The sequence below is a fragment of the Marmota monax genome, unplaced genomic scaffold (genome assembly GCF_021218885.2).
Source record: "Marmota monax isolate L192 unplaced genomic scaffold, Marmota_monax_Labrador192_F-V1.1 WCK01_AAM20220418_F8-fsc00012, whole genome shotgun sequence".
In the NCBI taxonomy this organism is placed as follows: Eukaryota; Metazoa; Chordata; class Mammalia; order Rodentia; family Sciuridae; genus Marmota; species Marmota monax.
In genome coordinates, this window is record NW_026695227.1 from 14,414,772 (window position 1) to 14,658,564 (window position 243,793).

The following is a 243,793-nucleotide window of genomic DNA, read 5'->3' on the forward strand; positions in this document are numbered from 1 at the left end:
TTGCTTTGAGCACAGCTTCCACTTACCCACACAGAGCTATCAGCTGAGGTAGAAGCAGAAAATGTGCATTCATATTATTTGACTTTCTCAGCATCTCTCTTTCCCATTCTCTTTTCTACTTCAGAAAGAAATAAAGTCTTCAGTAGATACAACTGATAGAGATTCAGTCCTATGGGTTTAAGAGTCTTAAGATAGAGCCCAGCCAGGCATGGTGGCACACTCTTGTAATCCCAGTGGGGATTGCAATTTCAAAGCCAGCCTGGGCCACTTCGTGAGACCCTGTCTCAAAATAAAAAAATAAGAAGAGCTAGAGATGTAGCTCAGGGGTAGACACCCCTGGGTTCAATTCTCTATACCATAAGAAGGGAAAAAAACTGGGCCGGAAAGAAGGGAATAAGCAAAGAGTAAAACTGACTGGGTACATTTTCTCAATTACATTGCTTATGGGTGGTCAGCCTTTCGCTCATTCCTTACTTCTCAACATGTCTGTAACATTAAGAAGTTACTTGGCTCCTTGACCTTTGATTTCCTCATTTACAAAGTGCGGATGATAATAGTTTCAACCTCATGGGGTTATTGTGAGGAAATGAGATAATCCATAAAAAGTACAAACCCAGCATTTGACAAACATGTTATTGCTCAGTATGTGTTATCCATCATTTTTCCAGAAATAACTATTGTAAATTGTGTGCACCCTCATTAAACAATGGAGTTGCTTACAATAGATTTTTCTGTTGCCTTTATGAAATCTTGAGCTAAAGAACTCTATAGTCTTATTCAGAGGTCATAGGTGAAGGAGCTCTTCGATGCACAGAGTTGGTGAAAGTAGAAGACAGTCTCTTCACAAGCACTCTAACAAGGCCTATTTCTGTCTGGTTTGGCCCCACTAGACATGTGAGTTGATCCAGGCTTATTTTTAAGTAACCATTTATTTTGCTGAACAAAATTAGAGCTTATATGCATCTATTATAACATATATCCAGGCTCTATTTAATCTTCCAGGAGAAGAAGTTTACTAAATGATACCCTCATGTCATAGAAGAGCTTACTCAACTTAACTGAGGGGGTCCTTTACTCCCATGGACCAGGTTAGACATTCTGATGCTTTCTGATCCTTACATTGGAATCAACTGACCTGGGAGTTGACTGTGCACAAAAAAGTATGGAATACCTCCTTTTGCCTACAACAATTTAATTACGTATAGACAGCGGAAAAGAGTGTTGCTACAAAAGCCTAATTATGGCCTAAGATACAATAACCTAATGACAGATTATGTTTCTCTCTGTGTCTCTCTCTTTTTTTGTGTGTGTGGTGCTGGGGATCAAACCCAGTGCCTTGTGCATGCAAAGCAAGCACTCTACTAACTGAGCTACATCCCCAACCTCTGTGTCTCTCTATCTCTCTGTGTCTGTCTCTTCCTCATGTCTTAAGTAGCAAAGCAACCAAATCTGTTTAGAAGACTAATCTTTGAAAAAACAGGCTCAGTTCAATTGAGAGAAACATTTTTTTAAGGACACAATTATCTGTGAGGCACTATACTGGGCAGTATGAAAAACAGGACAAAAAAGATAATGTCACTGCTCTCAAGTCACCATCTAAGGAAATAGACAAATAAGTGCAAAACAGTAATAAAATAAAATAAAAGTGCTACGCTAGTGGCATAGAAAAAGGTGTTATGGAAACTACTAGGAAGCCACTGATTTCACCATACAGCAGGGAGTAGGATCCTAAGGAAGATTTTGCTGAAGTGACATTTGAATTGGATCTTGGAAGATCTGCAAGGTTTTTGAAGGAGGCAGAGAGTAGAGAGATAAAAGAAGCAGCATGAACAGGGGTAGGGATGCTCCATGGTAGGGGATAAAGCTCAAGAGATTTGCTAGGATGAGGTTCTGAAGCATTTATTAGTCTTCTAATGTCAACTGAGTGTTATCTTGAAACCAACAGAGAAAACTGAAGGTTCTTGGTTGAGGCAGTGACCTGAACAGGCTTAGTTTGAGGGAAGGTCATTGAAGTAGCAGTGGGGAAGCTGGCGATCTGCTAGCCCAGGGGCTTCTGGGCAGAGCTAGAAGGTAATGCAGGAGAACATGTAAGGGTGACCTGTGGAAGAAAACAAAAGAAGAGGGCTGCGGCTGGGGCTCAGTGGTAGAGCGCTTGCCAAGCAAGTGTGAGGCACTGGGTTCGATTCTCAGCACTACATATAAATAAATAAAACAAAGGTCCATCAACAACTAGAAAAAAAAATTAAAAAAAAAAAAGAAGAGTGTTCCTAAGAAGTTATCTTCAGAATTCAGAGAATAATGAGACAAACACACAGGGGCAAAGGAGAGAGGGGCAAGAAGACGAGGTGACCAATATTGTCAACAACTCTACAGTTCCAGATGCAAACTAAAAAAAAAAAATCTATTGGATTGAGCAACTAGACCATTTCTAGTGGCTCTTTCTGAGAAACCAGTTTCAATAGAATGAGCAGGGTGGAAACTAGATACTGTCAGACGTGGAAAAATATTTATAATGTACAGGAAATTTTAAGATAGGAGCTAATGTTGCCTCTCTCAAGGAGAATAGCATTTAAAAGCAACTGACGGAAATCATGAGAAACGGGAGCTAAAAAAGTCTAATCCCCAAAACCAGACAGACGAGAAACATTTGCAGGATGATGTCATCCTCCCCCCTTGGATGATATCATTTTGTCCCTCAGATGTTTAACCCAGACTGCATGAGTCAACATCTATCTTTGGGCATAAAGAGAACTACCTTTTGTATTATGTGCCAATTCAGAAGTCTGTTTGTGCTCGTCTGGTTTAGATCTGTCAATTTATTTTAGGCTGTGACTTCATTAGCAGTCCATGGTAGTTAATCTGTTTAATATCACACAGCTTGAATTTCAGCATGCTCATTTTTATGCAATATAACCTTAATTGTCCTCTTTTGTTCTTTGCATTTGGAAGACATTAGGATTACATTTACAAGTACATTCTTAATAAAATTTTTAAAGGCAAAAGTGGAAATATGAGAAGTAAACATAAATAGACCTAAGAGCTTATGTGGATTACTGGGCATGACTAAAATAATAGTAATAGCTTCCATGAATTAGTGCTCAGGGCCTGCCAAAGAGTTTTCATAGAATATGGCCAATTCTCACTATTGCCTTTATATAGAGCTATGGTTTCCAGCTGAAAAAGTAACTTGCCTATGTTCACTTAGACAGCAAATGGAAGAGTAGAGACTCAAGCCAGACCTGATCCTAAAGTCCATGATCTTTCACCACATTGTTCTCTCTTCTTCAAACTATCATGGTGCCCATTATAACAAAAGAAAAGCAGACCAAGTCATATCAGTGTGTTCACAAGTGATGAACAAGACATTAGTTTAGAAACTCTTATTAGGTGTAAATTACCCATCTAATTTTATTTTGGAGGTAAATATTACCAAATGTATGTGGTTGACCAAACTGAATATTGAATGACTCCTTATCTTTGATGGGAAATCAGAGAAGAAAGCAAGAAAACAGGAGGATTATACAATGGGAGCTATGCTTGAAGGGAAATTCCAAGTTTCAAAAGAACTGAAGATGGATTCTTATAAGATCATAACTCTTCAGAAATGTTAAACTATAGTGGTTCTTTCTTTGTCTAACAAATAATAAGAACATTTATCAGAATTTTATTTCTTTTATACTAAACTCATTGCTATGGACAACAAGATAAGTGTGCAATATTTATTTAGGAAAGAAAAGAAAACTAACATTTAGTCAGTGCCTAATTCATCACCTGATACACAGTAGTTGCTCAATAAATATCAATGAATGGATGTCTGCTTCATCTTAGACACTGTGTTGGCAAATTGTGTGTGTGTCTGTGTGTATATGTGTGTATGTGTGTGAGTGTGTGTGTTTTGTTTTGTTGTTGGTACACCAACATAGGGTTTTAAATAGAAGTTAGTGAGAGGGTCATTAAAGCACTAACTTGGGGTATTTCAGGTTGAGAAATCGCATATATGATATTTGTGATATTTGATACTATTATGGGGTTATTTCCCAATGAAGCACACCAATCGGAGAAATCATTTTGGGGAGGCCTTTGGGACATCAAAGTCTTATAGATCTGCCATACATAGACCATGAAGCAATTAAATTACACTAAAGAAGAGGAAGCAAGGGAAATACTGCCTTGAATTCTAGTACCTAGAACAGATCTGGCATGAAGGAGACATTCAACAAACCTTTTTTTTTTTTTTTTTTGGTACTGCCAATCACCTTATAATCCATGTAAGTTGTGTGTCCTTAACTCAGCTTTCTAGGATCACATTTTCCTTTACAATTAAACAACATAACCCTTCAAATTCTCATCCTGCTTGATTTACAATGAAGTTCTCAAGAGGGAAGAGCCTCCTTTCTCTCATTTTCACCCGATAATTGTAGTTGTCCTATGAAAGGCTTTAGGTGAATGCTTGCTGTGTGAGTTAACAAATGCTGTGTCAGGATAGATTCTCTCTCCAAAGATTTCTTTTCTTTTTCTTTTTTTTCCTTTTCTAGTACTAGAAATTGAACCCTAGGGTGTTTAACCACTGAGCCATATCCCTGGCCTTTTTATTTTTTATTTTGAGACCAGATCTCACTAGGTTGCTGAGGCTGGCTTTGAACTTGCAATCCTCCTGCCTAAGCCTCCTGAGCTGCTAGGATTACAGGCACGTGCCACCATGCCCTGCTGTCTCCAAGGATTTCTAAGGACAACCAGGTAGTCCTAGTTTTCACATCACCTCAGATCTGGACTACATATCAACCTTCTATTATTTCTCTGGGTTACTGTGATCTCTTCAAACATCTTTGCTTAATCATGGACCCAACTACTCTCTCTTTTTCCTGACATACTTCATAGGCGACTTTAGGAGATTAACAAATTTGACTTAAGTGTTGAAGATAACACAAGGGATTGACAGCATCAGAAGCAAATTTCTGCCTTCTCTTTAGCCCCATATGGCACCAAGTTGCTAGGACTTGTACTTTCCCACACTTCAAGTCTACCCTGTCTATTGTGGGTTGAATAGGGTCTGTCTAAATTTATGTCTACCAGAATATATGAGTATTACATTACATGGGTTCCATTATGTGGATTTACAAATGTAAGCAAGTTAAGATGAGGTCATATTGGAAAAGGGTGAATGCTAAATCCAGTGATTAGTGTCCTTCTTAGAAGAGGTAAAAGAGGGAAGGGTCTGGGAATGTAGCTCAGTAGTATGGCACTTGCATAGCATATGCAAGGTCTGGGTTTCATCCCTGTACAGCAAAAAGGAAAAAAAAAAAAGTTGCTAGCAACCACAAGATTCCATGAAGAGGCAAAAAAGTATTCTTCCTTAGAGCCTTCAGAGAGAGCACCACACTTGGACACCTAGACTCCAGAACTGCAAGATAATATATTTCTGTAGCTTTAAGCTACCTAGTTTATGGTAATTTGTTGTGGCAGTCTTAGGAAACAAATATGCTTCCTGAAATCCCAGACCATGACATCTCCTTTCTTGGCACCCCTGCAGGAGAACTGGAAAGAGAGAGAGCGCTCCATTTACATAAAAAAGACAAAGAGATCTCCCTAAGATTATTTTTGCATTCTTTCTTGCCTTTGAAGAAGGATTTTAGCAAGCATGTGGCTAGGGAGATGGCCCAGTGGGTAGAGCTCCTGCCTAGCATGCACAAGGCTCTGGGTTCTACCCCAGGCACCACAAAATAATTAAAGAAGAAGGCTTTGTCACATTCCAGTTCCATTGCAAAGTCCTGCCTGCTTTTCTCAATCTCTCCTGTCAGCCTAGGGTGGGAGCAGTGGCTCACCTCTGTAGGTCTCTCTCTCCAAGAGCCTTCCCCTTTGGCACCAAATCTGAAGTCACCCCCAGACACTCGCTAACACATTACTGTGTTACAGATTTTTCATAGCAGCACCTGAAATCATCTTGTTAGCTCATTTTTTCCCTTTGAAATAGACTGATCACTCCCACTAGATTTAAGCTCCATGAGAACAGACTTTGTCTTGGATTCACATCTATATTTGAAATGGCAATAATGGTGCCTGAAACATAGTAAATGCTGAAAAAAAATTTACTCACTGACTGAATGAATGAGTTATTATTGCCAAAGGCATAATAATGTGAATTCCCAAATTAATGAGAGATCTTCACTCAAGAAATAAATTCTGAGCCAGGTGCCATGGCACACACCTGTAATCCCAGCAGCTCCAGGGGCTGAGGCAGGAGGATTGCGAGTTCAAAGTCAGCCTCAGCAAAAGTGAGGCACTAAGCAACTTGGTGAGACCCTATCTCTAAAAAAAAAATACAAAATAGGGCTGGGGATGTGGCTCAGTGGTTGAGTGCCCAAGTTCAATCCCTGGTACCCCCTCCTCTCCCAAAAGAAATAAATTCTGCATCTTCCTGGAAAGGGGAAGCAGTTCGAGGGATGGAGAAGGAAGACTCAGAAAGATGGTATGATAATAGGAATATATGTTTGATTTCTATCTTGTAGATCCTGACCCAGAGCTTCTGAAACCCTGAAAATCTCCCAAGTGACAGGATGTTGGAGTGTCTTTGCTACTCATAACAAGTTCCTCACAACTGTATCTGAGTTTATGTTAAGAAAGTGACTCTTGGTGGGTCCCTAGGTAATTTCAGGTTGGGGACTGGTTGCCAGAGGAACCAACTATGTGATTACACCATTAGAACTTTTAACCCTATGTAATGAAGCCTCCATAAAAATGGATCTAAACAACGGGATCTGGAGAATTTCCAGGATGGTGAGCACATCAAGGCTCTGGGAAGGTAGAAGACACAAAGAGGGCATGGAAACTATACCTCCTTCATGCCTTTACCCCATGCATCTCTTCCATCTGGCTATTCCATCTGAATTGCATCCTTTGTGTTAAACTGGTAATAGTAGGTAAAGTGCTGTCCTCAGTGCTGTGAGCTGTTCTAGCAAATTAGCAAACCCATGGAGGGAGTGGTAGGAATCCAGGACTTTGGAGCTGGTTGCTCAGAAGTATGGGTGGCTAGGAAATACAGTTGGTGTCTGCGGTGAGGACAAACTTGTGGGACTAAACCCTTAACCTGTGGAGTCTGAGCTAATTCTGGGTGGCATCAGAATTGAATTGAATTGTGAGACTGTTGTTATCTGGACAGTTAGAGAATTGATTAGGGTGAGGGGGAAAAAAATCCATTTTGGTGTCAGAGTGCTGTGAATAAAGACAATTCACAGGTGACTTACACGAACATGAACAGAGCTGATTCTAAAGAATCTCCTTCCTGGGATTTCTAAGGACACCCAGGTAGTCCTAGTTGTCACATCACCTGTGGGGCCGTGATTGTAGCTCAGTGGTAGAGAGCTGGCCTAGCATGTGTGAGGTACTGGGTTCAAGCCATAGCACCACATAAACATGAAACAAATAAAGGCATGTTGTTCATCTACAACTACAAAAATAATTTTAAAAAATAAAATAAAGGTATTATGTTCATCTATAACACATATATATATATATATATATATATATATATATATAAATTTCCTTCTTCACGGGCATGAAGAGTTAACCTATAGGCATATTTGCTTAGTTCAAAGTCTTATTGTTCAGTAAAGTAGCAGACATGTGAATGTTGCTAAATATATGCAAATAATTAAAATGATGTGACATAGAATTTGTTAGCCATCATGCAATACTTTTGTTAAGTCAGAATTTTAAAAGCAATTCTGAATAGTGGGAAGTTTTTTATCTCATGAGTGTCTTACGGCATGGAATATCTTATCAGTTCTCAGAGCTGTCTGTACTAGAGTGTTTAAAAAAAAAAAACAGAAGTAAGATGACTAGTACTCCTAGCTTTGATATGGCTGGATGCATTCGGCAGATTGCCTTTTATAAAGTCCATTCACTGAGTTAGAAAATACAGCCAATCTTCACTTGACCTTATATGGTGGTCAGAGGTCCATGAGCTGTCACATGCCCTTATGTTTTCTTAGAATAAACTTCTGCTTACTGCTCCAAAGGGAAGATGCTATGTTTCTGGACAAGTCTTTGAAAAAATGTACCTTGCTGATGAAAAATGGTTATCGTATTGCTATGAACTATGAAAACACATACATAAAATACATGTATTTTTTTCATAGCTTTTTCTAATGTTGAGAAATCATCCTAACTAAACAGGCATATTAACCAAAAATCAGACAAAGCATCTATGGAAATATAAAGAAATGAAAGAGAATAAATATGATTCACAAAGGAGGAAAAATCAGAGAAATATGGTTTTAGCCAACAGGATCACACCATTTGTTTTGTCTAATGCTATAAAACAAACCATTTTGAAACATTGCATCTGAAAACAATAACAACCATTTATCTGTTTGTGGCTTTGCTGTTTGGTAGGAACTTGGGGGACACAGGTCAGCTCTGCTTCATCTGGGGGCTACTAGAGAATGGAGCACAAGCATCCACTTTCAAGATGGTTCCTTCACATGCCTGCAAGTTGGTACTGAATGCTGGCTGGAACAGGCTAGGGCTGTTGGCCAAGGGTGATGACTGCCCTCCACAGGAATCTTCCACGGCTGCTCAGGCTCCCTTACAGCTTAGCAGCTGGGTTCCAAGAGGGAAGAATTAGAAGTTGCCTATCTTCTCAAACATTAGGCCCACAATTAACATAAAATCATTTTCCCTTTGTTCTGTTGGCCAAAGCATTCCCAGGCCTATCCAGATTCAAAGGGGGCGGGTGATAAACCCTGCCTTGAGTTTTGGGTGGAGTCGGGTGTAGAGTGACAAAGAATTTGCCGTCACTTTTACTCTAAACATTCATTTGTTTATTAATCAAATTTTTTCAAGGAACTATTAATTCTCTGCCAGGCATTGTATTAGGATACCCATAGGAATTCATTCAAAGTTGAGTCAGAAATAGTTTCTACTTTCTAGTAGTTGACGCCCTAGTGGGGGAGGCAGATTCCTTAAGAGATGATGTATTAGTCTCAGGATGAGGGAAGCTTGGAGTTCTGAGGCACCACAGAGAAAAAACACTTCATCCGACCTTGGCTGGAAATAGGGGTCAGTGAGGATTTCCTAGCAGGTGTGCGTGCTGGCCAGAATCTCAAATGATGAGATAACATTAGCCAAGAGAAGAGAGGATGGGTGGCAAACAAGTGTGTTTCATGTAGGGATAGCTCCTTGACAAAAGCAGATGCCAGAGAGCATGGTTCAGGACAAGACAAAGCAGCTCAGTAGAAAAGGAAAAAAGAAAAGGGGCTGGGGATGTGGCTCAAGGGGCAGTGCGCTTGCCTGGCATGCATGAGGCAGTGGGTTTGATCCTCAGCACCACATAAAAATGAAATAAAGATATTTTTTTAAAAAGGCAGGAGAGTTGGGTTTTATTCTGTGGATCACAAAAAATAAGTACACAGAATAAAGGCTGCCCCTCCTTCTTCCCTTACTAGTGATAGACATTTGTAATCGTCTCAACACAGGACTCTAAAAGTTACCTCCAAAACTGGGAGGTAAAACTGGGAGACGAAAGTGGGAGGTTTTATCTAATGTTATAAAAGAAACCATTTTAAATCTTTGCATCTTAAAACAATAACAATTATTGATTTGTTTCTGATTTTGCTGTTCATGAGAATGCTTTGCTACATAAGCTGTAGAAAATGGAAAAACAAATTCAAGTCTGTGTGTGGGCACAGAAGGCCCCAAGTTAGAGTGCTGTATAGAGCACTGGGCAAACAATGCAGGGTGGGTTTGAGAAAATAATACTGGACACAAGGAGAAAAGCTGGGATTGATGGAGGAGTCCAGATGACAGACAATAGACTTAACCTGGACTCAGGAGCATTGTTTGGAGAGGAAAAGATGATTCTAGAGATATTTAGGAATTGATGTGATTAGAATATGTGGAATCATTTGGTTATGTGAAAGGCATAGAGGAAAAAAGGAAAGATATTACATTATAAATCATTTAAATAATCTTTCCCTTCTTGCCTTATTTTCTGGGTCAAACCTGGGTCAGATTATGTATGTAGGGATAATGCAAAAACATGGTGAAGATCCCAAGAGTAATGAGGTTTATCTTCACAAGAAAGAAATAGTTAGAAGGCAGCAAAGAAGAGGAAGAGTCTTCAAGCAGAAACGTTATCAGGGAAATCTGAGGGACTTTGGGGAGAGCAAAGAGGTTGGGGTAGACAGGAGCTGTCAGCCATCAGATATGTGGGTCTGTAAAGAGAATAGGAAAATAGATTTCAAGAAATTTTGGCTATGTATGATATCTCCTGAATTGATGTCCTCTGGGAGCACCCTGAAAGGATTCGAGTTGCTTTCTAATTACTTAGTGTTGTCAGACTAGTATTTCCTAGAATATGATTGTATGTTTGGGTTGAACCAGGGGTAGCTTGATATTTTGCAGCCTATATTTCCAAGCTGGATATGTAAGCACAATTAAGGCAGTTTCTTAGGTTTCTAGCTTGCATGCTTGAGTAGTGCCACCAACAGAGAATGGAGGAGGAATAGCTTACCAATAGGGAGGAAATGTGGCCCACATTAATTTGCAGTGTTTGTGGTGGCAAGTTCCAGTGGATATGTTGAGCAGGCAATTAAATTTGTAAGTCTGAGGCCTCAGATGGAGGTACAGATTTGGGAAACTCAGCATTCAAGTAGCTGTTTCAGTTATAAAAGTGTGTGACTCCGCCAGGGAGGACACTTAAAGCACAAGAGAAGATAGCTGGGGACAAAACAGGGGAGAACAGAAATTAGTCATGATTTGGCCAAGAAGGATGGTCAGAAAGACTGAAGAAGCATCAGGAAAGTATGGTGTCACCAAAGCTATGGTTTGAGAATTTCAAGAAGGAAGCCATGGTCCAAAATATTACATTCAGCAGAAAAATTCACTCATTTAAAGACAAAATATAATGGCAGGATTGCTCAGTAAAAGATCACTGGGAACTCTTCTTGCAAGCCATATTTTAGTGGAATGGTTGGGATAAGGCCAGATTGCAATTTGAACCCAATGGGAGGTGAAGAAGCAAAGACCACCGGCAGGTATTGATTACTTTCAAAATCTAGATGGATGGAGGAATAGAAAGAGATGGTCGCAGAGACAGAAGAGAGCATAGGGTCAAAGGAAGGTTTAGAGTATTCAACATTTTTTTTTAATAAAAAAATGTGATTTCCCTCTCATTTTGAGCAGATAAAATGGAATAGTACTGTCAAAGGCAGTAGCTTTATAATTATGCAGATGTGTTGCTCTCCTTTCTGTAAAAATCTTCTTGGTAAACTAAACTAACCAAACAAAAATGAAGCTTATGCCTTTTGTTGGATCCTGTTGGACATGTAAGAAAACTAAACATTCTTGTGTTCTACATATATTTATTCAGAATTATAGGAACCCAGCTTGACATGACTACCGCCATCTTATTTATAACTGTCTTTTTGCCCAGGTGATCCTAGAACACATCCCAAACCCCATAGGAAAAAGTCACTAAGATAGTCAGCCAAGGGACTGGGATACAGTTCTGTGGTAGAGCACATAAACAAGGCCCTGGGTTTGATACCCAGCACCACACACACATGAAAAAAAGATAATCATCTAAGTGTGATATACACTGATGTCTAGGCAACAAACACATAGGTTGTTTTCATATCTTGGCTGTTGTGAATAACGCTGCAGTGAACACTGAAATGTAGATATCATTATGAAGTGGTGATTTCACCTCCTTTGCATATACACCCAAAAGAATGATTGCTAGGTCATATGGTAGTTCTATTTGTAATCTGTTTAGAAACCTCAGTTCTGTTTTCAATAATGGCTATAACAATCTACTTTCCCAGCCAGGCATGGCGGTGCATATCTGTAATCTTAGTAGCTCAGGAGGTTGAGGCAGGAGGATTACAAGTTCAAAGCCACCTTAGCAATTTAGTGAGGCCCTAAGCAACTTAACGAGACCCTATTTCAAAATAAAAAAATAAAAAGATCTAGGATGTGGCTCAGTGGTTAAGTACCCCTGGGTTCAATCCCTAATACCAAAATTAATTAATCAATTAATCTTAAAAAAGCAATCTACATTCTCACCAATAGTATACAAGATTTCCTCTTTTTCCCCATTAGTTTTTATTTTAAGCAAGATAATACTCAGAGCTCGTATAAGTGGTAGAAATATAAACTCTTACAACTTTTCTGTATCAGAACTTTTAAAATTACTATCCAGTAATTCTAACTCTAAGAATTTAGCTAGAGAAATAATTACATATTTTCACAAACATTAAAGTACAAGAATCTGTATTGAGTCTTGGAAAAAGACGATAAGGTGAAATATTAAGACATTAGGGCAAATCCATATGATGTATTCAGTGAAGTCAGATTTTTCAAGAAAATTTAATGACCAGAGAGAGTATTTGTGATTACATAGAAATTCAGGTTTTATTTTTTTAGTGCGATCTGACTTTCATAAAGAGAAAATGCATACATGCATATTGACATCTGGAAATAAAATATACTTAATAATAAACATACCTAATAAAATATACTTAATAAGAAACAATTCTATGTCCGGGTGGGCTCCCCTCCCTTCATTGCTTGGATCCAAGTGGTTTTATTATTGGTGATTTACAGTTTTTTAAAATAATTTTTTAGTTGTAGATGAACACAATACTTTTATTTTATATATGTTTTTATTTTTAAAATATTTTGTTAGTTGTAGGTGGACACAATACCTTTATTTTTTATTTATTCATATGTGGTGCTGAGGATTGAACCCAGTGCCTCACATGCACTAGGTGTGTGCTCTACCACTGAGCCACAATCCCAGTCCTTAATTTTTTAAATTTTTATGTGGTGGTGAGGATTGAACCCAGTGCCTCACATGTGCTAGGCAAGTGATCTACCACTGAGCTACAACCCAAGTCCCTGCATTTTCTTATTGTATACTTTTCTGTATTCCTAAATTTTCTACAATGACTTGCACAGTATTTGTCACCAGAAAAAAACAAAGTTAACCAAATGACATTGCATATGGTGTCTGACTAGTAAATCCTGCTGACTGCAGGCCAAAACCCATTAAGTTTGGATTCAATGTCACTCAAACCAAGTGTATTCGAAGCTCTCTAAGGACCTGTGGAGCTCTGAAGTGCTGAATATCATTCTGTGAACAACCCTCTCCTCTACTGCCAATAGAGCAGTAGGCCCAGTGCTTCAGCAAGCTGCCTTCTCAGGGGCCGACCTTAGAAAATTTAGATTGTCCTATTTAAGAATGGTAGAGGCCTGGGGTTGTGGCTCAGTGTAGAGTGCTCGCCTAGCATGCGTGAAGCACTGGGTTTGATCCTCGACACCCATAAAAATAAAATAAAAGTATTGTGTTCACCTACCACAAAAAATGTATTTTAAAAAAGTTTAAAAAAAAAAAAAGAATGGTAGAGTATGGATACCTCAATTAATCAACGGCTGATTAAAAGTAGATTACTGTAGCATATGTTTGCCCCAGAGACAGTGAAAAAATCATGTGCATGGTAACTGTCATTGCAAGTGTTGACATTTCCTCCTCTGTGGGTGGAGTTGTCCTAAGCCCTGGTGTCTGGAAAATGGCAGGGATTTCCTTAGAACAGAGCCACTCCTTATATCTGATTATTCTCTTTCACCCTTTTAATCTTGGGTAGAATTTTCTTCAGGGCTTATTTTGTATTTTAGAACTATTTAGAAATTTAGACTAAGAAAGTATTTATCTTCATCCTGAGATATAAATCTCCAAATCCGGCTGCGTAACATTACCCTCAAAGCTCCTTCTCTTTCTCCAACCGTCTTCACACTGCCTTCTCTCTTAGATGACCACTCACTTTCAAGGTCTAGATGAATGAAGGAAGAGGGAGATGGTAGCAGAGATAGAAGAGGAGGCCAAAGGAGAGTTTGGACTTTTCAATAGAAAACGAAACAATAATAATTAAATAATTACGAAACACTAAATCATTAAAATGGGTCTCAGACCCATTTGGATAATTCAAGAAAATCTCCTCATCTCAAGACTCCAACTCATCATAAATGTAATAATCAGTTTCCAGAGCTCGGGAGGTGGACATCTGAATTTTCATGGTCAATTTGGGGAATCATGTAGCCTGCAACACCACATGGCCAGCGGCTACTGTCTTCAGGCACCCTGAATTAAATATGCCAGTGCTCTCAAGAGTGTTTTGTAAAATGTCAGCCCACGTGTGAGGAGCAATTTCCATCCTGGAATAAGACCTGAGAGCTCAAAGTAGAAAAGCAGAGTAGGTCTGGATTTCAATCCTGGTCTCGCCTCCTTAACCACTTAAATGGTATGTGATCCTGGGAATGTCACTTGACCTCTCTAGTCTATTTCCTCATCAATAAGATAACATCTATCTCCCAGAGTCATTGGGAAGGCTAAATGAGACAATGCTTGTAAAGTGGTTAGGACAGTGTGTGATATACAGAAAAAAATCTTGGAGAATGATTAGCTCTGTGATTAGGGTGTCTTCCTTCTTTACATACAAAGATAAGAGCTTAGAAACATTGAGTGATTTATCTTTGTCTCACCCCCTTGCCCTCAGGAGTTATAGAAAGGACAAAATCCCACTTGAGACACTGAAGCTATTTGGATCCAACTGAGGAATCCCTCCTGTCTGCTCCAGGGATGCCAGGCCACCTCACTCCCACAGTCCTCCACGCCATCCCAGGAGGGCCTGTGGGCCCCTGGGCCGGCACTATTCCTTCAGTGCTCTGGAAGGGAACCAACGCCTTGATACCACAGTACCTGCCAACTAACCTAGTGCTGGCTAGTGTCCTGCTTCATTCCCCACACAGGCCCTTAGCCCAGTTTTGGGAAGAGGCTGTCAGTATTTTGGTTCATGGTCCACTGTTATGAATCTCATTGCTGTTATCTACTGGCTTTGCCTGGCACACACCTGTAATTGCGGCAACTCAAGAGGCTGTGACAGGAGGATCGCAAGTTCAAAGCCTGCCTCAGCAACTTAGTGCGACTCTGTCTCAAAATAAAAAGGACTGAGGGTATAGTGCTGTGGTAAAGCACTTTTGAGTCCATTCCCCAGAACCGCCCCCCCAAAAAAAATCCTTTTTAATAAAAATTGTTTTCTGTGCATTAGTCAGTGTTCAAAATGTAAATATTAATTATCTTAATAGCTTTATAAAGTAGGAACTCTTGCCATCTTTCTTTTAGAGATGAAGGACAACTCCCCTTCTAATCAACAGGAGCTCCTATTGCTGTACGATCCTCTTTCTCTGAAGTATGCAGAGCATCATGGAGGGTGTCCTCTTGTGCATGTATCTATCTGTCTGGTCCCACCTTTCCTGGGGAAGATCACTTAGGGGGCTATGTGAACTCTGCTACATCTGTAGTTGTAACCTTTCTCTATAAACTGTATACTGTGTGGCTCCAGTGGGGTGTGTGTTAATAACCCCTTGGCAGAATAGTTAGATATTTCTGTACTAGATAACTTTATCATTCAAAAAGAAAGCATGGTCTGAGACCAATTAAGCATGCCGTAAGAGTGAATATTGTGTTTATGGAAGTCCTTAAAAGATTTCAGTCCATTGATACCTTGTCTCTTCTGCTCTGTGCCATCGCCTCTAAATGGCATCCTGTTCCCTGGAAGAAAACGTGGTTAAGGCATCTCTTGGCTTGACTCTAAGGCCACCTGTATCTTGGAGTGGTCTTCGCTTGGAGCTCTAACTGCTTGCTTCTAACTTGAGTGCCAGGGAGCACTCACTTCACCAGAAAAAAGGTGTTTGGAGGAAAAGTCAAAATCCTCTTCTTTCCAAGGGACAAATACGCCAGAATGAGATACAGATGTTCTTGCCCTTCTCTAATATGCCAGAGCCTCTCCTTCTGGCAATTCCTTAAGCATTTGGTTTGTCTGTTTTTTCCCCAACCCTGTTAGGATTACACTCAAAACACTTTATTTTTTTTTATTTGATATAAAAGTATGGGTCAAAGAATTTCACATTCCATATCTGTTCCCACCGTCTCTTTCGGCTATGTGTTTTAGGGGTCAGTTTTTAGTTTAGTTTAGATTCTTTTTCTTTTTCTTCTTCTTTTTTTTTTAAGCACCAAAGTCCTTTTAGACGTGACTATGTCATTTGTTGGTTTTTCTGCAAACAGTTTACATTCTTTGGTATTTCTTAGAACCATTTACATTTCCTGTTGGAGAGGATTTTGTGCTGCTGAAATTCTATTTGTGGAGTTTTTCCTATTAGTTTAAAAATACACATATACACACAGAGAGAGTGTTTCTCTCTCCCACCACCCTTTCAGTTGTTTATTAGCTTTGGCCTCTGAGGCATTCTAGAGCATAAGACTGTTCAGCTCCATCTCACTGGGAGGCTCAAGCTACAAGAAAAAAATCCCAGGAGATCAGTACCTACAGCTGAGCTCCACTTTAATGCACATGATCCAGAAGTCAGGAAGTCAGAGCAAAAGTGGCTGCTGCACTAACTAGCGTGTGGTGGCAGGGCCTCTCTGTCCTGGGGAGGTTCTCCTGGGCTGTTGCTGCGGCATAGAAGGGGTGAAGTCAGTGGTGTGCAGGGTGGGGCAGGAACTGGGAGGCTGGGCAATTAACAACCAAACCCAGTCCTCACCCACATGATAATGAGATCTTTTGCTTTCTTTCATCTTCTTTCTCTCTTTCCTCTCCTTGAACTTCATACAATTTCCCCTAGCCCCTCCCCGCTACCCACCCAGGCCCCAGGTCTGGGATCTGAACCCAGGGCCTTACACATGCTAAGCAAGCATTCTATCATGTATATACATCCCCCAGTCCCATGCTGTCTTATTAGTTCTCTTGAATGTAGGAGAAAGTATTGGCATGAAAATACACTACTCACAGGGGTATTTGCAGAACAAAATTTAACAGGGCAGGTCAGGACTTTGGTTTGCCTTTCTTCCCCTTACTTCTAGTCCTAACCATTGCTAGGAGGTAAGAGGTAGAGGAGGTGAGAAATACCGCTGGCATGTAAGTCACACAGTTCATCTCTGCTTTCCCAGGCCTATTCCATGGGGAGGCCTTGCTGCTTTTCTTTAATTCATACTATTGCCTATCACGTGCCAGGTATTGGCACTGGGGTATAATGGCAGTTAACATAGAAAACAGTCCCTGAGGTAACTGCATGTGTGATGATTGTTACCTCAAAATGATTAAGGATGCCATGGGAGGCTGAGGACATTTCTTAGTTGGTAGAGTGCTTGCTTAGTGAGCACAAGGCCCTGGGTTCAATCCCCAGCACCACAAAAAAAAAAAGAAAGAAAGCATGATTTCAGACCAATTAAGCATGACATAAGAGTGAATATTGTGTTTATGGAAGTTTTTTTTTTTAAGAGAGAGAGAGAATTTTAATATTTATTTCTTAGTTTTTGGCAGACACAACATCTCTGTTTGTATGTGGTGGTGAGGATTGAACCCAGGCTGCACGCATGCCAGGCGAGCGCGCTACCACTTGAGCCACATCCCCAGCCCTTATGGAAGTTCTTAAGACAGATTTCAGTCCAATTGATACCCTGTCTCTTCTGCTCTGTGCCGTAGCCTCTAAATAGCATCCTGTTCCCTGGAAGAATACCTGGTTAATGCATCTCTTGGCTTGACTCTAAGGCCACCTGTATCTTGGAGTAGTCTTCGCCATGGAAGTCCACAGTGAGGAAACCAGTCTGATTGCCTTTCCTGTAGGGCTTAGTCTCATGTATAACATCAGCCCTTGCCCTGTAGGTGACCCTTCGATTCAGGCCTAGAAAGCCCTGGGCATCCATGTAGAGCGCCAGATGCAGCCTTCCTCTGCCCTCCAGTAAGTCCTGGCATTTGATCTCCATCCCATCGGCCTGCACTCTAGTTATTTGCTGGTTATTTGAACCTTTCACTCTGCTCAAAATTTGCCAGGTTTCTCCTCTAAGTCTATACCCTTTCTCTTGGATCTTCAGAAACTGAGTTTTGCCCTGGCTGGACTGCTCTGCCCCCACCTGACTTTGATCCTAGCCATCCATTAGAACTCCCACTGTTGTGTGCTGCCCTCCAGAGTAGATCAACCTGGCCAGACCAAATGCAGGGGCCATGGAGAGTTTCCAAAGCTGCTAGGGTTGGCTTCAGGCATTCTTCTGACTTCTGGTTTTTCCTTCCTCTCATTTTTATTTTGCTGTGACCCACAAGGCTTTGTGGATAAGTCTGAGTTGTAACGTTGTTATTCAAAATGCCCTGGCTTTGTTGGCTGTTGAATTTTTACATTAGCTCTTCCTCCTTTGTACAATGTAGAGTACTGCATAGTTTTTCAATAAAATTTCCTAAGAACCCACCATGCACCACTATTCTGAGCACTCAGGAAATATTAGTGAACAAAACCAGGATTCCTGGACCCTTTTTTCCCCTACAGGGAATTAAACCCAGAGGTATTTAACCACTGAGCCACATCCCCAACCCTCTTTATGTTTTATTTTGATACAGGGTCTCACTAAGTTGCTTAGGGCCTCACTAAGTTGCTAAGGCTGGCTTTGAACTTGCAGTTCTCCTGCCTCACCCTCCTGAGCCATTGAGATAACAAGCATGTGCCACCATGCCCAGATGGATCCCTGAACTTCTTAACATATCCATTCTATGTGTGCTCTCCGGGAATATAGAGTTTTAAAATCAAGTGCCCTCTGATATGAGAGTAGTTGGGCCCTCTACTCAATGCTCAAGACATGGTGTACTTTCAAATCTCCAAATTTCCCAAGATGAAGGGGCCCACCCAGGTATTGCCTTCATTCCAAGCCTCTCACTTCCTCTGTGAAAAATGAATCTCCATGTGGACCATTTCCAAACCACCCTGCTGGAAGCATGACATCACCTCACAAATTACAAAGTTTATAAACCACACATGATAAATGAGTTTCAGCCTTGGAAATTAAGTAATTGCTCTTTGAGACTTGCAGACTAGACAATACAAATTGCTCATTGCTGACCCAAAGATTTCAAACTAAGATTTCTCATTTCAGAGACTAACTGTGCTATATAAGGAAACACAAATTTGACTTTTGCTCTGATTAAAACCTATCATAATATTACAGAACCCTGACGGATAAATACCCCTTTCTTCTCCTTCCAAGTAATCATAACTTGGTGGCATACACACACACACACACACACACACACACACACCACAAAGTTCAGTGTGGGGTTTATTGCCCCAAACACACATGCAGTTGTTGAAGTAGTTTCTTTAGCTGTTTTCTTTTTTGTTTGCTTCTCTTTCTGGTTTCAGAGTTCTCATATCAACTTGGATAATAATTGAGCAAATATTACCTAACAAAAACAATTACAATTAAGCAGAATTTAACAATCATGCCCTAGGTCTGAACAATTTCCTTGATCATTGAGACACATGCTGTCCCACACATTAGTGAGTGGCAGAGAAGCTGAGGTCAGGCTGCCAGTGAGCACAGGAATGTGCCAATGATGTGAGGCAGAGCAGGGCAGACATCAGGTAGGTGGAGCGTGTAACTGGGCATGTGGCAAGATGAGACAGATTCCCAAAAAAGGTACTTGACTGGGAAAGTCTTTCCTCTCTACTACAGACAGGGCCTGTGATTATTGGAATCAGTATAAGGTAAGCCTCACCACCCCCACTCCTAGCCTGCAGCTCCCAATATCTCATTCCACAGGAAGTGAATCCAGGGAGGAGCCCCCAGCTACTGGCGTGGGGCTCAGTGATAATCCTGGTCTGTCATGGGTTCCAGCCTGAGTTCTTTGACCAGAACTTGTTTTTGGAATCCACCTTGTTTTTCTCCCTCCTTACTTTTCCAAACATTTAGCAGAGCCTTCTAAGAGGAAGGCACCATGTTAGACACTGAGACCAAAGGTAAATAATGCATATGTCCTTCTCTCAAGATTCTGATGCAAATAATAATACAAGAGAAACTTAAAAAGAGATCAGCTGGGCACCGTGATGCACAGCTATAATCCCAGAAGCATGGGAGGCTGAGGCAGGAAGATCATAAGTTCAAAGCCAGCCTCCAGCAACTTAGCAAGGACCTAAGCAACTTAGTGAGACTGTCTCAAAATAAAATATAAAAAGGGATGGGGATGTGGATCAGTGGTTAAGTGCCCCTGGGTTCAATCCCCAATACTGAGAGAGAGAGAGAGAGAGAGAGAGAGAAAGAGAGAGATACAAATAAGGGAAATCTTTGTCATAACTGAATACTTCTGTTTCTTGATTACAGTGGTAGTTCTATGACTCTATACCATGATAAAATGACATAAAAGTGTGTGTAGTTTCCAGGTCAATTTCCTGGTGTTGACATTGTACTATAGTTACGTAAAATGCAACTGTTAGGAAAACTGAGTGAAGAGTACAGGGAACCTCTCTGTACTATCTTTGCAACTTTCTTTGACTCCATAATTATTTAAAAGTAAACCAATTTTTTTAAAGAATGGAAGAGGTAGATGCTCTCTTTCCATTTCATACTCAGGAACATAAGTTAAGGGAAGTTTAATGACTAGGTCAAAATGACAGAATTGAGCGTGTGCATAAAGCACATGAATATTTAAGGCTGGAGTTCAGGGGCAAAATCCAGGCTGTTTCTAAAGATTCAGGAACCGTCAGCATTGGCATGGGAATCACAGGTGTGGAAGCAGATGAGACCCCTGGTGGAGAAGAGATGAATGAAGAGGCAGAGTGGGTATGTCTGGAGGGAAAGGAAGTGAACCAAGAGTAACTACCATGGAAGCTGTAGTAGGGGGGAGTGTGGAGGAAAGGAATTTGTAGTCATACTGATGAAAGGGCAAAAGCGATAAAGAATGGTGTCTTCTGACTTCTGCCACAAGAGGCCATTTGTGACCCTGGTAAGAGCAGTTACCAAATAGCAAGAATGAGAAGAGAGAGACTAGAGGCTGTGTAGACAGGCAATCTTTCCATAAGTGTAGTGTGAAGAGGACGAGAGGGACAGGACCTTGCATAGAATGGGAGGGGAGCTGCAGGGAGGTCTGTTGGTTTTAAGATGAAGGAGAGAAGCAAGAGAGACAGAGTTTGAAGACTTGTTAGAGAGGAAATGCTCAACTAAGGAGAGTCACCAAGCAGACAAAAGGGACAACTAAGAACAGCAAGGCAGTCTGGCCTTAGAAAGAGAGACACCTCTTCAGTTCAAGAGAGGAGAAAGAGATGTGATGGGTATGAATGTGAGTGGGTATTAGAATTGTTGGCAGGAAGTTGGTGGGTTCCTCTCTGAGATTTTAGTGCTTCTCTGTGAACTAGGAGAATAGGTCATTGACTGAGAGATGGGGACAATAAAGAGCATCAGAGGTTTGGAGTGACCAGAGGAATGTTGAAAGGGTTGTAGGGAGGGGAGAGGGAGGTGACTGAGGCAACAAGGTGAAGACACTGGGCCACAGTGTACGTGGTGGCCACCCAGCCCCACCCCCTCGGCACTCAGTTTTGGAGTGGACATGCTGATGGCTTTCTGCAGTGAGCATCTACAGCTCTGCCTGAGGGTGTTCTTCAGCTGGGAGCTTGTGTGATTTAGGCACCAGGCAGCCAGGAAGGAAAGCAAGTTAATGCTGCTGAGAGCAGTCCTCAACCAAAGACAGAGAGGAATGGGGTGGGACATTCACAGCTACACAGGCCCCTGTGACGCAAAGCTCCAGCTGGCCACAGTGGTGATCTGCTCATTAATACATCTTATGTTTGTGTCCCTCTTTCCTCTTTCCTTTTTTCTTACTCCTCTACTTGGGGTTATATCCAAACAAACCATATGCATTAAAATCCTGTCTCAGGCTCTGCTTTTGTGGGAAATTAACCCAACAAACACACAGTTGAAATTAGTGAGTATCAACTATATTTCACATCTGCTATGTTGTGACGATACCTTAGCAGTGCTTGATAACCTGATGAGAAAGAGAGGTGGGTAGGGGATTTTGCAGTGGGAATAATAAAGCAAAGTGTTTAAGACCTTGCCAAGAAAATAATCAAGAAGAATAATCATGAAGTCTAACTTGCAGTACTGGGGATTGAACCCAGAACCTTGTACATGCTAGGCAAGCCCTCTACCACTGATCTATACCCACCAATGAAGTCTAGTCTGAACAGACTTGTCCTCCAGGAATGGACTAAAGGACCTAAAGCCAAAGGAGAACAACAATTTTTTTTGTGTGTGTTAGGACAGTTGAGCAGGCCAATGAGTGGGTAAGAAAAAGTGATCAGAGAGAAGGATGCCTGATTTCATCATTTTAGAGATAGGACAGTTTGTGCATAGCATGGCTATGAGAATACTCCAATATCAATTTTACCATATTTCTTTATAAAAGAATTCAACATGTCTGAGATTGTAAATGGAATGGTTTGTTCACACAGTTACTTAAGTCACTTTGGACGTAGTAATTTGGAAGACCATAAGCCAAGTGCCAAAGTCTATCATGAACAGGGGTAGAATTATCAGAAACTCTGATGGTGCACAAGGGTGACAGTTGATAGAATGAAGTGATATGGGCCTCAAAGAATTGATAACCAAAGCCCCATCTTTCTGTGTTGATAGAGACTTTCATTACTGTTCTTAAGGGCAGCACAGTATTCCACAGATGCTTACACCACAATTTACTTAGCTAACCCCTACCAAGGGACATTAAGTTTGTTTCTGCATAAAGAGCATGAATACCTCTTCTCAGATTTGTGTTTGATCTCCTTGGAACTAGGAGAGAGTCCTACACACAGATTTGTTGCATTGAAGAATGTATATATGATAGTTGGGTGTGGTGGCATATACCTATAATCCCAGCAGCTTGGGAGGCTGAGGCAGGAGGATCACTAGTTCAAAGCCAGCCTCAGCAATTTAGTGAGCCCTAAGCAATTTGGTGAGACCCTGTCTCAAAATAGAACATAAAGAGAATTGGGGATGTAGTTCAGTGGTTAGTGTCTCTGGATTAGATACCTGGCACCATCCCAACCCTGCCCCCCAAAAAGAATATATATATATATATATTGCTGTGTTACTTTATTGTCAGAAAGCCCTTTGCGGGGGAGAAAGTTTGGGCCATTTTACATATTCACAGGAAAAGTACAGATAGTGAATTTCTTTCATCCTTGACAATGCAGGAGTTTGATCAACTTTTAAAAATCTTTGCCAGTCTGGAAGGTGAAAATTATTTCATTATTGTTTTAATTTGTCTTTCTGAGTATTAGTGAATTGGAACTTTTCCATGTTTAAAGCCCATTTACATTTTTAATTTACTTGTTTTTGACTTTGACCCATTTTTTTCTAATAGACTTAAAAAAAAACTTACATTAACTCCTTTATTATTGTGGGTATTAACACAATGTTGCACAGTGTTGTTAATATTTTTCCTTAGTTTGTTAGCCTTGATTTTTTTTCTTTTCTTTTCTCCTCCTTCTCCTTCTCCTTCTCCTTCTTCTTTTTTGACCTGAGGATCAAATCCAGGGCCTTGCTCATGCCAGGAAAGTGCTAAACCCTTGAATAACACCCCTGGTCCCACCTTGAAATTTTCAATTGACTATATTCAACATTATTTATTTATCATTATTTTTTCTATATTCTTTTATATTTAAAGTGTTTGCATTTAAATTTTTGGCTCGTCTCTAATTTATTTAGAGGCAAGAATCTAATATTTAGAGGTACAAATCTAATATTTTCCCAAAATTACTATTGAACATTTCTGAAAGGTTCATCCTTTTCTTCAGTGATTTGAATGTCACTTTTGGTCATATACTTGCATAACTAGTGCCCTGGTCTCTCCCATCCCCCCATCCTTTGCAATCTGGGGCTGTAGCCCAGTGTCAGAGTATGAGACCCAGCCCAGGCACTAAGTCTTGCTGCAGCCAAGAGAATTAAACAGGGTCTCAGCTGGAGTCCAGGAAGTAGGGGAAAGGGTGGAATAGATGTGCAGCAGCACAGGGAAAAGGACTCTGACTCACACACTTACTGGAACATTCATGGGCGGTTCCTTCAGGGCACCAGAATAAATGGGGATCCAATAGCAAAGTGGCAGGATGTCTGGGCATGTATTTCCTGGACTACAGCTCCAGGACTACAGCTCTTCTATTTCAGCCATTGCTTTATGCGCTAGTATGATGGCCACTCACAGCAGATAAGTCCCCAGATCATGTCTCCAGGATCTGCCCAGGTGAACAAGGATCTCCAGCTGGAATCAGAAGACACACCCAGATTGTGGTACCACCGCAGATCCTGCCCCTGATTGCTTTCCCTCCTTCTATTCTGGCTTCAGGTTTGTCATTGCCTTTCTTAGAGGTACCCACCCCAAATAGACTAATTCCTCCCTTTTTTTGGACAATGGAGGTGTGGCTTCTTTTTCAAGAGGGGCCGGTCTACGAGTAGGAATACAACCTTATACAAATGGCATTCCTAAATCCTCATGATACTTTTTCTAGGGATAGTTCTTCAATCCTTATACAACCATATCCTTTAAAAGACAGTTATTTTTAGTTAGTTTCAAAGGTTAAAAGAATCTGGAATTAAAAGAAAGAAATAAAGTTTTATCTCTCAAGGCATTCTGTTATGTAAATTTTTGAATAACAACAAAATTAATTGGAAGAGCTCATGCATGGACTCTCCACACTGTTGTTCTTTGGATCTTTCCAAACACCTCAGCCATGCTAAGTGTGCCTCCACGCTTGCACTGACAGTGAAATTGGCTAATGGTCTCTTCACTCCCAGAGATTGTTCTGTTATTCAGAAGTGGACTGTTCTTCTCTAGAAGTCTTAAAATTCAGCCACTGTTGGTCTTCCAGCTGCGGTTTAAATCACCAAGCCCAAGCTACCACTCAATCCTTGCCTTCAGCAAGTTGGACATTCTTGCTTTGGGGGAAGGGACAGCTTGCCTCCCTTCCCTCCCCCTGGGTAGACCAGCACTGCCACTGATTTTTGTGCAGTGTGGGCCCAACACAAGGGTGTCCAGCTGAAGGACAGGTAGAGGCTAAGGTTCAGTACTTGACCCAGGAGTCCTGGCTTGGTGCTGGGCATGTGAGAGGACGCTGGTCTTCCATGAAGGAAAGTGTGTTTCTAATTTCACAGAGGCCCTGTATGGGCTGGTGGCAGGCTTGGGACAAGACTTAGGAAAGCCATAGGGTAGCCTGGAGTTTTAGCCTTTTGCATTAGGAGACCAGACCTTCATGATAGTTACTGGGAGTGTCCAATTTGGGGGTTCATATTTTATGAATTTGATGTGACTTTCTCTCAATGCCCCCCAGTGGGAAGTCTGTTGTCACTGACTGCAGTCAGATGAGGGTGAATATTCTACCTCTCCTTTCTCAGAGGCATCTGTGCTACTGTGATGAAGGTCTGTCCTCTGAGATATAGTATATGCCTCTCATTTGTCCTCTATTTTGTCTTTCTAGAAGCTTCAGAATCTGTAAATACAACAGTAATACCCTTAAAAGGGGGACAGAGAACATATATGGACTTCTCCACCCAAGTCCCCTTCTAGGATTGTCTCTCCTCTATCCTCACTCCCTTCCTCTCTCCGTTAAAGCTATGTCAGAAGCTTTCATGTTCATATATCACCACATCTACTAGATTTGATCCAACATGGACCTCAAATTTCCCCAATTAAAATTGAGAGGGATTATCTCTTTCAGGAGTAAAACTGTAAGGATTTTTAAAAGAATAAAATGAGTTGTTCTCTATTCTTTAAAAAGAATAAAATAAGTTTCCTTCCTGGTGGAGAAGGTAGATCTACAATGAACAAGACCAACGCATCAGGTGGAGAGTTTCCAAATGGAGGAGAGTTCCAGCAACATTTCAATCCTTGGTTCCCATTGTTCCTGAGGCCCAGCTGCATCCCAGTTCTCCCCAGCCTTGATTACTCACCTCCTTGTTGATTTTGTGAATAGCAACCTCTACCCCAACTCTTTTCTTTGGGATAATTCAAATAATGTGCCCTTGGGATGCCTTACTTTTATAGTTACACTCCACTAAGCCTGACTAAAAACATTACTTCACATAGGTGAAAAGCAGAGGTCCATTGGATTTTGTACTTGGATGACTAGATAGGATTCATTAACTGCTGATGGTTTACAGTAAAGTGAACAGTTAAGAAAATAAGTCCTGAAGGATTGTCTGGCTCACAATAAAGCTGGTTTCCTGAGAAACTTGCTTGACCCCAGACAAGGCATTTTCTTTTTCAAGAGAATTGTTCTGTTTTTAAACCACAGAGCACTGCTGTATAGCAGGCATTCTTGAAACGACTTCCTTTCTATACACATAAATGAGCAAATTCAAAAATGATATAAGCAGAAGAACCAGTAATAAAAATAGATATGTGTGAATAATAGTACGAAGAATCTCTACTGAGGTTTCTCCCATGGTGTCACAAGATCAATAAACTATTTTTTATGTTTACATTCATGACATTCCTTCAGTCACCATTTGTTGATACCTACTTTGAAATAACTAAATGGAAGCCATGGAGTTGGACCAAAGAGGTTCACAGGATGTTTATAACCCTGTCTGAAAGTACATTTGTGAAAAAACCTTAACAAGGCCAGTTGAAATAGATGCTGTCGCAGAAGGAATGAAGTGTTCTGGAAGTTTTTGTGGAGGAATGACTATCTGCAGCTGGGGTAAGAGCATAAATTATTCTCAATATGGCAGATTCACATTAACCAAGCTCAGAGAAATTATCTCCAAATTGAAAATGGCAGGTTATTATTTTTTAATGACAACTATTTCTGAGAAAGGTTTAGACACCTCTATGATTGTATGTGAGCTTACTACAGGACCTTTGAGCCAACGCCTGACACTTACTGAACTGAGATTCTATTTTATGATGAATATATCTCAAAATGCTACACGATTATAATGCTTAGAGATTTCATAAGGAAATAAAAACGGCAGCAAGTGTTTTAATGGATAGAATCCAAGGGACAAATTTCTCTTCTCACTGAAAATGAACAAGGGCCAGATAGTAAATATTTTCAGCTTTACAGGCTGTCAGAGCTCTGTTGCAACTGCTCAACAATGCTCTTAAAATGCAAAAGCAGCCACAGGCAATGCATAAATGATAAGCATGGCTGTGTTCCAATAAAACTTTATTTATAAAAACAGATAAAGGGCAAGATTTGGCACCCCAGGCTGTTGTTTTCCAATCTCTGACCAAAAACAAAGGGGAGGAGTTATGAGCATTGAATAAAAGAACCTACTAGCACTTTGTTGTGCTTTGTGGAGAGAAACAAAGATACAAAAGACACACTCCAAAGTCCAGTACCATGGATGAAATCTGTAAACAAATAACTAGAATACAAGGCAAAACAGGGTAAGTGTCTTAAGTGAGGAACACAAACCTCTGAGTTGGAAAAGCCAAAAAACATGGGATCTACTTACCTGGAGAAAGGGGCAGGGGTTGTAGGAAAGGAGAGTTAATCGAGCAAATGACCAGGACAAAAGAGCAGTAGGAGGGCATGAAGACAGAAGGAAACTTTGAAACACAGTTTAAGACCCTCATTTTGTTTTCTGTCTTTGCCTCTTCCTGAATTCTCAGCTTCTTAACTAAAGAGTGTTCTTCTCCTGAGAGCCTGAAGAAGGTCACAAGGAATTATCAGTTAAGATCATTTTGTTTTGAAATACAGTCTGGCAAGATTTACTCAAATGATGAGTGGCTCCTCCATTTCACACCTGTTCTCCAGGTAGACCAGATGCCTTTTGACCTAGAATCACCAGAGAGAAAAGACCCAACATTGATTGATATTCTCCAAAAGTTATCCACATCTCACAAGCACCCTTCCCCCCAGTAAGGACTTTTACCCTTAGTAAAGCCAAGGGAGGCCTGTGAGAAACCTGATCATCTCTGGCCGAGAGGCCATAGTCCACAGGTGGCCCAGAAGCAGAAGGGCTTTGATTCTCCAGGAAGGGTTCCCTGTGGTACTCAAAGTTCTTATTCCAAAAATCTTCTCAAAGGGCCTTCCGTACCAAAACTAAGGTCAACTGTATCTTATAAAGTAATCGAATAAATGTAAATGACAACAAAAGGGAAACTTTAATCATTGAAGTTACCATGATCATTTTATAAACGATCGGAGTTAATAAAGATATTTGGAATGCATGTTCTTGTTTCCTATTGATGGGAGCTTTCACTGGAACAACTGTTCTCAGATGCAATTTATAGTTTGTACAAAATTCGTTTTGGTTCAACATTTTTATTGCAATAAATTTATTCTAAAGAATGGCTAAAACATAATATACAATTTGATGATGTTATCTGTAGTGTTTTTTAATAGAGAACTCAAAGATTTAGACAATAAAGTTATTGTGAGAAATCATAGAATTCAGTTGCCTGTAACAACCTGTTTGAACGAAATGCCATTCTCGGTTCAAGTCTCAAGGGAAACTTCAAACACACAATGGAGTTTATTATGCTGCTAAAAATAAAAACATTTTAATAATAGAAGTGAGGTGAGTTGCTCAGGAGGCTAAGGCAGGAGGATTTCAAATTCAAAGCCAGCCTCAGCAATTTAGTAAGATCCTGTCTCTAAATAAATATAAAAAAAGGGCTGGGGGTGTGGCTTATTGGTTAAGTGCCCCTGGGTTCAATTCCCAGTACAAAAAAAGAAGAAGAAAAAAAGAAAAAGAAAAAAATGAAGTTAGTAAATTTAGTAAATCTAAAACCGACTAATTACTCTAGGGATGGGGAAAGGAAACTTGGCTTAAAAAGTAGAAAACCAAGCAACAGATTAAAAACTGAAAGCTCCACATCATAGAGACTTCCAGCTTTCTGCTCAACTTCCAAATAGTCTCCATGTTGTTGGATGTGGAGAAGTGTCCAGTCAGATAAAAGTATTATGGTTCTAGGGCTAGGGTTGTGGCTCAGTGGTAGCACACTTGCCTAGCGCGTGTGAGGCACTGGGTTTGATCCTTAGCACCACATTAATAAAAATTAAAAAATTAAAAAAAAAAACAAATAAAAATAAAGGTATTGTCCATTATAACTAAAAATATATTTTTAAAAAAGTATTGTTTCCTACCTTAGCAAATAAAACCATAGTACTCTCATTTAAATATGTATTTCAGACAATGAAACAATTAATACTTTCAGTATAAATATGACCCATGCAATATTTTATCTGGCATCCATGTAAGTATATTTACCAACCTCCCTTGCAAATAGGAGTAATCAAAGAGATGCCAGATAAGCCATTGGGTGGAGCATCTAGGAAAGTTCTAAAAGGGGATTTACCAAGCAGCACCCATTTATCCTTTCCTCTTCCTTCTTCTTCCTGCCAAGAATGCTAATGTGAGCAGCTCTCTGGTGACCATGGACAACTTTGACGATAGAACCCACCAAGGGGCTGGGGTTTGGCTCAGTGACTGAACGCTTGCCTCATATATGTGAGGCCCTGGGTTCAATCCTCAGCACCACATAAAAAGAAAATAAAAATTAAAAATAAAAACTAAATGCTCTCATTTAAAAAAAAAAAAAAAAAAAGAACCCACCAATATGGACAGGACTGCAGACAGAGAAAGGAGACTGGTGAACATCGAGGACACCACAGAACAACTCTACAGCTCAGATTTATCTTTGTGACAAAAGACAGATAAATTTGTGGAAGCTAGTTTTCTATTTTAAGTATTTGAACTCAGTCTCAATCCAAACAGTCCATGTTCATGCGCCATGTTATGGTTTGGATGTGAGGTATCCTCCAAAAGCTCATGTGTGAGACAATGAAAGAAGGCTTAGAAGTGTAATAATTGGGTTATGAAAGCCTTAACCCAATCAGTGAATTAATCCCCAGATAGAGATTAACTGAGTGGTAACTGAAGGCAGGGAGGGTGTGGCTGGAAAAGGTGGGTCATTGGGGGTTTGTCTTTGTATCTGATGGGTGGAGTTTGTATCTAATGGATGGAGTCTCTCTCTCTCTCTGATTCCTGAAGTCCTGTTCTGAGTTGCTCCCCTCTGCCAAACCCTTCCTTCGTGATGTTCTGCCTCACCTCCAGCCCCAAGGAATGGAGCACGCTGTTTATGGACTGAGACCTCTGAAATTGTGAGCCCCCAAATAAACTTTTCCTCCTTAAAATTGTTCTTGTCAGGTCTTTTAGTCATAGCAGCGGAAAAAGTTGACTAAAATGTGCCATTAGCAAAAAGTCAGGTCCAGTGTCAAATTCAACCATGGCTATCCAAGCAGTATAGAATAAGATATCAGCAGAGGATAGTGTTGCAGATAATTTACAAAGACCCATATGGACAGATAACTGGCAGCAGAGAGGTCTAGAAACAGGCATCAAAGACCTGGTCAAAAAGATTGGAAATCTAACCCTTGTGGGAAATCGGGTGAAGGCAAAGGCTTCCTTTTAGAAGGATGTGGTCATGAAATCAGATCATAAATCAAGATGAAGAAAAGATGAAAGATCATAGGTCAAGATGAAGGAAAGACAATCTGGAGTGACATCCTGACTTCTGTTGTTCCTACCTGAGACCAGGCCTGGCTTTTGAAATGTGCCATGCTGTTGCTTAGCTGCCAACAGCTAGCTCACAAACTTGAGTTGCAAAATTTCACAAGTTTATGATGAAATAAGATAAAGAAAAATGTCTAGATAACCCTGCGATATTGGACCTGGATTTGAAGGATTTGAAGAAAAGATGCTGGCACTGAGTAAAAGGTGGAGCTGAATAAATAACTGCCAAGATTTCTTCCTACTCTTAAGATTCTTGTATTTCTTTTTTCCTTTGTTTTCTCTTCTTCTCCTTCCTCTTCACATTTTCAACATACCACAATAAGTCTTACACTTCCCACTAGAATCCATTGTTATTGCTTTATTGATGAAAACCAAAAGCACTTCAGTTTGGCCCCAAGACTCTCCAAATCTAATTTCTGCATAATTCTTCAGCCTGAAAATCCAGCCTTTCTTTGTAGTCCAGAAAGTCAAGTACTGAATTCTATTCTGCCTCCTACCTCCAAACTCCATCCCCAGTTGGCCTATATTTAAATTTGCCTTTCTCGGGAGGACTCCATGTGGTCCTCGATTTTACTTGTTCTACTTTCAACTTATCCATTCTTTGTTGGATTAGTCAGGCAGCTACCCAGGCATAAGTGGCACAAAATATATCTGAAAAAAGCCTGGAAATTCGGAGCTGGTGAACCTAGATTCCTCATCGCATAAGTGGAGAAATTGAAATTAGTCCAACTCTTACGTTAGTGTCTATAATAATCCATTATTTTGGATTTGAACACAGAAGAGGAGAATTTATTGTTAATTATCCTTCACTGACTTCCAAGGTAAAAGGATCCTAATCAACCAGAGCACCAGTCTTAAGGGCCTTTGGTATACTGGCATAAGTGGTAATGAAGGGTTGTTGTGCAAGTTTGGAACCAGAGGCTGGAGCAGAGCTGAAGAGTTTGGCATAGAGAAAATTTAGACAGGAAGAGGAGAGAGGTCTGAGAAGGCAGAGGTAGCTGTCAGGAAGGCTTGAAGCAGAAGGGAAAAAATCGTTTGAAGGCCAAAAACAGATTTTTCTTTTTTTTTTTTTTTGGTACTGGGGATTGAACTCAAGGTCACTCGACCACTGAGTCACATCCCCAGCCCCATTTTGTAGTTTATTTAGATACAGGGTCACACTGAGTTGGTTTTTGCTGAGGCTGGCTTTGAACTTGCCATCCTCCCGCTTCAGCCTCTGGAGCTGCTGGGATTATAGGTGTGCACCACCAGCACCTGGCCCCAAAAATAGATTTTGAAGGAAGAAAGAACTAGATGACTAATTAATTTCCTTCCTTCCATCTTTCTTCTTCTGTTTCTTTTTTTTTTTTTTAGGGAAAAAACCTACTTGAATCACTAACGTTATTGTGAAGTGAAATTTTGTTTGGGGTTTAAGAGGAGGAAGGCATGAGTTAAAAACATGAAGAAACAAAGTATACAATTTAAATTTGCAGAAAGTTTATGTCTTCAATGTCAAAAAGAAAATATCTTTAAGATGTTGGTCTAAATTGGGCACAGTGGTACACATCTGTAATCCCAACTATTTTGGAGGCTGAGGAAGGAGATTGCAAATTTGAGAGCAGCCTCGACAATTTAGCAAGACTCTGTATCAAGATACAAAGGACTGGGGATGTGACTCAGTGGAAGACCACCCCTGGGTTCAATCCCCAGTACCAAAAAATGAAGAAGGAGGAAGAGAAGGAAGAGGAGGAAAGGAAGAAGAGAAAGAAGACGATGATGAAGGAGGAGAAGGAGTGGTGAGGGAGAGGGGGAGATGGAGGAAGAGATGGAGAAAATGACAGGGTGAAAATTACTGGTTGTCAGCATGCACCTATAGAGCAGTCAAGGTTTGAGCATGATTAGGAAGATCCAGAATGGGGAGACTTCAGGGAGAAAATGAATTTGATTAACTGATGTGGCTGGCATTTGGAAAATTGCTATTGCTAGAAGAAAAAATTAAGAATTATGAATACTTAAAATAAAACAAATGAGCCAGGTGCAGTGATGCATGCCTGTAATCCCAGCAGCTCCCGAGACTGAGGCAGGAGGATGGCAAGTTTAAAGCCAGCCTCAGCAAAAGCGAGGTGCTGACCAACTCAGTGAGACCCTGTATCTAAATAAAATACAAAATAGGGCTGGGGATGTGGCTCAGTGGTCGAGTGGCCCTGAGTTCAATCCCCAGGACCCAAATAAATAAATAAAACAAATAAAAAAAATAAGGCCACAGTTAACTTCAGGGGGAAAAAAAGATGTAAAACAAAGAAAGAAACAGAAATTCCATGATCATGAAACATAATTTATTTCAATAGTGAATAATAATTACATAGTTATAGTAATACTATTGATTTATCCCCAAATTGTTACCTAACTTTATTGAGTGAATGAAATTGGGATGTAAAGTTAGACCTTTTTCCTCCATGAAATGAAGTCAATAGATTTCTAAATTTGATAAATCTAGAAGTAAAATATAAGCATACTATTTAGAAATATGCCAAAAGAAATAGGAAAAAAAAATGAAAGAGTTGACGCCTAGCACGTTTTGGGGATTGGTGAATGGTGAGGCAGAAATTGCTGTTTTTCTTTATGGGCTGGGGATATAGCTCAGTTGGTAGAGTGCTTGCCTCATATGCACACGGCCTTGGGTTCAATCCCCAGCACCACAAAAATAAAAAAAAAAGAATTTGTTTTTCTTTATAATCCTTTTTTCACTATTAACCATACATATGTTATTTCTATAAAAATTCAATTAACTCATGAGCCAATAATATTTTTGAAAAGCAGGTGACTACCTACCCTTTTTACCTATGTTCTAAGAACTTTAAGTTATCACATGCTAGTGTGTGCCCCTTTGATATGTCAAATCCATGACACTGACAGATCTTGAATGAACTTTTGAAGATAACGTTCTAAACTGCCAGGAAAGACCTACCTGTGGGAAAGTGTGTGGTACAGTAGCCCACCTACCAACAGCTAATTTTTATTTCTGCCTGCCTGACGGCTTTCTCCTTTCTGTTTGGACTCTTGCTCTTCAGTTTGGATACTTCTGTTAACTCCCAAGTCTAGTAGTTTTTCCAGTCCAGCTTTTCTGGCTTGCCTCTGTGAAAGTCTCTATCCTTTGCTCAAACCAAGCTAAGTTTACTTTCTCATCTTCCTGTAAGCCTGTTCTCCTTTCCAAATTTCTTCTTAAACTCTACTTTGAAAATATATAAATAAATTACATATTTTACTATTTTTTTAATCCAGTGAGCATTTTTTTAAGACTTTGGGTCAAAGAAGAATGCATGATTCTATCCTAGCAGAAAAGATAATGTTCCAAAAGTTATTGCTTGGATTCCTTTTAGAGAATGAGGTGTCCATAACTCTCTTCTAGGAACATTAAAGGAAAACAACACTAGGCAAATAAAAAGATGGGGTCACCATGCAAGCAGTAGCCATACACCGTCCTCAATGGAAGGCCATGGTAAACTGTGGGATTAGAGGCTGAATTTTTAGTTTGGCTGGGGCCACAGTGGGGTTTCTTACTGTCACCAAGACAGGGGTTCTAAAGTTCCCCCAAAAGGAGAATGGACCTCAACTTAGGCCATGAGAGTTCTTGATGTTGTCACAGAAAAGAAGTTAAGAACAGGTGAAAGTAGGGCACAAATTGAATTTACTGAAAGAAAGAAATAAAGAAGTATATTCTCTGAGAGGTGGGTAGAGTGCAGGTGTTAGAAAGGAAGATACTAGCTGTATGTTAGCTAGGGGTGTTTATACATGTAAGATCTATAGTACAGAGACATAAACTAGGAGGGTGTTTTTAGTTCTCCTGTGTGTCGGTAACAGGATATGTTGACCCTTACAGCTATGGGGTCATTTTCTAACATGTTGACCATTATCAAGATGAGGGTTTCTTTTCTTCTTTGTTTTTGATGTGTTCTGTTTGGTGAATTTAAACAGTACAGCATTGTTGTAGCTTTGGATAAGGTCAAATAATTGATTTCATAGTGCTGTTTGTGATGAAGGGATGTGAAAGTAACCTTCAAGTCTGAACTTTGAGTCTCTACCACTCTTGTGTTGTCCCGCATACCTCCTTTCTGCCTCCTGTGTCCTCTCCCTCATTATTTTATGCTCCCATGGATCTCAGCACCTACAGACTCAAGCATGCTGCTAGCAAGACATAGGCAGGACCTTCAGAACAGATCCGAGTATGATGACCCAACAGAGGAACGAAAGGCCAGGACCACAGCCTCCTTTTAAATCATGGTGCCCAGGCCTGCCTATGGCTACCTGCCACTCCTACAGGAAGTGAAGTGGAGTCTGTGGATCTGGGCTCAGAATGGAATAGGAGGACATGGCAGCCATGAGCATGGGCCCACCTTCAGCAGAGGTCTAGCCCACCAGTGAAACTGGTTCAGTGAATGTCCCACTTTAAATAATCATGCAGGTGCTCCTAGTGGGGGATAGAAAAGGGGCAAATTGAGCTAGCAGAAATACAACAGAGGTTCCCTCCTTTTTGGGCTAAGGCAAACGCACGAGGAAAGGGTAGATAGGATTCTTCTATCTTCAGTGGTTTTCCTTACCCATCTGTCTTCTTCCTTCCTTCTTTTCTTAAAAGCACAAGACAAAGAAGTGGCTCAGTGTTCAACAGGATCATGATTTAAGTATTATACCTGTTAATCATTAACATGTGAAAATGCTGGCTTGGGATATAGCTCAGTTGATAGAGAGCTTGCCTCACATGCACAGAGTATTGGGTCCAATCCCTAGCACCACAGAGGGGAAAAAAGTGAAAATGCTAAGGAAGCAATCTGTTAAACATAAATATGATCACCTCCTAAAATGCATACATGGAGAGAATTGACCTCAAAGTCATAATCTCATTGGCTTGTTGAGGAGGTTGAATGAGTTAAAAGTCTAAAAAAAGTGTAAAACAATGCTTGGCATATAATACCTTATTGTTGTTAATTTACCTTTGTGAAGCATAATACAGTAATTATCTTCTATGATTTTTTCTGTTTTTTTTTTTTTTACAACAGCCCATGAAGGAAGAAGTAGGACAAGTCATATTACCTCCTTTACAGAAGTTCTTCAGAACAGTAGATCTATAATTCAGATGTTCTGATTTCTAGTTTAAATCCTTTTCTACTATCACACACATGGGCAGCTACCTGATTTCCCTTATTTAGTAAAAAATTAATCTAAAAATTTCGTGTCTTACCTTCTCATCAGGAATTCCCAGCTGATGATAAAGTAGAACTCTGCAATTCTCCTACTCTCCTAGGAAAAGAATTTCTTGGCTTGAATTATATACAGTATTTGGTTTTGCAGTTTCCTGGACAAATCAGTACATGCATTGCATAATTGATAATCCTTTGCCTTTTTACATATTTCCCATGCTGATTATTTTATTTCTTCCAAATTAAACCATTAGGGGAGGAGAAGGAGATGAACTGGATGTCACTTTCTGTCTTCTTACTGTAAGAGGTTGCTTTAGCTCATTTGACTAGATGAGTAGATATCACCATAGCCCTCTTCTTTTTAACTATACCTTTTATATTTATGTAGATAAAGTGTGTTTAATATGTGTAAGAGTGTAGACAGAAGATATATAAAGATGTATGCACACATATATCACTGAGACCATGCTCCTCACTCTACTCTGTAACCTGCTGTTTTTGCTTAACAACACAGCATGTATGTTTTCCTATGAATTAGTTAGGTTTGCCTCCCATTGTCAAATTGGGCGTATTGTGGTTTAACCAACCAAGGGGGTTATTTATCCCATAAAATAAGAAATCCAGAGGTACATAGCCAGTGCTTCACAATGCCTTCCAGGACCCAGGTTTCTTCTCTGCCATACTCAGCATGTGGTTTTAGATTTTGTGCTTGTTACTTTTTTTAAAAATTTTTTTTAGTTGTAGTTGACACAATACCCTTATTTTATTTATTTACTTATTTTTATGTAGGGCTGAGGATCGAACCCAGGGCTTCGTATGTGTTAGGCAAGCGCTCTACTGCTGAGCCACAACCCCAGCCCCTGTGCTTGTTACTTCATTGGCAAAAGGTGGTTACTTTTGATGCCCCTTTTAACACATCTGTATACTAGGTAAAAAAAAAAAAAAGGGAAAATACCAAGAGCAAAGGTGCATGTTAGCTGAGACTGCCTCTGATAAAATAATTTTCCTAGAATTCTTCTCAACCATTTCTGCTTACATGTCACTGGCCAAAACTGTGTTGAGTGGCTGATTAAAGCCACAAGAGAAGCTGGGTATCACCATTCTATTTCTCAAGAAGCAGTTACTCAGATGTAGTTAGGCATTAAAAAAGTTTAATGGGGAGTAATACTTGGGAAAGAAGCAGGAAGCAGAATCAGGCAGGTGGAGCCATCATTCCCTGATGCAAACCTGACAGTCTCTACCAGCTCCATGTACAGCTCCAAAGCAAAGATTACCCACTGCAGAGCCCTAGTAGGCTAGACATGGTCAGCCCTTTTACTATCGTCTTTGGCTGGGGATTGTCCCAGAAGAGCAAGATCTCAACTTGAAAGGTTCCAGAAGTTAGTAATGGGAGGTTGTCAGTCAATCATATTCCTTGCAGTGGGCAGCAAGTCCCTTCTGAAACAAGGGCATCTGAATGGCACATTTCTATGTATGCTACCCTGGGAAATAGAGTTTTTAAGTTGGGCTCATTGCCACGAAAAAATTTGGAGTTCTGTTAGTGAGGAAGAAGAAAGGATGATGTATAGGCCACTGTCATATCTGTCACCCTTTGTTAAGATTCCTGCTTGGGAGACAGGAACAATCTTGCAATTGTTCTATTTGTGTGTGCTGTGGTGCAAGGGAATCAAGAAACAGAAATATCATCTTCACTAGCAAGCACCTTGGTGGTCCATCTTCTCATGGCTTCGGGTTGCCTCCTGTTGGGTAATTCAGAAAGAAATGGGTCTAGCTTACAACCGAAATGATGGACATGGGTAATGACAGAAAGAAATAAACCTGAGTGCTGCTTTTTGGTTTTCCTTCTATACTTTGTGCTTTTCTAGAAGTCATCAGCGTAACTAAGTTTTTCCCTTTGGGCTTATAAAGATTTGGCTCATTGATATTTGGTGGCTAAACTAGGGAAAGGCCAATTATTCAGTCTGTCTCATGAGGATGGATAATGCAAGGCTCTTTGGATGATGCAAAGATCATCCTAAAAAGGAATTCTCCAGAGAAAAAGGAAACGAGTAAGCGATTTACGTGCTATAGATTTGTTCAGTTAGGTTATTTATTGCTTTCTATTTTGCTGAAGTGGTTTCCTCCAATCTGAATATTTCTGATGCCATGAAGAACAATTCCCTGTCTGTAGCAGCAGGAAATATATTTGTCTTTCAACAGATAGATTTGGGAGTAATTATGAAGTTTAAGGATACCCTGAGTCTTTCCCTGTCAGCACCGGGAGAGGAGATTGTCATCTCATCTGGGTATCTGCATCTGTGCTCTGAACATGGAGCTGGCTGGTTGATTAATTCTGAAAGTTAGTGGTGTGCATGCAAATAAAGTCTCAAAATATGGAAATATGACATAATGGAGAATACATTTAGGTCTTAGCTAATCTTAGAAAACTGGTGAATAATTTATTCTCCTAATTAGTTTCCTTAAAGTAACCAAAGTTTGTTATTTATCAGTAATTAGGACCTCCATTTCAGCTCCTCTCACTGAAAGAAAAAGCACAAGCAGTTTTAAATTGGCTGTGAGGAATTAAAGGTTTTCCAATAATGCTTTTAATTTTAAATAAGATGCATTTACTGTAGAAAATAGAGAAAAATGCCAGAATGATTAAAATTACCTCTAATTTCACTAAAAGTAATCAACATTATAATGTATATTTTTTCAATCTTTCATAACATTTATACTTTGTGTTTTATATAGATAAAATATGGTTAATATATGTAAAATGTTTATAAACAGGTGTTTGTATGAGTCATGTGTGTACACACACACAATTAATTGGGACTGTGCTCTGCACACTGTTGTTATGCCTAATGTGATACCTTAAAATTTTTTTCATGCCAGTTTTTCTGTATAGCATACTTTTCAAATCCTGTACAGTATTCAAATGAATCTATATATCAACTTATTCAAATAATTTGTTACTATTGGACACTTAAATTCTTTCTGGAGTTTGATTATTATGTGAATATTATATTTGGATAGTCCTGGCCTCTACCTGCTCAGATTTTCTTCCCTTGTATTATATGATAGAACTGACCTCCTACCCCACTCACCCATTTCCTTTTAGGAACTAACTGCCTCTGCCCACATGGTGAAATGGTGCAACTTTTCATTATGTGTCCTGCCTCCTATTGCCCCAGACACAGTGACTGGTGCAAGAGTATGGCAAGTAGTGCCAATAAGAGAGACTTTTTCTAAGTCTGATATTAATGCCAGGATCAAAACATCTCTTCCATGGCCAGATGCAGTGGTGCATGCCTGTAATCTGAGCAGTTTGGGAGGCTGAGGCAGTAGGATCACTAGTTCAAAGCCAGCCTCAGCAATTTAGTGGGGCCCTAAGCAACTTAGCAAAATCCTGTCTCAAAATATAAAATAAAAAGGGCTGGGGATGTGGCTCAGTGGTTAAGTGTCCCTGGTTCAATCCCTGGTACCAAAAAACAAACAAACAAAAAACTAAAAAAATCCCATCTCTTTCCTTTTGAAATTCCTAAGTGGCACCAAAGACCAGTTAAGATTGGGACCAATGAGCACCATTTTCATACAACACATAAGAAAGCAGAGCCAAGCAATGGAACAAGAAGGAGATTCCTGATGACAGCATTTGGGTTCCTGATTTCAGCAATGCCAGAATCAAGATGTTCCCTTAAACTCATTCAATTATTTGACCTTATAAATCTTTCTTTTTACTTAAATTAATTTGAGCTGGCTTTCTATATTTGATACCAAGGTTCTTGATTAGTACAGATATTCTTAAGGTTTTCATACATGTTCTCGAATAACCTCCAGAATAATATTGCCAAATATACTTCTGAAATGCGAAAATTTTAACTTGAACTAACAATATTGCTGCCATGGATCCGTGTAGAATTACAGTATGACTCAATCATCTTTATTCTTTTCCTACTCCACCCCATCCTGACCAAAGCAAAACATTCCCATCAAATCATCACACTCAGGTCAGAAGGTGGGGATTGTGATGACTAGGAAGCCCAGGCTCAGGTGAGTAAAGCCCTGGTGTCATGGAGGAAGAAGAAAACGTCAACCTGTACTCTATAGCCAATTACATAGTGGGCCTCTAAAATCACTTTTTCTTTCTTCCCACCCTCAGATGTAAATCTAAACCTGAAGGGGGCTAGTTCCAAGAAGGGAGTTAAATTATTAAAAAGTAAGTTTTCAATTTCAAATCAAGCAGAGCATTTCAGAAAGAAAGTATGTGACTATACTAGGTGGGAACCAAAGTTTCTAAGCCAGATTAAAGAGGTAGACTAGAGAGAAACTGTGGGAGGTAGGCAGGTAAGACCAAAATAACGCTGGGGTAAACTCCAACACACCACTGGAAGAAGCTGGAAAATGGTGTCCATTACTCTAGTGTCCCTATCGGTTCCTATGTGGCTGTGGAAATGAAAATTGATTCCAGCCTCACTGAGGTAGACATTGTCCTGTTACATAAGATTTACAAGAGGCCATCAATTCAGACTGAGCGCCTACATTAGTCCCACAGACCAAACCAAAATGGAGTCACTTATGGTAGAGCTCCATGTATGTTGCCAAACAGAAATTTACTTGTTTATCTGAATTTTCAAAACATCAAGAGAGAGATAACAGCCTAATCCTGAAACAAGTCAGTTTTAGCCAGCATGATAAGGAGGTCTCTTCTAATTCTATAAGAAAAGTAACTTTGAAATGACCAATCAACATTTTTTTTTGGGGGGGCGGGTACCAGGGATTGAACTCAGGGGCACTCGACTTCATCCCTAGTCCTATTTTGTATTTTATTTAGAAACAAGATCTCACTGAGTTGCTTAGCAGCTTGCTGTTGCTGAGGCTGGCTTTGAACTCATGATCCTCCTGCCTCAGCCTCCAGAGCTGCTAGGATTACAAGCGTGTGCCACCACGCCTGACAACCAATCTATTTTTTATTCTTTATTTTTTGCTTTCTTCAACTGTTTTTTGCTTTTAAAGCTTGTCTACTCTGCTCAACTCATCTGAATACCTTTTCTAAATTTTTAGACATGCTGTCCTAACTCAGGAATCACAAATAAAAGCCAATGAAATCACTTAACTGAATTCGGTGCAGTTTTATCTTTGGACAGCCCTCAAAAGGAAATGGAAAGAACACCCTTTACTAGCAGCAGCCCATCTAGGTGGATGGTTTTATGATGCACATGTGCACCACTCCTTCAGAGACTTCTAAGTCAACTAGTGGGTGGCCCAGTGATGGTTCCTGAGAATGAGTGGTTTGTTTCACTCACTCTTTCGCATCTCTCTCAAATTTTTCTGGTTCATAAAATTACAAATGAACAAAATTAAAAGAGAAGATGCACTTCAGAAAAATGAGAACCAATCATTAATCTTTTGAAAGAATATTTTTTTGTTCTTCAGCTGGTGGAAGTCAATTAATAAGAAAGTCTGTTGCTTTCTTCTTTCTTTTTCGTGTGTGTGTGTGTGTGTGTGTATGTGTGTTACTGGATATTGAACCCAGGACTTTGCACAAGTTAGGCAAATGCTGAACAACTAAGATACACCACCAGATTTTTGTAAGAAATTTTTGAGACAGGTTTTGCTAAGCTGCTTAGTCTGGCCTTGAACTTGTGATACTCTTGCTTCAGTGTTCCAAGCTAGGCTACAGGTGTACCCCAGCATACCTGGCTCTACTTACATTTGATTTATTGATTTTTATTGATTTTTAAAAAAGTTTCTCAGCCAGGCATGGTGGTACATGCCTATAATCCCAGGAGGCGGAGGCAGGAGGATCATAAGTGCATGGCCAGCCTCAGCAATTTAGAAAGAACCTGTCTTGAAATAAAACTTTCTTTAAAAAAAAATGGGCTGGAGATGTAGCTCAATGGAAAAATGCTTTGTCTAGCATATGAGAGACCCTGAGTTTCAGTTCCAGAACAGAAAAAAGGAAAGTATTTCTCCATATCTCAATCAAATCAATGTTGAACACACTATTTGTAGGATATTCAGTTGTAGGGGCAGTTTGGCCTGGTCCAGGCCTGCTGGAAGGTTGGATATGGCTGCAATGATATCTGTTTTCCTCCTAGATTGCTTCATTGAAAAAATGTCTCTCTATAGACCAGCTAAGTAGCCAGGTTTGCAAAAGGGCACACTGAAGGACAAGCTAGTTCTGCGTTAAAAATTTTGGAGATAAAAACATGGATGTGTAACCGATGTGATTCTGCAATCTGTATACGGGGTAAAAATGGGAGTTCATAACCCACTTGAATCAAATGTATGAAATATGATATGTCAAGAGCTTTGTAATGTTTTGAACAACTAATAAAAAAATTTTGGAGGCATTGTCCAGACCCCTGAGAATAAAAAGACATTTCCAACCATCTATGGCTGTTTGGGCAAAGCAAGTAATAGGTGGCTAATGGAGGTGGGTCAAGAGAAAGACAAGATGTAGTCTCAACATCTGGAAAATTGGTCAAGTAATTGACTTTTCACCATTCTTACTCCCTTTCACTCCCACCCTTCCAGGTACCTTGTCCCAAACACAGACTTGATCTGAATTCTACTTCTGAATTCTAATTCTAATTCAGTCTGGGGGATGAGAAGGAAAATTATCCCTTTCCTTTCCCCCAAACTCTGCTGCTCCAATGACAATAATTCAAACAAAACACAAGTGTAATAAAATATTTAAAATGGTCTATTTAAAAATCTGAATGAATCAACAATAACAACAACAGCAGAAGAACAAACAAAAAAACCTTCTGGAACTAGTGCAGGATAAAAATATAAAGTCAATCACTTTCTTAAGTACCAGCAATGTATGCATAGAATTTCAAATTTAAAAAAAAGACCATTTATATTAGCAGCCCCAGAAATGAAATACTTATATGTAAATCTCACAATGTATGCATAAGATATATATAAAGAAAACCTACAAAACTCTGATGGAAGAAATAAAAAAGAACTAAATGAATGGAGAAATAGTCCATGTCCCTAAATAGGAAGCTGTAATATGGTCAAGATAACAGCCTTCCCAGCCTAATCTATTTTTTTCAATATAATCTCAATCAAAATCCTAGCAATATATCTTGTAAATATTTACAAATTGATTCTAAAGTTGGTAAAAAAAAAGAGAATGATCCAGAATAGGTAGAACAATATTGTAGGAAAAGAACCAAGTTGGAAAATTCACACTATCTGACTTCTAGGCTTACTCTAAAGCCACAGTGGTCAAGACAATGTGATACTAAAGAATAAACAAACAGATGAATGGAACAGAAAAGAGATCCCAGAAATAATTCACATAAATCAACTGATCATTGACAAAGGAGCAAAAACAATAAAAGGGACAATAGAATCTTTTCAAGAAGTAATACTAGAACAACTGGACATTCACACAGAAAAATTCATCTAGACACAATCCTTCTACCCTTCACAAAAACTACTTCAAAAGGGATGTTAGACCTTAATGTAGAATTTTAAAAACCCATAAATTCCTAGAAGATAACACAGGACAAACTCTAGATGATCTTGGATGGCAATGGCTTTTGAAAATACATCATCAAAGGCATGATTTATGAAATAAATAGTTGATAAGTTAGACTTCATTAAAACTAAAAACTTCTGCATTGCAAGAGAATAAGACAAGTCACAGATGGAGGAAAATATTTGCAAAAGACATGTGTGATAAGGGACTATTATCCAAAATATACAAAGAACTCTTAAAATTCAGCAATCAAAAAATGAACAATCTCATTGAAAATGGGCAAAAGACCTTAACAGACAAACCCCACAAAAAGATATAAAGATGACAAATAAGCACATGAAAAGATGCTCAATATCACTTGTCCTTAGGGAATTATAATTTAAAATAATAAGATATCATTACATACAAATTTGAAAATTTAAAATCCCAAACACTGGTCATGACAAGTGCTGGTGAGAATGTGGACAGACAGGAGATCTCACTGGTTGTCAGTGGGAATGCCAAGTGGTACACCCACTTTGGAAGGTTATTTGGTGGTTTCTGTAAAATTAAACATATTCTTAATATATGATCCAACAATTGTGCTGCTTGGTATTTACCTAAATGAGTTGAAAAATTATATCCACACAAAAACTCGTACATGGATGTTTATAGCACTTTTATTCATAAATGTCAAAACCTGGAAGTTACCAAGATGTCCTTCAGTAGTTAATGGATAAATGAACTACAGTACCTCCAGAGAATGGAAGATTATTCAATGTTAAAAGAAATGAGCTATCTAGCTATGGAGAGACATGGAAGAACCTTACTAAATGCTGTAGTAATATGCACTCCTAAAGTCTCTTGTGTTGAAGGTTTGGTCTCTAGCCTGTTGTGGTATTGGGAGGAGGTAGAACCAGGTGGGGTCTAGTGGAAGGAAGTTAGGTCATTGTGGGTGTGCCCTTGGAGGGGATATAAAGACCCCATCCCCTTCCTGTCTCTCTGCTTCCTGGCTACCATGAGATGAACAAACCTCCACCACATGCTTTTGTTTTTGTTTTTGATACTGAGGATTAAAACCAGGGGCATTTAATCATTGAGCCACATTCCCCAACCTTTTTTTTTTCTTAATATATATTTTATTTAGAGACAGAGTCTCACAGAGTTGCTTAGTGCCTCACTAAGTTACTGAGGTTGGCTTTGAACTTGCAATCCTTCTGTCTCAGACTTTCGAGCCATTGAAATTACAGGTCTGTGCCACTGCTCTGCCACATGCTCCCACCGTGATGTACTGTGCTGCCACAGGCCCAGAGCTATGGGGCCAACTGATCAAGGATGGAAATCTCTAAAATGAAACCAAAATAATTTTTTTTCCTTATAAGTTAATTTCCTTAAGTATTTTGTCATAGCAACAAAAGCTGACTAACACACTAAGTGAAATAGCAAATATGAAAGGCTGTGTACTGTATTCCAACTATATGTCATTCTGGGACGGTAAAAATTATGAAGGCAAAAAAAAAGATTAGTGGTCAAGTGTTAGGGAGGAGGTTAGTACTGACTAGACAGAGCACAGGGGATTTTTAGGGCAGTGAAACTAATTTTTATGATACTATAATAGTCAGCACAGGCTATCATGCCATCTTTGAAAATTTATAGAATGTACAGCACCAAGAGTGAACCCTCATGTAAACTATGGGCTTTGGGTGATAATTATATGTCAATGTAAGCTCATCAATGGTAGCAAATGTGTCACTTAGGGGCTAGAACTGGATACTAGGGTCTTGTGCTAGTGTGGAGGCAAGGGATAATGGGAATTCTCTGCACATTCTGCTCAATGTTTTAAAAAAATATTATTTTAGTTGTCAATGGATTTTTATTTTATTTATTTACTTGTATGTGGTGCTGAAAATCAAACCTAGTGCCTCACACATGCTAGGCAAGCGCTCTACTGCTGAGCTACAACCCCAGCCCCATTCCACTCAATTTTGTTGTAAACCTAAACTCCTCTTAAAAATTAAAATTATTAAAAATGTATTAACTTAAGAAAATTCTGTGATGAGTCAGTGAGAGAGGGATTAAAAAAAAGTACTGAGTAGCAGAGACTGGTTTTCAGCAATGTTGTCCTATTAAGCTATCTTTCATTCCCAGGGCATCCCTAATTACACTCTTGTAACCACTTTGCTTTTCTCCATGTGCTCATTTGACCTGATGTTAATATTTCCACATTTTTGGTTAGATACATCTCACAACTTAGACCACAGACAGTCCATGCTGAGATAGTCACAGAGAGATGGGCTCATCCCTAGCTGAGCACAATCCTATGTGTGGCTCCATCTGTTTGCTCTCACACTTCCCCATCCCAGCTCCTCCTTCCTTTCTCTCCCAAACTTCCAGTGCTCTGGCTCTAGAACTCTTAGACCCACAGGGTAATAGACATTCTGGGCTAGACTGGACATGGCCAGTCCCAAGCCTCTGAATTTCTTTTGCTTTCCCCAACTCCCCCAAATCTAAGCCTTGTCTTTTTGGCAAGAAAGGGGCAAGGAAAAAATCTTCTCCTCCCATCAGTTACATTCCACTTCATAGAGCTTGACTAACTCCTGCAATGAGCTGCTTCTGTAGGATTTCTCCGTGGACATGTCATAGGTTACAGGTATCTATGGGATGTAGATAACTTTAAATTTTTACAGACTTAGCCAGGCCCCACGGGGCATGCCTGTAATACCAGAGGCTCTGTAGGCTGAGGCAGAAAAATCGCAAGTTCAAAGCCAGCCTCAGCAATTTAGTGAGGCCACAAGCAACTCAGTGAGACCTTATCTCTAAATAAAATACAAAAAAGTCATGGGGATGTGGCTCAGTGGTTAAGTGCCTCTGGGTTCAATATCCAGTACAAAAACAATAACAAAACTTTTAAACCAATAAAAAACTTTACAGTGTTTGGAATTTTTTTTTCTTCCTGTACTAGGATTGAACCTGAGGCCTCGCACATGCTAAGCAAGTACTCTATCACCGAGCTACATTTCCAATCTTTCTTTACAATTCTATTTTGAGACAGAGTCTCACCAATTTGCCCAGGCTGACACCAAACTTTTGATCCTCCTGCGTCAGCCTCCTGAGTCACTGGGATTACAAATGTGCGCCGCCATGCCTAGATGAAATTATTTTTGTATTTGTAGATAATAATGATATCATACAAAGAAATTTGTTTTCACCAAGACTCATACAGTCTCTTCCAAATATCTTCCAGATTACAAGTGGTATATGATAAACTGAATTACTGCCTGGAAGTCAGCACACCTGAATGGAATCTCAGTTACTCCATGGAGAGTGTGTGAGGTTATTCACATTAAGTAACTTCTTCAGATCTTTGCTTCCTCACACATACGATTATGATTTCTGTATGTTAAACACAAATACAAATGGTGAGTGTTTAAAGGAGCCTCACATCCTCCTGTGTCATATTTCCCCCAAAGTGGAAACCAAAAGCCAGAAAAAGCTTCCTATAAAAGACCACACTTCGGGCTGGGGTTGTGGCTCTGGCAGAGCGCTCGCCTAATACATGCGAGGCCCTGGGTTCAATCCTCAGCACCACATAAAAATAAATAAAATAAAGATGTTATGTCCAACTAAAAAAATAAACATTAAAAAAAAAAAAAAGACCACACTTCAAATTACATCAACTCCCAATGCAGACTGTCTAGGTATAAAAAATTCTCATCCTGAAATCAGGCAAGTCCTGACTTATGCAAGTCTTTCCACTCAAATGCAGATGCTTTCTTGTGGAAAGAGAGTTTAGCCAGCCAGAGGCCTCATTCAGAGCAGACTGAAAGGTCTCCCAAGGCAACCACTTCCCAAAGTGGGCTGAGTTTCTGTAGCTGTCTCCAGCCTGGACAAATAGCCCCTCCCAAGCCCTGGAAGATGAACTGGTTCAGGGACCACCCTTTGGCATTTAAGTCCATTGCAGTGGCCCAGCCGGCCCTGGACAAAAATAAATGTGAAAAAAGTAGTCCCAGGGGTTTGGCTCCATGGCAGCCCCAGGAACAACATGACTTTTTTTAGTTGAGCAATAAATAACTTGAGCCTGTGCCAGGCCTGGAACACAGTCCCTGGTCTACCCCAGTTTAAATGTGAGTGTGAGATAGACAGGAATTGCCGTGGGGAAACAGGAGCCAGGACTCTATTTGTTGAAATCTAGTTTGGGGCCAAACTGTGAGCTTGTCCGTCTTGGAGTTCTACTTGGTTCTCTCCTCCCTTGGATGCTTTCTTATCTACTGGCAAATCTGCCCCTCCCCCTATCTCAGCTGCATATCTCAGCTGCCTTTCTGTTCAGACAGGGACCAGATTTCAAAAGGTTTTAACAAAATCTCTAATAAAGGATTTTCATATCTGTAGGAGAGAGAAATTTGTATGAAACACTTTTTTTTTTTCAATTGCCTTCTAATTATATCATGCTTTATAATCAAAAGAAACATGGACCAACCATGTAAGGTCATTGTTCCGTCTTATATATTATAAATATTAACTTATTTATTTCTTATATGAGGTAGGTACATTTAATTTCTGATTTTACAGGTAAGGAAACTAAAGAACAAAGTGGTTAAGTAAATTTCCTAAAATCACAGTTAATGAATGTCAAAGGGGGATTCAAATTCAATCAGTCTGATCCCAGGAGCTATTTTTTTAGAATCACTGTACTATTCTTGTAAGACTGGAAGATGCCACACCACACGACACAGATTACCAAAGAGGTTTCCCCCTTTATTACAAAAAGCTGTGTGTTTATATAGGTCTAAGGAGAGGTCGCAGGGCTGAGGTAGATAACAGGTCACCCGTTTATTGGCAAGCTCTTCCATATGTCAGTTCCGGAGCCCAAGAAGTTAATTCTAATTGGGGCTAAGGCTTCCCACCAGCAGGGTTTGAACATTGGCGCCAGCAGGAACGTTTCGCGCCAGTGAAAGAAACAAAGAGGAGAAAGAGGGTCGTTAGACGCCATGCTGGGGTTTTTCTCTGGGGTGCTGCTGCCATTATATGTTTACCCAACAATTCTGCTAGCTCTGTTTAATGCTTCCTCCAATTTAAATCTTCCTACTGAGATAGTAGGAGCAAATGTGACTCCATTTTGTTTTATGACTTCATCCTGTAAAACAACCATGCCAAGTAGAAGAGTCATGACTAGAGCAAGGTGTTCTTTTCCTTTTGCTATAGAAACCTTTAAGAACACGGAACTACCTAATGGGGTATTGTTTCTGTAACTAGGGTAACGGGGCTCTGTTTCTGTAACTGGGGTGACTGGGCTAACTGTGATTGGTTAGTCTTCCCTCCGCTTGACTGCACTGTCCCGCTTCTGTAACCTGGCTTGCTTGCATTGGCTAGACCCCCGAACATCCCTTTTGAGGTTTTCAGGCTTATAAGGAGTGCCCTTGCAATTGTTCGGGGCTGATCAGGGGAACAGCTTTATGTTCTGGTCAGCCACCACCGGTGTGCTTCAATAAAGGCTTGATTCGATTATACGTGAGTGGTCTGGAAGTCAGTTTATGAAACCGTGGGACGAAGCTTTAACTATAACATTTGGGGGCTCGTCCGGGATCCATTTCTTCCCTACCCTCACCCCAAATTTGCCTCCAACAACGGTCCTTTGGACCACGACCCCGGAGTAGAGGGGAGCTCCTGAGAGACGTTCCTCAGCCTCACTCCGAGGACGAACGCTCTGAAAAGCCTCCTGCTGGCTGTCAGTTCTGGTGAGTCGACTCTTTTCTGGGGGAAAAGGTCAGATTGGACGCAGTCGCTTACACCTTCCCCGGGACAGGACGAGACATTGTCACTGTCTCCCTGGAGGTCTCCCTGTGAGACCTCATCTGTTTGTATCTGGGGCCCACTGGAGGCCTCCCTGGGAGGCCTCATCTGTCTGGGGGCAGGACGAGACGTGGTCTCTGCCCCATTAGAGGTCTCCCTGTGCGACCTCAGCAATTGTTGCTTGTCCTGTGTCTGTTCTGCTGTTTGTCATTTCTCCAGTGTCTTCTGCTGTTGGTCATTTGTCCAGTGTCAGTTCGCCGGCCGGTTGTTCTGTTTGTGGGGTCTCTGCCCATTAGAGGTCTCCTTGTGTGATCTCAGCGATTGTTGCTTGTCCTGTGTCTGTTTTGCTGTTTGTCGTTTCTCCAGCGTCCTCTTGCTGTTTGTCATTTGTCCCGTGTCTGTTCGCTGGCTGTTTGTCCTGTTCTTCTATCCGAGTGTTGTGCTCGGGCCCTTTTCTTGTTCTCATAACCACTCTTCTTTCATCAGGACTCCTTCGATCCACCAACATCAGAGACAAGGAAATGCTACAGAGATCTCTACCTGGACTCCTTTAACTTGTTAACAATTTCAGGACTTTGTTGGTTTGTTTTTGTTTGTTCCCTTTGTGTTCTGTGTTAATTTCTACCTCAGTTTGTTTCTAATGGGAAAAAATGGTTAAAATGGTTTTAACTGTGCTCACTACAGCTTACATTAAAATGTAAAGTGCTGCCAACAGGACTAAAAAAATTGTCAAAAGTAAAAGCTAAAGGTAAAAAGAAAAAGACATTCTAGAGATTGCCTTCATTTAGGAACTGGGCCAGGTGGCCAACTGGGTAAATCATGTCAGTTCCTATAGAGGACAGATTAAAACTAAAGTGTTTTATAAAATTATTATTCCTATATTGTATAACAAAAAGCATAATTTTGTCTAGAAATTTGGCTTTTGTCTCTCAGTATTTACAAGCATGAATAACTCCCAACTATTAAAAAAATGGTCTAAAGATTTTTCAATGTCAGACTAAAAGTTGGTGGCCGCTATCCAAGAAACCAGAAAAACCAGTTTAGAATGGGACCCCAACCTGGAGGACTCTCCCAAGGAGACCAATGAAGCTGCATCTTTGGGAACTTCCTCCAGGGAAAAATAAACCCCCTTCGTTTGTCTATGTTCCCTCAACTCTTTTCAGCTTTCATGAACAGGACCACCTCAGGAAAAAGGTCAGAAAACTTTTAAAACTCTATATTTGTTAAACTCATAATTTTGATCCAATATGCCTAGGTTAATATGTTTTTCCTATTACACTCTGCTTTATTCTAAGGCCAATTTACAAGGGTTAACTCTCAATATAATAGGTTTTAAAAAATAAGCTACAAGGCTTTTGTTTGTCTGTTTGCTTTGTGTGGGTGCACCGGTGTACTGTCTGTCTACGTGTATTGCCATGTCTAAATATATTTGGTACAAATGAGCTCATAAATTAAAATTTAAAAAAATGGATCCAAATACTTTTGGTTAATATGATTTAAAAGGTTCAATTCAAATTGGGAAAATAAATAAAAGTACAAATGTCTTTAAAGTTACTAATACACAGTTTTGTTTCTACATGGGTAAACAGCTGTTAAAATGTTAATGTCTATAAAGTGTCTGATATACATTGTCTCTAGGATTTTTATTCAACAGAAAAAAAAAGATTACTAATACTATTCAATGCACTTGTCTGATACCTTGTTTTTAAAAAAAGATTCATAAATTTTATCTAAACGTATATAAAATTAATCATGGATATGTTTGTTAAAGACATCTAATTGGTACAAAGTTAAAATGCTGTTAAATATAATATCAAGTACTCTTAACTCCTTAAATTCCATAAGGTAAAATATTTAAACAATGTTGGTATTTTCACAAATTGGTAAACTAAAAAAGAAAATTTTAAATTATTTTGTGTTATTATAAAAACAAGGATACTATAAATTACAAAGTCCCAACAGGTATAATTCTACATAAAAAGAGTCAAAAGTTTTCAACTGTATCTCAATGAAAGTACTGTAAGTAACAAATATTTCATCTTATTAAAATGGATTGATTTATCTAAATTCAAAAATTTATAAAGATTATTATTTCAAGGTACAAACCAAAAAAAGGATCAATAGGTTAAAAAAATATTAAAAAGTTCTACATATAAAAAAATCTTTAATTAATAAAAAAATGTTTCCAAGTTAAAAAGTCTTTATGTGATAAAGTATAATTATAATACATCTAAGTAAACAACAAAAGGGTCTAATTAAGTAATATAAAGGTCTATAAATAAAAGACAAATATTAAAATGTTTATATGTAACTAAGTTGTATATATATATATATATATAACACAAATAGTTAAAACTATTCAAGGTTGTTCCCTAAGGACAAATAATAATGTACTGATATATTTATATGTTAAATTGACAAAAATATTTATTACATTATGTCTGCTAAGTTTTATCCTCTAGAACAAGTAATCTTGGAAAAATTAAGGTTTTTACATCTGTGGCTAAACAACAACTGTTATTTTAAAGTATTGTCTTACATTACAAAGTCTAGATTTTCCTTTAAAAGCTAACCTTGGTTAATATAAAAAATCAATGAAAGTGTGGTACATTACTCTTCTTTATGGATTAAATGTGTTCATATCTTTCAGGTAAACAAGTCTTTAAGGTAAAAGGTTTAAAGGAACATTTTATCAAGCTGGTATTCTCCAAACTAAAATTGTCTGTAATGATAATTTAAACTTACAAAGATAATAGATTTTATTGGAAATTTATTTATATTATTTAATGTTTTGTAACCAAATCTTACGTTACCTTTTACACTAAATTTAAAAAGTAATGAGAGCCTAATCTACTTAAAGGTTAAATATTATAAAACATTTTGCCACTTTTCCACATAAAAAATGTTAAGGGCTCTCAGCCTTTCCTTAATTAATGTTTCAGATGTATGTCATATTGTGCTACTAACATTCATACAGAGTCAAAAACAATATATGTAAACTTTATAAAATGATATCTAAAAAGACAAAGATCAGCTTTAAAACTAAAACACTTTAGCTAAGATTGTTAAGATAAGGCTGAGATAAGGCTCTGCTTCCCACCTTACAACATGTCAGAATAACTTCAAAGTAGGCCAGATTTCAGTTAATTTAAAGTTATATTCAAAGATTAATTTATTAAAAAGATTACTATGATATCATATAAAAAATATAATGTATAACTCAGCCAAGGTTCAAAATTATATACAAGCCAAATATGTTTTTATTATTGTTGATTTCACTTTATATTTTCATTATATCTAAAAAAAAAATGTGACCACTGCACTCAGAGCAACCAAGAGACCTTTACTGTGACAGTGTCTGATTAACACAAAGAGAAAGAGAGAGAGAGAGAGAGAGAAATGCAAGAGAGAGAGAGAGAGAAAGAGAAGTAAAAAGAAATGCAAGAGAGAGAGAGAGAGAGAAAGAGAGAAGGAAAAAGAGAGAGGAAAAAAGTGAATGAGAGACAGGGAAAGTGAGAGAAAAAGGAGAGAGCAAGAGGGGAGGACCTGGCAAGAGAGAGTTTTTATAGCCAAAATCTAATGGGATCTCTAGGTCTGCAAGCTGCCTCGTTGGTGTATAGTGATTGGATCATACAGTAGATGCTAAGGTGTCATCTTCTGCCTTCAGGCAGATCTTCAGCATTACGTAAATTAATAAATAAAATAAGGATATTGTGTTATGTAAAAATAAACTGTAAAGTTATAAAGATTAAAGTTAAAGCCCAGCATTCTTACTTTAAAACTGGTAAAACTGACTTGCTGGATGTTTAAGGCCAAATTTAAATATTAAGGTCAAAATAAAGGGGCCAAAAAACCCAATATTTGGCTCTTGCCCTCTAAGTCAGCCTGAACCCAGGACAGGGGAAAATGCTTTGCAACTCCGGGCCACATAACCTCCTGATAAGGGAGATTAATGAGACCAATGGAAAACAAAATGCCAATGAGTGTACATGCTGCAAAACAGGAGGGTCATTTAAAAAGGAGACATGTCTGATGCTTCCAAGGAAAGCCATATGGTCAGCAAGACCTTGACCCATCCTAATGCAGATGACACTAACAGAGCTAAAATGCTACTCACACGTTCCCCAAGAATGTCCTCCGAGGAAACTCAGCTGACTCTTAACAATAGATAGAAACAAGGTCAGTTTGACCAGCTTGGTCTTAAACACCTAGCAAAAACAGTTAAAACCAAAGCACAGCCATTCCTGGACATTTAAAAAAACAACAACAGTTAATGTAACTTAAAATGTACACTAATGTTAGCATCCCCAAAAATAAGTAAGACTGGAGACAACAGAAGAAAAATTCTTAGGCAAAAATGCCTGATAACTACCAATAAATGCCAAAAGTTTCTATTCCATTTAAGGCCTACAGATCTTCCTAACTTCCTACACAGGTAGATGTAATCAATGTTTATTAATATAATTATCTAGCCCTAAGTAACAAAAGGATCTTTACTGAACACAGTGGTCATGCCAAAAAGGTATTTTTACAAAAATCAGATGACATTAACTAATTTAACTAAATATTGTGTCTACATTCCTAATAATTCTAACAATGTTAAAGATTTATGTTCCCTAAAAAAAGTGCCTTATTAGGCTTTGTTAGGCCTTGTTATGGGGACATTTTCTCAGGTCTTCCGCCTCCTGGTAAACAATTATTAATTTCTGTCATTTTCATGATATTCATGAACAGGTTTCAGATGCTACAACTGCTATTTTGTATTAATCTTACTTCAGCACTCATGTCTTTTTGTTTCTCTCATAGAAGTGCTCACCCCAGGTGAATTTACATCCTGTTCTTCCTGAGCCAGATTTTTACCATGGACTCCTTGACCCACTCGGTTTCTAAAAAGGGACTCCAAAACTGCTTGCCCACTGCACATCACCCCCCTTTCAGCTGGAAGTAGCAAGAATGGTCATCGCCCTTTTCCCTTATGGCAGTTGGAGGTCCCTAATATTAAAAAAAAATTACGGTCAACATAGATGTTCGCCAATGTCTAGCTCAGGAAGATGTACCTGGGAAACTACTCCCAAGATCACCCATAAAGAGACACTTGCTTCCGCAACCCAACTTATAAGTGGGACAACTCCCCATTCACCAAAAATTGTGCTTCTCGGTTCCCACTTTGAACTCCTTGACTAAATCTCCAAACTGTCAATAACTCTGAACTATGTAACTTACTATTTTGATGGAGTAAAAGAAAAAGAACACCTGGACTTATTAAAAGGCCAGACCCCACTGATTTATCAACATAGACTGGCTACCCCCATTTTAGTTCCCCTCCTGGCTGGTATCTACTGCTTTGGGAACTACAGCTCTTATCACAAGCTCTAAAAATTTTAAGTCCCTCAGCCATCAAATAAATATAGATTTAGAAAAACTAGAAAGGTCAATCTCCAAACTAGAGGTTTCACTAGACTCTCTGACAGAAATAGTCTTACAAAACAGATGAGGTCTAGATGGTCTCTTTCTGAAACAAGGAAGACTTTGTATGGCTCCAGTAGAAACTTGTTTCTCTATGCAAACCAGTCTGGGATAATAAAGTACAGTTTGGTGCTTGTGAAAAACAGGTTAAATGAAAGAGATAAAACACTAGAAACTTCAGGAAATTGGTTCCAAAATCTATTCTCATGGTCCCCTTAGTTGACTACCATCATTTCAGCCATAGTTGGGCCCCTAGTCCTTCACCTGATTGGTATTACTGTAGGACCCTGCCTCTTAAAAACCCTCCTAAACCATACACACAAAAGAATGTAGATGGGGTCAGACTTATGGTCTTGAGAGCCCAGTATAGTCCCTTAGACACAGAAGGATGAAACAAAAACTGAGGCCTAATGATGTGCAAGATTGACATCAAACCTACTAAAACCAGTGGGGAATGTGATAGTAGGAGCAAATGTGACTCCATTTTGTTTTATGACTTCATCCTGTAAAACAACCATGCCAAGTAGAAGAGTCATGACTAGAGCAAGGTGTTCTTTTCCTTTTGCTATAGAAACCTTTAAGAACATGGAACTACCTAATGGGGTATTGTTTCTGTAACTAGGGTAACGGGGCTCTGTTTCTGTAACTGGGGTGACTGGGCTAACTGTGATTGGTTAGTCTTCCCTCCGCTTGACTGCACTGTCCCACTTCTGTAACCTGGCTTGCTTGCATTGGCTAGACCCCCCCGAACATCCCTTTTGCGGTTTTCAGGCTTATAAGGAGTGCCCTTGCAATTGTTCAGGGCTGATAAGGGGAACAGCTTTATGTTCTGGTCAGCCACCACCGGTGTGCTTCAATAAAGGCTTGATTCGATTATACGTGAGTGGTCTGGAAGTCACTTTATGAAACCCCGGGACGAAGCTTTAACTATAACACTACATCATACCCAGACATCTCCTGGATGGATTTTTAGAAGTAGGTGATTGTATTTCACTTGGACCTATTGATGGATCATAAAAGAAAATCTTTGACTTCATATGGACAAACATAAGTATGTTTTATGGGCTGGGGTTGTAGCTCAGTGGTAGAGTGCTTACCTAGCCTGTGTCAGGCACTGGGTTCAAAATACTTAGCACCACATAAGAAAAAGAAAGGTTAAAAAAAAAAAGTAGATTTGGTGGTGAAGTGGCATCCCCTTTCTCCACAGAGAAGTCCTCTTCACCATGGCTGATTTTAGGACTGTCAGCAAAAGAGTCCATTGTAGATAAACTTCCTATTTTCATGTCACCCTGTTTACTTGGCCACTGGCCAAGAAGATACCAGCACTCCAGGTGTTGGACACCCCCTTACTAGTTTTTCACAAACGTATCCAGTATAGTACTTTGAAGAAATGTGCAAACAAGGCCTCTCACCTTGAGCTGGGCTTCACAGAGATGTCTACATTTTTAAGATGTTACAAATGGGCCCATGGTAACAGCTGGCAGGGGGAGGAAAGAAAGGGGAGATGAAGCTCTCACCTTCTCAGGTGTTGTCCTTGAAGAGTTAACTTGCCCAGAACAGTGAAAGAAAAAGCTGCTTTTATGTGAACTTCTGCAGACTGTGAACTTCTGAGCCCCTCCCCTTACATGCTGGGTATAAAATTCTGAAACTCCCTGAACTCGGGGTTCAGGGGATTGATTGATTACAGCAAAGGCTGTACCCTCTGAACCTGGCTGCAGTCAAATAAAACTGTTTCCTGCTATCTTCGGTGCCTTGCCTCATTTGTCCCTACAACAGTGGATCTAAATTTAAATTAATAGCTTTTAAAGTTAAACTGATAAATGTTCTATTTTTAAAAGAAGGAAAGATCTAAGGACCTATAAGAATAATTAATATTCCTCTGCTTCTTTCTTTATGTCTCTGTCCCCCTTTTTAGCGATAGAACTTATAATTCCAGTGGTTATCATGAAGCTCTAATAATATGCCAATACTTTTGATTGATGGATCAACTTTATTTTTTTATTATTAGTTGTTCAAAACATTACAAAGCTCTTGACATATCATATTTCATACATTTGGTTCAAGGAAATTATGAACTCCCATTTTTGCCCGGTATACATATTGCAGATTCACATCGATTACACATCCACTTTTTTACATACTGCCATACTAGTGTCTGTTGTATTCTGCTGCCCTTCCTATCCTCTACTATCCTCCTCCCCTCCCCTCCCCTCTCCTCCCATCTTCTCTCTCTACCCCAGATCAACTTTAGACATCATTTACTGACTTTCTGCTGTGATTGTTGAGCACTTAGTTTCCTTCTATCCTTTTATTTAACTAAATGTTTTCAGTTCTTACTTTTGAATTTTTAAATTAACATTTTTCACCTCATTGTCATTATAGTGAAGCTCTTCCAGCTCAGTACTCTGCTGTACCTTATGCTTCCCCTTCCTCCTTCTGCATTCATGAGATCTATCTTGTTTTTATTATAGTTTGATCCTGAAAATTTGAGTTGATAAAAATTATTTTCAAGCATTTCATGCACACCTTCTAGTGCACGAGGTCCCCATTTCCTCCACATTCCGCCATTTTTTGACTTCATTTTCTTGCTCAAAATCCTCTAGCAATGTCTCATCACAGCTGACTTGGCAGGGGAAATGCCCCATTGTTGCCATAGTTGCTTTCTTCCCACTCTTCAAACATCCCAAGCTGGTTTTGTAATGCCAGATTCGTGGGACCCTAATAGACCTCCAGGAGCCGAATCCAATGCAATTGCACAAGACTCTTTATTGCAAGCTCAAACTTGGACTCACAACCATTTCCAACGCAGTGGTCCTTAGGAGTGAATCCCAACACTTAGTTCAGTGAGGATTTATAGGTTTGGGGGATACTCTATGCATCACAACATCACACAGCAATTCATTTCATACCTAGGAAAAATCAAACAACAACTCTTAACATTGATAAGCACATTCACTGGCAGGAACAAGTTGGGTAAGGGTGATTGGTTAGTACAAGGGGTGGATACATTTGAACTGATTGGTTTAAGCCGCAAGGGGTGTACGAGCTAAACTGCAGGGTTGCCTAATCATGTTATCAAATCACCGGAAACTGAGAGGGTCACCTGGCATCTTAAATAATTTTTTTCCCTGTCTCATGCTGATTAGTGGTTGCTAGGGGGTTGCTATAGGTCCTCACCTAGCCTGAGTCAGGGATACCTGGCACTGCAGATCTCTTCTGTTAAACAACTCAGCAGGGTGGGTATGCATTTAGGAGTGCTCTGTGGGTTTTTCAAAGACAAGGGTCATGCCCCCTCCCGCTGGACAGGCCTTGAGGTAGAAGCTGGTTTCTCAAAAATGGATTCACATCAGTTTCTCAGTTTCTACTGCTGGGCCTTTGCACTTGCTGTTTATTGCCTAGTTTTTCCTTTCCTGTAGGCCTCAATTCAAGTGTTACCCTAACATCGGTGTTGTAAATCAGATCCAAGCCCCTTTTCCCCGGTGTCTAAGATTGAACACCCAAGAAATGCTGAGGCAAACACAGAAAGAAGTTTTATTTAAAGGATAGGACAGAGACTGACTTCTTCCAGGAGAAAGGGGATCCAGAGCTGGTGTCAATAGGAAGAGGTATCCTTCTCCTTTTATCCTTTCTTCGCAAGCTCCCTCCTTGAAGCCTTCCAGGGGTGCCTCCCTGTGTCTGTCCAAAGGGGCAGGAAGGGAACCACCCAGAAGGTGGTACTTCTTTAACAATTTCTCTTCAGGAGGAACAGTTCCCTGGAGGCAGGTAACCTTGGCAACAGGTGTGGAGGAGAGGGAGTGTCCTGAAGATATTAGCATTTTATTACCTTTCCTTGGGAACCAACCCCATCTTCCCAATACACCAAAGGGATCATCTATCTACACTAGATGCTTGTCCTTGTTCTTACTTCAACCCCATCAAAGAGCACACCTCTCCTTTCCCTGCATCATTCTCCATCAGAGCATTTATCACTGCCCACAATTAGTTATGCACAGATTTCTGTTTTTCTGTCTCCCTCACTGGAATTAAGCATGGTGATGTCTTTCTTTCTTGTCCATCATTGTATCCCCAACATCTAGAATAGCACCTGGCATATAGTAAGTGCACAATAAACATTTGCAGATGAATGGAGTTTCTCTTTTATACTTGCTAAATAGATCCTGTTCTGCATTTCCTTTCATTTCTTTTTTTTTTAAACATTCATTTTTTAGTTGTAATTGGACACAATACCTTCATTTATCCATTTTTATGTGGTGTTGAGGATCGAACCCAGGGCCTCTCACGTGCTAGGCAAGTGCTCTACGGCTGAGCCACAACCCTAGCCCCCTCATTGCTTTTCTTAATCAGACCGACTTCTATTTCTCCCCCTTTTTTTGGGAGAATATATTCAAGTAACTTTTTTGAGAAGGGATGCATCAGGACTGAAGTTTCCAAATTCTTGCATATTTGAAAACATTTGTAGTTGGCCTTCAACCTAATTGATAGCTAGCCTAGGTATAGAGTTCAAGATTGAAACTCATTTTCTCTTTGAATTTTGATGGCCTTGCCACTGGTGAGAATTCTGAGGCATATCTGACTCTTTTGACACTTAGATAGTGATGTGTGTGTATATGTCTGTCTGTGTGTGCAAACTTGATTTCCAGAAGCTTTTAGGGTCTTATCTTTATGCAATTGCTAGTGATGTATTTCCTAGAGTTTTTTCTTTCTTCTTATTTTTTTCTTCCCTTGTTCGGCTTTGCAACAACAGACTTTTTCAATTTAAAGACAGCTTATTTCTTCATTTAACTTTTATTTTTTTCTTTCTGAAATGCTCTTTACTCAGTTTGGACTTGCTGGAATGATCCCTTATTTCTTAACTTCCCTGTTTCTCACTTTAATGTCTTCTATATTTTACAAGGTGACCTTGTTTTATCCTCCGAGATTTTGAATATTTTTTTTTGGCAGTTGTTATGTTTAAATTCCACGAATCAGGTTTGTTCTCTGGCTTGTCCTTTTCCATAAGAGCCTGCTTATGTTTTAGGAATACAATGTGCATTATTCTATGAGGACTTCCAGAACAAAATACCACAGACTGGGTGGCTTAACTCATTTTCTCGCGCTGGGATTGTGGCTCAGAGGTAGAGGGCTCGCCTAGCACGGGCGGGACTCAGGTTGGATTCTCAGCACCACATAAAAATAAAGGCGTTGTGTCTATCTACAAAAAAGATTCTCTCTCTCTCTCTCTCTCTCTCTCTCTCTTTCTCTCTCTCTTTCTCTCCCTCTCTCTCTCTCTTAAAAAAACTTATCTTCTCTAAAGACTAGAAGTCTGAGGTCAAGGTGCCAGCAGGCTTGGTTCTTCTGAGGACTTTCTTCTCAGTTTGCAGATGGCCATCTTCTCCCTGTGTCCTCACATTATCTTCCTTCTGTCCATATTTGTGTCCTAATTTCTTCTTATAATGACAGGAGTCAAACTGGATGAGGATCTGCCCTGAGGAACCTTTTAACTGAATTACTTTAAAGACCCATATCCTATTACTGTCTCAAGCACAATGTTTATGCACTTTTTTTTTTTCTTTTCTTCTCTGTGTGTGTGTGAGAGTTAGTTACTAGGTTGGGATCAAACCCAGGGCCTCATGAATACTAAGCACAAAATCTTCCTGAACTACATCCATAGCCCCTTTATATATATCCTTAAAAAGTTCTATACCTGGGCTGGAGTTGTGGCTCAGCAGTAGAGCGCTCACCTGGCATGCGCAAAGCCCTGGGTTTGATCCTCAGCACCACATTAAAAAAAAATAAATAAAATAAAGATATATGTCTAACCAAAAAAAATAAATCTTTAAAAAAAAAACTTCTATTCCTCACATTAGCTCTTTTCTCCAGGATCACTTTTTCTATTTACTTTTCTTCTTTTTTTCTCTTTTTTTTTCCTGAGTCTTGCTTATTTCTGTTTTTTCTTAAATAAATTTTATTGTGTATATTTATGACATACAACATGTTATATGATACATATCTAGGAAAATGGTTTCTATAAAGGAACGAATTAACATATTCATCATCTCACATATTCACTCATTTCACGCCCCTCCCCCGCACCATGGAAAAAGTCACTATAATCTATCTCATCATTTCTGATATACTATCATTAGCTAAAATATTTATGTTGTACATTAGACCTTTTTTTATTGGTTGTTCAAAACATTACAAAACTCTTGACATATCATATTTCATACATTAGATTCAAGTCGGTTATGAACTCCCATTTTTACCCCAAATACAGATTGCAGAATCACATCGGTTACACATCCACATTTTTACATAATGGCATATTAGTAACTGTTGTATTCTACTACCTTTCCTATCCTCTACTATTCCCCCTCCCCTCCCCTCCCATCTTCTCTCTCTACCCCATCTACTGTAATTCATTTCTCTCCTTGTTTTTTTTTCCCATTCCCCTCATAACCTCTTATATGTAATTTTGTATAACAATGAGGGTCTCCTTCCATTTCCATGCAATTTCCCTTTTCTCTACCTTTCCCTCCCACCTCATGTCTCTGTTTAATGTTAATCTTTTCCTGCTGCTCTTCCTCCCTGCTCTGTTCTTAGTTGCTCTCATTATATCAAAGAAGACATTTGGCATTTGTTTTTTAGGGATTGGCTAGCTTCACTTAGCATAATCTGCTCTAGTTCCCTGCAAATTCCATGATTTTGTCATTTTTTAGTGCTGCATAATACTCCATGGTGTATAAATGCCACATTTTTTTATCCATTCATCTATTGAAGGGCATCTGGGTTGGTTCCCCAGTCTAACTATTGTGAATTGTGCTGCTATGAACATCGATGTGGCAGTATCCCTGTAATACGCTTTTTTAAGGTCTTCAGGGAATAGTCCGAGAAGGGCAAGAGTTGGGTCAAATGATGGTTCCATTGCCAGCTTTCCAAGAAATCTCCATACTGCTTTCCAGATTGGCTGCACCAATTTGCAGTCCCACCAGCAATGTATAAGAGTACCCTTTTCCCCACATCCTCGCCAGCACTTGTTGTTTGACTTCATAATGGCTGCCAATCTTACTGGAATGAGATGGTATCTTAGGGTGGTTTTGATTTGCATTTCTCTGACTGCTAGAGATGGTGAGCATTTTTTCATGTACTTGTTGATTGATTGTATGTCCTCCTCTGAGAAGTGTCTGTTCAGGTCCTTGGCCCATTTGTTGATTGGGTTATTTGTTATCTTATTGTTTAATTTTTTGAGTTCTTTGTATACTCTGGATATTAGGGCTCTATCTGAAGTGTGAGGAGTAAAAATTTGTTCCCAGGGTGTAGGCTCCCTATTTACCTCTCTTATTGTTTCTTTTGCTGAGAAAAAACTTTTTAGTTTGAGTAAGTCCCCATTTGTTGATTCTAGTTATTAACTTTTGTGCTATGGGTGTCCTATTGAGGAATTTGGAGCCCGACCCCACAGTATGTAGATCGTAGCCAACTTTTTCTTGTATCAGATGCCATGTCTCTGATTTGATATCAAGCTCCTTGATCCATTTTGAGTTAACTTTTGTGCATGGCGAGAGAAAGGGATTCAGTTTCATTTTGTTGCATATGGATTTCCAGTTTTCCCAGCACCATTTGTTGAAGATGCTATCCTTCCTCCATTTCATGCTTTTAGCCCCTTTATCAAATATAAGATAGTTGTAACTTTGTGGATTAGTCTCTGTGTCCTCTATTCTGTACCATTGGTCCACCCGCCTGTTTTGGTACCAGTACCATGCTGTTTTTGTTACTATTGCTCTGTAGTATAGTTTGAAATCTGGTATCGCTATACTGCCTTATTCACACTTCCTGCTTAGAGTTGCTTTTCCTATTCTGGGTCTTTTATTTTTCCATATGAATTTCATGATTGCTTTCTCTATTTCTTCAAGAAATGCCATTGGGATTTTGATTGGCATTGCATTAAACCTATAGAGAACTTTTGGTAATATGGCCATTTTGATGATGTTAGTTCTGCCTATCCATGAACAGGGTATATTTTTCCATCTTCTAAGATCTTCTTCTATTTCTCTCTTTAGGGTTCTGTAGTTTTCATTGTATAAATCTTTCACCTCCTTTGTTAGGTTAATTCCGAAGTATTTTATTTTTTTTGAGGATATTGTGAATGGGGTGTTTTTCCTCATTTCCGTTTCAGAAGTTTTGTCGCTAATATACAGAAATGCCTTTGATTTATGCATGTTGATTTTATATCCTGCCACTTTGCTGAATTCATTTATTAGTTCTAGTAGTTTTTTTGTAGACCCTTTTGGGTCTTCTAGGTATAGAATCATGTTGTCTGCAAATAGTGATAATTTAAGTTCTTCTTTTCCTATTTTTATGCCTTTAATTTCTTTTGTCTGTCTAATTGCTCTGGCCAGTGTTTTGAGAACTATATTGAATAGAAGTGGTGATAGAGGGCATCCCTATCTTGTTCCAGATTTTAGAGGGAATGCCTTCAACTTTTCTCCATTCAGAATGATGCTAGCCTGAGGCTTAGCATATATAGCTTTTACAATGTTGAGGTAAGTTCCTGTTATCCCTAGTTTTTCTAACATTTTGAACATAAAGGGATGCTGTACTTTGTCGAATGCTTTTTCTGCATCTATCGAGATGATCATATGGTTCTTATCTTTAAGTCTATTGATGTGGTGAATAACATTTATTGATTTCCGTATATTGAACCAGCCTTGCATCCCAGGGATGAATCCTACTTGATCATGGTGCACAATTTTTTTGATAAGTTTTTGTATCCGATTCGCCAGAATTTTATTAAGGATTTTTGCATCTAGGTTCATTAGAAATATTGGTCTGTAGTTTTCTTTCTTTGAGGTGTCTTTGTCTGGTTTCAGAATCAGGATGATGATGGCCTCATAGAATAAATTTGGAAGAGCTCCCTCTTTTTCTATTTCTTGAAATAACTTGAAAAGTATTGGTATTAATTCTTCTTTAAAGGTTTTGTAAAACTCTGCTGTATACCCATCTGGTCCTGGGCTTTTCTTGGTTGGTAATCTTTTGATTGCTTCTTCTATTTCATCCATTGATATTGGTCTGTTCAAATTATGTGTATCCTCCTGACTCAGTCTGGGCAAATCATATGACTTAAGAAATTTATCGATGTCTTCACTATCTTCTATTTTATTGGAATATAGGTTTTCAAAATAAGTCCTAATTATCTTCTGTATTTCTGTAGTATCTGTTGTGATGTTGCCTTTTCATCCCATTTGTTAGTAATTTGAGTTCTCTCTCTTCTTCTCTTCGTTAGCATGGCTAAGGGTCTGTTGATCTTATTTATTTTTTTGAAGAACCAACTTTTAGTTTTGTCAATTTTTTCAATAGTTTCTTTTGTTTCCATTTTGTTGATTTCCGCTCTGATTTTAATTATTTCTTGCCTTCTGCTACATTTGCTGTTGTTTTGCTCTTCCTTTTCTAGGGCTTTGAGATGAAGTGTGAGCTCATTTATTTGTTGGTTTTTTCTTTTTTTGAGGAAAGACCTCCAGGTGATGAATTTCCCTCTTAAAACTGCTTTTATTGTGTCCCATAGATTCCGATATGTTTTGTCTGTATTTTCATTTATCTCTAAGAATTTTTTGATTTCCTCGTTTATGTCTTCTGTAACCCATTGATCATTCAGTAACATATTGTTCATTTTCCATGTGATGTAGGATTTTTCCTTCCTTCTTTTATCATTGATTTCCAGTTTCATTCCATTATGATCAGATAAAATGCATGGTATTATCTCCACCCCTTTATATTTACTGAGGGTTGCCCTATGGCATAATATATAGTCTATTTTTGAGAAGGATCCATGTGCTGCTGAGAAAAAAGTATATCCACTTGATCATGGTTGATATATTCTATATATATCAGTTAAGTCTAGGTTATTGATTGTGATATTGAGTTCTATAGTTTCTTTATTCAACTTTTGTTTGGAGGATCTGTCCAATGGTGAGAGAGGTGTGTTGAAGTCACCCATAATTATTGTGTTGTGGTCTATTTGATTCTGGAACTTGAGGAGAATTTGTTTTATGAACGTCGCAGCACCATTATTTGGTGCATAAATATTGATAATTGTTATGTCTTGTTGGTGAATGGTTCCTTTTAACAGTATATAATGTCCTTCCTTATCCCTTTTGATTAACTTAGTCTTGAAGTCAATTTTATTCGATATGAGGATGGCCTCCCCTGCTTGCTTATGAGGACCATGTGCGTGGTATATTTTTCCCCAACCTTTCACCTTCAGCCTGTGTATATCTTTTCCAATCAGATGTGTCTCCTGGAGGCAGCATATTGTTGGATTTGTTTTTTTAATCCATGTTACCAGCCTATGTCGCTTTATTGGAGAGTTTAGGCCATTAACGTTTAGAGTTACTATTGATAGATGGTTTGTACTTCCAGCCATGTTTGATTATTTATCTTTTTTTTTTTTTAATTTAGTTTGTTTCTCCATGATTAGCTTTCCCCCCGCCCTCTGTCTTTACTGAGGCACTTCCCACTGATGGTTTTGGTTATTGTTTTTCATTTCTTCCTTGTGTAGTGTTTTGCTCAAGATGCTTTGCAATGCTGGTTTTCTGGCTGCAAATTCTTTTAACTTTTGTTTATCATGAAAGATTTTTATTTCATTGTCGTACCTGAAGCTTAATTTTGCTGGATACAAAATTCTTGGTTGGCATCCATTGTCTTTCAGTGTTTGAAATACGTTGTTCCAGGATCTTCTCGCTTTCAGCATCTGTGATGAAAAATCCGTTGTTAATCTTATTGGTTTACCCCTGAATGTAATCTGCCTCCTTTCTCTTGTAGCTTTTAATATTTTCTCTTTGTTCTGTATATTGGATATCTTCATAACAATGTGTCCTGGCGTTGGTCTACTGTGATTTTGTATGCTAGGTGTCCTGTATGCATCGACAATTTGTATATCCGTTTCCTTTTTTATTTCTGGAAAGTTTTCTATAATTATTTCATTCAGCAGGTTGCTCATTCCCTTGGTTTGAACCTCTATACCTTCCTCTATCCCGATGACTCTTAAGTTTGGTTTTTTATGTTATCCCATATCTCTTGGATGTTTTTCTCATGATTTTTTACCAGCCTTTCTGAGTTGGCTAGACTCTTTTCAAGATGATATATTTTGTCTTCATTATCTGACGTTCTGGCTTCTACTTGCTCCACTCTGTTAGTGATACTCTCATTTGAGTTTTTAATTTGGTTTATAGTTTCCTTCATTTCTAGAATTATTGTTTGATTTTTTTTATAATCTCTATCTCCTGATAAAGATGCTTAATTTCTTCTTTTATCTGTTTATGTAAGTCATTTTTAATGTGTTCTTTCACTGTTTGAATTTGCTGTCTCATATCCTCTTTAAGGTTCCATTCCATCTGTCTAAGGTAATCCTTGAGTTCTTTATTTGACCATTTTTCTGATGCCTCTAGGTCCTACTGAATATTTAGACTGTCCTGCATTGTTTGTACTCCTTTTCTTCCTTGCTTTTTCATGCTGCTCATGTTACTTCTTGTTCTGTTTGACTGCTGAGTTACTGTTTACTCCTATAAATTTATTTGATGCTTGGGAGGAAAGGTATTAGAAGGGAAGGGAAGAAGTCAATAAAGAGAATGAGAGTAAGCAGGTAGAATTCAAGGAAGGGGGAATAAGTAAATTGAAAAGAAATGAAAAGACAAAAGAAAAAAAATAGAAAATAAAAAAAGAAAAAAATTTAATATATAAAAAATTAAAATTAAAATTAAAAAAATAATAAAAATTTTTTTTAAAAAATTAAAAAAACAACAAAAAAATGAAAATTAAAAAAAACCTAAATTAAAAAAAAATTAATAAATGCAGTCTTAGAGTTTGATTAACTTCTCTTCCAGTAGGTGGAGCTGTTCCCACCGGGCCAAGCTTCTCCTCTCAATACGCGGGAACCAATCACTGTGCAGCAGCTCCTCCTCCCAGACTGGGCGGGTCTCCAATCCTGAGTGCCTAGAGCCTTCTCTTGTATCTAGTCACTTCCCCCCTTTTCCTCAAGCCAGGCTCCGCTCACCGGTGATGCTCACCACAATACTGGCTACACACCAGGTCTGCTGCTCTCGGGAGCCCTATTTTCATGAACGACTGGGCACACTCTCCCTGTTTGCCATTCCCTCAGACCCTAAGTTTGTATAGCTTGGGGCTGAGAACCGTCAGCGAATTTTGCTTGCCCTTGGGTAGCCACGCCCCCGGTAGCTGGTGCAAGAGACCTCAGTTGTCAGTACTGGTGGGAGCAGTAGCCGGGAGTTCCGCACTGCGGGTCCCGTGCCACTCCTGATTCCCTCAGTCTGGCTATCGCGCTCACGGGAGAGCTGGGAGGGGCCCTTAAGGTTTCCCCACTGTGTGGAGAGGGAAGGCTAGGGTGTTACACACCTGTCGCTGCCAGTTTCAATGGAGTTATCTCCTTCGCCGTATTCTTGTGACGTCAGTTCTCTGCCTTGGTGGTATCCCATGAAAATGGTGACAGTTCGTTCCCTTTGCCGGGTGACCAATGCAACGGGTGGGTCCTGACTGGCTCTCCCAAGCCCCATTTCAATCCTGTGGCCACTGCCTATGAAGGCTCGGTTGGCATTAACCTCCATAGGTTCAGAAGGGCCAACCAGTTGTTTCAGCGGGATCGTTTAGCGCTGAGTCACAGCAGTTTGTCTGCGAAAAGCAGGCGAACGGGAGCTTGAATTCAGCCGATCCGGGCTCGGTATGTGTTCTGAGAGGCCCAGACTGTTCGCCCCAGATCCACATCAGCTCAGCATTGCCTAGTGATCCTGAGCAAACAGCATTTAGACGGTTTATGACTCCCTATGCCCACGCAGCTGAAGAGGTCAGAGACTTGATCTCTCTGCGCCCGCCGCCATGTTGGATCTCCCCTGTACATTAGATCTTTCTCTTTTTTCTCTTTAATATAGAAAACAATAAGAAAGGGGCCTTTTAGAAAATTGTATCTATTTACCTTGTAGGCATCTATGTAAATATGTTTTCCCATGAGCTGTAATTACTAGTTACTGAAAATGTCATGTTCTCCATTGAGAGATATTTAAGCTTTTCCCAGGGCAAAATTGGAACTCTTTGTGATAAAATTAGATAGTACTGTTTAAATTGAATGTTCTTATCTTTTTACACTTAAATATGGTGGCATGTTTGTCTTAAGAACAATGATATCCTCTTACAAAACCACAGAACAATTATTACAACCAGAGAATTTACATTAGTATTATCTAACTTATAGATCTTAATCATATTTTGCCAGTTGTCCCAATGATGTCTTTTACAGCAAATGAATGATAGTAAAATTCCAGCCCAGGATCTAATTAAGGATTAAATCTTGCTTTTATTTAGTTTTTAATAGCTTTTTTAGTTGTAGATGGACAAAATTTTATTTATTTTTTATGTGGTGCTGAGGATTGAACCCAGTGCCTCACATGTGCTAGACAAGTGCTCTACCGCTGAGTGACAACCTCAGCCCCTAGTAATCTTATCTTTTTAGTCTTTTGAATCCATGAATATTTTCTGAGTTTATTTTTGTTTTTTTATGACATTGAAATTTCGAACAGTGTGGGCCAGTTAATTTGTGTATTATCCCTCACTTTGTGCTTTTCTGTTTCTTCATGATTAGATTCTGGGTAAGCAAGGCAATACAGAAGAGATGTGACCCAGTAAGCCATATCAGGAGGCAAAATGGAACATTTTTTAAGAGTAGTGTTTGTGGCTAGTTTACAAATATATGCAATAGGATAAGCCTAAGACCAAGGCTTTGGGGGGGCAGTGGATGCTGTGCTACCCCACTGTAAGGATGGCCTTAACCTAAGAAGGGCCTTAGCCTAAGTAACTCCATTTTAAAACAAAACTGCAGTCCCTACCAGGCAAGCCTACAGAGCCCTCCAATATTGTCATCAGGCATAGACTGATAAAATAAGTCACTTTCCACAACCCTGATAAAACTCAGAGTGAAGTCACTGTCATTTGCCTTAGCCCTGATAAAGTCAAAGAGGAGAGATCAGGGTAGAAACCACCAGACCAGATGTCCTGACCCTAGAATGAAAGACGTCACTGAGAAACCTGTTAATGGCTGATAGGGATTGAAAGGGGGAGCAGAAGCCCTAAAATTTAGCATAAATGAAGGAGCAAATGAACATTCAGCCAGCCGACACTGATGCCCACATGCTGGAGAGCCTGGTAAGGACCTGGACCGACATCCCAACTCTTATCATCTACCTGATCCTCTGCATCATCCTCACGGCTCTCTACAGCCATGTCTTAACCCTGGTGAGAGCCGCAACTTCTCTCTACGACCCTCTCCTCAACTGGCCATCAGCTCCACCCAGGAGAAGCCTCCCTCAGTTCCTGACCTAACCACTGCAGTCTGAGTGAGTGTGCATCTGCTGGACTTAAAGCCTAAGACTTTATATCTGGCACTTGAGCTTAGCATGCAGAGGGAATATCTGTAATGAGTCTGTCATGATTAAGTGGGTTTGCAGTGTTTAGAATTAACTTAGACTTGTTTTCTTTGAATTGGTTATTTTATTGCAGTGCCTAGCATTAAGGATTGTCACTTTCTTGATTAAGAACCTATAGAATGTGGCTGGGATTGTGGCTCAGAGGTAAAGCGCTCGCCTAGCACGTGTGAGGCCCTGGGTTTGATCCTCAGCACCACATAAAAACATAAAATAAAATAAATATACGTGTCCACCTATAAGTAAAAAATAAATACTAAAAAAAAGAACCTATAGAGTGAAATTGTATTGAGTGATTTGAGTGAATAAAACATTGAAAAGGGCATTAGCGTGGGAACATTCTTTATTTCTCCCCTCAACTGAATATGTTACATCCTTGCCCATCATGACACCCACCCAAAGCCACTTCTATGCTGAGGCTGCCACCATCTCAGCTGCCAAAAGTGTTGGCTTCTAGTAGCCATGTCTGAGTCCTTCTCCAGTTTCTGCTTCCAGCCAAATGAGCTGTTTCCCACACCCAACAGCTGATTAAGGTTGGGGTAGAAAGGAGGATTGGTGCTTCATCTGGGACAACTCTGCAGGGCCATCCCAACTCCAGAGCTCCCTGTGGGAGAGGCTGAGGCCTCCACTGGAACTGCTTCACAGTTGAGCTGTTCCCTCTGCCTAATCCCATGCCTTTTCTCTCTCACCTGAGTTGTTCCAGAGACTACTTCCCTAATAAATCTCTTGCATTTAACCCGAGAGTTCCAGGGTCTTCCCCCCAGGAAAACTGATGAGTACAGTCAGTTTTACAGATGTGAGTGAGTCTTTTTATAAGCCATCCAAACATTAAAACAAGTCTATTTATAAACATTTAAAATATATACAGCATGCATATTAATCCTGTTATAAGAATTTTACTACATTGTTATTCGACCATGGAGACTATTGCAGTCAGAGACCAAGAACACAAAGATGTCAACAAGAATTGGGTCTAGACTGTTAAGGGTAGTCAGGGCTTGATGCTTAGCTTTGTGTGTCCAGAAGTTTAACTTCGTCAGAGGTGACCAAACTCAGAGAAACCAACACAGAGTAAAAGTAATCTAGCCAAGAAAAGAACAGGTGGCTATTTATATCGAGGCTGGCAATTTAGAATTCGAACTATAATTTGCAAGCAAACAAAAATTTTTATTGGCTAATTAGTACACTCTTACCCCATAAAGATATGTACATGGGAAGTCACATCAGAAATTTACTTTATGTGTTAGAGGTTTGTCTAAAAATTTATCTAATTTACCATGATCTGATAACCTCTGCACTACAAGTAGGCTAGATATTCATTTCTGCCTACTAAGGTATTCTTGCCCCAGACATTTTATAATATACAATTTAAAAGTTATAAAAGTCAGTCTATTGGGCTGGGGATGTGGCTCAAGCAGTAGCGCGCTCGCCTGGCATGCGTGCGGCCCAGGTTCGATCCTCAGCACCACATACAAACAAAGATGTTGTGTCTGCTGAAAACTAAAAAAATAAATATTAAAAAATTCTCTCTAAAAAAATAAATAAATAAATAAAAATTAAAAAAAAAAAAAAGTCAGCCTATTGCCAGGGGCAGCAGCACATGCCTATAATTCCAGTTACTCTGAAGACTGAGGTATTGCAAATTTGAGGTCAGTCTGTGCAACAGAGACACCATCTCAAAACAAAAAAATAAAAAGGACTGGGGATGTAGCTCAATGGTAGAGCACCCCTGGGCTTAACCCCCAGTACTAAATAAATAAATAATTCAACCTCCTAATGGTACATCAATATACATTCTGTCTCCCTCAGAGCAGTTCTCCAAACTAAGTGCCAGAGTATTTTTTTAAATGCAAATTTACCATATCATCCTTTTGACTAAATCCTTAGAAGAGCTGCCCATTGCTATTATTTATGTGAAGATAAATTCTTAACTTTATCTGCAAGGTCCAGTGTGGTTTAATCAGGAAAAAAAAAAAAACCCAAAACAACAACAACAAAAAAATGCAATTCTTTGAAAGCCCAATTTAGGTTACTTCCTTCAGGAAACCAAATCAGCACAGAATGCATAAGACTAACATGAAAGCAACAACCCCACTCCTGGAGAGGGTGGAAAGTGTAGCAGAATGATAGGCAGATCTAGTTACTTCTCTTGTATAATCCCTAGCTCTCCTTTTATAAAATTAACGACCTACTCTAGGAATGATTTTGCCTGCCTTAGATGTTTCTAGAATTTTTTTTTATATTTAAACACACCACAGGGTTTGTGACTTACTTCCCTTCATAGTCTTGTCCTCAACCTTAGCCCCAGAGCTGAAACCAAAGAGGAACTTAGATTGCATGCTATGAAGTGACTGTCATATTACCTCATCTCTTTAAACTCTCATGATAACACTATCAAATGGTGAGAGAAGTTCCTTTTTATTTAGGTATTTATTATTTGAATCCCTAATTGTTACAAGATTGTGCCAAAAGCAAAAGTCATCAAAACAGAGGCTGGGTTTGTGGCTCAGCAACAGAGCGCTTGCCTAGCAAGTGCGAGGCCCTGGGTTCGATCCTCAGCACCACATAAAAATAAATTAATAAAATAAAGATATTGTGTCCAACTAAAAAATAAATGTTTAAAAAAAGGTCAGCAAAACATGAAAATAATCACTAACCAATTGACCTATTAAGATGAGTCCCCACATAAACTTAACTTCTGTTTAATGTTGGACTCATCCCTGACTCTCATGCCAAGGTCTTACACTCTTTCTTTATGGAAAGATTAAAAATAGGGACAAAATCTAGTGTGAGCAAGCATGCCTGAAAATGGAAATTTTCTTTACTGCTTGCTGGTAACATGGAAATTAGTGCAACTCTAGACTATAGTTTGTTGGTAGGTTCAGAAATGTAAAATGTGGATTGCTTTTGAGTCACTCATGGGGATTTGCCCTAAACTTTACATTCTCTGTTGGGAGGAGAGAACCAAGAAGGAAGTTAATATATTAGAGGTTGTTGCAAATAACAGTTTAAAATAGAAAACTATGAATATCAAAAGATCTCAGAGAAATAGCTATTCTTTTGAGAGTGACCCTCTACATGATTGTAATGTAATATCAAAAGTGAACTGGATTATCCATCCATAATATTATAAAATCTCTAATGTGATTCAGCCTTTCTCTTTTTTCTCCAGGATACAAATTTGTGGTTTGCATGGCTACAATGTAACCTAAATTTTAAAAAGCAAATTTATCTTAATAATTTTAAGTTTTATTTTTCAATATAAATCTCCGCCCAAACCATCATTCTTTCACACTTACTATAAAATACTAACCCTCCTTCCAATATGTATATAATTTTCTGGCAACAGTTATCATCTGATAATAAAAATCTAAATTATTCCCATTACAGATGAGTAAACTCAGGTTTAGAGAGTTTAAGCAACGTGCCTAAGATCAAGGATCCAGCCCTTAGTCCAAATGTGGACCCCAAATGTGATTATCCTTCCATTATACAATGTGACTCATTAAAGGACTTTTGACCCTGTTGCCCTATTGAGCTGTCCTGTACTCCATCTCTAAGCAGGGACCTCAGAAATCTGACCTTTCCTCCAGGCTCAGAACACAGTGGAAACATCTGCACACACACAGGCCACTCCTGAGGTGTCAGTTAGAGACATTCTTCATCTGGATTATCTGCCTAATACCAAGTGTTCCAACATCTGAAAAATAAAAATTAACAGGTAAAGCAGATGACTGAAGCAGTAGAACTTGCACTTAGGGTCTCTGAATGGGGTGGCTGTAAGAAAAGGAAAGAAATCCCTACCCTCAAAGAAGGGAGATGTAAAATGGAAACTCCCCCCAAGTCTCATTTAAGTTTATAGATTTTTCTAAGACATAGCACCATCTCTAAAATTAACTCTAAATAGAGTTAATTTTAACAACTAGACTTTGAAGCAAAGTCATAATGACTTATTTAAAAAAATTAACTATTTTACATATTCCCTATTAAATAGGTAAAAAAAAATGGTAGAGGAATAACCAAATAAAACCATACTATACATGCAGGTGACTTCTGGTTAAAAATATAAGTGATATCATTAATTTTTTTTTTTTGTGTGTGATTCTGGGGATTGAACCCAAGGCCTCACACATGCTAGGCAAGCACTCTGCCTCTGAGCTATACTCCAAGACCTTAAAATTCCTTTGAAAATGAAAAAGCAACTGCTTTTTAAACACACGATAATTTTAAGTGCTGAAATCGCAGGATATGAATAAATTCAAAAGGTGACTATAATAGTTTCCTAGGATGAATTAATTTTTTTATATTTTCTTGGGCTTTTCACATTAAACATGAATAAGTTTTTATAAGTCAGATTTTACTATTATAATCAAAACATAATTTGGGGAAGTTTTCTTTCTCTTAATTGAGAAATGAAAATTTTGGACTGAACCCTGAAATTAGGAATCAGGACTGTGAGATTTTAAAAAGAAAAAGGAAATTTAATTATAATGCTAATGTCAATGGACATTAATATTTAGGAAATTTATGGGTAATTTTTAGGAAAATTATGACACCAAACGGAATTTGTTTTTCTCTTTTGAGATTCAAAAGTTTTAAACCATACCTAATATAGCATCTACTATCACAAAATATTATAGTATCTTGCGTTTTGCTTTTCTACAGAGCTTCACTGTCAGATTTTCCTTAAGAGGTAGGAGAATCAGAATATCTAGCATTTGGACAGTTTTTTCATACACACAGTACATGGTAGTCATTTGTACTATTGCCAGATATTTCTGGTTTTCTCCCCTTCCTGGAATGGTGAAAGACTGTACCCCCTAGCTTCCTTTTTTAAATTACCAGAATCTTCCGCAAAGCTTTTATGGGGTTGTATTGACTACTTCCAGCCAATGGGTTATGAATAGAAATCTCAATTGAGACCCTCCAATCTTGTCTTTTTTCCTTTCCATTGTGATTAGCAATATTCACAATGATACCTGCTCCCTTGTCCTGAGGCCCTGAGTAACTCTGAAAAGCAAAGCATTACTAGCCTGTGAAGGACATAGAACGTAAGCAATAAATAAATCCTTGCCATTTTAAACCACTAAAATTCTGTTACTGAAGCATCACTTAGCATGTTTCAACTTATGAATTATATTTCCTATTACACAGATGGAAACTCAGTTGTATCTGTGTCTCTGTTAGTATTGGGAATTTGTAAAAATTAATAGATAGTAGATGAGAATTACAGCAAGAAAGATTCTGACAGTGAGTTTTTCTTTTCGTTGATTTAAATATTGTTTTTTTTTTTTTTTTAAAGTCATCAAAGGGAAAGAATCCATTCAATTTGTATGTAAAAAAGAAAAAAAAAGGATCCATTCTGACACAGGTGTTTGTTATATAAATAATTATTATGAATGGTAATAAAAATAGCTTGCATTGAATGTGAATATGTGCTGAGTCCCCTATTAGGTGCTTAATTTATATTATCACATTTAATTTCACTTAATCCTCACTGAGATCCTAAAAGGCAGTTATTATTTAAAGTGAGGTCTTTATTCTAATAAATATTTCTTCTATATGGCAGTAGTGTTTTATAGTTTGCAAAGTGCTTTTTTTTGTACTGGGGATTGAACTCAGGGGCACTTGACCACTCAGCCACAACCCCAGCCCTATTTTGTGTTTATTATTTAGAGACAGGGTCTCACTGAGTTGCTTAGCACCTTACCATTGCTGAGGCTGGCTTTGGACTTGCAATCCTCCTGCCTCAGCCTCCTGAGCCACTGGGATTACAGGAGTGTGCCACTGCACCCATGTAAAGTGCTTTTACTATATAAAACAATATTTCATTTTTGCAGCCAGTATGATGCTATTTTCCCATTTTACAGATGAGGGTTATACAGCTAGTGACAACCAGGTCCTTGGAATATAAGCCTTGTGTGATTCTTTGTTACATTTGCAGAGCAATAAACATAATGCAAAGAAATATTTAGACAATATATTTTCCACGTTTCCTTAATGCTTTCCTTCAGGCTTCCGATTTACCAGTGCATTCATTTTTGGGGAGAAATAACTTAAACCTTGGGAGTGTTAAATTCTAGGTGAAGAGCTGAGCACTGTGGTTCATGCCTGTAATCCCATGCCTGTAATTACTGAAGCAGAAGGATCACATGTTCAAAGCCAGTTTCAGCAATTTAGTGAGGTCTTAGGCAACTCAGTGAGACCATGACTCTAAATAAAATACTAAAAAGGGCTAGTGATGTGGCTCAGTGGTTAAGCACCTGTGGGTACCAAAAATAAATAAAAATAAATAAATTCTAGGTGAGTGTTATGGTTTGGATATGGTTTAATTGTCCCCCAAATGTTTATGTGCTGGAAGTGTGGTCCCCAATGTGACAGTATTTAGAGGTGAAACCTAGTGGAAGGTGATTATGGAGGAATTACCCTTGGAAAAAAATTAATGGCCATCTCATAGGAGTGGGTTAGGTCTGGTGTGACTGGATGAGTCTTTAAGAGAGAAATTTCATTTTTTCAAGTAAGGAAAAGAAAATTTTCCAAAAGACTTACTTCTCTCTTTCTTCCCCCTCTCACCATGTGATTTCTTTAGGAGATGGGATTTTGTGGGAAGAACTTAGGTCATTGGGGGCACATCTTTAAAGGGGATACTGAAGTCCCAGCTCCTCCTCTTTTCTCTCTTTCACTTCCCGGGTGCCACATACTCCGCAACATATTCCCACCGTGATGTACTGCCTCACCACAGGTCAAAAAGCAACAGGCTAAGTGACCAGGGGCTTAAACCTCCCAAACTGTGAGCCAATATAAACCTTTCCTTCTTAGCTTGTCTCTCCCAGGTATTTTGTTACAGTGATGCAAAGCTAACTCTCGAACTCAGTTAAAAATTAGAGCAGGTATCGATGAAAATTTGTGGTTTCCTGATTTATAAAGTGATTTGCAGAATATAGTCTGGTCTTAATGGATTATCGTGTGTATTATTATAGTCTTAATGGATTATCATGTGTATTATTAAATAATCCAGTGAAAGTCCCCTGCAGCTTATTGACTAGGACCTTTATTTTTAAACAAACTCAACAGCACTTAGCTGTCTGGTATGGACTAGAGTGCCTTTGAAACTCAGTGATGAGAACAGGAAGCAGGAGTCAGGTACTCTTAGTGTCAAACCTGAAAGGCATATTCATTTTTTTTCTTTTATCCCATCAAATTACCATTTTATCCTCAGTAAAAAAATTTAATGGATTTCCATTAGGACAGCATTCCAGGAGGACTGAAAAGCACGTTTTCTGTCTATCTCCTCCTTTTCAAATCTATTTGTGTAACGCTATACACCATAATCTTTTGTGCTTTTTAAAATATCCATATCTGTAGTTTAGTTACATCTTTATTATTATTCCTACAATTTGTGTCTTTTCCTTTTCCCCCAGGATTAGTCCTACAAGGATTTTCCTGTTTCCTTGACTTTTCAAAGAATAATCTTTTGGTGCTATTAGTCAGTTTTTTTTTTTAAACTGCAATTAATTTCTGCCTTAATCTTTTGAAATTGTGTTTGAAATAGTTAATCGTAACATAATTTATATCCATTTAAAAATAAGTAGTTTATATGAGAATGATTATTAGCTTTACATTACCTGGTAAACATAAGGACCATGAACCCTGGGAAGGACTTCTTTTCTAAGTTTTATATCCTTCTACTTTCTTTGGATAAATTTTGTTTTTTCTTTCCGATTTCCTGAATTGAAAGCTTGGTTCATTTATTTTTCATTTTTTCATGTTAATTGCATTTAAAGTGATACATTATCCTCTAACTCTTGCTTTGTCCATATTCCAGAGTTACAAAATTGTACATAGAATAGCAGCTTCACGTACTTGGTGGAAGTGTTTTATTAACACTTTTCCTTCTGTTACTTACTACTGCTATTTGCCATTCATTGGCTATTTACTATGTGGTAGGCCTAGGAGGGCCAAATACTCATGAGTCCCTATGGCAAAGGAGCTAAATATTTCATGTGCTTAAAAAAAATCAGATGAATTGAGTACCAGAAAGGCTTTCACCATGATTTTTCTCTTTCCAGCCTACAATTTTAGCTTGTCTATATATATTTAGCATAGACTTGGAGAAAAGGGAATAAATGGAGGAAAAGAATAAGAATTCATATTAAACCATAGGGTAACAAGATTAGCAATGGTCATGATACATACCTGATACCTGTAAATAATTATCTGAACTTTAATTCTAATGTCTGAGAAAGTTGGTGAAAATAATTTTAAATGTTCCTACGAATGATTTATTATGTAGTCAAGAATTTTGGCCTACTGATGAAAAAAAATAAATATAAAAAGTATGTATACAATTCATCTATTTAACATGTATTTTGTGTATATTTATATTTTTTCACTCAATCCTTACCAAAAATTAATATTTCTTCCATTATGAATGTAGGCAGGAAACCACAGAAATATTAGCAATACCTGTGACTTTATTTTTTTCTACTACATTAAAGATGGCTACAGATATCTCAAAATATTCTTTTTGTATATCACTACTGCAAAACTGCTGTGGGTCTTGATCTTGTTATTTAATGCATTAATAAAGAGGCAAATATACAACTCTTTTAGTTTTCTATGACTGTGCATCAAATTGCCTCAAAAGTTTTTGCTTTAAACAACAAACGTTTAGCTGGGCAGGGTAGGGCACGTGTGTAATACCAGAAGCTTGGGAGGCTGAGGCAGGAGGATTCTAAATTTAAAGCCAGCCTTAGCAACATAACAAGGCCCTAAGCAACTTAGTGAGACCCTTTCTCAAAATAAAAAATAAAAAGGGCTCAGATGTAGCTCAGTGGTTAAGCATCTCTGTGTTCAATCTCTTTTACAACAACAATAACAACAACAGCAAATGTTTATTATCTCAGAGGATCTGTGGGCCAGGAATCTGGGCTTGGCTTAGCTGGCTCTGCTAGCTCATCATCTGGTTTCTCAGTGCAGGGGTTAGGCAGGGTTATAGTCATCACAAGGCTCACCTGGGAAAGAATCTGCTTTCAAGTTCATTCAGATGGTTATTGGCAGACTTCAGTTCCTTATGGGTTATTGGACAGCTTTAACTTCTTGGTAATTTTTTTACTTGAGATCTCTCACAGTTCCTTGACATGTGGGCCTCTCCATACGGCAGGTCCCAACAGAGCAGCCGGCTTCCATCAGAGTGAGCAGGTGAGACCAAGAGGGTGAGCGAGATGAAAGCCAGAGTCTTTGGTAACCTAATTATGAAAATGAAATCCCGTCACATTTACTGTATTCTCTTCTCCAAGTTACAGGTCCAGCCCACACTCAAAAGAAGGAATTGCACAAGAATATCAGAAGGTAAGGATCATTGGGAGCCATCTTAAGAACTACCTGCTATATAACTATATCACAAATTCACTTTTTAGTATTTTGCTAATTTAATATTAATATAATCAATCTGTCTTGTAGGCTTATGCAGTTTATTTTACTCATTTCAGAATATATTTTGTAAAGGGATCCATAGGCTTCACCAAACTTGCCAAAGGATACATATCTCTTAATGTGTTTCAGTTCAGGTAACTTCAACAACCTCCTGAGCTAATTTGTTCAGAATAGTCTCAATTAATAAACTAGTGGTCAAAGCTTTTTCTTTAATCTAGTCTGATAATATAGAATAGTTTATATTATCCCAGTGTTGTGAAAAAAGCACGGCACACCCAAATTTGCTATAAAACAAACTATAAACTTCTCCATCTTACCTACTTGAATTGAATGTGTATGTATGCAGTGCGGGGAAAGAAGCATATAGGTCTCTGTCAAGTCTCTTTTATCAGTTAAACCACCTACACTTGCATATGACAATTGTCATTTGAGTCTCAAAATGACCATGTAAGTGGAATTGATACCCTGAAGACTACTCTTATTACCAGACTGGAGCTTTTCCCAAGCTATGTATGAAAAAGCATAGAGTATAAGAAAAGAGAAAGAAATGATGTTATGATTTTTTCCTAATACTTAGGTATGTGTAATCAACTCTTGGTAAACCTAAAGATAATGATTGGCATTTTAAAATCATATTTTCTACAAACACTATGCTAGCTTAATATATTGTCTTACTAGTCTAAAAACTAAGGGTATTTTATAAAACTTTCAATATAAAACTTTTTAATATAAAACTTTCAATATTCTTAGGGATACGTTTGTCAACAATCATTGGAAGTGATTCTCTTATATGGCTTGCCCAAAGGCCAGTTTTGTCCCCAAATGCAAACTGCATCATTTTCCCCAAGTCATTTCCATGAGTCATCCTACAAGAAAGTTGTTTTCTAAATATAATAGACCCATACCCCTTTATCCACAGTTTTCTTTTCCCATGTTTCAGTTGCCAGCATCATGGTCCAAAAATATTAACTGGAAAATTCCAGAAATAAACCATTCATGAATTTAAAACTGCATCCCATTCTAAGTGACGTCATAAAATCTTGCATCATTCCACTCTATCTCATTCCAGAAATGAATCCTTCCTTTGTCCAGGGTTTCTGCATGGTATATGCTGCTGCCCATTAATGAGTAGCTCGCTCAGTTATCAAATTAACTGTTAAGGTATCACTTGTCATCAAATACCTGTCTTCAAGTAACCCTTATTTTACTTAATAGCCCCCAAAATGCAAGAGTAGCAACTTTGGCAATTTGAGATTTCAAAAAAGCTAGCACTACTTCTCTTAAGGAAAAAGTTGAAAAAGTGTAACTTAGGAGTGAATGAAAAAAAAATCATAAAATGAGGTTGCTAAGATCTATGGTAAGTTGTTGCTAATTTCTTTCTTTCTTCTTCTTCTTCTTATTTATTTATTTATTTATTATTATTATTTTTTTGGTACTGGAGATTAACTCAGAGGCACTAGACCACTGAGCCATATCCTCAGCCCGATTTTGTACTTTTTATTTAGAGACAGGGTCTCACTGAGTTGCTGAGGCTGGCGTTTAGAACTCTGCATCCTCCTGCCTCAGCCTTCTGAGGCACTGTGCCACTACGCCCAGTGTAATTCTCAGGTTCAAATGATGTAGCTCAACACTAAAGACTATCATTTAATATAGTTCAGATTTTCTGAGATAACTCAAGCAAGTTTTCTACGCATGCTCCCGTTTACTTGGGGCCTATTCTTTCTTATATTTATTTTTTAAGATTTAGGTGGACACAATATCTTTATTTTATTTTTATGTGGCGCTGAGGATGGAACCCAGTGCCTCACGCATGCGAGGCGAGCGCGCTACTACTTGAGCCATATCCCCAGCCCTTTTTGCGCCCTTTCCAAATCCTAATTTCTCTCAAGACTCTAGAGTTCAGTCATGACGAAATGGAAGAGTTATGGAACTTGGGTGGCTTCTAGTCCCCACAGGCACCCACTGGGCAGTTGGTCAGCCAATCCATCTTTGTTGAGTACAATTTCCTAATCTGCAAATGGTGTGGATTTGTGATTTCTAAACCCTTCTCTATTTCTAATAGAGAATTGTAAAGTACTGAGGAAAAACTCTGACGACATTTAGGACATGTAAGTAATGTTACAACAAAATGAGCCACTCTCAAGTGAGTTTTGAGTGAGATGAGGCTGATAAGAAAAGGTAGTGCTAACCTCCCAGTCTAAGTTCCAATAGGAGGAGGTGGGCGGGGCCGGGGACCCGCTTTGACGACAGAAGGCTGCTTCCGGCTGGGGTGCGTATGACGTCAGGGCGAGCTGGACCAGCCCAGCCACCGAGAAGCCGAGGAGGGAGGGCTCGCGAGAGTTCAGGGCGGCCGCCCCGAGATTCCGGCACGGCCGCAGGTCCCGCCTCTCGGGGGCGGGGCGAGGGCGGAGCGGGCAGCTGGAGCGGAGGGGCGCCCGGCCGGCTGCGGTCCGTGCGGAGGCTGAGCCGGCCGCGGGCGCGACTGGAGGCAGGTGAGTGCGCGGATGCAGCGCTCTGGGGGCCGGGCTGCCGCACCCGCCCCAACTCTGCGAGAGAGAGCTGGAGGAGATCTTCTGTGTCGTTGGGTGTCCAGGGAAAGCTGAGCTTATTTCGGGGCTGGAAATGTCTCCCGGGAAGCTCTGGCGACGGCCTTGGCCCTCTTGTTCCCCGGGGTGATACCAGCCCCTGTGTCCGGAGAGGTGGCCTCGAGCCCGGGGAGGAATTTTTGTCCTTCCCTGTTCCTTTCTTCTTTCACTCCTCGGCCCCCAAGCACCCCACTTCAGGTCGCTGCCTGGGTTTCACAAACAATAACAAATGTCGCGGATGCCCTCCTGGTCGCCCCTGTCTCCCGTCCCGTGCCCTCCAGCCCATGTCACCGAGAGGACGGATTCTGGGCATGGCTCTTGAGTTGTGGGGGCTGTTTGTGTACCATTCCTAAAAACTGATGCGTCAGATTGCTAAACATTCTCAGACACTGTAAAGCCGCCCAGCTGCCAGCAGCCACGGAATGTTCAAAACTGGTCTCGAAATCGGTCCCTACCATTGGAACGTAGACCCTTCTTTTCAGCATCTTTTTCTCCCGTCCTCCCCCCCCCCCCTTTTTTTTTCACCTGTAGTGTTGTGAACAAACAATTGGTTGTTTAGCATGGGAATAGGAAAGATTATACCTGATTGAGTAGACGACGTTTCACCTTTAAAAAGTTGCCAGGTTGACAGCAAAAGAACAAACTTTTGTTATCAAAATCAGTGGACTACCGTTTTCTGACGCTACTTTTGTTTTGTAGGATCGCTTTTTCGGGTTCTAAATTGGGAGAAATGATATAAAAAGAAATGGGAGGTGGGGGTGGTGCTGAAAGTAGTAGCTTGTCCAAAAGTGTGGTACTGTTTGTTGTTGCTCAGTTGTTAAAATGCAGAACCAACGCTCTTGCCTGTTTCACCTAACTTGTGATAAGTTTTGATAGAAGCCACTTACTTGGAAGTGGTCTGAGGATTAGCTTTATTGCTACTAAAATCCGAGGAAACAAGTTGAGTGGTTTAAATTGTGCCTTTTGGTTTTAAGACAGGGATTGGTGAGTGAGACCTTGTCTTTTTTTTTTTTTTTTTTTTGGCGTGGGGGCTTAAATTTGAACAGGTCTCCCTATTTTAAAGGAGGGTCTCTTGTTCTTAACCCCAATTTTGCTTACTTAATGTAGATTTTTGATTTGTTTGATCTTAGATATATAAGATACTGGAAACTGCTTTGAATTTGGCCTTTGTCTCTTTGCCTCAGGATATATAAAACAATTAAGATTATTATACTCTGCATTGTCTTGGAGGTTTTGTATGTGATTATTTACTCTTGTGACTATTTGGGGATAAAGTAATTAGTCCAAAATATGATGTTAAATTTTTTAACATATTTGTTCATATTCAGTATTATAGTACTTATCTGAAAAATCCCAATCTCAAAAGAGATGCAATGGATAAAATCTTTTTTTGGTTTGACCTCACTTAGCTTGTGTTCTTGTTAAGATGGCTGATAATGTTTCCCATTTTGTTGGAATGTGTTCAGAATGAGAAGCAGTTTTGTGTAGTTTTTGTATTTTTTTTAAAAGTCCTGCTATTTGGGAATTAACAAATTAGAATTAGAAAAAACTACATTAAATGAATACAATTCTTCTCTAGCACTTTGTTCTTGAGTTTGTTTAAAAATGAATAAAAGAATAGAAACTAAGATTATTTGTGGAAATAAGTAGGAGTTCTCAGAAGTGTTTTATGCTGAAAATTTAATTTTGAGAGGTAGGATATGACAAAAACAAAGGAAAAACTCTACTTTCTAGAAAATGATAAAGCAATGAATTCAGTTTGGCCATTTGTTTTCAGAAAAGGTTTGTTCTCTCAGAGGAAGGTGAGTATTGTTGTCCTAGAAAAGTTGGATGGTACTTTAGAAATTACTTTACCAGTAATCTGGGAGAAGTTGGCACTTTTTCAAGAGGGAGTTACAGGGTGCATATCAAAACCAGAAAGATTTGCATCTCATTGTAATGTTAAAATAATTTTATTTTACACAAATAAGTGTGGGGTGAATTAAGCAAACATATTGTCATCTAGCATTCCTAGGATTACTTTAAAATCAGGCAGATGGGTAAGTTATGATTAGGTTAGACTTGACATATGCAGAAAGTATGCTACTATATTTTTTATATTAAAAGCATCATTGGGGCTGGGGTTGTGGCTCCGTGGTAGAGCACTTGCCTTGCATGTGTGGGGAACTGGGTTCAATTCTCAGTACCACATGTAAGTAAACGAATAAAAGCCCATCAACAACTAAAATATATATATATATATATATATATATATATATATATATATATATATATATATATATTTTTAAAGATAGAGTGAGAGAGAGAGGGAGGGAGGGAGAGAGAGAGAGAGAGAGAGAGAATTTTTAATATTTATTTTTTAGTTCTCGGCGGACACAACATCTTTGTTTGTATGTGGTGCTGAGGATCGAACCCGGGCCGCACGCATGCCAGGCGAGGGCGCTGCCGCTTGAGCCACATCCCCAGCCCCTAAAATATATATATATTTTAAATCATCATGGGCTTTTTAAGTGAGATAATGAAAGCAAGTTAAGGCATAAGAAAATTTTTAAAATTAAAATGATATCATTGGTTAGTGAGGCTTCTTTTCCTTTCTCCCTTTGAACATTCTTGTTCAAATCTTAAGGGAATATTTAGAAAGGTCTGACCATTCCTTCTATGTACTGATTATATAAGCCTTCTGTCTCCAGGTAAAGGTTTGCTAATTGACAGTGTATTATTGTTTACAGCCTTTTGTGGGAGGTGAGAGGCAACAGTGGGCAGTGTTTGCTGCCTGGTACATGTAGATGATCTGTGGTCTCTGTCCTCAAGGTTTGTCCTCTGCCCTAATGGGAGGGAAATGGGCCCACCCAAATAACTATAATACAAAATGCACTTTATGAGGAAGCCAAGCAGGGAGGGATTAAATTCTACCAGAGCAAGTAAGGAAGGCTTTAAGTAGGAAAAAGCATTTATGTAGATGGTTTGTTGATAATGTCAGTAGGGAACATTATATAATGCTGCTTGCTGCTAAATTCTTTCCTTAAATTACTTATTTACTTGAGTTTAATTCTTTCAACTGTATGGAGTAGGTGTTTTATTATTCCCATTTTGTTGATGGAATAACTGAGGTACGAAGATCAGAGAGCTAGTAAGTAAATCAGGATTCCAACTCAGGCGTCTGGCTTGTATCTATATCTATAGCTTATTTGCTATCTTATTTTCATTCTTCTTCTCAGGTCTATAGTTTCAAAGGGTTTATTGGGAAAATGCATTCCTCTATCATCTAAATTTTGGGATCAGTTTTTTAGAAACAACTCAAAGTAATGAAAATTTAGGTAAACAAAATATATTTTCAGCATGTTAAGTATTTTAACCCATTTTCAAAAGTTGCTTTTGGGGACTGGGACTGTGGCTCAGTGGTAGAGTGCTCGCCTAGCATGTCCGAGACCCTGGGTTCGATCGTCAGCACCACATATAAATAAAGGTATTGTGTGCAACTACAACTAAAAATTTTTTTAAAAAGTTTCTTTTGGTACCAATTAAATGTAACCATTGAGTAGGACTTTTGATAATGCTTACTACCTGTCAGTACTCATAAAGATTCGGAAATAAGACGTTATAACTCCTTGAAAGAAGTATAATCATTGTATATATTATCTTGTAATTTTTAAAAACATTTGGCACTGTGTTTTTGTATTGAATTATGAAGTTGAAATTTAGTTAATGATTGAATGGTCATCTCAGCCCTTTCAGTTTTATTTCCACAAATAGCTGTACTTACAATGGCTGAAATAGGGTTTGAATAGAGTGTTTTAAATATATAAAATGAGAGAAGTTCAGTTACTGATACTTTATGTTGGGGCAGCTTTGAAAATTCTTGGGGTTGTAAGGTAACTGGTGCTGTAGAATGTGTGTTTCCCATACAGACCTCTCAGTAAATGGTTGTTGAAAGAATGGTCCAGATGTTACTATTGAAGTTCCAGGAATAATACATGTTTGTTATTGGTTGTCTAAAAATTGGAAAACAGTTAATGAGTATGGGGGTGAATGGTGGTAGGGCTGCTGCCTACCCTTACCTGTCTAGTAAGATCCAGTCTCTTCAGCTCCTTTGGTTCCCTGATTGACTATACTCAGGGTTCTGGAGGACATACTCTTCAAAGGAATAGAGTTTTGACTGAGGTGGTAGAAAACCCCTATAGTAGGATAATTTATGGCTGATTACGCTTAAACCCAGTGAGAAAAGTAGCAGAACTATGCCAGGATTTGAAGCCCACATATTTGTAATATTAAAATAAGACAAAGATGGCAAAACAGAAAGCTTGTGTGTGTGTGTGTGTGTGTGTGTGTATGTTTTAACACACCTAAATTAGTAGTGGTAGTATACTGTTTCTATTTACCATCCTCAGTTGACAAAATCTTCTAGAATATCAGCCTGTAATTTTATGGAGATGCTTATAACAGCTTTTCTTTGTTTTAAAAAATTTATAGCTTTCTGTATGTACAGGTTGGTTTTGAAAGGTTGTTCTTAGTAAAAAGGAGAATGAGTTTGCCAATCAAAGGAAAACTAGACATACTCTCACCTCCTTGTGGATAGAAATCTGGGGGGCATCTTTTCCCACAATAAAAGTTTTGTCTACAATGCAAGCCCACTTGGGCAGTTAGCCTGGCTGTTAGATGATCTCTGCATCGCTCTTAGGGAAGACTAGCTTAGCAGTTACAGGTCATTTAGTGACCTGACCATTCATATTGATGTGTAAATTTAAACATCCCTTAGCCTTGTTAATTGTCTGTGGCCTGTGATAATGGTAAAACATGCTTAGCTTTTAAATTCTTGAACAATCTCTTTGCCTTCCCCTGAATTAACACTAGACCATCTGGCAACCCAAACTGATGTTGATTCTTTGGCCACATGCATAAAGAGGTTTCTTGTTTTCCTTATCTTTTGCTGATTCTTACTGATTCTACAGGCATACACTTTCAACATATAATAATATGTAAATCTCTAATCCCATATGCACAGAAAACTTTCTTTCTTTTTTTTTTTAGTGATTTGCTATCTTTACATCTGATTCGGAAGGGGAATTTATTCCTTCTTATTTCTGGAACAATTAAACTGCTTTTTCAATTCCTGAATAGGATGGAGTTAATACTATTTAGCACCTCAGATCAACCATAGACACAACACACTTCCTTCCAATAAAGCACAAGATGGCAGCAACTAAAATGACTGTGCATAATTGCTAATACCATCTATTTTTGCCAAGCAGGATTGCTGCATCTTTGGTACGGAACCTAGCTTTCATTCGGTCTGTGAAAGTTTAGACAAATGAAAGGTTGGGGCAGACAAGCTTTTATACACATTAATGAACACTTTTGGGGGGTGTTGTTTACTGTTTTGGCCTATTTCTTTATTACTGTTCTGCTTTTATGAGTTGGAGATTTTTACTATATTTCTCTGGATTCCTCAGTAATCCTGTAGACACAGTAATTTTTATACTTAATATGAAATATGACTTATGTAATCTTTATTTCTCAAATTTGTCTTCCATAGTACATAGATTTAGCTAAGTTATCATCATCCACTCTTACATATTTTTGGTTCCTTTTTCTTCCTGAAGGTCACCCATCAGGGTCCATATCAAATAATTTTATAAACAACAGTAACTATATACTTACTACTTACTATGTAGCAGATATAATGCTAAGTACTATCTCTATGTAAGTTTATATATAAATAAACGTAAATATTAAAAAATGTATAAATCCATCTATCTGTAGGAACCCTTTGAATTTTTATCTCTTTTTTTGGGGGGGGGCAGGTACTAGAGATTGAACCCAGGGGTTCTTATCCACTGTACCACATCCCCAGCCCTTTTAAAAATTTTTTATTTTGAAACAGGGTCTTGCTAAGTTGCTTAGGACCTCGCTTAGATGCTGAGGCTGGCCTTAAACTTGTGATCATCCTGCCTCAGCCTCCAAAGTTGCTGGGATTACAGGTATGCACCACCATGCCTGGCTGAATTATCTCTTCTTACAAATGAGGAAACTGGACCTTAGAGAGGGGAGGTGACTTAGCTAGTGTCCCAGGAATAGATAGTAAAAGGTAGAGTTGGAAATTGATCCTAAGATCCAGGTTTGTTTTCTCTAGTATTCTTATTTTGTTACAAAAATTTATCCTTTGCCATTTATTTACCCACATGACTTTTATTTCTTCCCTCTCTTCCCTCCTTTTTTGGTAATTTTTTCTTTAGGGATTGTTTATAGTTTTGCTTGTCAAACACATTTTCTTGGGAAAAGGATACAGAAATAATTCAGTTATATATTAAGATTTCATATAGAGGAGGACTTGCTCTTAGAGCTTATTTTAAGAATAAAACTAGTAGCATCTTATCTTTGTATTATGCTTGATAGTTTTATGAAGCACTTACACATTTTTAAAAATTAATCCTCATAGCAATCATGTGATGTAGACACAGTGAGGATATGGCTGTCACATTTATTTACAGGTAGAAAGGAACTCCTAAGTGACTTGCCTGACAATATTTTATCCCAAAATAAAAAACAAAACCTGAATTTAAACTTGGGTCTTTTGACTAACATAAACACTATGTTTGACATAGCAGTCTTCCTAGTAGCTAAGTTATCATCATCCACTATAGGCAAAATGTTTACTGATGACTATATAAAAGAGACGTGTTTCTTGTCCTCAGCAGTTTTTAATACTGAAATAAATGATATAATCAAATGTTCTGACTTCATTTAAGCCAGCTAGGAGTGGATGAATATCATTATAGCTTAGTGTTTTTTCTTAAAAGGTGTTATATTTTTGAGCCTTGACTTTGTGTTTTTGCTTTTGTCAAAATCATGAGGCTGGAGTTTTATCTCTGCATTTTAAATCATGAAATGTAACGTCCTCAGTTCTTAGTTAAGTTGCTGTCTACCTTATCCTGTACTCAACTGCTTGCTTCCTTACAATTATGATGAAGAAATGGGATGAAGGAAAGACAGATATAAACATTAAAAATTAAAATAAATTAATTCCTTCCTACCTGCAAAATAAAATTGAGGATTCCAACAAGGTATTGTTGATAAGATACCTTGTAGTAGCCCTGTTGTAGGAAATTGCATATGAAATTCAAAGCATAGATAAGCCCCAAGAATTTACTTCTGGAAAGTTATATTCTTTGAGAGATTGAGAACTTATTTAATGATCCAGTTTTGAACTATCATGCCAGTATCTTGTTTTATTAAATTTAAATTTTAATAGCTGTGGACATTTTTACTTTGAGTGATTTTTGCTCATGGACTTGCCCCCATTGTGGAAACTCCACACATTGTTTGCCCTTCATGATTTTTCTGTTTGTCAGCAGGGATTGGTTGCCTAGTTTTTATAGCACAAGGGAGTTGCCCTTTGTTGTGTCTTTGTAATAGAAATCCATTTCATTTGGACACATCTTTCCAATCTGGTTGAGGATATTCTCCATATGTCCACTATTATCTAGCCAAACAGAATTTCTATTTTTATGGCTAGAGTGGAAAAATTTTAGTACTGAATTGCATGTACTTGCCCCATTGATACTCTTAATACTGGCAAGTCCTAAAGGAATCACAGACTCATAATGTTTTAGTGTGGTTAATCATCATAATTCAACATTTATCAATGTTTGCAGGGCACTGTGTTAGTTACCTGACAAAACAAAGACTAGTAAAATGTATTGTTCTTCCATTTAGAATGATTCAATACTGCAAGAGGTATAATGTATGGGTACAAATAATTGTAATTCAAACAAAAAGTGATAAATAGGTAACAGTGTTGCTGAAAGCTTGGTCCTTGTCTCCGAAGTCAATCCAATAATGAGGACACAGTTTTGAGAAAAACGAGAAAGACAGTTTATTGCTAGCAAAGGAGAAACACTGGGGACTCCTGTCTCAAAGGCTGTGATTCTGCCCATCAGCAGAATAGAGATGATTCATAGAAAATGAGATTTGGGAGGAGAGATGAGGGAGGAGAAGATCAGGGAGGAGAATGTTGGGAAAAAGTAAAAAAAATGTGAGTTTCAAAACCATAGGGACATAGTCAAAACATCAAGTGAACCCGGTACAATGCAGCACTGTGGAAGTAGGGGTAGGAGAGATTACTCTTGGTGAGACAGGTTAGGAAAAAGCTTCCTATATGAAATAATCATTTCAGAGTGAAGGACATGCCAGGTGGAGGGATTAGCGTAAATTGGGTGTTTCTCTGTAGTACTTGATAAGTTATATATTGTTTACTTTTCTCTCTGTCCTATTGGATTTGAGCCCATTGAGACTAGAGGAAAGGTGTTTTTCAGCTTTTTATTCTCTATATCACCAACTGCTCAACCTGGTACATTCGAATAGAGTTGTACTTTAGTAATATTATAGTGGTAGTAGTGCATATGGAATGCATTCAAAGGAAGAGAGAAAAGAAACGGGAAGACCGTGAAGGGACTAACTTAAATAATCTAGGAGGTAATGAAGTTCTGAACTAGATGATATTGGAAAGGAGAGACTGGAATGAATATGAGTTGCAACTTCAATTTAGACTTAGGGAATTTTTTTTTACTCACGAATTACCTATGAGTGCCCCAGGTGACATGGGGATAGAAAGACTTGGTACTCCTTCAGAAAGGAGGAAGGTGACTGCTGAGTTGCATTCACAGCTAGAGAAGCAGTTGGAGTAGAGCACAGCTGCTATAATGAAGGAGCACTGAGAGGAACATCTAAGGAAAGGGAGCACCCATTGGGAAAGTGAGAAAAGCTTCCTCAGGAGGTGATAGTGTTTGAGCTTAGACTTGAAGAGCAAGGGGAAGTTTTTTAGGCCAACAAACCACAGGAAGATGTTATCACATAATGATGTAAGAGACTAAAGCACATTTAGGGAGCCACAAGAACCTGGATTGTTTTAGTGTTGGGCATGAGGCTGGAGAGGATAAATGAACCTTTTATTTGCTGTGCTTTTTTGATGTTTATTTTATCCAGCTTGAGTACTCTGACATTTTGAAAGGAAGCTTTTCTGTTGCCTCTTAGGCGTACTGGAAGCATCTCTGCTGTTTTTCATTCCTAGTCTGCAAATAAAGTGCCAGTGAGAAATTTTCTCTTGCTTCCATTTTGTGAAATAAGACCAAAAGTAATGATACTATCAACTGAAGAGATAAAGGGAAGAATAAATCTACAAAAGCTCCTTTTCTTGAATGAATGCCTAGAGCCACCAGGGTTGTTGTATAAAGAGAATGCTGCATCAAAGCATAGTTTCAAGAGTACTTGACTTGAGGGAGGGGATTATGGTAGGAACATAATTATTTCCCTTTTCCATAGGGTTTTATGGAACCCTGAAATTTCCCAGGACTATAATACTGTAATACCCAAAGTCCTTTCATTGTAGTTCTAGCCTTGATTTTTTTCTTAATCTTCCCTGACCCTTATTTTATTTTAAAATAACACAATTTAATAACATTGCATGACTTTAAACTTCAAATTGTGTCAAACATTGTCTCTAGCTTCACCCCTCCTTCCCCCTTTTTTGTCATGCAGAGACTTGCATATGTAAACCATGATTCTGAGCTATATTTTATTTCTGGAGCTAAAAAGTATTAGAGGTCTTTTACATAAATTTACTTTCTAGAGTGGTCAGTTTTTCTATCCTGTGGATTAAGCCACTGAAACAGAATATGGTTGTTTTCTAAGGACAACCAAAAAGTTAATGGTATACTCCAGTTAGAATTATATCCATTATATTTCAAGGCCAGGGTTGGCAGCTGTGTTAACATTAGTGTTATTACTGGTAATAGTAAAAGTTTATGGACTATGGGCACTGTCAGGAGGAAAGTGAAAGACAAGAACAGAGGAAAAAGAAGGCTTGCAGAGTTGTGGGGGAGGCATTGGGTGGGACAGGAAGAAAAGTACATGTTTAAAAGAGCTTAAGTACCTCTAATACCTATTCTAGGTGCTACTTTGTGGGACTAGTGCCATATTTCTGGATTAAGTTGAACTGCCAGCAGTCCTGTCTCAAAATACACTGGGCATATTGTTTTGGAAAAAAAAAAAGTTTGTTTCAATCAATATAGATTTAATTTTTAAAATTTTGTTTTTAAGAATTGAGCAGAAGGAGAAAAAGAAACCAGTATGCTTTAAATATTAGTGGAAACTATAGGTACATTTCTGAAATGTAGTAAAAAAGTAAAAGATTTAAGATCTCAATCCATAGAGTATGTACAGCCCTAGTTGGGCAGAAAGTGGCTGAAAGTAAAAGTAAGAATAAATAGAAATGTGTGTTTTTGATTCTAGTAAAATTGCATTTTTCAAGCTGACCAAGAATATAATTGAACCCACAGAAGGAAAAATAGGGTAGAAATTAAATCTGGTACTTATATTCCCGTGTCCAAGTAAACCAATTACTACATCTCTTTCAGAAAACAACTTTATGAAAACAACCAAACATTTCTCCATTAGAATTTATTTTTTGTTGTTGTTTTTTATTATTGACTAAAAAGCCAACGTGTAAACTACCCATGATGTTATTTTTCTGTAATAGTAGTAAAAAGTTCTTTCTCAGAAATATTGAAGCTTTTGATTCATTTTCAGAGTTGAAAGATGCTGTAGAGGTCATCTTGTACAATTCTCTGCTGTAAATTCCCTCTGCATGATACCTAACTAGTAAATGTCTAATCTTTGCCTGAATATCTAAATTCTGTCAAGTCACAAAGTAGCTAATTTGAATTCCCTTAAGTGATTGGCCTTCTGCCTCAGTCCCCTTCTTCTCACTCCACTCTGGGGGTGTGAGTGATCTCTTATATTATGATACCTTCAATGGCCTCTCTGTGATGGTAACTTTCAAACTGATATATCTAGCTCACATCTCTCTCTTGAACTTGATACTCCTTAGTGTTGGCTTCAGTTTGTCCAGAGTTGACTTTATGTTCTCCCTTCCCAGAGCTTTTCTTGCCTTTCTCAGTGCAAGGCATTTTTCTTTACCTAGTGATATCCTGGAAATCATCTTTGACTTTTCATTTATTACTCACACTGTCAATTATTAAATTCACCTTGCTACCCCTTCAACTCTATCTTTGTTGCTTTTCCAGTGCCAGTATCTTCATTTAGGTATCAAATTACTAGAACAGTCATGCCCTCTTCCAATCCATCTTCCTGTTGGCTGCCACAGGATTCTTCTAAAACATTAATCTGATTATATAACTCCCACACTTAAAATTTCCAATGACTCCCATCACCTTCTGCCAGACTTCTTAGGATGGCATAGAATCTCAGGGTTCCTTTATGATACAGGGCTTTTTAGTTTTCTCCCTTATTTTTCATAACTCCTACTCACCTCTTCAGTTACATTCTTTCTTTAAAGGAAGCCTTCCTTGACTTCTCAACTACTGTCAGTGTCTTTTACATGTGTCTTTCATGACTTTTTATATCCTAAAGCAGATAGATATCCTAAAGCAGATAATAGATAATTTGTTGAGCATTTATTGTGTTCCAGGCACAGGACATTGTTAATCGTAAAGTTCTTCCTTATGTAACTTTCAACTGGTTCTTATCATAGAATTAAAGATAATTAAAGTATGATACAAATATCACAAGAGTGATACTTGTAGATGCCTATCGTATATCCTCTTTGTTCCAAGGTAACTATATTTATATATTTTTTAGCTTTTATTTATTTATTTATGTGCTGGTGATTTAAACCAAGCATCTTCATTTAATTCATTCAAATATCATAGATTCCCAGACTTTTTACTTTCCTGGTCAAAACCTTCTGTTTTAATTTGTTAGTTTTCTCTCTTAAAATGTGTGTTTTGATTTTAGATAAAATAGAGCTGTCATAAAGAAAGGCAGAGCTTCATAGATGTTTAGAACCTGGATATGGATGGTCATATTTAAGGTATAAACCTAACCTTTTTAGGTTTATACCTGTGAATTTTTTTCTTTGAGTCCAGAAATCATCAGAATTATGTGGGAGAATATATGTATATGTATATACATATATAAAATATATTTTTATATCTTTTAATAAATAAACATATATTTTGGGGGGGAGGGCATAATGGGAGTTGAACCCAGAGTCACTCTACTGTTGAGCTTTACCCCTAGCCCTTTTTATTTTTTATTTTGAGATAGGATCTTACTAAGTTGCCCAGGCTGGGCGCGAATTTGCAATCCTCCTGCCTCAGTGTCCCAAATTTATTTATATTTAACAAGTGATTGAAATACTCACATAAAAACAAGAATGCTAATTAGTGAATTCATTAATATAACTGTGAGTAGAATGGAAGCTTGCAACATTTGGTCACACTTTCTTACCCCTACAGGAGAACCTACATGGGAAGTCAGTCATTCCAATCAAATGGGTAATCTTAATGGTGAGTGTCACTAAGTAGGATAACCTGATGGATCCTCTTTATAAGGATGCAACTGCTCAGCACTGTTCTGAGTGTAGTCAGTGTACTTTGACCGCAGGCAGTGTTGAGGGTACACAGGCAAAGTATTGCTTGTTAAACTCCTGCCTACCCCATTCCAGACTAGCAGTCCTCTTCTGATAGCATGGTCTTTACTTCAGCCAGAAAAAGAAAACACAATCAAAAAGATTCACCTTTCTTAGTTCACATTCCACTCCTTCCTCCCAGAAATGATACCCTACTCACTTTTGATTGGGCTTGAGTGCTCCAGATCTTCTCCTTTACAGATTTTCTTGTAATTACTTATGTCGATGGATAATTTTTACCATTCCTTTTGATTTGTGCTGGTTTTACTTCTGGAGGGTAATTTAATTTTTAAATTATGAGTGCTTTTGCAATGTCCCTTGATATGACTGCTGGGCCTTGCCAGTTGTTAAAAACTTCTCCAAGTGCAAGCCAACCAGTACAGTTCACTTTCTTTATTCTTGAATTTATATGTTTATTGACTTGGTTGGTCTAAGATTAAGATTGCTTAAATTTGGGGGTGGTCACTTTATTCTTTTAGTGTATGTCAAGCTTTTATTCATTGAAAGTCTTATTCTTTCTATTTATGAGTTTGTCACTTAGTATTTGATTTTTTAAACCCAAACATAATTCTGTATATTTTCTGAATTAAATTTCATTTATTAAAATTAATATGTTAAAATTGTTTTGGATTCTGACTCTGTTGCTCCACTTTTGATTATTCTCTTCAGGTTCAGGTCTTCTCTACATTTTTTTTTTAATATTTACTTTTTAGTTGTAGTTGGACACAATACCTTTTATTTTATTTAATTTATTTTTATGTGGTGCTGAAGATCGAACCCAGGGCCTCACACATGCTAGGCAAGCACTCTACCGCTGAGCCACAACCTCAGCCCCTTCCCTACATTTTGATAAGTATGTTGTCAAAAGTTTTTTCCAAGCCAGGATCTGTGGCACATGCCTATAATCCCAGCAGCTTCTGAGGATGAGGCAGGAGGATAGCACGTTCAAAGCCAGCCTCAGCAATTTAGTGAGGCCATAAGCAAATTAGTGAGACCCTGTGGCTTGGTAGGCTGAGGCAGGAGGATGGCGAGTTCAAAGCCAGCCTCAGCAATTTAGTGAGACCCTAAGCAGCTCAGCAAGACCCTGTCTCTAAATAAAATATAAAAAAGGACTGGGAATGTAGCTCAGTGGTTATGCATCCCTGGGTTCGATCCCCAGTACCACCCCCCACACACACACAAAAAAAGTTTTTTCCAGATCATTGGTAATTTATGTTGTCTAAGTCCATTGAGTTTTGGAGAACTTATTTATAAGCATTCTGAGTTTTGTTTCAGGCAGTTATAAATACATTCATTATTTAGCCTAAAAGAAGTATGAAGTGGAGCTTATTAAATATCTTTCAGGGTGTCATATGGATTGCTCCTATATATTTGCTAACTACAGAAAATACGTGGCAAGACTTGTTTATCCTGAGTCTATGCTGATTCTCAACGATCAGTCATTTTTGTCTGTTGAAAGACTTTTTTTTTATAATCAAAATTCTAGAGGGCTGGGGATGTGGCTCAAGCGGTAGCGCGCTCGCCTGGCATGCGCGTGGTGCTGGGTTCGATCCTCTGCATCACATACGAATAAAGATGTTGTCCGCTGAAAACTAAACAATAAATATTTAAAAAATTTCTCTTCTCTCTCTCTCTTTAAAAACAAAAAAAAGAAAAATTATAGAATTTCCTCAGGACAGAAGATTCAAGAGTTTTTGGTATTGTCCATATTCTTCTGCAATGTGCATGTTCTTTCCTCACTTTTAAAGATCAGTAGGTGGCCTCCTGTCTTTTAGCAAAGCTCTTTAGTCTTAAGTTCCAAGAGTATTTACAGCATCTAGCAAAATTCACATACAGGTTCTCAGTATGTAGCTGGCACAGTTGGAAGATTTTCAGTGCGTTGAGGGCAGCTCTCTGTGGCCTCACCCATCTTGGTCTTCAGGTGTTCCCTGCCAACACTCCAGTTTGGGTTGTAATCTCCTGGGCTGAGAAGAGAAGGCAGAGTGGGTGGTGAGATGCTTCTAGGACTGGGAGTTTAAGAGGGGTGATCCCACCTCTTAAGGTGGTTGTAAAATAGAAATATATGAAAGGTGGTATTCAAGTGTAAGATTTTTTAAAAGCAAGATTGAAATGGAGTTTTTCCTTTTCTTTTTTCCTGTCATGCATCAACTATACCATTTACCTTAACTGACATAATCCGGCCTTTGGAAATTTTCATTTCTAGACATAAATTTAGAAGCCCCTTTTGTAGTCCTTGGAAGATTTCTTAAGTTGAGCTCATTGTGGACATTTTACTTCCTGAAAGCACTGTTTCTTTTATAGCCATCTAAGTTAAATGTCTCTCCTATTTTTTCTGTCTTTAAAAATCTTAAGTTCATTGACGAGCTCTCCAATGAACTGCCAGTCTTTTTAGACTCTTCCCTTTTTCTGTCATTAATATTTTTTTTCAGTTTACAGCCAGAATGCTATTTCACAGACCAAACCATTCCAAGTTTTAATCTCTTTGTGGCTGGAATGATTAGGTTATACTTTCTCCCCAAACATTTTTTTGACTCATTTTCTTTCTTTTATACTCTCTGTCATCCTTTTCTGTATTATTTTGGTGATGTAACTTTAGGGATTATTTATTCTAGAACCAGAAATTTAAATCTGTCATTTTAATCAAATGATGCATAGATATAGAACATTTCCCTTCTTATTTTTTTAAGTTCCTTTTTGTTCTATAATTTCTACAGTTTAAAATGGATACTGTCTTCAGGGCAGTAATTATGTTTTCTACTTCCTTTGTATTTTCCTCACAATGCTTAGTAAAATGTAGCTATTTCACAGGGAAATTTAGTATTAACAGTGCCTAATTAGTGTGAATTCTTTTAATTCATGAGCAATCTAAGGTCCTTACATCTCCACAAGACCTTACACATCCTGTCACCTGTTACTTTTCTAAACGCTTTTTTTTTTTTACCAGTCTCAGTCACCCATTTTATCCTTATCATACTAAACTCTACTATTTCTTCAAGATTTACTTCTACTCAGGATCTTTGCTCATAGTATACCCTGAATGGTCCCCTACCCTGAAGTTTCTGGATTACGATTTTTCATCTCATTCAAACTAACTTCCTAATGAAACCTTTCCTGATGACCTTATTTAAAATTTTAATGTCACTCACAGCCTTTCTCCCTTAGAATGTAAGCTTCAGAAAGTGCAATATCACCTGTGTCGAGAGCATACCTGGCATAGGGTGATATTCGGTAAGTATTTGTTCAATTAATTAATTAATCAAAGCTAATTTAGATAGAATTCTGTTCTTGAGAGCTTCCTAAAACATATGACTTGTCTTTCTTTAAAGAGTCTCAGGAAGGATTTGCTTTTATTTTCTCTGAACATTTTGTAATTTGTATTCCCTAATTGAGGCCCTCATTCTTTTTTTTTTTTTTTTTTTGTACCAGGGATTGAACTCAGGGGCACTTGACAACTAAGCCACATACCCAGCCCTTTTTTGAATTTTATTTAGAGACAGGATCTCCTCAGTTGCTTAGCACTTCGCATTTGCTGAGGCTGGCTTTGAACTCATGATCCTCCTGCCTCAGCCTCCAGAGCCACTGGGGTTATAGGTGTGTGTGTGCCACTGTGCCTGACTGTGGCCTTCATTCTTATTCCCAGGGATGGCAAGAAACTTCAGAATTCCCTGATTAATTACTCTCCAGTTTCCCACTACTTCTTTTGTCAGCAAATTTCCTTCAGTGGTCATATTCATGTCCAGAATATTTCTTTCCCTATTTGAGACATAATGGAAGGGTTAGCATGGTATTTATTTGTGTTGATTTTAGATGTAGAATTCTATAGTTGAAGTTTCTATCACAACTTATTTTTGTATTAACTTTTTTCTATCTAGAACATGGAAAGTTCTTTATGTTTCTACTTTTCCACCATTGTACTATGCCAGTTCAGAGGCCCATCCCATCAGATCTCAGTGATGCTTCATGATATCATATCAACTTATTTCTAAAATGTCTTTCTTTGTATAATACCCGTATCCTGGGCATGGGTTTGCAGGGATCTAAGACCCCATTGTTGCTGACTCCTTTACCGTCTCTTTCTCTGTAAAAAATAATTTACTTAACCATTCCCATTATTGTAATTTTCTTTTTACAGTTACAGAAGTATCTGAATTTTTTCTACCCCTTTCATTTTTTTTCAGCTTATGATTTTTTAAGTTTGCGTAATCAATGAACCAGAATTACATAGTGCTTTTTAAAAAAAGCTCAGGATCTGCTATTTTATTTATTTATTTGTTTGTTTATTTATATGACAGTGGAATGCATTACAATTCTTATTACACATATAGAGCACAATTTTTCATATCTCTGGTTGTATACAAAGTATATTCACACCAATTTGTGTCTTCATACACGTACTTTGGATAATAATGACCATCACATTCCACCATCATTTCTAACCCCATTTTAACTGTGTACTCTGAAACAAATTAAGTTACTTAAAACCTCTAAATTTATTTTTTCATTTGTAAAACAATTGACTACTATTCTGGGCATGGGTTTCCAGGGACCTAGTACCACATGTTGCTGACATACTTCCTATTTGTTTTCTGCCACAAGTAATTTACAAATTAATTTAAAGTAATGCCTGCAGGATTCATAAAACATTAATCTTCATTTCAAGAATTAAATGATATACAGATGATGATGATAAACTTTGATGTAGGGTTTACTACTTGCCAGGCATTGCTTTAAAAGCCTCATGTTAACACACAGTGTATATGGTGTGCAGTGTGTTTATTAGCATGTGGTTGGCCCAACAAATATGGAACACAGGTGTCAGTAAATGTGCTTTTTGTTTGTTTTAGTAAATATTAATTTTTATTACCAGCAGCAGAAACACGTCTGATATTAGGTATGAGCCAGACATTCTTGTACCATTCATACCATTCTTTAATGCTTTCCTCTTCCTAGAAGAAACCTCACATTAGTTTCTTCTTTCAAAAAAATTGTATATTTTAAGTTTGGGGGCCCAGACAATAATAATTCTTTTATTGAGAACATAGCCATTACACATTTAAACCAAATTCAAATTATGTCTTTAAATTTAAAATAAAATTTTAACTTTTAAAGAATGGAAATTTTAATATTAGTTTTTATAATTTATATTTACTAAATTCCACATATTTTAATTGATTCAATACAAATGGAGAGATTAAAATAGCTCTTTAGAAAGGGAGAAAGCACTATGGAAAATTTCCAAGGTGTTCTAAAACATTGCATTTTTCTATGGAATAAAACTGAAAATCATTGAGTTGTCAATTTTTTTTTTTTAATTTTTTATTGTTGGTTGTTCAAAACATTACAAATTTCTTGATATATCATATTTCACACTTTGATTCAAGTGGGTTATGAACTCCCATTTTTACCCCATATACAGATTGCAGAATTACATCAGTTACACATCCATTGATTTACATATTGCCATACTAGTGTCTGTTGTGTTCTGCTGCCTTTCCTATCCTCTACTATCTGAGTTGTCAATTTTTGAAGTGGATCTTAATTTTAGGATAATGTAACTTAGCATATTTAAAGTACACTCCAAATAAATCAAATGGTTGTATATGGACTCTGTTTAGTAGGATACTGAAATATTGCTTATTAGTTGACAGTTAACCATCTCTTAACTAATAGCAGGATGGCACCTCTTGAGTTAAATTAAGGCTCAATGAGATTTGGTGATTTATGTAGTAGCATCTTGTGAATAAGCTGATTTGATTCAGGTCATTTGTTTCATTATGTGATTCTCTTTGACATTCACACCAGTCAAAGCTTGCTTTCAAAAGACCCAGTTCCTGTACTCATGGAAATTAGGAGGCGTTTGAGATCTGCCATTGCTGTTCTCTTGGAAGATACTTGGAGAACTCCAATTGCCATTCTCAAGAACTCTGTTTCTATTGTCCCTGGTAAAGGGCTTAGAGACCCCTTGTCATTTCTCCCCTTGTTATACCTAAAGGGCCTCCATAATAATGTGTTTAAAGAGTCTTCTATTTTCTCTTGGGATGGTGCTTGACCTGCCCAAATTGTAATGTACATATTAAGTAAAGTCTGGAGCTGCAGTTGATCATTCCTTGCTGGGTCAGTCAACAAGATATGAGCATTTTGTGTGCTCTGCTTCCTCCTAAATATTGCAGGTGATGCAATAAGCTATTGCTCCCTGCCTCAGGGAGTATGGAGTTTGATTGAAGATTACACATATAAATCTACCTACATGAGAGTATATAATTAAATGCCCAATTGTGAGATTCATAATAAGTACTAGACAAGTTCTGAAAAGTGAAGTCAAATAAAGTTGGAGGAATCATGAAAAACTTTTCAGAGGAAACATTCACTAGTTTCTTTAAATATGAATAGAGGGAAAAGGAAGCTGTATCTATCTGTCTGTCTGTCTATCTATCTATGCAGGGAATCAAATCCAGTGAAATACATGGTCTACCACTAGATAGAGAATGGTAATTGGGATTCTAGTCCTAAGAAAGGAACATTTTTAAATTTAGATATTCCAAGGCTTGGTGGTGAGATTGATTATGGCATGTCTTGTTGTTTGATGAGAGAGGAAACTGGTGAATAGAAGAAAATAAAACTAAATAGTTAGGGTGGGCCAAATTATGGGGTTCAATAGAAGTCGGGCATAGGACTTTAAATTGGAGTGACTTTAAACTCCTTGGAGCCAAGGAGTGGCATCATCCCAGTTCTATTTAAGGAACAGTGATTTAGAGATGGAGAGAATGGCATTGAAGTGTTTAGCAAATAGTAGAAATATGAGACTGGCTGATGGAAGAAAAGATAGAAAATTCAGGTGTTTCCTAGCCTTGTTGAGTGTTGCTTAAAGCCATAGGGAAGGATGAGCTATCTCAGAATTCAAAGCCAGAGGTTCAAGGACTGGCATTCATGCATAATTTCTAGTGGATAAATCTGAAGAGTTCTTCATATTCATGTCGACTCAAATTACTTCAGTAGTAATTCCTCTCCTTATGATAAAAACTATTTAGAAAATTGGAAAATGCAAAAAGGTGTAAGAAGATAATAATTTATAGTACTTAGTGACTTTTCACCCTTTTCTTACGCATATAAAGGGATATGAAATATGTACAAACGTGTTGTGTATAGAATCATGGGCTATCCTTTTGTAATTTTTAAAAAATTTAACATTATATCATACTAATTTTCCTTTGTTATGAATAACTGCTTGAAGATATTATTCTCAAAGGGCTCTATTTTCCCTTATCGTTTAGATTTATTATTACTGAATTACAGCTCTATTGTTGAACATTCAGATTGCTTTTGAACTCTTTTGCTCTTACTAATAATATAATCAGCTCGTGAAAAAACAGTCTTCACCTACTACTTAGATATGAACTCCTGAAAGCACAGATCTCTGTATACCCACACCTAGATGACTACCTGGACATAGTAGTTGTTTAATTTTAAAAATTAATGGAATGAACATTAAATGTTCAGTTCCTTTTATTTCCTTTATTCTGATTCTCTGTGTACCCAGGAATTTTTGATTATGACTTGGCTATCTGTATAGGTGTGGCTGTAATGGAAGTATTGGTCAGATACACACACACACACACACACACACACACACACAAAGTCTTTTAAACCAGGAATTGAGTCTAGGGTGCTTAACCACTGAGCTACATCTCCAGCCCTTTTTGAAAGTTTTTATTTTGAGACAGGGTCTTGCTAAGTTGCTTAGGGCCTCACTAAGTGGCTGAGGCTGGCTTTGAACTGGTGATCCCGCCTCAATCTTCTAGCCCTGGGATTACAGGTATGTGCCACTGCCTGGCTGTCACAGTTATATTTATCATTCTGTATTAATAAATTTGTGTTCTGATTTCTGTTGAACCTTGTTAATTTTGTTTGCTTCTAAAAGATGGAGCTATCCTAATGATACTGATAAAATCCAGTTTCTGAAAATGTAATGTTAAGGAATGGCTTGGGTTGTGGGAAATAACCAAGGTAAGTGATTGCCACTCTGCCAAGAGCCCTTTGAACAAGACAGTCTGCTAGCCATCACTGGGCAGAAACTTCTGGTAGTACCTTGTTTTCCAGTTCGAATCCCCATGGTACCCTGAAATGACAGAGGTTTGACTTGTGTCATATTGTAACATATTTTGAGATGGAAAAGGCATCATAATTGACAACTTTTTTCTTAAAAATATATTTCATTGCCACTTAGAAGTTAGTTTCTAAGAGAAATTAAGTGGGTTTATATGATGGTCTTAAAAATTAAGAGTAAATGTACGATATTTATGTCTTTTCTTTCAAAGGGGTGTTATTTTATTTTCCTATGGTAATAAAAGCATATTATGAAGAATTTTTAGATCCAATTCACACATTCCTTGTACCTAGGGAAGTTTTTAGTAGAAAATTAGAGAATTCCTAATTTTATTAGAGAAAATTAGTGAAAAAACTTTTTAACTGAGGGATTTGATTTGGAAAAAAAAAAAAAAATCTTGTGCTAGAAGCCTCTGTTAAATTCAACCTGTATCAAAAAGACCTTCTTTTAGTCTATCATACCCTAAATGTTGAAATTCTGATTTTCCACCTGGATCTTTTCTGTTGTGTTTCATGGCTGCACTTTTTTTTTTTTTTTTTTGTGGGGCGGGCAAGCTCCCAGAGGAATCACAGAAAAGCTCTATCCATTTTTCATACTTAGAAAATAATCATTCATTTGGTTACTAAAATTTCTCTTTGATTATGAGGTTTGATCCCACTTGTCCAGGTTGGATAGATCAGCTACTCAGGATTAGGATGTCTGGATACCTTTTCCTGGAGTATTCATCTCTTGTTCTTCCCTTGTTCTGGGAGACAATATTCCATCTGGTATAACCTGTTATAAAATTATGTTTCCCAAATTGTGTTATATGAAACACAAATCCTAGAAGGATCACTTTGTAAATTGCTATGTAAATAAGATTCCAGAGTCAAGGATTTGGGAATTCTGTTCCTTCCTTAGGAGATTCACTCATTTAGCCTAGTATTTTCCAAATTCATTTTACTCTTAGAACTTATCTTTCTCAGACATATTTAATAAAATTGTTTTGTAGAACACACTTGAACAAATTATGCTTTTAATCATTACTTTCTGGTTTTTCTGCTTATGAATTATTTTGACTCAATTTTAGGAGTTTTAGAATTTTTTTTTCTGTTGCAATTTTTGAGTTTTTCTTATATAGTTTATCCTAAAATAGTTGCTTTGCTAGTTTGAAATGTATACATTATTCCAAAGATGAATTTATCATGTAGACTTGCCTCGGGTTCATCTAAAGGAAATAAATACTAAGTTGCTTTTTAAATTTTTTGAAGTGTGTCACATAGGAGAATGTAAAATGTATCTGTACATTTGAAGAAAAATAATGAAACCTACCTGGAAGTATCCACCATGGAGTTGAAGTAGAACTGTAACAAACATGACACAATGAAACCCACAGTTCTGTGAATTAGTATGCACTAATTCTTTTAAAAAGTAAAACTTGACCAGTATCCCCATGTATTTTTTTCTACAAAGCAGCTACTGTCTTTAATTTTGCAATAAACATTTCTTTGCTCTTATTTGTAGTTTCATCACTTAATGATATGTCTCACAAAATCATTATTATTTTTTAGGTTTGTGTGTTTTTGAACCTTATAGGAGAAACATACAGTGTGTATTCTTCTATGACTTGCTTCTTATTTCATCATGTTTCTGAAATTCATCCCTGTTGAGTTACTTTGTTCATTTTTATGCTCTATAGTTTTCAGTTATATGAATGTACCACAATGTTCTTTTTTTTTCTTTTTTTATTCTGTTGACGGTCATTTGTGTTGTTTCCTATTTTTTCATCTGTAGAAACAGTGCTCACTGAAACATTGGTGCTCACTGTCTCCCTTTTCATATACGCAGGAGTATTTTAACAGTATATACCCAAGAGTGGAATTGTTTGGTCATAGAGCACGTGCTTGTTCAGCTCCATGAGCAGGATCAGACTGTATTCTAAGGCAGTGGTACTAATTTATACTATCATTTGCAAGGGATAAGGATTTCTACTGTTGTTCTTCCTCAGTGAAACTAGGTATTGACAAAAAAACTTTTTAAGTTTTTCCAGTCTGGAAAATGATTGTCAAGTATGAAATGATACCTTGTTGAGGTTTTAATGTTCATTTTTCTGATTAGAATCTTAGTTGAACATTTTTCATTATGTTTATTTTTTTTCTCTTCTGTGAAATTCCTATATGTTTTTTTTCCATTTAAAATTTGTTGTTTGTATTTTCCTATTGATTCATAGAAATTCTTCATGTATTTTAGACAGTATATTGTTTAGTGCCTAAAACACAGAATTATAAAAGAATAGCTTATATTACTGTTGTATTTAATACTTTTTTTTATGTGTTGCAAATATCTTCTGCTAGTTTATGGTTTATTTTTTTATTATGTGATGCTTTTTTTAACTTAGGATTTTATTATATAGAATTAAATTTTATACACAATCTTGAATATCTACATATTTATAACTATGACATATTTGTGGTATATATGTTGTGTTTCATAACACATAACTTTCAATCTTCAGTACCATTTACTTCTGCTCTTTTCCCTCCACCCCTCACCCCTTCTCTCCTTCCTTCTCCAGGAAAAAAATTAACCCCATTTAATCTCTGTTCAAACTGCTATATTTTTATCTTCCTTGTTGTAGGCTAATTGTAGGTATTATCTGTCTCTCCAAATACTTTATGATTATTTTAAAGACAAAACATTTTTGATCCTATGATTTGTTTAAAAGTTTAATATTCGATACAGGAACTGCTTGAACTCTGTAATAGTTGCTCATAAGAGATACAAATGAATCTTAAACTGTTATTTTACTTGGGGCCTTCTGATGTTAGATCAAAGACCTAAGTTCTTTGGAATATGTAACTTGCTGACCAGTCAGTGTATTATTTCTTTTAGTGTAAATAGTTAAGAGATTCACATTACCTTTTAAAAAAAAAAAAAACAGTTTTAGTTATAGATGGACACAATACCTTTATTTTATTTATTACTTTTATGTGTTGCTGAGGATCAAACCCAGTACCTTACATGAGCAAGGCAAGAGCTACATCACTGACTTAAAACCAAGCCCCTCACTTTATCTTTTAATGGGCTTTTTCACTTACTGAAAGGTTGATAAAAGGGACACGTTAACAAGGTAATTTGTAAAGATAACAGTGATGACAGCAGTAATAATAATAATAGTTTCTTACATTTGCCACATGTCCAGGACTGTCCTAAGTGCTTGAAATGTATGGACTCAAAGCAGTCCTTTTGATTGATGAGAAAACCAAGGTTCATACAGATGAAGTAACTTGCTTGAGATCACACAGCTAGCAAAAAATGGAATCAGAAATTCAAACTAGGCAGTCTAGTTGCAAAGTCATAGAAGTAGACTTTTATTTATCAGCTTGAAGGAACATTTATTCATTTTTAGTTTTGCTCTATTTTTAAAATGTGATGGTGAGAGAATGGGAAAGCACATTTGCAGCATGGTACATGGGATCATGAACTTTTAAGATAGGAGCAAAGCTTGGAGCAAAGCTTGGAGGGGATGTCTGATGGAAATGTATGGTAGGTCAGGCTTCCATGTGGACAGCTTTGGATCTTTGTTAGTGGACCACAACCTATGAAAGATTTCAGGGAATTCATAGCCTGTAGTTCAGTCTTCTATATATCATATATAAATATCTGGAGTACAGTCAGTGGACAGTAGTTTAAAAATTATGGCAGAGGAGTCCAACCAGTTTTTTTTTAAATATTTAATTTTTAGTTGCAGTTGGACACAGTACCTTTATTTATTTTTATGAGGTGCTGAGATTTGAACCCAGGTCCTTGAATGTGCTAGGTGAGCACTCTACTGCTGAGCCTTGGATAGTTACTCTCCAGTTGAGGTAAAGCCATCCTAAAAGACTGCAACTTAGAAACTCTTGTATATACAACTGTTTGGGAAGTAGCTAAACATTTGAAAAGTATCTACTCAGCTTTAGGTTAAAAGTATACCAGTCAAGCACCATGGCACGTGCCTGTGATTCTAGCTACTTGGGAAACTGAGGCAGGAGGGTCACTTAAGCCCACAAATATCAGCATGGGGTACATCATGAGACACACAACCCCCCTCCCAGTTCCCATTTTGGATGTATACATTCTAATCGGTTCACAAAGCAATTTTCTTTAGGTTGCTGTTACTACTTTTGTTATTGGCTATTTTTAGGTAGTTTCACTCTGCTGGGGTTTGTTTATTTAGTTATAGATTAAGACTTGGGTGGATAAAGATCAGTGTATTTACTCTAAAAACCATAGGATTTAATGAATAAGCAAAAAAGAATGAAACATGTTTTTGCTTTTATCCATTCCATTTCAAGGAGAATTAGCAGGGTGGATGACCATGTATAGGAAAGATGGTACTGAGGTGATCTACTGTGGGCTGTTAGGCTCGATGACTCAGCTAGGGTGTGTATATTAATGGAAAAATTTCTAAATTTTGCTGTGGGCTTTAAATATTACACTTTTTCCTCTATCGCTTCCCCCTCAAGGAAGAACTGAGAAAGTAGTTCTTTTCCCCCCTTTGTATGGTCATAATAAAGGATTAAAAATTAATTAATTGTATTCAAAGCTTCATTACAGATTAAATTCCATATTTGTCTTGGAAGGAAATTCAGGCTTCTGTTGTGCTGACTGAATCTGTGCTTTGTGGGACTGGGTGCAACTTCCGTGTATTCAAGGGTGGGATAATCTTGTCAACAGCCAAGTGCCTTAAGAGATGGAAGTCACTAGGGAGAAATTAGCCCCCTAAGTATAGTTTGTTTTGATGCCTTGTTCACAGCCTGTTCACTCCCAGTACATCCCAGGGCAGCAGAGAAATGTTGCATCTGTGTGCTCCTCAGCAAGAGATTCTGTGACAGTTCATTGTAGATATTGTTTCTCTTATGGGTTGGTGGCAGAAAACTGCTCTTTAACTTTTCCCAAGTCTCTGATATATGCTGAAAATTTCGGAAGCTCATTGTTGACTGTAAAAGATATATATCTAGAAATATTAGGAAAGCAAAAATAAACTCAACAGATTAGAAAGCTGAAATGTGTGATTACATTAGCATGATTTCACTAGCTACCTTTAGGATTTGAGTTAAAGGTGATCTTGATGTGTCAAAAAGAAACTTAGTTAAAACAAACAAAAAAACGAAAAAAATCCCTTCATGACTTTTATGCTGTGTTGACAAAGCTATTTGTGTTTCACTGTTTTCTTTTCTTTATTGTGTGTATTTATCTTTTTTTCTTTTAAAAAAGGGTGAAGATTTTCTATTCTGATGATCCCTGTGGATCAATTTTGATTTCTTTCATTAGAAGTCGAGAGGGAGGGGTCCTGGATTAGGAGTCTCCTGGTAGCTCGATTTCTAAATGTGTTACCTTAGGCAAATTTTGTTAGCTTTCTGAGCCTCAGATTTTAAACTTTAAAATAGTGATGATAATGCCTGTCTGCCTATCTTACATAGTTTGGGAGGAGTAGGTACTGAATGGTGGGGAAGAGTCCTGAGCTAATGAGTCTTTGGTTGTATAAATTGGATAAGATACAAATCTCCCTTGAGTACCAGTGTTTTCTATTGCAGCATGGTAGTAACATTATGTACCACCTCTTAGGGCTAATCTGAGGATCAAAATCAAATGAGATGGCGTGCCTATAATCCCAGCAGTTTGGGAGGCTGAGACAGGAGGGTCACCAGTTCAAAACTAGCCTCAGATACTTAGTGACACCCTAAGCAACTCAGTAAAACCCTGTCTCTAAATAAAATGCAGAAAAGGGCTGGAGAGGGCTGGGGTTATAGCTCAGCGGTAGAGCCCTCGCCTAGGGCATGCGAGGTCCTGAGTTCGATCCTAGCACCACATAAAAACAAATAAATAAAATAAAGGTATGGTGTCCAACTACAACTAAAAAATATTGAAAAAATAATGACTCCTCTAGCACAAGAATTAAAATCAAGAATCAATAAATGGGGTAAATGGGATGGATTCAAACTAAAAAGTTTCTTCTCAGCAAAAAAACAAAACAAAAAAAACACAATCTGTGAGGTGAATAGAGAACCTACACCTTGGGAGCAAATCTTTCCCCCTCACACATCAGATAGAGCACTACTCTCTAGGGTATATAAAGAACTCAAAAAGCTAAGCACCAAAAAAAAAAAAAAATAACCCAATCAATAAATGGGCCAAGGAACTGAACAGACACTTCTCAGAAGAAGATGTACAATCAATCAACAAATATATGAAAAAAGGTTCATCATCTCTAGCAATTAGAGAAATGCAAATCAAAATTACTTTAAGATTTCATCTCACTCCTGTCAGAATGGCAGTTATTACAAAGACAAACAACTTTAAGTGTTGACGAGGATATGGAAGAAAAAGGTACACTCATACATTACTGGTGGGACTGTAAATTGGTGCAGCCAATACGGAAAACAGTATGGAGATTCCTTTGAAAACTGGGAATGAACCACCGTTTGACCCAGCTGTCCCTCTCCTCGGTCTACACCCAAAGGACTTAAAAACAGCATACTACAGGGACACAGTCACATCAATGTTTATAGCAGCACAATTCACAACAGCTAAACTGTGGAACCAACCTAGATGCCCTTCAGTAGATGAATGGATTAAAAAAATGTGGCATATATACACAATGGAATATTTCTCAGCAATAAAAGAGAATAAAATTATGGCACTTGCAGGTAAATGGATGGAGCTGGAGAAGATAATGCTAAGTGAATTTAGCCAATACCAAAAAACCAAATGCCGAATGTTTTCTCTGATATAAGGAGACTGATTCATAGTGGGGTAGGAAGGGGAAACATGGGAGGAATAGACAAACTCTAGACAGGGCAGAGGGGTGGGAGGGGAAGGGACGGGGCAGGGGGTTAGCAGTGATGGGCATTATTATCCAAAGTACATGTATGAAGACACAAATTGGTGTGAATATACTTTGTATACAACCAGAGATATGAAAAATTGTGCTCTATATATGTAATATGAAGTGTAATTCATTCCACAGTCATATATTTTTTAAAAATCAATAAAAAAAGTTGGGGGCGGGGGAGGCTGGAGTTGTGGGTCAGTGGTTAAGCGCCCCTGAGATCAATCCCCATACCAAAAAAAAAAAAATCAAATGAGATTATGTATATAAAGTATTAAGTATATTAGCTGGCACATAATTAATGTTTGGTTAATTGTTATTAATTATATATTATTAATGTCAATAGCATTTGGAATGCTATTAAGTTTTAATGAAGTTATGGAATAGAATGATCAGATTTCCAGGTTTTGATGTTTGGTATACCACAACTTTACTGCTGAGAAAACCTAGAAATATAAGAAGTTAAAGAAAGACATTTTTCTTTATACACACACACACACACACACACACACACACACACACATTTATTAGCTGAGGATCAAACCCAGGGCCTCACACATACTAGGCGAGCGTTCTACCACTGAGTCACGATCCCAGTCCCTAGACAGTTTTCTTTTTTGAAAAATTTTTTAGCTGTAAATGGACACAATACCTTTATCTATCTATCTATCTGTCTGTCTGTCTGTCTGTCTATCTATCTATCTATCTATTTATTTATCTATCTGTCTGTGATACTGAGAATCAATCCCAGTGCCTCACACATGATAGGCAAGGACTCCACCACTGACTCCAGCCCAGGCAGTTTTCTAGTTTCATAAATTGTCATTAATACCAGGGCATTGTCTAAATGATCTGCCTTTCTGAGTTTAACTTTGTATCTAATTCAAATAAAGATAATGTTTTTTTTTTTCAGGAAAAATTATTGCTGTCATTTTATAAAAATTGAAACAAAAGTTCATGAAGTTCATGGCACCTAGAACTGAGTGAGTGGTTCTTTCTGATATTTCCTTAAGAAATCTTTTTTAAGACTCAAATAAAAGATACTATATAATTGGTAAGGAAAAAAATGTATCATCTTTTATGGTGTATATGTGGGGAGTATTATAAATCTAAACAAGAAATTAATTTTCCACATTGTTTTAAGAAATGATGGTCAAAATCATTGCTGAGACTGCAAAGATTATAGAAATATACAAAAAAAATCTGCTTTTTTCCTTGCTTGTGCTTTTGGTCACTACTGATAGGCCAGAAAAAGGGAATTTACCACCTATACCATGTGACAGTGACCAGAGAGAACACGTCCTGTTTCGTGTATTTATGAATTTGTCACATTCAGCATATGACCCTCATTCATTAAGCACTGACTGTATGTTAGGTGTTGTCCTTGAAACTTATAATCCCTGGATAATGCTAGGATTTCAGTGTTACCCTGAATGGGTGGGGGCAGTAATTATAGTAGAGTACCTAAAATCTGCATTTCTAAAATATTTTCTTTATTACTTTGAAGGAGTTTATTACCTTTATTGTATATTAATAGTTAAATACTCAGTTAACAATCTTTTCCCAAACCCAAGAAAATGCTGTAAAAGGAGCTCAGAAATCTCCACTGTTTCTCCCTCATCATAGCCTGCTGGGCCAATTTAGTTTATCTCTTAACTACTAGGTAAACTCCTTTCCCCTCTTCCTCCACTTTCTCTGTTCTTCAAACACTGACAGCACCAACAAATCTATTTTTCTCCATCAGCAGTTCATCTAAAATGTAAATGGATCACATCATTTCCAGACTTAAATTCTATGAAATGCTGCCTTTATCACTTTTTTAGATCTATTCAAATTCCTTGCATCACATTCATGTTCTTAAACTGATCCCAACTTTCCTATCTAGTCCCATCTACTGCCACTTTTTCTCTCCCTTCTGCATATAAAATTATTTATAGTTCCCTGCTTTCATGCATTATGAAGTCCTTTTGGTATTTTCAACTCCATCGTTTCTATCATCATACTTATATTCTCATTTGTTTATACATTTGTCTCCCATGATTAGACTGGATCTTGAAGACGGAGATTCAGCGTCATTTGTCATTTAACGTTATATTCTACCCACATGTTACACTCCCTGGCATATAGTGTGCATTCTCTAAATGTTTGTCAAATAAATTAATAGATAGATAGATAGATAGATAGGGATTAAAGATATTCCCTTGTGTTCACAGTGTATGATTAGTAACCCATTTCTCAAGTGTACTATACAATATCCATAGATCAGTTTTATAAACCCAACAATCATATTATAGCTAAAAGGGGACTTGTATATCTTGTATATCTTGTGTTGTTTTGTGGCAAATCTTGATGTTATAGTATTTCATCTGGAAATATTTTAGTATGTATAGGATGTGTTATTAGTCATCCAAATATGAATCTCTCTAGCATTCTGGGTAGTCATAATACTTCTATATATAAAGTTGAGTAGCTTTAAAAAATATTTACCCAGCTACGCTCCATGATACAGACCTGTAATCTCAGGTACTCAGGAGGCTGAGGTAGGAGGACAGTAAATTTAAGGCCAGGACAATTTAGTGAGACCTTGTCTCAAAATTTTAAAAGGGCTGGGAATGTAGCTCAGTGGATGAGCACTTGTATGAGACCCTGGGTTCAATCTAGCACCACAGTAAATAAAAATCTAGGAAAAAAAACTTAAAAATTCCTTGGAATCTTTGTTATTTTTAATTTCTTTAAATGACATTATAAGTTTATGGTTAAAATTTTAATTATGAATTGCACACGTACATAGACTAAAATATAAGGAACATTCATGTATGTCCACTGTGCAACTTTGTCAAGTATTGATATTTTACCTTCTTTGCCTTGGATTTTATTTAAGTAACAAAAGATCACAGGTAGACTTGTGATGCTTTGGTAATCCTTTCTTTTCCCCCCTTCCTCCACAGAAATAGTTAGTATCCTGAATGTAGAATTTTTATTGTTTAAATGCAGGTATATCCTTATGTTGAATAGTGCCTTTTCTTTTATAAAGCAGTTTTACCCTTCATTTTATCTTCATAACTTTTGAAATTATTTAGGGAACTATATAACAGAGTATTTATCTGACTTCTAAAAATACCCCAACCCACCATATTCTGTTTCACTTAATACAAAGCTATAGGGTGTGAAGTATAGTGTTTTTAAATTATTTACAATGTATTTCATTAGAAGAGTCCTGAAATGTGTATGAAACCTGAACACTTCCTATGTTCTCTGTTTAAAGCATCAGTAACAACCTTTAAAAAGTTTAAACAAAGAAAGAAGACAGAAAGGAACCTCAGAGGGTTAAATAGTCTTTATTTCCTGGTTTTAATGAAACTGACTTTAAAACCAACTCATAGGTAAGAATTCTGTCCATCTGCAAAGAAAGTATCTGAAGAAGTAAGAGCTTTCTGTCCTCCTGAGTCATGTTTTCTGCAGTGTCACACTGGCAGAGAAGTAATGGAGATGTCTGCTTTGCATTTATCTAGTAATGCTTTAAAAAGTAAATGACTATCCTGATTTGAACATTACACAATATATACATGTGTCAAAACATTCACATGGTATCTCATGAATATGTACAATTTTATATGTCAATTAAAAGACTACATTTTTAAAAAGTAAATAACTGTAGAGTTTGCATATAATTTAAAATTTTAAAAGCAGGTTTCCACCCTGGTTCCTTCTGAGCAATTTCCCCAGCTATGTTTAGCATTAGTTTTTGCTCCTTGGAAAGAGATACAGTGCTCATCCTGTTTATTCAACTTAAAAAAAAAAAATTTTTTTTTCCCTTTTTTTAAAAAACAGACCCAATGCCTGTAAAAATTTCTGAGTCAGTAATTTTGGAAAGAACTACCTCTTTCCACAAATAAATGGGCCTACATACTAGGTCTTCTGAGTGGATCAGTAAATTTCCGTGATGTCAGGAAACTGGGTGCAGTTTCTGTGGATGTAAGTTTTAAGGAGTAGGGACTTTTCAAGTCATGTTTGGAGAGCAGGATCAGGTTCCAGTATGGAATAGTCTATGAGCCACAAAATATTAATGTAATTAATAGTGATGGGCACAGTTTATGGGTATGATCAAGCATAACCAGCTGCTGCAAGATCTGCTTATAAGATCTCTGTGCTTTGATTAGAATGCCATTAGTATACCCCAGCTTTGCTTTATAAAACAGGTTTTATAAAGAGCTGACAGTAAATTTCTAGTAACCTCTAGCATTTAGTTAAGCTAGAGCTGATTTACCTGATTTTATTAGTTTTTTTGGAGCACTGTAGTCCTCCCTGATATTTCAGTTCTAAAGCCCTGCTTATATCAGAAAGGCCTACCCTGCTGATTATTTTTGTACTAATTGTATGGACAAGTCTTACTTTATTTCAACAATATGATGACCTCTTAGAGTGCTCATATCTTATTTTATTATCCAGGTCCCATTCTACTAACATAGTGTGCAGTACATGACAGATACCATGGTGTAATTATTTGGTCAGCCTTGCCTAAAGCCAGGGGAACTATTAGCTTAACTAGTTTCTCTAACTTTACCTATCTCTGGTCATCCTGAAAGCCTAAATGTCCTGTAAATACAGTCTCATGGGATTTTTAATATCTTATTTTCTGTAATCAATAATAAGATATTATCAGTTTGGATGCAACTTTTTAAATGGAATTTAACTGTAACCTTCAAATTGGATATTTGTCCTCCTGGTGGCAGAATATTTTTGCACATCAGCCTAAGACTAAAACTAGAATGGGATGTTTTAAACTATGCTTTTTCTCTTTTCAAAAGATGATACCAGCTGAGCTTTGTGGCACATGCTTGTAATCCCAGCTACTCAGGAGACTGAGACAGTAAGATCACACGTTCAAGGCCAACCAGGGCAACTTAGACCCTGTCTCAAAAAATAAAAAGGTCTGGGAATGTGGCTCAGTGGTAGAATGCTCCTGGGTCCAATTCCCAGTTTACCCAGAAAAAAGAAAGAAAGAAAAAAAAATGACACCAAATAAAAATCCCAAGAATATTTAAAAACTTAATTTATAAGCAGGTTCTAAAATTCATATGAATTTTAAGAGGGGCTAGAAGGAGGGTCTTCACAACCAGATGACAAAATATAACTATGAAAATAGTTGGGTTTAACTGTGATAATAAATGGATAATATTAATGGACCACACAGTAGTCTCAAAATGGATTATTTGAAATGAAAAAGGTCTAATTGCTCATACTTAGACTTCTAAGTCTTAGGATAGCTTTTTTTTTTTCTTCTCAGTTTAAAAATGTTGGGCTGGGATTGTGGCTCAGCCGTAGAGCGCTTGCCTAGCACAGGTGGGGCCCGGGTTCAATCCTCAGCACCACATAAAAATAAAGGTATTGTGTTAAAAAAAAAATTTTTTTTAAATGTTTGCAATATTCTTTTTTGGGGGGTGAGGGTGGTACCAGGGATTGAACTCGGGGCACTCAACTACTAATCCCCAGCCCCAGCCCTTTTTTGTATTTTGAGACAGGATCTCACTGAGTTGCTTAGTACCTTGCTTTTGCTGAGGCTGGCTTTGAACTCACAATCCTCCTGCCCCCACTCCCCACCTCCAGATTCTGGGATTACAGGCACGCATGTACTGTATTTCCCGGGAGTTTTATGAAACCTTGGGGTTGTAGTTTTTCCTCAAATTTTATAATGGAAAAAAAGAAAAATAAGGTTTATTATAAAGAACTTAGCAAAATGCAAGTTTAAGAACTTTTGGCAGTGTGATGAGAGAGAATCAAAGAAAGCTATCTTGAAGAAGGTACAGGTTTCAGCTACCTTTGTCTTACTTGCTGGGAGAACTTGAGCAAGTTACTTGCTGCAGTAAAGATTTTCATTTTTATGGAGAATATGAGAAAAATCAATGAGTTTGAATTTCAGTGGGAGAGAATTAGATTTAGGAACTTTCTAACTACAAGTTGCCACATGGATAAGAGAAACTCTTTTGTTGCCACTAGTAGAAAGTACCAGAGGAACTTTCCCTTTTTGGCTTTCTGAGGCTATTTCCGGGTTCTTGGGAACCTATATAGATGCAGCCTCAGTCCTGGACTTCACCCCTAACTCCCAGCTGATGGCATCTTTGCCAGGATTCTGGTTGGTTAATCTTCCTGCTCATGTAGGAAGCATTCTGATACTTTTTGCCTGTTTCCTAGGTAAGTCAATGAGGACATCATGCACAAATATATATTTTAAAAATCTGAAATAATTGCAGAGATTCCTGTTTATCAAAGTTCTTTATGAAGTTTTTAGAGCTATTTGTGCAAGAGGACAGATTGAGTGGAAGGAGTAGTAACACAACTTTGTGTTACTGTGTTAGGAGAGATGAGTTAATTCTTTTTTTTTAATCACGAATTATACAGTCGTGTAAGATGTACCAAGAATAAATAAGGCAATTCTCTGGAGTTGCCTTTAGGAAATTACAGGTTTATTTTTGGCCTTAGCTTTGTTTAACTGAGTGAGTATGGTTATATATTAGTATGCCTAGTGGTTATCATAGCTTTAGAATCAAGAAAGGTTCAAATCCCAGTTGTCTGCCACTTTCTAGTTGAGAGGCCTCTGGAGAAGTAGTACCTACCTCATGTGGTCATGAAGATTGAGATAATGCATATAGCGCTGTTGAGCATGGACAAGGTGCTTAATAAATGGTAGTCATTAATTAATGTTCATCATTCTTCCTTTCTTCCTTTTTTTTTCCTTCTTTCTTTTACATCCCCAGTCCCCAAAATGATTAAGAACAGTGCTTATTTGATTTCCAGAGGAGCATGATCAAAGCTGGGACATTTTCTGTTGAAAAGAAAATTGTCATTGTTTTAACAAAGGATTTAAATAAACAGTGAAGTTTTCACATTACATCTGAATAACAGAAAATCTCAGTTTGGAAACTATTTCTACTTACATTCTCAACCTTTGAGTTGTATGAAAGTAGTATTGATTTATAGGAAAGCACCTCTTCTAATAATAGTAATAACTATAGTTCCTGCATGAGCTGAAACATACTCTTTTTATTTATGCTTTATAAATTGAAGTGACTTAAATATTGGCATTATGGTATGATTTCAGTTATTTAAAAAGAACTGTGAGCTCTATTGTTGAAATATGGTCTGACTCTTAAAAATAAATGGATTTTATAATGCAGAAGCAGGCAAAAGAGTTAAATCAGGCAGGCTTATAAGAAAATAAATAACTATTTAAAATCATCATGTTTAATTCATTTAGTCAAAGAAATGTATAAGCAAAAGTAAGGTGTTCTTTTTTTTTTAGAGAGAGAGAGAGGAGAAAGAGAGAGAGAGAGAGAGAGAGAGAGTTTTAATATTTATTTTTTTTTAGTTCTCGGCGGACACAACATCTTTGTGTGTGGTGCTGAGGATCGAACCCGGGCCGCACGCATGCCAGGCGAGCGCGCTACCGCTTGAGCCACATCCCCAGCCCCCAGGTGTTCTGTTTTATTTTTGGTGTATTTTGGTTTTTTGGTGGTGCTGGGAACTAAATCCAGGACCTTAAGCATGAAGGCAAAGATATTCTTTTTAACTTATCAGACTGGCAAAGTTTAAAAGGATAGGCAATGTCTAGGATTGACTCTGTCATATAACTCTATATGGTCAATTGGTACTTTCTCTGGAAAGGATTTTGGCAGTGTATATCAAATTTTTAAATGTGAATGTCTTTTGATTCAGTAATTGTACATCTGGAAGAGTATAAGGAAATTTAAAAAGGGGGGGCACATAATCTGTGATCCAATATATTTACTGAAGCATGGCTATAAATACCCCCCAAAATGGAAACCATCTGAATATCTGTTAGTGGACATTGGTATAAAAACCTATGGAAGGTGCAGTATGCCATGGTGGCTTAATTTCAGAGGACCCTAAGTTCAAATCCTGCCACTTCATCTAACTGTATGATCTTACACAGGTAACTTAATACAGCCAAGTCTTACTTTCCTCTTTGAATGGGAATAATAAATGGCATACTTTTTTTAGGGTTAGTATGAGGGTTAAGTGAGATGATAATATGTAAAGCCCAGAGTCTAGCACAAAATGAGTCATTATATGTTAGAAAATATTATTACTATGTGCCACCTATAAGAATGAATCTATATGTATTAATATAGATTAATATCAAAGGTTATCTACAAGATCACAAGGGAAAAAGCAAATTACAGAATAATTTATTTGAGCTCATTAATAAAACTGTTGTGTGTGTTGATCTATGCATTAGTTTTATAAGGCATAGCAATAGTTAATGTTTAATGAGCATTTGACTGAGTCTCAGGCATGATTCTGAGTACTTAAAAAACATCAGTCATTTTATTAAAATTAACTAATGTATTTCAAGTGCTTGGAACAATACCTATGTTTTATAAAGTGCTTAATAAACAATAGTTATTAATTTTCACATGCTATCATTATCTCTGTTTTGTAGATAAGGACATGAGACCCTGACAGTTCTCACAGTTGGGAAGTGATAGAACCAGAATTTAAATCAAGGCAGTCTAACTCCAGTCTCTCACTTAGTTAAAACCGGATATTATGGGAGATAGGATCGTGAGGTCACTTTCACTTTGCAATGTATAAATGTCTGGATGTTTTCACATGAAACATTTTACTTTTACATTTTAGAAATCTCTTTTTTTCCAAATCAGTATGGTAGTTCCAGAGATCTGAGTATACGTACACTTAGTTTTACCCTTATGCTTGGATGTTCTGGTCAGAGAGTGCCCATGTTCCCCATATAGTGCATAAGATTTTGAGAACCCCACCTTGGAGCACCCTTTTTTAAGGAGGTAATTATAGACAGAGGTAGGATCTCAAGCTAAATCCACATCATTTAATATGACCAGCTTCCGTATTCAAAATAGCTTTCCAGAAACCTATAGTCATATTTTAATTTCCAGAAAGTTTGAGGTAAAAATGTCATTCTTCAGTTTTCTGAACAAGGATACAGAAAGTAGTTATTTGATCCACAGATCTGTAAATGTAAGATAGGAAGTAGTGACTTGGTGTTAGACTTGAACATCTGTTAGAGCTAATAAGTACTGGAACCTGAGACATAACCCTGGGTGGTAGTGGTCTGAGATATAGCCTCTCTGCAGGCAGGGTTAGTACAGTATCACCACCACATTATACTCTCTCCAGCCAAAGTGGAAGCTTCACTGGAAGGTCAAGTGACCTATTCTAGTCCAGTCTTTTCCATTAAATATCCAAGTGTTTGTGGGTTTCATCTCTATAAATTGAGGGAGATGGACTACATAGCATAGTCTCTGTCACTTAATGACAGTTAAATTAGTTTCTACATTACTTAAAGATGACCATCTTCTGCAGTCACAGTTAATTTTCAAGTTCCATGATGCTCACAGTTTTGCCCCATGGTAAACTGAGTTTGCCGTCTTAGACCTGTAGTAGAGTCTAGAAAAATGCAAAACAGAATTGAACACATAAAGTGATTTATGGGAGGGTTTGCCAAAGTACTTTGTTGAATGACAGGATATCCTTGATGACAACCAGCTATACAATTTACTTTTTATTCCATTTTAGGTATTTTTTTCTTCCTATATTTGTTTTCTAAATAATCCAGAATTGTGTTCTAAGGATCACAAGCCACCAAAGTGATATGGTCCTGTTCAATGCTTAGGTTTTTTACGTTTTAAGTTTTTCAGTTATTAATGACAAAGGTCATGAGTAGTTAAAAGGGTTTTTTGTTGTTGTTGTTTTTTCTGTCTTGAAGTTTTTTTGTGTTCTGCTGTCTTAATGAAGTGGATACCTTCTGGATTTTTCTCAGGGTTGCAGAAGTCAAGTGATCTGAATGCTTAACACAATATCTGAGACTGATGAGTAACATGGTTTGTCTGCTTTTAGTTGGAAGCAATTTCTTTGGTCACTTGTGATGGTCAAAAAAGTCTCTTGGGAGAGTTTAAGTGATTCAAAATAGCTAAAAGTAACCCATAGCTACTTAGGTCTTAAAACTATAAACTTGATGATATCATGTTCTAATTTTAGTCTTGTCTAATTTTTGCTCCCCCTCCCCAAAGAACTGCTGCTTCTGGCTCTTAAGTTTTTAACTTAGTTTGATCTCTTTCAGGGAGTAGTTTTCATTTAAAAGGAAGAGCAAAACAACGATAGAATAATTTTAATAAAGTTAAGAAGTTGGTACAACTGAGAAGTGCACAAAAGTGTCTTCCAAAGTTATTCGATGATGTAGAAGCTTTGAATGAATGGGAAATTAAAATATGACTTTATATTTGAAAGTAATATCATGTGTTTACTTGAGAAGTATATGTTTTACATCCTTACTTTTATGCAAATGTGTCATTGTATTAGAAGTTTACTTTTAAGAGAATGAAAAGCAAATGTTAAAGATGACCAAGCTTTTTATAGTCTGGCTACTGGGTGATTCATCCCTCCCGGCTGCTTCCCAAGCTTGCTCCTCCCTTCCCTTTACCAGGATGTCACACCACCTCTCACCACTCTTCATTCTCCTGCCTTGTCCATTCATTGGTTGTTTTCTGGTCACACCAGCCTTCATCTTTTAGCACAAAGTCTGCATTTTGGGCTGAACTAGTGTTGGCAGAGGGAGTAAGAAGGTTGGGTGACTTTTTAAAATTTAGTGTTTTATCCTCTTCACATATTTTGGAGGAGGATTTCTCTTGCCTAAATAATATTTGAAGGTTATTTAGTTAAGATTTGTGTTGCCTTACTTTTTGTTTTTGATATGGGCCTTTCAAATCATCAGGAGAATAGACAGCCATTATATATATATGCACAGATGCAAGCCATTATGAAACTATTTCCTAAAATGAGTCTAAGCTATGATTGAAAAACTTTTTTCAAAATTCCCCTTATTAGTCTTGTTTGTCTTTAGTTTTTCCATGACATCTAACTCTTCATAATCCTTCACTAAACCACCTCTAAGAATTTGGTTCATAGGAAAAAATTCAAGTATACTGTAAACCTACTTCTGTGTGCTGAAGAGTGCAAATTGATTCCTTTTTACCACCCCACCTCCAGCACCCTCTTTCCAACATTCTTAGTTTTTTTTTTCCTGATTGTAAAAATGGTTTTTTGCTTATTATGATATGAGAATGTGAGAAAATTGAAAAAATCATGAAGGACAAAATTTAAACTATTCATAATTTCACTCTATAAACGCCACCCCCTTTTAGGCAGTTGAGATTATTTTGTCTCTAAGGATAGAACATTGGGAATCCTGCTTATTAACCTAACATTAATTGTCATGTTGTTAATTTTTTTTTTTTTTGGGGGGGGGGGGGTTTCTTCAGTAGTCTTTACTATGCTGTCTTAATTCCATCAATCATTTTAACTAATTTCAAACAACTTTGTTTTAAGTGGTTTGGTGGTTTATTATTTTAAATGCTGCTTTAATTTAGAAAAGATAACCTTATACAAATCTTTGCTGCAATTTTGATTATTTCCTTAAGATAAAGTCCTAAAGATAGAATTATTATGTCAAAAGATAAAACATGTCATTTTGCTTGTTGACAGAAAAGGTTACATTCTACCATTTAACACAAGCACAGATGATGCACCAGAAAAGTGTCTAATGACATGGGACCCCACCTAAAGAGCAAGTTGTGGCTACTTTGATATAGGGAACATACTGCATTCTTTTAAAGTTTCCTTGTCTTTAATTTATTAGTAATATTGAACATTTTTCATATATTCTTAAGCTATTTTTATTTATTGTTGATCAGATATTTTCCCACTTATTATTTGGTCTTTGTTGTCTCTTTACAGCTTTGATTTTTTAAAAATCTCTGTATGAACTTTATACATAATAAGAAATTTGTTTTTTGAATGTATACTAACTAGTATGTTTATGTAAAATACACTGTTATTTTAGTGTTTTCCCCAAAATTACTGTCTTTTCATCTTGTTTGATTAGTATATTCCAAATTTTTGTGTAAGGATACTAACTCTATTTTTCATTGTGATGACTTTCTTTTTAAAAAGTTCTTTCACTTTCAGATATCCAATATTTTTTCATCTATATTTTCTTATAATTTTTTGACATTTAATTTCTTTTATTTCCTCCCACCTTTTCTCCTTCCTTTTCTTCCTTCTATCTACCCGTTTATCTTTCTGTTCACCTTTTGAACCACTTGAAATTTATTTTGCCTTTTAGAGTGAAATGAACATCTGAATATCTGTCTTGATTTTTTTTTCCTTTCCAAATAGATGCCCAGTTGTTTTAATACCATTCATTGAATAATTCTTCTCTTTCTTCCATAATCTATGGTTAGTTTTCCTCATAAAGGATCAACACTCTCAAAAATTTGTTCTTCTTAGTTATACATGGCATCAATATTATTCTTTTTTTGTTTTTTGTGTTTTTTTGGTACCAGGGATTTAACCCAGGGGCACTTAACCACTGAGTCACATATCTCGGCCTTTTTTATATTTTATTTAGAGACAGGGTCTTGCTGAGTTGCTTAGGGCCTCTCTAAGTTGCTGAGGCTGATCTTGAACTCACTACTACTGCCTTAGCCTCTCAGCCTGGTGGGATTACAGGCGTCTGTCTGCCAAGGTTATTCTGAACATAGTTAAGGTGTCGTTTTTCATCTCTTCCTCCTTGCTACTTTTGTGAATAGGGTTATTTCTCCCTTTCTAAATGTCATCTTTAAAATTAACATTTTCAAGCATAAATTTTAAATTTAACTTCTTTTGGGGAGTACTGGGGATTGAACCCAGGGGTACTGTACCACTGAGCTATATCCCTTACTTTTTATTTTGAGACAGGGTTTTGCCAAGTTGCTGAGGTTGGCTTTGAACTTGCTCTTGCCTTAATTCTCAGGTCACTGGGAATACAGGCATGTGCTTTGTATTCACTCAGTTTAATTTTACTCTTTATTTAAAAAAAAGTAATTAGTCTTAATTTCCACTGGCCATATTATTTAAAACAAATGAAAAATTTAGAGGAAATTTCACAGTGTTGGGATATTGGAAGCCCAGGGAAGCATGGCTTTGCTGACAAGGCAAAGGGAAGTATAGTTCTTTGGGTTGTATTAGGTATTGTCTTTGTTCGTCTCATTCATCCAAACTCTTCAGTTCAGAGCCATAGGTTAACTCTGGTAACGTAGAATTCTCTAGAATATCACTATCTCTTTCTCTGTTACACTCATGCTCTCCAAAACTTTCCTTAGGCTAGTAAATTCATGTCTATAAATTCTATAAATTTCTAGATATAAAAATTGTACATATGAATAAAATAAAGATGTCTTAAATCACATTTGTGCCTTATAAATTGATGCTTTTCCCACTGTTGTGTTGTTTTTACCTTTGAGTAATTCCTCTTTTACAAGCAACATTGAGATACTCACTCTGGTTTCCCTCACCCCTCAACATAGCTTTTCTCTACTGCTTAATGTAGGCCCTCATTGGCCTGTACTAAACCAAGGGTTGCATTCTGAAATTCTGATTAGCAGCAGGCAGGTACTAAAATGAGTGAAGGAAACATGAAGGAGCAAGTCGCACCCTGGTGGGATGTGATATTTTAAAGACGCCCACTGTTTATGAGTTCAGCTATCTTTATAGTTGTATAGATGTAAGAATCAGAACTGTCAACAATGCGTTAGCTCATTGTTGACAGTTCTGATTTTTCAAGAGGAAAAATTTTTATATGAAATCTTTCAATTTCTAAATCACAGCGTAAGCCAAACAAAATATGACTGTGAACAACCTGTTTGTAAGCCCTGACAACTCTCATTATTGAGGCCTCTAACCCTGTTTACACTCCTCTAGTGTATTCCTAGCCTTTTTGCCATTCTTACTCTCCTAGCATAATCCATCCAGAGAGCAAATCAGATAAGATCTTAAGACTGGTTGGAACTATTACATTAAAACTGGTAACCTTCTCAGAAAAGTTCTTGATACTTGGGTAAATACTGTAACTGCTTAATTGGCTTTTTTCATTTAATTAAAAGTCTTGAGTAACTCCCACTTATGCTTAGGGTAATTTTTTAACATGGCCAAAAAATACTTTATCATACCCTTATCTGCATTTCTACCTTGATCTTCTGCCATTTCAAACAAATATACTCAGTCTGTTCTGTACATGCAAATGTGTGTCCAGCACCTCCTCTGCAGAGTCCAGCTGACTAGTCAACTCTTTCTACAGTCCCCTCCCCCACAAGATTGAGTTTAAGCATCTTCTTCTATTATTAAAACTTTGCCTATACTTTCCCTTAAAGAGCTGATTTCTTCCTGCTTTGTGTCAGGGCGGGAACTATATTTTCTCTATCTCATACTCTCACTACTTTGCACAGTGCTAGCACTTAGGATAGATCTGCAATGAACATTGGTTGGAATAATACAAGTAAGTTATTATTATAATAATACAAGACTGTGAATTTCTTGTTCTTCAAGCTCCTCCTCAAAGAAAAAAGAGGCTCTGGCTGCTCAGTCATTAGGGAACCCAGCATATACAGTGTCCAGTCTAAGGATTGGTAGCCTTGGGCATTGAAAGCAAATGAAAGAGAATACAAAAAGAAAAAGGAATGGAGTCTGACCTTGAAGGATTTGGAAAACAACAACCCACCCAGAAAAAGGGGAACAACCACCCCCAGGGAGAAAGGAGGATAATAGGTCTGGGGAGAGAAGGAAAACAATGGGCTTTGGACTTTCACAACTGCTCTCCCTGACTGCCCAACTAACACATTCTGCTATGATTCAAGTCTCACTTAAACCCTATAAAAATCAGACTCCCGTTGTAATCAGTTGCCATTTTCTCTCAAAGGCATCACTGATCCATCTAGGTCTGTCCCCATTTCGGTTATTTTTTGCTTTCAGACCTCAATGGATCAGCGGTGTTTAATTAAGCAACAGAAGGGCACATTTTTGAGAGGGAAAAATGGTGCTGGGCTGCAAAGGTTCTAGGTTTTGTAGGGTTTAGCTGGGCCAGGTCATAGGAGGAATTTTGTCTGCTGCTGGTGGTGGTCTCATTTAGGGTGGGGCAGGAGGCCTGTAGGGGAATTGTATGTAAGGGAAGCTTCCTGGGGCCTGTGGTACTGGGGAAAGCCAGTTCAGCTGTTGGTAAGGGCCAGGTGACTCTGCTCTCCCCATTTTCCCTTCCTGCCTTCTCTCCTGTCGGAGGCCGATTTTATCCCACTACAATGACAATAGCTCCAATTTACCACAGACATCTCCCCACACACACAGCCAGAGGGCGGGTAGGGGAACAGTTACAGAGAAGGACTTTCCCTGGGTTCCCTGGGGCCTACTGTCCATATCCTTCAGGCATGATGATTGCAAGTTATGAATTTTAGGAAGATTTTTATACTACAAGGCAATAAGGTAGTAGCATTAAGCATACTCTCTTTTGAAAGGCAGTATGTGAAAACTACCTTTTACCAGTCAGGTAAGGCAGTTGTTTTCCCCTTTTAGAAGTTTGATGGTAAATGGTTGGAGAGACCACATCTATTTATAGGTGGCCTGAGTGCCAGATTTGTTATCTCCTTTCCCCAGGCTTGATAAACTAAGGAATGTTGGGCTAAACTATTGGTAGTGTCTCCCTTAATGAATAGGGGAGTCTGGAGAAAACATGTGGACAGGAAATTTAAGGGCACCTAGTGTTGTTTTTATCATCCAGGAATTCTAGACTTGCAAATTGCATCCTGTTCTTTTTCTAGCTAAAGAAAGGGCTTTAATAAAAGACAAAGAACAGTGTTAAATCCATTAGAGGAATGAATTTGCAATATAACAAGTGCCAGTCATAGTAGATTATACTAAGAAATAATTTGAGCACTACACAGTTTTGTCAGATTTAAAAAATAAAAGTCTATTTGGTTTTGGTTAAAAGGAAATTTTTTTTCTTATTTTTTAAAGCTAATCTCCAAAAAGATACTGAGTAATCAAAACTAAGGATGAAACACTGGCTTTTTCTGCAAATCTGCTTGTTTCTGATGGTTATAACACAATATCAAATGATTCTATAGGGTTTGACCTAAGTGAGATTACTATGTATAAAATACATATATAATTTAAAATTTGTTGAATTACATCATTTACAGAATGCTTACTGGGTGCTCAGTATGTTCCCCATATGCTTTCATTACAAAGATGAATAGATATAGATTTTGCTCTGATAATTGCTTTCATGTATATGTAACAAAAATGGAAGGAAGATATTAATCATGATTCAATTAGTGTCTTAAAGTACTGTTTCATGGCTTGACATCTACTTCTGGATTTTGGAGTCTTAGGATGCAAGAAACCCCATCTTCTGTTTACTTTTATAAAGACATCAGGTTTAGAAATATTTATCTAAAAATGGTCTCATTTATTTCTGTACTGTTAATGCAGACAAGTCCTGTTGTTTGAAACTAAAAAGTATTAGGGAATTCCATAAAAATGTCTATAAAGGCTTTGTAAGGGACAAGTGGACAAGTCTGAGGAATTCCTGGAGACAGGGAACCTCAAGTCAGGATTGGTGGGGTATATCATAGAAATGAATTTAAGGACAGCTCAGAGGCAAATAGATTTATTTAGGAAAGCAGAGACATATTTAAGGGAGAATGTGGTTCATTTCAAGAATGAGATGCCTTTGGGGTTTTTAGGCTCTTCTTTTAAGGAAACTTGGTAAAGGGTGGGCATAGGAGAGTATGGGGATGACCTCTGTCGGTTGATCATCAGATAGTTCATGGTGATCTGGCTATTCTCAAGATCCGTAGGTTGACATCTTCTCTGTTGTGATCAATAGATAACATTGGGAAAGTATGCTATATCATAGGTTTTGGAGAAAGTACTCTTTATTGTAGATTTTGTTTAATCTGTTTTAAAAATGCATACATTAGTGAGCTCATTTACAGTGTGCAGAGCAATTTTCATAAGTGGGTGAACTTCCAGTAACTGTAAGATTGTGAGTGAAGATTTATAGATTTCTCAGAAACTTGGGAGTTCCAGGCCTGGGAGGGAGCACTGGGTTGGGAGTGAAGGTATGTGGAACTTTCTCATAAGACTTGAAGATTAAAGTTATATTTCCTTGTCCTCCTTTTGTCTCCTTTCTAGCTATCTTGTATTTCTTTTCTATCCTACATCAGTTTTGCTCAGTCATATGCCAGCCAGCCTCTGATTTACACATTTCTGCTATATTTTGGGAAACCCAGGTTAATAACGCCCATTTCCTCCAGTGGTCAGGGGGCCCTGGGCAAGATAGTAACCAGTCTATTTTTTTTTTTTTAATATTCCACCATATCCTGATGCCATTAAATATTTAAATTGAACAACAGTTCCCTTTGTTTGGATGCCATGCTCACCAAGCTATCTTCTGAAAGCAATCTTCATATCATAATGCAGGCTTTACATCTAGCTTGCCTAGAGAATAGGGTGCATTTGCAACAAGATGTTCCCCTTGTTACTTGATTTCTTATTGTATAAAACAGTAAATTACTGGTCTGTCTTGTATATCCACCTTTTGTGAACTTGGTTAGGATAAAGTAGTTGCCAGAGTTAGTTTGATGTGAGACACTGTCAGCTGAAGATTAGACCTTGCACCTTGGCAGACTGAGCAGGGCAGCCTGTTCTACAAGGCCCTTTGGCAGCCAGCCAGCCAACTCCCTCCAGGGCTATATCTTGAGTTCACCATACATCTTTTTTTCTGAGTTCCATAAGCATTACTTCTGAATCATATAATTCTATAACTGATGTGTTATTTCTTTATATTTTCTTCAAGAAGCATTATAAAAGATTTTGTTTATTTTTTACTTTTAACTTTTTGAAAGGAATACATAAGCTTTGAACAATTATAGTTGGATCTTGACTGTTTTTTCCTTCTAGGAATAGGCAAACAAACCACTTTGAAAATTCTCTTACCAGAGGTCCATCTTCTGGAGATTTCCCTGTTCACAAGTACCTGCCTGCTAGAAGAGGCAGAGCAAATCAGAAAGCAGATCTTTTAGGTATTGCTCTTAGTTTGTTGAAAAAGTAGTAGAACTTGTTTATTAAAGTGTGTGAAGAGCAGTGTCTATGAACCTACATTTTATATGTCCAAAGTTCTCTGGAATACTACTGCAAATTATATACCTATCCCTCTTTTGAGGATTTAGGGTTCATGTTGGCATATTAAAGATGCTGGGAAGTCTTTATAATAAGCAACTTGTTTAATTTTGTATAATCTGTTTCTTAAATTTACTTTAATTCCTATATTTCCAGTCTATTTTCCTCCTCTCATCCCCAAATCCCAGCAACAAACATAATTTGGGAGATGCTTGCTATGTAATATTCCTGTTCCTCTTTTCCTTCTTTTGACTTTTCTACATCTGATCTTGAAACAGAGAACGTAAGCCTAATGATTCTGAGATTTCTGAAAACAGTCTTGCAGCATTGACTTACAGAGCATTCAGTGAGAACAGCTTAGTCCTTAAAAATCACTTGGCCATGATAATTCTTAAGTTTAATTTTTTTATTGCTTTAAAAATAATACTCATCATTGTTAAAGAATTTAACAAATTTTTAAAAAGGTAACCTATTTTGAATTTATATTAGCCATTGTGGCTTTCCTATGTATTTCCTGTATATTATCTTGGAGGGCCTTAGACTAGTCTGTGAACTAGGTAGAGCAAATGTTATATCCCTGACTGAGGGGAAAGGGATTTGAATTCGAAGTGTTCTGGTGCTATGAATAAGGCCTTATGATAAATTAACAGGAAGGCTGCAATTAGATCTCTGAATTTCTGACTCCAAGGTTTAGTAATTTCTTTTTCCACAGTTGCTTATTAGCCATACTTCATAGACTGCATTACTTTTTGCTAACTCTATAATTTTTCCCTCATTCCTCATTTGATAGGTTGTCTTATTCATTCATTAATGTCCATGGTATGTCAGATACAATGGTATCGTAGGGACTATTCAAAAATGCTTCAGGGAAAGTTCTTGCCCAGAGGTGCTTCTAGGTAGCCTACTACCTTTGAGACTTTTTCCAAGCTTCAGTTTCCTACTTAGAGGGCTGTTATAAGGACAAAATGAGAAGTGCCACTGTAAGTCCTCAGGAGAGAAAATGGGGAAGTCAATGAATAAAATATCATAAAGATCCTGATATACTGGCTTTTTTTTCATGTTAAGCTAATTAAGCTTATTTGACTTGCTATAGTCAATGAGGTGCCATGAAAGATACAATCATCTTTTTGCTATAAAAAGAATTAAAATAGTCTTCAGAGGAACAAATTTATAACATCAATGGATTTAATTTCAGACAGTGAAAAGCTCAAGCAGTGCATTAAGTATAAACCCATAAGACAAAAATGGAACCTGGAGTTTTCCATGTTTAAATTATTTACTTTGAATCTACACTTGACTTGCTAGACATTAAGGAACATGAAAGATCTTTAGGTTCATTCTGTCGTCCCTGGAATCTTATTCAATTCAGGTTCACATCCAGGAGCCTGTATTTTCATGTAATTGAGGCATGGTGGGTATTGAAGGGTAGGTGGCAGATTTAGGGGAAAACTTTTCTGCTAAGAGTGCAGAATAAGAGTGCAGTTTTAGATGATCTCTCTTGGCAAGCTGAATCTTCTTGGGTATGGTTTGTTATGAGCCACATCCAAGTATACAAAAGCCTCTTTAATATGTGAACTATTCTAGTTTTGGTCTAGACATGGCCTGTGGTAGGTCAGGAATGTAAAAGCCTCTTTAATAATGAACTGTTCTAATCTTTGTGGTCCAGACATGGCCTGTGGTAGGTAAGTGTCTTGGGGTCAGTGCCCACCTACAGCAAACATGAGAGTTCAGTCTGTCCCCTGCAAAACAGCCATTTTGCTATATTATTCACATTATCTTCAAACCAGTACTTTGGTTGGTCTAGCAGTTTCTAAAAGTTGGCACTTGAATGTCTTTAAGACAACATAAACTGGCCAAAGCCACAGAACTTCCTATTGTTACCTGGCTTGATTCATATGTTTGTGTTTCCTTCCTGTTCCTACAAGCATTCATTTCATTTGAAAAGGAAATGGACCTCATCTAGTCTGGAGAAGTATGCTGCACCTTCTTGTAGCACCATCTAGAACGACATAGAATTAAGAGTGAAAGGGGACAGTTATGACCCCATCCAAAGAGACCAATTTTTAGCAATTTTCTCCTAAATTAGCATATGCCTATATGAATGGCTTTAAACTGATGCTTGCATGCATATTTTATTTTATTTCACAAAACTTTTTTTTTATTGGTTGTTCAAAACATTACAAAGCTCTTGACATATCATATTTCATACATTAGATTCAAGTCGGTTATGAACTCCCATTTTTACCCCAAATACAGATTGCAGAATCACATCGGTTACACATCCACATTTTTACATAATGGCATATTAGTAACTGTTGTATTCTACTACCTTTCCTATCCTCTACTATCCCCCCTCCCCTCCCCTCCCATCTTCTCTCTCTACCCCATCTACTGTAATTCATTTCTCTCCTTGTTTTTTTTTCCCATTCCCCTCATAACCTCTTATATGAAATTTTGTATAACAGTGAGGGTCTCCTTCCATTTCCATGCAATTTCCCTTTTCTCTACCTTTCCCTCCCACCTCATGTCTCTGTTTAATGTTAATCTTTTCCTCCTGCTCTTCCTCCCTGCTCTGTTCTTAGTTGCTCTCATTATATCAAAGAAGACATTTGGTATTTGTTTTTTAGGGATTGGCTAGCTTCACTTAACATAATCTGCTCTAGTACCATCCATTTCCCTGCAAATTCCATGATTTTGTCATTTTTTAGTGCAGAGTAATACTCCATTGTGTATAAATGCCACATTTTTTTTATCCATTCATCTATTGAAGGGCATCTGGGTTGGTTCCACAATCTAGCTATTGTGAATTGTGCTGCTATGAACATCAATGTGGCAGTATCCCTGTAGTACGCTCTTTTAAGGTCTTCAGGGAATATTCCGAGAAGGGCAATAGCTGGGTCAAATGGTGGTTCCATTCCCAGCTTTCCCAGGAAACTCCATACTGCTTGCATGCATATTTAATGTAACATTCATGTTTCATAGAATTTATGTGGCATATAGTAAAAAGTAAGTTACTTCTTACTATTTAAATTACATTAACTCATAGGAGACTTACATTTATCAGGGGTGCAACTGTAACTATTACCAAAATCTTATAAATTTTATTTGGTCATCAATAAATCAACAAAATGGACTGAAGTTTTGTTGTTTTGGATGTTGCTGAATATGATTTTTTGTATGTGCCTTTATTATGTGTAGACTGCTGCTGGTACTGCTTCACTATAATTCATCCCTGGCTTTGCCAATGCGAAATTAATTTCTCTTGCTTTGAGAATAGTGCTTCTTTTTCTTTTTAACTTTGTATTATTTGTAATATGAAAAATTTGGGTATGTTAACTGTTAGGGTAGAATTTTTCTTAGAATTAAATATTTTCAGAGTTTGTTATAAGGAATAGAGTTTTTTTCCTACCAAACAATTTGTTTTTAACATGTCGTTCCAGTTTCTGTTACTATGGCAATGACGGCAGGGACTACAACAACCTTTCCTATGAGCAACCATACCCGGGAAAGAGTGACTGTAGCCAAGCTCACATTGGAAAATTTTTACAGCAATCTAATTTTACAGCATGAAGAAAGAGAAACCAGGTATAGTAAAGGCTGGTCAAAATTTTGTTCAGTTAAATGAACTATTGTGCTGTGAGTGGACTGTAATCATGTTTTTCATCAATAATCTGAGTATTACAGATCCCTTTATGCTGTTTTTATGTTTTCTGCACCAACAGTGCATCTGGTTATTTGTTTTATTTTCACAGAACAATTTTCTGGGGTATCTGAAGTCTTGTGCACTCAAATTCCCATAATCAATGTTTTAAGCTACAAAATTATGGTATATCAAGGGCTAGGGATGTAGCTCAGTGGTAACGTGCTTCTGTCAGTCCCCAGTACTAAAGGAAGAAAAAAAGAGAGAAAGAAAGATTACTTTTGACTAAGACAACTGGAAATATTTCATAAATGGTAGTGGCATTTAAACAAGGCTCTAAAGGAAGAATACTATTTATACATATGTAAAAGGAAGGAGAAGGAGGTACAAGAGCAGGAGGAAGGATATTAGAGATACAACAAATCACTGTCAGGTCAGGCAGTGTCCAATATAGCTCAGGCACAGGATGTGCTAGATTTCAACATCCTGGGAGCTTCAGATGCTTTGTTAATGTCACTGTTCTCTTGAGGGTGTAAAGCCTTGAAGATTTTTGAGCAGTGACCACAAATGTTTCTTTAAAAGAGAACTTTAACTGTGATACACAAAGTGGATGGACTGAGGTGGGAAATTAGAAACAGGAAAGGCTATGATGTAGTTCCAGCAAATGGAAAATTGACAACAATAGAGAAGAACTGACATGTGGAAGATTAATAGAAAATAGTAACTATTCAAATACAAAGTGTGAGGGAAATAAGTCAATGCTGGCCCAGATATTAATGCCTATGCAAACTGAGAGGGTACAATTTTGTGGAACAGAACTAGAGAAGAGTCAGATTTTGGACAGGTTTAACTGTGGATTAGACACAGGTGAGGAAAGAATTAGTGAACTAGATGATAAAGGGAAATAAAGTATAAGCATTCAGAAGTTGATTTTAGACAGACAAAGTAGGGATATTTGAAAGAGAATTAAGAAACATGGAACATATTGAGAAGAGCTGACATATTTCTGAAGTTCCTAAAGGAAGAGAGGAACAAGATTGGAGCAGACACAAGCACAAACTTCACCACTAATAGAAGTTTTTGTAGAGTTCACTACTAGTAGAAATTGCAAAAGATTCCATTTAGTCAGAAGGAAAGTGATTACAAATAGAACATCTAAATGGCTAATGCCTGGATAAATCTCAACAACTATTGTACAGATGTTCCCCTACTTAGTGATGGTTTGACTTATGATTTTTCAGCTTTATGATTGTGTGAAAGTGACATACATTCAATAGAAATTAGACTTTGGATTTTGTATTTTGATCTTTTCCAATACTCTTTCTTGATGCTGGGTACAGCTGTAGTCATCCACACTATCACAAGGTAAAACAACCAGTACTCTGTAGTGTACTATGTTGCCATGATGTTCAGTATGCAAGTGCATTAAATGCATTTTTTGCTGATGATATTTTCAACTTATTGAGATGTAGCTATATCAAAACTCGAAAGCAACTGTATAAAACCACAAAAAATGACAATAATGTCTTCTGTGTTTAATAATTAAAATATTTTCTAGTGACAGACTATAAGTCAAAGAGAAATAATTGAAATTAAAGATCTTTGTAGAAAGGGAATAAAGATTAACTTCAAACTTTGACAAATTAAGTAGGTATGTTGGAATTTCTTGGGTAACCACTAAATGAATAAAAATAGTTTGTAACTTCCAAACTAGTAGAAGGAAAAAAATGACATGAGATAAAACATCAATTCAAAAGGACTCAAAAAAAGAAAAACTGAATTACTAAAAACAAAAAAAAAACCCTGAAATGCCAAAATAGAAAGGACATAATAGGTTAGGAAATCCAAATATATCAGTAAATGTAATTAAAGTTGCTAAAAGTGATTGGGTCATCATGGGAGAGTGAATAAAGTAAAAGGGATACAAGAAAAGAAAGACCTATGTTATTCTTCATAATTTTAAAAGGTCATTGTCTTTTTTTTTTTCTGAAAATTTAAAGTGATTCTATTCCCAAAGGAAAGAATAAAAATATTTGCTTTATTTATTTGTTTGTTTGTTTGTTTGTTTTCAGAGATACACATGAGAGTTTATTTGTCAGAGCTGACAAGGCCATCTATAGGAGAGAGAGACCAAAATATGCTTTATTTAAAAAAAAAAAAAAAGTAGATTTAACTTCGTGCTATGGAAGAAAAATTAGCTGGTCAGCTCATGTTTTTAAAAGCATATATTTTAAGAAAACATGTGATGTATTTTTGAGACCTGATTGGATAAATGCATAAGTCTAATAAATTATTTATCAGAGCAAAGTATAAGAGTGTTTTAGAAGGAAAGTTATTTTAAAAGAGGTACCAGAGAAGTCATGGCTTTCTGTTTAGATATGGTGGAAATGGTAAGTTACTGTTATCTCTTCCTAGAATAAGGAAGGATTTCATGAAGTGTAAGTCTTGGCCGGAATCTAGGGGAAGAGAGGTAGTGGTGATTTGACTTAGAATAAAGTTGCTTGTATATTGATAGTCTTTCCCAGAATAATGGTTCTATTACTCTTTTCTACAGAGAAAACTGAAAATCAATCATTCACCAAGAACTCTGAAGTGCCTTGCTTAATGGCAGGCACAGAATCTAATGTTAGGGGCTTAGTCCATTCTAAGGAATGGGCCCTGGGGGAAAAAATCATTGTAATGGGCACTTCAGTAGGTGCCTATGGCAAGTTGGGGAAAGCATGTGAGTGGAGAATATGTTGTTAGGTCTCATCTTCTCATCTGTGATTTACCAACAGGCTTTAGGTACTTCTGTTATAAATTTTCCATAGGTAAAAAGAATTTATTTTAATGATGGTTTAAGAAAGTGTTTACTTTTGAATATATTATCATGAATAATAAATACCAAAAATAAGAAAAATGTTTCTGATAGTTTTCAATCAACTCTTAGATTCATTTGAACAAAGTCTGAAACGTTAGTCTTATTTGGGAATACTCCAAAACTAATTAGGACAAGTACTCCCAGATTTATATTTAGGAAAAACCAATACAATAGAAATGAAATTGTTTACTTGGAAATGAATTGTAAGATGTATCCGATAATCATCTCTCTAGTTACTTTATCCACATATCTTCCCACATCACAAATTCTTATCTTAACTGACTTTAAGGGTGCCATTTTTAAAAAAATGAGTAACTAAACTTGGCAATTTCTAGAGAAGAAAATATTCTGAAAGTAGATTATTACATATATACATATGGCTTTCCAATTTCCAAAGAATTTTAATAGAATAAGATATACAGTTGTACTGAACATCTTTTTGTTGTAACTGTTAACTCATATTAATTGTATAGATTAATGAATTTCACTTCGACATTTCCATACATATGTACATTTCCATGCATATGTACATCATACTTTTGGACATCTTTTCTTGATTAGAAAAATTGAGTTTAAAATGAGGGACTAACAAGCTCATTTTGCTGAAAAGTGTTAGAACCAGGATTCAAACACAGAGATATCCAGCTTAAATTTTTATACTTTTTAGCATTGTTGCCTTTTTATTCTTTTATTATAAACACTGAGAAATATTACTGATTTAGGTACATTGTACATTAGATAACAGAGTGTTTCAATAGTACAATAGTCACCTTTTCCAATAGTCATTTAGGCAGGAAAGTGAAGTAAACTATAAAAGTAGAGTTTACAGCTGGGGAATGTGGCTCGGTGGTAGCACTTGCCTATCATGCATGAGGTTCAGTCCCCAGCACTGAAAAAAAGAACTAATACTTTGTCCAATATAAGAAGCTAAATCTAAATTAATATTTTGAGAAAGAAAATTATTTTTAGTGATTATTTTGATCCAACTTGAAAGATTTTCCTAGCATGGCAATCTGAAGCAGTTAACTTGAATAGGTAAATGCTTTTCTTAAACAGGTATAGTTAGGAACATACTTAAAATTCTAATTATTTTTTTCTTTTGAAAAGGCAGAAGAAATTAGAAGTGGCCATGGAAGAAGAAGGATTAGCAGATGAAGAGGTAATGTATTTTATTACCTGTAATTACTATATAAAAGTAACCCCATTGATTTTTTTCTCTTTTATCAATATTAGTTGATTTTTAGATTTCATCATTTGAATATGAACTTTCTTTGTTGCAATCTCAGCTGTCTTTAGAAAGAGGCAGCTCTTTTTAAAAATTCCAAAAACATACTTTATCTATAGATGTGTGAAACGAGGAAGTCAGTTCTCAAAGAGGAGTCACTTAATTGCTTAACTCTTCTCAATGTTTTTTCTAAATTTTTTAAAAAGTTTTTAATAATTTTTTTTAGTTGTAGATGGACACAATTATTTTATTTTACTTATTTGTATGTGGTGCTGAGGATTAAAACCAGTACCTCACATGTGCTAGGCGAGCACTCTTACCACTAAGTCACAATCCCAGTCCTCTAAATTTTTTTTAAACCATTTACTTCTCTAGCCTAAAACTGCTACACGTAATTTAAGCTACTGTATGTTTCACCTCAGTAATACCTGCCTTGAAGTGGTTTCACTACCTCCTACTTGCAGTGTTTCTGCACACTGTATCCAGAGTGATTTGTTTGAAAATAGATTTGATTATATCACTATTTTGCCTAATACTCTTCATTGCACTCTTGGGAAAACTCTGTAACATTGGTGTATAAGACTTTACAAGTTGGCTTCTGCCCCTTCTCTAGCCTCATGCCTGCCTCCCTACCCCCATACCAACCATCATTGAATCATTATAATTTTCCCTTTCTCATCTTAGTCCTTGTCACATACTATTTCTGCCACTTGGAACTCTTGGTTATTCCTCCACAACTCCCTTTAACCCTTCAAGGAGCTTTTAGGTCTCACTTTATGCATCACTTCTACAAGGCATCATCCTACCTTCTGTCACAGCACTATTTCTATTGTTGTGGTACCCTCAAAATACTATCTTTCCAGAGAGCAGAGACTATAATGTCTTATTTAGCATTATACCTTCAGAGCTGGCAGGGCTACAGTAAGTATTTGAGAGAATAAATGAACAATGGGTCTTGCCTTCAAGGAGTTTTCACATCAGGAGAGATTATGTATGTGTTTGTGTGTATATTCAAAATACGTGTACATTATAGAGCCGGAGGTGTACCTCAGTAGTAGAGCACATGCCTAGCGTGCACGAGGCCCTAAATTGGATCTCCAGTTCTGCCAAAAAAAGAAAAGAAAAATAGATACACTTTGAAAATACAGAGACTTCTTCTTTTTCCTAGTTAGGGGGCCAAAGAAGTTTTGAAGTTTAAAGAATGAGTAGAATTTTGGCGATTCTGGGTCTCTTTATTTTTCACAGTAGCCAAACTGTGTAACCAACCTAGATGCCCTTCAATAGATGAATGGATAAAGAAACTGTAGTATATATACACAATAGAATATTACTCAACATTAAAAGAGAATAAAATCATAGCATTTGCAGGTAAATGGATGGAGTTGGAGAATATCATTCTAAGTGAAGTAAGCCAATCTCAAAAAACCAAAGGCTGAATGTTCTCTCTCATAAGTGGATGCTGATCCATAATGGGGGTGGGTGGGAAAAATGGAGGAACTGTGATTGGGCAAAGGGGAGAGAAGAGGGGAGGGAGTATGGGGGCAGGAAAGGTAATGGAACGAGATGGACATCATTACCCTAGGTACATGTATGACTGCACATATGGTGTGATGCTATATCTTGTACAACCAGAGAAATGAAAAGTTGTGCTGCAATTGTGTACAATGAATCAGAATGCATCCAGCTGTCATATATACCTAATTAAAATAAAGAAAGAAAGAAGAATAGAATTTACTCTTCAGATGAGGTATATACAAAATAATGAATATGTATGCAGAATAATGAATAATAACATTTGCACTCTAAAGGGTGCATGAAGAAAATAGCAAGCTAAGTTGACAGCACCAGTGGAAAGTAAGGTTTAGAATAATTTACTAAGAGAGGTATACTTTATTTCCTGGGTGGTAGGGAATGAATCATAACTTATAGCAGTTGATAATCATAAAAGCGTCTCTATATTTAAAGAGTAAACTACCAAATGATGATTTGAAATCAACCCGTTATCCAATCTTACCTGCACCTTTCCCTCTGTGTATAATATCTTGATTTATACAAAAGATGGTTACTTTGTTAATCACTTGATTCCATCTAGAAAACTCAAATATTTTTACATTTTAAATTATTATGTATATAAAATTACTGTGATAAATATTTTTTTTTTTTTTTTTTTTTTTAATTTTTTATTGTGGGTTGTTCAAAACATTACAAATTTCTTGACATATCATATTCCACACTTTGATTCTAGTGGGTTATGAACTCCCACCTTCACCCCATACACAGATTGCAGATTCACATCAGTTACACATCCATTGATTTACAAATTGCCATACTAGTGTCTGTTGTGCTCCGCTGCCTTTCCCATCATCCACCCTCCCCCCTCCCCACCTCTCCCCTCCCCTCCCCTCCTCTCTCTCTACCCCCTCCACTGTATAACCCTGAGGGTCTCCTTCCATTACCGTGCAATTTACCTTCTCTCTCCCTTTCCCTCCCACCTCTCATCCCTGTTAAATGTTAATCTTCTTCTCCTGTTCTTCGTCCCTACTCTGTTCTTAGTTACTTTCCTTATATCAAAGAAGACATTTGGCATTTGTTTTTTAGGGATTGGCTAGCTTCACTTAGCATAATCTGCTCTAATGCCATCCATTTCCCTGTAAATTCTATGATTTTGTCATTTTTTAATGCAGAGTAATACTCCATTGTGTATAAATGCCACATTTTTTTTATCCATTCGTCTATTGAAGGGCATCTAGGTTGGTTCCACAGTCTTGCTATTGTGAACTGTGCTGCTATGAACATCGATGTAGCAGTGTCCCTGTAGCATGCTCTTTTTAGGTCTTTAGGGAATAGACCAAGAAGGGGAATAGCTGGGTCAAATGGTGGCTCCTGGGATGCAAGGCTGGTTCAATATACGGAAATCAATAAATGTTATTCACCACATCAATAGACTTAAAAATAAGAACCATATGATCATCTCGATAGATGCGGAAAAAGCATTTGACAAAGTACAGCATCCCTTTATGTTCAAAACTCTAGAAAAACTAGGGATAACAGGAACATACCTCAATATTGTAAAAGCAATCTATGCTAAGCCTCAGGCTAGCATTATTCTGAATGGAGAAAAACTGAAGGCATTCCCTCTAAAATCTGGAACAAGACAGGGATGCCCTCTCTCTCCACTTCTCTTCAACATAGTTCTCGAAACACTGGCCAGAGCAATTAGACAGACGAAAGAAATTAAAGGCATAAAAATAGGAAAAGAAGAAATTAAATTATCACTATTTGCAGATGATATGATTCTATATCTAGCAGACCCAAAAGGCTCTACAAAGAAACTATTAGAGCTAATAAATGAATTCAGCAAAGTGGCAGGATTTAAAATCAACACGCATAAATCAAAGGCATTCCTGTATATCAGCGACAAATCCTCTGAAATGGAAATGAGGACAACCACTCCATTCAAAATATCTTCAAAAAAAATAAAATACTTGGGAATCAACCTAACAAAAGAGGTGAAAGACTTATACAATGAAAACTACAGAACCCTAATGTGATAAATATTTTAAAAGCTCATATCATTTATGCTCTTTTAATTTTATTGAGAATGGTAATAATTTAAGTTTATATTCCAATCCAGAGAGAAATAAATAAGAGCCAGCTTATCTTTCCTTATTTTTGCAGTGCTGGGCATCTAGACATACTTTGTTTGCATGTCCATCTCATAAGGACATTTTTTGTTTAGTTCCACAAAGATATTCTTTTTTTCCCTTTTTCTAAATAATCTTCTAGTTTGTCTGTTAATAAAGACTTACCTATCACTCTTTACTTTACTGTATGAGAAACTAAGAGCTCCAGTCCAAGTAGACTTCTCCCCTGGTGACTGTCATCAGTGGTAGAAACTGTGACAAATTAGGGAATTATTGTCCAGCTAAAGAGGATTGTCATTAGAGTGTGGCCAATTTCCTGTTTTTCAAAAAGAACTAGACATTTGGATTTTTATGTAAAATCACCTCTACTTCTAAAATTTTTTGGCAAATATTAGAATGTTTTAAAACAACTTGCCATACAAATTAAATACATCTGTATGTCAAATACAACTTAACCTATTAGATATTCAGTGAACTTTTTTTTTTTTTTTTTTTTAACTAGTCTATAGGTACTTTTAATGAAATGGTACAATCAGGTCATCTTCTGCATTCAGATTAGACAAGTTTCTGTAACTATGCCTAAATGTACCCTGTTTCATGAGCTATAAAGGGAAAGATTCAGGATTATCTTTAAGAATTCTTAAGACATATTCATTTATGCAACTAAAATTTTTTTAAACTCACCTTATTACTTTTAAGGACATAATGCTATAGTGCCACCAAGTGGCCTTTAAAAAGCTATAGTCTTAAAATTTAAAACAAGCTAATTTGAAGAGTTGTCTTTTACGAGTAATTCAGGCTTTTAAAATTATTCAAAAGGTATTTTTGAACACCTACTATGTTCAAAAAAGGTTACTGGCATTGCATTTTATGTAAAAGGAAGCAAAAATAGTCTTCACTGTTGCTCTAGGATCCACTTGTGTTTTCACAATTATATAAATGTCATTTTAAGATGCTTTAAACTGATTTCTAAAAGATTAAAATCACCCTGCATGATTAATTCAAACTAATACATAGGTACTAGGTTTGGATACCCTTTTGGTAAACAAAGTAATGATTATTTTATCTTTGTGTTAATAATTTAATTTCTCTTATCTTATGACTTCTTATCAAAAGAAAAAATTCTCCTTCATTGTTGCCTACTTATTTTCCATAGTATCACTGGATTTTGTAATAAGTATTTGATGTGAAAAAGGACACTAAGTAAAGCTTTTCAATTTTTACATTTGACTTATTTTCACAGTGTCATAATTTCTACATTGTTGTGTCTGGGTAACTTCATTCAGCTGTCTGGATTGAAGACATAATCTCTTAATCTCATCTACTTATCTTTTTTTAATATAATTTTTTATTGTTGTTGTTTATTTTTTATGTGGTGATGGGGATTGAACTCAGGGCCTCATGCATGCTAGGCAGGTGCTTTACCACTGAGCTATCTCCCCAGCCCCTCATCTGTTTATCCTAACTTTAAGAGGTATCAGAATTCCATTGTATTGATGATACACATTTACATATTTCTAATTAATTGTTAACCTAATTCTTTAAAACATATATACAGGATCAGGAAGAGATACTTCAGTAGTTTTTTTTTTATTTAGGAGTAATATTTCTGGTCATTTTGATCTGTTTTTCCTTCTTAGCTGAATGACTAAAAACTAAGCAGGGTTCAGTTAAAGATGAGTGATACCTTATCTCTGTTTTTATGTTTATCATCTTTTAATATTGTAAGCACCTTTGAAACAACCTGATTATAAATTATCCTTTTAAATTATCTTTTTTCAATAGAAAAAATTACGCCGATCACAACATGCTCGCAAGGAAACGGAGTTTTTACGGCTCAAGAGGACCAGGCTTGGCTTGGATGACTTTGAGTCTCTGAAAGTTATAGGAAGAGGAGCTTTTGGAGAGGTGAGCTGCTCTGTTGAAGCCACCACTGATGAAATATATGTCCTAAGATAGTTTAAAATATCTATTCAAACATATTATTCCTAAATTACCACCAATGGCAAATACCAGCTTTCTTCAAAGGAACCTGCTCTTCACTCTTGAATTAAAAGTAGTGACTTGTGTGTGTGTGTGTGTGTGTGTATTTATTTATTTTTACTGAGGATTGAATCCAGGAACACTCTACCTTGGAACCACATTCCCAGCCCTTTTTATTTTTTATTTTGAGACAGGATCTCAAAATAAGTTGCCCAGACTGGCCTCAACTTGTAATCTTCCTGCTTCAACCTTCTGAGTAACTGGGATTACAGGCATGCATCAACATGTTTGGCTATAATATGTATTTTTATATTATAGGTACGGCTGGTCCAAAAAAAAGATACAGGACATATCTATGCAATGAAGATATTGAGAAAGGCTGATATGCTTGAAAAAGAACAGGTATGGATTCTTTCACACATGCGTTGCAAAGAAACATCCATGTCTAAGATGGTAGGGTAGTGTTTATATTGGAATTTTTAAAATACATCTGTCTTAATATATAATTGATTAATTTTTGATAGCCTGTTATAGTGTTTTCCAATTATTTATTTATTTATATTTTGGTGGTATTGGGGCTAAAACCCAGGGAGACTCTACCACTGAGATACATTTCAATACTTTTTATTTGTTCTCTTTGGAAACAGGGTCTTACTAAATTACTGAGGATTTTGCCAAGTTTTTGAGACTGACCTTGAACTTAAGATCCTACTGCCTCAACCTCCTGAGTTGCTGGGATTATAGGTACATACTACCATGCCCAGCTCAATTCTTATATTTAAAATGTCTTCAAGTTTATAAATATCTATGTATTAGTTTTCTGCTATGGCAAAAACACTACAAGCTGGGTAGCTTATTTTCCTGTAGTTCTGGAGGCTGGATGTCCCAAGATCAAAGTTCTTATAGTATTTGGTTTCTGGTGGGGCCTCTTCTCCTGACTTGCAGAAGGCTACTTTTCACTAAGTATTCACATGGCCTTTCCTTGGTGAATGAAGGGAAGATGGGGGTGGAGGGCCTCGGAGAATGAACACAAATACTCACATGAGAACTCCTGGCGTCTCTTCTTATAAGGACACTAACTTCACCCTTCATCCTCATTAAACCTTTTTTAGAGGGCCTAGAGGTCCTATCTCCAAATATAGTCACACTGGGGTGTTAGGACTTAACTATTACAATTTTGGGTGATTCATTCAGTTCATAACAGAATTCCTTCTGAAATACCCCCTTTTCTGATTTTGGTGGAAAAAAAGAATAGTTCCCAACACTCTTAATCCTGTTGCATATCAAATTAGCAGAACTAATTTCCTGAGAATTTACTGGTTTTACTATTTCCAATATCTGTTCACTGCTCTTTTTCTATTCCTTGGTTTACTCTCTGTTTCCTGGGACTTAATGCAGTTCTGTGGGGTGGCCATAATGTCTGAAAACACTGATATGTTTCCATTTCATAGGTGTTCTATATTCCCAATCTGGATGGACACCCTGTAAAACTCTAAATTGAATACATATTCTGGTGAAGGACTCAACAATAGGAGCATAAGGAGAGATGGCACCTCTTCTTAGATTTTATTTGTTTGTCCCCCCCAATTCTTACTTTGTCATTGCAGCAGTAAAATATTGATTTTTATTTCACTATGACACACTTGGATTTTCACTGCATTGTTTTGCTTTGTTCTTTCTTCCATAGCATTTATTCAGTTATTGAGTATCTACAGTATACCAAATACCATTGTAGGTCAGGAACTCTGTGTGTGTGTGTGTGTGTGTGTGTGTGTGTGTGTGTGTTCGTTCAGCAGTGGTGAGGGCCTTCTGAATGCTAGGCATGTGCTTTACTCCTGAGCTACCACCCCACCCTGAGATACAATAGTTAACAAATCTGATCCTTGTCCTTTTGAAACAATGGAGAGACTGCACAGACAGCTATATCAAATTGTCATGATTGATAAATATTATGTGAAAATTTCTTTAAAAGGATCGGTGATATATATGATCTGGGTTAAAGAGGAAGAATTCAGTCAGGGGAAGTTTCTCTTAGGAAGGAATATTTGATGAGAGACTGAATGATGAGAAAGAATGACATAATTAGAATAAAGGTCTCGGGAGCAAATCCAGAGACCTGAGGCAGGAATAACCTTAGTCTGCTCAGAGAGAAGGAAACCATGTGGCTAGAATTAAGTGAGGGAAAAGTGATTAGAAATGAAGTGGAAAAGGTAGGCAGTAGCCAGATCACATGGGACTTTGAAAGCCATGATCTAGAATTTGGGTTTTATTCTGAGTACAATGGGATGATATTGTTTGTTTTATTTTTCCCCCCTGTTTAAGCTGGGCAGTCGTGTGTGTTTTTTTTTTTTTTTTTTAACAAAAATGAATTCATCTTTTTGCTTGCTTATAGGCAAAGCATGATTTGAAGCACAGAGACCACCTGGGAGAGTGTATCATTTCCATCCAGGATGTAGTTGTGGCTTACACTTTGGTTACAATAGTAAAGTTGAAGAAAAATTAAAATAGATTAAGTGTGTGTGTGTTTGCAGGAAGAGTTAGCAGATTTTGCTCTGATGGATTATTGCAGAATGAGAGGATGGGCAGAATTGTGAGAAGAAGGGAAGAAACAAGGATAAAGTAATGGGACAAGATGAAATTGCCTAGGGAACGAGTATAGATAGAGAAGAGGGCCTGGATCCCAGCACCACACAGAAGAAGAAACTACAAAGGAGACGAGTATCTTGGCAAGGAGAAGTCTAACTGGAATAGTGGAAAATAGAATGGGAAGCAACAAGTGGAGAAGTAAGTAGCGGTAAATTCTTCATGTGAAGCAGATTAAAGAATAAATTAGTAAAGTGAGAGTTAGGGCCGAAAGGGGTTTTTTTGTTTTTGTTTTTGTTTTAGGACAAGAAATGTCTTAGTTGGAAGAATTCATTAGAAAGGAAAAAATTGAAGATGCAGGAAAGAAAGGAGAGATAACTGCAGCAGTATGCTGGAGGACAGGACCAGAAACCCATCTAGTAAAACAGAAGAAAAGCAGAGAAATGGGAATATAGAGTGGTTGTTCTGGCATTGGGAAGTTCCAGGTTTCTGCCTGAGTACAAAGGAGCAGTCACTGGCTTGGAGTAAAGGAGGTGCAGCTTGTTGGAGGTCAAAAGAGAGAAAAGTGCAAAATAGTTATCTGGAAGTGTGGGAAAGGATACTTGCTATGGCAAATGCCCACTGAGATTTGTATTCATGAATTTATGGTGGAACCAGTTGGTAGTTGGGTGCTTTTCACCCAGGTTTCAGCTGAAGTGACAGGGTGCAAGGAACCATCCAGAGGAGAGGTTTTAGGGGACTTTGTTGATGACAATCTATGATTCCAGAGGGAAGAGGTTTGGAAGGCAAGAAAGATGGAGCTGTCAAGCTAGAGAAGAGAATTATAGATAATGATTGGAACGTAAGTTTGGGTAAAAAAGATAGCTTCAGAGACTAAGAGGTACATAGGAATCTAACTTAGCCATAATAGGATAAATCCTAGATATGGTTTTAGAGGAAGGACAAAAGGTAGCAGTTAATTGAAGCTGTAGTCAAGCTACTAGTCATGTGGCTGCTGAGCACTAGAAATGTAGCCACTCTGAATTGAGATGTACTATAAATGTAAACTACACACTAAATGAAGACTCAGGGTCAAAAATATAAAATATCTCAACAATTTTATATCAATTAGATATTTAATTTAGGAATATCAGATTATACAAACTATTACTAAAATTAATTTCACCTAGCTTTTTTCTTTTTTTTGCTTTAATGTAGCTACTGGAAAATTTAAAATTACATGTGTGGCTTGTGTTATATTTGTATTGGACAGCATGGTCTCAAATATTTTGCTAGAAGTTGAGGAGCCTCTGGACTATTGTTCTTTCTTGTACAGAGGAACTCTTACCAGCTTTGCATGCAGTCAGTTTGTGCATTTTGGAATTGTCCCCCACTTCCTACCTCATAAATTAATCTGCATTCTTTTACCACTGAATTTCATTTTATTTATTTTTTATTTTTTTAATTTGTTTTAATTAGTTATACGTGACAGTAAAATGCATTTATATACTTTGATATATTATACATAGAAGGGATCTGATTTCTCATTTTTCTGAGTGTACATATTGAGAATCACATTGATCTTACAGTCACGTATATACATAAAGTAATAATGTCTGTTTCATTCTACTGTTCTCCCTATCCCCACATCCCTCCTTTCCCCTCCCTTCTGAATTTCATTTTAGAAAACTTTTCCAATTCTACTCTGTATTTCAAGGTTTGTCACAGATACTGTAGTGCTAAACACCCCCAAAATCAAATCGCAGGCCTTGTGCTGCCACATCACCGTACATCATCCTTTCAAATCTTCTGGTCCCATTTGGGAAACATACCATGTAATCTAGCTGTAAGATATTTTTAAATAATCAAGCCAAGTTTATGATATAGTTTTTTTCCTGACAACATCACACGTAGCTCCAAAAGTTCAGGGCTTTTCCTTTACTGCCTTAAAATGCTTTGTAAAAAGAAATTGGTACAAATTTTTATTATCATTTTTTTCCTTATTGAGTCAAATCCAGAGAGAAAATAGTTTTTTTGATGCCAAAAAGCAGGTTCTTTGTTCTTCACTCTTGTGCTATGCTCTCAGCATTTATTGAACCAAGCAATAACAGTAATTCCCAAAATGACTTCTCAAGCAGATCAGATTTTATTATCCTTAAAAGGCTTTCAAATATGTGCTTTCAATGTGCTTTGGACCAGAGTTCTTAGTGGTACACAGTGAAAATATCAAAAGTACAAAATCAAATCTTGTTGATAAATCCTTGAACAAAGAACATGTAAACATACTAATGCAAAAGCATCTGGAAACTGAAGTTATACCAACCTCATAAATTATTCAGTTTATGAAATTTCTAGTCTATAAAATTTTTACATAATGGTATCCCAGGTAATTATGTGTCTGACAAATCAGTAGGAAAACCTCAAAAACTTATACTACTTTGCTGTAACTAATGATTAGAGATTTTCTAACAATAACTTAATATAATATAAAATTATTACAAATGTTCCTCCGAATAAAAGCTAACAAAGATCAAACTGGGCCCTCTTTTTTAATGGCTAAAAGTAGTTTTAGTAAACTTTGGCTTTGTGATACTAATCTACATGGCATTGTTTACTGCTTTTAACAAAGTCAAACTAATGTCCTGAATTTATATAACAAAGCCAGGATTCTTGCCCTGGTTGAGAGGTTTTAGTTGGGAAGATTGTGGACTAGTCATTACCCTATCTCAAAGGCCTCAGCTTTCCATAATATACCTTTTGATCTCATCTTTTCAACCCTAAAGATATTAGCTAAAACAAATTATTTCGTGAGAGTCTCCATATTTAATGAGAATTTGAACATGCATTATGTTTGAAATCTTTTTTCAAATTCCAGTTTTCCTTCATGACAATTATGGATGCATAATTTTAAGAGGGAAACTTGAAAAATGTGTAATGTGTTACAATTATTCTTTTAAAATACATTCCTCTAGGTGGCACATATCCGAGCAGAAAGAGATATTTTGGTGGAAGCAGATGGTGCCTGGGTGGTGAAGATGTTTTACAGTTTTCAGGATAAGAGGAACCTTTATCTCATCATGGAATTTCTTCCTGGAGGTAAAGAAAACATTATAGCAATGACAAGCTGACCAAGCATATCTTTATATGTAATAATAACTTTGTTGATTAGGTTTACTTTTATAGTTCTAGTTATGGGGTTTATATACTCACAGTTTTTCAGAATTTCCTTGTATAATAATATTCATTTTGACCACAAATCAGGTCAAATCAAATCAAATTTTGAAGGAATGATTAGAATTGGTACATTTTAAATACTACCATTCTGGGTTCACTGCAACCCTTAGATTGTTATAAGTGTAGAGTTAAAACAAAAAGCCAATAAAATAAAAACACAAATACCCAGCAGGAAAATGACTGACAGTGTACAGAAGAGAAACTCTGGCTGCTTTATATAGGAAAATGTTCACCTTCACCTATATTCAGGGAAATGCTTTTTTTTTTTTCTTTTTCTTTCTTTCTTTTTTTTTTTTTTTTTTGTGTGTGTGTGTGTTGCTGGGGATTGAACCCAGGGCCTTGTGCATACAAGGTAAACACTTACCAACTGAGCTATATCCCCAGCCTCAGTGAAATGCAATGTAAATAGGAATGATATATCATTTCACACTCATCAGATTATCAAAAGCCTTCAAGTCTGATAATAATGAATATTGATAAGACTGTAGAAGATACTGACCTCCTGTAAGTAGATCTCTAACTTTGATGGAGAGCAATTTAGAGATGTTCAGTGAATCTGAAAATGCATGTGGCCTATGATCCAGTACTTTCGCAACCAGCTGTTCTCCCTGGAGATTCTCCCTACATGTGCACAAGAAATGTGCAAAAGAATGCTTATGGCAGCATCAGCATAATAGTGAAAAACTACATGCAAGACAAATGCCTGTCATTAGAAGTATAGAACAATAAAATCTGTCCAAATTATGTGATGGAAATTTTTTAACTGTAATTAAAAGTCATAAGCTCTATCTGACTCCACAGTAAAATTCAGAAACAGTGGAATGAAATAAAAACAAGCTGTGAAATTACACATAATTTGATAGCATTTAGGTAAAATTTAAAAAACCCAAAACTATAAATTTCTAGATTAATACATAAATATGTGAAACCATATTTTATAAATAAGCCGGAAGGATACACACCAAACCAAATCTATCCATTGTTACTCAGCTAAGAGGGAATGGGAAATAGAATGGGAGTGGAGGACAAAGAATACTTCTATATAGTCTTTTTTTAAAAAGACTCAAAGCAGATAAGAGAAAATATTATCAGTTATCAATCCTGTGTTGCAAATGCACTAGTGTTTACAGTACTAAAAACTACTTATTATTTGCCCTTTTTTAAAGGAAAAATTTTCTTGAAAATAAAAGACTGCCTAGAAGTGATTTCTTAAAGTGAGCTAATGTTCTATTTTCTTTGGACTAAGGAGCTCAGGCTATTTTTGAAACTTTAAAGAGTATGTCTGATTTCCTGCTGTGTTTATTTTGATTCTTTTTGCAGTTTGACTTATTTTCTTCAGCAACTTATTCTGAATGGAGTTATATTTCTTCATCAGCTTCTATCAGCTCTGTTCTGATTTGGTTTCAAAAAACTCTCTACTCTAAAACCATTGCATGTCATCAAAATTTGCTTATGCAACGTGACTTTTGTTTAGCTCCAGAGATGGTTAGAGGTGTACTGGGTGGATCACAAAATGCCAAATCAGACATACATTGTAAAAATACAAAGAAAGCTTTTGCAGGGTATTTCCTCCCCTTTTGAAGCATTTTCAGTAACATGATGCTTCCCTTTTCTTAGGTGACATGATGACATTGTTAATGAAGAAGGATACCTTGACAGAAGAGGAAACACAGTTCTACATTTCAGAGACTGTTCTGGCAATAGATGCAATCCACCAGTTGGGCTTCATCCATCGGGATATCAAGCCAGACAACCTTTTATTGGATGCCAAGGCATGTGCATAAACTGGTGAATTATGAGGTTGCTGATTAGTTTATAGAGTAAAGCTGGTTTTATGATTAAAAATATACAACTGTAATTTGAATTATTACTAAACTACATTATTTCAGAACAGCACAATAGGAGAGGCCTCTGGAGTGGAATGTATCATGGGGATATGATTTTTTTTTTTTTTTTTTTGCAGTGCTGGGGATAAATCCATGGGGTTTTTTTTTTTTTTTAAATCTCCTTCCATTTTATGCTTTTAAAAAAAATCCTCCTCCTCCAATATTTCTAAGTTTACATTTTTATCTGAATTTTAAGCCAAAGATTTTAATAATAATTGCATTTAAAAGAGGAGTTTATAATAAGGCCTTTTTTTCAAAGTTGATATAATCTGGTTTTACTGAAATTTTTTTTTAGGGACATGTAAAATTATCTGATTTTGGTTTATGCACGGGGTTAAAGAAAGCTCACAGGACTGAATTCTACAGAAATCTTACACACAACCCACCAAGTGACTTCTGTAAGTTTGCTTTTTTATTTTGATTAAGATAGCTGGTTAAATGCAGTACTGTTAAGAAATGATAATTTTCTCCCTTCCTCTCCCCACTCAACTGAATTTACCTTGTGTTTTAGATGTTTATATGTGATTTGTCTTTTGCTAAGAGTTTTCCCCTCGTGATTATAATTCTGTCTTGCTGAAATTAGCATTTCAGAACATGAACTCAAAGAGGAAAGCGGAAACATGGAAGAAAAACAGGAGACAACTGGTGAGTTAACCACATTTTCAAGAGAGAATTTTGTGTGCTGGTCCTAAAATCTCATCTGTTTTCTACTTAATTGTTTTGTCTTCACAGTGATTAGTACTCCCTTCAATGATGGTGCTTGTTCTGGGCTCACATAGTTTTCTGTTTCTTTTTACGATTTCCTTGCCTATAAAGCAAACTAGAAAAATCTACTTTATGATTTAATTTTAGAGTACTTTATTGAGAATTAATATGAATAAGTAATTCATCTGTTTAATAGTAATTAACACTGTAAATAAAACATACTGAGTGTGTGAATGGCATGAGATTTCCATTTCCTCATTTTCTGTGCTGTGATATAAATCCTGATACAACAAATAACAATTGTAAAAAAGTGGTTGCCCTTTTCTATGAACTTCTTTAGAGATCAAGTAAATAGGAAATTTGGGATTTCAACAGTGTTATGATAGAATAGATACAAAACTCCTCAAGGTGGGTATGGTGGTGCATGCCTATAATCCCAGCATCTTGAGAGGCTTCAACAGCAGGATCACAGGTTTGAGGCCAGCCTCTAAAATTTAGCGAGACTCTCAGCAACTTAGTGAGATCCTTTCTCAAAATAAAAAGTAATGGGCTGGCGTTGTGGCTCAGTGGTAGAACACTTGTCTAGCATGTGTGAGGCACTGGGTTTGATTCTCAACATTGCATATAAATGTACAAAATAAAGGTCCAAATAAAATAACACCACCTTTGTTTAAAAAAAAAAAAAAAAAAGTAAAAAAGTGGTTCATACATGTAATCCCAGCAGCTCAGGAGGCTGAGGTAGGAAGATCTTGAGCTCAAAGCCAGCCTCCGCAAAAGTGAGGTGCTAACTCAGCGAGACCCTGTCTCTAAATAAAATACAAAATAGGGCTGGGGATGTGGCTCAGTAGTTGAGTATCAATCCCTAGTACAAAAAAAAAGAAGAAGAAGAAGAAGTAAAAAGGGGCTTGGGATGTAGCTCAGCAATAAAATGCCCCTGGATTATATCCCCAGTAACCAACCCTCCCACACCCCCAAAAAATTTGCCACAGGTAAACTTCATTATTCCATTAATGTAGAATTATACTACTTTTAACCCCATACTATTTCTCCTCTGTTACTTAGCAAATTTATAAGAATTGTTTCCCCCTTTTCCTCTTTCCCTTTATCCAGAACCATGAACATTTGTAAGATGAAGAATGTGCCTTTTGACTTTGTTTTTCCACCTTCTCATACAATGTCTGGCACATATAGATACTCTATAAATATTTGTTCACTTCAACCAAGTAATGAATGGGGATTCTAACTCACCATTCCTTTAGGGAAGTAAATAGACTGAAAAATAATAGTTTGACACCCTCTAAAACCAAATAAACAAACTTTGCATGATTTAACTTATTCTCTTACTAGACCAAGTAATTGAAAACTCTTGTAAAAATAGTTCAGTGTTTTTTAAATGTATTGAGCTATGCATTGAGGAAAACTCCATTCTGCTTTTCAATGTGTCACTTTTAGGTCATATTTTACAGCTGAGAAAAGAATTGCAGTATTGCCTACTTTTAAAGGAAAATAATGAATACTGGTTAAAAATATCATAGGAGAATTCTTTATCTCCTATTTACAGAGTTTTCAAAGGTAATCATAGGTTAATGTTCTCATGGCCAATAGTTATTCTGTGTTGTATCAGGGTTTCCCAAGGAAGAAGTAAAAAAGTACTTTATTACTATTTAGGACAGGAAATTTCCTCTGCCCACTAACTGCCAATCATGTCTTCTCCCAGATTGTTTAGATGACAAAATCTGCTTGTTACATTAGAAATAGCACCTAGCTCTCATTGAGAACTACTCCTTAAAAACAATTTACTAAGAATGAAGCCAGGTGCAGTGAAGCATGCCTGTAATCCCAGAGACGGAGGCAGGAGGATCAAAAGTTCAAAGCCAGCCTCAGCAATTAATCGAGACCCTAAGCAACTTAGCAAGACCTTATCTCAAAATAAAAAATAAAATGGACTTGGGAGTGAGGCTCAGTGGTAAAACTGCATAGCTTCCTGAATGGATAAGAACATCATGGAATTACAATGAAAATACCAGATGCTTATAGTAGTTTTTAGTTTACAAAGTACATTCCTTTTCTTGTTTTATTCTTGTTTTATCAACTCTGTTGTGGCAAGTTTTATTACCACAGATTTTTGTAAGCAGAAGCTGAGGCTCTGAGAGCTTAAATAACTTGCCCGAGAACACAATAGTAGTGACAGGGCAGCCAGGGTTCAACCTTTTCATTCTGTTTTGAAATGGACTTAGGGCTACACATATAATGACTTAGTTGAGCATCTTAGGAAGCAGAAATCATGTATTCTGTAACATAGAATCTGACTCACCTTGCATATGATAAACATATGGAATAAGTTATTAAAGGGAAAATTAACTTCTCTAAACATTACTTTTTTCAGTAGTAAATCATACTCAGGTGGTTGGGATTTTTTTTGTTTTATTGTTTTTTGTTTTTTAAATGTTCTGAATGTTGGTTTGATAAGCTGCTCCTTTACAGGCATATTCCACAGTTGGGACACCAGATTACATTGCTCCAGAAGTCTTCATGCAGACTGGTTACAACAAGTTGTGTGACTGGTGGTCTTTGGGAGTGATTATGTATGAAATGTTAATAGGTATGTTCTGTCGTTAACTTATATACGTGATGTGTGCGTTACCTTGAGTGCTATTGTTTGAACATGTTACAGATATCATGGGCTAAAGTAGTTTAACTACTTTAAACCTATTTCTAACCTTCTGCAATGTTAAATACTACCAAATACCAAAGGACTCTTTAGGGATCCTATTGAAGGAAGGCAGTTATTTACCTGGACATTCATGTATCTGCATGACTTTTCAGATAAAATAAGGAAAAGGGGTACTTTAAATCCTTTATTGACTCTATTGGCAATTTTATTGTAAATTGATGAATGGTGGTATTTTTTAAATTAGATACAACATTCAGCATTGTTTCTTGTGGCACATATTTAGTAGGTACAATTTAATTAATCACAAAAGCTGACAAAGCTTTTGTTTTTCTTTGTGACATGTAGGCTATCCACCTTTCTGCTCTGAAACACCTCAAGAAACATACAGAAAAGTGATGAATTGGAAAGAAACTCTAGTATTTCCTCCAGAAGTACCTATCTCTGAGAAAGCCAAGGATTTAATTCTCAGGTTAGTGTTTAAACCCCTAGAGGAATTCAGGGTGTCTTAACACTTCACAGGTACCTAAAAGATCTGTTTCACTTTTGTGTGTCAAGAGAGGATACCACTGATCTACATAGCCAAAGAAGTCAATAAAGAAAAGGTTTTTTTTTTTTTTTAATGTAAACTCTTAAAAGGAAGTTTGCAATGGAAAAAAAGTAGGAGTCAAGAAGAGGGAAGAAGTCTTGTATTGTTTCAGGGACTGATACACATTAAAAGCAAAATGTCACTCCTGTTAGAATGCAGTGACCTAATCCTATTAAAGAGAAGAGGGAAAGGAAATTTGTTAGTGGTAGGAACTCCTTTTTATGAAAGTCTGTATATGAAATCATCTAAGCAAAAGATTCTATTCTGTTCTATAACTAAGATGTATTTTGGTACTGCTGTGAAGAGCTGGAAGGATTATAAATGGAACAACCTGTGAGAACAGCCTGTCATTAAAAAATCTTTAAACTATATATGACCTTAGACCTAGCGACTCTGCTTTTAGAGTTTTGCTTATGCAAATAATTTGATGTATATAAACATTTAAGTATGTTTATCTGGATATTGTTTTAGTCATGAAAAATTGGAAACCATCTAAATGTTCAACAACAGCAGACTGGCTACATACATTGTAATTTATAATAGTTATCCCTAAATACTACAATTATGGGTGATTTTTATTTTCTCCTACATTTTCCACAATAAACATAGTAAGCTTCAAAAAAAATTTTGTAATGCTTTAAAAAAATAAAAAAATAACCTGAGTACTTTAGATATAATTTGTATATAATTTGTTTTCTTGTTATAGATTTTGTACTGATTCTGAAAATAGAATTGGGAATAGTGGAGTAGAAGAAATAAAAAGTCACCCCTTTTTTGAAGGCGTAGACTGGGGGCATATAAGGTATGTTGCTGGACTTTGGGGGAGAAGTCTGAGTATTATGAGTTTCTAGATTTGGTGATTAATTTACCTTCAATTCTGCTAGATTACCCCTAGCAGAAGAAGTACCACTATTATAATGTTATCAAGTCAATGTTTTCTGGGTTATATAAGTGAGACTATACTGGCTATATAGCTAAATGACTTATCATAGGCTAATGTCCACTGTAAAGGAAAAAAACACATTTTGCTTTTTAGAACCTTCTACTTAATATCTTAGTACCTTTTACATAATCTGGTAAACTTAACACCCAATGTATTCATTAAAATATTGTTGAAAATTCCTTAATGTAAGCCAGGTGTGGTGGCACACACCGGTAATATGAGTGGCTTGGGAGGCTGAGGTAGGAGGATCTTGAATTCAAAGCCAGCCTCCACAAAAGTGAGGTGCTGACCAACTCAGTGAGACCCTGTCTCTAAATAAAATACAAAATAGGGCTGGGGATGTGGCTCCTGAGGTCAATCCACAGTATCCCACCCTCTAAAAAATATACAATAAAAACTGATAGTTTCTTTTAATGATTTTTATAGCCAAATATTTTTAACATGATAAGAAGACACTTTCAGGGTCTGGGGTTGTAGCTCAGTGGTTGAGCACTTGCCTTACATGCGTAAGGCATTGGGTTCAAGCCTCAGCCACCAAATAAATAAATAAATAAAGATATATGTCCATCTACGACTAAAAAAAAAAATATTTTTAAAAAAAGAAGGCATATTCATGACTATTTTTTAAAAAAACCTAATATTCTTGATTCTCTTGAAATTCATACAACTGAGAAGTATTTGCATTCACATTTCATCACAAATATGTAGTACCTTGTTTTCCCAAATAACTTTGAATTTTTGGTTCTTCTACTAGAAGAATTCTAGTCCTTAATTACTTAAGTAGGATCCAATCCTCACAATATCCTATTTTATATAACTGTAAAATCGGTCACTCTTTTTCTACTTAAAAATAGCATGAAAAAGTCTTGGTACAAGAATTTTAAAATTCTAAGTAAATGAAAACATTTTTGTAAAAATTTATACTCAACTATTTTGAAATCCACTGAACTATTCTCATATCCACAATAAATGTCATTGGCCTTTTTAATTAGAAAATAGCACACAAGATTTGTAAGAATTATTTGTTGGAAAATAAAGAATTCAGGAAAATTTCCCATGGTTACTCAGTACCTTATTTTACAGGGAAAGGCCAGCAGCAATCCCTATAGAAATCAAGAGCATTGATGACACTTCAAATTTTGATGACTTCCCTGAATCTGATATCTTACAACCAGGTAAGATAATCTTATAACTCATGCTATTAAAAGTCTATGAAGGTGACATTTTACTAATGAAATTTCTATATTCTTGATTAATTTTTCTATCTTTCTAGTGCCAAATACCACAGAACCAGACTATAAATCCAAAGACTGGGTCTTTCTCAATTATACCTACAAAAGGTTTGAAGGGTTGACTCAGCGTGGCTCTATCCCCACCTACATGAAAGCTGGGAAATTATGAATGAAGATCACAGTCACCCATAACCAAGAGAACTCAGGTAGCTGCATCACCAGGCTTGCTTGGCATAGGTAACAAGACACTGAAATACCCTGAAGACGGTGGTGCTTATTGACTACAAGAGGAAATTCTACAGGATTAGGATTTCTAAGACTACTACAGGAATTGGTTGGCAGTGCCAGCTGGCTTTTTTTTTTTTTTAATATTTTATTGATTTTGTTAACTTTATTATACGAAGGTACTGGAATAAAAGGAACGTACATCCCTTTCTAACTGCACTGCCTACGTGCGTATTAAGATCCATTCTGCCTGTGTGTGCTTTGGCTTTGAACTGTAACACCTCTAATCAATTCAGGAGAAATACATATCATTTAAAGCAGCATAGGCTAACCTGTAGGTAACACTGCAGTATTGCTGATTCACTGCAAATCTTATGGGTCTAGATAATCAGTAAAAGCCATCTTCCATAGTTAGAACATTTGCCCTATTGGTTTGGACATCTGTAGAATATATATGAAGACAATTTCTATAATGGTTTTAAGAAATTTAAAAAGAGATACACTGGTTCTTTAAAAATAGAATTTTATCATCAAATTATTACACAAACTCCACTGTAGGGAGTGACAAGTTTCTAATAAGGAAAAGGAAGTTTTAATACTTTCACTCAAGAACTCCACTAAGATATTTACTTTGTGGTCAGAAATACTGATGACCTTTATATACGTAGTCTGTATATTCATAGGGAGATGTACTGTATTATACAAAATGTAAAGTTGCTTTTTTTGTGACAAGAGGACTTCTTTTTTTAACAAGAAGACATGGCATTATTTTAATTTGATTATGGTGAGTTGAATTTCAGAATTGACCGTAAAGGCTGCTTGTAGAACCTAGCGTATTTTTATTAAACTATTTTTTTAAATGTCAGACTTCTGATTATGTAAATGGACTTATAAAGAACAAAGAGCTATTTACTTTGGTTTTATAGAAAGTTGTTACATATCATGGCTAGTTACCTTTTATTTCTTTTGATCAAATTTTTCCTTTGATAGTACTTGTATTATTGTGCCATTATTTTCTTATGCTCCAAATGTACCAAAGATCCTAAACAGAGTGGATGCTCACAGCGGAATAGAATTTTACTTTCCTATGGGAATGCTGTATTCAGACATGAAAGATCTCTCTCTGATGGAGATCAGCTTATTTGAGGGCAGCACTATTTGGGTTGAGTTGCACCACTCTGGTTAATACCAATAGAAATAATGAAGTAAATGCAAGCCAAGAGATTGTTATTAGAGGAAGAGAGCAAATGTCAGCATCAAATTCTTTGGGTATTTCTCTAAGAATTAAATAATCTTTTCTTGCTCAACATTTTAATTCTAAAATGACTATCCCAATGTTTTGGTTTCATATGTACTAGTTGAAGATAATACTTTATTAAAGAATGGCCTAATGTTTATCATAACTGTTAAATGAATGATCTGTGATCAAAATCTAAAGTGATGATTTATTTGTAGGATGTCTTTCGTAAAGGGAAAGAATTGCATAGGAGCATTATACAAATCTACAAAAACTGATGACTGTTGCTAAGTAACTCCCAATGTTTCAGTAAGGCCATCCTGATGTGTCCCCCTCCTTTGGTTTGTTTCTTTATTTTTAAGCATTTGTTGAGTACTTTTTATGTGTTCATCTAGTAGTTTATCTCCATTTTTCTAGTTAGATCATGTGACTGAATATTTAGGAGAGAAAATTGTGAAAACTCTGGAGTTATCTCAATTTAACTGATTTTTCTAACTGCCTTTAATTTAAAAAAGAAAAATTCTTTAACTCTTGCTGGGGTTCGTGAGATTTTCTCTCTCCAACACAGTCCCTTTTAAAAGGGATTTTAATCAGCAAAGATCCCTAGCTACTTGACATATTCTCTCTCTGAATTGTTAAAATTTAGAACATTTACAGTGACAATTTGCTGCAACCATGATTATTTCCTGTTTTCTTTATTTAAATTTCACATTTTCTTTTTAAAAAGGACTGTTTTGCTAGTGTGCTAATGAATAGTTAAGACACAAAGAAACTGCAATAGTCCGTAGTTTAAGTATCATAACTATGCTAGAACAGAAAGAATACCACTAATTCAAGTTGACTGAGAGACTGCATTCAATATAAGGAGCATATAAGAACAGAGCATTTTAGTTTTATTTCCTTCATTATTATCAGAAACAACTTAGAAATAGTTATGATTTCTTGGCATTAGAAGGGACATTTTGGAAAGTTTGCTTTGTTTAGAGCCTCATTCTTTTCTGGAGTTAATAGAGTGGTTCACATCTTTAGGGATTTCTCCTCATCAGAAGCGTTTCTTAAGTGCCTCTCTCAAAGCAATTAAAGATTGTGTCTGCCCTCTGGAAGCTACGAATTTGATTGATGATGCAAATTAGTTAGATAATTTGCAAAGTACCCTTGAGATTGAATTTTCTCTATTATACATTTCCCAAATTTCAGGTGAATCATTTAATTTAAATAACAGAACCCTATCTAATCAACTTCGCATAATGACATTTTCTTTAAATTAGACTCTATTTTGAATTAAAAGGATTTTATTATAAATTGTGTGCTTTTGGTTTTTTAAGTATATAGAAAGCTTGTATAATTCAGATTTTTCGGTTTCCTGATTTAATGTAGACATTGACTTTTTTATTAAACCTTTGTATTAAATCAAATTATGATATTTTTCTTTTATGAATTTATTATATTAACATGGCTTTAATTTTTTAACTGTATTAAAGCATTGTGTTGTCTGAAAATAAGGAGTCCACTTACAAATCAGCCACTTCTAAAATGGAATATATAGTTGATCTAAGAAGCTAGTTAGCTTAATGGAAAGTACCAAATGTGGACTATATAAAATGTTCTTCGCTAAGGCTTCAGATGGGGTTTCACTTATTTCCATAATAGCATCATACTTCAATGTTTTGTGTTTTTTTGAAAACACCTGCATATCTTTATGTAAATCGAAGTTTTAAAATATTTTAAGTACATTTTTTTTTATGTTTTAGTGTAGAAAAGCTTTAGACAATTAGTCTCAACTGGTAGGAGAAACAAATATCTTTTGATGGTCTGCAAATAAATTAATTGAGGTTTTAATCAGTAAAGATCCCTAGCTACTAGAAACATTCTTTGAATTGTAAAAATTCAGAACATTCAAAATGACTGTTTTGCTGCATCCATGATTATTTCCTGTTTTCTTTATTTAAAATTTATTTTCTCTTTAGAAGTGCACTTATTTCTGAAAAATCTTAATGAAACAAACACTTAAAACAAATATAAAAACAAGACATTTGGGACTATTAGAGATATTTTAGATTTTTATGACAATGTGAGGGGATATTGCTGCTTTAAAAAGGAATAAAGTAATAAAAATATATCTTAGTTATTTTTTTAAAAGCAATATAATCCAGCAATTGTCTAGAAAAATAGTCATCAGGCTATTGAGTTCAGTGTTTCAAAAAAAAAAAAAATGTTTTGGTGGCACGAGGGCTTTTTCACTGAAGGTAAGACAAAAATAAAAACTATGTTTATAAAATTTCTGTTGGTGAGGTGTTTTTGGTTTTATTTTTGAGTTTTGAGATAGGTGTTATCCAAAACTCAGGAAAGACTGTTTTGTGAATGTAAATTGCAGAACAACTACTATACTTAAGGATCACATCAAGAACAAAACAAACATTTGAAGTTTCATTTATATTCCATTTAAACCGTCAAGAGAGCTCGAGGTGTAGCTCAGCAGTAGAGCACTTACCTGCTTCACAAACAACAACAACAACAAAATCAGACAAGTTCATGTTTGAAATTGTTCAAATTTGTAGCTAAAAACATAACTGCACAAATTACAAATTCTACTTTTAGGCACTTGCTGGGCATATAGCTTATATACCCCACTAAATCAAAACCAATTAGCAAGCAGTATATTGAAAATGTCTCAAAATAACATGGAGGAGAAAGACATAAGTGGCTCAGATACCACTACATTCTGTCCTGTGGAAGACACTGACAGACAGTCAATCATGATCTGTTCCACTGAGTCCAGAGGGAGGCAGTCAATCCTGTTCAGCCTTGTTGCACTCCAGCTCTTCCCTGACACACATCATTTTAATAATGCCATGGTAAGAAAAAAACAGAAAAATACTAAATGTCAGAATTTAGGCAAGAGAAGAAGCTTGGAGACTCTAAATTCAACTTTCAAAAGAATCTAGTGATACAAAGAACTTTATAAACAAGATGCTTTCACTTAACATGATTTGTTTTTTAACAACTATTCTATAAAGAAAATTATCATTCTATAGATAATAGTCATAAGACTGAGTGATTGTGATATCCAAAATATAGGTAGTAAACTACTCTGAAACCTAAATCCAGTGCACCTTCTCCTCCAAAACATACAGCATGTCTCATTGACAAATTACCCCCATATACTTCTTAGAATACAGAAGAATACATGGGGTAATGTTTCAAGAGTTATTACTTAGAATGCTTATTGTTACTGGGAGTTGTTACTTGGACTTCAGAGACGGAAGACACAGGTAAAAGTGACTTCAGTAATATGGAAAATGAATATCTCACATAACAGGAATACACAAGACAGGGCTTCCAAGGCAGTCAATTCAGCATCTCAAAAACATCACTGACACAGGTTCTTTCCATTTTTTTTTTACTTTGCCATCCTCAAAGTGTTGGCTTTGTCCTTGGTCTTGTTTTCTCAGAAACTAGATAGCTGCAGGGACTCTGTATCCCATGACATATAAGGCCTTAAAAAGAAAATTCTGGGTCTGGGTGTGTGTGTCTCGGTGGTAGAGCACTTGCCTAGCATGCACAAGGCCCTCAGTTTGACAAATGACCTTGTGTACCTCCTTTTTTGAATAGCAAGGAAAACCTTCCAAAAACATTTTAAGCAAAGTAATCCTCACATCTTATTGGCCATGATTAGCTGTCCTTTACTAAGCCAGTGCTAGGCCTCACTATTGATTTAAATCAAGACTCACGTTCCTAGTATTGGATGAGGTTCACCTAAAGCACAAGTCCACATGGTACCAAATTAGGCTTATTCTGACAAGCTACAAGGTAACCAAAAGGGTGTCAGCTCTATGGCAGTGGTTCTTACCTGAAGCTGTAGCTCCTAGATTCTGTTGCTGGATGTACATTGCCTATAAAAGAAGAGAAGTCTGGTTCAGTGACATCTTTCCTGACCCATCTGTAAAACTGGATTACTGAGAACCATAGTGCTAGACCATAGCTCAGCAACTTGGATTTGTTGGGTCTCTAGACATCAAACAATGAGGATGGACATATGGTCCAGTGACCAAGGCTTGCTCTCTTTAGTACTTTTGCCATTTCTCCCAGCTCCTGTTCATCAGCAGACTGTGTCTTTGTTGGTCCATCTCCTCTAAAGCTATCACAGTGGAAATAGAGACCCTTGTCAATTTAGTTCCTTCCCAGATCCAGCCAGGGGTGCAGTGGTCTAATTACTGTTGGCTCAATTGCTTTATCTAAATTGGGAAGATAGTTTTTGACTAGCCTTTAAATTAAAAGGTTCATGATCAAACTCCCAAACATAGAATGACTTAAATCTCTGACAAAGGGAGAAACTCCTAATAGGAAAGGGAAGCTGTCCAGTTTGGGCCTAACATCTTTTATTATTCCTTGTCCTGTTAGGTAAAATAATCTTGAACAGAACCTGAAGAAACCTTCTGTACCCAGAGAACTAAGGAAGCCCTGAGACACCAGGCCTGCTTTAAGTGTCTAGAATCTACAAAAATAGATATTAGTGCAGGCTTTGACATACACAATCCCTAAGGGGCAAATGACAGTAAGCAATAACTCCACATAGAAAGACTTCTGCACAGTGATTTCTTCATGCTTGTCCTAAGTTTTGTTCCTTCCTGCAGTTTTTTCAGAATTTTGGTGTCTTGCCACTGAGAGAAATACCCCCTCCCCAACACACACACACACCTACTTTATCCTCTGCAACAATCTAGGATTAAGAAAATTCATTTTCTTAAAATATTTTTTTAGTTGTAGATGGACACAATATCTTTATTTTTTATTTGTTTTTATTTTTTTATGTGGTGCTAGGGATTGAACCCAGTGCCTCATCCATGCTAGGCAAGCGCTCCACCCTTGAGCCACAACCCTGGCCCTTAAGGAAACTTATTTTTAACAAGGTAATATTTTCTACAGTACTCTAATCATCTCAGAATTGTTTCAAAATCAACTATGATACCAATTTGAAATAAAGATTTAATGTGTCTCACCCCATACCTAACATCAGAATCTCTGAGGGTGGTTCGAAGTTCTGCACATTCTCCTATACATTGGTCTTAAGGGATCACTGAGCAAAGAGGGAAAGATCATTTTTGGACTTTTCCAAAAGGAAATAATGCACGCTTCATTGGTTATTGTGAGAACATCTATGTAAAGTAACTGCATAGTAGGTGAGGTTAAAAAAAAAGGGCGGGAGTCAACTTTTACAGTAGTGCCTAGAATATGATAGGTGCTCAATAAATATCTGTGATCAAATGAATTCAATAACTGCATTTTGTGGGTGACCCTACCTTCCACCCAAGGCCAATCTCAATATTTTCACTTTTAATAAAAACAAATAATAACCCCAAAATCATTACGAAGGATGTTACTTTTGCTGAATTTATTTTCCAAGAAAGTAACGTGAAAGGTTTCGCATTACACAATGAAGCTCCCCCATAACCTTTTAGAAGATGTTTCTTGAATTTCCACTCCCTATGGCAACTGCCACTGCCCTGCCCTAACCCGTCACTCCACCTTTTCTTTCTCTTAAGCGACTCTCCTCCAAGTATCTCTGCTTTCCTCCCCTTCTTAGGCCAAACTCCAGCTGATCTTTACCACACCAGAAGTCCACTACAGGTCTGTCCCTTGGTACACACAGGGCACTCATGGCCTTGTTTCTTCAACTGTACTCCCATTCATCAAACAGCTCAGCAGATCCAAGTATCTTCACATCTTCCCCAGGATTCACTCTCCCCAGGCTGCTGGAGACAGGGTAGGATGAAAGAGGAGGCTTAAATATTACTGGTTCAGTTATTTTCCCCAATCCACTTAGAAGGTATTAAAAATTCTTTTTATGCATCATTAGAAATAATATCTTCAGGTTGTGGCTCAGTGGTAGAGCACTTGCCTAGCACGTGTGAGGCACTGGGTTTGATCTTCAGCATCACAAAAAATAAATAAATAAAATAAAGGTTTAAAAAATATAACATTTTTAAAAAAGAAATAATGTCTTCGGTTTAACTCCAAAGCAGATGAATATTTTTGCCTTGAACCAAATAAAAAATTTCTAAGTGGCCTTACGGTAAACTATTGTAAATAAATTACACTGTTACAATCCCTGCAAGAGATTGAAAAGGATGGAGTTTATAGTTCCTGAAGCAGTGGTTCCTAGATAGGCAAAAAATACATGCGCTATCTTGAAAACAGTACCATCCTTGCCTAAGTACTTAACAGTGAAACAAAATAAGTCCACTCAAGGATAAACAAGGGTTCTTGGAGAGCAAGGCTATTCCTGGGCTTTTGGCAAGGGGATAGTGTTGACCAGAAGGTTCTGGGAATCATATTTCAAATTACTTTTATCACATTTTCCCCAAGGAGAAAATAAGAAAACAACTGGTTGGAAATGAAAGATTACCTTCCTAGCTATCTGGCAAGACATCGTGTGGCTTCTTATCTCTTCCTTATCCTGTGAGATATTTTGTAACTATTCCTTTAAAAAAAAAAAAAAGAAGGAAAGAAAAAGAAAAAGAGGCAGATGTGGTGGTGGTGCACCCTTGTAATCCCAGTTACTTGGGAAGCTGAGGCAGGACTGCAAGTTCAAGGCAGGCCTGAGTGATTTATCAAAACTGTGTCTCAAAATAAAGGGGCTGGGGTTGTGGTTCAGCAGTAGAGTGTGTGCCCAGCATGTGGGAGGCCCTGAGTTTGATCCTCAGCACCACATAATAAAAAGTAAATAAATAAATAAACAAACAAACAAATAAATAAATATTTAAAAATTAAAAAATAAATAAATAGAATTTTAAAAGGGCCAGGCCTGTGCAAGGTTCTGGGATTGGCTAGAAAACCACAAGAAAGATGGGGCACTTCCCCCACCATGTTTTAGAAAATAGAACCCAAGAGTATAAAGAAATAGCAAGTAGAATATAAACCTGACTGATCAGGAAAATACATATTAAGCATTGAGAGGAATTTGTCCCACAGAATCCAATGGGCCGGCTTTACTGTGTTATTACACTTCCTGCTTTCATAGTTCAGTGTCTGGATTACTCCTTTCTTGCTTCCAGGCTTTTGGTGGAAGTGAATCATCATTTCTAAGGAATGAAGACTGCAATGATTCACGGGCAAGCTTATTGGACACCTCACGCTGCAAGAGCTCCTAAGAAGGAGACCTGCTTCTACTATTTACTGAGTGACCCTGGCCAAAATACTCATCAGGTCAGAACCTCTGCCTCTGTACTAAGACGGGAATTACAGGTGTTTAACTGCCTCACCAAAGATTTTGTGAGGGTCACTGAGACAATAGGAGAAATACTTCATAAGCAAGATGACTAAAACAGGATCCCAGCAATTCTGCCTCAGCGTCAAAATGGCATTTAACACATACCCAGGTGTAAGAGATTTCAGCCTCTCTACACAACCTCACCAAACCATCTCAAAACCGGGCACTTGCTAGGGAAAGCCAGGGTTTGAACACATTCTGGGAGACCTAGGGAGGATCTTGAGACTATCTGCCAGACTCTTGGTGGAATTACTCTTTCTGAATGCCAGCACAAGTTATTGTTGGTGGAATTGGGGGTGGGGTTCCAAGTAAAAGCTAGGAATGTTTTAAGAATGGTTTTCATTAGGGTGTGTCTTTGAGAGTGATGGGGGAGTAGTTTTCAGCAACTCTTTTTAAGTGCATGAAGTCCCAGTTTCCACTTAAGACCTCAACAGTCATCCTGTCACCTACTTCTGCTAGGGAACACACTTCCAACCCCCTTGCCCAGATTCTACTAATGGCCATATGAACTGCCCTCAGGATACACAGCAGCTAGTTAAGACTGTACTTGTGTCCCGGTAGGAAAATTATTAGATTAAGGCTTCCAAGTTTTAGTATTTTTTCCACTGTTCCTTTGCTCCACTAACCTCTACTAGGCAAAGTGTATCCAAGGACTCCATCCAGGGACCAGTGGGAAGAGAGCACTGAACCAATGTATTCTAGAAATGTCAGGATGTAGGACTGTCAAGAGATCTCCAAAGGATCTTACATACGGATTTACCCAACAGTTCTAGGAGCCAAAGCGCCTTCCTCAAGGGAGCCCCTATCTGACATCCCCCGGCTCCTGTCTGCAACTAAGAGCTGGGTCCTGGGAAGACTCTTCCCGCACTCCCCAACCCGCGCCTTCCGCTACTCGACGATGCAGACATCTTCATTCACCATCGCCACCACCCCCGCCAAGGGCTTACAGCTTCAATAAAACACGATCGTGGGAGCCTGTTTTCAATGGGCGGGTTTCGAGAAAGGTTCTCTCGGCCTTTCAGCGCGGGACTCCAGCGGAGGGGGTCGGTGGGGCGGGGCGGGGCCCACTGTGCTCCGCCCCGCCCGCGCGGTCCCTTTCACCCGCTCGGCAACCCGAGGCGCCCAGACCCGCGGGCGGGCGCGCCCCAGTCCGCAGGCCCAGTGTCCGCGGCCGGCGGGGCAGTGAGGCGGCGTCGGCTGTGCGCCCCGGGGCTGCGGTGGCGGCTGTCGCGGAACCAGGCAGAAGCCCGCAGGTGCCCGGCTCCGGGGCCGCCGGGACCCGGGCAGGGCGGGCCCCGGGCTCCTCCATGCTACCAGCCCCGGGGCTGCGGAGGTGGCCGGGAGGTGCCCGCGATGGCGGCAGAAGAGGAGGCTGCGGCGGGAGGTGAGATTGCAGGCGGTCGGCGGTGGCTCCAGGTGGGGCGCGCGGCGCGGGGTTGTCCCCAGCCTGGGCTCTGGGCAGCGATCGGCCAGCACAGCGACGCCAGGTCTGCCCACTTTGCAGCAGGGAAAGGCCGGCGCGCGTCCCCTCCGCCCCAACATCTCTTCCGATGGTCTCTGGGACCACGGCCGTCCCTTAGGGCACTGGTGCTGCTGGGCGCCCGGGGTGCCCTCTCGGGGAGTGGGACTCAGGGAGTGGAGCCCGGGAACGCCGCCGGCTCTCAGCAGCCTGCAGCGGGTTTCCAAGGTGGGCTTCGATCATCCTGCCCACCGTCACCCTGCGATGGTGAGCGACCTTCTTGCGCCAACCCTTGGGCGCCCACCGGGGCGTCTGCCTGCAGTGAACTTCAGATTCTTTTTTCTTTTGAACAAAGTAATTGTCTTCAGTACTGGAAGGAGCTCGGCTTCTAGGAGCCCATCCCCGCTAAGCTGGCAATACTCGTTTCCAGAACTGCCCCCCGGCCCCCGTGGGGGGAACAGGTGAGCGCGCGGAGGCAGGTCCACCACATTTCGCACCCTCCAACACCAGCCGGTTCTGCGATGTACCCCCAACACACCCGACGAGCGCCCGGCAGCCCTCGCCTTTACCTTTACACCTTGGGTAAACTGACCGGTGGAGTTGGCTCTCCCCTGCCCAAGCCCCTGTGGTGCTGGGATCCCACCCAGGGTCTCACGCCCGTTAGGCAAGTGCTCTACTCACTGAAGCGCACCCCGCCCTCCGTCCACCTTGATTTGTATTTTTGAGGAGCTTTTGTGAATCGAGTTGGGAGTTACACTGTCTTTTCCTCTTGCTTGTACTCTCTGGTAGTATTCTGTGGTTTCTTCATGGGACCGTGGTGACCACTACTCTCAATTATAGAATAATTATAAAAAGCTGTTATTTAAAGCAGATGGGAGGCAGGGGAAAAAAACAAGTAGCTAAAGGAAGGCAGGCAGAGAGAAGTCATTTGTTTAAATGACCACTTTCCTTGTGGAATATGGTGATGGAGTTTTAGATTCTTCTCTGAAAAATGGCACTGAGAAGAGGTAGCTTTCAAAATTTAATGCAGTGGTGGGAATGTAAATGAAGGGACATATCAAAAATTCTATGGTTTGAATATTTATAGTCTTCCCAGATGATGCAAAGACATGGGTAAACTTTTCTTGAAAAGAGACGACCCCCTCTCTATTCTGGCTTGTGACTGAGCTCTGCTTTATTATGTCAGTAAAGCTAAATCCTTTTGCTTTAGTTTCCTCCTCTATAAAATGAGGCTAACTGTAGTTATCTGCTTTATGGGATTGTTAGGATTAAATGAGATATTATAAATGTGTATAAAATGCTTAGGTCAGTACTTGGGAAATAGTAAATGCTCTGAAATATTGGCTTAATGTAATGATTCATTTATAGCTTCAATTTGCTTGGTGAAATTAATGAGTCCTGTCTCTTCCATTAAGAAAGTGTTGTCCCACATGAGTTAAAATTGGGCTTAAAAAGAAAAGAAAAGAAATACAAGTGCAGCTAGTAGTTCTAAAAGCAGCTTTCCTCAGATAAGTCTTATGGACTTGTGAGAAGTTTTTAGATAGTGTATTTCTTTCTGTTTAGCTGAATACCAAAGGTGAAGCAGATAACAATCAATCAAAATTAATCTTAGTAAATGGTTCCATGGAGGCTGAAATTATTGAGAAACTACTATGTCCTAGGCCTTTTACAAAAGGTACTTTCCTCAGTCTCACAGCAACCTTGTGATATTATCTGCATTTCACTAATAAGAAAACAGAGCTGGTTCCTGTGAATCAGCTGACCCTGGGGCAGGTGCAACCTGAAAACTACGGACCTGGAGTTAGACTCTGTGGTTGCTGCCAGTGCTTTCCTTTTTTCTAAGCTCTCTGGGTGGCACTGATAAAGTGTGCTTCCTTCCAGACACCTCTTTATATTAGGAGGGTGAAAAAAAATGTTTTTGTGGGCACAGTGGCACACACCTGTAATCCCAGCAGCTCTGGAGGCTGAGGCAGGAGGATTGCAAGTTCAAAGCCAGCCTCAGCAATGTAGTGAGGCCCAAAGCAAGTTAGACCCTGTCTCAAAATAAAAAATGGGTTGGGGATGTGACTCAGTAATAAAGTGCCCCTGGGTTCCATCCCCAGCACCAAAAAAAAAAAAAAAAAAAAAAAAAAAAAACCAATAAAAAAATGAACAATGAGCCTGGGATTGTGGCTCAGCAGTAAAGCACTTGCCTAGCATGGGCTAGGCCCTGGGTTTGCGCCTCAGCACCACATAAAAATAAATAAAATATAGATATTGTGTCCATCTACAACTAAAAAAAAATTTTTTAAATGAACAAGAAAAAAAAAAACTTTTTACTATTTCTCCTCATTCCTGGAGGGAAAACAAAATAAAAGCAGGTCTCTATAACTGACACAGGGGTCATATTTTTCTTACAGAAAATCCCTGAAAAGGGGCTGAGGTTGTGGCTCAGTGGTAGAGTGCTTGCCTTGCACATGTGAGGCACTGGATTCTATCCTCAGCACCACATAAAATAAATAAATAAGTAAAACAACTAAAAAAAATTTTAAAAGAATCCCTAAAAACTCCTTTTTTCCTAGGCACTTTGACATGGAGTTTTCATGGTCAAATTAAAATCTAAAACTGGTGATGGTGGCAGGGAACCAATGGTTTAGCGTACGCTGTTGGAAAAAAAAATAACAACTTAGGACTGGTTTGGAAGATGCCAGCTCACTTACATTTTTTGACAACTTGATGGTGTAACGCTGAGATTAGTTAGGCATGATGCCAAGTGACTGGGCATCTTCCTGGTAATGATTCCAGAGTCCTTGGAGCTAGGGAGAGGACATCTTGAGGGAGCCACACATGTCCAAGACTGCCAGAGTGTGTCTTGGCCCTGGGCATCTCTGGACAGCTTTCTCACCTTCCTTTTTCTTACCATTTCATGTTTTCACCCCTGACATTATCAGACCCAACTTTTTTTGAGATGTAGTTGTGCAATTTTAGTGACTTAAATTCATTTTTGTGACTCAAACCAAAAGTCATTTCCCAATCCACATTGCATAAGCTCCTGTTCCTAGCCTCAATTTCTAGGTGGAATTTCAACCACAAGTGCTTTATGCAAGATAAACTAGGATGGACTAATTATTTTTCATATGTGGAAGGGTTGAATTACTCAATGCTTGGGATCTGGGTCATTAGTCAGCATCAGCACTGTCATCTGCATTATCAGGGACTCAGAATGTGTCAGGTGCTCTGCAGGCGGCAAGGGCACCTAAGACATCTGTTCTGATGCAGTGATTTCCTGTCCTGTTTTTTGCTGCCTAGGGTGTCTCCCCTGGTTCTCAACATCCCAGCCTTCTAGAGTCCTGTGCCTGGGCAAGGGCCCCCTCCTTCCCTGTGGCAGGAGGCTGTAAAAGTTAAGAGCCCCCAAGTTTAAGCTCTTATTGCAGCTGGTATCTCAGGTGGCATATGTTCTGGGTAGTAGCAGATAGTATTTCTAGGTATTGGCTGATAATTTATGAAACACTCAGCTATGTGTATGCCCCACACTGTTTTCTTCTCCTACTTGGGCTCTGTCACTGGTCACTGGTACATACTATTAATATTATGTCCTGTTAAGTTAATATTACCTATCCAACTTTTTGACTTAAAATATTTTTAAACTTCTTTAAAAAATCAGTCCAGTTACACAATATTAAAATTCTTATCTGGAATACTTAAATGTTGGTTGGCATGATAGGAAACTGGACATTTTTTAATTTTTTTTTATTTTTAGTTGTAGATGGATACAATATCTTTATTTTATTTATTTATTTTTATGTAGTCTTAAGGATCGAACCCAGTGCCTCACCCATGCAAGGTAAGTGCTTTACCACTGAGCCACAACTCTGGCCCTGGACATTTATTTAAGTAAAATAATTATTGGGGTTTCTTTAGTCTTTAATCATCTGGCTTAAATCTCTAGATAGTATCTTGGAGTTAAAAACAAGCAGTCTAAGGGAAAAGGAAATGTAGAGAAAATCATCTTTCTACCTCATATGGCTTGCATTGTAGGATATTTAGAATTAAAGGTTAAGATCATTGTTATAAAACAATAACTTCCAAGACATTCAAAATGCTTAAACAATATTTTTCGACAGGGAGATGTAGCTCAGTGGTAGAGTACTTTCCTATCATTTGCAAGGCCCTGGGTTTCATCCCAGCATTGCAGAGGAAAAGAGAAGAAAAAAGAAAGAAAGAAAGAAAAAAGACTCTTTCTGGAGGGCTTCCCACTGGCCAAACAATACTTTGTGTATATTTTTAAGAGGTTATTTTATATTTTCCAAGCGCATTGCAGAGAAAGTGGGGAATTGTCTAGTCTTCTCTTACAGAACACCTCCTGTTGTCCCCCTGGTGTGGCTCCGTGCTGTTATATGGGAGGCTCTGCCTTTCCCCAACTGGCCTCTGGCTCAGTTGTCAGCTGTTCCTGAAGTGCCCTGCTCACCCTAGACCGGCCTGAAGAATTTTGTTTTTGGTGTGTTTGTTTGTTTGTTTTTTGATGGTGATCAGAATTGGACCCAGAGCCTAATATACACAGAGCATACAGTATACTACCCCTGAGCGACTCCCTTCCCCAAAGACTCTTACCATGCCGAATGAGCGCTGTCAATGCAAGTGACGTTGCTTTTGTCTGTCTCAGACAGACACTGTGGTGTGGGACAGTGAGCAGGATCTTGGAACCACACCTTTGGGTGTGTGGTTTCCAGTTTCATTATTTGTCAGCTATGTGACCATGGCCACAATATTTAGCTTCTCAGAACCTCAATTTACTTATCTATAAAATGGGGGTAAAAATACCTAACTCAGAAGGTGGTTGTGGCAATTAAATGAGATAATGTTGACAAACTGTTCAATGTACTCTGACCTTCACCAAATGCTTTTCTCCTTTTTCTCATGACTCCTTCCCAGAACTCCCCTCCAAAATTGAAATGAGTCTCCCCTTCTATTTTCACACTGCAGTATTTTTATGTGTCTGAGATAACACTTGTGCCTGTTTGCCACAAGTTATTTATGCAAGTTTCTTAGCTCCACCCTTAGATTGCAATCAAAAAATCTACAGCCTAGGAGGGCAGGGTTGGTTCTTACTCATCTTTATAATCTCCAATTCCTTGCACTTATTAAGTGCTTAATAAAGGTTTGTAGATTTTGAATGAATGGATGATGGTTTGTTTAAGGTGTGGACAGGATTGGTTCATTCATAAAGGATCCATTAAATACTTGCTAACTATTTGCCTGGCAAACAGAGATGGAGAGATGGTTAAAGGGAGAGGAGTGGTCAAAGAGCTTACAAAACATTGGCCTGGGTGAGAAATGTGGCCCAAATATTTGCAGTACAGAACAGACCATGGTAAAACACAGGCTTACTGCTGAGTGTCAACTGACTCTCCCAGAGTTGGGAAAAATTGTGGAGGGGATATATTAGTATTGATGCGTAGATAACTCTCAAGAGATCAGAGAAGAAGAGGTCTTTCAGAGGACAGAATAGCCATATAAGTGGAAAGTCACCAGTGATAAGCTTGGAAGGAATGACATTAGCATTCTTTGGTTTGGACAGGAAAACTGCAGAATGAAGAATTGGTCTGCGGAGGTTGCATTGCTCATGTTCTGTAGGGTTCCTCCAGCATGTCTGTGACACAGAAAGCTTGTCTTGGGAGAACGTGTTTTCCAAAAGGAAAGATATGCACACCTTCTCTTTGGCTCCTGGGTGGCAACAGAGCTTTTCTGTCACCATGAAAGGCTAATGAGAGCACGTTTCTGATGAGTAAGAAAGCTGGAGAGCAGAGTTCCTGGTTCCTGCCCGTGCTTCTCATTCAGCCGGCGGGTGGCTTCGTTTTCTTCTCTTCTCTGAAAGAGCAGCTATGTCTATCTTTAAATCCATTTCACATTGTTCTAAAGAACATCGCAAGAACTATTCAGTTCTTGTATAGCCTGTTGGGAAACAGACACCTGCCCTTTCCAGGGCTCTTCTACATAATGACCTATGTCCCATTGTTCCCATTGTTTGTGTACCCTGGATATGGGACTGTGCTCCAGGCATGCTTTGAGAACAGAACATGCCATGCTCAAAGATGCTTCCCATACAGCTCCTGGGACAAAGCTGAAGACCCTCAGCCTTGGCTTGCAATACAAATGCTTAATGAAGGTTTATAAACAATAAAAAAAGGCAGTGCCCTGCCATCAGAACCTGTTCCTGATGTGGAAAGAGCACTCACGGAAACACCTGCGTGTGGCGACGTCGGGTGTTCTTAGGTTGATGGTAAAACAGTGCAGAGGTTCGGTGGCTTAGAAATTACTTATAAGCAGAAACTCGACTTACATCAAAATATACCTTCAATCTTTTGGAGAGTACTCAAGCTATAAGTATATTTTACAGAAATACAGATTTTTAAAGATAGATGGTCAGTAAACTGTAGATGTGATAGAAATCGATTGAATACAGAATATCAATAGTTGTTTAAAGGAATCTGAGATTGTCAAGATTAATAATTTGTTTTATCAAAGACCTAGGGATAACTTCTGATGAAATGTGGACATGATCACCAGATCAACTTTCATTCTCCCTGGTTGGAGAATTCAATTTCCTGAGTTTACGAGATACCCAAAGGTAGGCTGTGCTTACATTACCATGGAGACAGATAATGCTGAGTTCTAGGTAGGCCATCTCTTCCATAACCAGTCACCCAGGCAACCACACTGACCTAGAGAGGAGAAACCAAACCCAGTTTTCCATGCACGTGGTACTTGTAGCTTCTTTACAACCAGACTCCTTTTTTTTTTTTTTTAAATTGCAAGCAGGGGCTCATCACTTCCTTGGAATAATCACAGCTGCTTCTGGGATGTGTGATCATAATCAAAACAGCCTTATCTTAGAGGAATGTTCCAATCCACACCTCCAACTTCAGAAATCCCGCAGGGAAAACTATCAAAAGATTTAGAAATGATTTTTGTTAGTGATTTCTTTGGGAGAGCCTGCAAGCAACATGAAGTCAGATCGTCACTGTTACCTGGTCTGTTAGGCCTGGATGGTATTAGAGCCAGTTTGGATTTTACTGCTGTTAAAGTTCGTGATGTTTTGGTTTGTAGAACATTTGCCTGTTGCAAGGTCAGGCTTCCTTCTTTTTTTTTTCTTTTTTGATTCTTTCCTCTATCTAGAGTAAAAGCCATCCAGTGAAAAGATACACAAATGTTTTTATGAACACTGAAAAATTTTTCCTCCCAAAGTTAAACTAAAGGTATTGTTTTTCCGTACCTGCCATGTCAGGAATGATATATATTTCCAAAACACACACACACACACACACACACACACACACATATATATATATATATATATATATATATATATATTTTTTTTTTTTTTTTTTTTTTTTTTTTTTTTTAGAGATTCTGTGTAAGACTTGGTGGAGCCAGACTCATCGTGATAACATCCTGCAAGTGTCTTCTATGGACTTGACCTGTAGGAACCATCTTTTCTTGAGTTATATTTTCCCATTGTAACAGTGATGGGGGTGTAGACCACCTACATCTTAAATGTGTTTTTGTGCCTTTTGGAAAAACCTGCTGATGTTGAAACTGTTAAACCCTGCATTCTTCTTTTTCATGGGGATCAGTCAGTCCCAGAACAAGTTAGGGGAACTGAAATTCTGATGAACTGCTATTTCTTGCCTTCACCCATCCCTGGGTTAGGTAGAATGCCTGTGAAGTGTTGTTGGCCCCTGGAATAGTCATCATCAGGAAAGCATTCTTTAGTGCTTAGGTCACTGATGACATTCTGCATCACAGTGGAGTATTTCCTGTGATTTTGATTTTCTTATAGTCATCAGGGGTGTTTCTGCTTTCTCATTGCCCCATTGCAAAAACTTAGCATGCTTCATTCTCACTCTTTGGTTCTGCTAAATAGAAATTGTCCTCCTTTATTATTCACTGTGTGCTGGGCGTTTGCAGTGCTTTGCATGGTGCAATTCATTGAATCTGCGCCAACTCTTTGGAAGGTTTGTCGTTATTCCATGTTTCTGATGAGGAGACTGAGGCCTAAGATGGAGGTTGCAGAGCCTGGGCTGGAACCCAGGCCTGGCCTCCAGAGCGATTCACCTCTTTGCCTCCTGCTCGATGGTGTTCCTTCACCCACCCCCCACCCAGGGAGGCATTTGAATGGGTGCCATTTCTTTGAAGTGCTGATGTCTGAAACTGCATTGATCCTCTCTGGATCCTCCACTGGCCTCCAGTGGCACTGAGAGAATTTCAGCTCTGTCACTTAATAACTGTATGATGTTTGGTGGGTGTATTAGTGAGGGTTCAACCAGAGGAGCAGAACTAGTAGGAGACATATTGAGATATTATTGGAAGGAATTGGCTTATGCAGGTGTGGGGCCAGCTAGGCAGACTGGAATCCACAGGGTGGCTGTCAGCAAGACAGGCTGGAACTCTGCTGCAACTGCTGTCCACAGAAGTTCTTCAGCCCCCTCATCTTGGTTTTTAAGACCTTTCGACTAATAAGATCAGGCCCATCCTGATTATCTAGGATCTTTTCCCTTATTTATGATCAACTGATTATGGATCTTAAACACATCTACAGAGTACCTTGCCAGTAGCACCTAGGTTGGCATTTGAATAACTGAGGGCGGTACCCTTGCCAAGTTGATACAGCAAAAAGACCGACTTAGCAAGTTGCTCAGTTTCTCTGCAGTGGTTGGTTTCAACTGGTATTCTTGCCTTAAATCTCTTTCATCCCATCTCTTTCTATTTTTTTTTTTCTCATGGCCATCATGAGAGGCTTAAAGTAGCTTACTACTCTCCATCTGTGAAATGTGTCTTGCTGAAATTCAAACACTATGCTTACAGCTTTCCTGGGCACATCAACGTAATACTATCACTGCCTCCAAAAAAGCTCCCACACCCTGCTTGTTAAACACCAGTGGGAGGGAGGATGGCATTCTGCTGCAGCCCTGACATTCCTGTTTTGTTCCTGTGTGATTGAGGGTGGGACATGCTTGAGCACTATTTCTCCAAAAGAGGCTATCGAATCTAAGTTGTGTTTCTTTCTCTTTTTATTTAAACTGAGACAGAACTCCCAGCTGGGCCTATTATTTCACCACTCTGATTCTCAGATGTAAGATGAATAGATTGGATGAGATGATTTCTCTGGCTCCTTTTCCCTCCAGTCAATCTGTTACTACATATTAAGAAAACTAGTTATCTTTTTAGAATTTTCTCCAAATCTTTTGTAATAATTTTATTTATTTATTTATTTATTTATTGGTATCTGGGATTGAGCCCAGGGGTGCTTTACCACTGAGCTACATCCCCCAGTCCTTTTTCTTTTTTCTTTTGAGATACAGCCTCACTAGGTTGCTGAGGGTCTCACTAAATTGCTAAGGCTGCCCTCAAACTTGCAATCCTTCTGCCTCCGCCTCCCGAGTTGGTGGGATTACAGACATGTGTCACTGTGCCTGTCCAATAAATTTTATCATTAACGCATAACTAGGTTTTTTTTCCATATCAACCCAAATATTTGAAAGACAATACTTCATTATAGTTAAATGAAGTAATAAAAATTTATCTAGGAAAATTCTCCTCTTTCCTATTCCATTAGATGAGAAACAGTGTGTGAGCAAATGAATGAACTTGGGGACTATTGTAGTCTATTGTACTTGATGACTTTTTTTTTTTTTTTTTTGGCCTTTTTCTTAACTGATTATCTAAATCCAATACATATTAAACTATTTGGCATATTTCTGATTTCCCTGGCTCATAAACTTTTATTTGTCTTCCTGCTTATTCCTACTTTATCTCATCTCCTGAATGTGGTAATGAACTTTTGTTTTCAAAGTTTTTCTTTTTTACCATGATTCTGGCTTCTCCTTTGGTTACATGGCTGTTAGCCACGGGTGCTACAGAAGGTATTCTGTTCCCATGGTCTTTTCACATGGTATCATGTTTTTGAAGATAAATTTTAAGACACTTTAAGAACAAAGACCATAGTTTTCTAAACAAGCAAGAGATGAGTCACACCTTCAAATAACCGCTTTGGGGTTGAATGACATACAAGCAGGGGATATGGTCATGAACCTCAAAAAAGAGTGTGCATTAGGCTTGTTATTTTTTTCCCACATTATTTACACATATTATTTATGTATAAATAATGACATTTCTCAGTGATTTTGGCCTCCCCTCCGTCCCCACGCCACTGGTGGCACCCAAGCCCTTGGTTGACATGAGTGAGTAAAACATAAGGTTCACGGGAGGAGCTGTCAGCCTCAGCTCCACGAGGAGTAGTCTCTTTCTTTGGCCACTATCCTATTTTCAGCCCCTTGCACAGCCTCTGGTTTATAATAGGCACTTCATGAATATTTATTGATTGAATTATCTGCAGGACATTTTAAGATCACAGTGACAAACACTATTTGCCAGGTGGCCATCCAAATGAGGGAATAACTAGCTCTTGTTTCCCTTCCAGGTTGTGCCGCAAGCTGGCTTTTGAGTTCCTTCTCTGGTTTGGAAGCCATAAACATCATTTCTCTCTGCCCCCAGCTTCTCCCACTCTATGCAGTTGGTTAGTTTCACCTTGAACACCACGCCCTCATGAGGCGCAAGCGAGAGCATTAGCATGCACCATTCAGGAGACCTAGAGCACCTGCTGATCTTCAGTGAATGATCCAGTGTGACAGCCTAAGCAAATCCGAGTGTGACCTCAGTCATACTCTAGAATACATGTACCTTTGCACGGAGCAGACCTGGGAAAAATCCCTGGTCCTTCCTGGTTAGTGGGAGGGATGTGTCATGTAGGTAACTAGATCCTCTCTCAGTCATTTTAAGCCCAACATAATCCCCACGGTTCTCTGACACCCTGGCATTGTTCACAGTCTCACTCTCTGTTTTCCCCAACCCAAGCCAGTTCAGTTTTCCCACCTGCCAAGTGGTTGTGTGGGCCCATTCGCATCCCGTCCTCAGAGTCCTAACTCTGTCCTGTAACTTTTTTGTCTAATTCTGCATTGGGTTCTCTGTCTGTCTGTGCTGTATTTGGCATTGTGAACACATTCCCTGCTGTTCTCCTTGGCTTTTTTTGTTCCTCATGACAGCCAGCCATTTGGTTGGAAGATGTAAATGTTATGCTGGTCACTTTTGCAGATGGCATATGTCGGTGAGACTTAGGGAGAAGTTAGATAGAATATTACTCTCGAAAGGTGTTGATAGGGACATACCAAAGAGGAAAAAAAAAGAAAAATAGAACACTTAAGTATTAAAAAAAAGGGGAGGGATGAAATGGAAATGAGTGGGTTAAAAACAGCCCTGTAGGAGATGTGGGTCATGTCAAGGAAAGTTCTACTGGGGAGTCAGGAGACCTACATACGGTTCCTCTGTATGGTAAAAGTACAGATGACTTAATCAACATGGATTCTTTTTTGGAAAAAGGGTATTATTTTAGACTATCTGTAATGTGAATTCCAGTTCTAAAATTATATAAATCAATGGATCAGCAGTGTGAAGTGAAGGCCTAATATATAAAATAAAAGCTTATGTGGTCTTACGCATTAAGAAAGCGTAATACTCAGGCACGATGGATCAGTTTCTCCCCTCCCCTCTGGAGCACACAGTCCTGGCTGCTGTTTTCCAGTGGTGCCATATATCAAAGGATTTATATCCACAGTATGTCTGGAAGAGAGCAGGCTGGCTCTCATGATGTGGCCTCCTGTAAGTTATGTTTGGAAGAGCCACATGGTTTGGTTTAGGAGAAAGAAGAATGTGGGACAAGTGTGCGGGTGTCCGGCTGGTCAACACAAGTGTGAGGAATTCTGCTCCACACAGCTTCTCTCAGATGCCACCTCCATCATGGAGCCTTTTTGGAGCATCACAATCCAGGCTCCCTGTGGCTCCACTTTCCATCCTGCTGTGTGGCGGGAGGTTTTTGTATGTGTCCTACCGAGTTCTTTGAGAGCAAATGCTGTGTTGTATTCACATCTTCTCTAGCTTATAACCCATGCCTTGCACAACAGTAAGTAAGGAAACACTCGGAATTGAGCTGAAAGTTTATTCAACTTCACAGACATAGGGTTGATGGGTAGAAATTACAGAGAAATACTTTGGCCTTCCAAGAAGCAAACTTTTCAAATAACTGGACTGTCTTCAATTTACACGGATGAGGAAGTAACGCAGCACCATTCGTTCAAATGAATACATGAAGCAGGTTTTGGTGAGGATGGGGACACTTGGGGCTGTCACCATTGCAGGGAACAGCATAGGACCTCATGGGCACCCTGGGGTCGCTTTCCAAAAAGTATATATACTTACCTCATAACCCTTACTCTCCCAGATGTTAACCCAAGATAAGTGGAAACACTTATCCCCAAAGACATGCATGGATATCTGTAGCAGCCATATTTATAATAGCCAAAAATTAGTCATCAATAAATGAATTAAATGGATAAATAATAGGATATGCTCACCTGGTGGAAAATGACTTGGTAATAAAAGGAACAAGCTGCTGATACACACAACATGAAGGAATCTCAAAATCATTATACCAAGGGAACAAAGCCAGACTTGAAGGCATATGACTTTAATATTCTGTTTATGTAAAATCTAGAAAATGCAAATATTTAAGTAAACAAAGCAGGTCAGTGTTCGCCTGGGGTAGAGGGTTGAGAGAGATGGACTGCAAACAGACATGGGGAAACTTTGGGGGAAACTTTTCATTTTTTTTTTTAACTCTGTCTTAGTTTGGGCATTAAAATAGACACAAATTTAAACTTTAAACATTTTTAAAAATTTATTTATTTATGTTTTGTGATGCTGGTGATCAAACCCAGGGCTCTATGTGTGCCAGGCAAACCCTCTACCACCGAGCTAATTTTTTTTTTTAATGTAGCCATTTCTTTTATAATTTTTACCTTTGGCATTAGACTTCAAAAGTCCTTACTTAAAGATTATGTAAATATTCACTGATTTGATTTTTTTCATATGCTATTATGCTTTAGTTTCCTTATATTTAGCTTATTATTTCACTTTTTTTTTCTTAGTTAATAGGGAAAAATAGAGATCTAACATCTGAAATAGTGAAGGGATTGACCTGACACCAGCTACTGAAGAATCCACCGTTTCCTCAGTAATGCATTGAGGGTGATGTGTGAGGGGTTGTGTTAACTGAGAATACAAACAGTTCCTGCCCTCTAGGAGCTTTGCCTGGGGAGGGGGTTAGTGAAGAGGATTACAGAGAAGTGGATTGAGCTCAGTGGTGGCATTGATTACAAAGCACTGTAGTATTTAGAAGGGGCCCCAATAGGGTGGCAAGTTTTGGGGACAGTGGTCAGAGAGCTTCTAGTAGGAGATAACATCTGATCTGCCTGACAGGTAAGCCTGTGCTAACCTGATTTTGGAAGAGGGCATTTCAGGTGAGGGATAAACATGCTCAGAGAAGCAAATCCATGGGTGGGGGTGGCAGACGACTGGGGAGTCTTATGTAGCATGCTTCACTGTCACCTGGGCATGGGGTGAGGCTAGTGGACAGGCCATACTGTGTCCTTATATTTTGTGTCATAACTCATAGGAGCCACAGTTGGATTTTAAGCACTGGAATGAAATAATGAAATAATAATGATTATTGATTTGTCTCATGTTGCCTTGTTTAAAAAGGGTAGGTAAAATTTATATTTCACTATTTATATGTGGACTCTCTGCGGAAATCAGAATTATCTGGCACTACTGTTCTGATCTAATCTAACTCCAAAGCAGGCCTCCCCCTTGGTTTGACTCACACCTCCGTCATCCTTGACAACATCCTTCAGTCTGATCATTTATACGAGGTTGGAGTTGCTCCTTGGTGTCTGGATCTCATACCTGGCTATAAGCCCACTATACTCAATTCAAATAAGTGATGAATTTACTGCCTAACACATGCTCAACAAAATTTCATGGATTCAGTATCTATCTCATTTAAAATTTTTACAGATATTTTCATTTTTATCTCATGCTTTGCATATGATATGAAAGGTCTGTAAGGATCTCTGAAATTTATCATAGGTTCTATTACACAGATCAGGAAATGACTTACCAAGAGCCACACAATAAATTAGGAAGTGAGTGGATGAAAATGCTTCTGTCGAAAGATGCCTCCTTATTGCCATTCAGTCCCCTGGTCTGCCGAGGGCTGAACTATTTGTGTGGGGTGTAGAACGGTGTCTCATTGCAGCAGGGGCCTGAGCTTGAACTGGGAGTCCTGACTGGTGGATATTTTGTGAAATGCATGCCATCGGGAAGTTCTTTCTTTGGAAGAATCCTCAGGAATCTGGGCAGGTTGTCAGGGTCTACTTGGTCATTTGCCATAACCAAGCTGATGCCTTTGGCAGATGATGGGCTGTTCCCTGACACCCCAACAGACCTATAGACTCTTTTCAGAGTGCTGAACACAGCATCCACTGCTGCTGTCAATCCATGACACCAATTGCCATCGGTGCCGCGCGACTGCTGTGTTCCAGAGTCCGGGGGGTTACCCTTCCTTTACGAACGGAATCTTTAGTAGGCGGGGAAGATTTTTCCTTAAGTCCTTCAAACATTTTGCCATACTGATCCCTCTGTCATACACAGGTCAGGACAAAGTCAGTCCAAGCCCTTGTTATTTCATGAGTAACTCTCTGTCCCTTCTGCTCAGAAAAACATGAAGCTGTTCCGTGGGAGTGGCACACAGCATGCTCATATCTTTAGCAACACAAAGTTCATGGCATCAGCAATCCGTATTTGTTCCTTGGGTTTAAAAAAACAACAGAAGGACTGCATACCTAGCTTCTTGAATAGTGGTATAAATTTGTCCATTCAATGACATGTCCAAGATTGTGAATAACACCAAAATTTTTTAATTGATATATTCATTTTTTCTGGATTAAAAAAGTAATATGTGTTAGTTATAGAAAAAATTGGTAAATTAAGAAAAAAATTAAGTGTATTAACCAGGTCTTTTCTTTTCCATACTGCTGTTTTGACATCTGGGCCTTGCTGACCTTGAAGGGACAGCCCCTTCCAGGGTGAGCCAGTTCCTAGAGATTGTAAACAACTTGTCCTTGAGAGCACTTTTCAAATAAAAAGCAACCAATCCAGAGCCCACAACCCAACTCAGCTCACAATTTGGGCAACTGTCCATCTGCCCTAAATCACCCCAGGGCCAGACAACTAGACACAGATCCTCTGCCCCAGAACTTGCTGAAAGTATTCGGACCAACCAGTCCTGAACTTGTGCCACACCCATCCCTGCAGAAGCCACAGTTAAGGCTGTCGCCCACAGTTCTCCCTGTCCCTCTGCCCAACCCCAGTGCTTTCCTTTGTGGTCCCCTTGGTGGCTAAGCATGCCTCCTTCTTTCGGGAACTGTAACAACCTACCTTTTCAGTGCCAGTTATATCCCGATCTGTTGGCCCTACAGTGCAGCTGTTCCCCTTATCCAGGGGGAACTTCATCCAGGACTTCTGGTATATGCCCGAAACCATGGGTAACGCTGAACCCTATGCATGCTGTTTCTTTTCTCATCTATACATATCTATGGTAAAGTTTAACATATAAATCAGGCATTGTAAGAGATTAACAATGATAATAAAACAGAACATTTTTGACAATATAGTGTAATAAAAGTTTTTTATGAATGTGGCCTCTCTCTTGAAAGAGTCAAGGCAAATATTAATATTTTTTAAAAAATTTTTAACTATAGATGGACACAACACCTTCATTTTATTTATTCGTTTTTATGTAGAGATGAGGATCGAACCTAGTGCCTCACACATGTGAGATGAGCACTCTACCCCTGAGCCACAACCCTAACCTCAAATATTAATATTTTGGGACCTTAGCTGACCATGGGTAACTGAAACTACAGAAAGAAAGCCACGTATGAGGGGGGTCTGCTGTACCTCATATTTTCCATTGATGCACTTTATGAGCAAGGAACATACATTTTGTATAACACTTACAATTTCATAAGTGGTTTGAAACATTTGGAGGCTCCATAGTCATCCATCACAGGATTGTATCCTAATTTTTTAACGGTTCCTTTGTTTTCAGGTTTAATTTGAAATATTTTCATGAATTTCTATGTAGAAAAGTCTTTATGTACATCTTTAAATTTTAGGATAAATTTAAAGAAATAGCATTTCTGGGTTAAAAGACAGCATGTCCTGTCCCTGGGTAACAGCTTTCCATATTGCATTCTGGAAAAGTTATTCCAGTTTCCACTCCTACCAAAGGTGTATGAAATTGTGAGGGTGCCACTCCTCTCAGCCCCTCCCTCCCTGAGGCACCTTTGCCAGTACAACAAATTATCAGTATTAATCAATTTGATCTCTGCTTTTTGAATCTAGTGGTTCTCAGGTTGTTGTGAGCAGCCCAGATTTGAGGAAATTGACGACCACGTGCTGTGGAAGCCAGTCACTCTGTTGCAGGATTCAGAACCAGGAAGTGACGTTGGCATTTACTGAGCCCGTTGCCATTCCCCACTGCCATTTGGTTGTCTTCATTTAGCTTTTCTGTTTATTGCATCCTTCTTCCATTCTTGTTTTCATCATCTGGGGACCTCCAGGATGCTGCTGCCTCATATTTGCGGAGTCATTTCCCTTTCTTCCCCACCCCGGTGTCACCCTGGGCAGCTCTGGTCTGCCTTCTCTTTTCCAACACTCTCCATCCTCACCTCAAGGCAGACAGCCCTCTCTCATAGACCCTCGAGTCAGGTGGAAATGCTTCACCTCTGAATCCCCAATCTGAACTTCTCCCTACTGACCATGGCTTCGTGTGACTCTCCCACTCACATCTAATCTGTTTCCACCCATCTTGTCACTGGGCATGCTGTCCACCTGCCAGCTCTCCTGCCAGCTCCTCTGTGTCTCTCACTCTCTTGCCCTGGTCTGTACTCTAAGATGCCCCATTTTACTGTGATGTTATAGACATCACTTATTCCTTTGTCCTCTTGAACTTCCACATGCTTTCCTGGGCAGTGGACTGGACTTGGGTAAGCAAAAGCATATGTTTTCTGTGCTTTGGTTCTTCAGCCATTGGAGACCATGAGCAAAGTCATACTCCAGCAAAGCTCTGTGTCCCTGGAATTGAGGATTGTATGGTTCTCCCTTTATTATTTGGAACTCACAGAAATCAACAGTTTTAAAATAAAAAGTGAGAGAGAAAATAAACCTAAATACATTTTAGTTTGTAAAGTCTGAGATAGTTATATGTTGTCTCAGAGACTTCCACCTTTCTCACATCTGAACCTTCCTCTCATAAAACAATTTAATTAATGAACCATCCTGAGGACTTCCCGTTTAGACATCTTGCTCCTTTTGAGGCTAAAGTCAAGAGAATCAAATTTCCTCCCTATAGTCTAGGTGGGAGAGGGAGATCTTTCTCTGACCTTTCAGTATCACATCTGAGATGTGCCTGGGAACCTGACATCTGGAAGGGTTTTGGGCCTTCCCTGTCCAGGAGTAGCAGCAAAGCCATGTTTTCCCAACCAAGCTGGAGAAGGTTCAGAGTACAGCTCTGAGTTTGATCCTTATTACAGAAATAAGCAAGAATCCAGGGGAGGGGCCAGTCCCTCCAGGTGGGCAAAGGAGGAGTACCTTAAGATGAAAGCTGTGGCTTTTGTTAGGAAGACTAATTCCTGAACTGATCTGCAGATATTCCCCCTGCCTTGGTGAGGGTTGACCCAGAAATGAATGGGGCTGACATGCAGTCCTGGGTGACTACATGTCACCTGGGTGACTACACATTAACTCCTGCTACCTGGAAATAATGATCAGACTCTTCACATAACATCCATGGCCCCCCATGAACAAGTGCAATTTACTTTTCTGGCTATATTTCCTTGTACATTTTACACTATGTTCAGTGATGGTGATCTTTGTGCTATTCTTCAATAAACCATATAAATTTTTTTTTCTTAAGACATGCTACTTGCAAAATTTTGGAAGAATATGGAAAAGTAGGAAAGAGAAAAATCCTTTGGCCACCCAGATGAAGTGCCTAGAAAGATTTCTGTGTGCGTGTAGAAGTGTGTGAATACATGTGGCTTCCCCCTGCACATTCATTATCTTTGTTTCTTATTTTTCCTTTGTGTGTCTTTCATTTTGCTTTGTCACTAAGCATTTTCTGTATTTATGAAACTCACCATAAATGTCATTTTAAATCATGGCATACATAGGATTTTACTGAATACATTTGCTGCCTCCTCTCCCTAGTGTTCTCTAAGCCTAACATACCTATCCAAAAATTGCTTTTAAATGTTATTCCCACCCACCAAACAAAATCGAGTGCCTTTCTCTCTGCATTCCTGCAACATAAGCTTGTATCTTTATCTAGATCTGAGTTCATTCTGTGTTTGGTGTATATGTCTGTGCACCTACACAACACATGTGTGTACAGCATTAGAAACTTCTTGAGGGTAAGTGTGCAATATTAACCTTTTAAGATATATTGGGCTACCTACATTAGATACATTAGAGAGTCTCTCTCTCTCTCTCAATCTCTCTCTCTCTCCCTCTCCCTCTCCCTCTCCCTCTCCCTCTCCCTCTCCTTCTTTCCTCCCTCTTTTGGAAGGGATACTAGGGATTGAACTCAGGGACACTGCTGAGCCACATCCCCAGCCCTTTTTTGATTTTATTTAGAGACAAGGTCTCACTGAGTTGCTTAGCAGCTTGCTTTTTGCTGAGGCTGGCTTTGAACTCATGATCTTCTTGCCTCAGCCTCCCAAGCTGCTAGGATTACAGGTGTATGCCACCATGCCCAGCTGGAGTATTTATCTCTCAATAAATACTGTGAAATAATATTTTAAATCTCTGCTAAGCAAAAGTATCTTTTATAACTCATACTTAGTATTAGGTATTGATGACATTTTTCTTGAACGATGCCAATTAGCACTTTATTTCTATCAGGCATATTATTGAGCATCTTAAAACAGTGTGTCAGTGGTGAGGAACAGCATTTTTAGCACATTAATACAAGCCCACGGAGCAGTTACTACTTGTCATTCTAGAAAGCGCCAGACTTCCAGATCCCTTTCCCTAGCAGATGATAAATATCATTTTTCTTCTATGGAAAGAAAATGGTAAAAGCGAAGTCATGGTAGGAAGTGGGCCTGCTTGTTTGTGAAGTAGGTACAGTAGGGACTTCCGTGTTCCTTACTGTGGACTTGAGCAGCTGTGGCCTCAGCAGCCCAGGAAACCAAGTGAAACTGGAAGTTCTGGTCTCACATCTTTCAGATCCTCTTTGGATGCCAGGGATAATGAAGTGAGTGTAACTCATTCTTTTACCGAACTCCAAACACTCACTACGTGTCAGGCAGGTACTGTGCTGAGATTGGGAACAAAAAGATGACATGGTTCTCAAACCCTTCCCAGGGTTGGAGGTCATAACCTTATCAAAGAGCTCATTAATCTTTCCTCTGCTGTCTCTGTTGATTCCATGAGCTGAGCACCATTTGGAATTTTGATGAGCAGGATCTTAACAAAGCAATTAAAAGTACAAGAAGCAATGGAGTTTAAAAGTGGAGGATTTTGCTCTGTGGAGAACACAGTATTACTTCTGTGATGTTCTTGATGAACATGCAGAATCTCAATTTAATTGTGAGGGATTATCAGGCAAACTTAAACTAGAGGACATTCTGCAAAGTAACTGCCCACTACCTTTCAAAATTTTGAAAAAGTCAAAGGAAGACTGAAGATTTGTTACAGATAAAAGGACATTGAGGACAGAAGACAGACACTTTAAGTGCATAGTGTGATCCTGGATTAGATCCTGGATCAGAAAAAAGACATTAGTAGGGCAAACAGCAAAATTTGAAGAAGGTCTATAAATTAGATAATAGTACTATATCAGTGCTAATTTCCTGGTGTTGATCATTATACTGGGTTTAGTGAGACATTACCATTTGGGGAATCTGATTGCAGGGTAGATATACGGGGATTCTTTGCACTTTTTTTGCTAGCCTGAAATTCTTTCAAAATAAAAAGCAAAGACATTTTGCTCAGTGCATTTTCCTGACCAACACCTTAGGCACTTACAGTGGCTTACCAGTAAGTCAACTTGTTTTTGCTGGGCTACTACTGAAGTAGTTAGCATCACTAAGCCTTTGGATTTCAAATACATTTTCTTATCTGACTCCGAAAACAAGCAATTGGCAGGAAATTGCCTCCATCTTAAAGAAACAGGTTTGAATATGTTAAGTGGCTTATCCAAAATAGCCAGTACTAAAAGGATAGTTGGTTGAACAGACTGAAAAGATGTTCTGGGCATGGACTCATAGAAGTTAAGAAGAGAAAACCACTTTCATTTTTTAAGGAAATCATTTAGATGATTACACAGAACAAATCATTTAAATAAAAAATTATGTACAAGATAATGATAATTTATATCAATTTTAATGTGTAGAAGTCCTACTGGCAATGAAAGTAGGTAATGGGAAAAAGTTTTTAAGGTTATGAAAAACGTATTTCTCCTATCCTGCTATGGCGCCTGTTTGAAGTGTGTGTGCAAGTGTGTATATTTATTCTCCTTTGAGCACAATATCATGCTGAACTTGATCCCCTAGGTAACCTGGAACCTAAACCCAGTGGCTGCTTGGTGTCCCCTGATTCTGACTCCCTACTGCTCATTTATTTCCCACCGATTGTTTTCATACTTGAGTTGATGCTAAATGGCAGCCTTTAAAATACTGTGGGTGGGTGGGCCTGGTGGCACATGCCTATAATCCCAGCGGTTTGGGAGGCTGAGGCAGGAGGAGTGAGAGTTCAAAGCCAGCCCCAGCAATTTAGCAAGACCTCAAGCAACTCAGCAAGACCCTGTATCTAGATAAAATATTTTTAAAAGGATGGGGGGATATGGATCAGTGGTTAAGAGCCCCTGGGTTCAATCCCTGGTACAAACAAACAAACAAACAAACAAACATGAGAGTACTTACTATCACCAGAACACATAGAATGAAGTGAAATTTAATGCTAATCTCAGGTTAAATTCACAGACTTCCTCTGTAAAAGACAGTCACAGTGTCTTTGTTCAACCTCAATTCTGGATTATTTTGTCGGATGTTAAATAACACATATTACATTCATCACTGAGAAGTGACTCAAGTCAGCCAGGAAAAAACAATATCAAAATATTAAATCATACACCCCCCAAATGAGTTATATAAAAGCAGGGCTGAATTTCAAATCTGAACACATGGTGTCATCTTTTTATAAAGGTATGTGGAGGCTGAAAGTCAAGTAAACTAGAAGGTTAAAAATGAAATCTTGATGTTTCTTACTGAAAAATCAGCTTCCACTCCATGAAGGTTGAATTGCTTCCAAAGAACACATCCTTTAATCCAGAACTAATTAGTGCCACTAGCCCAAGTTTCCCTTTTGTTTACAGAGAACCCTCTGCTCTGAATACACTTCTGACTGCAGACCTGATAGAATGGCCAGTGGTGGGGCATTACCCCCTCCCTAGTAAGGGACATGAAAATAAAGACCCTCGGAGCTTCTGATCTTGATTTTATGAAAAGATTATTGTGCTTGCCTAAAGATAATCCATTTCTTACTTTAAAGGTTAATGAAGGAAGTGGAATAGAAATATGTGAAGATCATGCCTCCCAGAGCGAGAGGCAAAAAAAAAAAAAAGTTGAAATGAGAAAAATATCTTCATTTATTTCTGTCTCTGACCTTATGTGAAGGAAAGAAGTGTGCTTGCTGGCGTGTGCATTGGAGGCATGGAGCGGGGTGGTGGGGCGCCTGGGATTATATATAACATGGCAAACTGTGAAAAGTTAGCTTACTATTCCTTTTGATTTACTGAGGTATTTTTAGAATTTTTTTTTGTTATATATGAACACAATACCTTTATTTTATTTATTTTTATGTGATGCTGAGGATCGAACCCATTGCCTCATGCATGCGAGGCAAGTACTCTACCATGGAGCCACACCCCAGCCCATTGATTTACTATTTGATGTAGGAAGTTCCCTTGATTTTTCCATGGAAATAGATGGTGTTCTAATATTTAGACTTAATTAGAATGGAGTCTAGGAGTTGAAACCATGATTAATCTCAGTGGTCCTGAGTTGACCCCCCCCCCCCAAGTGGCAAGCATCATTGGTAAAATGTTTCTCCCTGGATCTGCCATACTTACAGAGGATGGTAAAAACTTCATGTGTAGGTTAAAGAATAAAAAAAAAAAAAGTCACCTGTGAAAGGAGTAGAATGTGAGTTCTTTGGAAGTACAGCATGTCCTTTGCTGACAGCACCTCCCTCTGCTCACCCAGAGAACTGCTGTTCCCACTCAGGTAAACCATGCCCCTGCTTCTCAGTATAGGGTAGCAATTTACACAAGAACCTTTTAAAAACATTGATTCATTTTACTTGTTTTGGACTTTATGTAAAAATTTTTAAAGGTGCTATGTGTTTGGGACTGTGAAATTTTTACTCAGCATTGTGTTTTTTGCAGTTCAGTCTCTGGTTAATGAGTATGACTGTACTTCATTTTTACTGCTGTTAGCACTCTATTCAGTGAATAGACAATTTTTCCATTCTGTTAGTGGAAATTTAAATATTTTCCAGTTTTCTTGGGTTGTCTTTTTTTTTTTTTTAAACTATGTTATGGCTAACCATTTGTTGTTCATGTCTCCTAGAAAACATTAGGAGTCCTTCTGGGCATGATAACACATACCTATAATCCTAGTGATTTAGGAGGCTGAGGCAGAAAGATCAAAAGTTCAAGGCCAACCTCAGCAATTTAGCAAGGTCCTATGCAACTTAGCAAGACCTTGTCTCAAAATAAAATATAAAAAGAGATGGGATATGGCTTAGTGGTTAAGCGCCCCTGGGCTCAATGTCTACCCCCCACAAAAAAAAAAATTCATTAAGAGTCTTCCCATATACCTGAGATTGGAACACTCACTCTATGCACATGTTCAGATCTATCAGTTAATGCAAAGAAATGGTTTCCAGAGTAGTTGTAACAGATGACATGCCCACCAGCAGAGCAGAGTGCTCTATTGCTCTGCATCCTCGGCAACTTTGTTATCATCAGATTTCTGCATTGTAGCCATCATGTGTTAGTGTATTGGTGTCATTTACTTTGGATCTTCCTTATTACTATTGAGATTGAGTAGCTATTCATTAATTTCCATAAACTTGGCATGTCTTTCTGTTTATTTGGATAGATTTTTGTACTTTGGGTTTTTAGTACTGGGGGTTGAACTCGGGCACTTTACCACTGAGCTACATCCTCAGCCCTTTTTATTTTTTATTTTGAGAAAGAGTTTTGCTAAGTTGCTAAGGCTGACTTCAAACGTGGATCCTTTTGCCTTAGCCTCCGGAGTAGCTGGGATTATGGGCAGGTGCCAGCATGCCTGACTCACTTATTTGGATTTTTAAAAATTATTATTTTGTGTTTTTGTGGTGCTGGGGATCAAACCCAGGGCTATTATGCATGCCAGGCAAGTAGCTCTACTGCTGAGCTATATCCTCAGGCCTCTCTGCAAAAAGGGTCTCACTGAGTTGCTTAGCTCCTTGCTTTTGCTCAGGCTGCCTTTGAACTTGTGATACTCCTGTCTCAGCTTCAGGAGCTGATGGGATTACAGGCATGCACTAGACTAAAATCTGCATTCTTATATGTTTATTTTGTTTCATTATTCCTGGTCTTAATTATTATGATCACTTTTCTTCTAATTCTATGAATTTATTTCACAGCTCTTTTTCTAATTTCTTAAAATAGTAGCTCATGAAATTTCAATCTTTCTTCTTTTTAAAACACTTAGGGTTAAAACTTTCCTATAATACTTTTGCATTTCCACACATTTTAATGTATAATAATTTAAAATTATTTAGTTCCAAATATTTTGTAACTTTATGCCTATAATCCCAGTGGCTCAATCCCCGGTACCCCAAAAGATAAATAAAGAAAGAAAAAATAGGGCTGGGGTTATGGCACTCACCTAGCACATGCAAGGCATTAGGTTTGATCCTCAGCACCACATAAAGATAAATTAATAAAATAAAGGTATTATGTCTAACTACAAATTTAAAGAAAAATTTAAAAAAGAAAAGAAAAAATAAATTCTTGTCCTGTGAGTTTTGTATATTTCTAATTTTCCAAAAACATAGGGATTTTCTGGTTATCTTTGCGTTACTGGTTTCTAGTGTTATTACATGGTAGTCAGAAAACATTTTATGTATGATAGCAATTATTTGAAATTCTTGAGACTTGAGCATTTTGGTCCCATATACTTCCAATTTTTATAATGCCCCCAGGGTGTCCTAAAACAAGCAACACTAGATTTTGAAGCTCCGAGGTTCATGTGTTTATTATATCATTCTTGTCCATCGTGTGGTTCACACCTTCTAAATCCTTTTTTTTTTTAAATGCTTAGTTTATCAGCTATTTTTAGAGATGTGTTCAGAATCTCACAATTTTGGGGGGCTGAGGTGTGGCTCAGCGGTAGAGCACTCGCCTAGCACGTGCGAGGAGCTGGGTTCGATCCTCAGCACCACCTAAAAATAAAAAGGATTATGTCCAACTACAACTAAAAAAATTTTTTTTAAAAAGAACCGCACAATTTTTGAGATTCACTATATTTTCCCATAAATATACTTTTTAGTCTATTTTGTTAGGTACAAATGAGTTTAAACTTATTATATCCATTTTAATATAAAAAATAGAATCTTTAAGGAGGCCCATGTTTGGTCTACTAGTTATTTCTGGAGTAATTAATTCTGATTTTTAGATTTTGCAAAATATTGAATAAGGCACACTGGAAACAAAAAATGATTTTACTATCATATTTGGCAATTCAGGGTTGAAAAATACATCACTTGACCTTATTAACTCATTTCTGATATACTAGCCAAAGAAATAACCAGAAGTAGGTAAAAAGCTTTATGTACCAAAATATATATTATCTGTGGTAAAATAAATAAGTGAAAGCAAACAGATTCTAACAATAGGAGAGTGGTTAAGTAACTATGAGCTGGCACATGATGATATATGTAGACATTAAAATCATTTATCATGAATTTGTAATAACACTGGAAAGTTATGTTACAATAATATGTAAATAACAAGCCTGTACTTTGATCTCAGTTACTTTAATGACAACTATAGAAAAAATTCTAAAAGGAAATATCTCAAGCATTGGTTGGTACCCCATGAATATGTATAATTTTTATTTTTATGTATCAGTTAAAAATAAAGAAAAATAGTAACATTAATTGGTAAAATTTGGGTTTCCTCTTTCTTTTTACTTTTTTTTTGTGTTTTTTGTATTTTCTACAATACTCAAATTTCCTTTACAATTAGATAGGGAAAAGTAAACTTAAAAATATGGATGAATAAATGTTTCCAACTAATGTTTGAATGTGCCTATTGAGTCTTTCTTATGCTATACTTAGCTGACAGTTTTGAAACATCAAGACAGAAAAGTTATTTAAATTGTGAGATACAGTGATATATAAAAGTGCAAATCAGTGTTTAAAATATGCTTCTTGGGGCTGAGGTTGTGTCTCAAGGGTACAGCGCTTGCCTAGCATGTGTGAGGCACTGGGTTTGCTCCTCGGTACTACATAAAGATAAAATATAGGTATTATGTCCACCTACAACTAAAATATATACATTTTTAAAAAAAATAAATAAAGTACCTGTTTTATTGTGTTTTGTGTCTCGTAGGTAAAGTTCTACTGGAGGAAAACCAGGGCATTGCTCCTGTGGTTTCCAGTCATGTGAGCCCAGGGATGAAACCAGCAGTGGTTGGGCCCTTCAGCTCACATGTGATGGAATTTCCAAGAAAACGCAAAGGAAGTGATTCGGACCCCTCCCAGTAAGTGGATTTTTGCTGTAACCCCATGAAATCTTTGACTCTAGGGAAAAGAGAATAAGATTGCTATTTAAATTACTATTTCTAGATACTGTATTTCACTGCATAATTGTCACCACTGCTTTAATATATAGTCATAACTATTTCATGCATCCTAATCTTGCAATAAGGACAGTTTAGTAATAAATGATTGTTAAATAATATGGGCACCATTTTTTAAAACATTTTATTGTAGATGGATAGCATGCCTCTATTTTATTTGTTCACTTTTATGTGGTGCTGAGGATCGAACCCAGTGTCTCACATGTGCAAAGCAAGCGCTCTGCCACAGAGCTATAGCCCCAGCCCGGGCACCATTTTTTTAAAGTTTCACATAATGATTGCACCCTAGTTTTTTGCAAAAAAAAAAAAAAAAGTTGGCATAAAAACTGGGAAGATTATGTCAAGAAATAAAATACATGGCAACATGATTATCCACCCAACTGCTACCTGACATTGAGTGAGATGGAACTTCTCCATCAACTCTGATGATTATTAGATACGTAGGAGGATCAACAGAGCCTAAAAGATATGTAGGTACATGAGGTTAATTTGCTTAATGTTTATGGTCGCAGCTAGATACTAGCCTTCTTTATTGAAATACTAACCATGAGGAGAACATCTTCTTGCATATTTGGCTTAAAATAATAAATACCACTTACTACCTTACTCATCATTTACATTATAACCAATGAATCCTTGGTTATCTGTGGTCAATTTAATCAGATAAAACTCTTTGTTTCCATATTAGTTAAGCCATGTGGATAGGAAGGTGAATGCTGAGAATACTTACTATGCCCTTGTTTATTTTTGTCATCTACTATGGCTTATAGCCTGAAATATTACATATATATATAGTTAATTAGTTCTCAGCAGACACAACATCTTTATTTTTTTATTTTTATGTGGTGCTGAGGATCAAACCCAGCGCCCTACGCATGCCAGGCGAGCACGCTACCGCTTGAGCCACATCCCCAGCAGCAGCCTCATCCCCAACCCCCTGAAATATTCTTTAGTGACTTCTCTAAAGCGACAGCTATGTGATGGAAACATTAGGACAAAATAAAAGTAACAATTCATCTTAAATTAAAGCACAATAAAGTTTGCAACTCATCCTAGGCTAGCACTTACGTTGGTGTGAAAGTTGATGATAGGTCCCCACCATAAGTGAAGGGGACAGTTTCTGAGTTGGGACAAAGATGAGGACATAATGTAGCATCCCAGCTTTTTTTGATGTAGTTCTTCCCAGTATGCTTCATAATTTAGCTGTGATTCTCAAGACAGAAGAATGAGTATGATTCAAATGTAAGGACCAAGGCACCTCCCAAGCCATGTATAAACGATTGGAAGATCTTCTACTGATTTTGGTTGTCTGTTCTCTTAGCCTCTTCCATTTAGGCGATGCTCAAGAAGCGGCAGTGGACCAAGTGACACTTTGTCTAAAGCTGTTGGCTGTTTTTCATTGTCAGTCAGTTGATGGTCCCCACTCATCTGAGCTAAAAGTGACTTAGTCTTTTTTTTTTTTTTTTAATCTCTTCCATTCATCTTTAGAATCACAAGCACTACTGTTGTTGATCACCTCAGTTGAAGTGGTACCAGTGTTTCCTGCCACCTAGGGGCCATGTGGAGGTTTTGGGGGGTACATAGGAAAATAGAAATGGTCCCAGAGGAAAGATCACAAACATGCAAATTACTGCCAGATTGAATTTTTTTTTTTTTTTTTGGCAGCAGCCAACAGTAAAGATTATTTACTTAACTGCCCACATTTTAGAAAATGAAGAACCTAGGATTCAGAAATGTCAGCACAAGGTGAATTCACTTAATGTTTATGGTCACAGCTAAATACTTGTCCTTTTTTTGATGCCAGGGATTGAACTCGGGGACGTTTAACCACTGAGCCACATCTCCAGTCCTTTTTATTTTTTATTTTGAGACAGGGTCTCACTAGGTTGCTTACAGCCTTGCTAAGTTGCTGAGGCTAACTTTGAACCTGCGATCCTTTTGCCTCAGCCTCCCAAGCCACTGGGATTGCAGGCATGCACCACCACATCCGGTGGTCCTTGCCTTCTTTATCACAATACTTAACCATGGGGAGAACATTACACATGGATTAGAAAGTCTGATTCTGAGTGGGGCATTTCTTCACCGTGCCTGGCCTCCTGTCTCTCTGCTCTTGGATGGGGTCGGGTGACCTGTAGCAATCATGCTGTTTCCTGGTACATCTGGGTAGGGGGTGACCCAAAGCCTCCTTCCTTCCAGGTCAGAAATCATGACAGAAAAAGTGGTGGAAAAGCTTTCTCAGAATCCCTTTACCTATCTTCTTTCAACAAAGATAGAAATATCAGCACCCAGTGGCAGCAGGTAAGTCCTGGACTATGGTTTGACATATTCCCTCTCCTCCTAAGAGGCTGTGTGGTGACAGTGGAGATGCACGTCTCCGTGATGGGCTCTCTGTCCCACAGCTTCTCCATTCTGCTATAGATCTTCTTTTATCCCACCATTTTCTGTGCCCTCTAAGGAAGTGATGGACTTCAAAGTACTTTACAGATTTTGTAAAATGCTGATTATACAGTATATTTTCCAGAGGCTTGGGAAATGAGTCTCTGGACTTTTTCCAGAGATTTGGGGAAGCCAGTCAGTAGAGATGAGGTTGATTTTTATTTATGTAGCCTCAGAGTGTTTAGTTTTGTTTTGTTTTTTTTTCCATTTATTTTATTTTATTTTTTAGTTGTCCTGGGATCTAAATCCAGGGCCTCATGCACGCTAGACAAGTGCTCTAATAACAATGAGTCATAGCCCTAGGCCAGGGGTGTTTAATATTATTTAGAAAAGAAGAATGTATGAGAATGATCAGTCTTTCTGTGGCACTGTTGGTTTTGAATAGATAGCTGAGTCTTTTAGAAGGATCTCTGATGAAGATTCTGTGGAATGTAGTCATTAAGTGTTATTGAGAACCTGCTATGACACCCAGTAGGTGTGAAGTGTACAGACTTACATTCTCAAAGAATCACTCAGGAATAGCATGGAGGTTGGGTGGAAGGAGGAAAACGAGCAGGCAGAGAGAACAGGTCAAGAAGAAACTTTTGCTGCGAATTAGGTTTTCTGAACATTAGTAAGAGAGTGGCCCTGGAGAGGAAAGACATTGAAGGAACGGACTGAGGCATATTTGCAAGACTGAATCTCTGAGGCCTTGTGGCTGTTGCTTGGCGAGAGGGAATATGAAAAGTATCCATGCTTTCTGATTTGAGCTTCTTGATGGAAGGTGGGATTTTCATTTACCAAGACTGAGGGGAAAGGAGCTCAGTTTTGGACACACCGAGAATGGAGTAAGCAGTTAGACATGAAGATCTGGAACTCAGGGGTGAGGCTGGACTTGGAGATTAGATTGAGACATCAATATTGTACAAGAAATAATGAAGTGTCAGGCATGGATCACATCACTGGGATAAGTGTGTGGAGTGGAAGAGCAGGGGGCTGAGGATGTACCCCTAAAGACAGTGAAGGGAGGAAAAGAGCATACCCCAAACCTGAAGAGGTGTGGTTCTGAGTGGGGGTGGAGTTGCAGAAGCCAAAGAAACACATTTGAAGAAGAGGGACACATGAAAAGTGGCAAATCTGGAGCATATTTTTGAGATTGCTTCTGACTTCATTTGTTTTGGTGGAATGCCTACATTTTATTCAAATGCAGTGAAAGTAGTTTTCAAGGAGTCCTTGCAACTGTGTTTTAAAATAATTGCATTACTGTTGTTAAGATGCCAAGAAAATGCATTCAAGTAATGAGAACGTTATTACTAACAGAAAGCTTATTAAAAGACATTTGTGAAAAATTATGACTGTAGACCCAATGCCAGCATGAAAAAATACACAGATAGCAAACTCACTAATTATCTAGGTTTGTGCTGCGAACAAATGGATTGTTCAGGCTCTTGCCTTTGTCCTGTTCTGCCAGAGACCATTAGATAAAAGTATATTTGGATTTCATGATTGGAGTATATTTGAATTTTGCTAAGGAGATGAGTTCACTCGGTGGATTCATTTGCTAAAACCCTGATAATCAAAGCAAAAGCACAATTCTAAAAAGCTGAAGTTTACCTTTTGAAATTGAAGTTCTATATATGTATATTAATTCCAGACCATTAGGAAGAAGATCATTCACCTGTATAATTACTTTCTGTTTTATTCATTTAATAAATGAATAAAAGAGAGAAACAGGGAAGGAAGCTGACTTCATCTGACCCTCTTTTTGGCTTCAGAGAAGCTGTTTGAATTTTATGTGTAGCAACCGCAGTGCAGAATGACAGCGTTGAGAGAAATGGCAAGTATCCTGGAAGGGACTTCTCAGTGAACTTCACTTGGCTGCTTGTAGTTGCAGGGCCTTGAGTAGCAACTACAGCTATAGCCTTGATTCCTTCATCAGTAAAATGGGGATAGTGATAACTGCACTGTGTTGTGAGAATCAAGTAACATGTAAAAATGTGTCTTAAAAATGGTTCTTTATTTAAAAGTGAGTAGGAGAAGTACCACTTGAATAAACTTCTTAACAGTCTTTTTTTTTTTTTTCAATTCTGGGGATTAAACCTGGGCCTCACATGTGCTAGGCAAGTCTACCTCTGAGCCCCAGGCCCAGCCCTTTAGTGGTACTTTTTATTTGGAATATTCATAAGCATCTCTTCTTAAATGTGATTAAATTTTCTATAAAGATCATTGTAAGAAGAAAAACATTAAAATTTAAATAAAAGAGTTCAAGTAAATAAAATAGTTCAGAGATAGGCCAGACTTTTTTCAAAGCCTGGAAAATGATCATTGTTAAATCTTTCAAGAGGGAAGTTGTCTAAGATGAATCAGAAACATTCAAACAGCTCTCTATAAATTCTACTTCTAGGAATTTATTTTAGGAGAATAATTAAGATGTACTCACCATAATATTATTAGCCATATCATTTATAATGTTGAAAATATTAGAATATTGATTATATTCAACACTAGAAAATGATTAAGTAAATTATTGTATAGCTAATCAGTGGGCCACTATTAATTATTTTGAATCATGTTTCCTAAGAATATTTAAAACCCTAGGAAAATATTCATTTTATAAAGTAAAAAAAGACAAGACCTAAAAAGTTATACACTGTGACCTGAATTTTGCTTATTATATCTGTTGAATACCCAGAAATATCTGTACAACTTCACCCCACACACACATAGACTGTGGCTAAGTTAAATAATCAGAGCTGGTTTCATATGTGTCTCTACATGTTTAGGAAATAGATTGGAAGAAGATAAGACAAGCAAAATAATACATTTGGAAATGTGTGTGTGTGTGTATGCATATAAATATATTTATTCGTTTTTATTTTTTGTACTAGGGATTGAACCCAGGGGCACTTAGCCACTGTGCCACATCCCCAGCTCTTCCCCCCCCCCCAATTTATTTAGAGCCAGGGTTTTGCTGAGTTGCTTGGGGCCTCACTAACTTTCTGAGGCTGGCTTTGAACTTGTGATCCTCCTGCCTCAGCTTCCTGACAGCTTCCTGACTGAGCTGCTGGAATTACAGGCACTACACCTCGCTTGAAAATGTATGTTTTTATACATATTTTTACAAACTGCTTAGCCTAAATAATTTTTTACTGTTGAGAATCACCATCAATGTATGTCACTTGTTGATGCACTGGTGAGTACATTTCTGATGCCAGGGACTGTGCTAATGTGGAAATTATCACAGTTAATATTACAAGTGATCAGAGTTTCCCATTTTCATAGTATTTCTTACTATCCAGATAGATTATTAGACAAAAAAGTTATTTTTGAATGAAAGTATGACATTTTTAATGCATTTTCGGACTGTTTTAGTACTGCTGTCATAAAGTTTTTAGTTAAGTCATCAATCGTTTTGCCAAAAAATACTGTTTTCTATATATTTTTTTTTCAGTGCTTGGGGTGGAACCCAAAGCACTTGGTCATGTAGGCAAGTGCCCTGCCACTGAGCTGCATTCCAAGTCCTATTTCTATGAAAGTTTTATTCTTTCCCAAAATTGGTATGAGATTATTTCCAAGTAGCACACCAATTATTGTTCATTGTTCATTAACATCAGTTCGGTTTCCCTGATGGGGATGGCATTGCCTAGCAGCTTTGGTAGGAAAGCAACTCATGTAACATAGTCCTCATTTTGGATTCTTACATGTTCAAGGTAGCATTTATAGCTAAAGATTTCATAGGAATGAGATGATCATATTTATCTCACATTTATTTCTTTCTCAAGAATTATAGGAGAGCTGGGGCTGGGGTTGTAGCTCGGTGGTAGAGCACTTGCCTCGAATGTGTGAGGCATTGGGTTAGATTCTCAGCACCATATATAAGTAAATAAAAATAAAAGTCCATCAACAACTAAACAAAAAAGAATTATAGGAGAGATATTTCATGTAGTTTGACATTTTATCCTGCTCTTTTGTAGAATGGAAGATGGTGAGCAACAAGTAAAAATGAAGTCCTTCAGGTACATTGAATTGTAAGATGGTACATGGTAGGTGGAAAAGGTCACACACACACACACACACACATACACACACACACCTTTAGCTAAACTAAAAACAATGTAAAGTTAGAATTTATTCATGAATTTCAGGTTTGCCTCACTTGCTATGCTCTGAGAGCAATGTTATCAGTGACCTGTTACCTTTCTATCTACATGAATAACATTTTGGCTTTTGTGCCTTTAAATTTCTCTTAGAGTAGCTGTTTATTAAAAACAATGATTAGTTTCTTTAAGTATTGGAAAACAACAGATTCATGCTTTGAACAAATCAAAATTGCATCTGAGAAGCATCTGATGTTAGAAATCCTTCATCATAAACCCTTTGTCATTCATGTCCACATATTCTTTTTTTTTTAGGTACCCAGGATTGAACCGGGAGTGCTTAATCAATGAGCCACATCCTCAGGCCTTTTTTGTATTTAATTTTGAGATAGAGTCTCCCTGAGTTGCATAGGGCCCCGCCAAGTTGCTGAGGCTGGTTTTGAACTTGCCATCCTCCTTCCTCAGCCTCCTGAGCTGCTGGGATTATAGGTGTGTGCCACTGCTCCCAGCTTCATGTATTCTTTAAACAATAACAGAATTGTTTTCTACATCTGGCAAAAAGTGTCTGGATCTGACTTTTGCGTTTTCTGTATTTATTCTGTCTTCTGAGTCGATTCTATAAAACACTTGCATAGTTCTAAGTAGCCATTGCTTTACTTAGAATCGAGGGCTGATAAATCATCAGTAAAAGAACTGACCTCTTGATAAGTATGCCTTTCCTTAATAAAACCCCCAGAAATATTTTCAGCTCCTTCAAGTAAACTACCATATTCAAAACTGGTAATTTCGCCTCCCTCAGAGTTTCCCAGCTCCCACCATCACTGTTCATTGCTCTCCACGGTGGCCCACCTTGTGCCCACCTTGTCCCCAACTTGCACTCATCTCCCTCTGGACCACTGATGCTGCGCATGCTGATGGGTACTTCTGGGAGAAACCAGGGATCATTTTCACAAGTAGCTATGACATTCTTTTTATAAAAATTTCTTTAGTTTTAGATGGACACAATTCCTTCATTTAATTTTTTTTAATGTGCTGAGGATCAAACCCAGGGTCTCATACATGCCTGCGAGGCTAATGCTCAACCGCTGAGCCACAACCCCAGCCCCAGCTGTGACATTCTTTAAATCAGAAAATTTTTAAAATATTTTTTAGCTATACATGGGCACAATATCTTTATTTTATTTATTTTTATGTGGTGCTGAGGATCAAACCCAGGGCCTCACACATGCATGCGAGGTGAGCGCTCTACCACTGAGCTACAACCCCAGCGCCATAAAATCTTAATCTAAAAGTCTTAATCTAAAAGCTCATGATTAGATCAAAGAAGGAACAAATAACTAAATTTTGTGTAAATGAAATTTGAATTCCATCCAGTTCACCCCCAAAGTACCTATTTTGTCTCCAGAGTGGCTTTGCTAAGGGAGAGTGGCTGGGTGGTGGCAATGTCACCATTGGCAGTCTCCGCCAGTGCTCTTCCCACTGACCCCAACCCCTGGCAATCTGGAAAAATTACATTTTTCCATTTGATTAAAAGTCTCTGTAAAAACAGATCAGGGCAAACCTTTCACTTTTCCTCTTTCCCATCAAATTGCTCCCCCCTTCAAATCTTCCTTCTTTTTTTCTTCCTTCCTTCCTGTATTTCTTTTTATTGTAGATGAACACAGTACCTTTATTTATTTACTTTTACGTGGTGCTGAGGATAGGACCCAGTGCTTCTCACATGCTGGACGAGTGCTCTACCGCTGAGCCACAGCCCCAGCCCCTCTCCAAATTCTTCATACGTGGTATTTTCAGAGTTACCACAATCTGAGTGTTGTAGGAGAAACAGACAAATGTTTAGAGCAAAATATTGGAAATAAAACAGCATAATTCTTAAAATCTAAGATCTACATTTTTTTCTTGGTACATTTTATCATCTGGGGAAATGTCTTATCATCTGTGACATATTCCTGATAATTGAGGGTATTTTTCTTTCCTTGTGAGTATATTTTACAACTGATGGTGTTTAAGATGGGATGAAATGTGATGGTGGTATTTAAGGTACTGAGGTGGACAAGAAAGGGGAATGATTGGTCAGGGAGTCGTCAGAGAAAGCTTTCCAGAAGAATGAGTGAATTTGGTTTTGAAAATAAAATAGGATTTTTTTAGGCAAGGAAAAGACATTCCAAGCCTGGTGAAGAGTGAGGCGTGGAAGAGGTGTGTGACATTGTGACAAGTGTTTTGGGCATTGCTGCCACATGATGTTTGGAGCTGTCAGGAAAAGATGTGCAAAGATGGAACATGAACCAGGTTGTGAAGAATCTCAAAGTGGAATCAGGGAGCTTGGCTCTTCCTCTGGGGCACTGCAAATGGGCTTAGAGAATTAGGAAGGTGATTTCTGGAAGATGTGTGTAATGGGCTAGAAGAGGAAAACACTGGGAAAAGGAACTCTAAAAGGCTTTGGGGGCCATGCAAAGAACCTAAAGGAAGGCAGTAACAGAGGGGCTGCTCTGGGGATGGAACCCAGGGCCTTGAGCATGCTAGGAAAGTGCTCTACCACTGAGCTACATCCCCAGCCAGAGAAACAGGGATTTTGTGAGTGCTTTTCCTGTTCCCACAGCTCTTTCCTTTTCCCTAAATGGCACCTGCAGGTCCAGAATTGGGCAGAAGAGCACCGGAGCTCGCCTGGCTCATGGTGCTCCAGGGAGTGCCTCTGGGGTGCCTCTGGGGTGCCTCTGCGTCTGCTGAATGGTAATATAAAGAAGGTTCTCTCTCCCTCTTAGAGAAGCTCATAGCCAAACCGAAAAGCGGAGAAGAGATAAAATGAACAACTTGATTGAAGAACTGTCTGCCATGATCCCTCAGTGCAATCCTGTGGCCCGTAAACTGGACAAACTCACAGTTTTAAGAATGGCTGTCCAGCACCTGAAGTCTGTAAAAGGTAAGTTTGAGAGGAGCTTCCCCCAGAAGCTTCTGGTGTCTTCTCTGATTGGCGTCTCTGGTTGGTTGGTTTTGTTACTGGCTATTGAGATTCTATTCCCATGTGTCTTCCCCCTTTACAGGCATTGTCTGTCCTCAGTCTGTATGTGGTGAGAATATTATATTGAAAGTCAGAAAACTTGGTTCTGATGAAAGCTTTATCTCCAGCTTACAGTGTGAACTCAGAGTCTTTATATTCTGCTTGCTTTTCTGTGTGCAATATGAAGAGGATATTACTTGCCCTTCATATCTCTCAATACTTAAGAAGTTCTGAGGAGCAGTATTAATTATTACAGTATAAAGGCATTGGGAGGTTTCTATTTGAAAACAATCTCCTTGAATTCAATTCCTCTTAAAACGTCATTCAGATTTGTCAGTGATACTTTAAAATACATCACACCTTACCAGTCTCAGGTATCCTCCCACGTACCAAGTCCTTTGCTCTTGCCTTTTGGTGTGTGTGTTCTTGTGTCTGACACTAGCAGTCCCCCAAGTTCAGCCTAACTTTTAAATTGAAGCATAATAAGTGCATATGTGTCTACATTATAGCAGAGACCATACCTGGTTTGGGAATAACTCCAGTCTAATTTGAGGAGCTGGGTAATGGAAATAGAAAATTGAGTTTTAGATATTGTAATATTTTTGATACAAACTTGGGTTGAGAAGACAAGACCTGGCAGAGTAGCAAGCTGAAGACCACAGAGGAAACTCTGAAGATTTGTAAAGATCTAAAAGATGATGGCAAAATTTGGCTCAAAATGTATGAAAAAGGAATGAACAAAGGTTGACCAAGGGGCTTAGTCTAGATCTCTGTCCTACACTGCAAGCCATCTTTTTCAGGGAACATCTATTTCAGGGAAAAGGAAATTACATGGGCTTCCTTCAGAGACTTTGCCAGGTCCAGTTGAAGCAACTTAGAGGAGAGCAGTATTACTCCCGAGGCTTCCTTTTGGGAGTGTGATTGGAGATCTTACTTTCATAATAGTCTATTGTGCAGTAAAGTTCTCTTTCGCCCACAAGTGGACTTGCAAAAAGTGTATGCAGCATTTCCCTTGAATCTTGTAGCAATGAAAATTTGCAGGCTCAACTGAGGTCATCTGATTGCAACCTTGAAATTACCCATGTATTTTCACGTTAGTCCTGAGAAAGGAGAACCTAAGCTAGGGATCAGCCAACGAATTGAACTACATGCCTGCTCTGTGCTAGGGTTTAAAAATGAATGAGTCAAGGTTCTGCCCGCTAGGGGTTCATGGCCAGACAAGGGGGACAGACTGATGGCAAAATCATTAAAACCTGCTGTGGTAAATGTCCCAGCAGAGGTCTGAGTGTAGTGAGAGGCCATGGGAGCTTGGTGGGGAGGAGGCACTCTCTAAATCCATGGGGGATTCCTTGCAGCAGAGTGTCAATTTTTGCCTTCAGTCCTTCTGAGCTGAAGTGAGTGGTCAGGTGCTCATCCACACAGCCTCACCAGGTCCTTCAGTCAGTGCTGCTCCCCCTTGCATGAGGTGACATAGGCCATCGGATCTGCATCCTGTACACTTGGTAGAGTATACCAGGCTTGCTCTGCGGAAGTGTAGAAGCTGGGTTTTCAAGGGCTGCACGTGAACCGTGTATCTTGGTCCATACCATAATTACTTTAAAGACAGACCATTGTTGAAATAATTTTTTTCCCACTACACTCTTCAGTAGTGCTTTTCAAACTAAATGGGTGGGGGAACAGTGTAACCTGCTGCTACTCCCCACCTATTGTAGAATACAGTTGATAACTGGAAAAATAATCAAGGGCTTAGATGACATGAAAATGTTAGCACTTCTGTAAAACTGTCATAACTGCTTATTCTTAAATTCTGACCTCATCTCCCTGTGGTTTGCTGATGCCTGTGGTCTGCAGACCACGTCTGAAGAGGCCCAGCTCTGCAGCATGTGCTTTCAGAGAGCCTGTGAGCATCCTGTGTCTGCAGTCTGTTTGCCAGTGGTGGCAGAGTGGAGTGGTTCATGTGTGTAGGCCCTGGTGGCAAACTTCCTAATCCAGACTCCTTGAATTTCATAACTGTGATTTACACAAGCCATTTGACATTCTAACACTCAATTTCCATGTGTCTAGAATGGGGATGATGCATCTGCCTTTGGGGTTGTTTTTAAAGAGTAAAGAATTAGGGGCTGAGGTTGTGGCTCAGTAGTAGAGTGCTTGCCTGGTATGTGTGAGGCTTGGGGTTCGATTCTCAGCACCAAACATATACATAAATAAATTAATTAAATAAATAAAAGTCCACCAATAACTAACTAAAAAATATTTTTGAAAAAGTAAAAAAATTAATGCATATGAATTGCTAGTGTAGTTTTCTAACGGGGAAGGTGGTAGAAAGAGTGTTGGTAATTGTCATTTGGGGTCCCTTTGAGCTCTGCCACCCATAACCAACATTGTGGGAAAGTGAAGCAGTCATGCTGCCTTGTCGTTTTTGCTGTTGGAATTCTGAAAGCAGGTGTGTTAGAGCTCGTGGCTCTATCTAATATCTCAGCATCTGTGGTGTTGGCTAACCTGCTGTAGCCTCAGCCCTACCTGCTCTGCCCTCCTTTCTCTTCAGCATGTGCTTCCTCCCCAGTGTGGTCAGGACGCTCATTTTCGTGATTTTCACTGACAGGTTTTCCCTAACTTGCTTCTGCTGTATGTGCTCTGCCAATCTTGCTTCAAGCCAGATCTAGAAATGTCCCCCCTGTGTTCAGAATTTCTCCACTGCTGTACCCTGGCCCTGAACCCTGTCTGAGTGTCTTTCAGTTCTTTCTCAACTCCCTCCTGCTACAGTCCACCAGGTGCTGTGTCGTAATAACAAAGGAGAAATCATTCAGGGGAATTCTTTGAGGCCTAAGATGCTTGTTCTTTTGGACAGAGGAGATTTTCCTTTGCTTATGCTGGGCTTTTCGGGATGCTACTAGTCTGGGAAAATGTAACCCACTCACCATGAAGTGCTTTTGGTTTTCTGTCCCCTGTCATTTAGGTTATCAGTGAGTGTGGGCTGCAGGTCTATTCAAGGGTCAATTTGTGGTTAAAATGTCTTGGGGTGTTATCCCCACCTAACTCTTTCAAAGGGAGTTGGGGAAAGTGGATTTGCTTCTGCATCACAATTGCCCTGGGGATCTTGCACTTTGGTAATGTGGCTCAGCCTCTGCGCCCCCTTGTGGCCACAAAGGGCTATCACATGTCGGGGTTGGATGCTCTCAACACAGGTAGTTTGGGTTCTTGCTGGTCTCTCGTCAAACGTTTACCCAGGTTTTGGTCTGACGAATTCCTTCTCTTTGTTTCCAATGTTTCATTTGCTTTAGAGGCTTTAATTTCAATATAATGATCTCTGAGTTAGGGGTTCAAAATGAATTATTTCATTTGTATTTTACATAGTTTTTGCATATTATTAAAGTCTCCATGTAATCTTTGAAGGAGTTTTTTTAGTTGAAAATACTACAAATCCATAAAATTTGTTTACATTTCCAGGCTTTCCCCATCCAGGGGAGTTCTTATGGTGAGTTTTAATAAGCTTAAGAATCAAATTAACTTTTCTGTATTCTTGAATATTGTTGCACATGCATTTTATAATGCTTTTTTAAAGCTTTTATTATTTGTGAATTTGAATACAAAGGAATGAGTAGTCCCAAGGATTTACAACCCCAACGCAAGGTTTTTAATCTAGTAATAATGGAAGAAGAGAAAGCTTACAGAAGAGAAAATGCTCCCCCGCCATCCTCCTCAGTAGCACCAGCAGCCTTGCTAGGGCTCACTGAGAACTTACCTCATTTCCCTCTCCACTCTATTTTCAATAATTTTTTGGTCTGTTTATTTTTAGGCATGACAAATTCTTATTTAGGAGATCACTATAGACCTTCATTTATTCAGGATAATGAACTCAGGCACCTAATCCTTAAGGTAAGTGAAGGGATACATGTCTAAGTTGTATTTGTCCCTTCATTTCTGAGTGGGAGGCAGATTTTCTTTGCTTCTGTTCAAACACACAGAATACAGAATGTGTATTCTACCACATTTCTTCTAATATAGAAATAGAAGACAGAAATTGGTGTGCCTTATTAGTGAAGGAGACATGAAGGATGGGCCCTGTCGCCTGTCTGTAACGTGAACTCCTTACACAGCCTGATGGTTTTCGTGTCCCATAGTGTAGTGTCTGTCCCCACTCTTGTCACCTTTTTGGAGCTTTCCAACTAGTGTCCTGTTCCTCAGGATCTTGTTCTCTGATCACTAACAGTCACAGCTTGCAGAATGGGTTGTTGGTCTATGCATTTCTGTCCTTATTCTTCCGTATGTATGAGGATTCAGAGTCACCGTTTGGAGGTTTGCCATGGAAGATGTGACATGTGACTGGCTTATCCTGGACAGATGATAAGTGTCTTGGTCATCTGCTATGACATGAGCTTCAAGCTGTACTCTTATTAAACAGTCTTCATATATGTTTTCATGATTTTCTTCATTTTTTCTTTAAGGTTTTTTATTTTTGCTTTCAGTGCTGGAGATTGGACCCAGAGCCTCGTACATGCTGGGCGAGTGCTCTACTATCCCCAGCCCTTAGATTTTGTTGTTCTTGTTTGTTTTTTAGAAAGTTTTTCTTTTATTTAAACCATGAAATGTAAATAGAGTATTCCTAACATGAATAAATAGGAATTTTTGCAGATAACAAAATAATAATTTTTAAACATAGGGAAATGTATTTCTGGGAAGCTTTCTCACAAATCTTTGTATTTTTTTTTCAGTCATAACTTCATACCTATAACTGTGGATCCCATCCCCTTCCCCCGAATATTTGTGCCTAATTCACCTCACTCGTTTCCAACTGGTAAAAATAAGTTCAAGGAATGCCAAGTAGGAGTGCCAGACTCCTGTTCTGTGTTTGTTCATCTCCATTTCCCTATTGGCTGCATCACAGGGGAATTTGTCGGGTAGATATCATGGGAGATGAGGATATGTTAGAATTTTTAGTCTGTTTTTGAATGAGTGGTCGCATTATTCAGAATGTATGTGAAAGTGTCGTGAAGGTGTCCAGTGACGCATGTCCAACCTTTCCTGACCTGCGCAATGCCCTCACCTCAGCACACCCTCCATCCTCACTATGGGTGGGTTTTTGTTTTTGTTTGTTTTTTTTTTTTTTGGATGACTAGAGTTCCTGTATGTAGGAGAGTAGAATTTGGTCAAGGTAATTTTTATATTAGGAAATATCTGAACTGAACGTTCCACAGCTAAAGCTTCCATGTCAAAACATAAGCTAGGATTCAGTTTGATCATCTATCAATCTTTACATCCTAATAAATTTTCTTGGGCTGGGGCTGGGCTCAGTGATAGAGTGCTTGCCTAGCACATGTGAGGCCCTGGGTTTGATTCTCAGCACTGCATATAAATAAATAAAATAAAGCTCTATTGAAAACTAAAAGAAATATTTTTTTAAAAATTCTTAAAATTGATTTTTACCATCTCGGTAAGCACTCTTGATTTTATTGCCACATATTTTCCTTAACATCTGAACTAATGTAAGACATAAGATATTTTACACTTTATTGTTTTGTTTTTTTTTAAATCCTAGACTGCAGAAGGCTTCCTGTTTGTGGTTGGATGTGAAAGAGGAAAAATTCTCTTCGTTTCTAAGTCAGTCTCCAAAGTACTTAATTATGATCAGGTATCCAAAACTAAGGATGTTTTCCAATATTTAATTTTTTGAACAAATACATATTTCTGAAGCTATTTCTAAACAACTAATCCATGGGATGTTGGATTAGGTTTCGCTAAATTAGAAGAAGTTACTTGGAAAGAGGGTAGGTTTTTATTACTGACATCTGTGTTCTTTTCTTGACTTTTAGCAGGCTAATTTTCCTGAGCCCCAGCCTCCTTCTATGTAAATATGGGAAATAATAATTATACCTGTCTCTCAGGGTGCAGTGACTAAAAAAGATACCAAACTGGAGTGTCTGAAAAGTGTTAGTCACCCTTCTGTATGTCAAGAGACAGCATTATTGCTCATTATTAAGTTATATACATTGCATAATAGCTCTTGATTTCAGCTCTGGCAACAAATCCAAGGCACATCTTTTGTGAAACTGGCTTACCTCATTCCTGAGCACTGTTTAATTTCAACTAGCTACTCAAAAACTACAGTAGTGAAACTAATCAGACAGAGTGAATAAACTAGAAATCAGGTAGACCACAGCTTTGATCTTGAGTAACTCCCATTATTTCCTCTCTGTTTTCAAGGTTGGGAGGATATGAGGCATTTATAGGTAATGGGTTAAATATTAGAAAAGATGTATTATAAGCCTTTATGCAGAAGGATTGAGAACCAGTTAATCATGCAGCTGTGACAGCTGGGGACACAGGAGTGGTATAAGACCTGATGACTCCTTTTTAATTGGAGTTGGAGATCACCATACACACACACCAAGCTAAGATAACTGATGATACAGGGTAGCATTTAAGTTCCAAATCAGTGGCACAGATTTAAGTTCCACTGGGCACTGACTTTTTCACATCAGAGACCTTTTAAGTGGCTCACTGGCTACTCGGGAAGATGTTGGGATCCCTGTGATAGATAACAGGATCTAGTTGGCTTTTCAGATTCAGAAACCTGACTTTCTCCAAAGTATAGAGTTATGGACATACACTTATATCAGCCAAACACATGACACCCTAGTACATAAGTCAGGTTGCTAGTTTTCTAGTCTCTCTGTCTTCTTGTGTCAGCTGGTCCATCTGTTCCACCTGCTACAGGAATGTCTACCTGGGTAATTCAGGAGTTCAGAAGAGGTATGATCATTGTAGTCAGACAGGGGAGTAAGAGGTTTTCTGGGGTGGGTTTTTTTTGTTTTTTTTAGTATTATGTTTGTTTAGAGTATAGCGATCTTATACTCTAAAATTGGATATTCTGTGATTTACATATTCTATAATGTAATCTTTTTGCTTTTATCAAGGATAAAAAAGCTCAAAGTAAATTATAGTGATTTATACATACTATGTAAATTGGGGGGTGTTAAAAACAGTAACAAGATTTAACTGAATATTGGGAATTAGGCATTTGTATATGGTTTGTGGGTATCCAAGAATAGTTCTGAGTGCATGTATTTTTTTCTGTCTACAAGTATCACCATGCTTCTAACACTGACTTAGTCAATGTCTCACCATGTAGTGGACATATATCTTTGAGCTTAAGAAAACCAGCCTTTAATAGGGAATATTTATCATATGTCTGTGTGAGGAAATGTAAAAAAAATGTGGCACTGATTTTTAAATGCACCTCTGCCTTATGAATAGGCTAGTTTGACGGGACGAAGTTTATTTGACTTCTTACATCCAAAAGATGTTGCCAAAGTAAAGGAACAACTTTCTTCTTCTGATATTTCACTAAGAGAGAAGCTAATAGATGCCAAAAGTAAGTACTCACTTATTTATCATTTTCTATAAATATAATTGTTACCTGAAAGTACAGCTGTACAGTTTTTTTAAACCAGCTAATTAAGGTTTTATCAAGAAGAGAATTAGTGAACTTTATGTTCACCAGCTCTAGAGGGTGAAAAATACATAGCTATATAGAGAATTCCTAGACTTACACAGACACCTGAAAATAAGTATAGCGATCAATTCAAATGAAGGTGCTTTGGGAAACATATGACTGATTCATAGTCATTATTTTTTTATAAGCAAATGAATTTTTCTAAGAAGATATTGTTTGGGGTAAAAACAATTGTTGGAGTTTTCATTACTTAGGTATATGCTGAGAGACAATACCTGAGTTAGTTCTTCTCAGTATGAAAGACCTTGTTGTTATACTAACTGGTCTCAGGAAGTAGACTAATTCTTTATATTCTGTGAAAATACTTAGTCTCTGAAAATGCTGAGTGCCAATATGATATAAAAATTCTATGCCACTGACAGTGGTTGTAGTGAAGTTTTTCTTTATTTTTTTTAATTCAATTTTTTATTTCATATAAGTTTATTATCCACCCCATGATGGGGGAGAAAAACTGCAAGTGTTTTGAATTGTCCAATGTGATTGCTTGACAACCACACTTTTTGGTATGTTCAGTTCAGGATTTATTGTATAATCATGATGTTGCTTTAAATAATCATTTATTTTCTCAATTTGTTAAAACACTGTAGGTGATCAGAAAACATCAGGAGGTAAATTTTAAAAGTATTTGAAAATATTCCTTTCCACCTCTTCTCTTGCCCCCTTCTGCCAAAGCTGGTTTGCCTGTTCACAGTAATTGTCACGCTGGAAGGACACGTGTGTATTCTGGCTCCAGACGATCTTTCTTCTGCAGAATAAAGAGCTGTAAAATCTCTGTCAAAGAAGAACACGGATGTTTACCCAACTTAAAGAAGAAAGGTATGATCCTTTTGAAATGTCAAGTGATTTGTAGCATAGATGCAAATTTTAATGTCCTAAATACTTTCCGTACAGAAAAAAGTAAAATGGATAGTCAGGGCTTCAAGACCAAAAACACCTAAGAAAATAAGATTTTTTTTTAATATTTATTTTTTTAGTTTTAGTTGGACACAGTATCTGTATTTTATTTTTATGTGGTGCTGAGGATTAAACCAGTGCCTCATGCATGTGAGGCGAGCACTCTACCGCTGAGCCACAACCCCAGCCCATAAGATTGTTTTTTAACCATGATTATTTAGATTGGTTCATTGTATCTTTCAAATATATCAGGTAATTACATATTTTCTTCATTGACCAAGATTTTAATAGTGCTATTGAAATTGTAGTTTGGGGGCTAGGGTTGTGGCTCAGTGGTAGAGCGCTTGCCTAACATGTGTGAGACATTGGGTTCGATTTTCATCACCACATATAAATAAATGAATAAAATAAAGATCCATACATATAAAAATATTTTTAAAAAATAAAAAAAAGAAATTATGGTTTGGGAGCTATTAAAGGAGATGACCAGAGATGGAAATGAAAATTTTGTTATGGCACTCCACTGTTCCTTTTTAAAATATAAAAGATCTTTTTTAAAAGAAGTTACACACACACACACACACACACACATACACATACACAAATGTTAATGGGACAATAGCCTTTTTTGATTAATTTCAGCAAAAGTTTCTTAAAATATTCAAGATGTGGTTTTAATTCTCGTGACATTGTGGTTCTTTGGTAAATATTTGTCTTGCAATTCTTTTCTACATTCATCTTGCAGATGCTTTATGAGTTGGTTAAAAACTCATTTGTTTAACTTTGTGAGGGAATTTTAGGAACTGCAAAATATCTTATAACTTTTTTTTTTTGCCTAAGAATATACTAAGCTATATAGGATTTTTTAATTCAAATTTCAACTTGAGATTTGTTTTCTTATCCTTTAGGAGGCTTTTTGTATGGAGCTACAGGATTTAACTTACAAATTTTGGTCTGAATTGTTTTTGACAACCGCCTAAAATGATAACCACTCATATCCACTCAATAAGCATTTACCCTATGCCAGATACTATGCTAAGTGAATTAATCCTCATGAAAACCTTTTTGTTGTTGTTGGTTTTTTTGGTGCTGGGGATAGAACCCAGGGCCTCAAGTATGCTAGACAAGCACTCTACCACTGAGCTCTCCCTCAGCCCCATGAAAATACTATTCTTACCTCTATTTAGAATCAAAGATGCTCCAGATTCTCGTTGTGGGTTCTACCTCACAACAGAAATGCTGGTGGGTAGCCTTAGGGCACAGTCGGAAGTGCTTGGGCTCTGAATTCCCTAGGGTTTTAGTGTCAGGTCTGCCATTTAAGAACTGTGTACCCTTAGGCAAGTTCCTCTTAATTTACAGAAAGTGAATGTTATGGACTGAATTTATGTTTCCCCCAAATTTGTATGTTGAAGTTCTAACCTCCCTGTGACTGCATTTATAGCCCTCAGAGGCATTAAAGAGGTGATGGGGTTAAACAAGGGCTTAATGGTACAGCCTTTGCCCAATAGGACTGGTGTCCTGAGAGGAAGACTAGGAGACACTAGGGTTGTTCGTCCACACAGAGAAAGGCCATCTGTAAGCCAAGGAGAGAGGCCTCAGGAGAAACCAAGCCTGCCAGTTCCTTGATCTTAGAAGTCTAGCCTCTAGCACTATAAGAAAATTGCTTGTTTGGGCCTGTGTGTGGTGTTTTGTTATGGCAGCCTGAACTGAGCTGATGAAGACTAGGAGTGCAGTTGTCTTTCATGTGACTCATTAGTGCTTGGCTCCCAGGGGGCAATCAAACAATAGCTAGTATTTGTGGCTCAGAAGGAAGAGAAGGAAAAATGAAAGAGAACAAGGAGAGAATGAATACCTTGGAAAGGTATTTCTTGTCCCTGGCCCTTGGTCACACTTGTTTTGTGACCTAACATATGGTCTGTTCTAGAGAAAATAACATGTATTGATGAAAAAAATATGTATTCTGCAGCTGTTGGATGGAATTTTCTGTAAAAGTTCATTTCATAGATCATTTAGTTTCTTTGTTGACTTCTGTGTGGATGAATCTGTCTGTCAATGAGAGTGGGTACTAAAATCCCCTAGTATGATTGTATTGGCGCTTCTCTCCCCCTTTAGGTCTAATAGTGTTTGTTTTATAAAATCTGGTGCTCGCACATTAGGTATGTATGGATTTACATTTGTCTTCTTGGTGAATCAATCCCTTGATCATTAGCGACCTTCATGGACTCTTGTTAGTTTTTGTCTTAGTCTAGTTTGCCAGGTGTAAGGGTAGCTATTCCTACTTGCTTTAAGATTCCATTTGCTTGGAATATCATTTTCACTTGTCTCTTTCTTTATTGGTATAGAAAGCCTACTATAGGCAGCATAAAATATTGTTTGTTTAAAACAAAATAAAAACAATATTTCATATTGTTTTATTCAGCCAGTCTGGGTTTTGTTTGTTTGTTTTGGTACTGGAGATTGAACCCAGGGGTGCTTTACCAACAAGCTATATCCCCAGTCCTTTTTATTTTTAGGCAGGGTCTCACTGAGTTGCTGAGGCTGGCCTCCAACTTAACACTCCTCCTACCTAAGCCTCCAAGTAGCTAAAATTAGAGGTGTTCATCACTGCACTGCACCCAGCAAGGCTTATTATTTTTGACTACCACCTAGTATTGTTAATATGAATGAAAACATTATATATATGATTATCCCTATTATAATTCCTTTGAGTTATGTTGGACATTAGGGTGATGTAAAGGAAAGAGCATGGAATAGTTCTAGGTTTCTCATTTAACTGCCTGGGTTAATTGTGGTGGCATGAATCAGGCTAGGGAAGAAGTGATAAAGACCAGGTCTAAGGTTGGAAGGGAACATGAGTTTTGTTATTTAAGGCATCCATGGACTGTGGAGAAGATGATGTCTATTGGGTGTTGAATGCAAGGTCTTGTGTATGGTTTACAAGACCTCAAGGGTGTTCCCTGCTTTATTCTCCAGCTGTTACCCATGCAGCCTCTGCATTAGCCACATCTGATTACTGTCTCATCTGTTTGCTGTGGCTGTTCCCTCTGACTGGGAACACCCTTTTGTACCTGTGCCCTCCACCTCCTGTCTGAGAACCTCCCATAATAGAGCATTCACTGTCAAACAAATAGCATGGCATGAGTAGCTCAGGATCCGGGCTCTGGACCAGCCTGTTTGGATGTAAACCTCAGCTGCACCCTGTACCTGCTGCAATTTTGGCATTAACCCTGGTTCCCAAGACAATGAGGGTAATATTAGAACCTCACCCAGGACTCTGAGGATGGAATAAGTTATACATTTAAAGCACTTAAAACAGGATGGCACATGTCTTCTAGACATGTTTGCAGTTATCACCTTGCTCTTTTTAAGATAACCCATATGGTCTTCCACTTAAATTTTTTTTTTCTTTTTAAGATTTATTATGGTAACAGTCTTTCCAAATAATGCCAATGTAAAACAAAGCTTGTTCTGGATTTTCCTAAATCTGATCACAAACAAGTTGTTTAAAAGACTTTTCCTTTCTCTCCCTCTACTTTTTACCTCCTAAATCCCCTTTTTGGAGGACTGCTATGAACTGTATACTGCCCATCTTTTAGGCCTGGGTTGTATTTCATTGTTTTCTTAGGCATTTCCTGATATTTGAGCATATGGGATATTTCCAGTTGTTTATTCTAGTAGACCTGTTTGACAGGCTGTTCCCTCTGAGTTCATTGCTTGGGATTTTTCTGAAAAGTGATTTTTTTAGGCAGATTTTATCTTTACCTTTTATTACATTTATCCAAATATTCCCTAAAATATTTCTATAATATACCAAGTATATTATTATTATAAGTGCTAACATAGGAAATTTAAGAATGTATGCATAATGATTTAAATGTTCTTTTTAAGCTTATGAATATAAACTATAATATACCCCCAAAATTAATAAGCTAAAAGACATGAAATTTAACTTTTTCTAAGATATAATTATTATAATTTGAAACCCTGGGAAACTGGGAGCATTGGCACATGCCTATAGTCCCAACTACTGGAGGCTGAGGCAGGAAGAACTCAAATTTAAGGTCAGTTTCAGCAACTTAGCAAAACTTTGCTCAAAATAAAATGAAAAGGTCTAGGGATGTAACTTAGTAATAGAGCCCTGGCCTAGGAATAGCCAAAGCTCTGGATCAGACCCCTAGTACCACAAAAACAAAACTGACTTGGAATATATAAAGTATAGGCCTACTTAATCCTAAATTAAAGCAATCAGTTACTTTTCTGACATAATTTAATTTAGTTCCTAGGGGGGAAAAAAACCCTATTAATAAAATCATTAATCAGATATTTTTTTTTTGGGGGGGGGGGTACCAAGGACTGAACTCAGGGGCACTTGACCCACTGAGCCACATCCCCAGCACTATTTTGTATTTTATTTAGAGACAGGGTCTCCCTGAGTTGCTTAGTGCCTTGCCATTGCTGAGGTTGGCTTTGAACTTGCGGTCTTCCAGCCTCAGCCTCTCTAGCTGCTGGGATTACAGGCATGTGCCACTGTTCCTGGCATTTTTTTTTTTTTTTTTTAAGAATGAAAGGAGTAGGATTTAGTATTCAGGTGTGTGGAATAGAAACAGAACTCTTGCAGGGGTGAGAGGGGAGCCCCCTAGGGGTTGTCCTTGATGGTTTCTTTTTGATGCGATTCCCTTCCCCTTTCACCGTAGCATATTTAAAGACTATTTCACAGCCATTATAATTACTGTAAATGCCAATGTAAGAAGTTTTAGAGTTTATAATTATGCAAATGTCCTTTTCTAAAAATGTTTAATTAGATCATAGAAAATTCTGTACCATCCACTGCACTGGTTACCTGAGAAGCTGGCCTCCAGATATGGTTGGAATGGAAGAGGAGAGGGACAACAAGAAAGACAACAGTCATTTTACCTGCCTCGTTGCCATTGGAAGATTGCATCCGTATATTGTCCCACAGAACAGTGGAGAAATTAAAGTGAAACCAACTGAATTCATAACACGGTTTGCAATGAATGGAAAATTTGTGTACGTAGACCAAAGGTAAACATTTACATGATATAAAGATGTGGCATTCGATGGGGTGTTTGAGGCTATGAAAGCTGTAGTTTAGTAGTACTGCTGGGTTTTTTTTTTTAAGGCTTCAGAGCAGGGAATAAAGTTTAGGTGAGACAAGGGTACGGATGTGTCAGTAAATTTGTTCAAACAAAAATGTAAATTGGGAAAATATTTGTTAACCAGTAATGCGGAGACTGGGCCTGGCTAGTGGCCACAGTTTTGATGGGGAGTAGTAAGGGCGCTCCTGGGGTTGGGTGGGGGGCTGTGTCCGTGTGACTGTTCTGGTGTGCAGCCCTAGTCCTGGCTAGAGCCACCAAGGGCAGCCTAATAGTCACTCATCCCCAAGGCCACAGCCCCGCTATTCTGACCACAGCTGGGCCTCCCATGTTCTGGGAGGGAGTGCACTCACCAATTCTGAAGTTTGTTTTCAATCTTAAAACCAGGGCAACAGCCATTTTAGGATATTTGCCTCAGGAACTTTTGGGAACTTCTTGTTATGAATATTTCCATCAAGATGACCATAGTAACCTGACTGACAAGCACAAAGCAGGTACGCTGTGCCCTGAGCGGAGTACTTTTGGGGTGATTTTTTTTATTACAGCTTCAACTCTGAAATTTCTCCTCCTGTGAAATTAGTAATGTGAATCATTCTTCAAGGAATTGATTTTTATGGTGACTTATACTTATTGGCTATTACTTTATTAATTCTTAATTACTATTTAGTTTTTAATTGTATCTAATTTTATTAAATTTTTAAATTTGTTCTAATTAGTTATACGTAACAGTAGAATGCATTTTGACACATTGTACACAAATAGAGCACGACTGCTCATTCCTCAGGCTGAATGTGGTGCAGGGTCACTCTAGTAGTGTAATCATACACGTATGTAGGGTAATAATGTCTGTCTCATTCCACCATCCTTCCCTCCCCTCTGTATAATCCAAAGTCCCTTCATTGTTCCCTCCCTCTCCCCCATTATGGATCAGCATCTGCTGATCAGAGAAAACATTAGGCCTTTGGTTTGGGGGGATTGGCTTATTTCATTTAGGATGATATTCTCTTGTACTATCCATATCTACAAATGCCATAATTTTATTCTTCTTTAAGGCTAATATATGTACCACATTTTCTTTATCCATTCATCTGTTGAAGGGCATCTAGGTTGAATCCATAGTTTAGCTATTGTCAATTGAACTGCTGTAAACATTGATGTAGTTATATCACTTAGTATGCTGATTTTAAATCCTTTGGGTATAAATCAAGGAGTGGGATAGCTGGGTCAAATGGTGGTTCCATTCCATACTGCTTTCCAAAATGGTTGCACCGATTTACAGTCCCACCAGCAATGTACGAGTATACCTTTTCCCCCACATCCTTGCCAACACTTATTATTGCTTGTATTCTTGATAATTGCCATTCTGACTGGAGTGAGATGAAATCTTAGAGTAGTTTTCATTTGCATTTCTCCAATTGCTACAGATTAATTTTGTTAAATTTTTAATTTAATATTTAATTTGATTAATATTTATTAATGTTTTTTCTTGTTAAGTTCTACAGAGTAAGGAGAAAATATTTACAGACTCATACAAATTCAGAGTGAAAGATGGCTCCTTTGTAACTTTAAAAAGCCAGTGGTTTAGTTTCACTAATCCTTGGACCAGAGAACTAGAATATATTGTGTCTGTCAACACACTAGTTTTGTAAGTACTTTACTTTTAAGACCTTCATATTAATTTCAAATGGATGCAATTTTTCCCCCTAAATATTTTCAGTCTGCAGTTGGTAGAATCCATGGATGCAGAACTTGAGGATGCAGAGGGCCCGCTGTGTTCTGAGTTGTTCATTGGCAATAGTTCCCCCAATTAAACTAAAAGTTTGCTCTTTTGTAATGTACTTTTGCTTGGTGTAATACATGATGGTAAAAGCATTTATCTAGGCATTTCCTTCCTACCCTTCATGATCTTGTCTTGTCCTTAAACAGCATGTCATTTTGCATGTACATCCTCTCAGTCTGGGTGCCACATGTGACTGAGTGGGGCTTGCCGGTGAGTGAGTAGAAATCCAGCCCAAGTGTTGCTAGGCAACACTGTCTATAGCTGTGTCAGCCTGAAGGAAGAGCCCACTTTTCCTGACTGGCAACAGTATGTTCCCATGGCCCTGTTCTAAGTTTTATTGTTTTTCTACAAGTTTCTCTTTTATGATGCTATAAGGTTTTATTAGACCTATTGATTGATTGATTGATTGGGTATAAGGGATTTGAACCCAGGGGGGCTTAACTACTGAGCCGCATTCCAACCCTTTTTATTTTTTATTTTGAGACAGGGTCTTACTAAGTTGCTGAGGCTAGCTTTGAACTTGCAATCCTCTTGCCTCAGCTTCCCGAGCTGCTGGGATTTCAGGCGTGTACCACCATGCCCAGATATTGATTTTATTATCTGCAATATTTGGTATATAAAAAAAAAGCACCAAAAATTTATCTCAAACATTCCCTGTCACCATTTCAGTAATCTTTGCCTTCTTATCACTAGGATAGGAACTGAGAATTTGTTGCTGTGAGACCATATACTTAATAGGGCATTTGGTAATGGCCCTGATAATTAGCACATCAAATACCTTGATGTGGTGATATTAACAATATGTACATTAACATGTACATAAAACATTAAATGGGCCAAGAATTGACAAATCAAATGCATGGAGCTTAATGTAGTTGTTTTAACAGTTTTCTTTATCTTAGGGGGAAAAAATCACCTGTTTTTTCTAAATTCTAGGGGGCATAGTGAGACCAGAGGAGCATCATTATTTCACTGCAGCTCTCAATCATCAGAAGGTAAGTTTAGGTTTTAGTTGGTGGAAGACTTGTTGCTAAGACCATTAAGACTATTACTTAATAGTATTATGCAGTTACTTTTTTTTTCTGTCTTGGGGAGGGGAAAATTTCAAGGTGAAATTAGAAGACTTCTATGGGTGGCTTATCGGCATCCCAAATTTGGGAGTAAGTTCACAGGGAAATAGGTATCCCCTTGGAAACTCCCAGGAGTGCCACCATGTCCCCTTTAGAATGCCCACAGCACTTTGTTCACACTTCGGTTACTGCCTTCATTGTGTTTCCATGAGTTGTGCACCTGTTGGGCTCCCCCTGGCTTCAGGAGCAGGAATAATGTTTTAACAGCCTTCCCTGGCAGCCAGCATCATCCCTTGTCTGTTGTGGTGCTTGTTAAACATCTGTTGCAGAAATTATAAGTATTAAGGGCAGCTTTTGCTTATCTGTTACCATATTTCACCACATAATTATCACGACCTCATTAGCATATATTCACAAGGATTCCATGCATCCTAATGTTGCACCAAAAACAGTTTAGTAATGAATGATTTTTAAGTAATACCAGCACAATTTCTATTTTTTTTTAAACTTTACATAATGGTGGCACCCCACTATTTTGCAAAAAAAAATTTGGCATAAAATCTGTAATGATTATTGGTGAAATATGGTAGTTTTAAACCACAGGGTTGTACTAATATATTTGTGTAATAAAAATATTAGGAAATATGAGAAATAAAGTAGTATTTCTCAGACCTTCATATGGAGATGAAAGTAGGAGGAGAAAGAGAACTAGAAAATTATTGAATTGAAAGTTATTAACCATATGAAAAATTGTGGTATATATGCGTAATAAGAATTGTAATGCAAAAAAAAAAGTACATGTATAAAGACATGAATTGGTGTGAACATGCTTTATATACAATGATATGGAAAATTGTGCTAAGTGTAATAAGAATTGTAATGCATTCCACTGTCGTGTAATTTAAAAAAATAAAATCAATGAAAAACAAAAGAAAAAGATCTGGAAAACTGGGGGAAAAAAAGAAAGTTATTAATCAAAGTTACATACTTTTTAAAAGTCTCAGTTGAATTATTTTTCTTTTGCTGTTGCTTAGAATCCCCTAAGCAATCTTGCATCCATGTGCCTGGAATGTCTACTGGAACTGTACTTGGCGCTGGCAGTATCGGAACAGACATTGCAAACGAAGTTCTGAATTTACAAAGGTAATGTTTTATTGCTGCATATATTTTCACAAGTAAATTTATCATTTACAAAACCAATATACAAAAATCAGTTTTTCTATAAGCAAATAGGCAGTTTACTAACATAATGGAAGAGATTAGCACTAGAACAATATTTTAAAAAATAAAATATTTTGTTACAAATTTTTAAAAAATATTTCTTAATTGTCAATGGATCTTTTATTTAATTGATTTATTTATATGCAGTGCTGACAATTGAACTCAGGGCCTCACACATGCCAGACAAGCACTCTACCACTGGGCCACAACTCCAGCCCTATAGATTTCACAAGAAGTATCCAGGGCTGAGGTTGAGGTTTAGTTCAGTGGTAAACTATTTACCTGGCATGTATAAGGTCCTGGGTTTGACCAGCACCATCCAAAATAAAATAAAAAAGAAAAGTTTCCAGACCTACATAAAACAACCACTACCTTTAATATTTACAAAGATACAGAAAAGGTAACTCAAATAACTTTTATGACATAGCTGTTTTTCATTGTGAAAATTTGATATAAAATGTAGTATCCTTAGACTGAATCCAGTCAAAAATGCTATCATGCATTTATTTTTGGAATTTGACAAATGACACTAATTATATTAAAATGTCTAGAAAACTTCAAAACAAAAAAAAAATAAAATGAGACTAACCCTGTCAGAGACTAAAAAATGTTTTAAAGCTGTAATCACTATATTTTGGTATAACCCACAAATAGATTAATGTAAAAGATTAGTTTTCCAAAATAGACTCAACTGCATATGGAAAGTTACTGTATAGTAAAAGTGGCTTTTTAAATCAGTAAGTGGAAATAAGTCATACTGTGCAGCAAGTTTAGTACATAGATGTAAACTTTATAAGAATTTATATATTAAAACTTTTTATAACTACTCTTTATGCTATAAAATTCTTCGTATATTAATATATTCAAACTATCATGAAATGAACATTTTCCAGTTTGATTTATCTTTAACTTTGTTATATGAACTTTTATAAAAATGTATGTATATATTAAACTTTACATAACTGCATATTAAACTTCATAGTATAAAAAAGTTTTAATAATCAAAATTAAATTTTTAAAAACATTAGCAGACATGAAGAGAATATAAAAATCAAATGGCTGAGAAACTTTAAAAATTACTCATCTCTACTCAGTTAAATATACACATATTAAATTAAATGAGGTTGGTACTTTTTTCACTTAGAAGATTATCAAATATTTGAAAGTTGATACTCAGTATTGGTGAGAGAATGAGAAAACAGACATCATAAGGTGTGTGAATGTATATTAATACAGTAACTTTGGAGGACAATTAGACAATATTCATCAAAAATGTAAATGTATATATAACCTCAGACTTACCAATTCTACCCCAGGAGCACATTTTCTTAAACATCTATATAAAGACCTATGAGCAAGACTATTTTTTTGCTTTACTATTTGTTAAATATTTATTACAACCATAATTCATAATTCTTGGTATATCCATATAGTAAATACTCCGAAACTGTTTAAAGATGGGTAGCTCTATTATGCTAATATGGAAAGATTGAAATGTATATTAAATAGCAAAAGGCACAGGAATAGAAAAAAAAGAATAGCATGTAGAATAAAAAACTTGTATGAGGAAAAATATGTGTATATATGTGGATATGTGTGTATGCAGGTTCATAATTGCCCACTTAAAACCCTTGGGACTACGTGTTTTGAACTCAGAATTGTTTAGAACTCAATTTCTTTGGATTTTAGAAAAATCGTGTTTGGGCACTGGGGCTGTAGCTGGGGCTGGTAGAGCACTTGCCTAAAGCACACATGAGGCACTGGGTTCAATCCTCAGCACCACATAAAAATAAATTAATTAAATTTTCAAAAAAGAAAAATATGTTTGGGAATTCCCACCCACTCCCCTTTTTTAAGGGTTATGTGTAATACCTCCAGAGAACACTTGTATCATGGGCAAGACTACAGTCATTTGCATCAGTATTTCTGCCATGAGAGGTAGGTATGGATTAAGTGGAAAAGTGGGATATGCTTCAAAATAATCCTAAGGGCAAAAGGGAAATAAGAGCTTGTGGATATACACATTCAATAAGATTAAGAAAGAGTTATTAAGTATTGAAGCTGTTCGGGTGTACATGAGATTTCCTCATACCATCTCCTTTTTTTAATCTGTTGGAAATTTTCCATACTAGAAGATAAAAATACGTTTTTGGAGTGAAGCATGTAAATAGTTATTAAATAACATAAAATGGAATTTTTAAAAAATATCAGTCAAGATTAGATTTTACTGAGTTCAGATTTTGCTACTAAATGATTTTAGAAAAATCTTCCTATTTTCAGGGTGTTTGAGATTTTGCAGTTACAGAGAAGGAACCTCTGAGTCTATAATATAATATATGGCAATATGAAAAATTTGTTCAAACTGGCTACCTTTCATATTTGGGACTGGGTATTAGGTGACAGTAAATATAAAAGAGTGATATTTTTATCTTTTTATTTTTTATTTGACTTTGTACAATTTTAATTTTTAGCAATTTTTAAGAATTTTGAATTGAAAAAAATCACTACTGAGACACTTGCCATTTGCCTTTGATCTGCCTATTTAATGAACAAATACTTATTGAATACTTAAACTGTGTACTATGTACTTTAATAATTCAGTTGTAAAACATGTTTCATCATGTGCTTTGATCATAAATCTCATCATAAACATACAATGTAAAACTGATTTTACCACATAGTACATGATTAGTTGCTCAAATGTGTGGTTTGCATTTTTGGCATCTAATCCTAGACTGACTTTCATTACAGGATCCAAGTTTCCTTCCCATCTTAACAACTCAGTGACTTAGGCAATGGAAAAGACATTACTGGATCTGGATGTGCATTTTATTTTTTACCCCTTTTAAATGTACTTTTTATTAGCATTAAATATGGGCACATTTAGCGCAGCTATCACCACTACTGCCAGAACTTTTTCATTTTGCAAAACTGAAGCTCTGTATACTCTTTTTTTCTTTTTTTTTAGAGAGAGAGAGAGAGAGAGAATTTTTTAATATTTATTTTTTAGTTTTCGGTGGACACAACATCTTTATTTTATTTTTATGTGGTGCTGAGGATCGAACCCAGCACCCCGCGCATGCCAGGCGAGCGCGCTACCACTTGAAGCTCTGAACTCTTTAAGCAAAAACTCCTATACCCCCTTCTTCTAGTACCTGGCAACCACCATTCTATTTTAGGTCTATGAATTTTATTACTCTGAGTACCCTGCGTGTGGAATTAGACAGTATTTGTTCTTTTGTGACATGATGCTTTCAAGTTTATCCATATTATAGCATGTGTAAGAATTTTCTTTTAAGGCTGAGTCATATTCCATTGTATGTGTGTACCCCATTTTGTTTATCAGTGGATGAATAGACTCCTGGGTTGTTTCTACCTTTTGGCTATTATGAGTAATGCTGCTATGAACATGGATATACAAATATCTGTTTGAGTCCTTGCTTTCAATTCCTTTGTGTATACACCCAGAAGTAGAATTGTTGGACTATCTGGTATTTCTTTTTTCTTTTTTTTTTTTTTGAGGAGCCACTGTACTGTTTCTGTTACACCATTTTACATTCTCACCAGCAACGCACAAGAGTTTGAATTTCTCCACATTCCTACCAATGCTTGTAATTTTGTTTTGTTTTTGATAATAGCCATCTTAATGGATGTAAAGTGGCATCTGCTTTTGGTTTTGATTTGCATTTATCTAGTGATTACTGATGTTGAGAATTTTTTTTTCACGTGTTCATTGGCCCTTAGTCTCCATTCTTTGGAGTATTGTCTATTCAGGTCCTTTGCCCATTTTGTAATATGGTTGTTTTGATGTTGAGTTTGTACAAGTAGCTTATATATTCTGGACATTAGCCCTCAATCAGATAAATTATTTGCAAGTATTTCCTCTCAATCTATGGTTTGCCTTTTTGCTGGGTTTTTTGTTTGTTTTTTTGCACAAAAGTTTTGTTTCTGATGTCCAAATTTATCCACTTTCTTTTGTTATTTCCTTTCTTGGTTTTGGGTGTCATATCCAAAAAAAAAAAAAAAAAAAATTGGTGCCAAATTCAATGTTATGGAGCTATTCCACTATTTTCTTCTATGAATTTTAGAGTTTGAGGACTTAAGTTTAGTCTTTGATGTTTTTGTACTGTCTAAGGTAAGAGTTTAACTTCATTCTTTTGCATGTGGATATCCAGTTTTTCTATAATGTTTATTGAAAAGACTACCCCTTTCCCCCATTGAATGTTCTTGGCACTCTTTTTGAAAATTGCTTGACTATGTTACAGGGACATCATAAGTGAAAATAGAGCCATGTGTTAACAGTTGGGTTCTGTCAGAAAGTTCACGATACAGTAGGGAGGGCATTTCTATATGGTGGCACCTCAGTTAATGTATAAAGTGAGAAGGAAAAACATGTTAGTTTCAAAGGACAAGCACATTCAATTGAAAGAGAAGCTGGTTTGATGAGCAATGAGGAGTTCTCATTAAGGTAAAGTAGAGAAGGGACTTAGATTTGTTTTTGCAGAGGACTAATATGAAGACAACCATGATTCAGAACATTAATTTGGAAGTGAACGGCATGAGGGATAGGATATTTTTCTTCATTAATGCAAGACTAAGTGAGCAGGTAGTGATTTTAAAATATGAACCAATAGTGATGTCAGCAAGATGGCAGAATAGGACTTTAAGTGCCCTTTTCCTTTCAGAAACATTAACACAAACAACTTTATGCTCATGAAAATACCATCACAAGAGCTAAAGAATCCATGTGAGGGAGGGAAGAGTAAAGTGAGCACTCAGCTTCACTGTGGACATCAGCATAGGCCTAGCTCTATGAAATCTGAAGCCAGGCCTGTCCTCAAGGCCCCATGCCCTAAGATTGCACCATCAACTCAGTCTCTGGTCTTGATGCACCCAGAGATTAGATCAGGTCTTCTTCAGTAGACCCTGGTCCTGGGCCAGTATCCATGGGGCAAGGCTCTACAACTGCCAATATGGACCTGGACTCTAGAACTACTCCAGCGCTCAGCTGACCCCTGTATACTCAGGCTCTGAACTCATCCCCATGAACCCAGGACTACACCAGAGAGCTAAATATACCCTTCAGAACCAGGATCCTGGCCCAACCACATGGACCAGGTTGGCGTCTTTAAATCTGGGTACCAGATTCACCCTTCTGCTGACCCAATCCCAACCAGTCTGCTTGAGGACCCTACAGGCAAGCTTGCCTATGGACTCTGCTAGATATCATCCCCATTCCCCAGAATCTCTACACAGGCTAACTGGTGAGGATCTTTCTCTGCCAAAGCCAGTCTGTAAAGACTTTGGAATAGGGGTCTACTTCTTCAAATGTGAAGGCACCAACACAAGTCCATAAGGATCATGAAAAAAGTCAGGGAAACAGAACACTGCCAAAAACTCTAAAGAAATGGAGATCGACACGAGCTATTAAAAAACACAGACAACTAAATAAAATCGGGAAAACAACAAACAAAATGAGAAATTCAACACAGAGAATCCATAAATGGGCCAAACAGAAATCTTAAAGCTAAAGAATATAAAGGCAGAACTGAAAACTTCCATAGAGAGCTTTAGCAACAGACTATGAAACAGAAGAGTAAGTGACCTTGAAGATAGGTCATTTGAAATGACCCAGTCAGAGGAACAAAAGAAAAAAGAGTAAAGAAAGCCCCGCCCCCGCGCGGCGCTGCGGAACCGGAGCTCCGGGAGGCGGCGAGGCCAGGGCTGCAGGAGCCGGCGCGGCGGCCTCAGCAAGAGAGGTGGGGACCCAGCGGACCACGACAAAAGCGCACAGGCAGCCGGGCCGGGCCGCCACGGGAGAGCGGCCGCAGGGAAGCGGGCGGGAAGCCGGGCGGGAAGCCGGGCGGGCAGCGGACAGCCGCCGAGCCGCGGAGCGACATGGTACTGCTCAAGGAGTATCGAGTCATCCTGCCTGTGTCTGTAGATGAGTATCAAGTGGGGCAGCTGTATTCTGTGGCCGAGGCCAGCAAAAATGAAACTGGCGGTGGTGAAGGCGTGGAGGTCCTGGTGAATGAACCTTATGAGAAGGATGGTGAGAAAGGCCAGTACACCCACAAGATCTACCACCTACAGAGCAGGGTACCCACATTTGTTCCAATGCTAGCCCCAGAGGGAGCACTGAATATACATGAAAAAGCATGGAATGCCTACCCATATTGCAGAACTGTTATTACAAATGAGTACATGAAAGAGGACTTTCTGATTAAAATTGAAACCTGGCACAAACCAGATCTTGGCACCCAGGAGAATGTGCATAAACTGGAGCCTGAGGCATGGAAACCTGTGGAAGCCATATATATAGACATTGCAGATCGAAGTCAAGTACTTAGCAAGGATTACAAGGCAGAGGAAGACCCTGCAAAATTTAAATCTGTCAAAACAGGCCTCGGACCCTTGGGCCCAAATTGGAAGCAAGAACTTGTAAATCAGAAAGACTGCCCATATATGTGTGCATACAAACTGGGTACTGTCAAGTTCAAGTGGTGGGGCCTGCAGAACAAAGTGGAAAATTTTATACATAAGCAAGAGAAGCGTCTGTTTACAAATTTCCACAGGCAGCTGTACTGTTGGCTCGATAAGTGGGTTGATCTGACCATGGACGACATTCGAAGGATGGAAGAAGAGACGAAGAGACAGCTAGATGAGATGAGACAAAAGGACCCAGTGAAAGGAATGACAGCAGATGACTAAAGCCACCCCTCCCCCTTCTGCACTTTTCGCAAGACAGTGGTCAACAGGAAGGCCCAGCAGCTCCACCCTCCTGAGTGACAGGCCATCTTCAGACGCAGCCTTTCTGTGCCCATTCTTCAGGCAACTTTCAATTCTTTACTGTAGCTAATTCTAGATGCCCTTTAATATTGTGAACAAATAGACCGTCTGGTATTACGGGAGCCTGTTCCTCTGAGATATGTGGTGTATAGGCTGCTGTATTTACATCTCCTCCCTCTCTCTCCATTGTGTTCTGCCCCATTTCTGGGTATGCCCCCACCTTAATTTCCAAGTGACATTTTTAGTCTTCAAGTTAGTTGCCTTTTGTGATGTGGTGATTTAAGTTCATTTGTTTTCAGCCTTGGGATAAACTGAGGTATTTTGCTTCCTGGGCAGATCCTTGAAATTTTGAATGCTCACCTGGGGAGAGAAGATGAGTTAGAAATACAGTATCCTCCCCTATTTCCCCCACCTAGTTCCACAGAATAGCAATGTGGCTTCATAACTCTTACCTCTGTTCCCAGTTACCCATTGTTTCAATGTACTAAGCACGAAGGAGGTACCCAAGGCCCAGATTCTGTTTAAAGAAAATTTAACCCATATAATAATCATTGCATCTCTGGCCACTGTTCTTACAAACAAGCGTGATTTCTTGGTCTTTCTGTTGCCCACTCTGTCTGAATTTCTCTGCAGAGCCTACAAGACACCCTGGTCACCTTTCCACCTGGAGGGAATTGTCCGGCATGGCTCTTAGAATTGAATCTGCCCCATAGATACCAATCCATCTGACCCCTGAGGAGCCAGCTCTAGGCTCCTCTTCCCTTTTGGGCTGGTGCTGCCACTCAGCAATAATCCTCTTTTCTCTATGCTTTCTTTGATCCCTGTCCTCTGTCTTTGAGGCTGGTTAGGATGCAGAAGTCCTGATCTTTTCATGCTGCACAAAATGAGCATGCAAAAATTCCCTCCTCCCCCAGCAGAACATGTACCCTCTTGTCTTCAATCACTGGAAAAGAATTTGGGAATCATGAACTCAGCTTGTCCTGCCCATGCTGAGTTCTGTCCTGGACAATCAGAAGCAAGCACTGATCGTAGTGGAAGAACTCCACTAAAGTAGACTGGTGAACAAGTCCAGGCTCCAGGGAAGTAGAAATTGCTGAGTGCTTCCCAGTTCCTTGACTCAGCAGAACCTGAGTATGCCTTCTTGATGGGAGAATATGAGATAGCTATGGTGTCACCTGACATTTCCCAAGCCTTGTGAAGTATGTTGGCCTGAGTGTGCAGTGACCCAAACCCATACTAGCCTGGGTCCCTCTGCTAATGAGAGAAACCAAATCTGTTTAGAATGAGAAGTGGGAAGGGATATTTTATCCTTAAGTTTTGTCTGTGTGTTTGCCTTACTCATTTCTAAGTGCAATAATGGAGCATCTCACAGATTGCACCTGTGATATCCTCCTGACAGATGCTTCCCTGTGGCCCTCCTAGGGCAAGGGTGGACAGATTCGGATCCCTTAGCATGGTTAGCTCTGACCTTCATTGAGATCCCTTTGGGACCAGGAGATATCTCATTATAGGTACCTTCCTATGTATTAATCTCCTCACCTTGTAGGGTCTTTGGTAATGGACCTGGGGCATTTCAGCTGGTGATCAGCATCTCAACTGCTAGGAGCATGTATTGGATTGGATTGGAAAAGTTGAAGAGAGACATTCCTACAGGAGAAAAATTTAAATGTTTTCCTGCAAGCTCTATATTAGCTATTAATTATATTTGTGCTTAAAGATTTTTCTTCTTCATTCATCCATTAGGTGAAGTCCAGGTGTGGGTTTTCTTGGGAGAAACTGAAACTCTAAGTAGACAGTTGTTTATGTGGTGTGAGGATCAGCAGATGTTAGCCTCCTTTGTTCAGTTCTTTGAGATCTACACTATCACTTCAGCTCTGGTGGGGGCTCACTCTTCGTTTGCCTTTTCTCTGGCTTCTCCCACTTCTACCTGTTGCCCTGTTTGAAAGCATCTAAATGAGCTGAGCTGGAATTTCTCAAGATCAGCCTAGATCTGGGGCTCCTGCCCACACAAACAAAAGGAGGGATGTCTCTTTCTAATCCATCCCTATGGATGATGTTGCTGCTGGGCAACAGTGTTGGCTTCTTTTAAGTGGCCCCTTCCTTCTTTCCTTCTCCACCCCAAAACTGATGAGCACTCAGAGGGGCTTATGATGAGCAAAGGCTTAGCTCCAGGGATTACACCTGCCGCTGTGCCATGCCCCTTCAGACCAGCTGCTTCCATTAGATTTCCAGGGTCTTAGTCCCAAATGAAAGCAACAATGCCTCTACACAAGGGCTGCTGGGCCTCCTCATTGAGAGAGGTCAGGGACAGGGTCAGTATTGTGGGCACGTATATATCTTCCCATGTTCTCCTTTCACAGTCCATACCAGGACTCCCTGACTTATTTTGGTTGGTTCCTAGTGCTCCTTCTTTTACAAACTACACTTTGTAGAACTGATTAGATTACCTTGTTTATTTAATGTGAGTTTGTGCCTTTTTGTCTCAATCTTCCAATACAGGTATATTGTGGGAAAAAAGCAGTCTAATAAAATCCTAGGCAGAGAAAAAAAAAAAGAGTAAAGAAAGCCTATAGGACATGTGGGACACCATCAGGTAAATGTATTTACATGTTATGGGAGTTTCAAAAGGGACTGAGAAAGGGGAAAGTGATAATTTTATATATATATATATATATATATATATATATTTTTTTTTTTTTTAATTGTAGATGGACACAATATTTTATTTATTTATTTACGTTTATGTGGTGTTGAGGATTGAACCCAGTGCCTCACAAGTGCTAGCTAGGCAAGCCCTCTAGCATTGAGCTGAAACTTCAGTCTTGGGAAAGCAATCTGATTTAAAGAAATGGCACAAAATACCCAAACTTAGAGAGAAAAATGAACATTCAGATCCATGAAGATCAAATAGAGTAAATATAAAGAGGTGGTCACTGAGACATATTTAATCAAATTCTAAAAATCAAAGACAAGGAGAACTTTTAAAGCATAAAGATAAGATGTAACTTGTCATAAACATGGGAACCTCCTTAAGACTATCAAATTCCCAACAGAAAAATGTAGTTCTAGAACTAGTGAGAAGATATCATCAAAATGCTGAAAGGGGGAAAAATATTGCCAACCAAAAATACTATATATAGGAAGTCTGTCCTTCAGAAATGAAAGAGGGAGAAGGATTTTTCCAGACGAAAGCTGTGGGAGTTCATTACAAGACTTTCTTTACAAGAAAGGCTAACCAGAGTTCTTTAAGTTGAAATGAAAGGACATTAACATAAAAACATGAAAATATAGAACTCCCTATAAAGAATATAGTCATTCAGAATATTTTAATACGGTGATGTGGTACACAAATCACTTAACTCTAGCATAAAATTTAAAAGACGAAAGTATTAGCAAATTATTATAACTAGTTATTGTTAACAGATATATGATAGACAAAAGAAAAATTATGGTACCAGTGACATAAAATGGAGGAAAGAGTATAGAAGTTTTGTATATGGTTGAAATTGCCATCTAAAAATGACCTGTTATAAGATGGTTTTGTAAACTTCATGGCAAATACAAAACCTATAGTAGGCACATAAAAGATAAATCAAAATATGTCACCACCAAAAAAAGAAAAAGAGAAATCAGGTCATAAACAGTGAAACACAGAAGCTACAACACAGAAAACAAATGGCAGAGTAAGTCAGCTATCAATAATTACATGTAAATGGATTAACTCTTCACTCAATGATATACAGTAGCTCGAATGGGTTATAAATGAGATCCAGCTCTATGCTGCCCACAAGAGATTAATTTTAGCTCCAAGGAGAGAGGCTGGCCATGAAGGGATGAACAAAGATTTTTTTCATGCCAGTGGTAACCAAGAGAGCAGGAGTGGCTATATTCACATCAGACAAGATAGACCTTAAGTCTAACACTGTGACAAGAGACAAAGAAAGTCATCATATAAATAAGTCACTAGATCAAGAAGATACAACAATTATAAATATTTATTCACCCACCATCAGAGCACTTAAATAGGTAAAGCAAATATTGATGAAATTAAAGAGATAAATTGCATTAATAGTAGGTACCATAGTTTTAGCAATGGATAAAGGCATCCAGACAAATAGTGAAGACACAGGGCACATGAACAACACCACTGTTCACCAAATTGATCAAACAGACATATAGAGAACATCCCATCCAACTGCTGCAGACTACATTGTTTTCAAGAACACTTGAGTTATATGGTAGGCCACAAAACAAGTCTTAGAAATTTTAAGAAGACTGAAATAAATCATATATCAAATGTATTTTCTGAACACAGTGGTATGAAACTTGAAATCAGAGGAAAATTTTTAAATTAACAAATGTAGAAATTAGGCAGTGTATTACTAAATGACTAATAAATCAAAGAAAAAATTCTGGAGACAAATGAAAGTTTAAACACAGCATACAAAAATATATGGGATGCAGTAAAAGCAATTCTTAGGGGAAATTTTTAGTGGAAAATACATATTAAGGGGGAGAAAAGAATATATCAAATAACCTAGCTTGATACCTCTAGGAACTAGAAAAAGGAGAGCAAACTAAGCCCAAAGTCAGCAGAAGGAAATTATTGGAGCAGAAATAAATGGACATTTGAAAATTAGAAATCAAATGAAACTAAAAGTTGGGGTTTTGAAAAGATAAAACCGAAATATCTGTATCTAGACCAAGAACAAAAAGAAGACTCAAATTATGAACAATGACAACATGGATGAACCTGGAGGGCATTATGCCAAGTGACATAATCCATACACAGAATGAGAAATATAATGTATTCTCATTTACATACAGAATCAAAAGAAAAAAAGGTGGAATAAATAGAAACAGCAAGTAGAGAGCAGAGTGGTAGTTACCACAGGCAGGGAGGGGAAGGAAATGGGGAGAAGTAGGTCAAAGTATATATATTAGCATTTCTGTAGGTGAATAAATCTAGAGAGCTAATGTACAACATGAGAACATGAGTTAATATCGTATCCTAAAAATTTGCTTAGGTTTTTTGGTGCTGAACACATACACAACTGGAGCTGCATATATCAAAAACATTATACACTTCAAATATATACACTAAAAAATAAACTAAAAGTTATAAATGATATTAATACTGATACCAAAGGAATACAAAGGACAATAAAATACTGCTTTGAACAATTATATACCAACAAATTGGATAACCTAGAAGAAATGGATTAAGTTCCCTGAAACATACTATCCACCAAAACTAATCAAGAAGAAATAGAAAATCTGAACTGACCAATAAAGATAAGGAGATTAAATCAGTAATACAAACTCAGGACCTGATGGATTTACTATTGAATTTTACCTGACACTCAAACAATATTAATACCAATCCTTCTGAAATTCTTCCAAAAAATTAAGAGGAGGAAACACTTCCAAACTTGTTTTATGAGATTAGCATTACCCTTATACCAAAGCTAGATAAGATTACCACAAGAAAAGAAAACTGGGTCAGGATATAACTCAATGGTAGAACACTTGCTTCATATGTATGAAACCCTTGATTCAATCCCCAACACTACCCACAGAAAGAGAAACAAAAAATTAAAGGGCAATATCACTCATGAACATAGATGCAAAAATCCTCAAAATATACTAGCATACTGAATTCAACAGCATATTAAATGTGTCATACCCCATAATTGAATGAGATTGATTCCTGAGAAGCAAGGATCATTTAACACATGCATAGTCCATAAATGTGATATACCACGTTAACAGTGAAGGATAAAAATCATAAGATCATCTCAATAGATGTGTAAAAGGCATTTGATAAAATTCAACATCTCATGATAAAAAATACTCAAACTATAGAAGGAATGGAACTAAACTTAATAGAGTCCATATGTGAGAAGCCCATAGATCGCTGAATGGTGAATATCTGAAAACTTTTCCTCTAAGATTGGGAACAAGATAGAAATGCCCACCACTCTTACCACTTCAATCCATATAGTGCTTAAGTCTGATCCAGAGCAGTTAGGTAAGTAAAAGATGTGAAAGGCATCCAAGTGGGAAACAAAGAAGTAAAACTGTCTTTTTGCAAATGACAAGATCTTATATGGAGAGAACCCTGAAGACTCCACCAAAATTTTCTTTAGAATAAACAAATTCAGTTTCAGGATATAAAATCAGCAGTGTTTCTATATATTTACAATGAGCTATCTAAAAAGAATTCAATAAAACAATTCTATTCACAATATCTACCAAATACAAAAAACCTTAGGAGCAGTTTAACCAAGGACATGGAAGATGTGCACACAGAAAACTGTGAAATGCTGGTGAAAGAAATTGATGATACAAATAAATGAAAAGCTAGGTGAGTGGATGTTCATGGTTTGAGACAATTATTATTAAAATGTCCATATTTCCCAAATAAATCCACAGATCCAGTGTTATCCCTATCAAAATTCCAATAACATTTTTCATAGAAGTATGAAAAAATCTAAAATTCATAAAGAACCACAAAAGCTATCTTGAGCAAAAAGAACAGAATGTGATACATTATACCACTTGATTCAAAAATCAACTATAAAGCTTGAGTAATCAAAACAGCATGTTACTGGCATGAAAACAGGCTCAGAGCAATGGATCAGAACCAGGGACCCAGAAGTAAGTCCACTCATTTATGATCAATTGTTTTTTGACCAAGTTGCCAACACTCAATAAAGGACAGTACCTTCAATAAATGATGTTGAAAAGCTGATACCCACCTGCAGAAAAATGAGATTAGGCTCTTGTCTCACACCATATACAAAAATCAAGTCAAAATAGATTAAAACACATGAAACTATAAAACTACTAAAAGAGTAAGCAGAAGAGAAGCTCCATGACATTGGTCTGGACAGTGGATTTTGAAAAGGATCCCCAAAGCACAAGCAACCAAAAGCTAAAATAGACAAATAGGATTTTATCGAACTAAAAACTTCTGTGAGCAAAGGAAACCACAGGGTAAAGAATGGGAGAAAATATTTACAATTCCAATATCTGACAATATATTAAAATAATATTAAAACAGACAAGGAGCTCAAACCTCTCCACAGTAAGAAAACAACTCAGAAGCAAGGATATAGATAATGCTCAAAGGACATACAGATGACCAATACATAAGAAAAAATGCTCAATCTCACCATCATCAGAAAAATATAAACCAAAACCACAATGATATCACCTCAGTCCAGTTAGAATGTCTATATAATAAAGATGAAAGACAGCAATTGTTGGCAAGGATATGGAGAATGTTGGTGGGAATCTAATTGCAGCCATTATTGAAAATAGTACGGAGGTTCCTCTTCAAATTAAAAATAAAACTTCCATATGATCCAGCGATCCCACTATCAGATATATCCAAAGGAAATGAAAGCAGTATCTGTACCCCCACAATTGTTGCAGGATTATTTACAATAACCAAAAAATCAACCTAAGTGTCCATCAGTGAATGAAAAGAACTGTGGAATACTATACAGGTATACAAAGGCATTGTAACCCTGTCGGTTGCAACAACATGAAGGAAAGATGTTATTTTAAGTGAAATACCCAGGCACAGAAAGACCAGTGCTGCATGATCTCACTTATATCTGGAATCTAAATAAAACTGATAGAAGTAGATTGGTGTATGAGGGATGAGGGTCAGGGAGATGTTGGTCAACGGGTACAAAGTTTCAATAAGAGGGTAAATAAGTTCTGGAGATCTGTTGTGCAAAATGGTAACTATGTAGTTAATAGTAATGCACTAAATGTATTTGAAAACTGCAAGGTGAGTGGATATTAAGTGTTCTTACCACAAAATAGGTATGAAATGAATATGTTAGTCATCTTCCAATGTATACCTATATCAAACATTTTGTAAATCAGTTATACTTTAATAAAACTGGTGGAGGTGAGGGGGAATGAAACCACAAAATGAAAAGCTGGCTGAGCTGCATGCATGGACTGTCCTTTGGAAAACCCCCTAGATGCATCCCCAATCTTTCCTTCTCATGGTTTTGCGACCTAAGGCATTTTATTTCTGTTTTAGTTTCTTCCTCTGTAATTTCTTACCAACGTTCTTAGGAATACATGAAGACGTAAAGTTATGTTTTTGCCATTCTCTTCTCTGTGCTATGTTTCATTGATTCTGTGCCTGGGGATTATTTGGGATAAAAATTATATTTCTCACTTGAAAATGATTATAGAATGTTAATACTCTTTGATTTTCTGTTTTGGCATAAAATCTTCATGAGGACTGATTTTTTTTGTGTTTTGTACTAGGGATTGAACTCAGGGATGCTTAATAACTGAGCCACATCCCCAGCCCTTTTTAAAAATATTTTATCACTGAGTTGCTTAGGGCCTAAGTTGCTGAAGCTGGCTTTGGACTCGAGATCCTCCTGCCTCAGCCTCCCAAGCTGCTGGGATTACAGGCATGCACTACCAGGGACAGTGTGAGGACTGATTTTTGACACAAGTAGCTGATTTACACTGCTCTCCTTTTGTTTTTTTGCTCTACTATTATGTGGCAGGTTTACTCAAAGGCTTTGTTCTAGAGCTTGACTTCTTTTTTTACTGTGTCTTTCAGCACTCCACTTCAAAAGTAACTCTGGCACTGAACAAGTCAGACTGATTGGGAAAACCTTTATGGCATTCAGCCTCAAGTTCCTTGCTGTATTTTATGTATTCAGAGACAAAAATATGCAAATTTCTCCTTAAAATATGTAAATAAGGCATATGTTTTATGTGTCACTTTCTAAAGGTTACAGTCTTCGTCCTTTGATGATTCAAGTCCAACAGAGCCAATGAGAGATAATCACACTGTCACGTGCAGGAATGTAAGTACACTCAAATGACAATGTTCACGAAATCAGTGAATGATAAAATTTGCTCTTTGATTATTTCTTTTGAGAAAAGAAACCATCCTGTAAAAGAAAATGAACTCTTTCTTGCCACTCAATGGTTTTTAAGATGCATCAAAGTTTAGAATAATGGTTAAGGATGAAGTTGTTAGAATACCATCTGGGTCCAAGCTGTGACTCAGACACTTACTGCTATATAGCCTTGGGTTTGTTACTTAAACTCTGTGCCTCGATTTCCTAATTTATAAAGCAGGGATGATAATATATCCCCTGAAGGAATGTGAGAATTCAGTGGTTTAACACAAAAACAAACTCTTAAAACAGTGTTGGCACATAGTAAATGCTCAATTAATGGTAGCTGTGATTATAGTTAGGTTCTAAATTGGTAGATTACATGTATTCCTGTGGTTTGAAAAAGATAAGCCATAAGAAAAAAAAAAATTTTGTGCTGGGGATCAAATCCAGGGCCTCATAAATGCTTACCACTGAGCTACAGTCCCAGCCCTGCTATTTCATTCAATTAAACATACACTAGCTAATTGAAATGTCTTGGTGCTTATACAAAAATGACTAAACATAGTACTCAACTAGAAGATGAAAATACAATATAATTCTAATATGATACAAATAACAAAAAGCTCTAAAGTAAGTATGTAAACTAGGTAGTAGAAGAATATGAGAGAAAAGAATTTATATATGACCAGGGACAAAAACCTAAAAATATAAATATTATATAGAATTTGTGTAAGAATCTAAGTCTTCTGACCTGTTCATTCATTTGTTCATGCATTTAGCAAATGAGGCAATATGCTAGGAAACAGATTTAAGTTATTGTAAGAAAATCTCCAGTACCATACTCTATATAGGCTTTTTGTAGATAAAATACATCAACCTAATACAACAATACAGACCAATGATTTGTGAGCTACATTGAATATTAGATTGTGTTGCATGGAACAGTCTAAAACTTTTTGGTAAAAGGATCTGCTCTAATCTGTTCTGCACTCTAAAGTACTATTGCCCAGTAATTTCACAAGAAGTATAGGTTTGCCATCATTTTTTTTTAACTGAGATGACTTTGACACAAAGAATTTGTGGTCATAAACTTTGCCTTCTTCTTGTAAAATTTTTCCTTATAGCATATACCTTTCGTTGTGGTTTGAGGTGGTGGCTTTAGAGCCTAGTGGCCTTGGTTTATTATCATGGCCTCAACACCTTGAGAAAGATAATGTATTTTTAGACTTCAGATCCTCACATTTGAGAAATGAAATGGAATGATGCCCATGGGGTGCTTGCCCTGTAGCACTCAGTAAGTGCTCGCTGCCAGGGGGCCGTGGTGCTGGTGGCAGGTCCCTGTCTGCCGACTGCCAAGGGGTTTTTATCTCACTCAAGTGCAAACCTAACTATGTATTATTCTGTGTTTTGCAGATGTCAAATCAGGAGTTGTTTTCACTGAGTCCTTCAGAAACAGGGGAGCTGGAGACAACCAGGCAAAGCCAGAGCACTCACGAACCTCTCCTCAGTAAGTTGTCTCTGGCATCAGCCGGCCACGTTAGTTTTCCAGAAACTTCCTCTTACTCACTGTTTTCAGGCACAGAAGACTTCTGAAGAAGCACACTGTTTTAAAACTAAGATTTTTCTCATTCCAAATTCTAAATAGAGAAACCATACTCTTGATTTTAAAATATAGGTGCCGTGAAGAATTCAGTTGTTATTTCAGTCAGTTTTAGATGTTGCTGAACACATGCAATTTATTTATTTATTTATTTAATTTTTTTATATTTATTTTTTAGCTTTTAGGTGGACACAATATCTTTATTTTACATTTATGTGGTGCTGAGGATTGAACCCAGTGCCTTGTGCATGCTAGGCAAGCACTCTACCACTGAGCCACAACCCCAGCCCAGAATACATGCAATTTAAATACATCTAAGGTATTTCTATGTAGGGAAAAAAATATCCATTCAAGAATCACCAAGAATTTTTTAAAGGATATATATCACAAAAAGAAGTATAAGATTTTAATAAATTGAATCAAAGATTTTCAGACACCCATAACTGACATCACTTTCTAGAAAGCTGAGGCTAAAGAGAATCAAGGGATTTGATTCAGCTTCACACAGAGAACCACATAGAAATCATCTTCAATTCTATTGTACTTAGAAAGATATCCAGAAACCAGTTAATCTTTATCTGTGTTTTAACCCTTAATTTCTAGAACCTCTTTCTATCTCTAATTTGAATGGTTCTTCTATATATCCTTTTTCAATTAGAAATCTGGTTACCTACCTGTAAGAAAATTTCAGATTTTTTGAAAGATAACACTTTTGTCTCAGTCCTTTGCTTTTAGCCTTAAACAAATGGAAATCTTTCTCAAGGCAGATGAAAGTTAAATTTGTCCTTACAGGCACGTACACCCAAGGCCCTAACACTTTGAGAGTCTGTTCCCTTTAGCAGTACCATCTCCTATTACAAAGCTTCTGTACATTGGATGAATCAAATGCAACTTATCTAACATCAGATTGTTATAAAAATAGGTGACCTATTTAAAAATACATCAGGTTTTGCCAATTTTAGACCTATGCTTCACATTCTGAAAGTACCTTGGATGACGTCTCTGCCTTGCTTTGCCGTTTTTGATTCAACCTCCAATTTTGTGAAATGTGTGACTTTGGTAACCTTCACTTATGCAAGCCTGTATTTTAATTCACTAGGTGACAGCGCACAGCTGGATTTCGATGCCCTGTGTGACAATGAGGACACAGCCATGGCTGCTTTCATGAATTACTTAGAAGCAGAGGGGGGCCTAGGAGACCCTGGGGACTTCAGTGACATCCAATGGACACTCTAGCATTTGACTTCTGTCTCCAAAAATGAGAAACATTTTCAAGCATTTCATTTACAAAACACTGTCTCTTCTTCAGTACTGTGTGGATACTACTGGTTTCATGTTTTCTTAATGATCTCCCAGTTTTTATAGATTTGCACCTTACTCTCAACAGGGAGGTTGGAAAATATATTTTCCTCCAAAGAGAACTGATCAGTTTATTATCACCCCCTTTATGCCATGAAATAGCTTAAAACCCACTAGCTGCCGTATTTTTAACTAAAATATTTCTGACCAATACCACCACATACATGTTGTTTTGACTTTATTATTTTTTTTTATGTGGTTTTGAGTTTGGAAAATTTAATGTGGACATTTTCCTGTGTCTAAGATTTATTTACCACAGATTTGTGATATAGGTTTGTGTAATTTGGAACATTTCCATTTCTTGAGCATTTCCTTAATTGAGGATAGGGCATTCGTTCTAAGAAAACAGGGAGTGCTTGTACGCTTAAAGGGACAGTGCAACTTGTAATCATAATCTTGATGAATACTATAATCAATCTTTGTAGAATTTGGCAAGAACACAGCCAGGATATTTATGCTCAGCCAAGCACTTTCAGATGAATTTTAAGTGAGATGACTTCTTATTTAAAACAGAAAAAATCCAAAAAAACAGTTTCAACTTTGTTTACAGAAAAGGAAGAATCTTCGGTCCTAGATCTTGTTGATTAACAAAACTAGCTCTTAATATAAACACTCAAGATTTTCATTACAGATAGAATAGACTTTTGCTGTTGAAACATGGTTAGGAAGAAATAGGTCCAGGCAGATTAAGTGTCCTGGGTAAAGGGCTGGGCACAGTGGCACACTCTTGTAATCCACTGGTTTGGGAGGCTGAGACAGGAGGATTGAGAGTTCAAAGCCAACCTCCGCAAAAGCGAGGCACTAAGCAACTCAGTGAGACCCTGTCTCTAAATAAAATACAAAATAGGGTGGGGGATGTGGCTCAGTGGTTGAGTGCCCCTGAGTTAAATACTTGGTACCCCCCCCAAAAAAATGTCCTGGGTAAAGTCATACATTAAATTCATGGATTTTAAAGTGTTTAATATGTATAAGCTAGTTTCTTTATACATATTTGCAAAGCAATGGCCTCACTAGCTAAATGACTAATTGATCCAGGAAATAGTTGTAGTTTTCTAGGTAGTTTCAGTTATGCCTGTAAGGAAAAAGTAATGAAGTAAATATTCAGTACATTTTTTTAATCAAGGCAATGAGAATGCATTTTAAAACCAATTTTCTAGTTACAATTAAAATTTTGGAAAGCATTATTTTAAATAGTAATTAATCCAGAAGTAGCTCAAATTGAGTATAAGAACTAAGATTAATTAAAATTCTATATACCTACCTTCTTGGGAATCATACTTTTATAAATACCTGTGTTTTAATATCTCTTTACAGATTACCAAATGAGTTCCTATGTCTTTTTTTTTTTTTTTTTGTATTTTACAAACAAAAGAAGGATAGGCTGGAAAACTAAGAGGGAAGTCCTCAGGCCCCAATGAAGGGTTCAAATCCACTTTTCTCCATATGGTGCTACACCCTTCCAGCAAATTTCCCTCTGAGCCCCTCACAAAAGCAATGTATTACTTTGACCTTCATGATATTTCTGGAGGCCGTAAGTGATAAATGAGAATTTTCATCAGATGTGTTAATGACAGACATACCAACAGGCAATCACCCAAAGCAAATGTTTCTTTCAAGTGTAGTTGAGGATGTACTGGCACATTGTGCTCTTGAGCGCATACCGTGTTCCAGCAACATCAGGGGTCAGCACCCTTCTTGGGCTGACATTTGAGGCCTTGAGAGACATCCAGGTTTATAACACGCCAAAGAAACCCTTCAAGGTGAGGGAGGGTTGATGTGCTGCAGCCCCAGCACTACAGCTAAGTTGAAAGAAGCATGAAAGATCACATGGGCCCCTCTGCCTGCCCACCAACAGAGCTGTTTTTAGGGAACTGCACCATTGCAGGTTCCTGGTGGTAGGTTATATCATCACTATGGGATGGCCTCAAAAATAGGAGGGGCAAACCCTCATGATTCGAGGGGCAGAGATTCTGGATGCAGCCCTTGATGCCTTGAACAGCAGGAGTTTTTTATTGCAAAAGAAGGGGTTATTCCATAGGCCAACAGGCAGGTAGCCCTTGGAATGCTCTGGGCATATACATTTTTAAATTTTATTTATTTATTTTTTTTTTAGCCCACTCTAATTTTTTCCGCAGATTCTCTTGTCCTGGACCCAGAATCCAGCCAATCCATGCTTTATATGGTACTGTGGTTCTCCCAACTTTAGTGTATTCTCCAAAATTCATTCAATTAGGACTAAAATATTTGTATGAATTATGCATATTACTATTGTCTCCTATAAGTTAACATCTTGAATTTTGGTGAGAAATAACACATCTATAAATTGCATGAAAATATCAAAGACAGTAATTTTTTTCTTAACTCTGAGAGTTACCTCAGATTTTGGAGTAGAAAAATGTTTTCTTCTTAAGCATAAAGCAAACAAAAAAATTAGGGGGAAAATTGACATATTTAACCATGCAAAAATTAAAGAATATTGTGTTTGGACTTTAAAGCAGGTGGGCCATTTTGATCTGGTAATTAGACTTATAGAAATTCATCCTAAACAGAATCAGAGGCACACAGCCTCTGATTCTGTAACATCATATCAGAGTGGGAAGAGTCCCTGTGTAGCCAGGGACTATGTAGCCAGAGTCCCTCTGTAGCCATTTAAAACTCTGTGCCTCAGTTTCCTCACTTATTTAAAAAAAAAAAAAAAAGTTTGCTTTCTGAGTTTACTCCCAGCTGTGACTCTGATTCTAATCCAGAACTTAAGCACTGGGGTAGACCTAGAACTGGACTGTCCTTTACTGTAGCCACTTGCCACATGTGGCATTGAACACTTGCAACGTGGCTGTTACAAACTGAGAGGTGTTATCAAAGTAAAATACAAACCAGATTTGTATTTTACAATACAAATTATAAAATTTGTATTGTAAAACATGCTGGGGCTGCAGCATGTCAGACTTAGTATGTGAATGTAAAATAGCATGTTAATTTTATAATGATTACATATTCAAATGTTATTTTGGATATACTGAATTAAGCAAAACATTACAATTTTACTTGTATCTTTTTACTTTAATGTGGCTACTAAAAAATTTTAAATCACACATGTGGCTCTCATTCTTTCTTTTGGACAGTGCTGCTCTAGATCATTTCATCAAGTGGATATTATTAAAGTAGACCAAAGTTCACACCATCAGGATGATATTTACCTCTAAATACTGTTTGAAAGATATTTATTGATCTTTTTCAGACCACTAGTGTTAATGTCTATTTGCCTACTGTTAAACAGTCAACCTGATTTATTGATCCTTGATTAAGTACAAGTAACTGAGCCTCTAGTCATGTGCCAGATTTAAAAATTTGATCAGACATTTTACTACATGATGGTAGCCTACAGTCAAATAAAATTTGAGTTATAGGTTGACACCATCTGGTTGTCACTGAATTTGAAAATCCTTTGGGAAATAGGAAAATACTGAGTGGAGAATATTAGTGAATAATGAAATTGAAGGGAAGTGTGTATCTACAGTGACAACAGAAAAGGCCATATTACTTTTGTCTCCTATAAATTAACTTCTGTTCTTGAGTCCCGTTCTGTGGAGGGAGTCTGGGGCACCAGTATGTGGACTATCCCATGCCTAGTTACCAGACTGTGTTTGGTGGTTTCTGTTTCAGATCCTGCTTTAGAGCTGTGCTTGCCATTCAGGTAGGTCATCGCTGAGCTCTGGAATTAAGAGACTCAGATTTGCCCAACACTGTTCAGGGCAGAGCAGGGTTGACAGCATTGTCAAGAAGCCATAAAGAAAAACAGCTAAGTGGCCACTAGGTGCCACCTTTCCTTTCTCACAGTGCTATGTTTTGATGACATTAATTTTCCCAAGCTCCCTGGGGCCTGTGAGAGACATTATTTAAGATTTCTGTGCCTAGAATGAGTCAGCTTCTCCGGTGTGGGTTGGTTGATGAGAAATGCTTTCCAAGGGAGGTCTGGGGGGCGCCTTCTCACATAATATAAGAACTTTGGTGTAGGGAGCTTCCCAGATGTGCTGCTAGTGAGAACTGACCTTAGCAAACCCGTCCAGTCTGGGGTAGGCTCTCTGAACCCGATGCTCATATATGTTCTCAAGTGTAGATTTGCCTTTTATACAGTTTTTAGCTCTCTCCAGTTCACTTGCTCTTGTCTGTATATTGATATTTTTAAAATTTTGTGGTAAATAATAGTGAAATTAAATTATATTTTATAATAATTACTATTTGTAGTTTTTTTTTAATTAATACACTTTCAAAAAGTGTGTCTTTGATTCTGTGGGTGTGTGTGTGTGTGTGTGTGTGAGAGAGAGAGAGAGAGACAGACACAGAGACTGGGGATTGAACACAGGGCACTCTATCACTAACCTACATCCCGGGCCCTTTTTGAAGCAGGGTCTCACTATCCCTCAGCGTCCAGAGTAGCTGGGGTTACAGGTGTGCACCACCATGCCTGGCACTTAGCTATTTTCTAGTGTAGAAACATAGGTGGGGTTCAAGACCCCAGGTTCTCAGACCACTAAGCAGGGGGTTATGATGAAGAGTGTTACTTCATAGATTTGGGGTACATTCACAGACTTTCCTTATGGCTACAAGTTCAAAGTCCTAGTGGTTTAACCAATAAAGGTTTCTTCCAGCTCACATCACAGCCTGATGCTGTAGCACTTTGCCTCTCTGACTCTCCCTCTTTCCACCAACGGGTTTTAGCCTCTAGTGGACCCTCTCTCCATAATGACACTCAGAAGCTCCAAGTGGGTATTTTATAATGGGCAATCTCAATAGAAAGAGAGCTTCTCTATTTGTTAGTAATTTACTAAAAAATGCCCATTGATTTGGGCCTCTGGATCAGCTTGGTTGATACTGGTTTCCTAAGTGATCAACAGTATTGTAAGATCTACAGTATGACAGTAAATGTTGGAGATGAGTGTCATATAGAAGCTTCATCTTTAAGTTAAAGAATTCTGAAAGCTACATACCAGATAAATATATATGTAATAGAGTAATTTAAGCTTCCCAAAAGTTCAACCCAAATAATAGAGGTATATAACTAACAGCAAAATACAGACACCAAGGCAACCCCATCGAGGGATAGTGTTTGGGAAGGTGTATGAGAACTACACAAAGAGGTAAGCAGTTTGATTTGCTAAAGGGGAAATCTATAAAGAGGTTTTTTTTTTGAGGGGTGGATGTTGGTGCTGGGAACACCAAAAGACTCCATTGGTTCCAATTTAAGCACTCATTCATCCTGTGCTGTGCTCAGCTTCATTAGTCCCTGCTTCTAACATACCAGTTTTGTGGGGGAGACCATGGAAGGCAGTAACCATAGAACAAGGTCCTTGACATTTAAAAGAAACGAGCAAGAGCTAAGAGCCTAGCAAGGGTAGGCTTCATCTCTGCTTGTACATAATCTCCCAGGCTTATTATATTATGGCTTTTTGTTCCCCCTTATTCTTCCAGACCTGTGGTTCTGCAACTTAAGTAGTATCACAATCACCGGGAGCTTGTTAAACAGGTTACAGCCCCACCCCCACTGTCTGATTCAAGTGGTCTGAGGTGTGGCTCAGTTAGCAGTACCAGTAAGTAGCCAGGTAGTGCTGGTGCTTCTGGCCCAAGGGCTACACTTTGGAACCACTGATCCTGCTGTCAAAATAAATGGACCCTCACAGACCTCTCATTCTTGGGCTCTTCTGAAGGAAGTGGAGTGGGGAGTAGAGTCTCAGGATGAGGCAGAGCCCACTACTTATCTTCCCTCCCTTTAGAACATTTAAATTCTGACTAGATGAGTTAAAATGAGCTTCAAAGGCATCCTTGAAGAAAATGTCAGAAATAGCCAACAGCTGGACAGCCTAGGCCAGAAGAAGGAATGGAATGGAATGTATGCAGAAGAAGGGTCCGTGAAAAGCTCGTGACTCATGATGGCCAACTTCCCAGAATTATGGGTGTTGGTGTGTGAGTCTTGCATATTTTTGGTTTTGGTCGTTTACCAGCAGGAGAGAGTTGTGAAACATTTCTTCCACCTTGGCCATCATTTTGGTTCATTGCCTAAGGCAGTTGTGTTGAGAGGACCAAGAAAGAGCTGTCTTAAATTCTCACCAGCTATGTGTTTCTGGTCTTGGGTTTACTGTTTCTTGGGCAACCCTAGCTCTGGTCTGACCTTCAGTCAGTAGTGCCCACATTCACTTCTGTACAGGAGGAAATCTTTAGCACATCTACATATTTGATGCCTAAAATCTACACTGAAATGAGAAGCCTGTATGATGTAAACTTACAACTGAATAGAATTTTGTCTTCTTTTTTTTTTTTTTGGTGCCAAGAATTGAACCCAGGGGTGCTTAACCACTGAGCCACATCCCCTGCCATATATATATATATATATATATATATATATATATATATATATATATTAATTTAGAGATACAGCCTTGCTGAGTTGCTGGGGGCCTCCCTAAGTTGCTGAGGCTGGCTTTGAACTCGTGATCCTCCTACCTCAGCCTCCTGAGCTGCTGGGATTACAGGTATACACCACCACGCCTGGCTGAATAGAAGTCTTCAATCTAATTTAATATTTGGTTGGTTCAGTAATAACTCTGAAGGCTTCCCCTCTATTAGAATTGATATCTAGACTAATAGCACATAATCAGCTGATCATTAATGATTTGATGTTCTATTGGGTATTGTTCTGTTGTTGGCAAATGTCAAGAAAGGTTCAATTATAGTACCTGCAATGTTCATTTTTGGGAATAAAAAGATGGACATGATGACATAAAATAATGAAAATTCATTGAATTAGAAAGCATACTCTTTATGATAGCATATTTCATTTTTAATATTTTTTCTGCAGGGAACATTGAAACATGCCTGTAATCCCAGTAACTCAGGAAGGAAGCTGAGACAGGAGGATTGAAAGTTTAAGGCCATCCTGGCAACATCAGACTCTCTGAAAATAAAAAATAAACAGGGCAGCTTGGGAGACTGAGGCAGGAAGATCACAAGTTCAAAGACAGCCTCAGCAACTTAATGAGGCCCTGTCTCAAAGTTTTAAAAAAATGGCTGGGGATGTGGTTCAGTGGCTAAACATCCCTGGGTTCAATCCCAGGTACCAAAAAAATTTTAAAAAAAGGTCTTGGGATGTAGCTCAGTGGTAGAGTATACCTGGGTTCAATCCCCAGTACCAATAGCATGTTCTTCTGATTATAAAAGAACTTCCTATTCATTTTGAAAATTCAAGGTACAAAAAGATGCCAAGATAATAAATATCCAAATAGTGAAAAATTATAATCAGTACTTGGATGTTCTTCTTCTTCTTCTTCTTTTTTTTTTTTAACCATTTATTTATTTTTATGTGGTGCTGAGGATTGAACCTAGTGCCTCACATGTGCTAGGGAAGCGCTCTACCACTGAGCCACAGCCTCAGTCCTGGATGTTCTCTTTTTCTAGGCCTTTGTATTCTAATGATTTTTTTTTTAAGGTAGAATCCTGTTTGTACAATTTTATGCTTATGTTTTTTTTTTTCTGATACAGAAGTAATGCATACAATTAGCTGAAGATCAGATTATATTTGAAGATATAAAAGTACAAAAAAAGAAAGCCTCACCTGAGGTCTCATTCTTATTTTCCTGAGCAATCACTTACAACTTTGGCCAATTATATTCATAGTTATATTTCTAATTATGCTTTTATTGCTACTTCTTAATTTGCCCAGCATGATTTTGGAACAGAGAACTAACCATTTTAAGTTTTTATTATGAAACATTTAGAATGTTTGGAAAGTTTCATTATCATGGGAAATGTGTCAGTTAACATCTTTCTGCACAAGTGTTTGCTATGTGCCTCTGATTCTGTTTAGGATGAATTTCTATAAGTCTAATTACCAGATCAAAATGGCCCACCTGCTTTAAAGTCCAAACACAATATTCTTTAATTTTTGCGTGGTTAAATATGTCAATTTTCCCCCTAATTTTTTTGTTTGCTTTATGCTTAAGAAGAAAACATTTTTCTACTCCAAAATCACACACCTAAGCCTTTTTCTTAAATCATATGGTTTCACAGTTTTACACTAAAGACTTTTTGATCTAGCTGGAATTTATTTTGGTCTTTAATGAGACACAGAAGTCTACTTTTCTTTACTTAGTATTATACCCTTGCTCTGCAACCATTCAGTAAATAGTCCTTTCTTTTCCAGATGATTTGAAATGCTGTCAGTACCATCTACAAAATTTTTACATATTCTGAGACCCATTTGGGAAGGAGGTGGTGGTAGCCACAGGTGGGGAAAGGAGGGAATTTTAGCTGTTGAATTAATCTGGCTGTCACTTTTTTGAGGACTCTTCATGCTATTTTGCATAGCAGTTTTACCATTTTACATTCTGATCAACAGTACACAGGGTTCCAATTTTTCTCCATTCTTACCAACTCATTACTAGGTTTTTTTTTAAAAAAAAAAAAAAACAGTAGCTGTCCTAATGAGTTTGAGGTGATAATTCATTGTGGTTTTGATTTGTATTTCTCTGATGA

The 243,793-nt window shown here is 37.7% G+C and overlaps 3 protein-coding genes and 1 long non-coding RNA gene across 7 annotated transcripts; all 4 read left to right on the forward strand.

Annotated features, from left to right (window-relative positions):
- Positions 1 to 49,622: 49,622 nt before the first annotated feature.
- Positions 49,623 to 55,155, forward strand: LOC131423885 (uncharacterized). The gene is made up of 2 exons (XR_009225996.1): positions 49,623 to 50,005; positions 53,618 to 55,155. It is a non-coding gene; the product is annotated as an uncharacterized LOC131423885 (long non-coding RNA).
- A 25,395-nt stretch (positions 55,156 to 80,550) lies between these two features.
- On the forward strand, positions 80,551 to 156,183 carry Stk38l (serine/threonine kinase 38 like). 2 transcript variants are annotated; one of them, XM_046436215.2, is made up of 15 exons: positions 80,551 to 80,663; positions 109,114 to 109,183; positions 129,686 to 129,830; positions 133,853 to 133,904; positions 139,400 to 139,522; positions 139,916 to 139,999; positions 145,132 to 145,255; positions 147,011 to 147,165; positions 147,575 to 147,677; positions 147,863 to 147,924; positions 150,469 to 150,586; positions 151,004 to 151,127; positions 151,951 to 152,046; positions 153,271 to 153,362; positions 153,461 to 156,183. In XM_046436215.2, the coding sequence occupies exons 3-15, from the start codon at positions 129,697 to 129,699 to the stop codon at positions 153,586 to 153,588; spliced, it is 1,395 nt and encodes a 464-aa protein (XP_046292171.1). In that variant the 5' UTR covers positions 80,551 to 80,663; positions 109,114 to 109,183; positions 129,686 to 129,696; the 3' UTR covers positions 153,589 to 156,183. The 2 variants fall into 2 exon arrangements, with proteins under 2 accessions (XP_046292171.1, XP_046292172.1); XM_046436216.2 differs by lacking the exon at positions 109,114 to 109,183 and having other exon boundaries at positions 80,563 to 80,663.
- A 7,168-nt stretch (positions 156,184 to 163,351) lies between these two features.
- Bmal2 (basic helix-loop-helix ARNT like 2) lies at positions 163,352 to 239,499 on the forward strand. Of its 3 annotated transcripts, none has more exons than XM_046436299.2 (16): positions 163,356 to 163,535; positions 189,274 to 189,424; positions 191,720 to 191,821; positions 198,798 to 198,955; positions 202,830 to 202,909; positions 204,570 to 204,662; positions 206,288 to 206,405; positions 207,219 to 207,362; positions 212,243 to 212,468; positions 212,942 to 213,048; positions 214,049 to 214,199; positions 215,271 to 215,329; positions 216,439 to 216,547; positions 232,194 to 232,269; positions 233,722 to 233,815; positions 235,008 to 239,499. In XM_046436299.2, the coding sequence occupies exons 1-16, from the start codon at positions 163,505 to 163,507 to the stop codon at positions 235,142 to 235,144; spliced, it is 1,836 nt and encodes a 611-aa protein (XP_046292255.1). In that variant the 5' UTR covers positions 163,356 to 163,504; the 3' UTR covers positions 235,145 to 239,499. The 3 variants fall into 3 exon arrangements, with proteins under 3 accessions (XP_046292256.1, XP_046292255.1, XP_046292254.1); XM_046436298.2 differs by having other exon boundaries at positions 163,358 to 163,535; positions 212,243 to 212,483; XM_046436300.2 differs by lacking the exon at positions 191,720 to 191,821 and having other exon boundaries at positions 163,352 to 163,535; positions 212,243 to 212,483.
- Positions 222,451 to 225,976, forward strand: LOC124087417 (phosphatidylinositol transfer protein alpha isoform-like). The gene has a single exon (XM_046436301.2). It carries the CDS (start codon positions 222,524 to 222,526, stop codon positions 223,334 to 223,336), a length of 813 nt encoding a protein of 270 aa, XP_046292257.1. The 5' UTR covers positions 222,451 to 222,523; the 3' UTR covers positions 223,337 to 225,976.
- Positions 239,500 to 243,793: the final 4,294 nt, after the last annotated feature.

What these genes read in the sequence shown, in the direction of transcription:
- LOC124087417 (XM_046436301.2), top strand. Translation starts at nt 222,524, where the DNA reads ATGGTACTGCTCAAGGAGTATCGAGTCATCCTGCCTGTGTCTGTAGAT.
- Bmal2 (XM_046436298.2), top strand. Translation starts at nt 163,505, where the DNA reads ATGGCGGCAGAAGAGGAGGCTGCGGCGGGAG. An exon ending in TCAGGCACCTAATCCTTAAG is followed by an intron (nt 202,910 to 204,569) that starts GTAAGTGAAGGG and finishes TTTAAATCCTAG; the next exon opens with ACTGCAGAAGGCTTCCTGTT. An exon ending in GAAGTTCTGAATTTACAAAG is followed by an intron (nt 216,548 to 232,193) that starts GTAATGTTTTAT and finishes CACTTTCTAAAG; the next exon opens with GTTACAGTCTTCGTCCTTTG.
- Stk38l (XM_046436215.2), top strand. Translation starts at nt 129,697, where the DNA reads ATGGCAATGACGGCAGGGACTACAACAACCTTTCCTATGAGCAACCAT. An exon ending in ACCTTTTATTGGATGCCAAG is followed by an intron (nt 147,166 to 147,574) that starts GCATGTGCATAA and finishes ATTTTTTTTTAG; the next exon opens with GGACATGTAAAATTATCTGA. An exon ending in ATCTGATATCTTACAACCAG is followed by an intron (nt 153,363 to 153,460) that starts GTAAGATAATCT and finishes CTATCTTTCTAG; the next exon opens with TGCCAAATACCACAGAACCA.